Source organism: Rhineura floridana, chromosome 3, assembly GCF_030035675.1.
Source record: "Rhineura floridana isolate rRhiFlo1 chromosome 3, rRhiFlo1.hap2, whole genome shotgun sequence".
Taxonomy (NCBI): Eukaryota; Metazoa; Chordata; class Lepidosauria; order Squamata; family Rhineuridae; genus Rhineura; species Rhineura floridana.
The window spans coordinates 196,919,860-197,123,927 of NC_084482.1; the positions used below are offsets into that span (position 1 = coordinate 196,919,860).

At 44.5% G+C, this 204,068-nt stretch overlaps 9 protein-coding genes and 1 long non-coding RNA gene across 15 annotated transcripts; 9 read left to right on the forward strand and 1 right to left on the reverse strand.

Moving 5' to 3' along the window:
* Window positions 1–6,706: 6,706 nt before the first annotated feature.
* On the forward strand, window positions 6,707–27,102 carry LOC133380994 (zinc finger protein RFP-like). Its single transcript, XM_061619315.1, has 8 exons — window positions 6,707–7,319; window positions 13,838–13,933; window positions 14,922–15,152; window positions 16,420–16,442; window positions 19,653–19,768; window positions 21,601–21,627; window positions 24,134–24,160; window positions 25,962–27,102. The coding sequence occupies exons 1-8, from the start codon at window positions 6,942–6,944 to the stop codon at window positions 26,489–26,491; spliced, it is 1,428 nt and encodes a 475-aa protein (XP_061475299.1). The 5' UTR covers window positions 6,707–6,941; the 3' UTR covers window positions 26,492–27,102.
* Window positions 27,103–35,652: 8,550 nt separating this feature from the next.
* Window positions 35,653–37,163, forward strand: LOC133378854 (thaicobrin-like). Its single transcript, XM_061613467.1, has 2 exons — window positions 35,653–35,662; window positions 36,546–37,163. Exons 1-2 carry the CDS (start codon window positions 35,653–35,655, stop codon window positions 37,082–37,084), a joined length of 549 nt encoding a protein of 182 aa, XP_061469451.1. The 3' UTR covers window positions 37,085–37,163.
* A 10,499-nt stretch (window positions 37,164–47,662) lies between these two features.
* LOC133380999 (RING finger protein 39-like) lies at window positions 47,663–67,029 on the forward strand. The gene is made up of 8 exons (XM_061619326.1): window positions 47,663–47,811; window positions 50,159–50,578; window positions 53,985–54,233; window positions 54,922–54,944; window positions 57,964–58,079; window positions 60,347–60,373; window positions 63,247–63,273; window positions 65,119–67,029. Exons 2-8 carry the CDS (start codon window positions 50,171–50,173, stop codon window positions 65,673–65,675), a joined length of 1,407 nt encoding a protein of 468 aa, XP_061475310.1. The 5' UTR covers window positions 47,663–47,811; window positions 50,159–50,170; the 3' UTR covers window positions 65,676–67,029.
* A 9,226-nt stretch (window positions 67,030–76,255) lies between these two features.
* On the forward strand, window positions 76,256–86,240 carry LOC133378855 (zinc finger protein RFP-like). The gene is made up of 5 exons (XM_061613468.1): window positions 76,256–76,663; window positions 78,906–79,001; window positions 80,671–80,901; window positions 85,405–85,552; window positions 86,137–86,240. Exons 1-5 carry the CDS (start codon window positions 76,256–76,258, stop codon window positions 86,238–86,240), a joined length of 987 nt encoding a protein of 328 aa, XP_061469452.1.
* Window positions 86,241–89,153: 2,913 nt separating this feature from the next.
* On the forward strand, window positions 89,154–118,792 carry LOC133380995 (zinc finger protein RFP-like). 2 transcript variants are annotated; one of them, XM_061619317.1, is made up of 9 exons: window positions 89,154–89,291; window positions 90,899–90,925; window positions 102,100–102,540; window positions 110,007–110,102; window positions 111,640–111,870; window positions 113,051–113,073; window positions 113,154–113,272; window positions 117,203–117,229; window positions 117,909–118,792. In XM_061619317.1, the coding sequence occupies exons 3-9, from the start codon at window positions 102,130–102,132 to the stop codon at window positions 118,457–118,459; spliced, it is 1,458 nt and encodes a 485-aa protein (XP_061475301.1). In that variant the 5' UTR covers window positions 89,154–89,291; window positions 90,899–90,925; window positions 102,100–102,129; the 3' UTR covers window positions 118,460–118,792. The 2 variants fall into 2 exon arrangements, with proteins under 2 accessions (XP_061475301.1, XP_061475300.1); XM_061619316.1 differs by lacking the exon at window positions 90,899–90,925.
* A 2,155-nt stretch (window positions 118,793–120,947) lies between these two features.
* LOC133380997 (zinc finger protein RFP-like) lies at window positions 120,948–154,597 on the forward strand. The gene is made up of 9 exons (XM_061619322.1): window positions 120,948–122,148; window positions 129,505–130,107; window positions 137,897–137,992; window positions 139,274–139,504; window positions 140,225–140,247; window positions 144,833–144,948; window positions 150,632–150,658; window positions 151,177–151,203; window positions 152,658–154,597. The coding sequence occupies exons 2-9, from the start codon at window positions 129,691–129,693 to the stop codon at window positions 153,191–153,193; spliced, it is 1,473 nt and encodes a 490-aa protein (XP_061475306.1). The 5' UTR covers window positions 120,948–122,148; window positions 129,505–129,690; the 3' UTR covers window positions 153,194–154,597.
* Window positions 154,598–158,679: 4,082 nt separating this feature from the next.
* LOC133380996 (zinc finger protein RFP-like) lies at window positions 158,680–175,208 on the forward strand. 3 transcript variants are annotated; one of them, XM_061619318.1, is made up of 8 exons: window positions 158,680–158,868; window positions 159,415–159,939; window positions 162,229–162,324; window positions 163,627–163,857; window positions 164,036–164,058; window positions 166,807–166,925; window positions 168,270–168,296; window positions 174,249–175,208. In XM_061619318.1, exons 2-8 carry the CDS (start codon window positions 159,523–159,525, stop codon window positions 174,854–174,856), a joined length of 1,521 nt encoding a protein of 506 aa, XP_061475302.1. In that variant the 5' UTR covers window positions 158,680–158,868; window positions 159,415–159,522; the 3' UTR covers window positions 174,857–175,208. The 3 variants fall into 3 exon arrangements, with proteins under 3 accessions (XP_061475302.1, XP_061475305.1, XP_061475304.1); XM_061619321.1 differs by having other exon boundaries at window positions 159,450–159,939; XM_061619320.1 differs by lacking the exon at window positions 158,680–158,868 and having other exon boundaries at window positions 159,008–159,939.
* Window positions 175,209–177,986: 2,778 nt separating this feature from the next.
* LOC133381000 (uncharacterized) lies at window positions 177,987–181,548 on the reverse strand. The gene is made up of 3 exons (XR_009761606.1): window positions 181,078–181,548; window positions 180,416–180,523; window positions 177,987–179,243 (listed from the first exon to the last, which is right to left on the reverse strand). It is a non-coding gene; the product is annotated as an uncharacterized LOC133381000 (long non-coding RNA).
* A 14-nt stretch (window positions 181,549–181,562) lies between these two features.
* On the forward strand, window positions 181,563–192,543 carry LOC133380998 (myb/SANT-like DNA-binding domain-containing protein 7). Of its 3 annotated transcripts, none has more exons than XM_061619323.1 (6): window positions 181,563–181,750; window positions 183,134–183,270; window positions 187,177–187,666; window positions 188,353–188,463; window positions 188,766–188,864; window positions 191,884–192,543. In XM_061619323.1, the coding sequence occupies exons 2-6, from the start codon at window positions 183,229–183,231 to the stop codon at window positions 192,393–192,395; spliced, it is 1,254 nt and encodes a 417-aa protein (XP_061475307.1). In that variant the 5' UTR covers window positions 181,563–181,750; window positions 183,134–183,228; the 3' UTR covers window positions 192,396–192,543. The 3 variants fall into 3 exon arrangements, with proteins under 3 accessions (XP_061475307.1, XP_061475309.1, XP_061475308.1); XM_061619325.1 differs by having other exon boundaries at window positions 181,565–181,750; window positions 183,134–183,242; XM_061619324.1 differs by lacking the exon at window positions 183,134–183,270 and having other exon boundaries at window positions 181,566–181,750.
* A 5,922-nt stretch (window positions 192,544–198,465) lies between these two features.
* LOC133382414 (uncharacterized) lies at window positions 198,466–203,010 on the forward strand. Its single transcript, XM_061622116.1, has 2 exons — window positions 198,466–198,532; window positions 200,656–203,010. The coding sequence occupies exon 2, from the start codon at window positions 200,715–200,717 to the stop codon at window positions 201,660–201,662; it is 948 nt and encodes a 315-aa protein (XP_061478100.1). The 5' UTR covers window positions 198,466–198,532; window positions 200,656–200,714; the 3' UTR covers window positions 201,663–203,010.
* The last annotated feature ends 1,058 nt before the right edge of the window (window positions 203,011–204,068 follow it).

Sequence of the window (204,068 nt, forward strand, 5' to 3'; positions counted from 1 at the left end):
TGAACCTGAACTAACATTTGCAGGAAGGGATTCTGAGGAACTGAGACAAATAGTGGTAACGAGAGAGGAAGTTCTAAGCTTAATGGACAATATAAAACCTGACAAATCACCGGGCCCGGATGGCATCCACCCGAGAGTTCTCAAAGAACTCAAATGTGAAATTGCTGATCTGCTAACTAAAATATGTAACTTGTCCCTCAGGTCCTCCTCCGTGCCTGAGGACTGGAAAGTGGCAAATGTAACGCCAATCTTCAAAAAGGGATCCAGAGGGGATCCCGGAAATTACAGGCCAGTTAGCTTAACTTCTGTCCCTGGAAAACTGGTAGAAAGTATTATTAAAGCTAGATTAACTAAGCACATAGAAGAACAAGCCTTGCTGAAACAGAGCCAGCATGGCTTCTGCAAGGGAAAGTCCTGTCTCAGTAACCTATTAGAATTCTTTGAGAGTGTCAACAAGCATATAGATAGAGGTGATCCAGTGGACATAGTGTACTTAGACTTTCAAAAAGCGTTTGACAAGGTACCTCACCAAAGGCTTCTGAGGAAGCTTAGCAGTCATGGAATAAGAGGAGAGGTCCTCTTGTGGATAAGAAATTGGTTAAGAAGCAGAAAGCAGAGAGTAGGAATAAACGGACAGTTCTCCCAATGGAGGGCTGTAGAAAGTGGAGTCCCTCAAGGATCGGTATTGGGACCTGTACTTTTCAACTTGTTCATTAATGACCTAGAATTAGGAGTGAGCAGTGAAGTGGCCAAGTTTGCTGATGACACTAAATTGTTCAGGGTTGTTAAAACAAAAAGGGATTGCGAAGAGCTCCAAAAAGACCTCTCCAAACTGAGTGAATGGGCAGAAAAATGGCAAATGCAATTCAATATAAACAAGTGTAAAATTATGCATATTGGAGCAAAAAATCTGAATTTCACATATACGCTCATGGGGTCTGAACTGGCGGTGACCGACCAGGAGAGAGACCTCGGGGTTGTAGTGGACAGCACGATGAAAATGTCGACCCAGTGTGCGGCAGCTGTGAAAAAGGCAAATTCCATGCTAGCGATAATTAGGAAAGGTATTGAAAATAAAACAGCCGATATCATAATGCCATTGTATAAATCTATGGTGCGGCCGCATTTGGAATACTGTGTACAGTTCTGGTCGCCTCATCTCAGAAAGGATATTATAGAGTTGGAAAAGGTTCAGAAGAGGGCAACCAGAATGATCAAGGGGATGGAGCGACTCCCTTGCGAGGAAAGGTTGCAGCATTTGGGGCTTTTTAGTTTAGAGAAAAGGCGGGTCAGAGGAGACATGATAGAAGTGTATAAAATTATGCATGGCATTGAGAAAGTGGATAGAGAAAAGTTCTTCTCCCTCTCTCATAATACTAGAACTCGTGGACATTCAAAGAAGCTGAATGTTGGAAGATTCAGGACAGACAAAAGGAAGTACTTCTTTACTCAGCGCATAGTTAAACTATGGAATTTGCTCCCAAAAGATGCAGTAATGGCCACCAGCTTGGACGGCTTTAAAAGAAGATTAGACAAATTCATGGAGGACAGGGCTATCAATGGCTACTAGCCATGATGGCTGTGCTCTGCCACCCTAGTCAGAGGCAGCATGCTTCTGAAAACCAGTTGCCGGAAGCCTCAGGAGGGGAGAGTGTTCTTGCACTCAGGTCCTGCTTGCGGGCTTCCCCCAGGCACCTGGTTGGCCACTGTGAGAACAGGATGCTGGACTAGATGGGCCACTGGCCTGATCCAGCAGGCTCTTCTTATGTTCTTATGTTCTTAGGTATTGCATAGGTACTGCACTTTCTGCATCATGTTCTGGTCAATTTGGCAATGTTCAGTACTTCACATAAAAGCACATTTTCACCGTGAGCTAAGCATTCCATCTAATTTAATCCTTCCTATGACTTGGAGAGCACAAGGATGTTCAGTGTTATCTAATAGAGTTCAAGCTGTTCCAAACAAATGAGCACCGTCAGGGAAGATAGCTTCAAGAAGAAAATGGCTTCTGGCTGGCTACTGAACTTGTTAAAATGTTATAAACCTTTATACCTATATAAAATAATATATTTTGCTTTTTGTTTGAATATATAAAATTCTCCATTACTGTGAGAGGTCTCTTAACAACTCTCAGCCCTCTTAACAAACTACAGTTCCCAGGATTCTTTGGGGGAAGCTGTGACTGTTAAAGTAGTATGTTTGAAATGTATGGTATGGATGGGACTTAACAAGTACTGAATGAAGTTAATTGTCTCGAAGAAACTCTCTGTTAGCCTTTGGAGATCAAATATGAAGGCTGCAAACCACATCTCCTAGGAAGTCTTCATAAACTGCTGAGAGGCTTTCTGTTGAGTAAGCAGTATATAAACTTGAAGTAAATAAATGAAAAGTCCCATTGAATTCAATGGGGTTTGCTTCCAGATGAATGGGGTTAAGACTGCAGCTGAAAAGAATCAGTGGGTTGTATTCAACTAAGTTATATTCAGGAGTAGACCCATTGAAATTAATGAGCCTGTTAGTCAAGTCTGTTAACTTCAAGGGGTCTACTCTGAGTAGGACTAGCGTTGGATCCAGCCCCAATATTACTCCCACGTACATGCTCCTCTCTATCCTCTCTGTTTTTATTTTGTTTTTAATGATGACCCGACTCTAAATTTGTCACCCTTCCCTCCTCATAACAGATTATCTGAAGCAAACCCGCAGGAAAGGTAACTATGTGAAAGAAACTCCATTTACATGGGAGCCTTTTTAATGGGCTATGTGGAGTCTCAACAGCTGCCCCCTCATTCAGTTATGTGACCAGGTGGCATTAGGCAAATGACTGTAGAAAACTCATTTCTTCTGGAAAATCCAATTGACTTGACTTCTTTCTTTCTGCTCACACAAGGCTTGGCAGTAACGGCACCATCAGGGAGGATTCTCAGGACAATCCGAGTGGGAGGAAAAGGGACAAGAGCATGGGTGGCAGCTGACATGGCACAGTGCAAGGATAAGGGCACCTGTGTCCTTCCAGAGGTTGCTGGACTGCAATTCCCATCAGCCCCATCCAGAAGAGCCATTGGTCAGGAATGCTGGGAGTTGTAGTCCAACAATATCTGGAAGGCTTCTCATTCCTGGTGTAGTGGCTAAGAGTGAATTGTGGAATCAAATTGCGCCTCAGGCACCAGCTCATGAAGTAAGGAAAGGGCTGTAACTCAGTAACAGAACATCCGCCTTGCATGCAAAAGGTCCCAGGTTCAATCCCCGGCATCTCCAGGTAGGGCTGGGGAAAGGCTCCCTGTCTGAAATCCTTTAGAGCCACTGCCAGTCAGTGTAGGCAATACTGAGCTAGCTGGACCAATAGTCTGACTCAGTATAAGGCAGTACCATATGTTCTTATGTTTGTCCCTGAGAAATGAGCCAAAATGTAAGCCAGTCTCTGCTCTATATATAGGCATGCACAGATACCTGCAATATGAGTTTGGCAGCAGCCCTCTCTATAGAATTGAAAACATTAGTGCCCTACTGTATGCAAGCTAAGAGAGCCAGTTTTGTGTAGCGGTTAACGTGTTGGACTATGACCTGGAAGACCAGGGTTTGAATTTCCACATAGCCATGGAGCTCACTGGGTGACCTTGGGCCAGTCACTGCCTCTCAGCCTCATGAAAACCCTTCTCATAGGGTCACCATAAGTCGGAATCGACTTGAAGGCAGTACATTTATATTTACTGTATGCAAAATATTTCAAGCACTCTGTATCAGTGCTTGATTTTAGCATGTTGGTCTTATCTTTGATGGGGAGTTGGACTCTATGTGGCTCTTGGCTCATCTGGTATGATTCTAGGATCAAATTTGGTGACTTTTAGATGTATGTATTTATTTACCATATTTATACCTCGCCCTTTAGCCAAAAAGGCTCTTGGAGCAGCTGGAGAAAAATCATTTCTAAAATGGTCCTTGTCCTCCAACTCACAATCACAGAATCATAGAACAGCAGAGTTGGAAGGGGCCTATAAGGCCATCCAGTCCAACCCCTGCTCAATGCAGGGATCCAACTTAAAGCATACCAAGCAGATGGCTGTCCAGCTGTCTGTTGAAGGCCTCCATTGTTGGCATTAAAAAGACATGGTGCAGAAGGAATAAAGGAATGGAAGGGGAGGGGGAAGCAAGCACAAGTTCTTAAAGCTTCAGCCAGTGTCAGTATTGGCGATTCTGACTGTTTTGCCCTTTCTAAAGAGCAGTCACTCCCCAGAAGCACTCACACACACCCTGATCAGATCCAGGAGCAGCTGTCCTTTGTGACACTGTCCAGGCCAGGAAAGAAGAGCAGCTCCTGCCACACACTTCTTCCCTGGATATATTAGAAGTTTTAAAATATCCTAATTACTGGGCAGGCCCCAACCGCACTGTCTTCAGGCAGTGTTTTCTCTTTGGCCTTGACCTGCCTCTGCTTGAGAAGATGACGTTGAGCCAATCCAGAAACACGTATGTTTATTAAGCACACGCTTGCTGACCTGGCTATAAAGGAAGTGAGTTTGAGCCAGCCAAATTAACACATCCTCTCTGTTGCTGAAAGGCTCCTTTCCCTAGCAGGCTCACATCTGGTATCAGAACCAGACCGGAAGCAAGGAGTTATAAAACAGTGAAGTCCAGGCAAGTAAATCAGGAAGGGGTGGGTTTTGATTCCCCTGCACACACTCTGTTTCTTAAATCTCCCACATGTGCTTTATACCCAAAGTGGTGAGTGTGTGTTTATTAAACAGGCACACACTTGGTTTGGTCCTTTTCCTGCTCTTTGCTGTGACATTTGACTAGATTCAAGTGAGGCTTGGAGAAAGTATGGCTGTGTACACACACCATCCATTTAAAGCACATCCCCCCATACACACAAAGAATCCTGTGAACTGTAGTTTGCCTCTCACAGGTCTGAAGTGTTGAATCATGAGGAGAAGCCATCACCAATCTCACTGCAATGAAAGGTGACAATCTAGGAAAGAGATGAGGAACATCTGGCCCTCCCAGAATTGTTGGACTCCCCTCAGCCCCAGCCAGCGTAGCTAATGGCAATGGGTGATGGGAGTTGTAGTCCCAACAACAACTTCTGGAGGGTCCCTTTGGAAAGGGGCTGTCGTTCAGTGGTAGAGCATCTGCCTTGCAAGCAGAAGGTCCCAGGTTCAATCCCCAGCATCTCCAGGGAGGGCTGGGAGAGACTCCTTGCCTGAAACCTGCAGAGCTGCTGCCAGTCAGTGTACACAATACTGAGCTAGATGGACCAAGGGTCTGACTCAGCATAAGACCAAGTCCTGTGTTCCCCGTCCCAACTCTAGAAATTTTTCCTAGGTCTGTATAAGAGTCGGATGAAGAAATATAATCTTGATAGTTTTTCTGATTCCTCATTAGAGATGTGAAGGCCCAGAAAAAGCAGGAAAATTTGGGGAAAAAACTGGTTTTTTTCTGAAGCCTTTTTTGTTTTGTTTTTTTCTGAAAAATTGGAAAAATTGAAAAAAATGAAGAAAAAATGGATTATGGAATGTTTTATTTTGTTGTTGGTATGTGCCTCCAAGTCGACTACGACTTATGGTGACCCTATGAATCAGCGACCTCCAATAGCATCTGTCATGAACCGCCCTGTTCAGATCTTGTAAGTTCAGGTCTGTGGCTTCCTTTATGGAATCAAGCCATCTCTTGTTTGGCCTTCCTCTTTTTCTACTCCCTTCAGTTTTTCCAATCATTATGGTCTTTTCGAGTGAATCATGTCTTCTCATGATGTGTCCAAAGTATGATAACCTCAGTTTCATCATTTTAGCTTCTAGTGATAGTTCTGGTTTAATTTCTTCTAACACCCAATTATTTGTCTTTTTCGCAGTCCATGGTATGCACAAAGCTCTCCTCCAACACCACATTTCAAATGAGTTGATTTTTCTCTTATCCGCTTTTTTCACTGTCCAACTTTCACATCCATATATAGAGATCAGGAATACCATGGTCTGAATGATCCTGACTTTAGTGTTCAGTGATACATCTTTGCATTTGAGGACCTTTTCTAGTTCTCTCACAGCTGCCCTCTCCAGTCCTAGCCTTCTTCTGATTTCTTGACTATCGTCTCCATTTTGGTTAATGATTGTGCCAAGATATTGATAATCCTTGACAAGTTCAATGTCCTCATTGTCAACTGTAAAAATGTAATATAAGTTTTTGTTGGTTTTAAAAACAAGTGCAAACAAAACCTTACATCAAAAAACCAGGTTGTAGACTACTGCATCAATGGCAATTGCTGCTTAATAAAATCATATGCCAAAGATTAAAGATGACATCCAGACCACTGACACCCTAGTCCTATAAAAGACCCCAGGGTTGCACAAAAAGCCCCTGCTATAATGTGCAGGACTCTGTGCACACACACACACACACAGCATGGAAAACTAATAGATTAGAGGAGCTGGGTGGAGAAGGGGAGGGGAAAGCAAGCAGGAGAAGCTGTTACTGCTTCACTCTCCAGTTCTTCAGAAGCAGATAAAGGCAATTTAGAATTCAGAAAATCTACTGGAAAGCGCACCAAATGTGTGTGGGTGTAATTTTCAGGATGAATTTTCATCCATTTGGAGGGGGACACACGATGTGGTGCCTGTGCTATTTTGCAACATCCTGTTTTAATCATCAACAGGTTTCTGGGTCACTTATTAGCTTTCAAAATAGTTGGGGCTGGAATGGGCTAAGGCATTTCGCTTATAGCCTCTTTTCTCCCCATGAGCAGTAATTAAACCCACTCCTTTTTGACTCTGTAGTTTTGGAGTTTTTTTAAATGATTTTTATAAGGGGCTCTTTCATCATTATTCCAGCGTATACAGTGCTGTAGATGTCAGCTCAGCCAGGATCCTCCCCTGTTTGGAGGCATTTCCAGAAAAGGAAACACCCAAACTAAAGTGACACTCTTCTTCTTAACGCTTCAGAGAGAGGCAGCCATGGCATCTGGGGGTCACATCCAGGGGCTCAGTGAAGAAGCGACTTGTTCCATCTGCCTGGACTACTTCAAAAACCCAATGACGATCGACTGCGGGCACAATTTCTGCCAGGCCTGCCTCAACCAGTGTTGGGGAGAGTCCAACACAGACCCTTCCTGCCCTCAGTGCAGAGAAACGATTCAGCAAAGGATCTTCAGGCCGAACCGGCAGCTGGCAAACCTCGTACAGCTTGTCAAGACACTTCAGGAGGGGAAAGAAGAAGCAGCCAGCCCTTTCTCCAAGAACGACCAGACCCCAATTTATGTGGAATATGACAGATCTAGGGGGCATCCAGCTCGTGATGTTTGTCCTATGGAAGAGGCTTCCCAACAGTATAAGGTAGGCCAGTGGTGTCTGGTGATCCCTGGACCTGGTGGGGCTCCTTTGGGGGCAAAGAGAGCACATGGGTGGGTGCAAAGAGGTTTCATTTTCTCACCATCCTCCTCATTTGCACAGAAACAGTGGACATGTTTTACAGTTGTACAAATCCTTTTTTAAGTTTTTTGTCCACAGTATAATTTAGAGTTGACTAAATCTGCTATCCTATACACACTTCCCTGGAAGTAAGCCCCATTGAACTCTTTGGGGCTTCAATGACAGATATGTAGGATTGCCTGCAGAGACCTATAACTCAGAGGTAAACAGAAATTGCACATATTAAAAGTAAACCACCGGAACAGATCTTACCCCTCTCCTGAAATTGGAAATAGAGTCTCATTTCTATGTTTTGCAACAAAGAATGAAAGTTACTTATTGAACCTTGAAGACAATCAGATTAGATTAACACACATCTCCCTCTCCCCGCTCGCCCCCCATTGTTTCAAAATTTTCAGAAAATTGTCTCTTAAGTTCTATGTTTGACAGGGCATTTCTGTCAAAGGTAGAACTTAATCTACAATCTTACACACTTATGCATTTAACTCAATGATTTCTGAGTTGACATGTATAGGATTGCACTCCACCAGAATGTATTACGGAATTTCAGGCAGTGGCAGCTGGTGTCCCTCGGGACTGGTGGGGCAGAAGGCAGGGAGCCCAAAAGTAGATGGAGCCAGTGCCAATGACAGGTTAAGCCAATTAATTCTAGGTTTGTCCCCATCCACCTCAATGCTAAGTTCAGCAAGGGAAACACTGAGACTGACAGTGCCACCCTCTGGATTGGTTGTAAGTAGGAAGGCAATCAGGTGGGAGCTATCTGAGGGCACACTGATGTTGGCAGGGCACCTCCCCAATGAACCAGCCTCCACTGATTTCAGGGACTACTTCTGGCCACCGTAACGGTACACTTCTTCCCATGTCCACTAGGAAGAAAGCCTCACTGAATTCCATGAGACTTCCTCCCTGACCCTGGCAAGATAGCAGCCTAAACTGGTTAGTCTAATGCAGGATTGTCAGCAAGGGACCTAATAATCTTCCAGTTTTAGCGGGAAAGAGTATCTCACAACACCATCCAGCTTGTTGCCATCTATATCTTCTTTTCAAAAATGTGGCGTAAGATGAAAGTGTGGACTAGGACCTGAGAGACAAGGGTTCAAATCCCCACTTGGCCATGAAGCTCACTGGGTGACCTTGGACCAAACACTGTCTCTCAGATTAACCTATTATTGTTGTTGTTGTTTATTTCTACCCTGCCTTTTGGCCAAAAGGCCCTCAAGGCGGCTTACAAAAAAACACAAATATAAAAATACATCAATACATCAATAAAATACATCAACACATCAGAATACCTCAAAATACATCAATAAAACAATACAATTTACAGTAGTCAATAAATAAATAAATAAATAAATAAATAAATAAATAAATAAATAAATAAATAAATAAATAAATAAATAAATAAATAAATGTGGGTGAGAAGAAGGATGGGCACAGGAGAAGTCCAAAGAATACTTCTGAGAAAGACATGCATAGAACTGTGCTGTTAGTTTCAGCAGGTATCAAAGAGTGATGAATGTCTCATGCTAGAATGACTGAGTCCAGCAAAACAGCCTAAATCTACATTTTTGGAGTTTTAAAATATTGAGGAAACTTGTACCTGGGTACGTGTGATGAAGATAGTCCACATCTGTGACAAAGCTATTATATGGCAAGAGAAACCCAGCTCTTGCTAGCAGCATAGCAAAATAAATCCCATGGTAGTGATCTACCTTACAGATTTGTTGTGAGGATAAACTGGGAAAGAGAACCATGCATGCCGCCTTGAGCTCTTTAGAGGAAAGGTGGGATATAAATGTAATAAATACAATAAGTCTATGTCTAGGCTGTTTGCCCCTGATTATGAATTGGTGTGTGCGTGCGTGTGTGTGTCAGAGAGAGAGAGAGAGAGAGAGAGAATATGCAAGGGGAAGAGATTGCAAGGCCAAAGGGCTGGATCATGGCTTCAAAGTGTAAATGAACAGAAAAAGATCCTATTGATCCATTGGCAAGGATCCTAATTCTCCCCTCCAACACCTTGGCTGGGTTTTTTCCAACTTTGCACTAATGGAGCAAGCCCCTTTAAAGTCTGGCCCCCACTGCCAGTTAGCTATTGCTGGTGGGAGCGCACCATCAAAGAGGCTTGCTCTGTTAGCACAATCTGGTTTGCACTGAAACTCCTTGCCAAAACTGAACTTTTTTTCTGCTTAGTTGTGGGGTACAAAACATCTGGAGTGCACTTAGTGCAGTAAGGACAGGCTGGGCTCCCCCCTGACTCCACAGTAATGCCTCACCTCACCCTCATTTTAAGAACAGAAGAAGAGCCCGCTGGATCAGGCCAGTGACTCATCTTGTCCAGCATCCTGTTTTCGTGGTGGCCAGCCAGATGCCCCAAAGGGAAGCTCACAAACAGGACCTGAGTGCAAGAGGACTCTCCCTTCCTGCAGTTTCCACCAACTGCTGTTCAGAAGTATACTGCCTCTGACTATGCAGGCTTAACACAGCCATCATGGCTAGTAGAGACTGATAGCCTTCTCCTCCATGAAAAACATTTCCAGAAGTTTTTTTTTTTAAATAATGTTTTGCTTGAACTTGTACACACTCTCTCTCCTGCAATGGAGTGCATCTCTCCCCTTGGTTTCACAAAAGCGGGAAACAGTTACCCACAACAGTAAGTGGTGCTCCATTATTTCACTTATCAAGAGTTGGGCTGAAGTGGCAAGTGCTAATTGTAACAAAAGGATGGGTCATAGCACTAGATAAAACAGGGCAATGAGTGACAAAGTGAGAAGGGGGAATTAAAGGGGTCTTTAATAGCGTGATATACATTATCAGTACAAAACCTCATGGTTCCATCTTTTTTCGGAACCAGGACAATACTTGAGGCCCAGGGACTGATGGATTCCCTGATCACCCCTAGTTCCAACATGTCTTCAACCTCCTTTCTAGTTTCATTCAAAACTTTCCCATTCACACGGTATGGAACAGATCTGATTGGGGCATGATTTCCAGTATCAATTGAATGTCTGGCTATACTGGTTCAGCCAGGTTTGTTGCTGAAGAGATCCCCATAATTTATTAAAACTCTTAGAATCTCTTTCTTGACTTCTTCCTCCACCTCCTCCGACCATTCCAGTTGATCTACCCCTCCTTTTGCTTTGCTTTCCTGTACCAAATCTGGACGTTCGGGACCACTACCCTCAGGGAACAAGGTGACCTGTAAAACTTTAACATCCCTGGTGTGATATGGTCTAAGCATATTCACATGCACCACCTTCTGTTTGACTGGTTCACATTCATTCTCTCTCTCAGCAGGCATCCACAGTCTGTACAGCACACCATTCTCCCACACAGTTTGATCCCTCAAAGTCTCTGTAAAGGGGATTCTGTGTTGGAGGGCTTTTCCCTTTATTATATCCAAACTGTTATCATTTTTCAGCTCCTCCCTAAATTGCTGTGTCTCTGTGTCAGAGACCATTTGAAACAGTGTATCTCTCTCCGCAGGCCTGCTAGGGGTTGCTATGGCAACCTCAGGCTCGATAACAGGTTCCACCCTGTTTTCTTCAGCCTCTGTTGAAATGGCTTCTGTTGCTTTGCCAAGTTGTTGTCTGGTCACCACATATATTTTTCCTTGTGCCCCCATAACATCTCTTCCCAGTATCACTGGTTCTTGTTGTTGGGCGTTAATACCTATTTTACATATCTCCTCCTTTCCTCTCCACTTTAATTTTATCAGGGCCATGGGTATGCTTTCTGGTTCACCCCTCACTCCTTGGATTGTCACCGTTTCCTGAGGTAATATTTCCTCAGATTTTATCAAATCTGGCCTCAGTAACATCTGAGTGGCACCAGTATCCAGCAATACCCAATAATTTGCCCCTTGCACACACACTTCTTCCCTCAGACTCGAATCAAAGTCTTGTACATTTGTCCAGTTTATCTGACAGAACTGAACTTTCTTTGTTTCTAACTCCCTTGGTTCTGTTTTCACTGCCCTTCCCTGAGCAGGATTACCAATGGGGTTGGCGACCTCACATTGAAAACGTAGGTGCCCCGGTCTACCACATTTATAACATAATTTCTCCTCCATTTTGGGGTACACAGATCCACTCTGGGGTGTCCTGTGCCCTTCAGACTTTATTGGAGGACTCACTCGCTGTGGTACCACATCCTTTCTGCCACCATTATATGGTCTGGGTTTAAACTCTCTCGATGTTTTGCTCACCCAGCCAGTTCTATTGGAGGCAAAATGATCTGCCAACTCTGCTGCCTCTTGAACAGATTTAGGGGAATGGTCTTTGACAAGGAGCCTTATTTCTGGTGGTAACTGATGGTATAATTGATCCAGTATCATGAGGCTTTTCACCTCTTCTACTGATTGAGCTTTGGCACTTCCCATCCACTTTCCAAATATGTCCACCAATTTTGCTCCCAGTTCAACAAAAGACCTCCCTGCCTGGATCTGGCAGTTTCGAAATAACTTTCTGAAATAGTCAGGTTCCAGTCTGAATCTTTTGTACACTGCCTCTTTAAACTCAACATATGTGACGGGCCTGTCTGAGGGGAAATATTGGTATACCTCTGCCAATTTCCCTTTGATCAAATTTGATAAATATTGTATATATTTATCCTCCGGTAGCCCCCACATCTGAGCTGCCTTTTCGAAGGTGTTGAGGTAAATCTGTGGGTCTTGTCCCGGCTCATACACCGCAAAGTCTTTTGGTGTAATCTTGATTTTTGTTTCATTTTTGTCTTTTCTTGTTTCATCCGAATGAAACTTCTCTCTTTCAAATTTTAGCTTTTCCACTTGTATCTCAGCATCCAATACTTGTTGCTTCTCCATCTCCTCAAACTCCATTCTCATCCTCTCTATTTCCAACTCCCGCTGTTTTTCTTTCTCATCAGCCTCCATCCTCAATCTCTCAGTTTCCAACTTGAACTTCTCTCTCAAATACTCTATATAAGCAGGATTGCTTGAATACCCTTCTGGGTTCTCTTCTCTGACAGGTTGTGTTGGATTGATGTGAATGCTATCAATGCTACCCGCAGTTCATCTACCCCTTTACCCTCGTGAGGTAAATTGAACGTGATGCACTTCTCCACCAGCTCCTCTCTTTTCATCTTTATATATTCAGCCATGTTTTTAGGAGTTCACTCACACTTTGCCACACACTCTTTGCCAGTCACTCTCACAAGTAATCTTTGTTTGTTATTTCTTTTTGCCACACCACTTTTAGGGACTCTCTGTTGTTCGTATCCCAAAGCTACAGCGACCACATGTGATGTCCTTCCCTGGCACCACCTGTGACGCTCTCAGCAGACAGGATCATCAGGTTTATTTTTACCCTTTACAGCACTAGCACCGATCACAAAAGATCCCACTGCTAGGCAGCACCACCCGACACTCTGTAACCCTTTTAGCCAATAGACTGTACCTAGTCTCTGCCTGGCTATTCCAATACCTTGTGTCAATGGGTATAGGTAATTTGTTAAAAAAACCCTGCAGCCCCTTGACTCTGAAGCATACAGCCCTGGGTTTCTCTGTGGGACTGGATACACTTTCTTCCGATCCGCCACTGCCACCATTCGATACAAACTGTTCAGCCTTGGTTACTTTGCTATTCCCCCTGATATGTGTATCCCAGCTGAAGGAATCAGGCTTTTATTTAACCAAGAAATATTTATTAAGAATTAGAAATAACAAGATTACTTAAGGAATGTTTCACAAGCGTATGGTTTCATCTATATTCTGTTATGTACTTGACTTCTTACTAATTGCCTCAGAACTCCAACTCACTCTCAACAACAACAACCTCCAAACACCACCACAACCTCTCTTTCACCTCTCTCAACCTCCAACATCCACCACACTGATTCAACTGTCATTCTTCCATTTATACTCCCAGCCATTCAAACGCTCAGCCAATCATCCAGCATTCTACTGCTCATGTACTCCCCCTCCTCTTTCACTCCACTTACCATATGTCTTCTATATAACCAGCACTTACCATATTTACAATATAAGCAGGAACATCACACTGACACATTCATAGCCAGGGTACCCTGAACCTAAAGGTTGCCTGAACCTCAGTCTCCTCACGTGAGTCCATTCATTCCCACTGAAAACAGAGAGCAAGACATGGAAGGGGGCAAGTCACAACACAGCTACCAGGGTTGCCCAAGTGAAATGAGGTCTGTTAATAAGTTACTAGCCATTCACTATCAGATCAGACAGGAGTTTCTAAGGAAGTAACTTGCATCAGGTGAATTGCATTGGCTGCCCATTAGCTACTGGGCTAAGTTCAAGGTGTTGTTTTGGTGTATAAAGCCCTATACAGCTTGGGACCAGGGCTCCTTTTGGGAGGAAGAGCAGGATATAAATTTAATAATAATAAAATAAGTTGATCTCCTGTCCAAGCAAAAGGTGTTTCTGTTTTTTGCAGGAAAAAATCAAGGCCTATCTGAGATATCTGAAGAAGGAGAGAGAAAAGCTCATGAACCAGCAGTTTTCTGAAGAGCAGGGCAAGCAGGAATATCTGGTAGGTGTGTGTATGTTAAGGCTCACCTGCAGGGGCGGTGTGTTGACAGGTAGAATCCCCATGCCCTCCATTGGTGATGCAAAACCATTTTTCCCTGTTTGACATATGTATATCTGTGTTATTCTACAGTGTTTACAACCTGGTTCAAAATGCGTTTCATTTTTCCACAGCTGAAGCACCCAAGGGTGCCTACCAGCTGGGAACATGTTACAGAAACTGCATGAAAAGCATCCCAACAACTCTGCCAGTCCAGAATCTGGGAGGTCCTTTCCAAATATCATCTCCATGTTTTTGTATACAATTTTGCCTAAAATACACATTTTTTCCCAAAGCAATTCCCCTCTAAAGCATTTTTGTATGTTATTTTTAATATATCCATTTTTATCCACACTTTACCCTAGTATGGCATTTTTATACATGTTACTTGGCAGGAGACGTGCACTGCAAAATTCAGAGAAATGTGAGTTTTGAAGGATGGCTGTATTTCGGTTTGCATTTTGTTTCAGAAGGTGCAAAGGTTGCCTTTAAATATGAACCTCTCCTCCATCCTTAGCCTCTGCTAGAGCAGAGTCTACTTGATAGGACTGCATCATGTGTTTTCCTTCAGCCATATGGCAGAGGGGAAGCACCAACTCTTCCTTCATGTGGATGAATCACCACCTATGCAGCTATCTGAACCAGACACAAAACATCAAATTTACATTCACCTGCTTGCCTTTTCCAATGGCTTATAATTCTCTGTGCAATTTAAAAGAAATTGCTTTAAGTTGGTTTGTGTTGAAACATGTGCCGCATCCATGCCCTCCCTGCCACACTGATTGTGGCAAAGAACCTGGGGTAAAGTGCCCCCCTTTTCTGTACCCACAAGTTTTGTGAACAATCATGTCATTCATTGGTATAGCCACAGGCTACTAGAGAACTTCCCTTGGCAGAACCTCACATTCTACCTCTGCCCATTCATTTCTTTGTATTCCCTGCCGCCCCCCAGACACAGTTAGAAATGGAGAAGCAGAAGGCCGGGTCTGCCTTTGAGAGGATGCAGGAGTTCCTGGTGGAGAAGCAGCACCTCTGGCTCAGTCAGCTGGAAGATCTGGGGAAAGAGATGGAGAAGAAGCATGAAGAAAACCTTGCCAAACTCTCTGAAGAGATTTCCCAACTCAATGAGCTGATCGCGGAGATGGAAGGGAAGTGCCTGCAGCCCGCAAGTGAAATCCTGCAGGTGAGTGTGCTGCTGAACCCCAGGGGAAAGGGCGCATCAAAATAAACATGTTCAATGCCTTCCAAGGGGTCAAAGAATGCACCAACACACATCTGGTCCGCTGCAAGTATGGCTTTGTTTCAGGTATGTTGCTTCACATGCCTGCTTCTGCCCATGGCCCGGATTATTTTCACCAATAAGTAAAGTCCTGCAGTAGGCCTTCCCTCCTAAGGTGCCTTGTTCCCATACTGTTAGGCTTGGCCAGCTTAAGTCCTGAACTTCTACCCATGTGAAGGGTAAACCTAGGACACCAGTATTCCCTGCCCAGTAGGGTTAGGAGAAGAGCCTGAGGATGGTAGAGGAGTGTGGTTAAGAGAAGATCCTGTGGAAGAGAAGTGAGAGCTAAGTCTCCCCTTTCCCTGTGGAGGGCCCTAGCTATTTCCACCGGTTCCCTGTGTCCCCACTGGGCTTTTCCTCGGCTTCCCTCTCTCTGAGGCTTTTTACATCCTTGTCTCCCCACCCTTTGTTCTCCCTGAGGTACTGCAGCTGGGCTCCTCTCCCATCAAGCAGATGTCTGAGATGATGCCCCACCCTGCTCCTTTGCCTCCCACTCCCACAGTTGGAGTTTCAGGCAGTGTCCCATCAAGGTCCCCTCAGGAGCAGTTGCCTGGTTAGTGCCTGGCAGTGAGGCTTGAGGCCTACTTAATGAGCCAGGAGCAGGCAATGGACCGGTAACCCCATCACAGTGAAACTAACCCAAAGGGCCCCTCCAGACTGCTGTTTTATGGCAGGTGTGTCCTGCATCATGTTCTTGACACAATAATAGGGCGTGAGTGGTGGATTAATTCTGCTTTAGTTTGTTCTGCAGTGCTTCTCCCATGCTACCGCATGATCATTGCCCGAAACGGGCTATAGTGCAACAAAAGTGGGGCAAAACTAAACCAGAACATTTGTGATATAAAAAGTTCTGGGATCTCAGCAGGATATTACGGGATACACACTGAATGGAAATGGAGCAGTGTGCTTGCCCCAAACCTTTTTCAGGCACAATCACTATTGAAAGTGGGACCATGTATGATCACCCTGATAGCATCATAAGCACAAATCATAATGAATGTGCAATAAAAAGGAGGGTCCCAAAGATGCCGTCCAGGTCTCTTGGAATGAAGAAGGCAGGATCTATTTGTTTCCCACAGACAAGGAAGGGGGAAAAGGAATCCCCACTAGATAAAGAAGCAGTCCTGTGTTTGTTCTGTCTGGGTAGCTGACGCCCATTTCTTTCTTTCAGGATATCAGAGATGCCTTAAGCAGGTACGCAGCTCTTTCTCCATCCCCCCTTTCTGTTTTCCCTAATCTTGGCCTAGGAGAGATTTGTTCCCCTTGGAGTGCTTTGGCAAACAATTGATACTATTTCTTTCAGTTGTGTGGTTCGCACACCTCTGCCTCTTTGTTTTTATGTACAGTGCATGCTCCTCTCCTTTTTTTCTTCCTCTTTCTCACTCCTTTTCCTTTTTCATTTGCTGCCAAACTTCAATCCCATTTTTAAAAAATCAGATTTTTGCAAAGGAGGGCCAAAAAACATTTACTGCAAAATACAATGCAACAGAGTACAATGGAAATACTTTTCTTCTAGCAGCACAGCACTTAAATGGATTTAGGCTGCAGACACACCGTACATTTGGCTTCCCCCAAAGAATCCTGGGAACTGTCATTTGTGCTGGGAATTGTAGCTCGGGGGGGGTAAACTACAGTCCTTAGGATTCTTTGGGAGAAGTCATCATGGGCTGTATGGTGTTGTGTGTATGCAGTCTTGTCCTTGATAGGGATGGGGGAGAAATTAGATTCAGTTTGCATGTAAAACCGAATTTATCAAATCCACACTTTCCAAAACAACATGAGAACTGAAACACAGCCATCCTCACAATTCACACATCTGAATTTTGTGATGCAGTTCTCCAACTAAGCAATGTTTGCAAAAATGCATATATTAGGGGAAAGTGTGCATAAATATATAAAGTGAAAATAGCATACAAAAATGCATTACATTAGGAGAACTTGCTTGCAAAAATGTATATATTAGTCAAAACTGCATACAAAAAGTGTGTTTATTAAGAGAAATTCTCACTAAAATGCTGGAGAAAAAAATGCAAATGGATGCAGAAAGGCGAACGGAATTTAAAGTTGGAAAAGTGAGAAACTGAGAGAACCGCAATTAACAAAACTTTCCAACCCTAGTCCCTGATGGAGTTCAGGCTGTCCAGATATTGCTGGACTGCAGCACTACAACTCCCATCATCCCTGACCCATGGCTGGGGTTGATGGGAGTTGGAGTCTAAGAACACCTGGAGTGTCCCAGGCTTCCCATCCTTTTTTTAAAAAAAAGATTGTTTCCTTCTCTCTGAGACTGGGAGTCTACAATTCCCAGGACCCTCCCTCAACAAATGTGCTTAGACGTACGGTGTGCATGCAGCCTTAGTTGTTGGAAAGAGGATCACTAGAGAGTTTCTAGTGAAATTCCTCCCAACAACTAAGGCTGCGCACGCACCACACATAGGTTTCAGCACTATGGACAGCTCCTTGAAATGTCAGACTAAAACCCAGAGTGAATTCCACTGCCCACTGACATGGAGTCACCAGCCACCACTGCTAGCAACCTATTCCCTTTGGGGACGTTACGGGGGTTGTCCATCTAGCTAAGTGCGGTGGACTCCAGCCTCTGCTATGTGAGACTCTTCTAACAGATGATGCCATGGATAGAACATGGACGCTTTTACACACAAAGCTTCTACTGTACCACTGGACAATGGGGCCTTGACCTGAGCTGCACATGCTGTCTCCTCCTCCTCTCTTGTCCATTTGCCCCTCCTGATCCTTCAAAGAACAGCAGAGAAATTACCATGAGACTGAAACTACCTTACAGACTGTCGCTGTTTTGCAAGAGGGATTCGATCCCATACTGGGAGATTTAGGTCTGCACAATTAAAATGGGTTATAGCACTCTGGTGCAACAAACCCATTTTTTAAAAGGAAAAAGAAAAAGGGACTTTGGGCATAGGGAAAGTGATGAGAAAGTGCAATAGAAAGTGTGGGATAACAGTTGATTGACAAGAAGATGTATAACTTCCATACAAAGTTCAGGATGAATGCTCAGTAAACAGGTTGGCTGAATGTGCCCTGGGGAACCAAACTTCATTGGTTGTATCCAGAGCTTGGAAAAGTTACTTTTTTGAACTACAACTCCCAGCAGTGCCAGCCAGCATGGCTACTGGATTGGGCTGATGGGAGTTGTAGTTCAAAAAAGTAACTTTTCCAAGCTCTGGTATCAACTGAATTCTATTCAGAGTAGATCCATTGAAAAATTAATGGACCCCACTCAGCCATGTTTATTCATTTCTGTGGGTCTACTCTGCTTAGAACTAACCTTAGATACACTCCTAAATGTTCTAATGCTCATATCTGAGATCCCTTTGATGAAAGGCACTCTAGATGATGAAGAAGATAGATTTATTCAATTTATATCCCGACCTTTGTTCCAAAAGAGTCCAGGGCACTAAACACATCAATGATAAAACAATTTTTAAAAGCATTCTAAAAAACAATTAAAATATTCTCTCAACCAGAGACCTCAGGGTTGCAATTGCCTTTCTGTCATCCAATGCCTGGGTAAACAGGAATGTTTTTAAATTCCTCCTGAAAGTCAGTAATGAGGGAGATAGATGTACCTCACAAAGGAGAGCATTATAAATGTGGAACCACCACTGAAAAGGCCCTGTCACAGGTTGACAGCAACTGGGCAGCACCCAATGGCAGCACCACTAACAAAGACTCACCTGCCAATTGTAGGGTCCAAAATGGTTGATATTAGGGAAATAAATCTATACCCTAGCGTGAAGGGCAATCTGACGCTTGATGCAGAAACCTTGAATACTTCCACACAATCTGCTAATTGGGAACACCTCCAGGCTTGAGTAAGTCCTGGGCAACATGCCCCCTGGTGACTGAGGTCCCTTCATACATTGGTGGGCCCTGCTGGGCTAATCTGGTGATGGCAACAGCAAGGAAGCAGGCAGACACCAACATAGTGTTGCTGCAAGGCATTGTGGAACATTTAAATGGTGTCTAGACCCAATGCTGCTTGGGATGCTGAGCTGGAGGAAAAAAATAAGGGGGAGGGTCGAGCCAAGTGTCAACAGTGGGTCCTGCTGGAGTGTTGAGGCCCCAACTGCTGCCCAATGATGTCAGGTGCTGGCACCAGTCCCGCTTCTAATCTAGTCAGTTTCATTTCAGTGAGGGAAAATAACTACTACACAGGAGATTCCCTCCCCCTCCACTCCCCATTAAGAGTGAAATTGATTTAAGTAGAAACTGTTCAAGATGATTTTAAGCTTTAAAATAGCAGGTTGGGCACCTTGCACACAAGAGGATCTTGAGCCAGACCCTAGCCTGCCATTTAATGATTCACGCTTACAGGAGAATGATGTTTTACTGTTATTCCTTAAACGTGAACATATTCTCTTCTAGGTGTGAGAAGAATTTAATAGAACACGTGGTGGACCTTTTTCCCAGGCCGGAAGAGAGACTCAGAGTTTTCACCCAGAAAAACTCCACTTTAGAGAAGGCCACAGAGAACTACAAAGGTGCTGGCGACAGCTGAAGAAGGGGGGTGGATGACCGATCTCTGACTGCTCCAGTTCCAGGCTGGTTGCAAAGAGTCAAATCCTTTGAAAAGGGGAGCTGTCTTTCTCTGCAAGGATCCTCAAGATGCCTGAAGCATCTTAAGAATCATTGCCCCTGTTCCATTCCTCACTGGCAGGCCCTTGGAGGAGGAAAGCTGCATCAGCAGGAAAATGTTGTCCTTCATTAAAGCACCCATGAGCTCTTTCTCTCCCTGCCTCCAAACTCTTCCACCTGAGGAAGGAGGCTAGATTGCCTGATGCCACTGTCCTTCTCTGCTCATCAAAGAATTTACCAACGAGGATCCCTTAGTACTGGGCATGGTGGCTCTATCACCTCATCATTATCACCACCACCATCGGTGGTAAAAACTGTGATGATGCACATGCAGCAAGATGATCTCTTTTATAATAACTTGGGTCCCCTTTGGAGTGACAAAAGATGGTATATGGGTGCTTTTATAAATAAAATCTTCCCATCTGTATTTGAATGGTTGTGCATGAATAAAAATTCTGGCTGGACATTATGCTCCCATCTCTTCGCTTTCTAGCCAAGAGAAAATATTTCAGAGCCAGTTGTTGGGAGCAAAGCACCAACACATGTAACAAGTAACCTGAACCAGTGGGAGGCGATAGTCAGAAAAGCAATCTATTCTTCCTTCTGCCAATTCCTTCTTTAAAGTAACTACTTGTTCGTTTTTCCTCAGGCTTCTTCCTCCCTTTTCTTCCTTTCTTTGTTAGTTAGAGAGGGCCCCTCTGAGTGCATGCCTCATTACTCTGCTCTGCATTATGTCTGTACTCTGCAATGCAATATGTCTGTACTCAGAATGGCTATATTTCCCAGGAGTAATAAATCTGAGGAAGGCAATGATAAACCCCCTCTGAATACTGCTTACCATGAACACCCTATTCATAGGGTCGCCATAAGTCGGAATCAACTTGAAGGAAGTCCATTTCCATTTTCAATCAACCTGAAGTTTCTTAATTTTTTCCAAACTGCCAATCTTTGCAGACTAGTTATTTCTACACTCCACCGCAGTGTATACAAAACTTCAACACCAGTCCCACCTCTTTCTCCTAGATGCTGTATTAGTTGGGAACATTTCTCCAGGTACACAAAAGATGGATGCAATGGGCGATATTCAGCTAATTTTTTGCACTAGTGCCACAGTTAATACTTGTGTGATGGGGTTTCCCGCCTCCCCGCATGTGCACCCTGTTCCATCCCCAAGTCTGCTCTGGAGGGCTGGGGAAAAACTCATGACATGCTTAGAGGGAACATGGGGGGAAGGAGAGGGGGAGATTGTTCTGTTGCACAAGGATAAATCCTTGCACTGATAGAACGATTGTTTTAGCACTATGTTGAATACAACCCAAAGGGTTCTATCTAACAAGTTATATTTGGAGCAGACTCATTGAAATGAATGGACCTAATGATTTCAGTGGGTTTACAGTCCTATATCATTGGCCTTGAGCATCTTACAGATGCATAAAATATTCACTGCCTCCTGCTGCCCCCACCCCAATTAGCAAAATATCTCAATGTGGAGCAGTCTAAATAGAAGGGGCTTTCCCTTCCTGTTTTAAAGTCATCCTCCCAGATGGCTTCCTTTTCCTCTTGCTACCCTCGACAGACTCCACAATAAAAAAAAAAAATTTGCGGCCAGCAAGATCTTAATTTAAGTGCTGATCTAAATGAGGAGTTTCCTGTACGTGAGAGTGCTGGAGGAAGGGGGTTGTTCATGAAAGAACATGTTACTCTGAGTAATTCTGTCCCCTTTTCCCTACCATAACAGAGTCTCTGGAGCAAGTTCTGAGAGCAGGTAATTTTCTGAGAATGAAAGAGAAATTTTGGTGCACAGTGGTGGCTTGAATGTTGGAGGGCCCCCACTGAGACAGGGTAAGCAAGGACTGGATGAAGGGTGAAGAAACTCTCTTTGCCCTTGAAGATCCCATATCAAAGGAATTAATTCATATGAATATCATCCTAATTTAAATGCTCATCTTTAGGATGCACTTAGGGCCTCTCCAGACTGATGCTTTCCCCCCCCCCCGGTGTTTTTTGCAACATATCATTAACGCAGTAATAGTGCATTAGTGGTGGATTTACATTATAGTGGCGGATTTATATTGCACTATAGTGCAGCAAAAACAGAATTGGTCGCCCTGTATGATGACCTATGTCGGGAGAGGGACAGGGGGAGTGTAACTCTGTTGATTCTCCTTGATCTCTCAGCTGCTTTTGATACCATCGACCATGGTATCCTTCTGGGGAGACTCATGGAGTTGGGAGTTGGAGGTACTGCTTGGCAGTGGCTCCGCTCTTACTTGGTGGATCGTCTCCAGAAGGTAGGGCTTGGGGAGCACTGCTCGATACCCTGGACTCTCCATTGTGGAGTCCTGCAGGGATCGGTTTTGTCCCCTATGCTTTTTAACATCTACATGAAGCCGCTGGGTGTGGTCATCAGGAGTTTTGGAGTGCGTTGTCACCAGTATGCTGATGACATGCAGCTCTATTTCTCCTTTTCATCTTCTTCAGGTGAGGCTGTTAATGTGCTGAACCGATGCCTGGCCGCGATAATGGACTGGATGAGAGCTAACAAACTTAGGCTCAATCCTGACAAGACTGAGACGCTGTTGGTGAATGCCTTCTCGGCCCAGATGGTGGATGTCCAACCTGTTCTGGATGGGGTTACACTCCCCCTGAAGGAACAGGTTCGTAGTCTGGGGGTTCTTTTCGATCCATTCCTGTCCCTCGAGGCTCAGGTAGCCTCGGTGGCACAGAATGCGTTCTACCATCTTCGGATGGTAGCCCAGCTACGCCCCTACCTGGACAGCAACGACCTCGCCTCAGTTGTGCATGCTCTGGTAACCTCTAGATTGGACTACTGCAATGCACTCTACGTGGGGCTGCCTTTGAAGACAGTTCGAAAACTACAGCTAGTGCAAAACGCGGCAGCCAGAATGTTGACGAGGACGAGACGGTCCGCACATATAACACCTGTTCTGGCTCGTTTGCACTGGCTACCTGTTCGTTTCCGGGCCAGATTCAAAGTGCTAGTTTTGACTTATAAAGCCTTACACGGCGCGGGACCACAGTACCTGGCGGAACGCCTCTCCCGATATGAACCTACCCGCTCACTACGTTCAACATCAAAGGCCCTCCTCCGAGTTCCGACCCATAGAGAGTCTCGGAGGGTTGTAACAAGATCCAGGGCCTTTTCAGTGGTGGCCCCTGAATTATGGAACAGTCTCCCCGACGAGGTACGCCTGGCGCCTACACTTCTATCTTTCCGGCGCCAGGTCAAAACCTTTTTATTTTCCCAGGCATTTTAATATATTTTATTAGTTTTTAATATGTACCAGATTGTTTAATTGTTTAATATTGTTTAATATGTTTGCCTTTTAGTGTTTTTTATGTGATTTTATTGTATTTTACCTACTGTTGTGCACCGCCCAGAGAGCCTTCTGGCTGTGGGCGGTATAAAAATTGAATAAAATAAATAAATAAATAAATAAAAAGACCCCAGGACATTTCTATATAAATAAAAATGTACACCCTGAATCCATTATGCTGCAGTTTGCAGCCCAACAGACAGGTGGCACTGTGAACTATATCACAGAGGCAAAGGAGAGAGGAAGCATCAGGAAGTAGTTCAGGCAGGCTGTGGAGAAACATTCCTGACAGGCTGGTCTAAGAGAGGAGGGGGAAAGTGGGGGTCTTAGCCAGCTCTAAAGGGGAGGAGGGAAGGTAGCAGGGAGGCGTAACCAAGACTAAACCCCACTAACTCATTAGACCGGCGCTGGGGAACCTTTTTTGCCCCCACTTTGTGGGTCAACTTTGACAGGTGTCAATCACGTGTCCTTACATTTATGTCATGTGATTGACATTGGGGTTGCCCTGCCCACCTGTTAAAGTTGGCCCACAGGGTGGGAGCAAAAATGATTCCCCATCCCTGGTTTAATGAGTTTGTCTGAGGGGGTTCGCAAGGTCTAAGTGTACAAGGATTGGTGAGGGGTTGGGGGCGGGATTGTAGATTTGCAAGCAATGCAAGCAGGGTATAAAAAGTTATAAGATTTCAGCAGGAAGTTACAAGAAATGCATTGATTAGAAACAAAGCAGTATGCCTACCCTGAAACTTTTGCAGGCAAAAACAGTATTGAAAGAGGGATCCCATATAACAGCTATGATACCATCATGAGCACACAAATGATCATGAATACACAATAAAAAGGACGTCTGGAGGGGCCCTCAGGGTGTAATTGGGGGTTTCTTGTGTTCCATAAGGATCTGCCTTTACGTTTGTCTCTCTTTCCTCCACATAACAGATTATTTGAAGCAAGCCCTGAACAAAGGTAAATATCTGATAGAAACTAGATGGCATGGGAAACATTTGGTGGAAGGTGGAGTCTCAGCACCCACCCTTTGTTCAGTGATTTAATCAGACAAATGACTGAACCAGCCTTGCTCTGGAAAATTTAGTTGATCTCTCTTCCTTTTCCTCAGACAAGACTTGGGCAGTAACAGGGCTGTCTAGGTTAGCCAGGATAGTCAGGATGATGATCTTGTAAGCTGCTTAGAGGTTTTTCACAATCAAGCGGTATATAAATTTTGTTAAATACATTTAAAAAAAAATCCGAGAGAGGGGGGAGAGTAGAAAGTGTCTGGAAAGTGAACTGGAGCTTGGTGGGGCATGAGACTGATTGATTGATTGATTAAATTTCTATCCCGCCGTTCCTCCCAGAAGGAGTCCAGGGCAGCAAACAAGGGACAAAACACTAAAAACATCTTTAAAACAAACAAAAACAAAAGATGTGAAATCAAACTGCATTTCAGCCACCACCATATCACTGGTCTGTTCAAGTGTTAGAGCTCGCATGTAGAGCGACAGGGATGTGGAGATACACTGGAATAATCCTTCCCCTGACACCATGGAGTTGTACCCAATGTTAGTCCTACTTAAAGTAAACCCATTTAACTCAATGGACATGGCTAACTTAGGTGCATGACTTTCAGTGAGTCTACTCGAACATTGGATAGAATCCCATGTGTTCTGGGGTAGCCTCTCCCCATGGTGTCTGCATGTATAGCTTGATCATCCATAGGAGGAAGCCTTCATGTGTACAGCTGAACACACAAAGACTCCTTTATGACCTGTTCAGGGTCATATGGAAGTCGTTGTGCATACAGCTATACAGATGAGGCCCTGCAGGTGTCAGGGGCATGACCCCACCCACTCCCATCTTGCTCTAAACAGCGATTTCCCATAGGCTGGCCATTGTGAGAAACAAAGGCTAGAGTAGATACTTTATTTCCTTAACATTTATTTATGAATTTAATTTTTTATTAACAGCTTGTAATATAACATGTGCAGTTTACTTACATTTACTTCCTGCCTTTCTGCCTAACAACAGGCCTGCGAGATGGCTGACAGTAAATGAAAACTGCCACGTCATAAACACAATAATAACATTCTTTTAAAAGGCAGCGGTGACTTACGAAGGCTCCAGAGGAGGAGGAAGATGATGTTCTGTCACTAAGTTTTACATGTGATAGGCAAGCCTTGGGGAGAGGACTTTTTCCATCAGATCATGCAGGGCTTTTCTTAGAGTTGATGAGGAAAGCTCATGTGGTTCACAATCGCTGCCTGTAGAGCATAGTGATCAACTGGGTATATAAGGGGTAAGATGATCTTTCAGGTATGCTGGTCCCAAGCTGTATAGGGGTTTGCACACCAAAACCAGAAATGGGGGCACACAATGCTAGTCAGACTCTGCCCCCTTTTACTCTAAAACTGGCTGGATCAGCTTGAGTGCATTTTCTTTTTAATTCAGCTTCAGACAGATTTCACCTGATTGGTTTTCTACCTGTTGCCCCTCTAGGTGTGGCCAATGGAAACACTTTGCTGTAGGCTCAGACAGAGACAGTGATTGGGCCAGCAGCACTTTGCTGTGGGCAGTCCTGAAAGACCTGAAGGCAGCAGTGGGGAAGAGAGGTGTGTTCAGCCGAAGGCAGAGTCGCTTCAAAACACAGCCAGAAAACCTATTCTCGCTGCTTTTGAAGAGACTAGTGTGCCCCACAGCCTTAGGCTAATCCTTTTGCTGAGTCTCTCCAGACTCCTTTTTCATTCTTTTGTTTCTTTGCTCTTTCCTGCAGCAAATGTGACTCTGGATCCAGACACCGCCCACCCCTTGCTCATTCTGTCCAGGGACCTGAATAGTGTGAGGAGGGTTCAGAGAGAGCAGAACCTGCCTGACAACCCAGAGAGATTTGATATGATGCCCTTCGTGCTGGGCTGTGAGAGATTCACTTCTGGAAGACACTGGTGGGAGGTGGATGTGTGGAGGAAGGCAACGTGGGCCGTGGGGGTTGCAACGGAGTCAGTCAGGAAGAAGGGACACATCGACATTAACCCACATGAAGGGATCTGGGCCATGGGGAAGCCGCCCTGTTACTCGCCCTCCCCCTGTCAGTTCTTGGCTTTCACTTCCCCTCGGCCAACCGATTTGACCTTGAGAAGAGAGCCCAGGAAGATCCGGGTGGCCCTGGATTATGAAGGGGGTTGTGTGGAGTTCTTTGATGCCGACACTGGGGAATTCATCTTCACTTTCCATTTGGGATCGTTCTATGGGGAGAGGATCCGACCCTTTTTGCAGGTGTGCTGCGATGTCAGTCTGAAGTGCTGAAGCTTGAAGAGAAGCACACACACACACACACACAACTCTTTTGCCACCAGCCTGAAAAAAGAAGAGTCTCTTAACAACTTTCTCCATGGCTGCATAAAGGGTTACAGTCCTTATGGTTCTCAGACAAGACTTCCAGTTCTTTGTTGCAGATTCTTCCCTCTGCAAAATAAAAAAAGAGAGGGAGGCATTCAGGGTTAGATGGCCCTCTTGCTTACCTGGCAAAGCACCTGCTTTACATGCAGAAAGTCCCAAGTTCAATCCCAGGTATCTCCTGGTGGAGCTGGGTGAGACCCCTATCTGGAATCCTGGCGAGCTGCTACGAGTCAGTGTAGACAGTACTGAGTGATGCGGATTCTGGCTGCCATTCCTTCTAAGCAGGGGAACCACATAGGCAATAATGAGTAGAGCTGCTGTAGCAGACTGAACATGCGCAAAGACACAGATTTTGCAAGAATGCATAGAGGGGTGTAGCTAGTATGTGGACCGAGCATCGCAGTGGCACAGAATAATTGGATGAGACTGTTGCTATGGCTATGACACATGTAGGGGTATATATGTCTGTACCCAACCGCCATTTGTTAGTTGTGTACTTTGCTCCAGTGAAGCGCTTTGCTGAATAAATAACTTTAAAATAGGCTTTGGCTTCGTTATTAAGTCTCCTCCAAAGAGAACCTAGTCGTAAACTCCATGACATGAGCAAGATGGACCAATAGTCTGACTAAATGTAAGGCAGCTTCTTATGCTTTTTTTAAAAAATCAACCGGTTCAGGTATTCTTTTTACTTCATCTATTGATTCCCTCCATCCCTCCCCCACAAGTCATTAAGCCTTTTCAGGAAAAAAGAAGTAAGTTCTGACCAAAACAAGTCATTCTTGCCTTGCTTCTTTTTAAATCTTTTGGGTGGAGGGCGCAATTATTTCAAAACATTGCAATGAAAGGAAGCTTCTAGCCTTGGTTGTTTTCAGTCTTTCCACCATTCTTTTTCTGCATATGAATGAATTCAGAGTTTCCCTTATATCTTCCAGTCATGGAAGAACTCCATGTCATTAGGACCACTGCACTGACTTGAAGTGGATCCAAGCAATCTGTTTCATAGGAGAGATCTTGGAGTTGCAGACCATCAGGTCACAGGAGCAGAGGGGGAGAATGGAAAGTGGGGCTATTCCAGCAGCTCTGCAGGGACACCAGAGCCATTGACACCTCAGCTGTCATCTGGCGGCAGCCATTCACATCAGTCCACATGAATATTCCAGTTGGGGATGATAAGAACTTGTAACTTTTAAGAACCGGTGCCTGAGTTTGCTTTTTCCCCTTCTCCCTCCCCATCAGAGAGCCAGTGTAGTGTAGTGGTTAAGGTGTTGGACTACAACCTAGGAGACCAGGGTTTGAATCCCCCACAGCCATGAAGCTCACTGGGTGACCTTGGGCCCGTCACTGCCTCTCAGCCTCAGAGGAAGGCAATGGTAAACCACCTCTGAATACCGCTTACCATGAAAACCCTATTCGTAGGGTCGCCATAAGTCAGGATCGACTTGAAGGCAGTCCATTTCCCTCCCCATCACTTTTTGTGTTGTGACTTGTAGACTGTAAGCATTAGGGCTAGGACTAGGGTGCAAGAAGGCATTGTTTTCCATTCCTTCCGATACTCATTGCATGTAGCACTGTTTCTTTTCCACTGCAGTTCATCTTTGTCAAAAACTACAGCATTTGTTCCGTTGTCTGCTGTGGCAAAATTATGTAACCTACATAATTTATGTAGTAATTGCATTGTCGTTACATTCCATCCCATTCACTTCAGTGCAAAAGAAACACAATGCAAATGGGGGGATGTAATCAGTTATGTATCATTTCCTGACTGAAAGCAATAACAGTTATCATTATTAGTATTTATTAGTTACTTTAAGCAACTTTCAACAGTAAAACACCAAAACCAATTGTAACAAACAAACCAATAAAAACCTAAAACCACATATATACAAATAATCAATGGGTCTTGAAAAATGTGCCACACAAAAAGGGGTCACAAATACCTGAAGCCCAGAAAAAAACTGATGGCGTTTGCTGGATTGATTTCCATTCCAGACACAGGATGAATAAGCGAGCATCGGCAATTTCCACTTCTATTTCCATTTCATAAGAATTCTATGACACCCCTAGCTGGAACTGCCTAATTGATTTTTTTGGTGGGGAGGTAATTTAGCTGCTCTAAGAGCCTTTTTTAGCTGAAGAGGTGGATAAAACTGTTCAAAAGGGCACAGTCAAGGTTTTTCTACAACAAACCAGATTGTGTTTTACTCAATCTGACAATCACTACTAGATTGCTTCACATATTAATCAGTTTGAAGAAAGAGCGATGGTGGTCCTGCAATGCCACCTGCAATTTATTTATTTATTTTATTTATTTCATTCCATTTCTATACCGCCCCTAGCTCTCTCTGTCCTGGGTTCATCGCAATCAGCACTGTCTCCATTCCACTGCAGTTCAGCTTCTGCTAAAACCTATGTTATTTGTCTTGCTGTCTGCTGTGGCTGAAACGTATGTAATTAATTGCATAACGAATGTCTACATTTCAGTGGAAGGAAAACATCAAAAACAATGCAGAAAATAACATAACTATTCATATAATGTTTGCAGACTAGAAAAACAAGGTTGCAAATACTGCTCGTATTTGTTTGCGTGATATCCTGAGCTTCCTCAGATTCCTGAGCTCAGATGAACATACCAGTTGTGGAAATTTCCACACCTGTTTCCATTTGGATTTCTCCAGCATCCCTAGTGGCCAGTCAGGCCTCTGCAACCCGGGGGATAACTAACAGCTCTCCTCCAGGTGATCTCAGTGTTCAAGATGGGATATAAGGACTCGGGTAGTCCTTAAAATGTTGTTGGGCTCCAGTTCCCATCAACCCTAGGCAACATGGCCAGTCGTCAGGGATTATGGGAGTTGTAGTCCAACAACACCTAGAGGCCCACAGCAGTGCCAACATCTCTCTTGTCACACAATTACAAGCCAAACTCTGTCAATATATTTTATATATTTTGTTAATATAATTTTGTGTTTGTAAATGGTCAATAAAAGAATCAATTTGATTATATAATTGGTAGCAGAAGATGGAGAAGTCCCATACTTTCTGCAAAACCAAGACCAGGAGCAGACTGCGGTACAAATCATGAACTGGTCATAGACAAAATCAGAGTAAAGCTAAAGAAGAAGAACAAAGCCATCATTGTGCTAAAATACAATTTAAATATCCCAGAAGAATATAAAGATCAAATAAGAAACAGATTTGAGGCTTTAAACTTAATTGAAAGAGAACCAGAAGAACTATGGAGTGAAGTCAGAGTCATTATCAGACAAGAATGCAAAAAGACAATACCTCTACTTAAAAAGAGAGAAAGACCTCAATGGATGACTGAAGAAACTCTTGAAATGGTTGAAGAGAGAAGGAAAGCAAAAACAAAAGGAGATACAAACACGGTTAGAAACCTAAATGCAACAATAGTGACTAGTACGTAGGCACAAAGAGAACTACTACAACAGTTATTGTATAGAAATAGAAGAGGACAACAAAAAGGGTAGAACAAGAGCCCTATTCCAAAAGATTAGAGAAATGAAAGGGAAATTTAAACGAAGAGTAGGGATGTTGAATATTCACCAGGGGAATACACTGACTGACCGAGATAAAATAAAAGGAAGATGGAAGCAATACACTGAAGAACTCTGTAAAAGAGATGACAGGATGACAAATTCATTCATGGAGGAACCATATGATAAAGAACCAGAAATTTGAGAATGTGAGGTGAAAGCTGCTCTTAAAATACTTGGAAGAAACAAATCACCAGTAACAATGGCATACCAATAGAGCTGCTACAAGCTACTGAGACTGAATCTATCCAAATTTTGACAAAAAGTTGTCAACAAATATGGAAAACTGAACAATGGCCCACAGACCGGAAGCGTTCAATATACATCCCAATTCCAAAGAAAGGGCATCCCAGGGAATGCAGTCATTACTGAACTATTGCCTTAATATCCCATGCAAGTAAAGTAATGCTGAAGATTCTACAACAAAGGCTCTTACCATATATGGAGCAAGAAATGCCAGATACAAAGAACAAGTCACAACATAAAATTCAGCATATACACAACCCCCAACAACCACACTTTGGTACATAGTTCAGAAAGCCTGGAGGAACAGAAATGTTTCTACCTGGTGCCAAAAACCAGTTCATGCCAAGAATGTTCTGAGTCAGAGTGCTGAGTTAGGGAGTGAGTCAGTCAAGTTTTATTGTTTATAGCCAATGGCCATTACAATATAAACACAAAACACAATGTACTGCATATATATATTAAAAAGAAGAAAACAAAGTTAGGGAATGACTCATGAGAAGGTTGGGCTATGTATTGTAATAATGGCACAATTAAAAGGTCCTCCTCAACAAATCTGAAATCATGGGCAGGATAATACAAAGAGAAGTGCTTCTTCGGGTAGCTGGTTCCTAACAAGCCATTTAGGGCTTTGTGTGTCAAAACTAGCCTCTTGAATTGGGCTTGAAAGCAAAGAGGCAGCTAATGCAGAAATTTAAGGACCAATGTTATACTCAGGGTGTGGGGATATGCCCATACATTGTTACCATCCTTCATCTGAGCCACAGCCAAGATATACAGCTCAGCACTAGCAATGTTGGATACTTCCATACTAAGCGGACACAGAAGTGGAAATTAGCTTGGAAAAGTTACTTTTTTGAACTACAACTCCCATCAGCCCTAGGCAACATGGCCACTGGATTAGGCTGATGGGAGCTGTAGTTCAAAAAAGTAACTTTTCCAAGCTCACATATTTGCCTGTGTTCAGGAAAAGCAATCAGTTAATCAAGTGTGATCAGTATTCATTCATGTTGTTGTTTAAGTCTGAAAATGATTTGTAATTAATGATGGGGGAGTTATATTGTTTTGAAGTTTACACTGAAATGAATGGTGTGGACATAATTTTGTCTTTAATTGTGTTAAATTCTTAACTTACATAAATTACATAAACTAATGTGGAGAGTGAGATGAATAGCATAGCATTTGGTGGGAAACAACCTGCAGCAGAACGGAAGCACCACATACAGGTTGGAACAGAAATCACTACCTCCTTATATCCCTACTTGGCTCTAAGGCTACTTTTCCTCTTGCTCTTCACAGACTTCTTGGTGACCTAATGGAGGCTATGGAGGCCTTTGGGCTACTCCAGATGACCTGTTTGTTCAGCTTAATCCTGATTTGCTTACACAAAGCTTACAAAGAGGTTAGACTACATCCAGTCTTTATTGAGCATTTGTTCTGATTTGCTTATAGGGCAGTTATATGACAATGAGCACTCATTCTGATTTGCTTGCAGGGTGCTTATGTGTCTTGTTGTTAATCATTTTTTCATCTCACACTTTTCTTTTTTAAATTTTTATTTACAATTTTCCAAAATAGAAGCATACCCTGGATGCTTTTGGATTCCAAAATACTTGTACATTACATTTTTTTACAAGTAGAATAACAAGAACCCGTTAACCCTCCCCCTCCTAAAAAGTTTCAGGTAACTGATCATTAGTATTTTCATTGTATTCTTATACCTGTGTTTATTTTCCTTGTAAGCCGCCTTGAGGGCCTTTGGCGGAAAGGCGGGGTACAAATAAAATTTAATAATAATAATAATAATAATAATAATAAATGGATTTCCCAACATGATTCTTGTTCACAAATTGGTGCACATAAAACCAGCATAAAACTCCAATTACCCAATAACCAAGCTGATATACAGAATAAGTAATGGAATTTGTCCTTTGGCTCTGCAACACACAAACAAACATCCCTTTGTCCTGGAAGGTTGGCTGCAATTCAGTACATGTCTACTCACAAGTAAGCTCCATTGGGTTCAATGGGACTTACTCTCAGGCAAGAGTGTATTGGATTGCAGCTTAAGTAGCTTATATAGGTAAACTCGATAGCCTGGGTTTATCAGTTTGTTGGTTTGTGGAGGCCAAAGTACCCACTATCAATGTAACTATTAATTTTGTTTATGGATTGCTGTCATTTTCATATGGTAAATACTAAGATGATGCTGTACTCTACACAGGTAGAAACTAAGCCCCACCCTAGCATAATCAAATGTACTTTGGATATGTAAATAGCAAAGAATGTTGATCGGTTACATTTCCTGATGTTACATTTGTGATGTCACTGCGCTGTGATGACAAGGAAGAGGCATTCACCTGCTGTCATCCCACCTACCCTTGTCCAATAGACTTTGGATTTATAAATAAGAAGATTGTTGATAGGTTATATTTGCTGATGTCACGATCAGGTGAGATAAGATGCGTTCACGCCCTCTCTCTCTCAACACGCGAAAGGAAGCGGCAACAGGAACAGTGTGGGGCGTCAGGTGACCTCATATCTTTGCAGTTGTAATACTCTGTCTAGAAGAGTGGGAAATTTAGTCACCAAGCAAGACGGAGCCAGATTTGGAGGCCCCACGGAAGTTATCCTTGATTTTAGCTTGCAACTAACAGCAGGTAAGTCTGACATTAAGTACAAGTAGCCTTGGTATGGACTGAGGACAATGGAATTCAGTAACTGCTAGGGACGTGCAAATCTGCCAATTTCTGTCTCTCTGTTTCTCATTTTTCCAATCTTAAATTCAATTTTCCACAATTCTACATCAGTTTGTCATTAAAAAAGTCCTCATAAAAATTCATTAGCCTTTTAAGTATACATTTCTCATACACATTTTTGTTGCCCCTTATATATCCAGTCGCTCACTACGCCCTGCAGGCAAGGGCCTCCTGCAGATACCATCTCATGAGGAGGTCCTTTCCGCAAAATATAGCAAATGGACCTTTAGTGTAGTGGCACCTACCCTTTGGAATGCCCTCCCCTTAAATATTAGTCAGTTATCTGTTACCTTTTCAGTGCCCACTGAAGACCTTCCTCTTCAACAAGCCTTTTAAGTAGAGACCTTATCCTAGTGTATTTGTGCTGGAAATGCTTTTTAAGATGTTTTTAAAACTGTTTTAAAAAGCTGTTTTTAAAGATGTTTTGTTTTAATATATTTTAAAGTCTGTTTGTAAGATGTTTTAGAGTTTTTTTAGTGTTTTTATTTGCCTCCTTGGGCTCCAATTGGGAGGATATAAATTTAATAAATAAACAAATAATAAATAAATGATATATTTTTGCAAACCAATTTTCCCTAATAATACTTTTTTATTTTTTTACTAATATATACATGTTTTTGCACAGATATCCTTGTATATGCATTTTTGTGGACATTACTTGGCTAGACAGCCAAGCCAAATTGGGAGAACTGCAAATTTTTGGGGACAGCATTTCTCATATGGTTTGGGAAACAGGAAAGTACAAGTTAGAGAGGTTCAGAAAGTTTGAATTAAATAAGATCACCTTTAAATGTGAACTGAATCTAATCCCCCCCTTTCTTTATAACAGCCCACAGTGGGCTTATTGTAATAGCCTACAGCCGCCCCCTTCCCATGTTCCCAGTCCAAGGACTTGCTGGCAGTGTAAGAGAGAATGAGATATGAGGGGGTCTGGGAATTATAGTAAGATGTGGTGATTTGAAGGAAGAAGGAAGTAGAAAAGTCTGCAAATAAGACATGGGAAAGAGAGACTAATAGTTAACGTATGGGATAGGACAGAACAAGAATAGAGGGCTATCTACAGAGGTGTTACAAAGAGAGAACTTATGGGGGTGGTCGTATGAAAAACTGACCACTAGCTCCCTGTTATTTCCAAGCTCAATTCAAAGTTTTAGGTTTGAGTTTTAAACCCTTTTATAGCTTAGGACCTCTTTTCTATAAGGCCAATCTTTCTCCATAAAAACCCACCTAGACTCCACTCCCTTCCCCAGAGGCCCTTCTCTGAAGGCCCTCCACCCCCATGTGAGGTGCAGGAGGTGGCTGTTAGACCTATCTGGACAAATCTGTCCATTTTGGTTCTCTCCCCTTTTTCCAGTCTTAAATTCATTTCTCCGCACCTACTGCAATTTTTTCTTAAAATGTTACTTAAAATTGAGCCTTCTTCCTTTGAGGTACCAGAAGGAACAAGGGAAGCAACCGCTGGGAATTTCTCAAGACTGTGAGTCAAAAGTACTGTAGCTCAGTGGCAGAGTGCGAAAGGTCCAAGTTCCACCCACAATATCTCCAGGGAGGAGCTGGGAGAGCCCTGTCTCAAACCCTGGAGAGCTGCTTCCAGTCAATGAAAACAACACTGAGCTAGCTGGACCAATGGTCTGACTCAGTATAAGGCAGCTTCTGAGGTACCCTCAGTAGGGATGGGGAAGAAATTTGATTCGGTTCACATTTAAAGCCAACTTTATCAAATTCACATTTGAACCAAAACACAACAATCCTTCAAAATTTGCATGGAGCTTTTCCTCTTCATGGTTAATTGAATGTCTTCCTGCTATATACAAGGACTGAACTAACAGACGAAAATCCCTGTTCCTTTCTCCCCAGATCATACACAGTTTTGTTAAGTTTCCTCAGGAAAGTGTTATCAAGACTTCTCTCTGGACTCTGTCTGCGTTATTTAAGAGACTTTGCTAATATATTTGTCACTCTTCGCTTCCTCTAGAATAAGCACTGAACAGAGGTAATTTTGCTTCTAGACAACCTGTTTATTGAGCATTCACCCTGGTTTATTTGTGGGGAGGTCAGAAGATGTTGCATCAAGCAAATGTTATTCCGCACTTTCCCATGCATCTCCCCATCACTTTCCTTATTGCAAACAGTTCAGTTCTGGGGGCCAAGCAAATTTGTTGTGCAAGAGCTCTGACTCAACTGTAATTTCCCAATTTGCATTTGCCAGGATGTGATTGAATCCTGCCCCAAAATAGCAAAAGTCTGGAAGCACCATGAGCAAGAACAGAAACGTTGAAGGGAAATGGTGGTTGAGATGGGATCAAGCAGGGGTCTCTCTGTTATCTCTTCGAAATTGAATCTGACAATAAAAAAGAAACATTAATTCTCTCAGTATGGTAATGCTCATCGTGATCAAGCATTTAGTATAAGAGTGGAGTTTTTTAACATGAAAAGTCATATTTGCTATATGTATGATTATCTGTTTTTAAATATGTCACACTTTCCTCACATTACAGAGTCATCGCTGCAAACAATGGAAAGAGGTAAGTATCTGAAAGGAGCTAAAAGAGAACAGAAGTTTTTGATTGGAGAAGGAGTATTTGATCAAGTTGCTTTAGGACAGTTATGGGGATCCTGTGACCTTCCAGGTGTTGCATGGCCAATGGTCAGCTATCCAAGTTGGTGTGCATCATTACATCTTCTAGTAAAACAGAAACTATTGCCCTCCAGATATTGTTGGACTACAACTCCCATCATCACCAGCCAGCATGGCCACTGTGAGAATACTGGTCTAGATGGGCCATTGGCCTGATCCAGCAGGCTCATCTTATGTCAAGGATGATGTATGTTATAGTCTAGCAATATCTGGAGGGCCACAGGTTCCCACCCCTGCAGTACATTTTTTAAAAAAATATTCTAATACATTTAGGCCCAGTAACTGGGCCAGAAGTGCCTTCATGAGCCAGTGGGCTTTTGTCTCTGATCTCAAGGTGCCTCTAATTGAGATAATGATTCCCCTACACCCTGCCATCCACTTCACTGCTGATCAGATTCATCAGCCTGAACAGATTCAGGTGAATTCTAGAGAAAGGAGGTTTTGTGGGTCACTCTCAGAGCTGGTACCAAGCGTATGTGGGCCCTTGGGCAACAGACTTCAGTGGGCTCTTGGCACTTGGTCATGATGCTCCACAACACCTCCCCTATGCACCCAGTGCAAGCTTAAATAGGCCCAGTTGCCCCACCTCCCACGTAACCGGGTCATTGTGCCAGTACACTGTGTGTGCATGCACACACATCACCACCCAAGATGGTGGCAGGGCATCAACCCAGGTTGACCTCACACCAGGCCTGGTCACATTCCAGCAGTTCCTGTGAATCATGTCCCTGACACCCACTTTCCTTCTTTTCTCTCTCTCTCTCCTGCAGTTCAGGTGACTCTGGATCAACACACAGCGCATCGCTTTCTCATTCTGTCTCCTAATCTGAAGGAAGTGAGATGTGGAGACAAACACCAGAACTTGCCTGAAGACCCTGAGAGATTTGATGAGAACTTCTATGTGCTGGGCACTCAGAAGTTTATATCAGGAAGGCATTGCTGGGAGGTAGACGTACAAGTGGACGGACAATGGGCTGAGTGGGCAGTGGGAGTGGCTCAAGAGTCAGTCAGGAAGAAGGGAGAGATCAGCCTGAGTCCTAATGAGGGAATCTGGGCTGTAGGGAAACTATCTGGTACCCCTTTCTCACCTACATCTTATGTTGCTTTCACTTCCCCTAAGTGGGCCACTTTGACCTTGAAACATGAGCCTAGAAAGATCCAGGTGTTGCTGGACAGCGAAATAAGAAGTGTAGAATTTGTTGATGCTGTCACGAATGAGTTGATCTTCACTTTCCCTTCAGCTTCATTCTCTAGGAGAGAAATCCGTCCTTTTTTCTGGGTGTCCTGGGGGGCCAGAATGAATTGCTGAATCTTGGCAAGAATCCTCTCTGGCCCTCCCCTGCACTCTGGGGAAAGAAAAAAAAGGACATGACAATTCTAGTACTTTCTCTATACCTGAATGAGATTTGGGCAAAGGGGCTACAATCTTCATAGCTTTCACGCAGAAAGGCTGTTTCACAGTCACAGATCTGAATTAACCAATGTAAAAGGGGGCACAGTAAGAGCTGCCCTTTAATTGGAATACTTTGAAATAACTATGGTGTCTACCCCCATCATGCTATTAAAGGGTGCAAGACTCACAGATGTTGAAGGCGTGTAGCACTTCTCATGACTGCATCTCCATTTATTCTGTTGACTTTTGCTGGTCAAGAGACTTTTAAAGGCACAAGAGCCCTCTTGATGCAGTGGAAGGTGTAAATACTGTATGTCCATGGGTGTAGTCATCCAGGGTCTCAGGGGGTCTGAGACCCTTTACTTTTTGGGGAGCCAGGTCCCAGCAGGGTCCCTATGTTTCCAGCATCCTAGGAGCCAATCAGCATGAAAGGTGGAGCGGGTTGTCTACCAAAAAGAGTCTTCTGACATGCTTCCTTGTCCTTTCTGGCTGACTGAACCCAATCAGAGCAAGAGTAGGTGAGTCAACCACTATGAAGACTCTTCTCAGTAGTTAACATACTCCCTTTTCATGCTGATTAGCTCCTAGGACATCTATTGTTCTGCAGGAAGGCATTAGGAAGGATAGAGAAACAAAAAGCAGTATTCAAACCTGGCCAGACTACTGTATAATCTTGGAAGGTTGTATAATCTACATGACTGTGTACGTCCTCGTCCTCCCCCACAAAAAAAATTCTGCGCGGAAAAAAATCATCTAGCTTTTTCTGTATTACATTGGGTAGGGAGCATGGTTATTTTGAAACACAGCAATAATGACATCTTCTAATCCAGAGCTTTCCAAACTCTGCTCTGTGGACCACCAGTGGTCTGTGAGCTTCATTCAGGTGGTCTATGACATATCAGTATTCAATATTCATATTGATTTTTAATTATATTTTTATTTCTTGTATTGTATTTATTGTATTACAGTTTTGATTTCTATGGAATATAAATGGCAATACAATGAAATACAGTATAAGAAATAAAAAGCAATACAAATGCAGTTATAGGATCTAGACAAGGCATTACAATTTTCACAACAGGCAGCAAAATCATTAAGTGGGTCTGCCAAAACCATCAGCAATTTTCAAGGGTCCGGGGGGGGGGGAGTTTGAGAACCACTGTGCTAACCCTTTCTGTTTTGAGCAGCGTACGTCACATTCATTTCTCTTTATTTCCATCACGCTTTCTATGCATGTAGCAGCCTTGGGGAACCTTTGGTCCTCCAGATATTGCTGAACTACAACTCCTATCAGCCTCAGCAAGCATAGTGAATGGCCAGGGAGGATGGGAGTTGTAGTTCAGCGACATCTGCAGAGCCAAAGGTCCCCCATACCTGTTGTTGCTGTTTTGCCCCTTATCTTTTTTTTTCTGAAGATTTTTGTACTTTGCAGTAATTAGGGTTTCCATGAGTAGGAATGGATGAATCTGTCCATTTTGGTTTCTCTCTGTTTTTCATTTTTCCAATCATCAATTCGTTTCTCCAAATTTCCTCAGAAATTGGTGGAGGGGGCAATTTAAATCTTCATGAAATATATCAGCAGTTTAGTGTGAATTGCTCCAGATATACACATTTTTGTATGAAGTATTGTCTAATATTTGCAATCAATTTTCCCTAATGAATTTTGTATGGTATTTTTCTTAACATTTGGATTTTTATGCAGATTTCCCCAATATATGTATTTTTGTACACATAGTGTACATCACAAAATTTGGAGAACTGAATTTCAGAGGATAATTATCTCACTTTTTCATCAACTAACCTCCGTCATAGACTGGGAATGCTGTGGACACAACATATCTCGACTTCAGCAACGCTTTTGACAAAGTGCCCCATGATAATCGGATCAGCAAGCTAGCTAAATGTTGGCTGGGTGGAACAACTATCAGCTTGAAAAACCATCTTTTTTAAAAAAAAGCTTAAAAAATATCTTAAAAAGCAACTCCAACACAGATGCAGACTGGGATAAGGGCTCTGCTTGTTGAAAAAGGAAGGTCTTCAGTAGGCATCAAAAAGATAACAGAGATGGCGCTTGTCTAATATTTAAATATTTAATATGCAAGTTTTTCTATAAAGCTCTCTGTGTTACAAAGCAGTCCCCTACCCTGAATCTCATTCATCCTGTCTGCTCAGTCTGACACAAACAGATACAAGTAACAGGTCTGGGAAGAGAGCCAACATGTCCGTTTGCAGAGACAGAACCCCTTAAAAGGGTAGTTAATTGTTTAGAGGCATTATGGAAAAAACTCTACAAGATCCAGTACATAGTACTCAGAAGAGATTGAGAGGCCAGATCAGGTTCTAGCAAGCACACCTTTGGATAAAAAGTATAAAAAGTATAAAAAGGCCAAACACCCAGTGCTCACCACCAGTTCTATGTGCCTGGTCCTAGCAATTCTATCTGATGGTGAGCGATATTATCGTATGTTTCTGTATTTCCAAATATTTTGTAGCTCTGCTTTAGAAAGACTTTGAGCTTAGACCCAATCTTGACTCCCAGCCGTCCATGGAGGCTCAGGTTTCGGCAGTGAGCCGGGCAGCTTGGTATCAATTACATCTGATACGGAAGCTGCAGCCCTATCTTCCTGCCCATCTGCTCCCACGGGTGATACATGCTCTGGTCTCCTCTCGCTTAGACTACTGTAATGCGCTCTACGTGGGGTTACCCTTGAAAACGGTCCGGAAATTACAATTGATACAGAACGCGGCGGCACGGTTGATTAAGAACAGCCGTCGCCGTGATCATGTTACGCCAGTGTTAGTAGATCTACACTGGCTACCAGTTGCTTACCGGGCCCAATTCAAGGTGTTGGTGTTGACCTTTAAAGCCCTATATGGTCTCGGCCCAGTTTATCTGAAGGAGTGCCTCCAGCATCACCAATTATGCCACCTGACGAGATCAGCCACACAAGACCTTCTCTCGGTCCCACCAGTTAAAACAGCGAGACTGGTGCGGACCAGAGAGGGCATTTTCGATTGTGGCCCCCACCCTCTGGAATTCCCTTCCATTCGACCTTCGCCATGCCCCCTCCCTGATAGGCTTCCGCCGGGCCTTGAAGACCTGGCTGTTCAGGCAGGCCTACGGGATCTCCGGGATGGGTTAGTTTTTAATGTGGTCATTAATCTGAAGAGGGGTTTTTTAGATGAATTGTGGTCTCAACTGATTTTATTGTATTTTATTGTATGTTGTACGTCGCCTAGAGTGGCTGTTAATTCGGCCAGATAGGCGACTCAAAAATAAAATGTTATTATTATTATTATTTTGCAACATTTTGCATAGCCTAATAGATTCTGTAACTTGAAAGTTTTATACTTTAAAGTTTCAAGTTTCCGTATTTCATATATTAATTGTATACTGCAATATTCTTCTTATGTGTATTACTAATTTCTGATTCTAATATGTAGGCTAAGGCTGACTAGAGTGCATTTTATAGTGGCAGCGTGCAAGACATGAATAAACAGAACATTATAAGGATATTCTGCTGTCAGGCTCCCATTTATTTTCCTGGTAACCCCAAAGACCCAGATATGTGGGTGAGTCTCCAACCAATAATCCGCCTGTTCAGACAACTGCTGTTGGAGACAGTGCAAACGGAGGTGTGCATGACATCAGACATATAAAACTCTGGACAGATGTGGGTAGAGTGGAGAAAATAAGAACCCTCGATCCTGTGCATTTACTAGAAAGGGGGCCGGTCTTGACGGCCACAGTATGCTAACTGCATAATGGTAGGGCGTGGACAGTCAGTGCTGTGCCCATGGCCACATAGTTGCCCACAGAAGTCTTCCTTAGCATCCACAAGCTTCTGTCCCGCTGGTGAAATTAGGCTTAAAAGAAGTTTTCTATTAGCCCATAGAAGCCTTTCCCCCCCCCCAAGTCTTACTACTGGGATGGGGAGAGAGAGTGTGTGCATAGCTGAAGTGTGTTTGCATGCATATGTGCAAGGTTGCAGAGTGTGCATGGTGCCCACAACAGCTGCTCCAGTCTGTAAATGTGCCCACAGGCCCATAAAGGTTGGCAGCCCTTGTAAGGGCATGTTATTTTGGTGCCTGAAGTGGAAAGTCCAGTTGACCCCTCCCTCCTGTATGAATCGCCATGATTCTCGTGCACAAGCTTCATTGATCAAAGAGAGATGCAAAAAAGTTCTGCCGTGCACTTGTTGTACCTGCCACACTTTGCAATGGCCGGGGCTTGCACACAAAGGCCTTCCAGCGGATTGTGCTCTGTGGGATCATTCTGCTCTCCTCAATGGCAACCTTAACCCATCACCCATGGATACCACCTCCCCTCATCTCGGGGACTGCATGGACAAAACAGAATTTTATTGACAACCTTCAAGCTTTTCTACCTTGCCTTTCCATATGCTCAGAGATGCTTATGACAATATTAGAGCCATAAGAAAACTACAAAAGCAACAAAGAAATCTGTGGACCAATTGACAACATTTTTGGGGTTTTTTTTTACTGTATGATCATCTGTTGTCTCCTCACCATGCACATGACACTCACCTCCAATACTGATACTACTGCTTAGAATAACAGAATCATAGAATTGGAAGGGGCCTATAAGGCCATCGAGCCCAACCCTCTGCTCAATGCAGGAATCCAATACTTCTGACCCTTTATTGCATGATTCCTCAGGGTAGTTTTATGCCAATTTTCTTGTGTTTTGCTACTGCTCTTCAAGCCCTTCCTGATTTGATTTGATTGATTGATTGATTAAACAAGATTTCTATACCATTTCATTGTAGAAAACCTCTTGATTGTGCATTTATGGTTATTTGTACTTCTGATGGTATCGGTCCCAGTTTATATACTATCCTGCTTTTGGTTTTCTTTGCACCTCTAAATGTTTTGAGGTGAACACCAGGTTGTATCCAGTGCTGGTTCCTACTCAGAGTTAACTCACCAACACTAATGAACCTAAGTTAGTCAGGTTCATTGACTTCAAGGAGTCTAGTTTGAGTACGACCAGCACTGGAAAAAACCCATACCACTTCATTTCCATTCAGTGCATGTCCCGTAACTTCCTGTTGAAATCCTGTAACTGTCCAGACACATAGATGTTGATGTGTTTTCATCTTTTTTCTTTAGTCTATTGCTATTTTAAGTGTTTTTAGAATGTCTTTAATTCTTTTTAACTGTTTTTATTGATAATCTTAATGTGTTTTTGTAAACCACGTAAAGGTTTTCTACATTCAAGAGGTATATAAATGTTGTTTTTTAAAAAATGAATTAAGAGTACCTTTCCAAAAGGCAATAATGTGGAAGCACTGGGGAAGCATAATGCGGAAGTACTGCAGAACTAATAAAGTGGAACAATGCGTGGACAGTCCAGTATAAATTGACCACTACTAGTCCATCAATGACATGGTGCAAAATACTCGTGCAGAAAAACACCAGTCTCTGGAGGGACCCTTCATGTGCAACAGCTGTGTCGTAGTGCCAGGGATGTAGGCCTCCAGGGTCTCAGAGGTTCTTAGACCCTTTACTTTTTTGGGAGCAGGGCCCCAGGAGACCTTTATGTCTCCAGCATCCTACAAGCCAATCAGCATGAAAGGGGAGTATGTTAGCCACTGAGAAGAGTCTTCTAACATGCTTGGTTGTCCTTTCCTGCTGACTGGAGCCAACTGAAAGTGAAAAGATAAGAGTCAATCACTGAGAAGACTCCTCTCAGGAGCTAACACTTCCCTTTCATGCTTATGGCTCTTAGGGACTATATTGTTGCGGAAGAAGGCATTAACAAGGATCTGATTCTCAACCCAGCAGCAAAAAAAAAGAAGGTGTTTGTGACTGTGACTATCATGAAGGCACCCTACACTTCTGAATTTGCCATTACAGCACTGAGTATTGCTATGGAGTGGCTTTGTTTCTGCAGAGCTGGTTTGGCACCCTTTCCCCCCATTTTGATTTCACAGTGGATCTGTGGGAAGAAAATGCGATCTTCCATTTTATTTTCATTGAATTGTCACATTGATGACAGTCATTTGCAAAGATGTGTTATTGTACAATGTGCACAGGAAGCTGCCTCATACTGAGTCAAACCCACTGGCCGATTTCGCTCAGTATTATCTGTACTGAATGGCAGCGGCCCTTTTGGGATGCAGACGGGGGGCCTCTCCCAGCCCTATGTTTAGATGCCGGGGACTGAACCTGGGACCTTCTGCATCCAAAGCAGCTGCTCTGCCACTGACCTACAGCTCTTTCCCCATCAGTGCATCTCCACAGCTCTAAACATGAGTGTCAATGTAATAATCCTGCTCTCTGCGCTGTGTTCTTGAACCGATACAGGGTGAAGGGTGAACTCCTTACCCTGCCTGAGATGGCACAAGAAAGGAGGAATGAGATGTAAACATGCAGGAAGAGAGCAGCAAGAGGGTGCAACTGGCAGTGCAACACACAGTGGAAGGTGGAAGAGCGCTTGTAAAAAATGAAAATGGAAATAGACTGCCTTCAAGTTGATTCCGACTTATGGCGACCCTATAAATAGGGTTTTCATTGCCTTCCTCTGAGGCTGAGAGGCAGTGACTGGCCCAAGGTCACCCAGTGGGCTTCATGGCTGTGTGGGGATTTGAACCCTGGTCTCCCAGGTCGTAGTCCAGCACCTTAACCACTACACCACACTAGCTCTCAGTGCTTGTAAAGGAGGTGCCAAAAACCCTTGTAGCTGGCTGTCTCTGCCTTTACCATTGTTACCAGTCTCTCTCTGTCTCTCTCACAGCCATTTCAGTTCCACTGTAGGAATTGTGTTCTGCGAGTTCACATTGTTCCTCCTTTTGGTGGAGGCAAGGAAACCAACACAAGAAGCTTCTTATGAAACAAGCTACTTTAGGCTCAGCTCCTAAAAAATGGATGATTTGCAGCAGTGGTAGCTGGTCCTCCAGGAGTTGTTAGACTCCAACTCCCATCTCTAGGATGCACACCTTAACATGGTGAGGGGGTTTGAGAGTGCCGAAGAAGCTAAGAGCAATGCCGTCAAGAGTCTAGACTCCTAGCAGGGGCACCCAAGGTGGAATGGTCAAAGTTGAGACACCGGACTAAGATGCATCCAGACTCAGAGGAAGGCAATGGTAAACCACCTCTGAATACCTCTTACCATGAAAACCTTATGAACAGAGTATCCAAAATGCAACACGAGATAGTGCTGGAAGATGAGACCCCCCAGGTCAGAAGGCACTCACCGAGCTACTGGGGAAGAACAAAAGACAAGTACGAGTAGCCCTGTGACTAATGACGCAGCTGGGTCAAAGCCGAAAGGAAGCCCAGAGGCTGATGCGCACAGATGTGAAAGGAGAGTCCAGAGTCTTATGACGCACACAATAGGAACATGGAATGTGAGAGGCATGAACCAAGGAAAGTTAGAAATTGTCAACCAAGAAATGGAACACATCAACATTACAATACTTGGTGTGAGCGAACTAAAATGGACGGGAATGGGACACTTTCAATCAGGCAACTACAAAATGTTTTATGCAGGAAATGAGAAACTAAGAAAAAACGGGGTTGCTTTAATAGTGAGAAGTGATGTAGCAAAAGCAATTAGGAGCTATAATGCAAGGTCTGAGCTAGTGATGTTAATGAGATTTAGCAGGAAACCTATTATTATTATTTATTTATTTATCTATCAAATTTATTAGTCGCCCATCTGGCTGGTTGTCCAGCCACTCTGGGCAACGTACAACATAAAAACATACAAATACATTAAAATATTAAAAATCTCACAATAATAATAAAACCGAACCCACCATCATCATCACCATTAACATATCCATCATCCAAGTCTATGCTCCAACGGCAAACACAGAAGAGGAATTGGAGAGATTTTACACAGAAGCACAGGAAGAAATTGATCACACACCAAAGCAAGATGTGCTGATAATCATGAGGGACTGGAATGCAAAAGAAGGGAACAGAGAAGAACTAGGAATTGTGGGGAAATGGGGCTTAGGAGATAGAAATGAAGCAGGTGAAAGACATTGAATTCTGTGAAGCCAATAATTTGTTTCTTGCAAACACATTTTTTGAACAACCGAAAAGATGACTATACACATGGACATCACCAAATGGTCAATAAAGGAATCAAATCGATTATATAATTGGAAGCAGAAAATTGAGACGTTCCATACTTTCTGCGAAAACAAGACCAGGAGCAGACTGCGGTACAGATCATGAACTGGTAATATTGAAAATCAAAGTAAAGCTAAAGAACAACAACAAAAAAATCATAACACCAAGATACAACTTAAATAACATCCCAGAAGAATATAAAGAACAAATAAGGAACAGTTCTGAGGCTTTAAACTTAGTGGATAGAGAACCAGAATATGGACTGAAGCAAGAGACATTATCAGGGTTGAATGTAAAAAGACAAATAGCTCTAGCTAAAAGGAGAGAAAGATCTCAATGGATGACGTTTGAAACTATTACAATGGTTAAAGAAAGAAGGAAAGCAAAAGGAGACAGAAACATGGTCAGAACCCTAAATGCAATAATACAAAGACTAGTACGTAGGACAAAGGGAACTGTTACAACAGTTATTGTATAGAAATAGAAAAGGATAATAAAAAGGTAGAACAAGAGCTTTATTCCAAAAGATTAGAGAAATGAAAGGAAAATTTAAACCAAGAGTAGGGATGTTGAATAATCTACAGGAGAACACACTAACTGACCGAGACACAATAAAAGGAAGATGGAAGCAATACACTGAAGAACTCTATAAAAGAGATGCAAGAATGACAGATTCATTCATAGAGGAACCATATGACAACAAACCAGAAATCTTAGAATGCGAGGTGGAAGCTGCTCCTAAAATACTTGGAAGAAACAAATCACCAGGAATAGATGGCATACCAATAGAGTTGCTACAGTTACAGAGATGGGATCTGTCCAAATTTTGACAAAAAAATTGTCCAGATATGGAAAACAAAACAATGGCCCATAGACTGGAAGGGTTCAATATATATCCCAGTTCGAAAGAAAGGGGATCCCAGGAAATGCAGTAATTACTATTGCCTTAATATCCCATGCAAGTAAAGTAATGCTCAAGATTCTACAACAAAAGCTCTTACTATACATGGAGCGAGAAATGCAAGACGATCAAACTGGATTTAGAAAGGGAAGTGGTACCAGAGATCATATTGCAACATATGTTGGATAATGGAACGGACTAAGGAATTTCAAAAGAAAATCACCCTATGCTTTATAGATTTATTTATTTATTTATTTATTGTATTTGTATACTGCCCCATAGCCGAAGCTGTCTGGGTGGTTTACAGTAGCTAAAAACATTAAAACAAATATACAAATTTAAAAACACATCTTTTAAAAACAATTTAAAACACAATTTAAAAATTTAAAACAATTTAAAAACACATGCTAAAATGCCTGGGAGAAGAGGAAAGTTTTGACCTGGTGCTGAAAAGATAACAGTGTTGGTGCCAGGCGCACCTTGTCTGGGAGATCATTCCATAATTTGGGGGTCACCACTGAAAAGGCCCTCTCCCAGCTATGAGAGAACAAGAACAGGTCATCAAATGCAAAGATGTATCACTCAATACTAAAGTCAGGATTGTTAAGACCATGGTATGTCCAATCTCTATGTATGGATGTGAAAGTGGGACAGTGAAAAAAGCGGATAAGAGAAAAATCAACGCATTTGAAATGTGGTGTTGGAGGAGAGCCTTGCAGATACCATGGACCATGAAAAAGACAAATAATTGGGTGTTAGATCAAACTAAACCAGAACTATCACTAGAAGCTAAAATGATGAAACTGAGATTATCATACTTTGGACATATCATGAGAAGACAGGATTCACTAGAAAAAACAATAATGCTGGGGAAAACAGAAGGGGGCAGAAAAAGAGGAAGACCAAACCAGAGATGGATCGGTTCCATAATGGAAGCCACAGACCTGAACTTACAAGATCTGAACAGGGTGGCTCATGACAGATGTTATTGGAGGTCGCTGATTCAGAGGGTCGCCATAAATTGCAATCGATTTAAATATACATTAAATGGAAATGGACTGCCTTCAAGTCGATTCCAACTTATGACGACCCTATGAATAGGGTTTCATGGTAAGCGGTATTCAGAGGGGGTTTACCATCGCCTTCCTCTGAGAGGCAATGCCTGGCCCAAGGTCACCCAGTGAGCTTCATGGCTGTGTAGGGATTCAAACCCTGGTCTCCCGGGTTGTAGTCCAACACTGGCTTAACCATTACATCACACTGGCTCTCCCTTATACATACTGCATGCATGCATGTGATGTATACAGACACACACTTACCTCCCATCAGCACCACTCGCGTAGACGATGGCCAGGGGTTATGGGAGCTGGAGTTCTAACTATAAGTGGAGAATTCAGCCACTAACATTTTTTCAAGAATGCCATCATCGGGGAAGTGTTTATTTGCTCGGCTGGCTCCACCCCCGCTGTTCCTGATTGGGTAGGGGGGTTCTCGGAATGTTGCCGAACAGTGGCCGGGCCACTCTGACCAATCGCAGCGAGGCACTTTCGAATTTTCAGAGCGACTAACGGCTGGCTGGTTTACTCTCCCTTGGAACAAGCGTGGTGGCAGAGGTTTGTTTGATGTTGCTACTGGGGTAAGGAGAATAGGGCGAGAAAAGGGAATTTCTCCAGAGGTTGTTGGACTCCAGCTCCCATCAGCACCAGACAGCGTGGCCAAGACCCAGCGATTATGGGGGCTGGGACTCAACAACACGTGGAGAGCCAGAGGTTCCCCATCGAGAGGAGTTTTCTTAGCCGTGGCCTAAATAAAGGAGCGTATAAGGGGTTAAACGCTTCTCTTTTTTTTTTCTTGGGGGAGTAATTTAGCGAGGCGCATTAATTTGGCAGTTCGGAAGGGAAGAGAGCCAAGAATTGTGGGGTTCACAGTACCTGATCATTTTAAGCCCCCCGTTCTTCTTAAGTCAGCAGGAAAATGGAGAGCTGGGGGGGTTTCCCTTGCAGAGAGCAAACGGGCCCTGTTGAACTAGAGGCAAAAACTAAGTGGCGGTAAGAATTGCTGTTTGACTGAGACAGACCCCGCGATTTGATGTTTAACTTGTGTGCCAGTCACGATCACTTACTCTCTCTCACACACACACACACAATCTATTTTCAATACTAGATTTGAGCCAGGTTGGATGTGGAGTCCTGGGGAAGCATAGTGTGTTGCAGCATGTGCAGAGTGTCTTCACATTTTCTTAGGGAGCAAGACTCGCCAGGAAACCTGAAGCCCAGCACTTCTCTCTTTTAAAAACTAGTCTTTTCCTTCTCTTGGAGGGCGGCTGAAAAGATGCAATCATTCCAGTGTAGCTCGCGAAAAGTACAAAAGGCCATAAAGGGGGGGCAGGCAGAGATGGAAATGTTTTAAAAAGGGTGGCGTGCGAAAAGGAGCTTCGGTTTCCAGCTTGTCTCCACTTAGCTCCACAGTCACGTGCCGCTGGCGGCCCTCCCGCGCGATTGGACGGTGAGCTCTTTGGAATGCCGGCTAGGACCCCGAGATCCACCAGCTAGAACCTGGTGCAAAAGATACACAATAAGAATTAAAGAATTCTGAGCCCTGGAATTTGTTTTGGAGTTTTGGAGCTGAACTGATCTCATAGTTCTTCTACCAAAAAAAAAATCCATTTCTGATTTTTCAAACCCCTGCCAGCTTTCTTCATTTCATTAGTATTTTTTTTTTTTTTGCAGGGGGAGTGATTTTGTTTTTTACTATTATTAAGTTATTTGGAGTCTGAGATATTTGCTGGTCTGCCTTCTGTCTTCTCCTGGGTTAGAGGGGAGAGAGTGGTAAACTGGAGAAACTGCTGCTTTACTCTCCAGTTCAAGGCAGACAAAGACTAAGGAAATTTTTGAGTTAGGATCAGGATAGAACTACAGATATGTGCACAAAAGGGGGAGGGAGGCATGACTCGGGACAGATTATCACCTGTATATGGTGTGGAAAGGTGCTAGATGCGATGCCCATGCTATTTTGATGGATTGGAGTTTATTCAGCACCAGGTTTCCTTGCCACGTAATTAGCTTTCCAAACAGTTTGGAGCTGGAATGAGCTAATAAATCGTGTAAGTTTCCAGTTCTTGTACAAAAACTGCCACCAACCATGGACTCTTGCTAATCCTACTCTTCTTTTTTTAAAAAAAACCTCTTCAAGGAGATGCTGTAGTCTAGTTCAATCCAGCTAACTCAATTCCCCTGGCAGTTCTAGCCCTCATGCAGACTTGTGTAGTACTTTTGGGGCGCAGGTGCACTTTCCATTGTCTAATTTCTACATAAGTAGACCTGCAGGGATGCCTTTCTAGGACACTGTCACAAATGTTAATCTATAGTACATCTCAAATTTCAGCCAGTTACCACTCCCTGTTTTCCTTCTGTGAAAGAAAAAAAAACACTGGGGGTCAAAAATATCCTAGAAACTCTGGGTGCAAATTTCTGCCTTTCATTTTGTAATTTACATGAGTAGACCTAGAAGGTTGTCCTTCCCCGACATTTTCACAAACTGTGACCCATACCAGGCCCCAAAATTTCAGCCAGTTACTACTTAACCATTTTCTTTCTGGAAACAAAAAACCACTGGGATCTAAAAATAGCCCTTAGGTTATGTTGTTTACTCAATATGCATGGAGAAGGGGCCAACATATACTGCTCAGAAAAATTCTACTTTCTCTGAATACTGTAAGTGTTTTTTGGCTCAGAGTCCTTTGGTAGAGTGTCAAGCACAATTGTGGTGAGCAAAAAAGAAAAAAAGATCTCTGGGCTACAAAGTGACCCCATCCTTCCACTGGAAATCTCTTGGGCTACAAATAACCTCCAAAGAGAGCCAGTGTGATTTTTAAATTTTTTATTATTATTTTGTTTTGCTGCATCTGCATGAGGGCTAGAAAAAGAAATTCCCAATCTATGGAAATTTTAAATGAAACTAACACCGTTATTTGTATACTTCAGGGAGAAGCAGCCATGGCAGCTGAGGGTCCTATTGAGGGGCTCTGTGAGGAAGCTACTTGTTCCATCTGCCTAGAGTACTTCATAGATCCAGTGACTATTGATTGCGGGCACAATTTCTGCCAAGCCTGCTTCAACCGATTCTGGGGGGATCCCAACACAACCGCTTCCTGCCCTCAGTGTAGAGAGAACATTCAGCAAAGGAACTTTAGACCGAACCGGCAGCTGGCAAACATTGTGGAACTAGTCAAGGAGCTGCAGGAGAGAAAAGCATCCAAAAGAAAGGGGGAAGAATGTGAGAGGCACCAGGACGCCCTGAAAATTTTCCGGAGAAATGATCAACCCCCAGTTGGTGTGGTTCGTGACAAATCACTGGGTCATCAGCACGTGTCTTCTATAAGTGAAATTTCTGAAAAATATAAGGTAGGAAATTGCTGTGTTTGATGGGCACAGAAAATATTTTCCCACTGTTGTTGTGGTGGTGCGTGTTTCGTACACACACACACAAATTAAAATCTGGGTTTTTTAAAAAAGTTCTAGAGAAGAAGGCCAATTGGCTAGAAGGGGCCAGAGGTGGCTTCACAGTAAAATCAGGTTGAAAGTGTTATTTAGAATCCACAGCAAATAAACAGTTCCAGCCTTAATAATCTAAAAAATAAAACCACAACAATAGATCAAATTTATATCACAGCACCTCTAGACAAGCAAAACATTTCTAGTCAACCAAATTCCTAAATAAATAAATATGTCTTTATAAGTTGCCTAAAACCTATCAAAGTTGGCATCAATTGGTCCATTCCATTCTATGGCACTGAAATTGCCTTGGTTGCCCTGGCTGATGGCATTTGTTGGAAGAGAGATTGGGGGAGTGCAACCCTGTTCATTCTTCTCCATCTCTGCGGCTTTTCTTGCTGTTGACCACGGTATCCTTTTGGAGTGTCTCAGGGAGGTGGAGGTTGGGGCACTGCTCATACTTCCAGGGCCACTTACAAAAGGTAGTTTTGGGAGGCTGTTGTTTGGCACCATGGGAGTTGTCCTGCGGTTTTCCCCAGAGCTCCATCTGTGTCCCATTGCTATTGAACATCTATATGAAGAGATTTGGAATGAGGTGTCATCACTATGTGGATGACACCCAACTATCTCTCTATTCTACCTGAAACAGGAGAGGCAGCTGAGCTGCTGGAACCATGCTTGGAGGCTGTAATGGGCTGGATATGGGCCACTAAATTGAGACTGAATCCTGAAAAGACAGGTGTTGTGTCCACCGTTCTCATGTCTGAGAGATGGAAAGGCGGCCTGTTCTGGACAGGGTTGCACTTCCCTGGAAGGAGCAGATCTGCAGCCTGATGGCACTCCTGGATCCAACATTGTCACTAGAGGTTCAGGTACCTTTGTGACCAGAAATGCCTTTTTCCAAATCCGGCTGGTTCACCAGTTTCAATGACCTGGCCACATTTCTTTATGCTCTGACCTCAAGACTCCATGGTCCTTGTTTCTGAGACCAATCCCCAACACCCTGGGCAATTGTTCCCGGGCAGACACTCCCCGTGCCTCTCCTTATCAAGTTTAGGTTACAACCCACACCAGCCCTGTAAGGTAGGTAGACTGCCACCACCCCTTAACCTGGCTTTCCACTCTGAGTAAGGGGAACTGAGAGCACCCACTAGAATGACAATTTCCCCCAAGAGCAAGACTATTGTTACACTCCTTGCTCTGGAACGTTAGACCTGGAATAATAATCAGTAGTCAGTAGCATTGTGGTCAAGGCCTGGATTCAGAGCCAAAGCTGCAAAGTAACACACACCAAGTAATAAGAGATAGTTTATTAAACGTATAATAATGCATATAAAAAGAGCAGCATACAAATTCCTTTAAGCCCAAATACCCCCAACAGGGTTAGGTATAGTCAACACTTACATAAACACAGTGAGAGGTTCAACAGACAAGAACACAACAAAGTTTACTAAAGTAGCTGATACTCACTTCAATAAATATAAGAGCCTGGTTCCCTTGGGTTCCATATACCACAGACCATCCATAGGCAAGCCAAGATGGAGTAGGTAAGGAACAACTAACTGAACAATCACCCCTTCTTTTTATGGGATTTGTCTGTAACAGGAAGAGGGCCAATTAGCCAATCCAGTTTCCCCTTTAATGATCCGATCCAGGCACCTCTTTGCTGATGAAATAGCCGAGAAATTTCACACAGGGCCAGACTCTGACTTACAACACTCAGTTCTCCTGACTTTGATATCAGGAAGCAGATAAGGCTCAGCTGCCTCCCCTTAGAAAAACAATCTGCAGCTGGCTGGTGCAAAACGCCTTAATTTTCCCAGCACTGAACATCCCAAGAACCTTTGCAAAAAATCCCCCCCCCCTTTCTCTCTGGCTGAGCCATTTTACATTGGTCACCCTTAGCTCAACCTGAGCTATACTTTGACACTGGTAACTTCCAGATTGGAATATTGCAATGTGTTCTGTGAAGGGTGGTCCTTGAAGACAACTCAGAAACTTCAACTGGTTGAAAATGCAGCAGTCAGATTATCGCCTGGGGTTCCCTTTAGATATTTTATAACCCGTGTTTTAAAATAGCCGCATTGGTTGCCAGTTCGTTTCTGGGCACAATTGAAGGTGCTTGTGCTAGTGTTTAAAGCCTTAAACAACTTAGGCCCCAAATACCTGAAAGACCCCCTTCTACCCTCTCAAGTGTTGTGATCAGCAGAGGGGCCCTTTTGGTAGTCCCACCACCCTTAGAAGCTCGGGGGGGGGCGGGAGAGGGCATTCTCTGTGGTGGCCTGTAAGTTGCGGGACTCTCTCTCCTCCAAGGTGCATCTGGCAACTTCTTTGACCAGCTTTAGGCAAATGCTGAAGATGCACATCCTTACCCTGTCCTTTAACACCTGAGGCTTACATTTTTAGGACCCACCCTATTTTGTGATAGTTGTTGTAACCCGCCCTGGGACCTCTGGACGAGAGGTGAGCAGTTAATACTACTAATAATAATCATCTGTGAGGGGAGGGCGTTCCACAATGATGGCTACTACTATGTAGAATGCCCTCTCATATATCATATTCTTGGCAAATGTGGCACTGTTAAGATAGTGTCTCCACTTGATCTCAAACACCAGGCTGATGTATAGGGGGAGTTGGAGCTCCAGCAAATACCCAGGTCCTAAGTCGTGTAGGGCTTTATATGTCAACACAAGTGTGATACACAAGAAACATCAAAGAGAACTAAAAAAAATGCACTACATTCAGTTTTTAGAAAGGAGGAATATTCAGAAACATTACATGCATGAGAGGCATAGTTTGGTGTAACGTGTGGAACACTGCGATTACAAGGAAAACAAAAAATGATTATTGTGTCAAAACACAAGGTGGAATAGTGAGTCAAAAATCCTGGCCAGGCAGGCTAGCTCAAGAACATTATTAGGAACAGCACCAATCATGAAGAAGGGTGAAAATGCACATCTGTATAGGTGAACGTTAGGTCAATGGTCAAAAACCAACCAAGAGTTTTCTAGGAAGTGTCCCATAAGTCAGATGGGGTTGCTTTAGGCCAGGCATGGGAAACTTTTGCCCCCTTCAGTTGTTGCAGAACTACAGCTCCCATCGCCATTGGCCATGCTTGCTAGGGCTGGTGGGAGTTGTAGTTCAGCAACATCTGGAGGGCCAAAGGTTCCCCACCCCTGCTCTAGGGCCAGGGATGGGGAATGTGTGACCATTCAGATGTTGCTGAACTACATGGTTGAAGTGAGAGGCCTCTAGCAAAGCTCATGTTCTACTGTTGCCCTTCTTTTAATATCTGTATATTCCCCCCCTCCCCCAGGCACAATTAGAAACAGAAAAGCAGAAGATGAGATCTGTCTTTCAGAGAATGCAGATGTTTCTCAAGGCAAAACAATCCCTCTGGCTAAGTGAGCTAAAAGATCTAGAGATAAAGATTTGGAGAAAGGGTGAAGAAAACATCACTGAACTCTCTGAGGAGCTTTCCAGACTCAATACTCTGATCATGCAGATGGAGGGGAGATACCTGCCGCCACCAAATCCCTTCCAGCACCCAAGGGAATCCCTCCAGGTGGGGCTGCTGCTGCTGTTGTTGTTAATATTATAATATTTGTGTTTGGAAATGAAAGGAAAGGAAGTATTTATTTATTAATTAAATTTGTGTCCCGCCCTTCCTTTTTAAAAGAGAAATTATACATGAATACTAGTAATAATCGCAATAAGTCACCGTCAGTTCACATTACGGTTACAATATTAATCAGTACATGCAACTTGAGTTAAGCATATATGTTAATATAAACCCTCCAGATGTCCAAATAGGTATTCACTCAAAATTGACGTCTATGTGATTGATTGACTGAAGTATTTTTAGGCGGCACGTTTCCTAGAGGGACATCAAGGCAGCTGCAGCATAAAACAACACAAAATTTAAAAATATAATTAAAAACAATGATAAAAGCATTAATAAATACTGCATTGGTTGAGGGGGGGTTTCATGTTACAAAGGCCTGTCTAAAAAGTTTTCTGTTTTCAAGAGACCCTTGAAAGAAAGGCGGGGTGAATATGTTCACATGTAGCTTCCAGGTGAAGCTTAACACTGAGATGCCTTCCAAGCGCCTTGAAATGAAAAAGGCGCAATCCTGTGAGCATCCATTTGTTTTCCACAAACCTGGAAGTGGGCAAAGGAATCTCCTCTAGGATAGAAGCATTCCGGTGTTTGTTCTGTCTGTGTAGCTGACACCCATTTCTGTCTCTTTCAGGACATCAAAAATGCCTTGACCAGGTATGTGGCTCTTTTCCCATTCCCCTTTCTGTTTCCCTGACTCTTTGGGTGTCAAAGCTTTGTTCCCAGTGGAGTGCTTCTGGAGACAAATGATCCTGTTCTGTACCGTGGGCTGTTCATACCTTTGTTCTTTGTCATTTGAAATTGGCGCTCCCCTCTGTTTGCTCCTGCTCTTTCTCACGCTCCCCTTCCTTTTTTCACCTGCCCTGGAACAGCCTCAATCACATTGTTGTTTTTGAAAAACAAAGCTAGCTCATATAAAGGCTCCGTAGTACAGTCCAACGGTCAGAAACCATTTTTTTCCGAGGGACACTATGAAAGGTTCTGGAAATACATTTCCTCTGCAATGTGCAAATTCTCTACATCCTTAAGATCTGATGTCCTAACGATTCTGGGGAGGGAATAGGGGCCTTTTACTGTGATGCTTAGGCCTCTACTACATGAGTTCCTTTTAAATGAAGATGCCATGGAAAGAACACGCAGACGTCTTCGTGTGGAGCGTCTACTCTGCCACTGAGCAACAGGCCCCCTGTTTTGTATCTCCGTCGGTGCTCCTTGTGATCGTTTTTCTTGTGGCCTTCTGATCCCACAAAGAGAAGCAAAGACAGTACTGTGAGACGGAGGGATTTGTACTTGGATCCCCTAGTGCAGCATTGGAACCCTCCAGCTGTTTTGGCCAAGCCATGCCCACTTGCTCTACACCTGACATTATGCATGACGTCAGGTGTGGGGCAGGTGAAGACGGAGCTGCGCAAAAAGGGCATGTGCAAAGCCCTGTGCTGTGCATGGTGCTTCGAAGCCCCAATAATTAGCTGATCACTTCAAAGTGCTGCGCATGGCTGTTTGCAAGCACTGACCATGATTGTCAGCTGCATCGAGCATCAGATTGTATTTCCCGCTAGGACAAGGGTGAGGAACTGGATCGGGCTGGCAGGCCCAGATCCTTATCTTCCCCAACCCACTGGGGCAGGTGGGCGGCTCTGAGTTTTCCCATGCAGTTTGAGATTAACCACGTGGGCATGGTGTGCACCAGAGAAGGCTGGTCCATTAGGGCAAGTGGGACATTCTACCAAGTTCAGTCTGCCCTCAGCCAGTTCCCGCCTGCCACTTTTCTGCCTACCTCCTTACAACTGGTCTAGGGGGTGACATTGTTTGCCATCTTCCTGGTCCTTAGTCTCAGTGTTGGCCTTGTAGAACTCAGCAGGGAGGGGGAACAGAAGTAGTTGGCTCTGCCTATCATTGCTATGGCTGCGCCTACTGTGTTTTGTAATTTTGTACTTCTGAACTGTCTGAGTGTTTTGCATTTATAAATTGTGGCTTTCACACTCATTCTCCTGATCTTTGGTTCCACGATTTTTGTTTTGTGCTTTTTGCTCCACCTACTGTTGGGCGCCCTGACTTCTGCCCCATCAGTCCCAATGGGCACCCAGCCACCACTGGCGCACACAGTGGTCTGAAGCCCGAACCCACCAGCTGATTGTCACGGCTTCAAAATGCTGTGCATGGTGTGCTTGTGCCCACATGGTTTAATTGCGCACCACCTCTGTTGTCCCACTTACTTCTTTGCCACACACATTTTGTCCCCCAAAGTTGGTTCAGTGTTCAGTTCTGGGTTTTTGCTTCTTTTCCTTGCAGGGTTATAGGCAATTTTTAGAACTAATTTAGACAGCTTCCCTCCAGGGTGGGTGGGTGGAGATAATAGTTTTTACAGGAAGTTCCTTGCCCCTGTTCAGAATTAATTTAACTAGAGCCGAAGCGGTTTGCTCAAAAGATCTCACACCTTAAAATGGTAGGCTAAGCCACCTTTCCCATAAACAAATCTTGAATAAGAGCCCAGCCTGTTATTTAGTTCTTCAAGCTTATGCTGGTATAGCACAGTGGGGAGGAGAGCCTGGCTGGGAGTCCAGAGTCTGTGAGTTCAAATCCCCACTTGTGTCTCCTGGGTGTCAAGGGCCAGCTAAAGATCACCCCCACAGGGAGTGGCTCAGGGGTTACGTGCCCGGCCACCTGTGCAGCCGTGGGCAAGCTGCAGAGTCCCAAGGAGTGCAGTTGCCACCCGGCTGGCAGTTGTGGGCAAGGAAGGGGCTGGCTTGTGCAGCTGTGGCAAGCTGAGCAGGCCCTAGCCAGCTGGGGAGGACTAGCCTCAGAGGGAGGCAATGGTAAACCCCCTCTGAATACCACTTACCATGAACACCCTATTCACAGGGTAGCCATAAGTCGGGCAGTCCATTTCCATTTTTTTCAGGTATGCTCTCAAAAAGAAACAGATGAGAAAAGATAATAAGAAATAGAAAACGAAGCTAAATATTGGCTCCTTTAAGATCTTTGTAACGTGTTAATAGCTTATTATGGGACACATTACTTGAGTACTTTGTACAGTAGGGAAAAAAGCATAGAATAAACCCTGGCTTCTGCTAGCTTGTGGGTGAGGCTATCCTGATGAGCTCCTGCTGCACTCCTGTATTTCCGCCCCTTACCGGGTAAGTGTGTACAGGACTGCCCCCTTCATATTCATAGTCTCTCTTGTGGAGGGAATGGGGCAGAGGGAGGGACCTGCTCTTGCCCCCTCCCTCATGGAGAATGTGCACACACACACACATTCTCATGTACACAGACACATGTGCCTGTCACAGACCTCGTGCATAGGCAAGCTGAGCAGGCCCTAGCCAGCTGGGGAGGACTAGCCTCAGAGGGGGGCAATAGTAAACCCTCTCTGAATACTGTTTACCATGAACACCCTATTCACAGGGTAGCCATAAGTCAGGATCGACAGTCCATTTCCATTTTCATCGGAGAGGTATATTCTGCTGCCCTTCCTCAAACATGTTATGTTACATTATGTTTTATTTCTAGGCCACCTTTTGGCCAAAAAGGACCCCAAGGCGGCTTACACACAAATAAAAAGCACAAATGCAAAATACAAATAAAAACAATATAATTTACAAAAAAATCAAACGAACAAAATTATAGCATTTCTAAAAAGCATCAACACCATCAACATGACTGTATTCCCTTCTAGGTGTGAGAGGAACGCATCAGAGTATGAAATGGACATTTCTCACTGGTGGGAACAGACACTAAAAATGGCCTCAGAGAAAAATTCTGCTTTGGAAAGGGCGATGGGGAGCTATCAAGGTACATTTTTAAAAGGAAGGGAATGGATTTGGAGCCCTGAGAGTGTTCTAACTGTAGGCTGGTCGCTCAAACTAGACATGACATTAAATGCGCCATTAAACATTGTCAGGTTCTTAAAAAATTTCAAAGGGCGGAGCAATTTTCACTGGGGCTGCAGTGTTTGGTAAAGCTTAACCCTTCCTTCCCCAGTCATAATCCAGACCAAGAGCTCCTCCCCTCCAGCCAAGATTTGGATAGAATAAAAGCTCTTATTGGTGCAAACAGGAGTATTTGTTCTTATAATGGGGGCGGTGTCTAATTTTAATCTGTATGACTGGGGAGGAAAGGGTCATTCTCCCCTCTCCACGCTGCATTCCTGACAAAGATCAAGGTCCCTGATCTTTTTTTTTTAAGGGTCATGACATTTAATTTCACACCTAGTTTTTCTCTCCAATCTTTTTGAGACTGGAACTGATTTTCCTTACAACAGGCATGTGGGAACTGTGGCCCTCCCAATATTGTTAGACTCCCATGATCCTAAGCAACTGGTCATGGTGTCTGGGATTGATGGGAATTGTGGCACAACAACAAGAGGACCATAGGTTCTCCAATTCTGCTCCATTAGGTTCTGAATCGTTACTCCCTTCAATTCCCCATGGATGCCTTTTTTTGTGGAGATGGAAGGTCCCACCTGTTACATTTTGGAAGCCCGTTTGAGGAACAAAAGTTGGTTTTTTAAATGATTTTATTTATAAAATCTTTCCAAAAATTGATCCTGGTCAATAATATTCCCGTCTCTTGTTGAAGAGGTGAAACACCATATTCACACAGTATATTTATTCCGCTATTACACCACTTTCAACAGTCAAGGCTTCTCCCATGGAATCCTGGGAAGGGTGGTTTGGGAAGGGTGCTGAGAGTTGTTAGGAGACTCCCTGTTCCCTTCGTAGAGCTATAATTCCCAGAGTTCCCTAGGAAGAGGGGTTGACTGTTAAACCACAGAATGATAGCTCTCTGAGGACAATAAGGGTCTCCCAACAACTCTCAGCACCCTTTACAAACTACAGTTCCCAGGAAAGCCATGACTGTTTAAGTGGAATTGGTGGAATAAATGTCTGGTGTAAGCATGACCTGTTTCAGAGCCAGATCCACCCTTTTTCTGCTAGATGTTGTATTGGAACTTAATGTTTCTCCTAGTCAACAAGAGATGGTGACGATAATATCATTTGTTTTGAGCATCTTAATTATCAATGAAAGTGTACTGGTCCAAATGGAAAGTGCCTCCTCTGACTTGGCTTCCCTGATATCTTCATGCCCTTGACCCAGGCTCCAGATTTAAACCACAGAACATTATTGCAAGCAGCAGCATTTTCATTTGCATCAGGAGTGTGGGATCGTTTTCAGTCCAAAGACTGCATTTTCTTCCAGGCAACCTTCTGTGGCCCATATGCCAGTGGTGGGCGGGGCCAGAGGCAAAAGGGGCGGAGCAACAAATGTAAATTTTACCTTTGTACAATAGGTTAGTTTCTACACACACTCACATATCCCTCTATCCTCCAGCCAGGCAAGCAAGAGGCACAGTTGTAGTTTAAGGACATGCTGCAGTCAGCCAAAAACACTAAAGGAGGATGCGAAACAGGGCCAGTGAGGGGGAAGAGGAGATGTAGCTTGGGAAGAGCACAGAGGGCCAGATAGAGAGACTTGGAGGGCTGCTTTTGGCCCCCAGGCCTGAGATTGCTCACCCCGGGTTTAAATGCTGATCTAACAGTAGATGTTCTGTACATGTCTGCTAAGATGTATGGGTGGGATCTGTTGGTTGGTGCCAGTTTGAAAACATTGCATTGATCTAACACGGTGGTATCAAGTTTGTTATTTGACAACTTGCTGTTGCTTTCTCCAATCCTTTTTTTCCCTCAGAAAAAAAATACTGATATCAATATTGATCTTTTGAAGGAAATATCAATATTTTGAAATAAAACATTGATAAAAATATCAATATTAATGTATATATTATGGAGGCAGATTTTTTTTTAAATCATTTTTTGAAAATAATGCTACATAAAAATCCGATTTGCAACTATAGAGAACGAGCAAATTAATAGAAAATTAGGTACCAAATCTGCATTGGATAGAATTTTAGTACATCCCTACTCAGAAGTTAGCCCCGTTGAGTTCAGTACAGGTCTGCAGACTACATGAGTTTTCTGTATGTGCGAGTCCTGAGATTCTTGTTCATGAAAGAACTCGTTGCCATACGTCTGAGTAATCTCGCCACTTTCTCTTCACAGAGTCTCTGGAGCAAGTTACAAATACAGGTAATTCTCTGAGAATGAAAGAGAAGGGACATTTTTTGATGGGAGGTGGTGTTTAGGAGGGGCCTAAACTTCTGGGAGACCATTTCTGTTACCCCATTAAGTGAATTCATTCAACACAAACCTAATTTAAATGCTAAACAGAGTGTGCAGTGTAGCATGAGAGGGTCTTATTACACTAGGGCATGTTGCTGTATGTCTCATGGTCTGAAATAAATTCATTTGCCTATAGTTTTATCCCGCCTCTTCTAGTAAAAACTCTTGGGCTGCTTAAAAACGACAGCTAAAGTTTGCTGTGTTTCTGAATGGTTTTTATTGTATGGTTTTTATTTCTTGTATACCGCTTTGATGTTTTTTTTAAATGAAATAGTAGTAGACAAATATGTTTATAAAAATAATAAAATGGCAAGAACAAATAATGAAAAATAAATCAAGAACAGGAAGCAGCCACTAAATAAAGTTCAGCAGAAGGAATACAGAAAGCCTACTTGAACTTGAAACATCTGTTCAAACAAAAAGAATATTCACTTGCTGTTGAAATGGCATCAAAAGTGGCACCAGGCAAACCTGCTTGTGGAGTATGTCATGGCTGAGAAGGCCCCCCTCTCCAACCACCAGACATTAGAAAAGTTTGGTCCGAAAAGTCCAAAAATGACTACAAAGTTTGGGCAGTACCATATGGTCAAAGGCATTTTTTCCAGGTCCCTGACACCCCACGCCTTTTAAAGCTTTTTATGGGAAGCGGGGAAACCTTTTTCACACATTGAGGGCCACATTTCTTTCTGGACAACCTTCTGGGGGCCACATGCCAGTGGTAAGCGGGGCCAGAGGCAACAGTAAACAGCAACAATCCCTTCTGTGTTTTGGACAGTATGCTCGTTTTTGTGCCTACTCGCACACCCCTTTCTTATCCTCCATCCAGGCAAGGAAAACTCATGATCAGAATTCAAGGCAAAAACACTTTATTAGAGGATATGAAGTAGGGACAGGGAGGCCTGGGAAGAGCCCATGGGCCAGATAGAGAGGCCTGGAGAGCCACATGGGCCTGAAGTTTCCTTTGTTGTTATGTGCCTCCAAGTCGACTACGACTTATGGCAACCCTATGAATCAGTGACCTATTGGATACTCTGTTCTTTTCGTGGTAAGAGGTATTCAGAGGTGGTTTACCATTGCCTTCCTCTGAGTTTGGATGCATCTTAGTCTGCTGTCTCAGCTTTGACCATTCCGCCTTGGGTGCCCCTGATGGGAGTCTAGCCTCTTGGTCTAGACTCCTGACGGCATTGCGCTCAGCTTCTTCAACACACTCAAACCCCCTCACCATGTTAAGGTGTGCACCCGAAGAGGAGGTGTGCATCCGAAGATGAAGTTTCCTACCCGTGGTTTATTGGTAGCCCTCGCCTCTGCACTTTGCATAGAAATAAACTGGGCCAGTGACGCTGGGGTAGGTTTGTGGCGGTCAGGAGGATCATGAAATCCTGAGCCATCTAGACAAGGCAGCCCTGGCATAGCTGCTGAGGTGCCCCAGAACCATAAGCTTTGGAGTCCTCAACACTACATTGGAGCCCCTTAGGATGTTGGGGTGGTGAGTGCACTTAACAGAATCCTCAGTCTGTCCTTAATGCCCAGCACCGGGCTCAAATATGCAAACTCAGGATTTGTCTGGGAGTGGCTTGCCCAGTGGTGACAGCCACAGTGATCTCCTCCCTGTTGCTGCGGCTTGTTGGGAGGATCAGGGCTGTGGGGATGCACCAGAGGAAACAAACTGATGCACCACCCTCTCGTAGTAAGCAGCAGCCATGTTGCTGCTGGGCCACCATTGCTGTGGCTCTACTCCACCCAAAGAGCCGCTCCCGGATTCGGCCTGACAGAAACCCCAGAGTGGGAAATGGTGGCATTACTACACTGACCCCACTCCCTCAGCCCTCCAGCGTATGTAGGTGGTGCTCCAAGAAACCTGGAAACGGTCCGCCCCTTCCACTTCATCCACTCTTGCTCTTGATAATGCAAGTCATGTTTGTTTCATCGTCCAGGGTCAAACCCTGAAAGGTGTTTGTCTTATTTACAGACTGGCCGTGCATGTAGCAGCCATGAACTCAAAAGTTCGGTGCCCTTTTTTGAGGAAGGACCAGAAATTAGGCAGGGGGCATATTTCTCTCCTGCTTCTGCTGCTCTGGCTGAAAACAACTTAAATTGTGGTCTTCCACCTTCTCCACTGGTGCAGGCACTAAATAAGCCTAAATTTGGGGTGAATTGACCAGAGGGGACAGTTTTGAAGGGAAGTGGTGCTTGGTTGAGAGAAGGGGCAAGGAAACCCTTACTGTTGGCATTGGTTCCAGTGTGTCTCCACCTCTGTTTTCTAAAAAAACAAGGGCACACAACACTAGTCAAACTGCCCCTTTTTACTCTAAAACCTGGTCGGATCAGCTCCAGTGTGGGTCTTTTTTTTAAATTCAGCTTCAAACAGATTTTGCAACTGATTGGTAGATCAACCTGTTGGCACTCCAAGTGTGGTCAATGGAAACATTTTGCTGTAGGCTCAGACAAAGAAAGTGAGTGGCCTAACACTTTGTTGTGAGCGGTCCTGAAAGGTCTGAAGTTAGCAGTGGGGAAGGGCGAGGATGGAGTAGCTTCAAAATGTAGCCAGAAAAACCATTTGCGCTGCTTTTGAAGTGACTTGTGTGCCCAGAGTCTAGGTCAGAAAGCACTGAGTGAAGGTAGTGATCTTGGAACGTGAAGATCACATATGAAAACAATCCATTCAGTATCATCCTAATTTAAAACATATGCTTGGGTGAAGAGGCTCTCTTTTTTTTGTTTGTTTGTTTGTTAAGGATGATCTGTTTTTAAATTTTGTCACTCTTTCCTCCCCATAACAGCTCTTCTGATGGAAGCCCTGAACAAAGGTAACTGAGGGAACGTTATGGGTGAGTTTAATGGGGAAGGGGTGGAGTCACAGTAGCAGCCTCTCAATTCACTTATTTAGGAGGCATTTCTTTGCACACTTGCCTAGGAGTAAGGTCTATTGAACTCAACAGATCTTACTGGTGAGCAGAAGGAAGTCTGTAGGCTTGCAGCGCCACGTTTGAATTTTATTAGGTGGTATTGTGACAAGTGACTAAACTGCCCTTCTGCAAAATTAAATTGATTTGTCTCTCTCCCTTCCCCCAGCCAAGATTGAGGCAGTGACTGCTCTTTGGGTTATAGAATCGTAGAGTTGGAACCTCTAACTGTCTTGTAACAGAACTCAAACCTCACTCCCTCAGCCTATCACACTTCTCCCCAACTCCCTCCACCAATCACCAACCATGTGTAAATACCCGCTCCCTGACGCTCTTGCCCCCATAGCGCTCACCATTAACAATATACAAAAAAACAGGTGACATTACTGCTTGTTTCTCTAGCCTTCATTCAGGCAAGCAAGAAGCATTGTTGGAATTCGAGGATGTACTCGAGCCAGGCAAAAATACTCAAAAGAGGGTGCCAAACCAGGCTGCTATGGGGAGAGGGAGTGGGATGTGGTGGAGTCCCAAGGGCCATATAAAGAGGTTTCAGGGGATGCATGTGGCCCCCCAGGCTTAAGGTTCCCCCATCTCCGGTCTTGCAGGTGTGAGATAAAATTGCAGCAGCTCAATAAGAAGCATGTGAATATGCAAACCTCTCCCTCTCTGTCTCTCTCTCTCTCACGCACACACACCTGTTCTGTCTGTTGTGCTATCGCTAGCCCTCTCTTAGAGCCAGTGAGAAGATTGCCAACCTGTAGTGTGCAAACTGCTTCAGAAATGCAAATGCTGTATCTACGCTTGACATGTTGGTTGTCCTGTCCTGGTGTAGAGCTGGACACTGGCTTTTGTCCCATCCTGTGTGATTGTAGGACTAAGTGAAGTGACTCAGTTATGGAATGTCTTATTCTATTCAAAAATAAATAAATAGCCCAGTTGCCTTCCTCGGCCACTGCTTTCTCTTTGGACTCAACCAGCCTCTGCTTGAGGGAGTAATTTTTCAAATCAGACACATGCAAGCATTGGTTACTCTTACTCTCAAGAGTGGGTGGGTGTCACTTTTTAATGTAAATGGAATGCTGGGGGAAAGGAGTGGAGCCTACCCCTTCTCTGCCTGGCCACTCTCCCCCCCCCTCCGCTTAACTTCTAAGAGGGGAAGTCTTAGAGCAGGAGAGCACAGGCAGGCATTCTCATCCCTCTGCATCCGCTCTATTTAGTCTAAAGCAGAGCCAAGAAACCCTTTTCAGCCCATGGGGTGCTGTCTGTCCTGGGGGCCGCATGTCTGGTGGGTGGGGCAAAAAAATTGAAACATTTGCCTTTGCACAGTAGGCTACTTTCTACAAACCTTCGCATGCCCTATCCAGGCAAAAACATTCAAGGAGGGTGTGAAGCAAGGCTGCTGAGGGGTGTGGCTGGGAAGAGGGGTGCGGTCTGGGCAGAGTCCCAAAGGCCAGGCAGGTTTGGAGGGCCACATTTGGCCCTCGGGCTGGAGGTTTCCAAAATTAACCTCCCACTTCATAGCCAAACTGGGAAGTGCACATTTAATAGCCATAAGTGTATCTGGCATGGCCCTTTGCCTGCTCTTTGCTGGGCTTCTGGATTAGATCCAGGTGAAGCCTGGAGGGAGGAATTTTCATGAGATGCTGTCCAGCAGCTGATGCTGATCCTTCTCCCATCCACCCCCATATCATCCACCATCCATTCTCTTTGTCCTTCATTCATTCCTCTCTCTTTCTCTCTGTCCTGCAGTGAATGTCACTCTGGATCCAGAGACGGCACATCCCTGCTTCACACTTTCTGAGGATCTGAAGAGCGTGAGATGGGAGCTGAAGAAGAGGAGGAGGAAGAAGGGAAGGAAGAGAGCCCTGCTGGCCAGCCCTGAGAGATTTGACATGGAGCGCTGTGTGCTGGGGCGTGAGGGGTTCACTTTCGGAAGACATTGGTGGGAGGTGGCGGTAGACGGTGAGGCAAATGCAAGGTGGGCCGTGGGGGTCGCAAGAGAATCTGTCAGGAGAAAGGGATATCTCTACATTAACGAGGGGGTCTGGGCAGTGGGGAAGCAAGCCCACAACCTGTCCACACCTTCCGAATTCTTCGCCTTTACTTGCCCCACACCAACCCGTCTGACCTTGAGAAGAGAGCCCCAGAAGATTCAGGTGTCCTTGGATTATGAAAGGGGCCAGGTGCAGTTTTTTGATGCTGACACCGGTGAATTGATTTTCACATACCATACGGGGCCATTCTTTGGGGAGAGGATCCTACCCTTTTTCCAAGTGAGGACCCGTGGACTCGCGTTCAAGTGCTGAACCTTGAGGTGACAGCCCCCACACCGTCTATGCAGGTGATGCTTGAGAACAGCAATGGGGAACCTGTGGTCTTCAGGTGGTGTTGGACTGTCGGCTTCTGTCAGCCCCCCAGACAAGCATGGTCAGTGGGTTGGGGTGATGGGAGCTGTAATCCAGCAACATCTGAGCAGACCACAGGTTCCCTATTCCTCATCTAGACGTTTTTCTGCGGTGGTATTAAGAGACCAGCAAAGGGCTATAATCTAATTGGTTTTCAGGCTGGGCTTCTGGTTCCTTGTCACAGATCTCAGAATCTTCCATCTGCAAAAGTGCATTTGAAGCAGGGAGGCTTATTTGTGTTAACTGTACCCTTGAAATAATCACTCCCTTTATTTAAAAAATAAAAAAAGAGGAACGGGCTCCTTTGTGTGTTCCCTTTGTTATAAAAAATGAAAAGACCACAATAGGTTGACATGTTGGGGGTATGGATTCAGTACCTGTTGCAGAATAGTTTAGCAAGTTTTGGCATTCCTATTCCTCATCCTTGTTTTGTGTCTTTACGTTTTTTGGGGTGGGTGGAAGAGAGCTTGATCATTCAAAACTGCAGTGAAACGAAGCTTCTAACCCTTGCTTATCTTGCCTTCTACTGATTCCTCTTTAATGCCACCATTCTTTCGTTACATACGAAGGAATGCCTAGCTCCCTTTACACCTTTATAAATACGTGGAAGGATTCTAGGAAGAGAAATGGGGCTACCCATCCCAAATGTCACACACCCCAACTGGTCTTGATATCTTCGAAGGGTAGTTACATTTGACCAGGTGATAGTGTGTGTACAGGTGCTCCATGCAACTAGGACTTGGGTGCAATCAGTTCTGATCACCTGGAGGACCTGCATGTGGACAGCTTGCTCATGTTTATCTGACCTTTTGCGGTTTTCAGTGGAGGGGCCAGCACGGTGACACAGCCTCGCTTCCTGTTCTATTTTCTGTGTATAATGGTGTGAAAGCCTGCAATTGAGAGCTGGAAGCATCCGCTGAGGAGCTCTGTTGGGGGGAGGGATCTTTTTGGAGCTCTGACATTATAGGCCAGGAATCAAGATGGAAGATGCTGCAACGAGAAAGCCCTTGTCAATAGTATGAGGCACAGGATAGACTAAGGATGGGGTTTGACAAGCAAAGACCATCCACGTGGATAAGTATTGGGGAGAAATCCCCTACATGTAAAGTCAGTTCTTATTTTTTGTCTTTGAGTTGACCTTCAACTTTGAGAGATGTTGTTTTTCCTCCTCTGCAAACATGTTGGTTGTTTCTGTGGACACCTGTTGATCTTGGAATGTGGAATGTTATTTGTCTTGTCTTAAGTTATTTATATATTGGGAATATAAAGTTCTCTTTGGAAATTCTTTTCTCTGATGGTCATGTTGTTTTTCTTTGTACCTTCCTTGCATTGGGGACAGAGCATCGCTATCCCAAAGAGCTGAATTGCTTGAGCAGCTTTCCTCTTGATGATCTTTTCCAAATTGCATGGGGTTTTTTTTAAATGCAGTCTTCCTATGGCAAATAACCTGCACAGAGGAAAATACATGGTACTCGTGCAGTGCTGGCCCATTGTATTTTGGTGACAGAGCTCAAAACTCCAGTTTCCTGCTAGGGTATGATCCACCAGCACCTTCTCCTTTATCTGTCTGATTGAAATGAAGAGGGATGGGGGGGCAGAGCACTGCCATTCTCCTGCAGGTCCCATTCAGTGTAATGGCATTTCTGCAGGAGAATCCCTTTACAGATCATGCCTTGTGAGGCAGATGTAACATCCTCCCTCTGTTTCTCAATTGATATCCAAAATCTGTTGGATTGGCCAGTTTATTGCATTGCTTGGCAGGGCTATCTAGATCAGATGTGGGGAACCTTTGGCCCTCCAGATGTTGCTGAATGACAACTCCCATCATCCCTGGCCATTGGCATGTTTGCTAAGGCTGATGGGAGTTGCAGTTCAGCAAAATCTGGAGGGCCAAAGGTTCCCCACCCATGCTCTAGAATTGATAATTTGAAAGTTCCTACAAATGTTGCTGAGTTAAATCCCTGTTTTTTTCATTCCATAGCCATGAGGAGGCATATTTGTGTTACATCTGTTAAATGATACAAGCAATTAAGAGCCCAACTCCACATTTAAAACCAGAAAAAATTGTTCATAAACAACCACAAAGGTATCAGCATTTGACATTCTGTACGTGTGTGTAAACACATATATACACACACACACCCTTTTTAATCATGGGTCTGATAGTATTCTCTAAAGCAGGGATGGGGAGCCTGTCACCCTCCAGATGTTGGTCTCCAAATCCCAATAGCCCCAGCCAGCATGGCCAGTGGCCAGGAATGATGGTAGCTGTAGTCCAGCAACATCTAAAAGACCACAGAATCCCCACCTTTGTTCTAGAACTGTGATCCTCTAGCTGCTGTTGGACTATAACTAATAATCCTTGACCGTTGGCCATGGTAGCTAGGGCTAATGGGAGGTAGACTCCAGCAACATCGGGGAAGCACAGCTTCCCCATCCTTGCTGTAAAGACCAGGGCAGAAGAACATAACCAGTAGCAGGCAATAAGTCAAACACACCGCTTGATACAGGCCTCTCTCGTCAGCATCTCCGATACTCCAATTCAACTTTAGGCTATCAGCCCTCATGCATCCAAAAACAACCAGAAATATATTGTCCAGATTAGAAGTAATGGTACCACTATTCAACTCTGTTCAGGTATATTCTAGGCACTATAAGTGAAGGATACATATTTTGTTTGTGAACTGCATTGGTATTCTTGAAATGAAAGGCAGTATAAAAATTATTTTAATAAACTGGAATGTGCTTTCAACTGGGTGACAAAGATGGTGAGGGTTCTGCAGGCTAATCTGCATGAGGAAAGATTGAAGGACTTTATGTTTAATGTGGAGAAGAGAGGATTGCAATCTCTGAATAGACAACATTATTTTCTGTTGCTCTAGACCAGGACTTCCCAAACAGTGGTCCATAAGCTTCATTCAGGTGTCCTGCAGCACAGTTTTTGAGAACACTTGCAATCTGAATTTTGTGGAATTGTAATACAGTCTAAGAAAAAAAGCAGCAATAGAAATACAAAAATTATACAGCATCCAGTGCAGCACATTACAATTGCTGCAATGTGCAGAAAAATAATTAAATGGTCCACCAAGACTGCAATTTTCAAATGGTCTGTGGGGGGGAAAGGTTTGGGAATCACTGCTCAGTCTAGAGGGTAGGACTTGAGCCATCCGGTTCAAATTACAAGATAGAGGGCTTCAGCTAAACAAGCGGTTCCCAAATCTTTTTCCCCATGCACCACTTTAAAGTTGTGAAGGGTCTCGGTGAATGACTGAAAGGATTTTTCTGCCTGTTGTAGCAATTGTAATGCACTGTGCCACATGCTGTATGATTTTTAATTCTGTTTTTACAGACATGCTGCAGACTGCTGGTGATCCGCAGACCATAGTTTGGGAACCCCTGAGCTAAGCCTTAGAAACTACTTTCTGCTAGCAAGGGCTGTATGAGAGTGCAGCAGACTGCATTTTAAGGTGGTAGACTCCTTTGTTAGAGGTTATTAAGTAGAGGCTGACTGGTTGCCTCTCAGGGATGCCCTAGCAGCAGATTTCCTGCATCTGCAGAAGGTTGAACTAGACCTTTTGAGACTCCTTACAACTCTACGATTCTGTGACCTCATCCAGACACTGCCATGCGTGCAGGCTAGAGGAGGCCATATAATCATCAGCTTGAAACAGTGAGAGGTCTCTGGCTGGATTCAGATTACAACTTTGAAGAGGGGAAGATGGTGGACTGGCAGCAGGGGGCTTATGTACTCCTCCCCTTCCACCATGAGTCTGCAGTGGACTGGAGAGGCTTCTGGCTCCTTTTTCAAATCTGTGCCTCTACTTGCTAAAGCCAGGGTCTGTTGGACCATTCTGGGCTTAACAGCCATCCTGATGTTTTTCAGATATAATATGCTTAAAGATGAGTATGATTTTTGCATAATTGCCCTGGAACCTCCAATTACAGTAGGGCCCCGCTTTATGGCGCTTCGCTTTACAGCGATTTGCTAATACAGCGGTCTCAATTAGACTAAAGCTCCACTCATGGCGCTTGTTCCGCTTTTACAGCGGTCTTTGGGCATCGCGCACCATTCTATTCAATGAGTTCCGCTTTACAGCGGGGGTCTGGAATGTAACCTGCCGTATGAGTGGGGCCCTACTGTATAAATTCCTGGTGTTTACAACTTTAGATCAAGGATGGCTAACCTTAGGTCCTCCAGATATTGCTGGACTTGCATCACCCTGGACTATTCGCCATGCTGGCTAGGCTATTGTGAGGTGGAGTCCCAGAACATCTGGAGGGCTAAAGGTTAGCCACCCCTACTCTAGATTAACACCAAATAACACTGGCGAGAGTCTGATCTAAGCTTTTCTGCTGCCACCATTTCCCCACTGAAATATCTGCACAGAATGTTTGGGGTGTGGAATTCTGTGGGGAAATGGCATGAAGGAAAATGTCAAACCACTTTCTCTGCAGTCTCCACCTGGATCAGTGCCTGTCCTCTTGGCTGCTTCTTATAAACAAAGTAGTGGCCTGTCACATGCATTGGAGGAAGGGCGGAAGAGAATAGTGGCACTGTCCATCCAGGACTTTGGGGCAGGGCCCCACTACGCAGAATGAGCGGGAGGGTCCCATGATGCAGCAAAGAGGGCTTGCCGCACTTAATTTTTTTATTTCATTGATATCCCCTCTTTTCTCCAAGGAACTCAGGCTGGCATACATAGTTCTCCCCCTCCATATTATCTTCACAAAAGCCCTGCCAGGTGGGTTAGGCTGAGAGTTGATTATTGGCCCTGGGTAACCCAGTGAGATTCACAACTGAGTGAACCCTGGTCTCCCTGAGCCTAGTCTGACACTAAACACCACACCACCGTGGAAGTAAAGTGAAGGAATGCACTTGACCCCTCGCATTAAGCCCAGAGTAAAATTGCCTAACTTATAGTATGATCAGTTAATGCTCCATCTGCATTTCCCACTATTTTCTGATTGACAATGAACGCCGCCTCCGAGCAGCATAGGTGCATTGAGTTCTATGAAGCTTACTCTTGAGTAAATGTCTATGGGATTGCAGCCTTATTAACTTCCCAAGAACTCTAGGTTTGGCTCGACCATGCAAGCACCCATGCGCAGCAAGGCATGAAACAGACTGGTTCTGGTTCAGTTCTAGAGTGCAGTATTTTTATTTACCTATTTTAAAGAACGTACAGGAATAAAGTAAAAGTTAAAAAAAAAAAAGCATGGCTCCTCCTCACCTGCCCAGTCAGTGCCAGTGGCATAAATATCCTGGGTCGTGGGGGGTCGTAGACCCATTACTTTTGGGGGGAGCAGGGTCCCAGCCAGGTCCCTATATATGTATCAGCATGAAAAGGGAGTGTGTTAGCCACAGAGAAGAGTCCTTGTCCTTCTGTACTGACTGGAGCCAATCAGAGTAAAAGGAGGTGAGTCAGCCACTGAGAAGACTCTTCTTAGTAGCTAACCCACAGCTTCCCTTTTCATGCTGATTGGCTCCTAGGGATGTCTGTTGCAGTGGAATGTGGACTTGCAAGAGGACAGGGAGAGCAAGGGAGATGAGAGAAAGTGGAAAAGTGGGCGTGGCTGTAACAGGGGCATGGCATATCATGAAGGGACCCTGAACTTGCCACTACATTACTGGTCAGTGCCCATCAGTTTGGGGTAGAAAACAGGATTCTTTCCAAATACAGCGATGAAAGGAAGCTTTTAACTTTGCTTGCTTTGAAGTTTTTACATTCATTTTCTTATGTTTTATTTCCACCATATTTTCCCCTGCATATGAAGGAATATACAGCTGCCCCTCAATGTTTGCAAAGGGGCAGTTTTCTCACACTTCGGTGTTCCGTGCAATTTGGTGTACTATATGAACCAGGATTGTGATCACAATGAGGGTCTATATATGGGCAGCTGCTCACGTGTACTTGCCTCTGTTTGCAAATGTTGAGTGGGGCTAGTGGAGAAGAGCGTGACTTTGAGATGATGAGTTTTGTACTGCAACCTCTGTTTCCCTTCTAGTTATGGAGCCCTTTCCTATGTATAAAGTGGGAAGGAGGTGTATCTCTGCTATTGAGAAGTCTCAGTGGCCTGGTGACATTCTTGGACAGGTATCTGTGATGCTCAGAATTGAGATGGGAATCTCCTGCAGGACTGGAAGATCCTATATGAGAAGACAGAAAGACAGACATGGAGGGAGAGATAGAATGAGGAGGGGGTCAGACCAGCATAAAGATTGGGCCACCCACTTGCTAACTAAGGGGGAGGAATTACCACATGTAAAATGTATTATAGTTTTTAATCTTTGACATGATTTTAATTTGGAAAGAAGTAGATCATACTTTCCTCCTTGTTAAAATCCACTTGCGCCTGCTGATGCTTTCAGTCTTGCCCATTGCTTGCTGTCAAAAAGGTTATGGAATGGGAAAATAAAGCTCTTTTTGGAAATTCTTCTGTCATCAGATCGCCACGTGCATGTTTAGTATTTACATTCTGAATATTACTAACTTGAATTAAATACTTGTGTCCTCTCATTCTACATGCTTAAGGAGGCTTACAACAATATTACATTCACAATTTTAAAAAACCCATATGAGCAACTAAAAATACAACAGTTCCAATTAAAAACTGAAGCAAAATATTCCTGCTCATTAACTCCTTTTCCCACTAGCAAAAGTATCAGGACACTTAAAAAAAAAAAAACCAACCCAAGCCTTTCTCAACAATTGGGCCTTTCAACACCCTCTAAAGCTGGGAAACTTGTGGCCTTCCATATGTTGCTGGACTACAACTCCCATCATTCCACTGGCCATTGGCCACGCTGGCTGGGGCTGATGGGAGCTGGGAGTCCAACACCTATTTCTGTGCTCTAAAAATCAGCAGAGAGGAACCTAACCATGTGTAAGGATCACAAGTCAGACACACTCCCTGAGGTGTTTATTTATTTGATTTATATTCCACCTTTCTTCCAAGGAGCTCAAGGTGGTACGCATGGCTCTCCTCCTCACAACAACCCTATGAGGTAGGTTATGTTGATAGACAGTGACTAGCCCAAAGTCACCCAGTGAGCTTCATGGCTGAGTAGAGACTTGAACCCTAGTCTCCAAGGTCATAGTCCAACACTTAAACAATTACACCACGCTGGCTTTCACAGTGTCTTGTGTCTTGTCAGGATTCATCTTCAGCCTCTTGGCTCTTATTGACACACTGATTGAAAATGAGTGCTATGGTCTGTCAGGTGTGACAAACTCCTGTATTTCAATATAGGCCCACATTGCTATTTAGAGCATCTGCAGCACAGGACTCCTGTTGAGAATCCCTGAACAAACTGCAAGCATCAGACCGCTTCCTCCTTTCCTGGTACTAGGGTGAGCGGGGAGGGAGAGACTAGGGGAGATGGTGCTGAATTCCTTAACTTTCAGCGAGGACAGACGCCCGTGAAGCTGTCGGACATGAAAATGGCCACCAAGAGTTGCCCCTGCTGGAGATGGCTACATCCTCTTCTACCCCAGGTAGCTTTTTTTGTTCTTACATGGAGGTGCAGCTTTCAACCACAAGCTGAACATATGCCGCTGTTAACACAATAAGGATTTAGATAAACTGGAAGAGGCTCAGAGAACAACAATGAAGCAGGTGGCCCTGGCTGTCAGCATCCTCCTCCTCAGTCTCAGTGTTGCCTTTGTAGCACTCAGCAGGGAGAAGGAAAGGGGCCAGACTAGGATTAGTTCTGTGCCTCATTGGCTCTGGCTCCACCTATTGTTGGGCTCCTTGCCTTCTGCCCCACCAGTCCCAATGGGAACCAGATGCCACTGCCTCCAACACTTGCCACTGCTCCCTGCCTAGAGCAGATGTCTCACTTTGCCTCATGATAGAGTGATGAGTGTCCCCAGCGGCGTCACTAGCGGGAGTGCGGGGGGGTGCAGACCTCCGGCGCACACCCTCCCAGGTGCATGGACGGGGGTGGCTGACCTTGCGTGAGCACACTCATGCGCACTCACCACGCACTCCAGGCTGACGGTGGAAGGCCCGTCCCGGCTTCACCGCCAGCGAGCGGGTGCCTGCTTTCGGTCTTGCCTGCCCGCCTCCAAGGAGGAGTTGGGTGTGCCAACTCGAAGCACTTTTCGGCTCCTTTGCCGGGCAACGGCGTGGGGCGGCTCTGGGTGTCACCCCCCTCATGGTGTCACCCGGGTGCGGTCCGCACCCTCCACACCCCGGTAGTGACGCCCGAGTGTCCCCTTAAGTGTTCTAGGTTGGGTAAGCTTTCCTTCTCCCCCCCTTTCTTTTAGTATTTCTTATTGTCTGATTACATTTCTAGCCTCTAAGTGCGTGGGATGTAGGGCAGGAAATAACATTTGGGGGGGGGATCCTGTGTTATGATTTTGCTATCTTACATTATTTTGCTTGCTGATTATGACACTTTACTATATTTTACTGTATATTCAAGGGATGGGGAACTGGATCCAGCTAGCAGGCCAGATCCTCACCTCCCCTTGTCTCCCCAACCTGCCCCCTGCAGGCCAAGTTTGACAGTTGGGTAAGGATGCCTACCTGTCAATCGCCAGATGCTAAAGTGCATCAGGTGACCTATATAAGGCTATGAACTTACCTAGAGCTGTGCATGGGGCTTTGAAGCCCTGGCAATCACCTGATTGCCAGAGCTTCAGATTGCCATGCCTAGTTCTCTACAAGCGCTGACAATTAACTGATTGTTGGTGCTTGCACAGAGCTATGCAGGAGACTTTGCAAACACCTTTTTGGCCCAGCTATATCTTTACTTGCACCATGCTTGACATCATATATGAGATCAGTAGTAGGGCAAATGGGTGTGACTTGGCCAAAACAGTCTTGTAGCACAAATGGGGAGACTTAGTGGGTCTAATTAGGCCCACAGGCTGGAGATTCTCCACTGCTGCTGTATATTTTGTTTTAATATACTACAGTATTCACTGCTTAGGGAGCCTTTGGGCCATAAAGCAATATATAAATTTAATGGTAATGCCAATAACAATGATGACAGGGCCAGCCCTGCAGAGAATTTTGTACCAGCAGTTAGAATTTCCAGGAGGCTCCTGCATTTCCAAGCTGTGCTTGGAGCTCTATTGGCTGTTCATTTTCTTGACTTGTATTTAAGTTTAGACTGTTTCTTTTGTAATATGACTTATTCTACATTGGCTAGATTGTTAATTTTTGTCTTCTTTGAATTTATTGTTATTTTTTGTAAACCGGCTTCTCTTCCTTACTCTAATGCTTTGTATTCTGAAGTAAGTCGTCTTGAGCACAGCTTGCTATGGAAAAACAGAATATAAATAAACTCAATCAATTATATATTTCAAAGGGTCAGAGACGAGCCCTCAGCATCTCTTTTGGAGTGCTGAACTTTAGGTCTTTAGAAATTAAGTCTTTTTCCTCATAAAAAAAAGAATAAAAGGTTTAAAGTGGAGGCAAAATCAATCAAAACAGCAAGACCAGCTTGCATTTGTTTCAGTGAGTCAAGAAACACATAAACAAGACACATTCAAAAGAGGCAAAGACGAACACTTTAAAACAAAGGTTTCATGTGCAAAGTCAAGCAACAAATTCTGTGCTCAGCTCTCAGCATGTGCATGTAGAAACACACATGCAGCTCTATGCCATACATTTAAAGCATGTCCAATGCACATTTAAAATACATGACCTTCCCCAAAGAATCATGGGAACTGTAGTTTGCTGGGAATGTGTAACTTTGTGAGGGTGAAACCACAGATCCCAGGATTCTTTGGGGAAGTCATGTGCTTTAAAATGTGTTAAATGTGCTTTTTAAAAAGGGGGGGCACCGTTCTGTCTCTTAACTTTCTCAGAAAAAGGGGCAGAGCACATCTGCAAATTAAACAGTCCCTAATTAAAACAAACAATCTCATGTTTAAGTTACTGCGCTGTTTTAATGGGATCGTTTGTTGCATATTTGAATTATGGATGTTTAGGTTCCAGTGAGATGGTTTTATTGTATATTTTAATTATAGATGTTTTTATTTTAGTGCATGTATAATAGATTTTTATAGTCCCCCTCTAAGAAGCCTATTTTGGCATTAAGAGGTATATAACATTATTATAACGATTAATACTATTAGTAATGATAGTTAAGAAGAATGGGTGGAGGGGAATCTTAACAGAAACCAAAGGGGGCTTAAATTTATTGCAAAGACAAATTATGTATGAACTCTGATCTTCCTGATCATCCCACCTGTATCCCACCCCCATTTTCTTCCTCTCCTATCTGCTTGGCGACAGTTTCCGAAGTAGCAGCTAGGTCCATCTGCTGCTGCAAAAAAACAACAGAGTGTCTCCTGTGGCACCTTCAGATTTATGATGACAGACGTTTTTTTGGTCACTAGGTGATCTTCCCCTCCCCTTTAGCCTGCTGCAGTTCCAGGAAAGCAAGCATCTTGCCCGTACTGGAAACCGGGCACGAAGGCTAAGGCTGTTCCTGCTATACACATCAAAGAGAAAAATCCCGCTCCATGGCCTCCGGCAATCCCGTAGAGGAGCTCTGCGATGAGACGACCTGCTCGGTCTGCCTGGAGTATTTCCAGCAGCCGGTGATCACCGACTGCGGGCACATTTTCTGCCAAGCTTGCCTGGCCCGGTGCTGGGAGAAGCCCGGCGCCGCCTCTTGCCCTCAGTGCCGTGAAGCCATGCAGACGAGGGACTTGAGGCCCAGCCGGCAGCTGGCCAATGTCGTCGAGCTTGTCAAGAAACTGGAGGAGGCGAGAAAAGAAGGCCAGCGGGGAGTGTGCGGGAGGCACCAGGAGCCCTTGAAGCTCTTCTGCAGGGACGACGAAGCCTCCATCTGCGTGGTGTGCGACAGGTCCAAGGGGCACCGAGAGCACCGGGTCGTCCCTGTGGAGGAAGCCGTCCAAAGCTACATGGTAGGCCAGGGCCCACGGGGGTAGCCAATGGGCAGGTGGCCTCCAGGTACTCTAGGCTTCCAACGTCTATCAGCTTCAGCCAGGGTTGCTGCTAACGGGCAGCTACTAGACACATTTTGTGCAGCCACAAAAAAAATAGTGCAGTGTGTGAAATATGTTTTTCGTGCGGTTGAGCATATGGGATTTAATGAGGAGCTAGGTATGCTCTCAACAGCTGGTAGAGCATAGTGGGGAGGAGAGCCTGGCTGGGAGTCCAGTCTGAGTTCAGATCCCCGCTCGTGTCTCCTGGGTGTCAAGGGCCAGCTAAAGATCACCCCCACAGTGAGTGGCTCAGGGGTTAGGTGCCCTGCCACCTGTGCAGCCGTGGGCAAGCTGCATAGTCCCAAGGAGCCCAGTTGCCCCCAGCTGGCAGTTGCCGGCAAGGAAGGGGCTGGCTTGTGCAGCTGTGGCAAGCTGAGCAGGCCTTAGCCAGCTGGGGAGGACTAGCCTCAGAGGGGGGCAATGGTAAACCCCTCTGGATACCACTTACCATGAACACCCTATTCACAGGGTAGCCATAAGTCGGGCAGTCCATTTCCATTTTTTTCAGGTATGCTCTCAAAAAGAAACAGATGAGAAAAGATAATAAGAAATAGAAAACGAAGCTAAATATTGGCTCCTTTAAGATCTTTGTAACGTGTTAATAGCTTATTATGGGACACATTACTTGAGTACTTTGTACAGTAGGGAAAAAAGCATAGAATAAACCCCGGCTTCTGCTAGCTTGTGGGTGAGGCTATCCTGATGTGCTCCTGCTGCACTCCTGTATTTCCGCCCCTTACCGGGTAAGTGTGTACAGGACTGCCCCCTTCATATTCATAGTCTCTCTTGTGGAGAGAATGGGGCAGAGGGAGGGACCTGCTCCTGCCCCCTCCCTCATGGAGAATGTGCACACACACACATTCTCATGTACACAGACACATGTGCCTGTCACAGACCTCGTGCATAGGCAGTTATTATTATAAATACAGTTCATATCCCACCCTTCCTTGCATAGGAGCACAGATCAGCAAACTCATCAATATTAATAATAAAAAATTTAAAAGCCTTCTAAAAACAGTTAAAGCATTTTCTCAGTCAGTGATCTCAGGGTTGCCATGAACCATTTCAGCCATCAAATGCCTGGGTAAGCAGGAATGTTTTTAACTGCCTCCTGAAAGTCAATAATGAGGGAGACAGACACACCTCACTAGTAAATTCCACAAACTGAATACCACCCTGTATTTTTCATAGTGTGTAGGAATTATTTACCTGTCAATCACATGATATCAGGTGACCATTTTCCCTTGCACGTGTGGTTTAGACTGTCCAAGCAAAGGCACAGCCCTGATCAGCAGCATCTGCAAAGCACAGGGCTTTGGAGGTGCCATCAGGAGTAGGGTAGCTGAGCATGGCTTGATCAAAACAGCCTTGCTGGCCCAATGGAGAGGACCCAGATGGGCCTATAGAGGCCGATAGGCCAGAAGTTCCCTTGTTTTTGTTATGTGCCTTCGGGTTGATTCCGACTTATGGCAACCCTATGAATCAGCGACCTCCAATAGCATCTGTCATGAACCACCCTGTTCAGATCTTGTGAGTTCAGGTCTGCGGCTTCCTTTATGGAATCAATCCATCACCTGTTTGGTCTTCCTCTTTTTCTACTCCCTTCTGTTTTTCCCAGCATTATTGTCTTTTCTAGTGAATCATGTCTTCTCATTATGTGTCTGTTAGGTCCAAACCCAACATGTCCAAAGTATGATAACCTCAGTTTCATCATTTTAGGGTTGATCTAGATCAGAGGTAGCCAATGTGGTGCCCACTAGGTGTTGTTGGACTACAATTCCCACCAGATTGGCTCTCCTGGCTAATATACTGATGTGAGTTTGAATCCAACAGCATCTGGAGGGCAGCATCCCTTGTCTAAATTATCTCTCAAGGATCCCGTCCTCTCTACACCCTGTCATGGGTCAACGTCCCCAGTTGCGGCGGCATCACCCACAAGACCTCACCTGCTGATTGTAGGATCTGAGATGGCTGATATTAGGGAAGGCGCTCTTTTAGATACCTCTGGGTATACGCTGTCCAAAACACATGTATGAACACACTTTCATCATATCTACAGACAGTCTTGATGAAGGGGATGAGCAGGGAGGGGGGTAAGTTCCTGACGCACATCAGATCAATGGACCTCCTCTCCCAGCAAAACCATCTTCTGTTTTTGCAGGAGAAGATCCAAGCCCAAGTACAGTCCCTGGAGAAAGAAAAAGAAAAAATTGTGGGTTGGAAACTGGTGGAAGAGGAGAGAAGCCAGAGATGCCTTGTGGGTATTATTAATTCTTTTTTAAAAAATAAAATAAAATATTGAGTTGTACACTATTCATATTCATATTCCAAATTACAGAATGATCTCCTTGATGAGGTGCGCCTGGCGCCCACACTGTTATCTTTTTGGTGCCAGGTCAAGACTTTCCTCTTCTCCCAGGCATTTTAGCATGTGTTTTTAAATTGCTTTTTTAAAAATGTGTTTTTAAATTTATATATTTGTTTTTAATTGTTGTAAACCGCCCAGGGAGCTTCGGCTACGGGGCAGTATACAAATGTAATAAATAATAATAATAATAATATGTAATCAAAGTTTGTACACTAAAATGAAAGGCTGGATGTTGTCTTAGTATCTCTTGTTCCAATGCATTACAAAAAGAGGCCATCTTTCCATGAGCCTACCTGGCCATCCAATACGTATTTGGTGCATTTCTTACCTGCTGTTCACCCTAGGCTCCGAGGGCAGAGTACAATAATGCAATATAACAATACAAGAAAAGTTAAAGAAGAAAACAAAGTAATAAACAAAAATAGCAGCAATAAAGACTTTTCGCATCCTTGATGAGTGAGGCAGCATATATATCCCAAGTGTTTGCCAAGAGTGTGTGATGCTCTATAGCAGCCTTCCCCAACCTGGTGCCCTCCAGATGTTTGCAACTATAACTCCCATCAGCCCCAGCTATGCTATGCTGGCTGGGGCTGATGGGAGTTGTAGTCAGGAGTGTTGTTAGAGGTGGCTCAGTGGGCTCAAGCCCCGTCTTTTGCATTAGGCCCCAGATCTCCTGCCCGTTTCTCCCTCCTCCCTCCCCGCTTTTAAAAAACCTTATTTGTATTCTTCCTATTATTGGGCTCCTACAGAAAAACTCTTTATTGAGCGTTCCTCCTGATTTGTGTGCACAAAGCTTGCATGAAGATTATACTATGTCCGCTCTGTATTGAGCATTTGTTCTGATTTGTATGCACAGAGGTTATACAATTTCCTCTCAGTTGATCTTTATCCCACACTGTTTTGTGCATTTAAGTACCTGACACTTTCCTTACTGCAAAATCTGTCTTTTTTTTAAAGTGGATTTGTTGCACCAGAGCACTTCAATCTACTTTTAATTGTGCAGTCCCGAATTTCCATTATGTGACTGAAACTGTCCCACAAAACAGTGACAGTCTGGAAGCCCTCATGATTTCTATTATTACTTTGCTTACAGGCCTCCTGGGTGTTCTACAAACTGTAGTGCTGATGAGGCCACAACCATTCACCACCTTCATTTGCTCAGAGACCCAAATGCCACTTGATATCTAAGTACATAAGAAGAGTCCTGCTGGATCAGACCAGAGGCCCATCTAGTCCAGCATCCTGTTTCCCATAGTGGCCAACCAGATGCTGTCGTGCTAAGTCAGCCTTCCACAACCCTGGGAAGGTTGAGACTGTCTGAGACTGATGGGAGTTGTAGTTCAAAACATCTGGAGGACACCAGGTTGGAGACAGCTGCCCTAAGTCACAGTTCAGGCATTGACTAGTCAGCAGTTTTCTCTCAGTTGGGAGGTGGGTAGGGGTGGAGAGAAACCAGCATTTGCCTTTTCCCCTTTACCTCACATCTAAAGTTATGTGAGTCTCATGCTCCATATTTGTTCCTTCCTCAATTTCAATGGGTCTCCCCCACCCACTTCAGACACAGTTAGGAGTGGAGAAGCAGCAAGTCATGTCAGCTTTTGAGCGAATGCAGGCGTTTCTTGAGGAAAAGGAGCACTTCTGGCTGACTCAGTTGGGCTCGATTGAGAAAGAAATTGAGAAGAGGCGGGAAGAAAATGTCACCAGATTTTCCGGGGAGATTTCCCGTCTCAGTCATCTGATCACAGAGATGGAGAGGAAGCGCCTGCAGCCAGCCCATGAATTCTTGCAGGTGAGATTTAAGACTAGGACACACACACCCTGCCCCCAGATCTCTGGCATTTGGGCAAACAGAACACTGCCCCACCAACCTCAAATTGTACCCTCAGCAAACCCCCACCTGCCTGCCCCCGTCCTTACAACCAGGGCTGTTTTTGTGACAGTGCTCACTGGTACGGAGTACCAGAACCCCGTTTCTTGCTGCCCATGGCAGCCATTTTGTGCTGGCAGACATGGAACTTTTATCAAGATATCTCATTATCTTTTATCAAGATATCTCATCTCATTTCTCCCCCCCCCAAAGCACTGCTAACAAACAACCACGGGGTAGCTCTGCCTGTCATTGGCTCTAGCTCCACCTGCTTTTGATCTCCCTGCCTTCTGCCCCACCAGTCCCAATGAGCACTAGCCACTGCTGGTCTGTGGGGATCATAGAATCATAGAGTTGGAAGGGGCCTGTAAATCCAACCCCCTGCTCAATGCAAGAATCCAAATTATAGCATACCCAACAGGTGGCTGTGCAGCTGCCTCTTGAAGGCCTCCAGTATTGGAGAGCCCACCACCTCCCTAGGTAATTGGTTCCATTGTTGTACTGCTCTAACACTTAGGAAGTTTTTCCTGACGTTCAATCAAAATCTGGCTTCCTGCAACTTGTGCCCTTTATTCCGTGTCCTGCACTCTGGGACAATCAAGAAGAGATCGTAGCCCTCCTCTGTGTAACAACCTTTCATGCAGAGGCGTCACTAGGGGGGTGCGGGGGTGCGGACCGCACCAGGTGACACCATCAGAGGGGGATGACTCTCAGCTTTAATTTTAAAAAAAAATTAAGTTTCTAGGTGGTCCGGTTCTCGAGATATGCATAAAAACGTCAGCCGCCCCCCAGTTGCGTCACTAGGGGGGTGCGGGGTGTGTGAACCACACCAGGTGACACCATCAGAGGGGGGTGATTCTAAGCTTTAATTTAAAAAAAATTAAGTTTCTAGGTGGTCCAGTTCTCGAGATATACATAAAAACGTCAGCTGCCCCCGTTAAATCTTTTTTTAAACTACTGTATAGCACTTCGTAGCTTTAACCCCACCTGTTCAGGATTGCAGCCAATCAGTGAAGTGTTTGGTTGACCTGTGACAGTGTCTAGTAAACCTCACTGCAAGGCCAGAAAATGGTGGTTTCCCCCCCGTTTATCGGAAAATCTCATAAATTGGGTAAGTATATACATTTCAGTTTTTCCCCCTCTTGCGTGTAGGAGTCAGATCCTGGGCAGTGTTTTCAAAACCTTCCCAATACTTGCTTTTGTGGGGGTAAAAGCATTGCTAATCCCATATCTCCAGAGTAAATCCCATTGAATTCAATAGGATTTACTTTTGAGTAGACATGGTTATGAATGTGCTGAAAATCAATGGGACTTTGGAGTGAATGTAAAAAAGAATTGTGTTTGTGTTGTCTTTCTCTCCCCCCTCCTCCAGTCCTATTTTAAAGCAAGTAGGCAGGGCTTACTTAGGTATTACAGTTTTTATTCTGTAGGAAACTAATAGATTTTTTTAAAACTAATACTGATTTTTCTGCAATGACCAACTGGTTTGACAATAAACTATTATATGGGCTGTATGTATTTATACATCTGCAGTGTGTGTGTGTAGTCTTTCCAACAACCCTGTGAGGTAGGGTTGGAAACCAAGGCAACTCACAACAAGAAATAAAGCCATTTAAAATCCAATAACCATAAAGCAAGAATAAACAGTTGGAAAACAGCCTAAAGAGGCATGATTCTGAATTTTGGTTTGGGTGAATGAAGTTTATTTATTTATTATTTGATTTATATCCCGCCCTTCCTCCCAGTAGGAGCCCAGGGCGGCAAACAAAAGCACTAAAAGCACTTTAAAACATCATAAAAACAGACTTTAAAATACATTAAAACATCTTTGAAAATATTTTTAAAAGCTTTAAAAAACATTTTTTTAAAAAAAAAAATAACAGGCTTAAAAACATATTAAAAAGCAATTCCAACACAGACTCAGACTGGGATAAGGTCTCAACTTAAAAGAACAAGTTGAAAGAACAAGTTCCTTATCACTTGAGGCTGCAGTTCTCTGCACACTTCCCAGTTTGAGTAAGCCCCATTGAATACATTGGGACTTGCTTCTGAGTAAACAAACATCGGATTGCACTATAAATATATTTACAGATTGTGTAATTCATGAACATATTTGAGAGTCATGTTTATATAAATATTTCTTCATACTGTGTCCCAATAAGTATTTGATTTCACACTATGGTTGTAGATGATTTTTCCCTCTACATTTTAAGTGTGCCCTTCTTCCTGGGGGTGGTCATCGTTCTCCGTTGTTTTCATCCTGAGGGGAGGATAGGCTGAGAGATGGTGAGTAGCACATTTAAGGTCTCTTCACCTCCCCCCTTTTTAATTTGTATTTATTTTATATTTCTTCAATATCTTCCCCTGGCTGTTTTTATGTATTTTAAATATTTTTAGATTAAATAAATAGGAAATCATAGTTGTGAACCTCCCTAAAAGCAATTTACCTATCCTTATGTTTTGGCAAAGTGATGGTGTGAAGGCATGCTGGTAGAACAAGAGACCATGTTTGAGGCATGTTATAAGGTGTTTGAGGACTTTGTCACACATTACTTTTTGAGACCTGTAGATTCATGTTGGAAAGAACACATGCACGTATTGAATGGTGGCTTGGGTGCTGTTTTTTCAGTCTACGCTGCATGCGTAGGGAAGGTGATACATCATCGGGCAGCTAGCTTCATAACGTGAGAATGAAAAACATTTGGATCACCATTCACTTGTTTACTTTTCTCACTATTGAGACCACTTCATATATTACTTTTTCATACACAGAAATTTAATCTTTGTATAGGAAAAAGTATTTTGTAAAATATGAAGGACAGTGGCTGCCCAGTCAGTATGACCACTGTACAAGATCTACTCAGCCACTGTAATTACCTTTTTGTTTTGAGTGCCCTTTTGTCTGGGTCTTGGTTCAGGTGTGTATCCAACTTTGATGTGCTTATGGAAGGGGTGTGCAAGTAGTGCCCCCCCAAGTGTGGAGGCTTGGACAAACATTGTGTTATGGAAAACCAAAGTCTGTGTGACAGTACATATTTGGGAATGCCATCAGTGTAAACCTAAACACACTTAATAAATAATATCGAACTTGCACGTCACAAAATATATTACGGTCATGTCCATAAGCACCAGGAGGGTAGTCGCCCAGGGGATCTTAGTCCCTCTGCTTTTTTGGGAGCAGGGTCCCTATGTCTCCAAGCATCCTACAGTCAGCATGAAAAGGGAGTGTGTTAGTCACTGAGAAGAGTCTTCTAATAGGCTTCCTTGCCTTTTCTGCAGATTGGAGCCAGTCAGAGTGAAAGGAGGTGAGTCAGCCACTGAGAAGACTCTTCTCAGTTGCTAACGCTCTCCACTTTCATGCTGATTGGCTCCTAGAGATGTTTGTTGTTGTGAGAGAATGCATTAACAAAGATCTCATTCTTAATCCAGGAGCAAAAAAGGGTGTATGTGGCTGTAACTATCATGAAGGGACGCTGCAGCTCTGAATTTTCTACTAAACAACTGATAAATACCTATGTAACTTTGTGTCTGGAGACTTATTATTAAGAATCACTTTCCATAATTGTAAGGAGGTGTGTCCACACGCATGCATCCCAGGCACCTAAATGAGGGGAGGGAGCAGCATAGGGACATAAGCAGGTGTCTTATTCCAGGGGTTCCCAAACCTTTCTTCTACATAGACCACTTGAAAATTGCTGAGGGTCTGAAAGTATCTGAAAATTTACTATGGGGATATGCAAGGTAATTAACTCCCATTAGTAATAAGAGCAAGAATTTGAGCTGTGCGTATGATATTGTAATTTAAAGGTGTAATTTTAATTTTGCTAGTTGTTTATATCACTACTATTGCCATTACATTCAGTGATATATGGGAATTACGATTTACGAGTAACATTAGTACAAAAAACATTACTAAGGATTCTGTATGGTCTGGTACAGGAGGAGGTCCATGGGGGTGACACCATGAGTTACCACACCAGATGACACCAACCCTAGTAACTACCTATTACTCTGAACTGTTATTGTTCTTATTTATAGTTTCATTGTTATATTGTATTTTATGTGTATTTTATTGTGCTGCATTTACTGCAACTGATTTGTACGTCGCCTAGAGTGGCCATCGGCCAGATAGGCGACACATAAATTAAATTATTATTATTATTATTATTAGTGACGCCACTGCTTTCATGTACTTGAAGAGTGCTATCATATCTCCCTTCAGTCTTCTCTTCTCAAGGCTAAACATGTCCAGTTATTTCAGTCTCTTCATAGGGTTTTGTTTCTAGTCCCCTGATCAATGAAGACATGATCCTTGTGGTGGCATCTGGTGTTCCACAAAGAAGGGGCACACACAGAAATTCTCCTCAAGACAAAGTTCTGTGTTTGTCTGTATAACAGATCCACTTCTCTCTTTCTCACTTTTAGGACATCAGAAACACCTTGGGCAGGTATGTGGCCCTTTCTCTGCACCCCTTTTGTTGTTCACCTGGTGTGGAAGAGATTCACAGTGTTAATCCTAATCGTGTCTACTCAGAAGTAAGCCCTATTCAGTTCAATAAGGCTTACTCCCCAGGTAAGAATGGGGTTCGATAGCTGGTTCCTATCCATTTGAATTCCAACAGTCTAGCTTTCAGTACTGATCTGCCATTTTTTCATTCCTAATTGTTTTCACAATTGCCAATTTGTGTTTTTTTTCCAGGGGAAAAAAATAACATAATTGGTAATAAAAATGCCAATGAAAATGCTTATACTATAGGCATTTGTTTTACTGATTTGCATCAGCTTAAAAAGCTGATTGCAAAGACAATAACATAAAATTTGTAGTGGAGTTTTTTTAAAACTTGTGCCAATGACAGCCACGACTTGCAGCAAGAAATCAATGCTGGTCTGAAAACTATGCGGATTGCTGGATTATGTCAAAACCCCTTTCTCAAGGATCCCCTCACTCTACACACATGCACATACACACACCCCTCTGTGGCTCTGGTTGTAAAAAGAGACTAAAAGAATAATGAGTCATACCTGTTGTAGAAGCTATGCCTGGCAGATTTTCTTTTGTTGGGAGATGGGTCCGAATGGTGGCTCTCTGCTTAAGTAAAGGAATGGCCAGAGGTTCCTTCTAGAAAGCAGGGAAGCCTTGCTTCCCCCTCCCTGTAGGGAATGATGTCATCAAGATCTGCTGTAGGTTTGACACGGAGTTCAGATTGAGACTGGCAGACAGGCTGAGGGCTTACCCACATGGGAGCATTACTTCGTACTAAAGATGCTGCTTATATCTTCGTTTTCTGTTTGTACCGTCCACAGTAAGGGCTCAATGCCAGCTGCAAACGTGGTGTTTTCTATTCACACTACGGAGAAAAATCAATTACTCAGTTTCCTAATGACCATGCCCTCTAATTTAACATTTCCACTCCCTCTGGTTGCTTGGCAACCGAACATGCTGCATTAGGTTCCTTTATTAAAAAAACACCCAGAAGTGCGAATATCTATGTGATGCCTGGTAGGATACAGCTGAAATTCAAAATTGAGCAGTGTTATGCTTTTGTGCACAAGTGGAGGGGGGGGTAGAAAATAAAGGCACCGTTTGTAGCAACATAAAAAAGGCCAGCAGAACGGAGGAGAGCAGCCGGAAGTTGTTTGTCAGCCTACAGGAAATAACATGAATGAAGGGAGGAGAAGATAGTGGGGGTGGAGAGGGGAACGATTGACACACCCAACTAAAAGCATTGAAACAAAGTGTCTTCAAGCACTAGAGAAACGGAGTGAAGAGGGTTTTTTCTTCCCTTTTCATATTATCAGTGGTTTGGGTTAGTACAGATTTACAGAGAGAAAATTGTGTGATAGCTTCTGTTTGCTGGTAATGTCATGTGAACCATGCAAATTAAAAGGAGATGTGAGTAGCACCAAACACACAGTAAACCACTGTGTAGATGTGCCCTGAGTCACTCTCTGGAAAAATGCTATGGCAGTGGTAGCCCTTCTAAAAACCTAATAGGAGAGCTGGATCTGCTGGAGTCTTCAGCTCTATCTCTGCCCATGCTCATCTGAGTATAAGTGTGAATAAGACTATATTTTACCCAAAAAGCCACTTTTTATTAATTTATTTATTAAATTTGTATCCCACCCTTCCTCCCAGTAGAAGCCCAGTGACCTTGTTCCAAGGAAACAGAACCAGGGTGAACACTCCTGGAGTTCTCAGTGATCTGAGAATTGGGGCAAATGTGACAATACTTTATCGCAGCTTTCCCCAACCTGGTGCTCTCTGGAGGCTTTGGACTATAACTCCCATCTGGCTGGGGCTAATGGGAGTTGTAGTCCAAAACTTCCAAAGGGCACCAGCTTGAGAAAGCTGCTGCTTTATCCATTGGAAGGAAGGTCAGCTTGATACAGAAACCTGAAGCCTGAAACCCTCTTCCTAGTCAATGTCGTTATTTTGAGAATTAAAAAGGAGAGCAACATGGGCCACATGCACACCAGACATTTATTCCATTATTATTCCACTTTAAACAGTCATGGCTTCCCTCAAAGAATCATGGGAAGTATAGTTTGTGAAGGGTGCTGAGAATTGTTAGGAAACCCCTATTCTCCTCACAGAGCTACAATTTGCCATAGTGGTTAACGGTCATTTTCTCTTTCCAGAAAACTCTTGAGAATTGCAGCTCTGTGAAGGGAACAGGAGTCTTCTGACAGCTTTCAGCACCCTTTATAAACTTCACTTCCCAGGATTCCTTGAGGAGGAGCCATGACTGTTTAAAGCAGAATAATAGTGGAATAAATGTCTGGTGTGAATATGGCCTAGGACCATATGGCGTGACAACAGCTTCAGCCTTGAAATGGGGAATCTGCATAGGAGTGGATCTGCTCTCTACTAAGTGCCCAAACTGCCACTTCAGGCTTGCAAAGGGACAATGCTAGTTAAACAAACTTCTTCCTTTCAGGTACCAGAAGGGAGAAGTAAAACTTGTGTTGGAGCTTTCTCCAGAAACAGAGGAGAGATTCAGGAGTTATTCCCAAAGAAGTTCCATTCTAATGAAAGCTATTGAAAAGTGTGAAGGTATGCAGGCCAGCAAAAGGGGGGGGGATTTCCGGGAAGGGATTTCCGGGAAGGCACAGCTCTCAGGAAATGTTCCACATCTAGGTTGGTTCCATGGAATGTGAGATGTTTGTTAAACAGAATATGACTTTCTTTTCAACAATCCTGGAAGTGTCTGAAGAGTCTTACACATATTCCCAAACCACTTCCATCTCCTAGAAATGAGGACAAGTGGTTGTTCTTGATGATGATGTTTTAGATGTATAAAGAAAAAAAGGGGAGAACCCCAAGATGCTAGAAAAAAAATATCAGCAACAGAGTGATGACATCTAATAAAATGTTCCGCTAAGGGGGGGGGCAGGTCTCTTGTTTTTGATGTTACTGAGGTGTTCCCCTATACATCTTTTGACAATCCTAGATGTTTGTCCTATGTAAAGCTTCTTACATCTGCACTGGATTGCATAAACGACATTGGCAGTGTTGCACGGGGAAAAATGACTCAGAGCATATTTTTTGTGATTGCTGGGATTAACAAACTCTATTATCTTGCACGTGAATCTACAATAGGCACAGAGGCCACAGGGGTGATGACCCTTAGGTGCACTAGTGCCTGGTAAGGTGTTTGTGATGGGATGAATATTGTCCCTAAATTCACTTCTAATCAAAATGTCCTTCAAATTCCTGGTCCTCTTAAAGGAAATCATAGGTTGTTCATGACATCCAGAAATATGACGTATAACATGCCAATGTCTTTTAATGCTGCTTTGTAATTTATTGGTGACATGATCAAGTCAAATTGCAGTTTAAACGATCAGAAGCTTTCTGTACCAGTGCAGATGTAAGAAACCTAGGATTGTCAAAAGACGTATAGGGGAACACCTCAGTAACATCAAAAACAAGAGACCTGGGGGCCCGTAGTGGAACACTCATCACTCTGTTGCTGATTTCAAGTTTTGGGTTTTAGAAAAATAAGTGGGGAGAGAGAAGCCATATCCTAGTAAGGAGAGAAATAGCATGGATTCTGGATCTTAAAACGATGACCCCTAGTGGACTTAATGAGAGTTTAGAATTGCTTCCTCTCTTGTGAAAAAGGAAAAATATCCAGGATCCCTCCTACATTGTTTTGCTTCAGGTGGTATCAATTTTCCATTCTTTGAGTGGGCTCACCCTTGATATCACCCCTGAGAGGTTGTATATGAATGCACTGAATGAACACTTTCTTGTGGTGGTTGAATTGATAGCAATTTTGTGCACAGAAAGATATTATACACCAGCTATTGTAAGTAAAAAAAAAGTTATATAGAGATTCATCATGTATGGTCTTAATGTATATGTTTATTAATGCAGTTTGTCCCTGCTGTTTTATTATATTTACAGGCCCTGATGGCCTATATATAGTGGCTGAAATGCGTTGGGCTTTTTTCTGGTTTTGGACTTTTACTTGTTTTACACGTATAGCCTACCTTTCCTCCAGGAAAATGAAAGTAGTATATATGGTTGTCCCTTCCCCATTTTATTTATTTATGTATTTATTATTTTATTTATATCCTGCCCTTCCTCCCAGTAGGAGCCCAGGGCTCTTCACAACAACCTTGTGAGATAGGTTAGCCTGAGAGATGGTGCCTGGCCCAAGATCACTCAGTAAGCCTCATGGTCCTGGTCTAACCCTTTAACCACTATACCACACTAACTTTCCCTTCTTCTCAAAGGAGCCGCAAAGAGAAGGATGCTCTGATGCCTCCAGCCTCCTCTCTCCTTTCCCAACAGCTCTGCTGGAACATCAGTGGGTATCAAAATGCCTCAGCAGGATGCTTACTCACAAGCAAGGATGGGGAAGGGAATTTCTCTTGTGGACTGGATCCTTAATTCCAACAAGCTGGATCCTTAATTCCCCCATCCCCATGGGCTAACTTTGACGGATGGGTTGGGGGTGGGCATCTGGCAAAATTCAAAGTGTCTCGCCTCCTTGGAAGCTACACTATTAGTGCCACAATCAGCTGGTTGGCACTGGGAGTGCACCTTCAAAGGGGCTTGCTGTAACCTCCAGCCCTCTGATAGGCAGTTAACAGGAGACCCTTTGAAGTCCATTTGCAGACATAATTTGGGTTCAGTATAAAAGGGCTCTTGTTTCTTATGCTCATATGTTTTAGGTAATCGGTCTCTACCTCTCTATCACATGTTTTTTTCCCCAGAGCTGTTTAATTATAGTGTTTCTATTTAATCCACTATCCAGGCACTCATTCTTGTTGAGCGATATAGCATCAGGCTATTATCACTATATTCTGTGCTTGGGAGGGACGGACACATTTTTCATCTTTTTCACTCCACCTTTAACAACATAAGAAGAGCCTGCTGGATCAGGCCAGAGGTCCATCTAGTCCAGTATCCCGTTCTCACAGTGGCCAACCAGATGCCACAATGGGATGCCCAAGAGCAGGACCTGAGCACAAGAGCATTCTCCTCTCCTGTGGTTTCCAGAAACTGGTGTTCAGAAGCAACATGCTTCCAACTGTGGGGATGGTTCTCTGGGCAGGGAACTGTCTTTTGCCATTTTCCTTCCCTGTATAGTCAAAGGCCAAAATTGTGCTGAAATCCTCCATGAGTAGAATAGACTCCCTGCTTCAGACCTTCACCCTCCGTGCGTTGAAAGGTGCAACTTTACATGTGTGTTCCAGCTCATCCTGATCACGTGCCTGGGCTTATATTTGACAATGTCCCACAAATCATTGATTAATTCAGTAGAGTTCTAATTAGAATTTTCATCTTAATCAAGAATTTATTATGTGGGGTTTTTTTGTTTTTGTTCTTTAAAAAACACTACCAAATGCACATTGACTCCTGGTATGATGAATTGATTTTAAATTTGTCACTTTTTCATGTTAACAGGGTCATTGACACAAACACTGAACAAAGGTAACTATATGCAGGATATTGAAGGAGATGGGAAACTCATTGTTCAAATATTTTTTATTCAGATTGCCTTTTGTTGGAGATGGAGTAACTTTTTTTGCCAGAGGGCCGCGTTCTGTGGGCCACATGCTAGTTGTGGGCACGGCAAAAATGGGTGGATCACATGTGTGACTCTTAGAATAAAAGACAAGGGTGCCTCTGAGCACATTCTGAGTCTAGAGATTTGTTTTCAGTATCAGAAGTGAACTCAGCTCAGAGTCCTTTCACACAGAAGTCCACTCTTGGTTATCCCAAGCTTATTTCACTTCAGCAGCCTAATTTAAGCAGGGAGAGAAAGGCACTTTATTGTTGTTGCCATTGTTAAATGATAAGGAGTCAGAAATCCTTGCTGAACTATTGCAAATCGTGAAAAGATCTGCCAGTGGATACCCATCTACCTTCTGCCTGTCCCTAGTGTGGAAGGTAAGAGAGTGAGATGAGTAAATCTATGGTTCCAATTCGGCCAAAGCTACCAAATCAAGCAACACTTTCTTCCTCTTAGAGATGCCACATATTGTTAATAACATAACTGACCTACTCTGTGGGTAAGGATTTGTTGTAAGGATTATTAGCATAATGTATGTACCATGGCTTGAGTATGTATAAATCAATAATAATAACAATAATTAATGTTGTTGTTATCTTAAGGTAAAGACTTTTATATGCCTTTTGCCCCCCAAGATTAACATAGGGCACTCCCATACTGTCCCTGTTTTTTGGTGGGATTCAGTCACTGGCAAATTCAGGTTGCCCAGCTAGAGTTGACTGGGAGCACTTGTGCAAGAGATTCACTTCCCCCAAAGACTGGACTTTTTGTGATGAGGAAAGTGATGAGGAAATGCACTGGAAAGTGTGGGATAACTCTTCCTTTCATGCAACGTCATCTAATGTCCCCACAAACAAACCAGGATGAATGTTTATGAAGTAGCCAACATCATCTAATCTCCCTGCAAACAGATTGGAATGAATGCTCAGTAAACAGGCTGTCTGGAAGTATGTATAGTTAACCATGTGGGAATTTAAAAGTATTAAGGATGTTGGAATTTAAATATATGCCAGTAACTGGGCCTGAAATGCCTTCATAAGCCATTGCTTTCTTTCTGTTCTTTGTTTACTTGTAGCATACAAATATTTGTATAAATAATTTATTTTAAAAAACTAAAGCAGTTTACAACAACAATAATACAATAAAACACATACACCAAACAAAACAGATCACCAGCAGAGCAGAGCTGAAAATGTTTTTCTCAATTGTCTGCTTAAGCTACTCCTGCTTGATGGAGTGGCTTTTCCTGATCCTTGCTGGGCTGCCTCCTGACCAGATTCAGGAACAGTCTACATGGTTTTGTGAGTCACTTTCTAGCAGCCGAGGCTGGGCTTTTCCCTGACAGTGTCCACCACCCAGCAGTAGTGTAGTGGCAGAAGTGCAGGGTCCCTTCATGAAAGTTATACCACACACCCTTACAGCCATTCCCCCTTCTAAGATTACACAGCCATCCAAGATGATACATAAAATGAGCTATCAGTCTCTTACCTTATTTGGAGTACTTTTCCTTAGTGATGTATTGCAACAATCAATGCACACCTCCATGTGTTGCCTTTCAGCTAGATCTACTATTTTCTGTGCATGTACATGGGCAAATGTACTAATATGCTGTAAGGCAAGGAACTTCCATTGCTGAGTTTCATGTTTTGGTTGCCATACTAAGACTAAAGGAGAAGGTGTTAGCTACCAAGAAGAGTCTTCTCAGTGGCTGACCTGCCTCCTTTCAGTCTGGCGCCAATCAGCAAGAAAGGACACTGAAGACATTGGGACCCTGCTCCCAAAAAAGTAAGGGGTTTAAGACCCCCTGGGACCCTCGACAACTACACCCCTGCCATCCAGCCTCTCTCTTTCTCTTTTTTTCTAGTGAATGTCACTCTGGATCGAGATACAGCACATTCCTGCCTTGTTCTGGCTGAGGATCTGAAGAGTGTGAGAGGGGAACTAAAAAGGCAGGAGGAGCAGGCCACAAACTCTGAGAGATTTGATCTGGAGCCCTGCGTGCTAGGCCATGAGCGATTCACTTCAGGAAGGCATTGGTGGGAGGTGGTGGTGGAGGAGGAAAGGGAAGGGGCAACATGGGCCGTGGGGGTTGCAAAACAGTCAATCAAGAGGAAGGGAGATATCACAATTAATCCTGAGGAAGGGATCTGGGCCGTGGGGAAGATAAGGAATCACTTCACCTCACCTTGTCAACTGTCTGCATTAACTTTCCCTGTGCGGATCCCTTTGAACTTGAGAAAAGATCTCAGGAAGATCCGGGTGTCCCTGGAATACAAAGAGGGTCATGTGAAATTTTTTGATGCTGATATGGATTACTTGATCTGCGATTTCCCTTCAGCCTCCTTCTCTGGGGAGGGGATCCATCCCTTTCTCTGGGTGGGGTCTGGAGTCAGAATGAAATGCTAAATCTCGGGGAATCCCATCAAGAGAACCACTCTTTGTTTTGGGGGGGGGGTTACACTAGAACCTTATAGCTTTGCTGAGAACCAGGCAATGAGCTATAGGCTGTATACACACCATACAGTTAAAATATATTTAAAGCGCATTACCCTCCCCCCCCGAACCATGGGAACTATAATTTATCCCCCACAAAGCAAAAATTCCCAGCACCCTTAACAAACTATGTTTCCCAGGATTCTTTGGAGGGGGTGGAATTGTGCTTTAAATGTATGGTGTGTATGCAACCACTAATAGTTTCCCAATGGAGCACCTGGTTCATTATCATAATTCTTAGAGTCTTCCATGTATGGAGCAAGTGGTAGAAATGAATGAGTTAATCTTATAACTAAAAGCAGGCAGGTTTAGTGGCTTCCTTTCAGTGCTGCTCTTTGAAATAATCATACCTGCTTCCCCCCACCCTCAAAAAAAACCCAGAACGGGAACCTCTGTTTCTCCAGTAGTTGTTGGACAACTCCTCCCATCCTTTTTGACCATTCTGGCTGGGGCTACTGGGAGTTTGAGTCTAAAGGACCAGATATTCCCACCCCTGCATTAAAGGCGGCAAGACTGGCAGAAATTCAGCAGGTGTAGTGACTCATTACTACATTTCCATCTGTTGGGTTTTTATAGTAATAAGACATTTAAATGCACAGGAGCTGTTCAAAATCCCCCACCCCCGTGATAATTCTTATTTTGCTCTTTTCAAATCGGGGGTGTGGTGGCAGCACAAGATTATTACTAAACACTGTTCTAACTGGCTTTTAACCCTGCTGGTGTCGAATTTAACCACCTGTAAAAGTTTGGATGAAGACTTCTCCTTCCTGCTGTTCCCCTTTTTTGCAAGGGTTTCCCAAAGAAGAATTGCAATAGGCTGCCACCTGTCAGGCTAAATCTCCTGGCAAAACCTTAAGGCCAGGAGCAGCTAGCATTGTTCAGCCAAAGGGCCTCGTTGCTGGTTAGCCACCCTTTGAGGGCCACGTGCCAGTGATGGGAGTGGCCAGTGTATACTCACCACATATAAACAGCACACACCCAGGAAAGGGCCATAGCTCAATGGCAGAGCATCTGTTTCACATGCAGAAGGTCTCCGGTGCAAATCCCCAGCATCTCCAGGTGTGGCTTGGAGAGAACGAAGCCTGTCTCAAATCCTGGAGAGGCACTGCCAGCGAGTGTAGCTGAGCAAGATAGACCAATGGTCTGATTCAGTATAAGGCCGCTTTCTATGTTCACATACCACACATGCAATCTCACATACACTCACTCATATATCATATGCTGGGTGGGGTGGAAATGCTGCATTTTTCACTTAAAAAGCAGACAGGTGCTTAGTGCCAAGACTGGAAATAAAATATCCCTCTGGCTAGAGAGGGCCTCACTGAAGACTGTGGGGTGCTCCTTAAGTAAATAGGCTTAGGATTACATCCATAATTGCGCTGACTGCTGAGATCTCACCCCCCCCCCGATGCTTTAAATTATCTTTTTTTGGAAATGTTATATTGTTGTTTTTTTGTGTAGTTACCTTCGGAGGGGACTTTGCTCTGAAAAGCAGCCTAGAACTATTTTAAATAAATAATATTTATTTTCATTTTTTAAAATGCATTTCCTGCCTTTCTTCGGGCATAGAACCAAAGGTGGCATAATTGTGATTCCTGACCCATTCAGGCACCAACCGGACCTGCTTAGCTTCAGCAAAGTGGTGGCTTCGTCTGCCTTCAGATCATACCCTTGGTACAGCACAAGAGGTTGTCCATATGCCAGCCAAGCACAATGTTAAAAAAAATCTGTACAAAGAAATTCGGCAGGAGATTTTGCTGAAGCTAGAATAAATAATAGAATAAATCAGGAAAAACTTGCTAACTGTTAAAGCAATATGACAATGGAACCAATTATCTAGGGGGTGGGTGGGCTCTCCAACACTGGAGGCCTTCAAGAGGCAGCTGGACAGCCACCTGCCAGGTATGCTTTAATTTGGATTCCTGCATTGAAAAGAGGGTCGGACTCGATGGCTTTATAGTCCCCTTCCAATTCTACTATTCTATGATTCTTTAAGAACATAAGAAGAGCCCTGCTGGATCAGGCGAGTGGCCCATCTAGTCCAGGATGCTGTTGTCGCAGTAGCAAACCAGATTCCTCTGGGAAGCCCCCTGAGTGCAACTGCCACTCTTCCCACCTGTGTGACCCAGCAATTGGTATTCAGAGAAGCATGTTGCCTCCGACACTGGAGAAAGAATGTAGTCATTGTGGCTAGTAGTCATAGATAGACGTATCCTCCATAATGAAATGGGGCTCTTGGTTGGAATTGCTCTGTAAAAAACCCTACATTGTATCTTCATGCATACACGAAATAAATAATTTTTTAAAAGCTACCCAAGTAAAAGCTGCCAGATCCTTTTTTTCTTTTGTTTGCCTGAGTAGGGTGATGCTCAGACTGTAAAGTTCTGTGCTGGATTCAGATGGCTGGTTGAAAATGTTAGCCTCATGAAAAAGGAGATCCAGTACGTAATGCATGGGCGTAGTCATCCAGGGTCTGGGGGGGGGGTCTTAGACCCTTTACATTTTTGGAAGCAGGGTCCCAGCAGGGTTTCTATGTCTCCAGCATCCTACAAGCCAATCAGCATGAAAGGGGAGTGTATTAGCCACTGTGAAGAGTCTTCTAGCATGCTTCCTTGTCCTTTCCTGCTGGTTGAAGCCAATCAAGAGTGAAAGGCGATGAGTCAGCCACTGAGAAGACTCTTTTCAGTAGCTAACAGTCTTGTGCTTATTGGCTCCTAGGGACATCTGTTGTTGTGGGAGAAGGCATTAACAAGAATCTCGTTCTCAGCGCAGCAGCAAAATAAAAGAGTAGGGTCCCAATGTTTCCAGCATCCTATGAACCAATCAGCATGAAAGGAGAGTGTGTTAGCCACTGAGAGGAGTCTTCTATCATACTTCCTTGTCCTTTCCTGCTGATTGGAGCTGATGAGAAGGAAGGTGAGTCAGCCACCGAGACGACTCTCCTCAGTAGCTAACACTCTCTTTCATGCTTACTGATTCCTAAGGATGTCTGTTGTTGTGGGAGAAGGCATTAACAAGAATCTGAGTCTGGGGAAAAGGGGGGGATATAAATGAATAAAATAGATAATAAATAAATAAATCTCATTCTCAAACCCTCGGCAAAAAGGGGGGAGAAGGGGGTGTAGCTGTGACTAACATGAAGGGACTCTGCACTTCTGAATTTGCCACTACGCTACTGGTGTAATGTAATCCATGACTCAGCCCTAAAGCACAGATTTGTTTTTTTTTACAGTTGCAGGGCTAAAGCTGCAATCCTATACCAACTTACTTGGGGTATTACGAGGGAGAGGAAGAAAAGCTCCCCACTTTCACCACCCCATGTGTAATTTTACACACCTCAAATTTTACACAGTTGTTGTGTAGCAAAGGAAGGAGCAGGGCACAGCTTTGTAGAAGAAACAATGGCAGAGAGGCATGCAGGCAATGGGGAGAAGCAGGACTGTGTTGCAAGGGCTGTGTGGTGGATCCTCAGGAGTAAATAAGTGAGTCACTGATGTCAATCTTACCAGAAAAAGTCCAGGGTAGGAAAATCTCAAATGCTGCTTCCAGTTTGCTTCCTTATGGCCTTTTACCCCCAACTGTCCTGTCCTGTCTACATGCAGGGCCATTCCAGGTGATGGTGCAGGAAGGCCATTTGGCCTGGGGCCTCAAGCTCAAAGGCCCACCCTCAGATTTAGACTCTTGTTCATTTTTTGCCATTTGCAAAGTTTCACAACTTGTTTTTATGCACACCAAACCAAAATGTGACTATGGGTTGTATTCAAGTAACTTTTACTCAAGAGTAAACTCATTGAAATTAATGGACATGCCTAACTTAGGTTCATTAATTTATGTGGGTCTACTCTGAGTTAACGTTAGTCAAACACAACCCACACTCTGTGTTAGAAAGGCCAGAAAAGCATGTTTTTTAAAAAAATCTCTAAGTTTGGTGCCCGATTTTTTTTGGGGGGGTGTTATTTATTTTTATTTTCGCTAGAGGCTTCTCTGGATCTCTGAGAGGGCCTGTCTACAAGGCAAGTTAGGTGTTGGAGCACAAGAGAGAGCTCAGAGACCACAACCTCTCAGACAAAGGCTAGAGATAAACTGAAGCCTTTGGGGCCTCTCTGCCTCCAGCCTGCCTCTCCTAGGCTCCACCCCCTTTGTGAGAACTGCAGTCCTTAAAGGGCCAACCCTCCGGCCTTCCCGCAGGCACTTTTTCTGTGTTCCCTGGTCCCTTGCACGGTGTGCTACTTGTGCTGACGGACTGCCAAGGTAGGTTAGGGGGCACCCGGTTCTTCAGGCCCAGGGGAAGGTGCCCAAGAGGTTCCAGGCCCTGGCGCTGTGGGATCTGACCTGGGTCTGATTTAGTGGTCCGCTGGTCACCAGTATCAGGCTCAGTGTCAAATACCTGGTCTGACTCCTTAGCCGCTGAAGCCCCCCCAGACCTCTTTTTATGTATGTATGTATGTGTATATTATTTGATTTATATCCTGCCCTTCCTCCCAGCAGCGGAGGGGAGCCTCCACCCTGTGGGCCTAATCAGGCCTACCAGGCCTTTCTCCATTTGGCTCACCAGGCCCTTTCAAACAAACCATTCCCACCTGTCCGTCTTCTGATGTCACCTGCCCTTACCACAGTAAATTTATTGCATTGTTGAACGTTCTGCAGCTAATGGAATGTGCTCCCAATTGCTCTGTTGCAACCATGGTTGGGAATCTGACAGAAACAGAATTGCTGTTTAATTTTGGCACTTTTTCCTTTCCTTTTGATGAAGATTGGATTCACTCAGCATATGAAAGCTGCAGTATTATTTCATTGTAACTTTAAAGTTGACAATGAGGACATTGAACTTGTCAAGGATTACCAATACCTCAGCACAGTCATTAACCAAAATGGAGACAATAGTCAAGAAATCAGAAGAAGGCTAGTACTGCCAAGGGCAGCTACGAGAGAACTAGAAAAGGTCCTCAAAGGCAAAGTTGTATCACTGAACACCAAAGTCAGGATCATTCAGACCATGGTATTCCCAATCTCTATGTATGGATGTGAAAGTTGGACAGTGAAAAAAGCAGATAAGAGAAAAATCAACTCGTTTGAAATGTGGTGTTGGAGGAGAGCTTTGCTCATACCATGGACTGCAAAAAAGACACATAATTGGGTGTTAGAACAAATTAAACCAGAACTGTCACTAGAAGCTAAAATGATGAAACTGAGATTATCATACTTTGGACACATCATGAGAAGACCTGATTCACTAGAAAAGACAATAATGCTGCGGAAAGCAGAAGGGAGTAGAAAAAGAGGAAGGCCAAACAAGAGATGGATGATTCCATAAAGGAAGCCAGAGACCTGAACTTACAAGATCTGAACAGGGTGGTTCATGACAGATGCTGTTGGAGGTTGCTGATTCATAGGGTCGCCATAAGTCATAATCGACTTGAAGGCATATAACAACAAAACCACTAGATGCCAGGCTTTCTGGTTGCTAGAGACACTCTGATTGCTAGCACTTCTGTCTCACTAGCAGAAGCTCTGCTTCTGACACTGTGGCTGGCTTACGCCATGCACATAGGGGCACCCACCTTCCCCTTTTCCAGCGCTGGGATCTGAAACATTCCTGACTCCTTTTAAAACTGGTTACTTTTTGACATATGACAAACAATGAATTCTTTTGTTTTAGGGTCCCAATTGTTCTCCCTGTTCACCTCTTCAGCTGAGAGTGCTGGTGTTTATGTAGCCACAATGGCACCACAAAGACTCGAGAGCAGTGTCTGCAGACTTGGAAAAACACAGATATTTCCAGAAGTATGGGGAAAAAATAGTTAGAAAAAAGAAATTTTTATGCAGGTGGAATCCTCCAAACACCTCAACAAGAACTGGGTGGCTACAGAATTCTGAGCATTGAGAAGGGAAACCTGGGGTGGAGAAATGGCAGAGAGTATCTTGGAAAAGGAGGATAACGCATGGATCTTAAAACCTTAGCAGTCATCTCTCAGGTTGCCGCAGAGGTCAATTGCCTCCTCAGATCTCCTCCCAGGTGAAATCAAGCACTCCATTGCCTACAGAAGCCACACACTCCATTGACTTACATACAGACTAGTTGCGCTTGTTAAATCTTCAAAAGCTAAAATAAAATAAATAATTTTTGCACATAAAATTAGGCCCAAGTTGGAGCAAAAACTCTAACGTGCTTTTGATGCAAACTTTTGTTTTTGTTTTTCAAAAGCCACAGGCTCGAGTAACACACGCACACACCACTTGCATTCTTAGAAAGCTTTGTCCTAAGTTGGTAGGTCTCTATAATGCATACGTATGGGGGACGGGGTGGGGGGTGGGATTGTAACCAGTGAGATCAAAAGGAAAGGAAATGCAAAACAGTACAGACTGACAATTTCATTACCTCTTAAACGAACATGAAATTGTTACAGTGACCACGCACTCACAAAGCACTGTTGGTGATAACACAAACAGAAAATGGCAACGGACTGTCTTCCAGTTGATCCTGACTTATGGCTATCCTCTGAATAGGGTTTTTGTGGTAAGCGGTATTCAGAGGGGGTTTACCATTGCCTCCCTCTGAGGCTAGTCCTCCCCAGCCGGCTAGGGCCTGCTCAGCTTGCCACAGCTGCACAAGCCAGTCCCTCCCTTGTCTGCAACTGCCAGCTGGGGGGCAACTGGGCTCCTTGGGACTCTGCAGCTTGCCCATGGCTGCACAGGTGGCAGGGCACGTAACCCCTGAGCCATTCACTGTAGGGGTGATCTTTAGCTGGCTCTTGACACCCAGGAGACACGAGCAGGGATTTGAACTCACAGACTCTGGACTCCCAGCCAGGCTCTCCTCCCCACTGTGCTATACCAGCTGTCTAACACAAACACAGGAAGGTGCCTTATACTGAATTAATCCATCTATTGTCTGCACTGACTGGCTGCAGCCATCCAGGATGTCAGGCAGGGAAATTTCCCAACCCTACCTGAAGATGCTGGGAATTGAATTTAGGAACTTCTGCATGCAAAGCAGATGCTCTCTACCACTGAGCTACTTCCTTTCCACTGGCGTTGGTGCAGAAGCTGAAAGGATTGAGTGTAGGAATATCAGACTTGTGGGTCAGGGGTGTCCCGTGGGTGGAGGATAGAGATGATGGCTTGAGGGCTGTGCTTTAGATCCTCCTCACCCCCAGCCCAGCCCATGCCTGGCAAACGCATGACAGCCCTGCTGCCTGGCCAGCCCCGGCTGCCTCCCACCCAGCAAGGCTCCTCCTTTCCAAGAGTGAGGGAAGAGGCGGTGGCACTGTGGCTACTAAAGCCCCAAAGAAAAAATATACGGGGGGGGGGAGAGGAGGAGGGGCCACCACCACCACAATTGGCATGAGGAGGAGGAGGGGCAGGGGAAAGATGAAGGCAACCGGGGGGGGCACACGTTAAGGTTGCGTACACACCATACATTTAAAGTACATTTTTCTTCCAAAGGATCTTAGGAACTGTAGTGTGTTAAGGGTGCTGGGAACTGTAGCTCTGTGAGGGGTAAACTATAGTTTCCAGGATTTGGAGGGGGGAAATGTGCTTTAAATGTGTGTGCAGCCAACTTGATTTGCCCCAGACCCTGCAATCCTCTAGAGACAGTTCTGCTTGTAGTAAAGTAATACCATGGCCGGGGGGGGGGGCACCTTGCCAGACTTGTCGCACCACCTTGTGATAAGTTATAGTCTGGCACCAAGTTCACTTCCAGATGGCCTGTTTATTGATGTGTTTGCACAGAGTTTGCACTTTATGTCAAGCAGATGTTATCCTGCACTTTCCAGTGCATTTTCCTGTCACTTTCCTTATCGCAAAAAGTGAGCAAAAGCAAGCGGTCCGAGTGGTTTATTCCAGCATCCCAAGCAATTTGGGGATTAGGACGGGCCAATTCGCTTTTATCCAGTTCTCCTGTTTAAGTGTCCTATCAAGTGTTGGGTTTTTTTTGCATTTGTTGATAACAAATGTTTCTTTTCACCCAAGCCTTCCCAGGTTGGCCTATTTTATTTCTGCAGTTTTAAATTCTTGTTGGTTTGTACGCCAAAATGCTATTTTTGTGATCCATATTAGGTTTAATGGTCTGTTTCTGTGCTCCACGTTTCTGAGGCAGGCTTAGTGTTTCCTTGTAATTCTCCTTTGTGTGTTTTACTGTCCGGTGGAGTTGGCTTTTATGGGAGATCAGAAGCTGCTCTGGGGAGGAAGTTCCTCAAAATGCGGGGCAGAAATCTTTGAATAAATAAATCAGTGGGCAATAATTGTACCCACAATTTAAAAGAAAATTATGGGACTTGTATGTACATAAGAACATAAGAAGAGCCTGCTGGATCAGGCCAGTGGCCCATCTAGTCCAGCATCCTGTTCTCACAGTGGCCAACCAGGTGCCTGGGGGAAGCCCGCAAGCAGGACCCGAGTGCAAGGACACTCTCCCCTCCTGAGGCTTCCGGCAACTGGTTTTCAGAAGCATGCTGCCTCTGCCTAGGGTGGCAGAGCAACTGCTGAACTGTGTTACCCTGATGACTCATGCTCTTGATTCCAGCATACTGAGGCAATTCCAGGAAACGCCTAGTCAGTGCTTCAAATCAAAACCAAAACAGTCTCTCTTTTTTAGTGCTTCAGAGAGAGAGAGAGAGAGAGAGAGATGGCAGCGGAGGGGCTTGTCAAGGAGTTCTGCGATGAGACCACTTGCCCAATCTGCCTGGAATATTTCAGAGAGCCAGTGATCCTAGACTGTGGGCACAATTTCTGCAGAGGCTGCCTCACCCGATACTGGGAGGAATCTAGAGGAGCTGCCTCCTGCCCCCAGTGCAGAGAAGCAATTCGGCGGAGGAACTTTAGGCCAAACCGGCAGCTGGCAAACGTTGTCGAAATAGCTAAGAAATTCAGTCTTCAGGTGGGAGAAGGACCAGGAAGCGGTTGCGAGAGCCACAGCGAGCCGCTGAAGCTTTTCTGCAGGGAGGATGAAGCCCCCATCTGTGTGGTGTGTGACAGGTCCAAGGAGCACAGGGAGCACCAGGTGATTCCTCTGGAGGAGGCTTCCCAAGAGTATAAGGTAAGGAAATTGCCACAGTGGATGGGCTGGAGGTGTCCGTAGACATCAGTTCTCAGCAATCTGTCTCGGGCTCCATTATGCAGTAGTAGAGCCACAGCTGCGGGCAGGCCTGGGCTTACCTGGCCTCCTGTCACCGCCGCTGCTGTGACGTACTGGGAGGGCAAAGTGTTGGCAAGGCAGCATGGTGCAAACGCACTGGCAGGGCCAATCGAGTGGTGCTGCTGGTGCGTTGCACTGCACTGACTGTGAAGCCGCCTTGCACACACCCCTGTATGCCACAGCGGCGTCGGCAAGTATGCAGGCCTGCCCCACCAACTGCTACTGCTTTCTGGGTTTGCGGGCACTTTCCTGTGGTCCTCAATGCTACAGCCTGCCCAGTGACTCCTCACTTGCCTACTACACCTTCTAGCCATGCCACAGCCTTTTGGCTGGATTGTGTGAACTCCTTCCATGCTGAGTAAAGGTGACTGGGAGATGGAGAACTTCGGGGGGTGGGAGGAAGGAAGGGCTCACTCCTCTGAGGGAAAAACCGCCAGAGAAGGTGTTGAAGGAAATTAGAAAGAAAGATAAAATGCTATTAATTATTATAAGTATTATTAATTAATAAACTGGGAATAGAAAGGGAACCGGATAAGAGAGGAAAGCTGTTATAGGGGGAAGAGGTGAATGTAACAATACCAGGGAGGAAGGATAAAATAGGCTGGCAGGGGTTTTTTTTGGGGGGGTGAGGAATAAAGTACAAGTTGAGTATGAAAGAAGAATGGGAGACAAAATTAAAGGAGATGGGTAAAAATACTTTAACATGGGGTAGGAAGGGGCAGAGCTTGGAAAAGTTACTTTTTTGAACTACAACTCCCATCAGCCCCAGCCAGCATGGCCACTGGATTGGGCTGATGGGAGTTATAGTTCAAAAAAGTAACTTTTCCAAGCTCTGGGAAGGGGACAGGGCCAGCACCAGAGGGTGGCCAGAGTGGGATTTGGCCAAGAGCCCCTGAAGGGCCCCTTCTTAGGGTGGGTGGGTAGCGCTCCCTTCTGCAATCTGTGGCAGTGTTGGCTCCCGACCTGCCGCAGATCACAGAGTGAGCTCCCAGGCACCCCCCTCCTACTACCACACAGGCTCCAAACGCCCGCCCGCATGCCCCACCTACCTTTCCCTTGCAGTAAATGCTGGTTGCACTGCAGGCGCATGTCTGCTATCAACCAAGATGGCGGCATAGGAATCAGCCCCTTAGGGAAGCCCTGGCTGCCATCTTGGTTGATGGCAGGCATGCACACATAGCGTGGCTAGCATTCACTTCAAAGGAAAGGTAGGTGGGGTGTGCGGGCAGGTGCCAGGGCCCAGGGCAGGCTTGTGCCCAAGGGCCCCGGCATGCCTAGTGCTGGCCCTGGAAGGGGAAAATATAAAAATAAATCTTTTCCCCCTTATAGCCTCTGGATCAGCAAATTATGCCTAAAACGAGGAGGCTGAGCCACCTCCAGAGCACATGGTTGTCCTTAGCTTGAGGAAAGCTGACCTGTGGCACTCCTCATCTCAATGAAAATGCTTCGGCAAAGAATTTAGCCATTTCCAAAGATGGATTAGATATCAGTCAAACGTGATGTCAATCATTGCCATCCGGTTAAGCCAAACTCTGCCTCCATCTGCCACCAGTTTTTGACTGCCCCTGCCCCCACACCACCATTTTGTGATTGGTGAGCCTCACTCAGTAATTTCCAGCTATCTGAAGTAGGCCATGGGAGTAGAAAGTCTGAGAAACTCTGGTTTAGGGCAAAGGTGAGCAGATGGTAGATAGCGGTCTATTGATATACCTCTGGGCGAACTGAAATGGATTGACCAGGATTTCTGACTCTCAGTCACTTAATCAGGACAACAACAAAATGACCCTTCCCCACTGCCCCTCTCACAATCTTATTGCCGAATAAGGAGCTGGGGGAGGGGGGAGAATGGGATCAGAAGTGAATTCTTGTGTGGAAGGACTGTAAGCTCATGTCACCTCCAGATTGCTAGTATTTTTCAAGAGGGATTCAAGGGCACACTTGAAACCTAGGTTTGCACAACTGAAGTAGATTAAACTGTTAGTAGTGGGTGTGGGCAACTCATATTCTCACCGATAAGCATTAAAAGCACACACATGCTTCAACACAGAAAGACACAAATGCATGCACAGGCACACAGAGAGGCACACGCCTGATCTGTGTAGTGTAGAGATCTGTACAGCTGATCATCAGCTGATCTGGACAGAGTATCAGGAAGAAGCATTGTCCTCACTGCAATGAGGTGCCAGTGCTAGAAAGTGTGGTGTAGTGGTTAAGGTGTTGGACTATGATCTGGGAGACCAGGGTTTGAATCCTCTCACAGCCATGAAGCTCACTGGGTCACTGCCTCTCGGCCTCCGCGGGAGGCAATGGTAAACCCCCTCTGAATACCGCTTATCATGAAAACCCTATTCATAGGGTCGCCATAAGTCAGAATCGACTTGAAGGCAGTCCATTTTTTCCATTTTGCAATGAGGTGGAGACAGTATAACTCCAGCTTCTTCCTCTGTACAACTTTCAGTCCAAAGGTTGAAGAGATGTATAGAGGGAGTGATAGTTTCATTCATTTATTATTTTAATACATTTATAGATTCACCTTTCCTCCAAGGAGCTCCAGGTGGTGTACATAATTCTCCCCCCCTTTTAATCCCTACAACAACCCTGTGCGGTAGGCTAGTCTGAGAGAGAGTGACTGGCCCAAGGTGACCCATGAGCTTCATGGCCAAGTGGAGGTTTTAACCTTGGTCTCCCAGGCCCTAGTTTGACACTCTGACTGCTACACCACACAGCCACAGGGATTGCTGGCAGTTTATTTTGAGAAAAAATGGAGGTAGGTCCCTTTAGCCTGTGGGAACCTGGCTACAAGGATGGGGAACCTGTGGCTGTCTAGATCTTGTTGGACTCCAACTCCCTTCAGCCTCGGCCAGAACAGCCAATGGTCAGTGATGATGGGAGTAGGAGTCCGGCAAACATCTGGGGGCTACAGGTTCCCTCACTCATGTCTCCATCCCCTCCTTAAATTGGCCTTCCAAGAAAATTAATTGCTGATCAAGGATATAAAAGGCATGCAAGGATAGCACACAAACACACATGAACAGCAATAGCCATCAAATTTTGCAAACATTTCTTCTTTCACTTCTATTTTTTTTAAAGAGACATAGGATGTTATTCACATGTGTGTGTGTATACATATATTGCAGCGGAGTGCAGAAATAACTGGTATGTTAAAACTGGTATTTGAAAGAATAAATAAACTTATTACTACAAAGAAATAACGTCACACATGCTGAAGCCCCCATGCGGCTTTCACTCAGGAAGCCATTACTAACTAACTGAGAACAAAGATGGGAAGAGAAGGGAGGAAGGGGAGGAGCAAAGCCTGCAAAAACAGCAAATACTTTAGAGGAAGACTCAGGAGAGGGAAGAATAGATTGCCTTTCCATCTATCGCCCCCACACTCATTTCAGGTCACTTAGCACATGTGTTGGTGCTTTACTCCCAACAATTCCATCCAGAGAAGAAACCATCTGGTTAAGCTCCTCCATGTCATTTTTACTGCACATTCATGACGATTTGTGCACATTATGGTATCAGGATGGTTGCATGCGATCCCACTTTCAATACTGTTTGTGCCTGCAAAAGCTTTGGGGTGGACGTACTGCTTCACTTCCAATCTTTGCATGTCACGTAACTTCCTGCTGAACTCCCACAACTTTTTATACCACAAATGATCCAGGGCTGGGGGTTTCTGGTTCCACTTTTGGTGCACTATAACACAGGATTGCCCCTTCAGGTGGCAATAATGCAATAACATTGAGGGAGAGGCACAGAGCAAGTAGTAAAGTGGAAGGCTGTTGGTGGCCCAGAGGGAATCCAACACTAATGCACTATTGTTGTGTCAATGACATGCTGTAAAATATACCTACCTACCTACACACGCACATCTGGACGGGCCCTGAAGGTACAATAGACTACAAAAGCCTCAGTAGCACTTTGCCAGTCCCCGCTGGATATGCTATAAAATCAGCACAAGTAAGACTGGGGGGGGGGGGGGGAGGACACATCAGACAATGCAAATAACACATAAATGTAACAGGTTCGCATCAAACATGTAAAGCACATGGCTTCCCCCAAATGACAGTTCCTGAGATTCTTCAGGGGAAGCCATATCCTTTAAATATATGGAGTGGATGTGACCATTGTCTTTGGATTCTGTGTAAAAAGTGACAGTGCTAATTTGTTCAGGAAAATGGAGCTTGGGAGAAGGATAATCCTTTCTTTCCTTGCCATTTACATAGAATCGGAGTTAGAAGGGAACCTTGGAGGTCATTTAGTCCAACCTTCCTGCTCAATACAGTGACTACAGCGTCCCTGACAGACGACTATCCAGAATTTCTTCTAATCAACACATTTTTGTAGGCAGCTTTGACTAATGCACATATTTTTACAAGCCATTTCTCATCATATAATACATTTTTGCATGTTATTTTCACTCATGTATTCATTTTTATGCACACTTTCCCCTAACATATGCATTTTTGTTTGGTTGGCAATCTTCATAGGAAAATTCGAATAAGTGCAGATTTCGAAGGATGCCTGTGTTTCAGTTCTTGTTTCAGAAAGTGTGAATTTGATAGATTTGGCTTAAAATGCAAACTGAATCAAAATTCTTGCCCATCCCTGCTTCGCGATGTATGGTTTTATTTATACATATATACAGGATGAACATAAGATGGAAGGGCTTACAGCATTAATACCACAACAGATCTTATAGAATCATAGAATAGTAGAGTTGGAAGGGGCCTATAAGGCCATCAAGACCAACCCCCTGCTCAGTGCAGGAATCCAAATCAAAGCATTTCCAACAGATGGCTGTCCAGCTGCCTCTTGAATGCCTCCAGTGTCAGAGAGCCCACTGCCTGTCTAGGTAATTGGTTCCATTGTCGTATGGCTCTAACAGTTAGGAAGTTTTTCCTGATGTCCGGTCGAAATCTGGCTTCCTGCAACTTGAGCCCATTATTCCGTGTCCTGTACTCTGGGATGATTGAGAAGAGATCCCAGCCCTCCTTTGTGTGACAACCTCTCATGTACTTGAAGAGTGCTATCATATCTCCCCTCAGTCTTCTCTTCTCCAGGCTAAACATGCCCAGTTCTTTCAGTCTCCCCCATTAAGTCCCCTCTACCCCCAAAAAGGCCATATCTTTGGATTCAGCACAGAGAGCAAGTCAAGGCTCTATGGCTATCTTCGGGTGAGATTCAATCACGTAATGGCAAATTCAGATTGCACAATTAGAGTTGATTGGGAGATCTTGAGCAACAAACCCACTTCCCTAAAAGATCTGCCTTTTTGCAGTAAGAAAAGTGCCAAAGAAATGCACTGGAAAGTGTAGACTAACACTTGCATGCTGATGGCTCTCCAATGGCTATTAGATCAATTAGAGTTTTAGTAAATTAGCCATGTTTAGCTTAGTGTAGCTTGCTCAGCTGTCTGTGCTGCATGCAAGGCCGGTTCCAAAGGGTGGCCAGGTTGGGCACTGGCCCGAGGGCCCTGCAGCTCTAGGAGCCCCTGAGGGGCCCTCCGCTCCCCTTCTGCGATCCCGCGGATCGCAAGACGAGCTTCCAAGCCGCCCGCCATCTCACGCGCTTCAGCTACCTTTCTCTGCTGTTCGTGCAGGGTTGCAATCAATAAAGATGGCGGCCGAGGTTTCCGTAAGGGACTGAAGCCTCTGCTGCCATCTTGGTTGATGGCAGCAACGTGCGCGCTGCATGCCATCAACCAAGGTGGCGGCAAAGGCTTCAGTCCCTGACGGAAACCTCAGCCGCCATCTTTATTGATGGCAACCTTGAGCGAACAGCAGAGAAAGGTAGCTGAAGCACTGGGGATGGCGGGGGATGGTGGGCGGTTCGGAAGCGCAACTTGCAATCCACGGGATCATGGAAGTGAAGCAGAGGGGCCCAGGGCAGGCTAATGCCCAAGGGCCTCCGCATTCCTGGAGCCGGCCCTGGCTGCATGGGTGTGATTTTACCTGACAGAAAGCGAGCTATTACCTTGCTTTAAATCACTCAGACTTAGACTTGGTTTCAAAATAAGAAAAAGACTACTTTATTAATAGAAATCCATACTGGATAGGAAAGGTGCTAGCTGGAGGCTGCAATGGCCATGCTGAACATTGCCCCTCGTGCTATCCCCTTTGATAGTCTGCAGAGAAGAGAGAAACAGGAAGATGGGTCAGAGGTGGGAATAGCTCCTTGAGACATATCAGGTTATACAAAAGGAAGGCAGACAGCAAAGATGAGCACAGGTCAGTGGCGGCCTAGCCAGCTAGACTATCTTTCTACCTCTCTCCCCATGCAAAAAAGGACCAAATGGGAGTTGCTCTTGTCACACTTCTAACACATGACACGTTGTCTAACCTCCCCACAAACAACTCAGGATGAGTGCTCGTGAAGTAGCCAGCATCATTTAGGAGCACTTCCAGTCTGTCACTATATTCGGGTGGTGTGGGATTCAGTCACATGCCAGCATATTCAGGTTGTGCAATGAAAACTGATTTGGAGCTCTTGAGAAACAAACTGGGTTCCCCAAAAGATCAGATTTCTTTGCAATAAGGAAAGTGAACAGAAACTGCAGTAGAAAGTGTGAGATAACACTTGCTTTGAAAGCAATGACTTCTAGCCTGTCCGCAAACAATTCAAAGTGAAATCTCACTCAATAGCCAGTCAGGTCTGTTGTTCTCCTTCCACTCAGGATGACATCACTTGCCGCCAGGGGAGGGGAGGAAGCCTGGTCCCTTCTTCTGGAAGCATCTGGAGCTATTTGGTTCTGTGGCAATGCACCTGTACTTGGCCAATTCTTTTTAGTCATGCAAAAAGATACTTAAAAGATCCTTGGGCTTCTAACCTAACAAAGAGACTGTTTTGACCACTTCAGCAGCTACTGCTGCTATTACTAAATCTCATGTTAACAGATATAAAACCAAAGGCTTGGAGGGGACTCTGAGATGACATCCAGACTAACCCCTGCCAATCCTATAGTATTAGCTCACTGGGTGACCTTGGGCCAACCACTGATTCTCAGCTTAACCTACTTCACAGGGTTGTTGTGAGGATAAAATGGAGAGGGGGAGAACCTTGAGCTCCTTGGAGGAAAGGCGGGAGATGAATGCAATAATAAATACATAAATACAAATATATATTCCCCAAACAGTGCCAATTAAGGAGGTGAGGTAGAATAAGGGGTGAAGGGGAAAATCACAGAGGATCTATGTGGTTCCTGCCTGCTCCCAGACAGCTAATTGCAGGAAGCCTTCAAGATAAAAGCTGGCTCCTATCCCTATATTACCAGATCAGATATGACCTTCTAAGGAAATCCTTGATGAGCATCAAATTGGCTGATGTCCTCTGGATCAAAGCCTCCTTTGTTTCTGCAGGGAAAAATCCAGGCTCAGCTACAATCTTTGGTGGAAGAGAGACAAACGCTTTTGGAATGGAAACTGGTTGAAGAAGAAAGGAGCCAGACATATCTGGTAGGTGTTTGTTGTTGTAATTCACATATTGAGTACCATCTGGACAGCGGTCACTTGTGTCCTGGATAAGTGGGGCAACAGATATCTCAGTATAACTTTTGAGCAGGTCTCGGTATCTCTGTTCTCTACCTGCTTCAGGGCTGGTGTCCAGGGTTGACATGGTTAGGTTACATTATTGAATGTATGTATCACTTCTCACAACGGAAAGTCCCAAAGCGGTTTACAAGGAGAATAAAATACAATAATAAAAATGCGTAGACTACTGATGGGGCAGATGGTCAACAGCATGTGACACTTCTGTTAAAACCACTGTACTGGCTGCCCACATGCTACCAGGCCAGGTTCAAAGCTCCTGTATTAATATACAAAGCCCTGAGCAACTTGGGTGCAGAATAGGTGACCTTGGGCCAGTTGCCTAACCTACCTCACAGGGTTGTTGTGAGGTTAATGTGGAGAGGAGAACCACCTTGAGATCCTTTATTTTTATTTTTTTTATTTGATTTATATCCCACCCTTCCTTCCAGCAGGAGCCCAGGGCAGCAATCCTTGGAGGAAAGGTGGTATATAAATGCAATAAATTCTTTAATTAATAACAAATAGCACTCCTCTACATGAATGAATTGCCACATGAGTTTGTATCAGAACTGGGCCCACCACAGTACATTTTAGTTGGTCAAAAATGTTCCCATATGCTCCACTTAAGATTCAGTAGACACCAGTGGTGTAGTCCTCTTGGGTCTCAGGGAGTCTTAGTCCCTTTACTTTTTTGGGAGCAGGGTCCTGGCAGCGCCCCTATGTCTCCAGAATCCTACAAGCCAATCAGAATGAAAGGGGAGTATGTTAGCCACTGAGAAGAGTTTTCTAACATGCTTCTTTGTCCTTTCCTGCTAACTGGAGCCAATCAGAGTGACGGGAGGTAAGTCAGCCACTGAGAAGACTCTTCCCAGTAGCTAACACTCCTCTTTCACACTTATTGGTTCCTAGGAATGTCTGCTGTTGTGGGAGAAGTCATTAACAAGGATCTCATTCTCAACGCAGCAGCAAAAAAAGGGGGCATGTCTATGATTATCATGAAGGGACCCTGCACTTCTGAATTTGCCACTACACTACTGGTAGACACTTTTTGACCCTCTGGTCTTTTCAGTTGATTACGCATACCTTGTGCTAGCCTTTGCCAACCCGGTGCGCTCCAACTATTTTGGACCACAACTCCCATCTCTGTCTGGAGCTGATGGGATTTGTAGTCCAAAACATCTGAAGGGCACCAGGTTGGCAACAGCTGCTTTACACAATTATTTATTTATTTAGTACATAGTTAGTGATGATGTTCTGAAAAAGGCAAAGTAAGCTGAAGTGTGTCCCTCATGGAACTATTATTGCTAAGAATCCTTTGGAAATTGTCTTCGCTTTAGTACCCTCAAGAAGCACCATGTGCAGAATTCTTTTGCAGTATCAGTCACAGCCTAGTAGCTCCTTTCCCTTGAATGATGCTCACGTTCCACCTCTAACCCTTCCCCAATATCTGTTTTTCCTTCAGACAGAGTTAGAGGAGGAGAAGCACAATGTCACGGGGGCTTTTGAGCGAATGCACGATTTTCTTGACAAGCTAGAGCGCTTTTGGCTTGCTGAGCTGGCCGATCTGGAGAACGAGATGAAGAAGAGGCAGGAAGAATATGTCTCCAGGCTCTCCGAGGAGATTTCGTGTCTCAGTAGCTTGATCACAGAGATGGAGACAAAGTGCCAGCAGCCAGCTCTTGAGTTCCTGCAGGTGAGGCTTGAAACACAAAGGCACCTCCCAGGTCCCTGGAAATGAAGCAGGCATGATCTCTGAGAAAGACCCAGGCTATGTACACATAACATTTTATTCTAGAATCGATGGGAATTGAGTACTTGTTTTTCCTATGTAGTCCACACACAGTCTACACCTATTAAACATTTTTTGCCCTTGAAAAGCACTTTTTGAGAAACTGGGCTGCATACACACTAACCCACTGATAGCACAAAAATCAGTCTGGAATTGTTCATGCTCATCCTCAACATGCTGCTTTCAGTCTACACTGAATCGAAATCCTGTTGTCTGCAGTGGTGGGTGTGGTTACTTAATAGTGTTTGAAACCCTCCCCTTGATTAGGTTATCGACCCCTTAGTCTCCCTGCAATGGCCCAGGTGAATGAAGAAGAAAGCGGTGATGGCAATCATGGTATATGCCCAACTCAAGACGTTGTTGGGCAGGTGTGGGTGCACTGCCCCCCCCCCAATAGCTGGGATTGCCTGGATCTGTTTTCATCTGTTTTCAAGCGGACACAATGCAAGGTAATGCAGGATCAATCTGCAATGTGAGCTTTTATTTTAAGAATAAATCCAGTTTCTCAAGAAGTGCTTTTCAGGGGCAAAAAATATGCAATAGATCTGGATTATGTGCAGACTATGTAGAAAAAGCAAGTACTCAGTCTCCATCGATTCTAGACTAAAATATTGTGTGTACACAGCTTCCTCCTGAAAATAAGAGCTCATTGCAGATTGAGTCTGCATTGCATCGCAGTGTGTCCATTTGAAAACAGATGTAGGCGGTCCCGGCAATGGGGGCTGTCTCCACACCTGCTCAATGAGGTGGGTGTATAACAAGATTGCCATTGCCACTTCCTTCTTCATTCACCTGGGTCGTGTGCAGGGAGGAAAAGACATGGCTAACCTCATCAAGGGGAGGGTTTTCAAATGCGTATCAAGTAACCACACCCACCCTTGTAGATGGCAGGATCTAGAATTGAAAGCAATCTATATCTAGATTGAAAGCAGCACATTGATGACGAGCATGAATGATTCTGGGTCAATGTGTACACAGTTTTGGTTTTCAACTTATAAGAAAAGAGCAAAGGAATCTCCAATAGAACAAGATGCCCAGTGTGTGTTCTGCCTGTGCAACTGAGTCCATGTCTCTTCTCTTTCAGGACATCAGAACCACCTTGAGCAGGTATGTGGCTCTTTCTCCCTCCCCTTTCCATCCCTTTCTTGTGGCACATCATCCATATTGGGTGTTTTTTTTCCTTCTAGGTATCAGGAGGTACAAATGAGGCAGACCATGCTGGGAGTGTCTCCAGGCTTGGAAGAGAGACTCGAAAGTTACACTCAGAAGAATTCAGTTCTAAAGAATGCTATGGAAAAATGTGAAGGTATTAGGGGGTGGTCAATTCAGGGAAGGGAAAGGATGCCATTTCTCAGGAGGCTCCATGTTTAGGTTGGTTGCTGCAAAAGTCAGAGGTTTGTTGAAGAGGAGCTGACTTTTACTAGGAATTATCCTGGAGATAACTTAAGTGTCACATTTCCCACACTCCATGAACGTCCTAGAACAAAGGGCCAGTTTCCTTTGATGCAACTGCCCACCTTGTCCACGGGTCCACCAGTGGAAAAGTATTCCTGTTGCTCTCTGTGTGTGAGAGAACTTCACTTAAAAGAACAGGACAGCAGTACTGAGACGAGGGAACAACAGTCAAAAACAGTGAGTTTCCTTCTTCCAATAAAAGCTGAGATCGTCCACATACAGCTACGGAACTGTTCCATATAGAGTTGTATTTAATGTAGCGTTAAGGAGAACATTCTATCAGCACAAGCGTTTCTGCTTTCCCGAAGGAACAATCTCCCCTCACCTCTCCCTCCACACTCTGGGGGTTGTCCTGACCCTCTGGAGCAGATACGGTATGGAGAGGAGAGGGGGGAAAGTCCTGTTGCACTAGCAACAGAAGAAGAGCCTGCTGGATCAGGCCAGTGGCCCATCTGGTCCAGCTTCCTGTTCACTAGGGATGGAAAGAGCTGTCAATTTCAGTTCTCTCAGTTTCTCATTTTTCTAATCTTAAATTCAGTTCTCCATATTTTGGCAGCAATTTGTGATTTTCTTAAAAAAAAAAATCCTCATGAAAATTCTCCAGCAATGTAGCATAAATTTCTCCTAACGTACACATTTGTGCAGTGTTTTGACTAATGTACATATTTTGGCAAGCCATTTCTCATCATATAATGCATGTTATTTTCACTCTTATATTCCTTTCTATGCACACTTCCCCCTAATATATGCATTTTTGTAAATTTTGGTTGGCAAACTGTGTAGCAAAATTCAAATAAGTGAATTTTGAAGGATGGCTGTGTTTCAGTTCTCATTGTTTCAGAAAGTGTGAATTTGGTACATTTGCCTTGAAACGCAAGCTGAACTGAAATTCTCGCCCATCCCTACTGTTCACACAGTGGCCGACCAGGTGCCTGTGGGAAGCCCTCAAGTAGGACCTGAGTGCAAAAGCACTCTCCCCTCCTGTGCTTTCCAGCAACTGATATTCAGAAGCATACTGCCTCCAACTATGGAGGCACTGCATAGCCATCACGGCTAGTAGCCATTCACAGCCTTATCCTCCAAGAATTCTCTTTTAAATCCTCTTTTAAAGCCAACCAAGTTGGTGGCCATCACTGCCCCTTTTGTGAGCGAATTCCATAGTTTTACTACGCGCTGTATGAAGAAATCCTTGTCCTGGCTCTCACTAGTGCAACAGGTTAGTTGAATATGGCCCATAGTATCTCCCACATCTTCCACTCCTTCTACATGGATAAATTGTGTAGGACAGGGATGGGGAACCTGTGAGTCTCCAGATATTGTTGGACTATAAATCCCATCATCCCTGATCATTGGCCATGTTCACTGGGGCCAATGGGAGTTAGGAGTCCAGCAACATCAGCAGGCATAATGTGCCCCATCCCTGGTCTAGGACCAGATTCCGTTCACCCAAATCAATCTGCCCGTATGTGATAGTCATCTCTGCAGAAGACCTGTTCTGGTGGCCCCAAAATCAGAGGCTAAATGGGTGGTAACCAGAGACGAGGTCCTTTCAGTGGTGGCACCAAGGCTTTAGGGTGCCTCCTTTTTTCCTGTATCCTTTTAGCCTCATGAGATCAATTTTACATGGGAGAGAGTTTAAGGAAGGGAAAAAACCAAATTATACTTTTTAAAAACTACTGATTTTAGAGGTTTTCCTTGTGTTTTGTTTGAAATTTTAGCAAATGTATCCCATTCTCTTTTGATTTTATTTGGTTCGAAACTTTGAACACATGGATAGAAAGACTGTGTATTCATATATTAAATTAATTTAATTTAAGGATAAAGATCCTATCTGGTCAGTAATTCAATGTCCTCCCATTTTTGGCTTTGGAGGGACTATAATCACCTAGTCCCACCTTTTCTTCTGCAACATACTGAATTAAACCGAAGAGTTTCTCCGCTGGCCATATTTGGAGGGCAGGAAGAGAGGAATGGGGGACAACATCCATTTTCTTAATCAACTTAATGGTGCCCATTTCTCAAATCCACTTGGAAGATGCCTCCTTTCCCTGCTCCCAAGTACTCCTTCTACTTTGCCTCCCTATTATCTCCTTGCCCTTTACTCCTAACACAAAAGTCCAGAGTTAAACATCAATTCATATTACAAGGGCTCAATTTAAATGCTGATCTTAATGAAGAATTCAGCGGCTTGGCTTTTTGAACATGAAATCTTACATTCTTACCTGTATGATGGTCTAAGCAAGGATGGGGAACCAATATGGCCCTCCAGGCCTCTCAATCTAGTCCTCAAGACTTTTCTGAGGCCACACCCCCTCTCCCCAGGCCACACCCCTCACTGGCTCTGCTCTCCCCTCTCCTCAAGTGCTTTGTCTGGCTGGAATGTGTCCTTGTTCTGTCTGTGATCATGCCTGTTGCTTGTCTGGATGGAGGGCAGAGAGAGATGTGCGTGTATGTGCTGAAACCTTTTGATGTTGTGTAGGTGGAATGTAGCCTGTTGTAAAGCCTAACAGCTACATCCTTTGCCCCTCCCACTTTTGCCTCTGGACTCACACGCCACTGGCATGTGGCTCCCAGAAGGTTGTCCATGAGGGAATGTGGAGGTCATGTTTCTCCGCCTTGGTCTCGGTGTTGCCCCTTGTAGAATTCTGCAGGGAGGAGGATGGGGACAAAACTAGAATGAGTTGGCTCTGCTTATCATTGGCTCTGACTCCACCTACTGTCAGCCTGTCTGCCTTCCGCCCTACCAGTCCCAGTGGGCACCATCCACCACTGATCTATGTATAGAAATTTACATATGCCAGTGCTATGCAAAGCTGTGCCCTCTTTTTGATGAGGCACTTCCTCTATTTTGGCCGTGGGTAATTGGCTGCCTTCCACATCTGATACCCCAAATTATAGATGTATTCATCTATAACTGGCTGCCCATTTGCTACCAGGCCAAGTTCAAAGTTCTGGTTTTGGTGTACAAAGCCCTATACAGCTCAGGACCAGGTTACCTGAAAGACCGTCTTACCCCTTATATACCCAGTTGATCACTGCGCTCTGCAGGTGAGGGCTTCCTGCAGATACCATCTTATCAGGAGGTTCGTTCTGCACAACATAGGAAACAGACCTTTAGTGTGGCAGCACCTACCCTGTGGAACTCCCTCCTTTTGAATATTAGGCAGGCGCCATCTCTGCTATCTTTTCTGTGCCTTTTGAAGACTTTTCTTTTTCAACAAGCCTTTTAAGTTGAGAGCTATCCCAGTCTGTGTCAGATTTGCTTAACATGTTTTTAATAATGTTTTTAACCTTAAAAAAAAGTTTTTAAAATGTTTTTAACGTTGTTTTGTCTTAATGTATTTTAAGGTTTTTTTTATGATGTTTTAAAGTGTTTTTAGTGGCTTGTTTGCCACCTTGGGCTCCTGCTGGGAGGAAGGGCGGGATACAAATTAAATAAATTAATAATAATAATAATAAATTCACTGTAAATGTAATGGAAATGTACTGCCTTCAAGTCAATTCCGACTTATGGCGACCCTATGAAAAGGGTTCTCATGAGTCTGAGAGGCAGTGACTGGCCCAAGATCACCCAGTGAGCTTCATGGCTATGTGGGGATTTGAATTCTGGTCTCCCAGGTCATAGTCCAACACCTTAACCACTACACCACACTAGGCCTCATTAAAATGTTAAGAATTTAGTATCTGGTTGGGGTTTGGGGGCAGGGGTGGTTAGCAAATGACATATTTTATAATCTTGTGATCTCGTTTTAAATTGGTCACTCTTTCTTCCATATAATAGGGTCACTGACGCAAGCTCTGAACAAAGGTAACTATCCACAAGGAACTAAAAGAGAAGAGAAAATTTTATCAGCCTGTGTACATATTACCAGATAAAAATGCAACTATGTCGTTATTTTTCTCAGTTCTTTCCGATTGAAGCTGGTTTGGGAAACCATGCATCAAAATGTAGTATTTCATAAGAAACAATAGGATAGATATGGATTATGGCTAACGTCATGTATACACTGCTTCCCAAACCAGAAGCGGGAGCATACTGGCTGCAGAGAAAATGGGAGTGTGTACCCAGCCTTTGTGTCAACCCCTCATTCAACTATTTCATCAGGTTCTCTTAGACAGATGGTTTATTACACCCCTCTTCTGGAAAGTCCATTTATTTTTCCTCATATGTGCAGTCACTGAGCTTATCGATATAGAGAGAACAAGTGAGGTAGTGCAGGGGCTTTCTCACCCCTGATTCAGTGGGAATGTGGGACTTCAAAATATCCATATGAGTGGGCTCCCGAGTGTTGCCATCAGCCATTGACTTCTCTCTGGCCTCAACCTGCCTCTAATTGAGGCAGTGGCCCTTTCTCCTATGCTTTGCTGGGCCTCCTCTGACCAGGCCTAGGATGTTTCTGAGCCTCTCTCCACGCAGGGGAGACTGATCCTTCCCCCGACATGGCCACCGTCCAGTCCCTTTGTCATATTCTCTCTGTCTTTTGCAGTGAGTATCACTCTGGATCGAGATACAGCACATCCCTTCCTCATTGTAACACAGGATCTAAAGAGTGTGCGAAGGGGAGAGAAGAATCAAGGCGTGCCAGACAACTCTGAGAGATTTGACAATATGCTCTATGTGCTGGGCCATGCGAGGTTTGCCTCAGGAAGATATTGGTGGGAGGTGGGGGTGGAAGAGGAGGAGGAGGAGGAAAGGGACCAGTCAACCTGGGCCGTAGGGGTCGCAAAAGAGTCTGTCAGGCGGAAAGGTTATATCTCCATTCATCCTACTGAGGGGATCTGGGCTGTTGGGAAGACAAAGTATGAGTCAGCCTCACCTGGTCACTTCTGGGCTTTCACTTCCCCTGAGCGGACCCTTTTGAAGTTGGGATATGAGCTCAGGAAGATCCGGGTGTCCCTGGACTACGATGAGGGGCGTGTGGAATTTTATGATGCTTATACAGATGACTTGATCTTCACTTTCCGTGAAGCCACATTTTCTGGGGAGAGGATCCAGCCCTTTTTCTTTGTTTGGTGGGGAGCTGGACTGAAGTGCTGAGGAGAATCCCTACCACTGGAGGTACCTGTCGAAATGGACTCAGTTAAGAGAAGGGTAGGGGAGAAGGTGTGAGCAACTGGAGTGCCATGGAGGAGGGATTGAGTAAAATGGGGGCTAGAACAGGCAAGGAGTTCAGGCTGTTGAGGTGAAAAGATTTCATAGGAGCTTCAGAAAGATCCCTGCCTTCATTTGTTTTAGTTTATCTAAATAGGAAAATATGCCTATTGGAGAGCGCACAACATCATGCAAACATGACCATTTTTTCAATGGATACTTGATTACCTTGAATGTTACTGGATTACTGTTAAAAATATATCAAATTGTGTAACAGAATCATGAGTTTGCTTTGGAAACTTTTTTCTTGTCAGTGTCCATATTAGGGCAATACCCTTATTCAGTGCCTGGAATGAACTAATTCAGATTAACAAAATTCACAAAACTAATTCAAAAATCTTTGAACAACACCTGAAAGTAGTTCCCATTACTTCCGGTTGAACTGAATTTAGTTCCTTTGCTGTGAACTTTAGGCAATTTTTAAATCCATTCATTTAATTCAAATGTTTCTCCAGACTGAGTCCAGACTCCAGACCGAGGTCACTAGTTGGTGCAGTGACTGGACAACATGTGACCAATATGTGTCAGCAGCACATCATGTATTGAAAGCACTTTTATACCACTTTAACAGTCATGGCTTCCCCCCAAAAATCCTGGGAAATGTAGTTTGTTAAGGATACTGAGTACAATTCCTTCTTTGGGGGAAGCCTTGACATTTAAAGTGGTGTAAGTGGTTTTCATGGTATGGTGTGGATGTGATTGATGGGATTGCTGACTGTAGCCCCTGAAGGTCAGTGTGGTCTCTCAGTTGCCCTGTGGCCTACTACTGGTAAGAGGGATTTTAAAGTGTAGAGAATAAATGATGCTGCACCACTGGACTTGAGCTGGTGGAGTGGATATGATGGTGCAACATGTCTGTGGCATCAGGTTTCTGATACAAGCATATAGCAAGACACTCCAGTTTACAGGACTTCTGCCAAGTCTCAGTGCTGAAATGAATCTAGATCAGATATGTGGAGCCTGTGGCCCTCCAGATGCTGTTTGACTTCAATTCCCATCATCCCTGATCGTTGGCCAGGCTGGCTGGGGCAGATGGGAGTTGGAAGGCCAACAACATCTGGAGGGCCATAGATTCCCCATCTCTGTTCTGTGCCCCCCTTCACACGTGAAGGCAGCATTGTGTGGAACAGGGCTACGCTGCTGGCCTTGTTCCTGGTGTTGGTGGCCACAAGTCCTGCATCTCATCATTTCTTCCAAGAATGCTTGGAATTGTACAGCAACCACTCACTCGAGTACCTTGCTCCACAGAGGATATTTGTAACCAGGTGATAGTTGTTGCAATCATTTCAGTCCAAGGAGGGTGTCAAACTTGCCCAATATTGCAGTTTGCACACTCTTGAGAGTGGATGCCTTTTTCATCACAGAAACCATTTTATGTTCGGTTATATAATTGTTCTCTTCCAGATTTCCTTTACTTTCTCTCTCCCCCCTTTTTTTGGTTCACCACTGGGGTTAACAGCCCCACTTTCCAATTTTCCACTCTTTTTCTGGTCTCTCCATCAGTTTCAGTCTCCTCTGAGGCAACGCTGTCTTGGTCATTTTCAGGCAACCTGTTTCTGGAGCACCCATCCTGATTTATTTGCACAAAGTTTGTGGGGAGGTTAGACAATGTTGGCTGTTTATTGAGCAATCACTCTGATTAGTTTGCAAGGAGGTTAGACAATGTTGCATCCAGCAATTCTTATCCCAGACTTTCCAGTGCATTTCCCCATCACAATCCTTACTGGTAAAAATCCAATTTTGGGGGAGGAAGTGGATTTGTTGCACAAAAGCTCCAAATCCACTTTAATTACACAACCTGAATTTGCCGGGAGGTGACTGAATCCCACTCAAAATAGCAGCAGTCAAAGCACCCATAGTGTGAGGGGTTGATGCTGGGGAAGGTGGATGACATGATGGAGATGCCCCATCCTACCTTCCATTTCCAGCTGAAGAGCCATTGTGGGTACATCCATATGGGGGATTAATTTGCAAATGGGTCATTGAGATATTGTATTGCAAATGAGCCACTGGCCACAGGTAGGGATAGACAGATCTGCCAATTTCAGTTCTTTCAGTTTCTCATTTTTCCAGTCTTAAATTAAGTTTTCCACATTTCTGCAGCAATTTCCAATTTTTTTAGGAAAAAAATCTTAACATATTTCAGTATTTTAGTACAAATTTCTCCTAACAAACACATTTTTGTTTGCAGTTTTGACTAAGGTACATATTTTTGCAAGCAATTTTCTCTAATATAATGCATTTTGTATGTTATTCTCATGAATATATTCATCATCATCATCTGTTACCTCACCAGCAGATCCCAGGTGACGTTACAACAGTTTTAACAGTTAATATTAAAAACAATTTCAACAAATTACAATCACAGTAATAGGGTGGCTCCTGAAAACATACATCTAAGATGTCAAAGGCACATTTATGCACTTTTCCCTCTAATATATGAAGTTTTGTAAACTGGTTGGAGAACAACACAAAATTCAGAGAAGTGCAAATTTCAAAGGAAGGCTGTGTTTTCACAAGTGGGAGTTAAGTAGTTTCACCTTTAAATGCAAACTGAATCAAATTTCTCCCCCCCCATTCCTAGCCACAGGTGTTGTTGTTGGACTTGAATTACCCCCAGAAAGGGTAAATCAGGATTAAATGGAGGGAAATATAGGCTGGCATTTTGATGCCAATAACGATGTGTGGATGCTGGGGGGGAAAGCATGTGTGGGGAGCACATATGCTGCTATAAATGTTCATCTGGAAGCACCCTTTGTATCCTGCAATGCAGTGCAAACCCTTCCCCTGAAGAGTTTAATTTTTAAAACATTTTTTTAAAAAAACATACCATTTGCTTCCTTTAATTCTCGCAATTCCATTGCTTTTTTTTAAATCCATGTGTTAGGACAGTAACAGCCCCTTCATTCATTGTTTCTTTAATTTGCTCCCTCCTGGAGCAGGCTGACCTGGGGCTGCTTAATGTGCTTGGAGGAGGTGGCACCGCAACCTTTGTGTTATTTAGAACAGGAAATGTCTGGTCAGGAAAAAAGGGTCAGTGCAAATGAGCAAAAATCCCTCTCTGTGGAGAAATGCTGTATATAGATCTTTCTATGTTTTGCGCTTTGGAAAACATTTCTGTGATCTCTGCTGAGTGTGTGTAACTGTCAAAAGTTTGAGGCCTTGTGCTATTATGGGCCTGTTTAGCACCGTCTATTTCGTGACAGATTCTGCAAGTGGAAAGAGACATGCTCACTTTTAGTAGTTATAGATGGTGCCTTGATCAAGTGCATTCATTTTGATCCGTTTGGGAAACAACAGACTCTGATTGGGTGAAGGTTCTGTGAAGAATAGGCAATTGACTGTCAGGAAAAATAACTGTCAGCTGGGAGGAAAAACATTCTGTTAGGAAACTCCATTGATGTGAAGCAAGAACTAAAGAATGCAGAGGGAGAAATGGATAGCTGAGGCCTGAATATTAGGCTATTTCCCTCCTGTGTTAAAACTGCTGGTGAATATCAAGAAGGGAGCTGCTGGCTTCGTTACTCTTAAGAGGCTGCACTGTGTAAATGTCTTCCCAGAAGAAGGTGACACAAGTGAGTTTTTAAAATCGGCTAAAATGTCCAAATACCCAGAAGTACAACTGGAGGAGCTTTGGAGTCAAAAGCGGAGTATACCCAGGAGCTGGACCAGGTTGTGAGTGAATTTGACTGGGGAGGAGGTTTAGGGAATTTGCCCTGAGGTAAAAGCCACTGGTATCAGCCACAGTGTCACTTGAATCCTTAGGAACTGTCACGGAGCACATGTAGGACCCCAAAGTAAATAGTATTCTCTTATGTACAAAGTATCCCATGCATAAACAGTTAATAGCTGATTCTGTTTCCAGTGTTTTTGTCAGTCTCACGCCCAAGCCAATCATGCCACACTGCCAGGAGGTTTTTAAAGCCCTGGGCTCCTACTGGAAAGAAGGGCAGGATATAAATCTAATAATAGCATAAATAAATAAATAAATCTAAGAGAATGGGTGGCAGCAGAAAAAGATCACATTGAGGAATTCTTGAGTTATAATGGCAGGGACTCTATGCATTCTGGAATATAAAAACTAATAAAGCAAAAATATGTAAACCTTTATAAAAAGTGAGCCTGAGCAAATCATTTCCATATATATATATTGGCTTCCACCTTCATCAGCTGCTAACATACAAATGCTATTACCAAGGAGGCAGTTATAGAGCTTTGAGGATGAAATGCTCAGGGATTTCATTTGCAGAAGCTAAATGATGTTTATACTCTGTCTGACTATGAGAAATTCATTGATGAAAGGCTTGTTGAAGGCTGGTTGAAAGAGGAAAAGCTTCAAAAGGCGCCAAAAAGATAGCAGAGATGGCGCCTGCCTAATATTTAAGGGGAGGGAGTTCCACAGGGTAGGTGCCGCCACACTAAAGGTCCATTTCCTATATTGTGCAGAACGAACCTCCTGATAAGATGGTATCTGCAGGAAGCCCTTCTTTTTTATTTATTTATTTTATTAAATTTATATACCGCCCCATAACCGAAGCTCTCTGGGCGGTTCACAACAGTCATACATCAATACAATAAACCACATATTTAGACAATTTAAAACAACTTTAAAATTTTTCTTAAAAAAGTTAAAAAAACAATTTTAACACATACTAAAATGCCTGGGAGAAGAGGAGAGTTTTAACCTGGCGCCAAAAAGATAATAATGTTGGCGCCAGGCGTACCTCATCAGGAAGATTGTTCCATAATTTGGAGGCCACCACTGAAAAGGCCCTTTTTCTTGTTGATACCCTCCGAGCTTCCCTATGAGTAGGCACCCAGAGGAGGGTCTTCGATGTTGAGCATAGTGTATGGGTAGGTTCATATCGGGAGAGGCGTTCCATCAGGTATTGTGGTCCCGAACCATATAAGGCTTTATAGGTTAACACCAGCACTTTGAACCGGGCCCGGAAACATATAGGCAGCCAATGCAAGCGGGCCAGAATCTGTGTTATATGTTCGGACCACCAGGTTCCTGTTATCAACCTGGCCGCTGCATTTTGCACGAGCTGCAGTTTCCGAACCGTCTTCAAAGGCAGCCCCACGTAGAGCGCATTGCAGTAATCTAATTTAGAGGTTACCGGAGCATGAACAACTGAAGCGAGGTTCTCTCTGTCCAGATAGGGACATAGCTGGGCCACCATCCGAAGTTGGTAAAAAGCACCCTGTGCCACCGAGGCTACTTGTGCCTCGAGTGACAGGGATGGTTCTAAAAGAACTCCCAAGCTATGAACCTGCTCCTTCAGGAGGAGTGCAACCCCATCCAGAACAGGGCGAACATCCACCACCCGGTCAGGAGAACCGCCCACTAACAGCATCTCAGTCTTGCCTGGATTGAGCCTCAGTTTGTTAGCTCTCATCCAGTCCATTGTCGCAGTCAGGCATTGGTTCAGCACATTGACAGCCTCACCTGAAAAAGATGAAAAAGAGTAGCATACTGATGGCAACGCACTCCAAAACTTCTGATGACCGCACCCAGCGGCTTCATGTAGATACTAAAAAGCATGGGGGACAGAACTGACCCCTGCAGAACTCCATACTGGAGGGCCCAGGATGTCGAGCAATGCTCCCCCAGCACTAACCTCTGGAGACGGCCCGCCAAGTAGGAGTGGAACCACTGCCAAGCAGTGCTGCCAACTCCCAAATCAGCGAGTCTCCCCAGAAGGATACCATGGTCGATGGTATTAAAAGCCGCTGAGAGATCAAGGAGAATCAGCAGAGTCACACTCCCCCTGTCTTTCTCCCGACAAAGGTCATCATACAGGGCAACCAAGGCTGTCTCCGTACCAAAACCAGGCCTGAAACCCTACTGAAATGGATCCAGATAATCCAGATAATCGGTCTCATCCAAGAGTGTCTGGAGCTGGTTGGCAACCACTCGTTCCAGGACCTTGCCCAGGAATGGAACATTTGCTACTGGCCTATAGTTATTAAGATTTTCTGGGTCCAGAGACGATTTCTTCAGAAGTGGTCTTACTACCGCCTCTTTCAGGCAGCTAGGGACCACTCCCTCTCACAATGAGGCGTTAATCACTTCCCTGGCCCAGCCGGCTGTCCCAATCCTGCTAGCTTTTATTAGCCAAGAGGGGCAAGGATCCAACCTAGAAGTGGTTGCACGCACCAGTTCAAGCACCTTGTCAACATCCTCAAGCTGTACCAACTGAAACTCATCCAAAAAATCAAGACAAGGCCGAGCTCTGGACACCTCATTCGATTCAACTGCTATAACATTGGAGTCTAAATCCTGGCGGATGCAAGAGATTTTATCCTGGAAGTGCCTAGCAAATTCATTGCAGCGGGCCTCAGATGGCTCCACCGTGTCCCTAGGGCCAGAATGTAATAGACCTCAGACAATTTTGAAAAGCTCTGCTGGGCGGGAGATGGAAGATGTAATAGTGGCAGCAAAATATTGCTTTTTTGCTGCCCTCACTGCCCCTAAGTATAACTTAGTATAGGCACTTACCAGTGCATAATTGCATCCATCAGGAGTTCGCCTCCATCTGCACTCAAGCCATCTCCTAGACTGTTTCATCGCTCTCAGCTCCAGAGTGTACCATGGAGCTTTATGAGCGCTACACAGGAGAGGACGTACAGGAGCGATCATGTCAACTGCCCGGGTCATTTCTGTATTCCACAGTTCAACCAGGGTTTCGACAGGAGCGCCAGCCCTATCAGCCGGAAAACTCCCCAGAGCTCTTTGAAAATCACCAGAAGTCATCAGTCTCTGGGGGCGGACCATCTTAATAGATCCCCCACCCTTGCAGAGGGGAAAAGCCGCTGTAAGTCTAAACCTCAACAAGCGGTGATCTGTCCATGACAAAGGGACTGATGTAAAACTCCCAACATTCAGATCACCATCCCCCTGTCCAGTTGCGAAAACCAAATCAAGAGTATGTCCTGCTACATGCGTTGGGCCAATAACATATTGTGACAGCCCCATGGTTGTCATGGAAACCATGAAGTCCTGAGCTTGTGTGGCCTGCTGGAGAACAGCAGCATGGGAAATGGGTTAGAAAAGGAAGAGGTGACCACTAAGTAATCATTATTTCACCATCTACCATCCCTTTTCTCAATTCTGTTTCACAAGCCTCCTTTGCAAATGCTCTAATATAAAAAATCTGTTTTTAGGTGCCATGCAAAGACCTTCTTGTTTTTCCAGGCATTTGGATTTTGATGTGGTTTGATTTTTGGACTATTCTTGGTGTTCATCTTTTTGGGTAGTGTGATGGCCACAACCAGCCACTCTGGGTCCCTGGCTGCCTGGAGAAGGGAGGTCTGGCCAAACGAGAGTGTGCTCCTCTTGCGCCCTCCCGCTCCCTATTAAGAGTTTGCTGCCACCAAATTGTTTAAGAGGGATGCCTCCTTAATAAATCCTCCAAATTTTCCTGGGGTCTCCCAAGCGTGGGTTGGTGGGTCCCAAAGTTTTATCCCCATGGACCACTTGAAATTTGCTGAGGATCTTGGTGGACCACGTAATGATTTTTCTGCCTGTTGTTGCATGGATTTTTTATATATCTCATTTATGAATCACTTTCCATAAAGCATCCTGCAGAGACTGAACAATAAAAACATCAGCAAGAAAAAAATAATAATTTCAAGTCCAATGCAGATTGAAGTAAAACTCCATGCTAAATCAAGGCGGTCATGATAGTGTTTACAGCCCTAAACAGCTTAGGTCCCAAATATCTGAAAGAATGCCTCCTTCCCTACACCTCTCGGGTGTTGAGTGTCATCAGAGGGTGTCAGCAGAAGGGGCTCTTTTGGTAGTTCCACCACCCTCAGAAGCTCGGGGGGGGGCAGGCCAGAAGAGGGCATTCTCTGTGGCAGCCCTTAAGTTGTGGAATTCCCTCCCCACCAAAGTGTGTGGCAACTTCACTCTATAGTTTTTGGCGCATGCTGAAGAGGCACTTTTCTACCCTGGCCTCTGACAGCTGAGATGCATATTTTTAGGACCCACCCTATGTTTTGTGAGGTTGTGATTTTAGGTTGTTTTTAACTGTTCTTAATATTGTTGCAGCCTGCCCTGGGACCTCTGGGTGAAAGGCGATAATAAATCATCATCTCTACTTCAAAGGCATGTTGGGAAAGGAAGGTCTTCAATAGGCGCCAAAAAGATAGACAGTCCCTGTCTAATATGTAAAGAAGGTTGGATTTTCAAAGGCCCAATTCCTAGAGCACTCAGAACAGACTTCCTGATGAGATGGTATTTACAAGATGGCTCCACATTACCCTTCATTCACACACTTAGTATGAGGAATGTAGACAAAAACTGTGGCAGCTATTCGCATTCCAGTGTTTCCTTCTGTTCCCTTGCCCTTTGAAACACTTACTCACCCAATCATCTCACCCCTATATATCAAATCAGTCAGTAAGCTCTGCAGGTCAGCGGCTCCTACACATACCATCGTATGTAGGTCTGTTCTGTACAACATAGGAAGTGAAGGTTTAGTGTGGTGCCATCTTTGGAACTCCCTCCCTTTAAATGTTACACACGCACCATCTCTGCTATCTTTTCTCTGTGCCTACTGAAGACCTTCCGCTTCTAAGCTATCTAGGCAGAGAACTTTATTCCAGTCTGCATCTGTACTGGAATTGTTTTAGAGATGTTTTTATTGTTTTATTGCTTGTTTGCTGCACTGGGCTCCTTTGGGAGGAAGGGTGGGATAATAATTCAATAAATAACAACTCAAACTCAACTTACTCAAACTAACTTACTCAAACTAGATCCACTGAAATTAATGGCCTTGACTAACTTATGTCCATTAGTTCAATGGGTCTATTCTGAGTAAAAGTCGGTTGAATAAAACCCAATAATAATGATCAGCAAAAAAAAAAAATTCTGAATAGAAAAAAAAATAACACTGCCACTACTGTGCTTTCCTGACAAAAGTGTTTGAAAAAAAATTACACACCCCTTTATCACACCAAATGACACACACCCATTTACCAGTTTCTTTTGCAGCATCAAATGGGGTATGCCATTTGCCATGCTCATTTCAGATCCATTTCTATGCCCAATAACAAACGGAATGTACTAAGGAGAGGAACAAGATTGCCATGAATCATAAGTGGAGCAAGAATTGTAAGTGAGAGAGATGTACAGCCTCTCTATACACATTCTCACCACTAACGAGCCTGCATGTTGAGAGGGTGTTCTGATTCATTTAGTCGCCTTCTAAGCAATCTTTGGTTTGCAATGGGTCAATGAACCTTGCACAAATATTTTTAATATTAGTATTATATAATACTATTATTAAACTCATTAGCTGCTTTGCAGAAGTGTCTCACTTACAAATAACAGTAAAAAATTGTATTTGGTGTTTCTATTTTGTACTCATGGTCATTGTATTCTGCCCTGGAATTCGATTGGATCCAAAATCCAGCAGAAGAACCAAGCCCACTGAGGACAGAGCATGCTCGCTAGCCACAGTATACAGAGTGACAGCTAAAAAAGAAATAAAAAATGGAACAGGATAGCGCTGATGAGGAATGGAATACCCTGCTCAGAGGGCATGGTTGACTGGAATCCTGAAGAGGAGCACTCCTTTTAGGAGAGAGGACATGCAACAACATTTTGTTGCAGATCAAGTATTTAAAAATATTCCTAACCATTACACCACACTGGCATTTGGAAGAACTGTAACTATTAAAAATGTTGGACTAGGACCAGGGAGACTAGGGTTCAAATTGTCACCCAGCTATGAAGCTCAGGGCAGTCACTGATTCACAGTGTAACCTAGCCTAACCTAACCTACCCCGTGGGATTGGTGTGAGGATAAAATGGAGGAGAACTTTGTATAGTGACATATAAGCAGGGGTGTAGTCATCCAGGGTCCCAGGGGGTCTTAGTCCCTTTACCTTTGGGGGAGCAGGGTCCCTATGTCATCAGCGTCCTTTCTTGCTGATTGGAGCAAGGAGAAGACTCTTCTTGGTAGCTCACACATTCCCCTTTAGTCTTAGTATGGCAAACAAAACATGAAACTCAGCAATGGAAGTTCCTTGCCTTACAGCATCTTAGTACATTTGCCCATGTACATGGACAGAAAATTGGAAATCTAGCTGAAAGGCAACACACGGAGGTATGCATTGATTGTTGCAATGCATCACTAAGGAAAAGTACTCCAAATAAAGTAAGCAACTGATCACTCATTTTATTGTATCATCTTAGATGATCGTGTACTAAAGTCAGGATCATTCAGACCAAGGTATTTCCGATGTCAATGTATGGATGTGAATGTTGGGCAGTGAAAAAAGTGGATAGGAGAAAAATCATGTGAATGTTGGGCAGTGAAAAAAGTGGATAGGAGAAAAATCAACTCATTTGAAATGTGGTGTTGGAGGAGAGCTTTGCGGATACAGTACCATGGACTGCAAAAAAGACAAATAATTGGGTGTTAGAACAAATTAAACCAGAACTGTCACTAGAAGCTAAAATGATGAAACCGAGGTTATCATACTTTGGACACATCATGAGAAGACATGATTCACTAGAAACGACAATAATGCTGGGAAAAACAGAAGGAAAAGTAGAAAAAGAGGAAGGCCAGACAAGAGATGGATTGATCCAATAAAGGAAGCCACAGACCTGAACTTACAAGAACTGAACAGGGTGGTTCATGACAGATGCTGTTGGAGGTCGCTGATTCATAGGGTCGCCATAAGTTGTAGTCGACTTGAAGGCATATAACAAGATGGTTGTGTAATCTTAGTGGTTGTGAGGAGGGGGTGCGGTGCAACTATCACGAAAGGGCCCTTGCACTTCTGAATTTGCCACCACACTACTAGATATAAGTGCAATAATAAAAAAATAAAATAGGCAACAAGTTGCACTCACCCGTTTAATTTCGTTTGAATAACAGTTTCGCCCTCCCTTGTTCATTTGTATTTTTTAGTGAAGCGGCTCGTTCCGCTGGTTCATTTCGCCAACCTCTGTCCTCGTCACCTCGATTCCAGTTCAACGAGAACCCTCCCCTTTCTCAGGGCAGTTCCCGGAAAAAAAAAACACAGCTCAAGTGTTGGAAAAAAATTAATAAGAAGGAAGGAAGCGCTGCCGGGATAGGCTTCAGGCAGAAAGGGCCATGGCAACCGGGAATCCCGTTAAGGAGCTCTGCGATGAAACGACTTGCCCCCTCTGCCGGGAGTTTTTCAAAGACCCCGCGATCCTCGACTGCGGGCACAATTTCTGCCGAGCCTGCCTCGACCGGCGCTGGGGGGAGGCAGAACCAGAGGCTGCCTCCTGCCCTCAATGCCGAGCTGCGGTCCCGGAAAGGAGCTCCAGGCCCAACTGGCAACTGGCCAACGTTGCCGAGATCGCCAAGAAACTCCAGGAGGGAAAAGGAGGGAAAAGAAAGAGGGGCGTGTGCGAGAGGCACCAGGAGCCCGAGACCCTCTTCTGCAAGGAGGATGAAGCCCCCATCTGCCCGGCGTGTAAAAAACTCAAGCAGCACCGCGATCACCACGTCGTTCCCGTGGAGGAGGCTGCCCAAGGGTATAAGGTAAGGAGGAAATCGCCATCACCGCCGTGGATCGGGTGCGCGTGGTTTTGATCGTGTAAACCTGCGGTAACCCCTCTTCCTGTGCAGTGAGGAAGAGAGAGGAGGAGGATAGGACTTGGTGAGACAGGATCGCAGGGGGCGCCACAGACATGTGGCCGCGTACACCCCAGACATTTAAAGCACATTTCCCCTCAAAGGGAAAAAAATCCTGGGAACTATAGTTTAAGGGTGCTGGGAATGGTAGTTCTGTGAGAGGTAAACTACAGATCCCAGGGTTCTGGGAAGGTGGGCTTGAAATGTATGGCAGTCAGAGAGAGACTCCCACCATCAAAAAATCCAGAACGCATAGGCTGCATTCACACCATACATTTAAAGCCCATGACTTTCCCCAAATAATCCTGGGAACTTGAGTTTGCTGAGGGTGCTGGGATTGTAGCTCTGTGAGGGGTAAACTATAGTTCCCAGGATTCTTGAGGGGGGGGGAATGTGCTTTAAATGTATGGTGTGTATATGCAGCCTTCCTCCTTCCAAGCTGGCTGATGGCTAACAAAGAGGGCAGGGAGAGGAGTTGCTCTCCCCTCACCTCCCATCTGCTTGAGAGAAAGGGGGGAGAGAGAAACACACACATGCCTTTCAAATGTTGACCAGGCTTGGTGTGTAGCATGGTGGTAGCTGAGATTGTAAGTTGTACACTCGGAGGTCCCAAGTTAAAATCGCACCTCTGCCATAAACCCATACCGTAAGAAGAGCCTGCTGGATCAGGCCAGTGGCCCATTTAGTCCAGCATCCTGTTCTCACAGTGGCCAACTCACTGTCTCTGGGGAGCCCACAAGCAGGACCTGAGCAAAAGGTACTCTCCCTCCCCCCCCCCATGGTTTCCAGCAACTGGTATTTAGAAGCATACCGTCTCCAACTATGGAAGCAGAGCACAACTATCATGGTTAGTAGTAATTGAGAGCCTTATCCTCCATGAATCTGTCTAATCCTTTTTTTAGTCATCTCCATAGATGGACTTAGGACAGACATCACCTGTCAACCTCTCTCATCTGCACTAAGGATGTAATACTGCTGATTTGTTTATTTATTTATCTCTCACATTTCTAAACCGCTGTTCATCCTGAAGGGTCTCTGGATGGCACACATCCTACACACCATAAATTTAAAGCACACACACCCAAGCATCCTGGGAATATGGTTTGTTAAGGGTGCTGGGAAATGTAGCTCTGTCAGAGGTAAACCATGGTTTCCAGGATTATTGGGGGGGGGAGAATGTGATTTAAGTGTATGGTGTGTAGAAATGCATTCTATATCACATTAAAACCATTAAAACACATTAAAACAGGTCAATACATGATTTCCAGCAGCATATACAGTCATGCAGCAGGCACATAGCTTATAGGCTCAACTATGCCCAAACACCTGTCGAAAAGGTTTCACTAAATGCCAGAAAGCTATCAAGGAAGAGGCCAAGTATACTTCCAACAAGAGGGAATTTCCCAACCAGGGTGCTCCAACAGAGAACAGATGGTTGAATCTGCTGTATTGTATATCCCAGTCTACATCTGTGTTGGAATTGCTTTTTAATATATTTTTAAACCTTCTTTTTTTTTTTACTGTTTTTAAAGTTTTTTTTAAAATGTTTTTAAAGATGTTTTGCTTTAATATGTTTTTAATGGTTGTTGTGTTTTAATATATTTTAAAGTCTGCTATTATGATGTTTTAAAGTGTTTTGGTGCTTTTGTTTGCCACCCCGGGCACCTGTTGGGAGATAGGGTGAGATATAAATCAAATAAATAAATAATATTCTTGTTGCTGTCATTGTTATTCTACCCCTAAGAAATATTCACCGGGTGGCCTACAATAAAATATGTATTTTAGGTCCCATCTGCACTACACGTTTAAAGCACTATTATACCACTCTAAACCCGCTATAGCTTCCCCCAGAGAATCCTGGGAACTGTCATTGCTAAGGGTGCTGAGAGGCCCCATCCTCACAGACCTACAGTTCTCCAAGTGGCGGAACTTCTGGACCGCGGGCCTAATCCAGCCCAACAGGCCTATTTATCTAGTCCACAGCACCATCCACAGGCCCTCTCCTCTCTGGGCCTGCCTTGCATGACTTTCAGTCAGTACCAGCAGCTGCAGACTCTACTGCTCCTCTCAATGCTATGCAGCCTTTCCCAGCTTTTGAGTCTCCAGAAGTTGCTGGATTACAGTTCCCGTCATTTCTGACCATTGGCCATGCTGGCTGGGGCTGATGAGAGATGTAGTCCAGCCACATATGGGGACCCAAAGGTTGGGAAAGGCTGCATACACAGCAGTTGTGGGGAGCCTTTGGCTCTCCAGATGTTGCTGAACTACAACTCCAGGCATCCCTAGGCATTCTCCACACCTGTTATATAGGAAATAGCAGGTCAGAAAACCACTTCCTGGGTCTTCTCCAGCAACTGTGCGGTTCCAATACCACTTGGCTGCTTTCATCAGTATTCGCTCCGGTAACAGGCATTGAACTCTCGGCAGCAGTACGTATTTCTGATACAGAGTGCTTGCTCTTCACTCCTACTGCTCAGTCATGTCTAAAGCAAATAATCCAAATGGTAGGAATCAGCTTGGGCTGAAGGTATCTGGTAAGTTCTTGTTAATAGTTGATGGCGGAATGGGGAGAGATGTTGGATACACACCATATATTTAAAGCACATTCTCTCCCCAAGCAATCATGGGAACTATAGTTTACCCCTCAATTCCCAGCACCCTAAACAAACTACAGTTCCAGGATTCTTTGAAGGAAATCATGTGCTTTAAATTCAAGAGGCAGCTGGACAGCCACCTGTCGGGTATGCTTTAAGTTGGATTCCTGCATTAAGCAGAGGGTTGGACTTGACGGCCCAACTCTATGATTCTATGATTCTGTGCTAAATGTATGGTGTGTATGCAGTTAAAGGCTGCTTGTGCTGAAAATTGCTTGATATTTCTTCCCCTCTCCCAGCTCCTAGCCTTGTAATGTGTGTGTGAGAGTGAGTGAGCAATGTCAAGAACGAAATCCATGTTTGCGGAAAATAACCATGTGGTGTGTTGGAAAAGTGAAGAAGAAAAATATGGAGATCAATGGGGCGGGAGGAGATGATATGGGAAAAGACAGGGAAGAAAGCCCCCTGTCTCGCCATGGCTGGAATGTCTCCTTGCATGTGTCGTGTGTGTATGTCTGCATGGAAGCCTGCACTTATGTGTGGCATGTGTGTATGGTGCTTGTACGTGTCTGCATGTGTGAGAATCTAGGGTGGCAATGCGCATTGCCAGCCCCGGCCCTCTCACTTTGACTCCACCCACTTTTAATTTGGCCCCACCCACTCCTGGCAGGCAGCCCCTGGAAGGCTGCCCATGAGAGAAGGCAGTGCTTGGGCCAAAATAGGTTCTCCTCTTGCTCTGCAATCTTTTTCTCCCCAAGAGCCACATCCCCCTCTGGAGAACCTGCCAGGAGTGGTGTGTGGGCTTTGAGGCAAACATGCATGGAGCAATGAGCATAAATTTTACAGTTTGATAGTAGGCTAGTTTCTACACACACTCGCCATGCCCCTCTCTGTCTTCCATTCAAGCGAGCAAGAGGCATCCTCAGAGTTTCACTCCAGCCAAGCAAAACCACTCAAGGAGGGTGTGAAGCAGGGGCAGTGAGGGGTGTGGCCTGGGGAGAGTCTAGAGCAGCTTTTCCCAGCCTTTGGGTCCCCAGATGTTGTTGGACTACAACTCCCATCAGCCCCAGCCAGCATGGCCAGTGGTCAGGAATGATGGGAATTGTAGTCCAGCAACATCTGGGGACCTAAAGGTTGGGAAAGGCTGGTCTAGAGGACTAGATGCTAGGGATGGAATCCTCTCCTTTTTTATGTTTCATTTTTAAGTGTGCCCCCCCCCCGGTGGTGGTTAACGCTCCCATTCCTTTTTCCTCTGATACAAGATAGCTAGATAGAGAGCCATAAGGCGGGGTATAAATTTAATAAATAATAATAATAATATGTTGTGGCAACCTCTTCTTCAAGCATTTGTACCCCAAATTGCATTACTGTTCCTAAGAACAATGGTTCCCTTTGTGAGTAAGCAAGGCCTTATAAAAGAGCCTCCAATAACTTTCTTAGTATTATAGGAGTGACAACTTATTTTGAAGAAGAGCCAGCAAGAACAACCATGAATATTACGACTCTGTTTTATTTATCTATCCCTAATACAGAAAATACTTTCACTAAGAATGATTAAAAGAGCATTGATCAGGTCTTACAATATAAAAGTATACTTTACCAAGCCTGGGTCTCAATCTCGCAGCCAAGTTAGAGAACAAGCATCCTTATAATCTAAAAAGCTCCTTATATACCCTTCTCTCCTGTCTAAAAACCACCTGAATATAATAACTTGTTACTACATAGTGCTAACAGTATTCCTATAAAACGTGGTCAATAAGACATTGGTTTCTCTACCTAGTAAGCCCCCAAACCACTAAGTTTTTTTTTTTACAATAATTTTTATTCAAATTTTCATAAAACATACAAAACAAAATCACAAAACATTCAAAGACAAAAAACAAAACAAAACAAAAAGGATTAAACAAAAAAATAAAATGTTGACTTCCCATTTGTCGCAGATCAAATCAGTTGTAGGTCTACAATATATAACAATCCTGTCTCTTAAATTATATTATAAAATCACTTTCCTCCAGTAGTTATCTTAATTAATCATCAAATCTCATAAACATTACTTTATTCTTTCCACAAAAAGTCAAAGAGAGGTTTCAATTCTTTAAGAAATATATCTATCAATTTTTCTCCAAATAAACATGTCGATTAATCCATCTCATCAAAATCTGTTAGGTCCAATAATTTCAATAGCCATTATTCCATTATCCATATTAATTCCATCTTCCATCTTCAATAGTCCTGTTAAGTCCAGTAATTTCAGTGTCCAATCTTCCATTATCAGTATTCCATAATAATCTTGCTGTCATAGCCATAGTCATATAATAAGAGTCTGATGGGAATTTCCTCTATCCCAAATATTTTCTTGCCATCAATTCTGAATAAGTTGCTGAAATATTGTTGTAAAGTCATATCTGTGTTCTTATTTTTTACAAAATGCACTGGCTCATCTCTTGAGAGTTTTTCCATTGTCACATGGCTGCAGTTAATTCCATAGATTTTCTCTATATCAAGCTCCATCACGTCATTCCAGTCCAGAAGATTATCCAAGCCATTGATAACTTTATCTCTAATATCTTCATTAATTTCTTCAGAGATAACGTTAAATTCCAAACAGTAGATTTTATTTCTAATATCCATAAACTCCAGATCTTTTTCCAATCCCACATTTGTTCCAATCTCCAGGGCTTGTATCTTCCCTTTATTTTTTCTTTTCTCATCTCTGATCTCATTCTCCTCTCTCACAGGATCCCCTATTTCTTTAAGCTCCTGCGTCATTTTGCTCAGTTCAATTTTCAGCTCCTTACTGCCCTGTCGCAGGGTTTGTTTCGTTATCTCAATCTCATCCATTATTTTCTGAAACATAATTACTTCCAGATTCTCAGCCACTTTCTTGATTGCCATTTTTAAAACCACGAAAACAAAACAAAACAAAAATAAAGAAGAACCACTTCTTATTTCAGCAACAATTGGGTTAATATTCCAGGCTTGATGACATCACAGTATAAACAGAGCAGCCTGCCTTATCTCTCTATGTTCAAGAACACAAAACAAATTTAGTTCCCAGCATCAAAACAGTTAGTGGCGTCGTGAAGAAGCAGATTCGTCAAAATAAAATAGGCCAAAAAGAGAATAGTCCCAGACAATATAATGTTCCTCGGAATAGAAATCCCTCTTCTGTTTATATCTTTAGAATGCACTTCCAGGACAGCTTTTTGCAATAGAAACAGAGATAAGCTGTTAATTTCGTGAATAACAGAGAAGAGTTATAGCTCACCCAGAAGTTCTTTAAAGCTGATTCATTTGACAAATCTCTTTTTGCTGCAACAATTTAAACCAAGTAAAAAAAATAATAGAAAGAAGGGTGCTTGCCTGTTAGTCCGTTTTCTCTTTGAAGAAAAGATAAACGTATCGCATTAATCAGATAGAGCTTGTTCGGAAGTCCATCCGGCATTGCTGGCTGGACCTTTTCTCATAAATTAATGAAATCCAGTCCTCCCAACAAAAACAGGCTTTTGAGGTTGATCTCTACGTTTCTCCCTGCCCGGGAGAAATTTCATCAGTCAAAAAAAAATGTTCTGACTGATTTATATCTGAATAAGCTTCTTTTGAGGCGGGAGCCCGTCTCAGAAGCAGGCACAAGCGAAGTCACCCTTCCCAGAAGTCAGCCAAACCACTAAGTTTTAAAAAGTTCTACTTCGTAGAGTGCGGTCAAGCGGTTGCTGTCATTCAAAGTTCATCCTGCTGTTCCTGCATAAAGCTAGCCTCATACTAAACACCAGCTGCTTCCTGCCTTTCTAAAGAGTTGCTACCTCAAGCCAGACCACATTATTTCCTGTTAGATCTGGAGTTTCTGAAGCTGTTTTTTAATATTTCTTAACACATCAACCCTTCGGGTGGGGGGGAGGAGATGAGTCTGGTTCGATTAAAGGTCATGCCCAAGGTCAGATATGCTCCTGCTACATATCTTTGAGATATTTCAAATCTAGGATTTGTATTGGGGAGAATCACAATAGTTCCTGGGGTGTGTGTCTGATTAACCCATGCCTGCATCTCTGATCTTTTTACTGGCTTATTTATTAAAGCAGGACAAGTTTCAGACATATTTTTACCACTCTCTCGTGATAGATAGATAGATAGATAGATAGATAGATAGATAGATAGATAGATAGATAGATAGATAGATAGATAGATAGATAGATAGATAGATAGATAGATAGATAGATAGATAGATAGATAATGTTTTTGCTGTGCAAAGGGATATCTATATTATAATTTCTATTTATTCACGAGTCTCCACTGATACTGAATCAACACCTCCTTCCCCCCTGTTGCTTTCTGTCTGTCAGTTACAACCAACACTTCATTGACATCAGAGAAAGGGAATGCACATTTGAAACGCTCACATAGAAAGTAGTTCATTAAAAGTATTCATTTTCACACTATTGATGATTTCAAAGTGAATTTTTAAAAGAATGAATGGGGGGGGGAGACAAATGAATTGGAAACCAGGCACGGAGAGTTGCTACTAATATAAATCAAATAATAAATAAATAAATACTTCAAAATTCTCTCCGCAAAGATAGAGAAATTATAATTGAAAATGAAAATGAAATGGACTGCCTTCAAGTCGATTCTGACTTATGGTGACCCTATGAATAGGGTTTTCATGGTAAGCGATATTCAGAGGGGGTTTACCATTGCCTCTCTGAGGCTGAGAGGCAGTGACTGACCCAAGGTCACCCACTGTAGCCCAACACTCTAACCAATCCAATGGAAAATCCGATTATTGCAGAAATGGAGCCCATCACTACTAGATACAGAGCTCTGCAGGGCAGCATTCTCTTTCCCTCCCACCCCTGCTCTGTAATATTAGGGAGAGCAGAGGGATGGATCTGTACTGCCCCTTCATCCAGGGAGAACATGTGCTCACTTGTTCTTTCATTCATGCACACATGCCACACAGGCAATTCCACTCCCATCCATCCAAGCTATGCAAAACCTGCATGAGTGCACTCACACATGCACCCAGAGAGAGAGAGGAAATTCCTGATGGGTCTCAGTTTGACTGGCCTCTCCCTCCTGACCAAACATCTTCTTTGTTTCTGCAGGAAAAAGTCCAGGCCCAGCTGAAGTCACTGGAGAAAGAGAGAGAAAATGTTGTGGATCAGAAACTGATAGAAGAGCTGAGAAGCCAGGCATGTCTGGTAGGTGTTTCTTGTGGCAAACATGAGGGGGGATTGCTGTTTTGTCTCTGCCCCATCAACATTATTTCCTACAAAGAGGTAGATAGTATCTGATGGGGGAGGAGCTCATGTTTCCCAGTAAATCTTGCTCACTTGAAATCTTGCTCATTAAATCGGGGATCGGAAACCCACAGCTCTCCAGGTGTTGTGGGACTCCAATTCCCATCAGCCCCAGCCAGCATGGCCATCCATCAGGATGATGGGAGATGTAGTTCAGCAACATCCGGAGCGCCACAGGTTCCTTGGTCTAATACATACATATGCAGAGGGACATAGGGCAACATTTGTTGCAGGTTCTGCTTGTCATATTTATCATCCCAAATTCTTTACGCTATTCAGAGATGAAAAATCTGAATATAAGGAAACACAGTATACAGTAGGGCCCCACTCTTATGGCAGGTTCCGTTCCAGGCCCCCACCGAAAAGCGAAAACCACCGGAAAGTGGGGCCCTACTCAGCTGTAGCACGCAAGCTCCCCGCCCTACAGCTAATCGCGCAATCAGCTGTAGCATGGGGAGCTCCAGCTGCTGCGCTCCAGCTGACAGCGATCATCTGGAGCATGGGAGCTCCCCGCACTCCAGCTGATCGTGCACTCCAGCTGATCGCGCACTCCAGCTGATCCCTGTCAGCTGGAGTACACAATCAGCTGGAGCATGGGGAGCTCCTGTGCTCCAGCTGATAGCTGTCAGCTGGAGCGCGGTGGCTGGAGCTCCACACAGTACAGCTGATCGCCCCACTGGCGCCGCCGTATTAGCGGAACGCCGACAAGCAGGGCCCTACTGTACTCCAAATATCCAAGTTTTCATCAAGTAAAATGCAGGGTCAGCAGATGCTGCAATTGGAAACAAGAACACAGGTATGTTGCCACATTTGCCAAGTGACATTTCTCACATTGAAGACCTGTCATAGTTCAAGCATTTGCCAGGGCAGTGATGCTCCTGAGCTGTGGGAAGAGCCAGCAAGTACCCCTTCTTTTATTAAGTGCCTTTTACAGGGAAGCGCTGTAGCTCATTGGCAGAGTATCTGCTTTGCATGCAGAAGGTCCCAGGTTCAATCCTCGGCATCAGGTAGAGCTGGGAGAGACTCCTACCTGAAACCCTGGGGAGCTGCTGCCAATCAGTGTAGACAATACTGAGCTAGATGGGCCGGTGGTCTGAGTCAGCACAAGACAGCTTGTGGTCTATGTAGGTTTCGCAAGCTTCATGTTTCCCTCTTTTCCCAATTTTGGTGTGTTTTCCCCAGACCCAGTTAGAAGTAGCTGGGCAGAAGATCAGGTCGTCTTTTGAGCAAATGCAGAACTTGCTTGAAGAAAAAAAGTGTTTTTGCCTGGCCCAGCTGGGAGTTCTAAAAAAAGAGTTAGAGAGGAGACAGGAAGAAAACATCACTAGACTCTCGGAGACAGTTTCCCATCTCAGTAACATGATCACAGCGATGGATGAGAAGCACAAGCAGCCAGCAACTGAATTCCTGCAGGTGAGTCTTAAGATAAAGGGCACTCCCAGACTATCATTATTTTCTAGTGGGATACAATCACACATCCGTACATTGTGCCATACAAGTTAATTTGGTGCTCTTGTGCAACAAAGTCGCTTCCACAAAAGACTGTACTTTTTGCAATAAGGAAAGTGATGGGGAAATGCACTAGAAAATGTGGGGTAACATTTGTTCCATGCAACCTCCCTGCAGACCAATCAGAATGAATTCGTAATAAACAGGTCGCCTGGAACTGGATGTGACCCAAGTCTCCTCCCAGGTTCCTTGGAATGAAAAAGATAGGACCCTTGGGAATGACCATTGGTTATCCACATTGAAAGATAGGGCAAATAAAACCCCTTTATTTATTTACTTATTTATTTGACAAAATTTGTGTACCGCTTAACTTTAAATAACACCTCTGAAAATATAAAATATACATTAAAATGTCAATAAAAAACAATGTTAAAAACAAATTTATGAAACAAGCAAAATGAATGAAATCAACAATTGAAAGTATACATTGAAAGCTAAAACTACAGATTAAAATACATGTCAGCTTTACATGTTGATGTGTATCAACTTCTATGATTCTATGAACTTTACATAAAAAAAGTCTAGCCTGTTTTATTTACATCAACTTTACATAAGGGGGAAAAAAACCCAGTGTTGTTTTATTTGCGATGTTGAGATCCATTTCTCTCTCTCTTTCTCTTCTAGGACATTGAAAGCACCTTAAGCAAGTATGTGGCTCTTTCCCACTTCCTTTTCTGTTTCCTCTCCTTTTTCTCTGGCACAGCTACAGCCCCAATTTTAAAACAAATCTGCTAAATAGGGTCAAAAACTCTGTTGGGTATGTATGATTGATCATTGAAAGCTGCTTTATTCCCGGCAACAATACAAAGGAGCTCAAAATGATATTTCCCGTGCAGTGTGGACTGAGGACAGGGGCATTGCTAGGGGTAGCTGTATGGGGTCCTGAATCTTTTTCTAGGTGTTTCTGGGTTGGAGAATGTATGCAGGGAGAATTGAATTTGGAGGCGATCTGGTAGGATATTAATTCAGAGGAATAAATTAATTGTAGATGACGTTATCTAGATATTATTTAGGGTAACTGAAGCATAATCGCATTGATCTGGAGCAGAAACTGTTGGGAAGCTAATTTATGGTGAATGAATTAAAGAAGAACTGGTTTGGGGTGGTGTGGTAAAGTTGTCTGGGGTGATTTGGATGGGAAATTAATTGGCTTGCCTTCTGTGACACTCACATTCAGAATTCACAGGTATACTTATAAATTAGCATATGCAGATGTTATGCACTTTGAGGTCTATGGTCCCAAGCCCCGAATCTTTTAAAGTACCTAGCAATGTTCCTGACCAGGAACTACTTACATCCTTAATATCTATCATCCTTCATGTTCTGGCATCCTTTTAGCCTAACGTTATGGATGCAGTTCTGTCTGGTTCATCATCAGAGACCAAGTGATTATGAATTTAGTATGAATTTGGGAAGCATCCTTATAATGAACAAGACCATTGATCCATCAAGCTCAGTGCAGTGCAATCCACCTAACAGCAATTTCCTTAGTGACCAGGATAAAGACACGACATTCAGGCAGGCCTTTGGGGTGGGCTAGATTTTAACATCATTGCTTTTAGATTTTAATGTTATTGTATTGATGTGTCATTTTGTGCTATTTTGCTTATTTTGTGTGTCACCCAGAGTGACTGGTTAGCCAGCCAGATGGGCGACTAAGAAATCCAATAAATAAATAAATAAATTCCAAAGGTGTTGTTGGATTCCAGTTCCCATCAGACCCAGCAAGCATGGCCAATGGCCAGGGACGATGGAATTTGTAGCCCAACAAGGTCTGGAAGGCCATAGGTTCTCTACCCCTGTTTGACATGAAAAGCATGTATTCTGCTCCTGAGCAATCGCTTCCTGCCTTGTGTCTGTTTCAGCCACTCTGTCATTATAGGTTTGTCCTTTCTCCTTTCACAAATAGCAGCAAAGGAGCTACCCCAAGGCAGTTGTATCTGCTGGTGGGAAGGACAGCCTGATATAGAAGGCCAGAGTGGTTCCTCACAAGCAACCGGTTTCTACTATACACAATTTCATACCTAGATAAAAAAATTAGTCTAGAGCAGGTGTAGGCAGAAGGTACTTTGGAATCTAGTGCCAGATTTCCGGATGGTTTGCAGTACACGGGCAAGGATTTCTGACTCCCAAGCATTTTAACAATAGCAACAAAATGAGGCTAAATTAGACTGCATAAATGAAGAAAGCTTTGTGGAACAACCAGGAATGGCTGTTTGCGTAGAATGACTGCAAGGGTACCAGTGGAAAACCTTTCCGGCCCTTAGATCTGTCCCCAGGCGACACATCACTAGCCCTGCTGGACATCCAGAATGTTTTTGCCTGGCTGGAATGGGTCCTTGAACTCTGATAGTGCCTCCTGCTTGCTTGGATGGAAGCTAGAGAGGGGTGTGTGGATGCATGTAGAAAGTAGCCTGCTGTACAAAGGTAATATTTTATTATATAGTATATAGTAGCGGTATATAGTAGCGGTGAGGGCAGCAAAAAAGAGATATTTTGCTGCCACAATTAAGGCATCTCTCTCCCGCCCGGCGGAGCTTTTTAAAATTGTACGAGGGCTTTTACATTCTGGCCCTCGGGATATTATGGATTCATCTGTAGCCCGCTGTGATGAGTTCGCGAGGCACTTCCAGGATAAGATCGCATGCATTCGCCGGGACTTAGACTCCAATGTTATGGCAGTGAGATCTAATGAAGCATCCAGAACACGGTCTTGTCCTTATTTATTGGATGAGTTTCAGTCTGTACAGCTTGAGGATGTTGACAAGATCCTTGGACTGGTGTGGGCGACCACATCTGTTCTGGACCCTTGCCCCTCTTGGCTGGTGAAAGCTGGCAGGACCGGAACCGCCGGCTGGGCCAAGGAGATAATAAACGCCTCTTTGAGAGAGGGAGTGGTCCCTGACTGCCTAAAAGAGGCGATAGTGAGACCGCTCCTGAAGAAACCCTCCTTGGACCCAGATAACCTGAACAACTATAGACCTGTGGCGAATGTTCCGTTCTTGGGCAAGGTACTGGAACGGGTGGTTGCTGGCCAGCTCCAGGGGCTCTTGGATGACACTGATTATCTTGATCCATTTCAATCCGGTTTTAGGCCCGGTTTTGGCACCAAAACAGCCTTGGTCGCCCTGTATGATGACCTTTGTCGGGAGAGGGACAGGAGGAGTGTGACTCTGTTGATTCTCCTTGATCTCTCAGCTGCTTTTGATACCATCGACCATGGTATCCTTCTGGGAAGACTCACGGAGTTGGGAGTTGGGGGTACTGCTTGGCAGTGGCTCCGCTCCTACTTGGTGGGTCGTCACCAGAAGGTAGTGCTTGGGGAACATTGCTCGATACCCTGGACTCTCCATTGTGGAGTCCCGCAGGGATCGGTACTGTCCCCCATGCTTTTTAACATCTACATGAAGCCGCTGGGTGCGGTCATCAGGAGTTTTGGGGTGCGTTGTCATCAGTACGCTGATGACACGCAGCTCTATTTCTCCTTTTCATCCTCTTCAGGTGAGGCTGTTAACGTGCTAAACCGTTGCCTGGCCGCGATAATGGACTGGATGGGAGCTAACAGACTGAAGCTCAATCCAGACAAGACCGAGACGCTGTTGGTGAGTGCCTTCTCTGCTCAGATGGTGGATGTTCATCCTGTTCTTGATGGGGTTACACTCCCCTTGAAGGAACAGGTTCGTAGCTTGGGAGTTCTTTTCGATCCTTCCTTGTCTCTTGAGGCCCAGGTGGCCTCGGTGGCACGGAACGCTTTTTACCATCTTCGATTGGTAGCCCAGCTACGTCCCTATCTGGACAGTGACGACCTCGCCTCAGTTGTTCATGCTCTGGTAACTTCAAGATTGGACTACTGCAACGCGCTCTATGTTGGGCTGCCCTTGAAGACTATTCGGAAACTACAGCTAGTCCAGAATGCAGCGGCCAGATTGTTGACGCGGACCAGAAGGTCCGCTCATATAACACCTGTTCTGGCCCGTCTGCACTGGCTTCCTATTTGTTTCCGGGCTAGATTCAAAGTGCTGGTTTTGACCTATAAAGCCCTACACGGCATGGGACCGCAATACCTAGTGGAACGCCTCTCCCAATATGAACCTACCCGTACACTGCGCTCAACATCTAAGGCCCTCCTCCGAGAACCATCCCATCGAGAAGCTCGGAGGGTGGTGACTAGAGCTAGGGCCTTTTCAGTTGTGGCTCCCGAACTATGGAATGGTCTCCCTTTTGAGGTGCGCCTGGCGCCGACGCTGCTGTCTTTTCGGCACCAGGTGAAAACCTTTTTATACTCCCAGGCATTTTAAAGTGTATTTTAACAGCATTTCTGTATTTTGGACGTTGTTTGGTTCTTTTGTTGTTTGTTTGTTTTGTTTCTTGATTTATTGTATTTATTGTATTTATATATTGTGCTGGTTTTTATCTTTTTGTACACCGCCCAGAGAGCCTCCGGGCTTAGGGCGGTATATAAATAAAATAAAATAAATAAATAAAAATAAATAAATAAATAATATTTAATAAATCTAATAAATAAATAAATAAATTTGTTGCTCCACTTACTTTTGCCTCTGGCCTAGCCTACCACTGGCATGTGGCCCTGAGAAGACTGCTCAGAAGTGCATGTGGCCGTCAGGCTGAAAAAGGTTCCCCACTCCTGGCTGAGCAGCACCACATTCTTTCATTCTAAATGTCCATCTTTAGCACCTGGCTCCAGCTGGCAGATCTCAGGGGGAGCTAACATGGTGCCCTCCAGGACTGCAAAGCCCATCAGCCTTAGCCAGTATGGCCAACAGTGGGGGATGATGGGAGTTGTAGTCCACAACATGCATAGGTCACCATATTGGCTTCTACCTATTCTAGTAAACCCAAAGAGCAGATCCTCACCATATATTTAAAGTACATCCAACATGCATGTAAAGCACATCACTTGCCTCAAAGAATCTTGGGAACTGTGGTTTTCCTCTCACTGAGCTACACATTCCCCACACCCTTAACAAACTACAATTCCCATGATTCTTTGGGGGAGGTCATGTACTTTAAATGTATGGCATAGGCCTGCTCAAAGTTGATCCCTCGAGGAGGTTTTCACTTCTTTTAATTAATCTTCTCTTGGGTAGCCTTTGACAGCCTTTCCTACTTTCCTCAAGTGAGTTCCCAACGCATGAGCTGAGGCTGCAGGTTTACAGGGGAGGGGGCAGCGTTCATCAACCCTTCCTTAAACAGAACCATCTCCCCTTCCAGGTATGAGGCAGCAGAAGGGAAGCAGCAGCTGGAGCTTTCTGCAGAGCTGGAAGAGAGACTCAGAAGTTGGTCTCAGAAAAGTTTAGTCCTGAAGCAGGCCATGGAAAAGCTTGAAGGTATTGAGGGATGAGGTGGGAGTAGATCAAGGAGGAGAATGGATATACTCCACTTCTTGATTGGTTGGACGAAAAGTCAATTCCTCATAAAAAAGGAACTAACTTTCTCTGCAAAATTCCTGGAGATGTCTGAAGAATCAGCATTTCTTTCATTCTGGTTGGGATGGTGACAACATGTGAATTAGATCTATGTTATTTGTCTACTAAAAGTGAAATTTGCTCCAGCACTAGCTGGAGCTGTAACCCATCTTGCTAGTTGTTTAAAGCAGAGTGGGCAACCTTCCAAGGGGCCACGTACAGGTGGCTGGTGGAGCCACAGGCAGAAAGTGGGTGGGTCAATGGATGTGACTTTATCTTTATCTGGAATGGAGGATACATTCCAGACACACAAAATCAGAGGTTTCCACACACACACACATTTCTCTTCATCCTCTATCCAGGACACACTGAAGCCAGGCAGGGCTGGAGAGGGGTGTGGCTGTGAGAGAGGGAAGAGTCTCGAGGGCCAAAAAGAGAGGCTTGGGGAGCTGCATTTGGCCCTCGGGCCTGAGGTTCCCCACCCCACTTTAAAGCTTGCTTTTTCCCTGTCTGACCTGAGCAATGTATTCTCTAACTTCCTGCTCCTATTTTTCTGCTGAAGTCCTGCTGTGTAATACTGCTTACTGTATAATATTTCTTGCTTGCTGCTGAAGCGGCAAGGGATTTCTCAGAAGCAGCTGCTAGGTGTGAGGCTGACTGATTTGCTTAGTAAATGCCCCAGCGGCGTGCTTGCTCACAACTTTGTAATGCTAGGACTGCTTTTTCATATGCACCTAGAAGAGCAATACAGCAACTTATTGGGAGAAGAAGGGGCATTCTTTTAAAAAGCTCAGCCTTTCTTGTCTAGTTAGAGCTGCGATAATATGCACACAGCCAGAAGAGGAAACAAGACAGTGAACAACATTCCGGTGTTGTGCCAAGCCAGACTTTTTGGGTTATCGTTGTTTATCATTTACAGATGTAGAAGGGCATGATATAAACATGCTGCATTGGATTGAGTATTTAAAAATGAAAGATCCTCTTTCCCTTTCTTTTTTTGGTCTGGGAAAGATGTTGCTGTTTCTGGTGACCAGGTGAACAATAAATGGAAGCAATATCATTTTTTTTTTGCAGTCTTTACTACACCAAATCTTCACTCTCAGGCACATAGCCTTGTCCTCCCAGTGTCTAACTTGCATCGCTATTGGTTGGCAATTGGTTTCCAAATTGGTTGGAAGACACTTCCTCTTCCTGGTCCCAAATCTTCCTCCCACTTTGCTTTCCCGTTCTCTCATTTGCCACTTAACACAGACTCCAGATTTAAGCAAGAAACATTAATTTGTCAACAAGGTCCTAATCTTAATGCTAAATATTTTTTTTAAGTGTGAGACAAATTCATGGAATAAATAATAATAAAATTTTAATTTTAGGCCGCCTATCTGGCCGAATGAACGGCCACTCTAGGCGGCGTACATAGATTAAAATAAGATACAACATATAAATACAGTTCCAACATCAGTCTTCAAATAATCAACCCACCCACATCTGTACGTTATAAACTAAAATTACCTAGGAATCCTGTATGCCCGCTGAAACAGCCACGTTTTTAATCCTTGGCGAAAACCTACCAGGGAGGGGGCATGGCGAAGATCACATGGGAGAGAGTTCCAGAGGGTGGGGGCCACAATCGAGAATGCCCTCTCTCTGGTCCGCACCAGCCTAGCTGTTTTCACTGGTGGGACCAAGAGAAGGTCATGTGAGGCTGATCTTGTCAGGCGGCATATTTGGTGATGCTGGAGGCGCTCCTTTAGATAGACTGGACCGAAACCGTATAGGGCTTTAAAGGTTAACACCAACACCTTGAATTGGGCTCGGTAGACAACTGGTAACCAGTGTAGGTCTTCTAGCATTGGAGTGATATGATCCCGGCGGCGGCCGTTCTTAATCAGCCGTGCCGCCGCATTCTGTACCAGTTGTAATTTCCGAACCGTCTTCAAGGGTAGCCCAACGTAGAGCGGATTACAGTAGTCTAAGCGAGAGGAGACCAGGGCACGCACTACCCACAGGAGCAGATGGACCGGAAGATAGGGTCGCAGCCTCTGTATCAGATGTAATTGATACCAAGCTGCCCGGCTCACTGCTAACACCTGAGGCTCCATGGACAGCTGGGAGTCAAGAATGACCCCGAGGCTGCAAACCTGGTCCTTTAGGGGCAATCTTACCCCATTCAACACCAGGTCAATATCTCCCAATCTTCTCTTGTCTCCCACAAGCAGTACCTCGGTCTTGTCGGGGTTCAGTTTCAGCCTGTTTCCTCCCATCCATTCACTTACGGACTCCAGGCACTTGGATCTACCTGTGTGAGTTTCTGCAAGACCTGCTCCCTGCATTTCTGGCTGATTTCTACCTGGCCTGGAAGGGCGGGGCCCTGTCTCTCTCCAGCTACAAAAGCAGCAACTGCTGAAGGGGCTAGAGACCATCTACCTGTGTGAGTTTCTGCAAGACCTGCTCCCTGCATTTCTGGCTGATTTCCACCTGGCCTGGAAGGGCGGGGCCCTGTCTCTCTCCAGCTACAAAAGCAGCAACTGCTGAAGGGGCCAGAGACCATCTACCTGTGTGAGTTTCTGCAAGACCTGCTCCCTGCATTTCTGGCTGATTTCCACCTGGCCTGGAAGGGCGGGGCCCTGTCTCTCTCCAGCTACAAAAGCAGCAACTGCTGAAGGGGCCAGAGACCGTGTGTGTGTATGTGTGCGTGAACCTGCTGCTCGGGATGTCTATAGACTACTGGGGTTTTGTTTTGTATTATATGTTATATTTTACTCTATGTTATATTTTAGTCTATGTACGCCGCCTAGAGTGGCCGTTAATTCGGCCAGATAGGCGGCCTAGAAATAAAATTTTATTATTATTATTATTATTAAATAGTATCCACAGCCAACTCCGGTGAGGACTTAAATGAGAGATAGAGCTGAGTGTCATCCACATATTGGTGGCACTGCAACCCAAATCTCCTGATGATGGCCCCCAGCGGCTTTACATATATGTTAAATAGTATGGGAGAGAGGATAGAACCCTGTGGCACACCACAATTAAGAGGCCAAGGGTCTGAAACCTCCTCTCCCAATGCCACCCGTTGGTGCCTGTCAGAGAGATAGGAACGGAACCACCGTAGAACAGTGCCTCCAATTCCCATTCCCTCCAGGCGGCCCAGGAGGATACCATGGTCGACGGTATCAAAAGCCGCTGAGAGATCTAGGAGGACGAGGAATGAGTGTTCTCCCCTATCCAACGCCCTCCTCAAATCATCCACCAGAGCGACCAAGGCTGTTTCAGTTCCATGACCAGTCCTGAAGCCCGATTGGAATGGATCTAAATAATCTGCTTCCTCCAAGTGTGTCTGTAACTGTTTGGCCACCACGCGTTCGATCACCTTGCCCAAAAATGGTAGATTAGAGACTGGGCGAAAGTTGTTCAGATCTTGGGGATCCAAGGAGGGCTTTTTCAAGATGGGCTTTATTACCGCCTCCTTGAGGGCAGATGGCAATGCACCCTCTTCCAAGGAAGCATTTACCACCACCTTGATCCCATCGCTCAGTCTCTCTCTGCAGCCCACAATGAGCCACATGGGGCAAGGGTCAAACAAACAGGTGGTTGGTCTCACAGTAGAGAGCACCTTGTCCACTTCCTCAGAGGGAAGAGGCTGAAACCGATCCCACCGGACCGGATAGCAACTGGCCGTCTCTGGCCTGCTTCCTGTATCCACGGCGTATGGAATCGAGCTCTTCAGGCAATCGATTTTATCAGCAAACTGTTTTGCAAACGCGTCACAGGAGGCTTTAGAGTGCTCCATGGGGTCCTGTGCAACTGGACCGACCAGGCTACAGACCACCTGGAACAACCTCCTGGGACAACATTCTGCGGATGCAATAGAGGCAGCAAAGAAATCTCTCTTTGCTGTCTTTGTTGCCACTTGGTAGGCTGCTATTGCTGCTCTAACCAGTGTCCGATCGTCTTCGGAGCGAGATTTCCACCACCAGCATTCTAGTCGTCTCACCTCCTGCCTCAGACCCCGCAGACATGGTGTATACCAAGGTGCGGTTTGAGTTCTATTCAGGGGGAGAGGACGTTTCGGAGCCACCCGGTCTATTGCCCTGGTGATCTCCCTATTCCACTCTGTCACCAGGGTTTCGACCGGGCGACCTTCAGACAGCTCCAAATCTCCCAGCGCCGTCAGGAATCCTTCTGGTTCCATCAGGCGTCTGGGGCGGACCATCCTAATAGGTCTCTGTCCCCTGCGGAGGGTGTGCGGCAATAAGAGGTCCATATTCACCAGATAGTGATCTGACCATGACACGGGGTTCGAAGAAATAGCCCCCATTTTCAGAGCACTGCCTCCCCCTCCCGAGACAAATACAAGGTCGAGAGCATGACCGGCTACATGGGTGGGCCCAAAATTATTAAGGTGCAGTTCCCAGGAAGTCATGGTTTCCATGAAATCCCGAGGGGCTCCTATGAGATTCGTCTCGGCATGCAGGTTAAAGTCCCCCAAAACCAAAAGGTTAGGAGAGAAGACCCGCACGTCCGAGACAACCTCGAGTACCTCGGTCAGGGAGTCAGCTGTGCAGCGGGGTGGGCGGTACACAAGGAGAATCCCTAAACTGCCCTTAGGGCCCAACCTCCAGTACATGCAATCAACAAACTTGGTCTCGTGGAGAGGGGGTCTGGTAAAAATCAAGGATCCACGATAGATAACTGCCACTCCCCCTCCCCGCCTACCAATCCTCGGCTGCTGTGCGTACTGGAAACCGGCTGGACACATGGCTTCAAGGACAGGAGCTGAGGCCTCATCCAGCCAGGTCTCTGTAATGCACATCAGGTCTGCGTTCTCATCCACAATCATGTCGTGGATGAGGGATGTTTTCTGTACCACAGACCTGGCATTACACAACAGCAGTCAAAGATTGGTTGGAGCTGTACATCCCCCAGTTATCTTCTGGTGGTGGGCAGGCCTGGAACAGGGGATAGATATTATGCATCTATCCCTTGTTCCCCGATACTGGCCTGGCCTGCCTCTCACACCCCTCCGGCATCTGCCGCCTAGCCTCTTAATGTCGTGGCTTCCCACCCTCCCTACATGGACCCTCTCCACTCTGCACATGTCCCCCTCCCGCCTGGGCCTCAACAGAATCCCTCACCCCCCCCCAACAATCCACGCAAGTTATCAAAATCTGTTATTGACCACCTCCCTGGCTACTGGTCATGATGGCTATGTTCTGCCTTCACAGAAGCACTATGCCTCTGAAGACCAGTGGCCAGGAATTGCAGGTGGGGTGAGTACTGTTGGGTTTCTCATGGGCACCTGGTTGGTCACTGTGAGAACACGATTCTGGACTAGAAGGGCTCTTGGCCTGATTTAGAAGGGCTCTTATGTTCAGAAGGCCAGTTGCTGGGAATCGCAAGTGGGAAGACAAGTGACTGTCACAGGTTTCCCATGGACGTCTGTTTGGCCATTGTGAGGAATGAGCTAGAAGGGCTAGATTAGAAGAGCCGATCTCTTCTTATGTTCTTAATCTTAATGAAAAATGTATTATATTAATATTTCAGGAAATGACACATGTATGTAAATGGCCTGAGTAAATTTATCATTCTTTCTTCCTTGTAACAGAGTCTCTGGAGGAAGCACTGAATGAAGGTAATCTTGTGGCACTGAATGAGAATGAAAAATGTTGAGTTTATGTTTATTATTATTATTTTATTAATCACCTTCTACACAAGCATCTCAAGGCAATGTACAATAAAAACAGCAAAAAAGTTAAAAACACAAAAAAGATAGTTCTTTTTTAAAAATACAAAATAAACACTCATGGCAGAGACCCATTCATCTAGCTGGGAACACCCGTGAGTGCAGAAATATCTTCAGTCGCTTCCAGAAAGTGCAGATAATGGGCACCTGTTGTATCTCAACAGAAATGCTATTCCACAGAACAGGGAATAAACAGGGCAAGGAGGGGCCTCTCTGCTCACCTTTAGAAACTACATCAGACAAGCCCCTGCAAAAAAACCCAACATTAATTTATTCAACACAGGCCTAAATAAAACGTTCGTCATCATCACTAAATTAATATGTGGAAGTTTCGTTTTTAATATTAAATGTCAAATTTGCTATATGTTCTGACTTTTAACTGTGTCACACTTTCTTCCACATAACAGGGTCAATGAAGAAAGCATGGAACAAAGGTAATTATCTGCAAGGCATTAAGGGAGACAGGAAACTTATCAATGGCAGCCCCTCACTGACATATTTAATCACGTTGTAAGCCACAGATTATTCTAACCAGGCCCACTCAACATAACCATCTTCTGGAAGAAAAAGTATCTGTTTCCGTCGCACAAGACAATAATCATAAAGAGCCTGGGGAGGGTAATCTGAGGTTGATGGAGGGTGACACATTAGTGAGAGCTGGTGTTGTGTGATGACCAAGAGAGTAAACTGTGACGTCCTTAGTTCAACTCAGACCCAGCCATCAATTTACTAGGTGGCTTTAATCAAGCCACTCATTTCTCTTCAGCCTCTCTCACTCACATGCATACACAGCTATCAGCTACATACATCAGCCCAGCCACCCTGGGTTCCTACTGAGAGGAAGGGCGGGATATAAATCAAATAATAAATAAATAAAAGAAATACATGAGAAATAAAAAGAAATCCAGCCTACACTACAGGACTGTTTTACTAAGTTTTATTGACACAATATACGCGAACCACGTTGAGCATTCAACAGTTCTGTATAAATGCTTGACAGGGCCAGCGTCAAGGGTCAGCATGGTTGGGCATCTGTCAAGGGCTCACACCCCAGCAGGAGGCCCAGTGACAAAAGCACCCTAGGCATGCTGCTCCTCCCCCTCCCTCCAGGGTTTTAAAAAAATAATGATAAATGTCGTACCATTATAAGAATGGGCCTGTCTCTTTTTCTTTTTTGTTTGTAAATATTTTTATTTATTTTAAAGTGACAACATGGCGAACAAAGAATGGGCCTGTCCTTGAGTCAGGAATCGGACTATATATGGCAGGGGTGGGGAATCTGTGGCCCTCCAGCTGCTGTTGGATTCCAACTCCTATTAGCTCTAGCCAGCATGGCAAAGGTCAGGGATGATGGGAGTTGTAGTCCAGTAACTAGAGCAAGGCTAAGGAATCTTTGGCCTTCCAGATATTGCTGGACTGCAACTCCCATCATCCCTCATTATTATCCATGCTGGCTGGAGCTGATAGGAGCTGGAGTCCAACGACATCTAGAGAGCCACAGGTTCTGATTTATTAACAGGTTCTGAAACCCTGATATATGGCTTCTGCCCCATCCAAGTCTATGACTGTATATGATTCTAGGGTTAAGTGTAACAACGCTTTAATAGGGATGTAAAAATATCCCTAGTCCTAGCTAATAGAAGGTCTTTGGCCTAATTATCCCCCAATGATTGGGCCCCAAAAGCCTTAATTAGGTAGGACTTTCCCTCTGTCCTTGGTCAGCCCCTGCTTGAGGTGGTGGTTTTCCTAGCTCTTTGCTGGACCTCCTGACCAGATTTGCCCAGAGACAGGCAGTCTTGTGAGTCATTCTCCAGCAGCTGAAGCTGGTCCTTTCCCCGCCATCGTTCACCATACAGCCTCTTCTTTCTTTTCTCTCTCTGCCCTGCAGTGAATGTGACCCTGGATCCAGACACGGCCCATCCCCGCCTCACGCTCTCTGAGGATCTGAGGACTGTGAGGCCAGGCAGCGGAATGCGGGACTTGCCTGACAGCCCCGAGAGATTTGACAGGATGCTCTGTGTGTTGGGCTGTGAGAAGTTCGCCTCTGGGCGACATTTGTGGGAAGTGGAGGTGGAGCAGGAAGAAGGGGCAATGTGGGCCATGGGGGTCGCCACCGAGTCTGTCAAGAGGAAAGGACCCTTTAGGCCTGATCCTAGTGAGGGCATCTGGGCGCTGGGGAGGCCATTCAGTGACTCATCCCCACTGGGCCATCTCGTTGCTTTGACGTCCCCTAAGCCAACCTTTTTAAGCTTGGGGACGGAGCCCAAGAAGATCCGGGTGGCTTTAGATTATGAAGCGGGTTGTGTGGAATTTTTTGATGCTGACACGGATATCTTGATCTTCACTTTCCATTTGGCCTCCTTCTCCGGGGAGAAGGTCCAGCCCTACTTCCAGGTGTGGAGGGGAGTCACGCTGAACTGCTGACCTTCAGTATTTTGTATTCAAAGGAAGAGGCAGAGCATCACTGTGGATTCTCATCTTTCTAGTATATACTGTAAGCACGCAAGTTGTAAGCACTGATTTATAGCTCCTCCAGACTTTTTTATTGAGCATTCGTCCTGATTCGCTTGCACAAAACTGACGGGAAGGTTAGATTGTTTCTGATCTTTACTGAGCATTTTATCCGATTTGGTTGAGCGGAAGTTATACAACAATGAGAATACATCTGGATTTGCATGCAGGGTGTTTACGCAACTTTCCGTTAATCATTCATTTATTCCACACTTTTCAGTGTATTTCCCCGTTGCTTTCCTAACTGCAAAAAGTCAATTTAACATGGATTTGTTGCACTCAGGCAACAGAGCACTTTAATCCACTTTAATTGTGCAAACCTACATTTCCCAGTAGGTGCTTCAGTCCCTCCAAGAAAATACCAACAGTCTGGAGGTTGCTTAGGCTGCAATCCTATGCACATTTTTCTGGGAATGATCCTCATTGTACACAGTGGGACTCACCTCTGAGTCAACATGCAGAGGATTGCACCATCAGTGAAATAGCTTTGGGGACATTTGCGGGACAAAGGCATTCATCTGACCACTGGAACATTAAAGATGCAAATCTTAGAGGAGCATTTTTGGTTGTTTTTCTACATGCATCTTCCAAACATGGCTGGGAGAAACAATGTGGGAAATAGCTGTTTTGTGCTTTTTTAGAATCCAGGCAGCACAGATTGGATATGATGAGGAATGAAACATATTTTAAAACCACTTATATGCATTTCAGAATCCTGTTTTATAACAAAATATTAACCGTTGAATCTATGAGTGTCTCCAAACAGGTATTTGTTGCAGGATCAGTACTCCTCATGCATGCATAGGAACCTGCCTTATACCAAGTGAGACCATTGGTCCATCTAGCTCAGTACTGTCCACACTGACTGGCAGCAGGTCTCCAGGGTCTCTCCCAGCCTTACCTGGAGATGCTGGGAATTAAACCTGGAACCATCTGCATGTCAAGCAGATGCTCTACCACTAAACTACGACTACTTTTTTTTTTGAGCAATAGAAAAACATCTGCTCTGCCTCAGTGCTACCAATTGTTGCTGATCCCTGACAGGATCTTCTCAGTGGTGGTTCCCCATTTGTAGATTGCCCTTCCTGGCAGGGTACGTGTCCCTCATTATTAGCATTTAGGAGGATGTTGAAAACATTTCTGTTTACCCAGGCATTTGATGGCTGAACGATACTGTTCCTGACGAACTTGAAATTCATAGCTGTAAGGGTGTGTGACTGTTTTAAAAATGTTTGAAATATTTTGTTTTCATTTTTAATTGTGTTGTTTTGCTACGTGGTTGTTTTGCCACCTTGGACTCCTTTGGAAGAAAGAGCGGGATAGGAATTTAATAAATAAATAAAACGCTATCCCCTAGGATGGTCAATGCCTCATCAATTCTATTTGTGGCCCTAAAAGTCAACACTATACTCTACATTTTGTGGTTTACCTAAGCCAAAAGGAGCCATCTCAAGAAGCTGCCCAACACTTCAGCAGCATGCCTGTTTCAATAGAGTTCACCAGCGGGCCTGGAGTTCTTCTCAGTTGCCTTTTTGCACTGTAGGAAGGTGGCTTCTGTGTCCAACTCAACATTGGATCAGGCAGCTATGGCATGACACTGTCTGTGTGTTTGTTTTCTAACCCCATTTTTTAGGGCAAGCCCTTACAAGGTGGCTTACAATAAAAACGATGAAAGCAATATTACAATGGAATAAATGATGTAATAAGAACAGAATCATATGTAATACATACTTTATATAAATAAAAGAGGTGTGTGCGTATATATACATATAGCATCAAATGAAGTCCTGGGCACACAAGGACTTCTGCTTGCACAATGGGATTTCCCCTCCCTCTCCTCTCCATGTGCACCCCCATATCCCCTCCAAATCTGCTCCAGAGAGTTGAGGTAACCCCCAGAGCAGATTTTGGGGGTGCATGAGGGGGGAGGAGAGGGAGGGGAAGCTCCATTGGACAAGTGAAAGTCCTTGCACAAATGGGACAACTTTGCTGGATACAACCCTGTTTTGTAATGTATATCTTGCCCTTTCTCCATAAACCTCAGGGTTGGTTCCAGCAACTGTGCAGCTGCCATTGGAAGATTTGTAGTGTCTCATCACAATGCTTAATTTGCATGAAGTCAGGGTCAGGCAGGGGAGCAGCGAGCGTGGGACTGGAGTGAGAAGGTGGGGGGACAGTGATGATTTGAGACAGTGACGACTGGTGGCTCTATGTCAGTGGGGCAGTGGAATCTACTTCAGGTTTTTCCTGGACCTGTCCAAGGTGCTGAGGTTTAATAATATGTTTCAGCACTTTGGACAGCTCCTGGGAAAACCCGGAGTGGGTTCCACTGCCCCACTGACATGGAGCCACCAGCCTTCACTGCAATGGGAGGTCTGAATAGAATGGCAAAGGAGGAACATTGAGAGGTTGTTGGTTTTTAAAAGTTTTAACAAGGAGAAATTGCAGAGATGGGTACAACATAGAAGCTAACACAACAGAGCCGTTTCCAACTTCCTTCTCGCTATACTCAAACCTCTGCCGTTCTTTAAAACCACAATTTTTCTCTTGGTGTCTCCCAATCCCTGCTTCCTTCAAACCTGTCACTGTTTAAAATGGCCATTTCTCTCTCAGTGTCTCCCAATCCCTGCTTTACCAAAAACTCTGCAATCATTTAAAACCTCCATTTCCTCTCTGGCTGTCAACCCCTGCTTCATTCAAACATATGCTGTTGTTTAAAACAGCCACTTTTTCCCTTTTAGCGTCCCTCCTTTCTCACTGTACTTAAACTTTTCCCATTCCTCAGCTGCCTCATGTGAGAGAGTTAAAGGATGCAGAGCCCTCAAATGTTCCATAGTGCCTTCACAAAATGGATTTCACTCCTGGCACCATGTGTTGTCTTCAACATGAAGTCTCAGATTCAATGTAGTAATTTAGAACATGTATTTTATTAACAAGCAACACACCCACATGTGTACAACATCCAACAACAAAGCTTAACCTTTTCCAACAGGACAAGCTAACTGACAGGCTTGCTCTTAAGAGGCAATTCGTCTTAAAAATACAGTAACATACCATCACAGGTGTGTGTCCACAAAGCAGAGAGGGGAGGAGGAATGAAAATGGGGTAGCTCTGTGTGCAAGCAGGGGGGGGTTGAGAAAAGGGAGGAAGGGAGGGGAAAGGAGGTGAAGGTGAAAATGGGGGTGCAGATGTGGGTTGCAAAAGGGAGTAGGAGGCACGGGAATGCGGGTGAAGATGAAAGCAGGCACATGAAATGGACTGCAGAACAGGAGGGGATGGTGGCTTCATTATTGGATGGGAGATGAAAAGAGAGCTTAATAGTTACAATGTCTGGAAGGAGTAAGATGCAGGAGATTATGCAGCCTGCACAAAAGGAGGGGGAAGAGGCATGGGGATAAAGGTGAAAACAGGTGCAAAGCAGGGCTGCAGAATAGAAATGAAAAGAGGCTAATGGTTGCATGTGGTAGGAAGGGGAAGCACTGAGCAATTAATGGGGGAGTTGCAGGGGCTGGAGAGCAAAGGTTAGGGCTCTGGTTACGGTTGGGTTCTGGGTTAGGATTCGGTTCAGGGTTAGGGTTCCAGTTAGGGTTAGATTCCAGGTTAGGTTCCAAGTTAAGGTTAGGTTCTGGGTTAGGGATAGAGCCCAGGTTAAGGTTAGGGTCTGGGTTAGAATTAGGATTAGGGTTCTGGCTAGAGTTAGGGTCTGGGTTAGAATTAAGGTCTGGGTTATAGCTGAGTACTGGGTTTGATTTCAGGTTCAGATCAGGGTTAGGTTCTGGGTTAGGATTAGGTTCCAGGTTAAAGTTAGATTAGGGTTGACTTTAGGGTTAGGATTCTGGTTAGGTTGCAGCAGGTTAGGGTTAGTTTATGTTAGATTTAGAGCTAGAGTTCCAGGTCACGGTTAGGGTTATATTTTGAGTTATGGTTAGGTTCCAGGTTATGGTTAGGTTCCAGGTTAAATTTAGGTTTTGGGCTATGGTTAAGTTCTGGGTTATGGTTATGGTTTGAGTCTGGGTTAGGGTTGCGTTCCAGGTTAGAGTTAGTGACTGGGTTAGGGTCAGATTAGGTTTAGAGTTGGGGTTCTTGTTAGGGTTAGAGCCAGGGTTAAGGTTTAGGTTCTGGGTCAAGGATAGGTTGAGGTCAGGGACCAGGTTAGTATTAGGGTTCTGGCCAGGGTTCTGGGTTAGGGATAGGCTTTGGATTAGGGTCCAGGTCAGCGGTAGGGTCTGCGTTCTGGTCTGAGTTAGGTTCCTGTTAGGGTTAAATTCTGGGCTGGGGTTAGAGTCAGTGTTAGGGTCTGTGTCCGGGTTAAGGTTAAATTCCAGGTTAAGCTTAGGTTAGGATTAGACCAGGGTTCAGTCTTGTCTTGGACTGTTCTGGGAACAGACACAGAGGCTTGACTTGCTCTCTGTGCTGAATTCAAAGATATGGGTTTTTTTAAGGGAGGGGAACCTACTGGGGGAGCAAGATCTGTTGGAGTGTTAATGCAATGAGTCTTCCATCTTATGCTCACCCACCATAAAACCACAGATCACAAATAAAGCCCGAGGTATGCACTGGTACCCCTCAGATCTCTTAACACTGGGGAGACTGGGTTGCATGTAACAATGCTTTTGTTATAGTGTGTTGGGTTTATATTTTTAATATTTTTGCCCTTTTTAAAGTTATTAACCCCCTTCTTTGAATTGCTGGGCCTTTTCATTTTAGACATTCTCCTGCACACTTTTCCACTCAGCACACATATCGCACAAGTCCTTTTTCAAACCTTCCCCTCCACTCTGCATTCTTTTATGTGTTTCCACCAGTATTGTTAAAAGATTGTTGCTCACAGATAAAATGAATTAATATGTTCAAACTCTTTCATCAGCAAATTAATCCAGCCCTCAACTGGTAACAATCACCATGTGGTGGTGACTTACTTTGAGCTGAGGGTTCATTTTGATTTATTTTTTCCTCATTAATGGCCAGCTCCTCAATTTGCTTAAGCATTAGGTCACTTAATCAGTCATTTGACTGATTGTACTTTGCAGATGATGGTGTTAACCCTATGGGTGTCTTGTGCTCAGCAAATGCCAGCTCTGCTGCTAGGTTTGCGCAGGATAAGGTCTCACTATGATCTTGAGATTTCCTTTACAGTCTCGATTCCAATCTAAAATGGAATTTGGGGGATGCGAGGGCATACGTTCAATCTCACTTATATCTTCTCTGTTCGTAAAAAATTGAGTGATTTGTGTTTCAGGTTTGTTTAAAGGGGCATACCCTTCAAGGGGGATGATCCCCTAAGTCCTGTAGCCTTTTCTGGCAAGCACCATATCTTTTAATGCAATTTCTAACACTGCCTTCCCAGAATGGAAGTTTGAGCTGTTTAAACTGTTATCAGCAGTATAAATGCATCTGCCCCAATTTACACTGCTCACTGTCGCTTGCAACGTCAGGTTACTTGCAGCTGGAAGGATACCTTCTCTCTTGTTTCTTTTCTTCCGCTGCTCAAATCATTGTATTTACCAAAAAAAAAAAAAAACAACCCTTCCTGGTTTTCTCTTATTAAGCTAGCAAAGCTAGCAGAGCTTGTTCCTGCAGCACAGAGGTGAGTATAAATAATAAATATAAGAATACAAGAAGGCTGCAGTATACCAGATATGAATAATGTTGAGCTCAGACCAAGTTAAAATAACTGGAGTAAAAGTTTTTTAAAAATTAAAATTAAAAGTTAAGTTTAAAAAGAAGTAAAAAAACATACATACATGCTGTCTGAATCTTCCTATCAACAAGTGAAATAAAATGTGGACGTTTATGGAGCTGTGAGCAAACACTTCTGCTCAGGCGCCATTTTCCAGCTCAATTCAGAAATCACTCCATACTATCAATAAGCAGGTCAACTGGGAGCGACCGTGGGCTACTTCACTTCAGAAAGGGTGCGTTACATTACCCTTTCTACATGCTCTTTTGGATATTTTTCATTCTTTTAGCTTTCCAAGGAGTTTATGGCCGGAATGTGTTAACAAAACGTGCCTGTATCCACTTCTCATTTTAAAAAGGACCTCAAGTGGGCAGTAATGTGTTTTATGATTGGGAGGGAGTTGCTGACAATGGAATTTATGCTACTGTTCATTCATGGTGTTGTGCTGTTCAGTTCAGCTAAATAGTGACACCTCCTGGATTGTCTAGAAGCAGCCCCAGGAAAGGGAACACCCCGCCACTGAAATAAGAAACGAAACCAAGGCTGAGAGAGTTGACAGCCATGGCCTCCGGGAGTCTCGTCCAGGAGTTCTGTGATGAAACGACTTGTGCCATCTGCCTGGAACACTTCAACGATCCAGTGATTCTCGTAGAGTGTGGGCACAATTTCTGCCATGCCTGCCTCACCAGGTACTGGGGAGAGTCTGGTACGAAGGCTTCCTGCCCTCATTGTAGGGGAACAGTTCAGCCAAAGAACCACAGCCCGAACTGGCAGCTGGCAAACCTTGTAGGCCTTGTTAAGAAACTGAAGGAGAGACAAAGAGCAGAAGGCCAGAGGGAAACGTGCGAGAAGCACCAGGAGCCCCTGAAGCTCTTCTGCAAGGACGATGAAGCCCCCATCTGTGTGGTGTGCGACAGGTCCAAGGAGCACAAGAATCATGATGTGGTTCCTGCGGAGGAAGCCGCTGAAAAATACAAGGTGGGGAAACTGCTGGGGTGGAAGGGTTTGGAAAACAACATGTGCTTCCCTTTTGAAGGGTTTTGTGTAGGTATTCAGTTACTCCGATAAGAGTTTCTGTTCTATCAACGTCCTCGTTTTTAAATATTGATACAGGATTTGTAGGTTGGTATCGTTGTCATCTTTGGGTCCCCTCCAAGCCTGCGGGTTTTGTATCTGGCAGGTGGGATTCTGCAGTAGAAGGAGTTGCGGAAGTGGTCAGAGCTGTTAAACGTTTATGGCCCTAGCCAAGTCTGTTAAGCATCTTTTTGCATAACTAAAAAGAGTTGGCCAAGAACAGGTGTGTGGCTTGCCACAGAAACCACTAGCTAGTATGAATGCTTCCAGAAGGAGGGGGACAGCCTCCCCTCACCTGGCAGGAAGTGATGTCATTCTGCATGTAGAAGAATCAGAGGCCAGGGGCCCGTCTTGGGTAGTTTTGGCTTGCCTGAAGCTGGGAGTTCGGGAGATAAAGAGGCTTGACTTGCTCTCTTTGCTGAATCTGAAGCTGTGGCTTTACTGGGCAGAGAGTTAATGGGGGAGCAAGACCTGTTTGAATGTTAATGCTGTGAGCCCTTTCATCTTATGCTCACAGTCATCCTGGGAACAGACAACAAATGACAGCTCCCATTTCGGGATGGGGGGATGTGCTTTGCATGTGATTTAAATGTATGGGGTTCTATTCAACTAACTTACTCAGAGTAGACTGATTAAAATTAACAAACCTAAGGGCTTATCTAAACGGAGCAGGATAATCCACGGTTTCCATATTTGGTTTGCCATCTAATAGTCCTCACTTTGCCTTTTTGTTCACTGTTTCCCAATGGAAAAAACCGCTTTTTTGGGACACACGAGATTCCTGATTTCAAACAGCAAATCGCATTTTTGCCAGTATTGCAAGGAGCGGATTTAACCCGTGAAAATGCGTAACAGCGCGCGACGTCATTTGGACGACCGAAAAATAATAACCACACATAGCACGCGTGTCACACATTTTGCAGTCGTCTGGATGAGCCCTAAGTTGCTCATGGCCATTAATTCCAATGGGTCTACTCTGAGTAAAAGTTAATTGCATACAAACCATATCACAAGAACAGCATAGTCCTTCATTCCAAGGAAACCAAAACTGAGATTTGTGCTGAATGATGCCTCTGAAGTCTGTCACCACTTAGAGATTGGGGTGCATGTTTCTAAATATGTTTCTGAAAACTGTCGACTCTCTCTCTCAAGCACTGGGAGCACAGGTGCTTCCAGACAGGGTGTTTGTTGTAGGGTCAATGCTCCTCATGCACGCAAGCTTTTTGCAGCATCCATATGAGGTTACTGACATCAAAATTCCAGCCTAGATACCTCCCCCCTACCAATTTATTATGGATTTGCCCAGATTTGATGCAACACAACAAAGAAGGGAATTGAGGTTAGCTCTTGAATCATTTTATGGTCCAGATAATTGTCATATATTTACAGATTCATTAGAAGAATTCCCACAACTTGCTGTTTAATTTCTCCTGTGTGAAATGGGAAAATCTCTCAACAATTTGGTGATCTGTCTCTATTAAGAACATAAGAAGAGCCTGCTGGATCAGGCCAGTGGCCCATCTAGTCCAGCATCCTGTTCTCACAGTAGCCAACCAGATGCCCACAAGCAGGACCTGAGTGCAAGAGCACTCTCCCCTCCTGCAGTTTCCAGCAATTGGTTTTCAGAAGCATACTGCCTCTGACTATGGTGGCAGAGCACGGCCATCATGGCTAGTAGCCATTAATTAATAATCTTATTCTCCATGAATTTGCCTAATCCATCCAAGTTGATGGCCATGACTGCCTCTTGTGGGAGCAAATTCCATAGTTTAACTGTGTGCTGCATGAAGAAGTACTTTCTTTTGTCTGTCCTGAGTCTTCCAACATTCAGCTGTTGGGTCAGACAAGGGCCAGCTCAAGAGATTTTGCCATCTAAGGCAAAACAACAATTAGTGCTCCACTCACCTACTCAGCAAGGTGTATAGCAGCCAATGCTGGTTAAGTTATTTTGGCACCTGAAGCAGAAAATCCCATTAGGGCCTCTCCTCCTCACTAGCAATGAAATTACAATAATAACAAATTAACCTAACTAACAATTTGGTAGCCTTTCATGACACAAGTCAGCTGCCTCGTTCTGCCTAATGGTAGGAACAGTCCTGGGTCAGATGTGGTTTTCTAAAGAGATCACTTCTGGGTATCAGTTGGGCTGACTGATCTCTTCCTGACAGAGCAAAAGCCTTTTTTTTTGTACAGGAAAAGATCAAAGTTCAGCTGAAGTCTCTGGAGGAAAAGAGAGAAAATCTTGTGCATCAAAAACTGAAGGAACAGCAGAGAAGGCAGACACTTCTGGTAAGTATGAATTGTTAAGGCTCATGTAAGGGGGACAGGAGTGTAGTCATCCAAGGCCTCAGGGGGTCTTAGATGCCTTACTTTGGAACATGGTCCCAGCAGGGTCCCTATGTCTCCAGCAGTTTATTTATTACATTTGTACCCTGCCTTGCTTTTCATGAAACCCAAGGCAGCTTACATATGGTTTCAGGTGGTCTCCCATCCAGGCACTGACCAGACCTGACCTTGCTTAGCTTCAGCAGGGTGCTGGCTCATGTGCCTTCAGATCACAGCCTGGTTTATGAGCCAATCAGCATGAAAGAGAAGTGTGTTGGCTCCTGAGAAGAATCTTCTAACATGTTTCCTTGTCCTTTCCTGCTGATTGGAGTCAATCAGAGTGAAAGGAGGTGAGTCAGCAGCCACTGAGAACACTCTCTTCTTTCATGCTGATTGGCTCCTAGGGATATCTGTTTTTGAGAGAGAAGGCATTAACAAAGATCTTATCCTCAACCTCTCAAAATTGGGGGAGTGGGCATGACTATGACTAATATGAAGGGACCCTGCACTTCTGAATTTGCCACTACAGTAGGGCCCCACTCATATGGCAGGTTAGGTTCCAGACCCCCGCCGGAAAGCGAAAACCGCCGGAAAGCGGAGGAGAAGATCAGTTGTAGCATGCTACAACTGATCTTCCCCTCCTCTGGCGCGATCAGCTCGAGCAGGGGAGTCTCATTGCGCCAGAAGAGGAGAAGATCAGGTGTAGCCCCCCCCAGCTGATTGCCCCGTTGGCGCCATATCAGCTGGCGTGTGGGAGTCTGACCGCCCCCAAGCAGGAGATCAGCTGTAGCATGAACACTGCACTAGCTAAAGACACACATGGCTGCTTAGGAGTGCCTTTGGTGATGTCACACTGCTGCTTATAAGGTGTCATAATTATTTCCATTGGTTTTCATTTTTAATGCTGCTTTTTGGTGTGGCTGTGTTTTATTATTTTTAAATGTAACTTTTCCCCCTTGAATTTTATTATGCATTAGATTGAGGGGTGCATTGTGATCAAAGGTGAAATAATAAATACTGTATTTTGTTTATGAAATGTGTATGCAACAGGAGGCTTGCAATAGTCTAGTTTTACATCTCTCTGAGAGTGTGGCAAGGAACCCCATAGAAAATTCCCTTCTTTTGTGTTCCCACAGGACTGGAACAAGGTTTCTATTAAATCTGTTCATGTTTTTTTAACTCAAAAGACCAAAAGCCATTTTTTTCTTGACTGACCTTTATGTTTCATCTCTGCACCTTTCCAATGTTGGTATATTTTTACTCCAGGCACACATTGAAGTAGAGAAGCAGAAGATCCAGACTGCCTTTGAACAAATGCACAAGTTCCTTAAGGAAAAAAAGTGTGCTCTGCTAGCCCAGTTGGAAGATGTGGAGAATGAGATCATGGAGAGCTATGAAGAAAACATCACCAGACTCTTGGCAGCCATTTCCCATCTCTGCTTTCAAATCACAGAGTTGGAGGAGAAGTGCCAACAGCCAGAGAGTGAATTCCTGCAGGTGAGTCTTCAAGTTTATTGACTATTGATTAAGACCCTTGGAATAAAGAAGACACGTTCCTGGGATAAACAGTTAGCTCTCCCAGGAGAGAGAGGGACAAATGAAATCCCCACCCAAACGAGAAGGGCTGTGGGTGGTCAATCTCTGTGGCTGAGACATTTCTACTTCTCTCTTTCAGGATGTCAGCAGCACCTTGAACAGGTGTGAAGATCTTTCCTGCAACCCTTTGCATTTCATCTAAGTTTTAATACTAAAATTTAGTTCAAAAAATTGTTCCTGCTCAATAGGACCACAAATTCTGTATGATATAACCAACCTTTATTTTTTTTAAAAAAGTTCAAACACTTGAGCTGGGGGGCAAGAATATGAAAGATCTTAAAACTGTATTTCCTGGATAGGGTGGGAATTGTTATGCCTTAAGATCTCATGACTTCAGATTCTGGGAATGGGATGGTGACCTTTAATGCCCGCTGCTTGGGCCCAAATGGGTTCTGCATCATTGGAGATAAAGCACCTTTCCTTGTGAAGCATAGAAGAACACAGGAAGCTGCCTGGTAGTGAATCAGGCTATTGGACCTTGTGGGTGAGCATTTAGTCCATCTGGCTGTAGTTCTCCTGGATCTCAGGTGATTGTCTTTCCCTGATACCATAGAATCTGTTTAGCAGGAGATGGCATGGATTGGATCAGTGACCATCGATAGCAGCTGTGGAGAACCTATGGCCTTGCAGATGTTACTGAAATACAACTCCCATCAGCCCTAACAAGCATAGCCAATAGCCAGGGGTGCTGGGATTTCAGCAACATTTGGAGGGCCAATGGTTCCCAAAACCTGGTCTACAGGCAAAGCACGTGCTCTGCTACTGCTTTGAGTCTACACAAGAGCTCCTCATATCTCCTTTTCCCTCCAAGAGTGGGAAAGGAATTACTGGGAGACTAAGGTTGTGTACACACCATACATTTAAAGCTCATGAATTGCTCCAAAGCATCCTGGGAACTTACTCCTCACAGAGCAACAATTCCCAGAACCCTTAACAGGCTACAGTTCCCAGGATTTTTGGGGCGGGGTGAACTCATGTGCCTTAAATATATGGTGTGTACACATCCTAAAGCTGCAATCCTATAATTCTAAAATGTGTATGAGGAGTGGGGCAAAAACCGAGGGCGGTTTAACTGCCGTATCCAAAGCCCTGCCAAGCTCAAGCAGGCATGGTGGAAGTGAGGGTGGAGGAGCACTCTAACATTCCTCTGCTCTTTTTCTTAAAAAATCAAAAAGTGGAAGCAATGAGAGGGAAATGACCAGGAGAGACTGATGCCAGCTTCTGAACCACTTCCAGACTATCACTATTTTGCTGTGATGATTCACTAGCATACCAACAAATTTAGAATGTTAAGCTAAGGTGGATTCAGTGCTCCTTGTGCAACAAAACTGCTTTCAAAAACCCCTCAGACTTTAGGGGTGAGAAAAGTGACAGGAAAATGCACTGGAAAGTGTGGGATAATGGCATAGTCAGATGAAGTCATGTAACTTCTGTGCAAACACATCAGAATGAATGCTCAGTAAACAGGCTGTCTGGGAGAAGTTTCCATGGCTGCAGAAAGAGAGGGATCTGACATCAAATCTCCCTTCCCAACATCAGTGTATCCCTCTAGGGCAGGGGTTCCCAAACTATAGTACACAGACCACCAGCAGTCCATGGTCCGCAATCCGTCTGTAGATTTTTGGTTGAAGACAGGAGATGACACATCCATCAAATTAAAGATGCGTATTGATTTTTGTTTTTATGGCTTCTTCGATTGCATTGTTATGAGTTTGAGGATGGAATGGATGATCCCTGTGGGTCCCCTTCCAACCTCTGATTTGGAATCCTGTGCCTTGGAATGAGGACCTTACTCTGCTGGTCAGATGAGTCTCTCTTTTGTTAAGCTAATAGAGTGGCCAGGTAGGAGAATGGGTCTATCAGTTGCCCAGCAACTGATGATTGGGCCACGAAAACCCTTTTGTCATTGAAACTCTTCAGGAGAGACTTCCACCCCCCACCCTCCTGTGGCTAGGAGAGGTTTGTGCTTTGAGTATGTGTAGAGTTGTGTCTAGAGAAAGGCTGGGAACTGGAGGCAGGCAGAGAGGCTATCTCTCTGCACGATGGCTTTAGAATGCCTCCTGTAACAGTGATGGAAAAGCTGGATATTGGACTGCTGATGCCTTGAACCCCTCCATCCTAAGCTCAGGTTGGAATGTGTGTAAATAAACAAACCATATTTCATAAAGACATCACAGTCTCCGCTGACCTTCTTCCCAAAGGAAACCAAACCCTGGATGAGCGCAGGGACCCCTGAGATTGGGGAGGCGCGCAACAGTATTTTATTGTATTTCAATTAGAATTCTGTGGAGTTCAAACTGTAAGACAATAAAATACAATAGAAATGAAGCAATAAAAACACCATTAAAAGCCATACAGCATCTAGCACAGTGGCGTTACAAAGGCAGAAAAATCATTAAATGGTCCACCAAGACCCTGAGCTAATTTCAAGGGTTCCGCGGGGGGGGGGGAATTGGGAACCACTGCTCTAGGGACCATAGGATTGGACCCTAAGGAATTCAGCTATATCCGCTGATGGGAAGGGCATGTAACAGAAGGTCAAAACCATTCTTCACAAGTGCCAAGCTTTTCTAAATGGGGAGATAGTCTAGATGAGGTGTGGGGCAGATCCCCTGGAAAAGATCCCTCTGGAAAAGATCCCCTTTTCCAGAAGAGTAAAATTGAGTAGAATATAATTTGATTGTGAACAACCACAAAAATACACATGCTCTTTGAAATGGCAGGCTGGAACACTTAGGTATGAATCTACTCTGTCTTGAGTAAGCGCTGAACCCGCCATTTCAGGCTACAAGGCTGCACGTAGAGGAATTTTTTTTTTACCATTCTTCAAATTTAACTCACTTTTTATAGGTATATGAAAAAAGGACAAGAGAGGAAACTGGTGGAACTTCCCCCGGAGCTGGAAGAGAAACTCAGAAGTCACAGTCAGAAAAGTTCTGCTCTACAGAAGGCTCTGCGAAAATGTGAAGGTATTGACAACAGCTCAGGAAGAGGAATCCTCTACACCCTTCCACACATTGTGCATGGATAAAGACCGTGTCTAGGGAGCTAGCCTTATTCACCATTAATTGTCTATCAGTGGCTACTAGTCATGGTGACTATGCACTGCCACCAATATTTCAGTTGCTGGAAATCATAAAGCAGAGGGGGCTATTGCACGCAGGTCCTCTTGCAAGCTTCCCATAGGCATCTAGTTGGCCGCTGTGAAAACAGGGTGCTGGACTAGATAGGCCCACTTTGGCCTGATCCAGCAGGGCTAGTCATATATTCATATGATCCTATAAAACCTAGTTAACACTTCCATCATATCCCTTCCTTTCTGGGCTAGAGGAGGGACTACCACCATCCCTTCCAGAAAAATTCTATGTTAGTCTGTGCGGCTGCGTATTACACACCATACCTTTCAAGCCCTGTTCGTCAACCTTAGGTCCCTGCATGTTATCGGACTACAACTCCCATCATCCTTGGCCATTGGCTAAGCTGGCTGGGGTTGATAAGAGTTGTAGTCCAACATCTGCAGACCCAAGGTTGAAGAACAGGGCTTTAAAGCACATTTTTTTCTCCCAAAGAATCCTGGGAACTGTAGTTCATCGAAGGTGCTGGGAATTGTAGCTCTGTGAGGAGCAAACTATAATTCCCAGGATTATTGGGGGAGGGAGAATGTGCTTTGAATGTGCTATAAAGGTGTAGTGCGTACCCTGCCTGTTTCTCCCAGTGACTGGGTGAACAACAATGGAGTCTGTTTCCTTGCAATCTTGTATTTTTTTTACAGACTGCCTTCAAGTCGATTCTGACTTATGGCGACCCTATGAATAGGGTTTTCATGGTAAGCGGTATTCAGAGGTGGTTTTCCATTGCCTTCCTCCAAGGCTGAGAGGCAGTGACTGGCCCAAGGTCACCCAGTGAGCTTCATGGCTGTGTGGGGATTTGAACCCTGGTCTCCCAGGTCGTAGTCCAACACCTTAACCATTACACCACACTGGCTCTTCCTTGCAATCTTAACTATGTATTAATGTACACGCATAGCCTTCACACACTCCTTTGTCCTCTCAGGCCTGACAGGACTTGGAAAGAACCATCCCAGTAAGAAATTGTCTTCTCTTCCTGCTTTGAACTCCTTTACTCCAAATTATTGTCCTTTATTCCCAACACTGACAGCAGACTTTTTAAAAAGAAACTTCAACAGAGTTTTCATACAAATGCTGCCCATAACATGTATAAATGAGGTTGATCTTTGTTTTATATGTAATGCCCCCGAACGGTATGTACAAATACCTGGCTTTAAATATATAATTCTTTCTTCCCCATGACAGGGTCTCTGAACCTAGCGCTGAACAAAGGTAGGTATCTTCAAAGAACTAGAAGAGATGGGGAACCTTTGCTGAGAAACGCAGGCTTAACACCAACCCATCATTCGTGTATGTAATGCAGTTGTGCTAGGCAGAGCACGTGCTTTGCATGCAAAAGGAAAATTTCATCTGGAAAAGTTGGTAAATCCATTCCGCCACCTCCCACTCAAAATACATCTGAAGTCACAAAGGTGAAGACAGTGGACGGGATGAACGGGGTAGTGACTATGCAGACCTCCGTTCCAATGGGGGAAGGGCAATAGCTTAGTGCCAGAGCATGCTAAAGGTCCCAGGTTCAAACCATGGCATCTCCAGGTAGGCCTGGAATTGCCCTCCATCTGAAATCCTGGAGAGCCGCTGCCAGTCAGAGTTGGCAATACTGAGCTATATCAATGATCTGCCTTGATATAGGCCACTTTCTATCTTCCATTCTTACCCAGGTGGACATTGTAGAATCTGTGATCAGATTTCCTGTCTGTCTTTTGAAGAAGGGCCATAGCTCAGTGGTAAAGTTGGGAATGTCCCGTCTGAAATGCTGGAAAGCTGCTGCCAGTCAGTGCAGACAATGCTGAAATAGATGATCCAGGGGTCTGACTCAGTATGAGGCAGCTTCCTAGCTCCCCAGTCCTCAACTGAAGGGCTTCTCCAGAGACTCTTTTTATTGGACTCCTCATGCTATCAAAGTAGTCGTAGGTGATCCCGCTTTCAGGTTTTGGAGTGTTCGCCCTGCTTCATTTCCATTCAATGCATATCCTATAACTTCCTGTAGAAACACAGTCACTTTTTAAACCACAAAAGTTCTGGTTTATTTTTGTGCCATGATAGCCCCTCTGGACAGCGTTAATGTGGTGGCACTGGGGAAGCATTGTGGAACAACTAATGCGGCAGAATAAATCTGCCACTTGGGCACTCTATTGCATCAAGAGCATACTGCAGAATACACCCAGAAGAAAATGCCAGTCTAGAGAGGCCCTAAGTATAGCATTTGCTTTATTAGAATTGTGGGAATTTTGAAATATCATAATAATTGGAGCGTTTGGATGTCACTATTCATAGAGTCGCCATATGTCGTAATCGACTTGAAGGCACAGAACAACAACAACAAAGTGGCTTCATCTGCCAGTGCTGTCAACCTGCCCTTGCCTCTACTTGAGGGAGTGACTTTTCTTGCTCTCTGCTGAGCCTCCTGACCAGATTCAGGGTAGAGACTACCCATGCAGTTGTGCTGACTACCTCTGTTTTCTGATGCTGATTAGCACACAACGCTAATCAACCTCCACCCTTTTTTTCTGTGAAATCAGCTTCACACAGAAATCATAACTGGTTGGTAGATCAATTTGTTGCCTCTCCATGACATGTCCAATGAAAACACTTTGCTGTAAGTTGGGCCCAGACGATGATTGGCTCAGTGCTTTACTGTGGGCAGTCCTAAAAGGTCTGAGATCAACAACAGGGAAAGGAGATGTCCAGCCATGGCCAAAGGCATGTTAAACTCGTTTTAAACCAAAGCCAGAATAATCGGTCTGGCTGTTTTGAAGCAGCTGATGTGTCCGCAGCCATATGATAAGAACATAAGAAGACCCTGCTGGATCAGGCCAGTGGCCCATCTAGTCCAGCATCCTGTTCTCACAGTGGCCAACCAGGTGCCTGGGGGAAGCCCGCAAGCAGGACCCAAGTGCAAGAACACTCTCCCCTCCTGAGGCTTCCGGCAACTGGTTTTCAGAAGCATGCTGCCTCTGACTAGGGTGGCAGAGCACAGCCATCATGGCTAGTAGCCATTGATAGCCCTGTCCTCCATGAATTTGTCTAATCTTCTTTTAAAGCCATCCAAGCTGGTGGCCATTACTGCATCTTGTGGGAGCAAATTCCATAGTTTATGCGCTGAGTAAAGAAGTACTTCCTTTTGTCTGTCCTGAATCTTCCAACATTCAGCTTCTTTGAATGTCCCCGAGTTCTAGTATTATGAGAGAGGGAGAAGAACTTTTCACTATCCACTTTCTCAATGCTATGCATAATTTTATACACTTCTATCATGTCTCCCCTGACCCGCCTTTTCTCTAAACTAAAAAGCCCCAAATGCTGCAACCTTTCCTCGTAAGGGAGTCGCTCCATCCCCTTGATCATTCTGGTTGCCCTCTTCTGAACCTTTTCCAACTCTATAATATCCTTTTTGAGATGAGGCGACCAGAACTGTACACAGTATTCCAAATGCGGCCGCACCATAGATTTATACAACGGCATTATGATATCGGCTGTTTTATTTTCAATACCTTTCCTAATTATCGCTAGCATGGAATTTGCCTTTTTCACAGCTGCCGCACACTGGGTCGACATTTTCATCGTGCTGTCCACCACAACCCCGAGGTCTCTCTCCTGGTCGGTCACCGCCAGTTCAGACCCCATGAGCGTATATGTGAAATTCAGATTTTTTGCTCCAATATGCATAATTTTACACTTGTTTATATTGAATTGCATTTGCCATTTTTCCGCCCATTCACTCAGTTTAGAGAGGTCTTTTTGGAGCTCTTCGCAATCCCTTTTTGTTTTAACAACCCTGAACAATTCAGTGTCGTCAGCAAACTTGGCCACTTCACTGCTCACTCCTAATTCTAGGTCATTAATGAACAAGTTGAAAAGTACAGGTCCCAATACCGATCCTTGAGGGACTCCACTTTCTACAGCCCTCCACTGGGAGAACTGTCCATTTATTCCTACTCTCTGCTTTCTGCTTCTTAACCAATTCCTTATTTACAAGAGGACCTCTCCCCTTATTCCATGACTGCTAAGCTTCCTCAGAAGTCTTTGGTGAGGTACCTTGTCAAAAGCTTTTTTGAAAGTCTAAGTACACTATGTCCACTGGATCACCTCTCTCTATATGCTTGTTGACACTCTCAAAGAATTCTAATAGGTTACTGAGACAGGACTTTCCCTTGCAGAAGCCATGCTGGCTCTGCTTCAGCAAGGCTTGTTCTTCTATGTGCTTAGTTAATCTAGCTTTGATAATACTTTCTACCAGTTTTCCAGGGACAGAAGTTAAGCTAACTGGCCTCTAATTTCCGAGATCCCCCCTGGATCCCTTTTTGAAGATTGACGTTACATTTGCCACTTTCCAGTCCTCAGGCACGGAGGAGGACCCGAGGGACAAGTTACATATTTTCGTTAGCAGATCAGCAATTTCACATTTGAGTTCTTTGAGAACTCTCGAGTGGATGCCATCCGGGCCCGGTGATTTGTCAGTTTTTATATTGTCCATTAAGCCTAGAACTTCCTCTCTCGTTACCACTATTTGTCTCAGTTCCTCAGAATCCCTTCCTGCAAATGTTAGTTCAGGTTCAGGGATCTGCCCTATATCTTCCACTGTGAAGACAGATGCAAAGAATTCATTTAGCTTCTCTGCAATCTCCTTATCGTTCTTTAGGACACCTTTGACTCCCTTATCATCCAAGGGTCCAATCGCCTCCCTGGATGGTCTCCTGCTTTGAATGTATTTATAGAATGTTTTGTTGTTGGTTTTTATGTTCTTAGCAATGTGCTCCTCAAATTCTTTTTTAGCATCCCTTATTGTCTTCCTGCATTTCTTTTGCCAGAGTTTGTGTTCCTTTTTATTTTCTTCATTCGGACAAGACTTCCATTTTCTGAAGGAAGACTTTTTGCCTCTAAGAGCTTCCTTGACTTTACTCGTTAACCATGCTGGCATCTTCTTGGCCCTGGCAGTACCTTTTCTGATCTGCGGTATGCACTCCAGTTGAGCTTCTAATATAGTGTTTTTAAACAAATTCCAAGCATTTTCGAGTGATGTGACCCTCTGGACTTTGTTTTTCAGCTTTCTTTTTACCAATCCCCTCATTTTTGTGAAATTTCATCTTTTGAAGTCAAATGTGACCTTGTTGGATTTTCTTGGCAATTGGCCATTTACATGTATGTTTAATTTAATAGCACTATGGTCACTGCTCCCAATCGGTTCGACAACACTTACATCTCGCACCAGGTCCCGGTCCCCACTGAGGATTAAGTCCAGGGTTGCCATCCCTCTGGTCTGTTCCATGACCAACTGGTCTAGGGCATAGTCATTTAGAATATTTAGAAATTTTGCTTCTTTGTTGTGACTGGAACACATGTGCGGCCAGTCTATGTCCGGGTAGTTGAAGTCACCCATTACTACCACATTTCCTAGTTTGGATGCTTCCTCAATTTCATATATGATCTCAAGGTCTCCCTGAGCATTTTGATCAGGGGGACGATAGATCGTTCCCAGTATTAAATCACTCCTGGGGCATGGTATCACCACCCACAACGATTCTGTGGAGGAGTCTGCCTCTTTGGGGGTTTCAAGCTTGCTGGATTCAATGCCTTCTTTCATGTATAGAGTGACACCGCCACCAATATGTTCTTCCCTGTCCTTCCGATATAGTTTATATCCAGGGATAGCCATATCCCACTGGTTTTCTCCATTCCACCAGGTCTCGGTTATGCTCACTATATCAATGCTCTTCTCTAAGACCAAGCTCTCCAGTTCTCCCATCTTGGTTCGGAGGCTCCTAGCATTAGCGTACAGGCACTTGTAAGCAGTGTCTCTCTTCAAGTGTCTTTGGCACTTGTGGTTAGGCCTGTGGTAATTTTGCTCTTCTGAATTTATATCCTGTGCCCCTGCTCTCACAATGCCTACTTCTAGGCCTACCCCTTTTAAAATTTCATCATTTCTTTGGTTTTTATCCCAGGGGGGAGGTTTATTCCGAACCGGACCTTTCTCAGCTCCTGTCGGGTTTCCCCCCTCAGTCAGTTTAAAAGCTGCTCTGCTACCTTTTTAATTTTAAGTGCCAGCAGTCTGGTTCCATTCTGGTTCAAGTGGAGCCCGTCCCTTTTGTACAGGCCCGGCTTGTCCCAAAATGTTCCCCAGTGCCTAACAAATCCAAACCCTTCCACCTGACACCATCGTCTCATCCACGCATTGAGACTGCAAAGCTGGGCCTGTCTGGCTGGTCCTGCACGTGGAACCGGTAGCATTTCAGAGAAAGCCACCTTGGAGGTCCTGGCTTTCAGCATCCTACCTAGCAACCTAAATTTTGCTTCCAGGACCTCATGGCTGCATTTCCCCATGTCATTAGTGCCAACGTGCACCACGACCACTGACTCCTCCCCAGCACTGTCTACCAAACTATCTAAACGACGGGCGATATCCACAACCTTCGCACCAGGCAGGCAAATCACCTTGCGGTCTGCACGCCCGTCACACACCCCACTGTCTATGTTCCTAATGATCGAATCGCCCACTACAAGGATCCCTCCACCCCCCAGAGATAAATCCTCGGCACGAGAGGATAGCTGATCATCCCCCAAGGAATGGGTCCCTTCTAAGGGATCGTTTCCCTCTTCCTCGGCTGGATGCTCTCCTTCCCAGAGACCATCGTTCTCCATGATAGCAGGAGAGCTATCATCCTCAGTGTGGGACACAGCTATAATGTCCCTGAGGGCCTCGTCCACACACCTCTCTGACTCTCTCAGCTTTTCCAGGTCAGCCACCTTGGCCTCAAGGAAGTGAAGTCGTTCTCAGAGAGCCAGGAGCTCATTGCACCGAGAGCACACCCACAACTTCTGTCCAACAGGCAGATAGTTGTACATGCTGCCGTCAGTGCAAAACACTGGAAAGCCCCCACACCCCTGCTGGCTTCTTACCTGCATAGTTTTGTTTAAGGTTTATTAAGTTAATGGGTTGGAAACTGCGGTTTAGTTGAGGTCAGGGAACAGATGAGCAGAGTGGGGGGCTCTGGCCTCCTCGCCCTGCTGCCAAACTCACTCTGCTGCTTAATTCGCCTTGACGCTTTGTCAGCTGGGGCCTTGAAGCTTTGTCAAGTTTTGAGAGTGTGAGCCATTCTCCAGCAGCTGAGGTGGCTCCTTCCCTTGAGACCATTCAGACTCCTCTTTCTTTCTGTTTTTGTCCCACAGTGAATGTGACTCTGGATCCAGAAACTGCGAATCTCCGGCTCGTTGTGTCTGAGAATCAGAAGAGTGTGAGATGGGAAGTTGTACCTCAGATCCTGCCTGAGAACCCTGAGAGATTCGATGCTATGCCCTGTGTTCTGGGCTGTGAGAGATTCAGTTCAGGAAGCCACTGGTGGGAGGTCCAAGTTGACTTAGAAGTAGAGGTAGAGGAAAGAGGGTGGATAATGTGGGCAGTGGGGATCACACGAGAATCTGGCATAAGGACAGGAAGGATCAGCCCTAATTCTAATGAGGGCATCTGGGCCGTGGGGAAGACCAGCCACCCGTTCACCTCTTGTCAACTATCAGCTTTTACTTTCCCTGAGCCAACGCCTTTGAACCTGAGACATGAGCTGAGGATGATCCGGGTGTCTCTGGATTATGAAGAGGGTCGTGTGGAGTTTTTTGATGCAGAGAGAGATCAGTTGATCTTTACTTTCTCTTCAGCCTCATTTTCTGGGGAGAACATTTCTCCCTGTTTCTGGATGGGGTGGGGTGTCAGGTTGAACACTGGAGACTTGAGGAGGACCCCTGCCCCTTCCAGCATTCTGAAAGAAGACGACACATTGTAACTACATGGGATGACATTCTAGGCCAGGTGTCTCTATGCTCATGGAGGCTGTTTGTAAGAGAGACAATAATAGTGAAAAGGAAAGGGCATTGGACAAGCAAAGTTAACAGAAATCCGTGAGGAGCCATCTCATAGGGCCCAGAGCCAAATTCTTCTTGGTGAAACCAGAACACTTGTATTATCTTTGGATGGCCTCTAATCAAGAAACATGCAGATGTGTGCAAGGTCTCATTTCATCTATTGATGTAGGCATATCTTGAATGGTTATTGGCTTGTTAGTAACCCTAGGGAAAGGGGAAAAACTCATTCACTTTGCATTTTATACATTTCCAGAATAAATGTGTGAACCAACATGCAGCTATGCTTTTGAATGTGTGTATTTCCAAATTTTTCTAAGACCAAAACTAGTATACAAAGAAGTGTGCATTAAGAGGGAAATCGTACATTAGGAAAAAGTGCACACAACAATGGGTCTATGAGGTTCTGCACCCAAGTGCTTATAATGTTCTAGACATCACAAATGTGAATGTCAGACTAAGACTAAGGGGATCTTGGTTCAAATCTACACTTAGCATGAAAATCGCTGGAGCCTGGCCCAGTCACCATCACTCAGTCTAACCTACCTCACAGAATTGTTGTGGGGATAAAATGGATAGAGGAAAATGTATGCCACCTTGAGCTCCAAAGGCAGGAGATAAATGCAATAAATAAAACAATAAAGAAAATCCATAACTAAGTTTAATAAAGGAGAGTGGAAGAAATATGAAGTAGCTAAAGAAAGCAATGAAAATTGTTCTAAACAATCCCTATCATTAGATAAACTAAGAGCAGAGTCCTAACCACTACCACATGTTGATGGTTGGTGGTGGGATGGTCTGGATAATGCCTAGTTGCCTCTGCTGGTGGAGAGGAAAGCCACTGGCTGGAGGACTCCATGAGCATTCTGACAGGTGAAAGCCAGCAAAAGCAGCAGCCCTGTATTATCAGAGGAATTATGCTGTCTGGATAATATAGAAATCCAGCAATTGTCCCTTTCAATGACTCATTTGTAGCTGCTTTTGAGGGTCTGGAATTGCACAAAAGTGGAGCTGTATACTAGTAAACTTCAGACTATAAAGTTGTGACCTTCTGGGAGGTTACACATCCTTTCTCTATTAGGACACTTGCCACAAGACTAGAGGAGATGAGTCATGAATCCTTTGAAGTAAGAGTATAACTCATCCAATAAGTATGCTTCTACTTTGGAGTCCTCCTTTGAAGTCGTACAGAGGAAGGGCAGCTAACCTAGCATCAACTATGGGCAGTGTTTGGTCAGCTGACATACTGCTGGCTATAAATACACACCACAGAGACACAGATGTGGAGACATCAACCAACACAAATCAATGGTATAGATTCTGTGAAGGCCTAGGGTGGGCAGCTGGACTGGCTCACCTGAGGCCTCCCATTAGCTGGGGTTGGTAAAGTATTATTTGCTATGAAGGTTCTTTAATGTAATGCTGATATGAATAAAATCCACATTGATTAGCACAGCTAGCATCAAACTACACTGCTTATCTGATTTTATTATAAAAGAACATCTCCCCCCCCGGCAAATGCAAAGGGATGACAGAACACCGGTGGAAATAGGGCTTTTGGTAGTGGGGTTCTGGTGGCTTTGGATTGCTTGAACCAGAGGCCTATGAATTCCCCCAAGGAGCCTAATCCTTGAGATTCTCAGATGCACCAGCCTGGATCTGGCAACTGCCCACTCAACAGCTGCCTGGTTGAGCTTCAGATTGCTCTGCCCCATGGTATCAGCATCAGGTTTATTAGATGGAAATGACTCTTCCTCTGATGGCTCCCAATCTTTTTCCGGAATTTCAAGGAGGTGGGCTGACAAAAGAGAATGAACCAGTCAATCAGCTGTAGCCATTATATGGCAGGGGAGAGATCTCAGCTGTACGTACACCTAGAAATGCAAGAAGGCAGCAACTTTCATTCCAACTGGTATTTGTCAAAATCAGCACTGTTTCCATTCTGCTGTGGTTTGGTTTCCACCAAATATTACGTTACTTATCTTGCTGCCTGCTGTTTAATATAAGTTACGTAACATAGCTGAACTAAGTTCAAGGTTCTGGTTCTAATGTATAAAGCCCTATACAGCATAGGGTCAGGATACCTAAAAGATCATCTCACCCTCTATATACCAATTGATGCCTGCGCTCTGCAGAAGAGCCTCCTGCAGGTTACATCTTATGAGAAGGTCCATTCTGTACAATATAGGAATTGGGCCTTTAGTGCTGTGGCACCTACCCTTTGGAATTCCCTCCCCTCAAATATTAGACAGGTGCCATCTCTTTTTTTGGAGGGGGGAACCTACTGAAGACCTTCAGTCTGTATCTATACTGTAATTGGTTTTAGATGTTTTCATTGATTTATGACTTGTGTGTTTGCTGCCTTGGGCTCCTTTGGGAGGTAGGGTGGCGTACATACCTTTCAAGCACATGACTTTCCCAAAGAATCCTAGGAACTGTAGTTTGTTAAGGATGCTGGGAATTCTAGCTCTGTGAGGGGTAAACTACAGATTCCACAATTCTTTGGGGGAAGCCCCGTGCTTTAAATGTGCTTTACATGTATGGGTTCTACTCCCCATATCCCAGAAGCCAGGCAGACTGAGATACTTCTGCCCTTAAGAAAGACACCAAGACCTGCTTAAAACATGAGCCAGAATTTCTTGACCAAAGTTGCTTCCTTTGCACTCCATGGCACTCTCTAGGGAGAAGAAAAATGTGCCCCCGCCCTGCATAATGGGCTGGATGAGGGCAGATAAGCTGAATCCTTGGAAAACCAGGGCCCTGTGGGTCTACAGAATGGGACCGGCACCACTAAACACCCAACTTCTAATGGAGGCCAGTTTGGCCTCTGTAAGATGGAGGATAACTAACAGCGCTCCTCTGGAGGAACTCAGCGATGGACTTGGGATAGAAGGGCTCAGGCAGTCCATAAATGATGCTGGATCCAAGCTGTTCAGGGCTTTGTATATCAACAGAGGAACCTTGAACCTGGTCTAGTGAAATCAAAGTACAGACTTTGCTTCCTTAATCCTTTTCAGCAATGCTTAATTCTTAAAAGCATATTAATCTGCTGGCAACACAAAGACTGTTTTCGTTAAAATAAAGTCATGAATATTTATATATTTATATAAAATAAATAAATATAACCTTTATCTCAAACTGTATGTTATGACAGACGTAGGGAATCTCAGCAGCTCTCCAACACGTTCTGCCCGGCCCTCAGGAATCTTCCCAGGCCATGCCCATCACACGCCCAGCTTCAAACCCTCCTCGAGTGCTTTTGTGTCCTTGAACTGTGATGACACCTGTTGCTTAAGTGGACTGGAGAGATGGGAAAGTGCAGAAACCTTTTATTTTTGCATAGCTGGAATGGAGCCGAATGTACAAAGATAAGTCACGGCCGTTGCTCCATCCACACTTGCATCTGGCCATCCCTACTTTTTGCCTCTGGCCCTGCCCTCCTCTGGCATGTAGTCCCTGGAATGTTGCCCACAAGGGATGGCCATCCTTGGGCTGAACAATCTTCCCCAGCCCAGTATAAGTACACATGAAGGGTGGGCTATAAAACTTTTTAATATTAAAAGAGCAATCAAATAAATCCCAGCTGAGTTACACCCACAATTGTGAGGTGTGTGAAGAGATGATGATGATGAGGCCTCCCCAGCTGTTGCCATGGGCTGTGGACTGCCTGTGACATAACAAAACCACATGGCCGCTGAGTGGATATAAAGGTGGGCCAAGTGGAAAGCCAGTGGACTGAGGCAAAAACATTGCCTGGTCTTCTTTCACTTGGAGGAGGCGAATTGGCCAACGCAAGGAGGTGATCATCTGGCTGCGGGATGCCATCATGGAGCAATAATGAGGCAAGTTTACTTGCTGAGCGGGATCGCGGCTTGAAGGTGGCTGATACTCACATCTGAAGCTGGCTGATGTCTAGCGATGGACCTAGCGGAAGGTGGGTATTTGTGGGTTGAAGCCGGGGCACGAATGTGAATGTTTGGGGGGGCGAGAGAGGGGCAGATGTTGCCACTGGCGTTCTTCATGGATGTCGGCTGGCCATGTGTTTGTGTGTGAGTGGTTTCGGATGCGGTCGAGGGGGTGGGTGGGGGGGGTGTAAATGTGTGAATGTGACAAACCAGTGGATATTCATGAACAGATGAAACCCGTGAATGTTGAATGTTGGCAGGTGGAAGCTAGCGGATGAAGTTGCCAGGCGGACGCCGGTGGAGGTGCCTGGGTGAGGCTGTTGGATAGTTGCCATCCCCCTCATTGTCTGTGTTTTTTTCCTTCCAGGGATGTCTCTGAAGCTGGCGAGGTTTTGGAAGAGACCACCTGTGAAAGCAACAAAGAGGACTGCAAGGCTTAAAGAAGCCAGCTTTTATTTCTAAATAAAATGTTTTTTTTTGTTTTCATCTCCTTTGCCAGCTCTGCTATTGGAACATGCGTTATACTGAGTCAGACCATTGGTCCATTAGCTCAGTACTGTCTACACTGACTGGCAGCTCCACCTCCAGGGTTTCAGACAGGGAACTACCAGGTATAAAAAGGAGAAGAGCTGCCTGAAGAGCTGCGTGTGTGTGTTTGAAAGGGTTCTGTGTGCTGCTGCAGCTGTTGGCCTAAAACCTTGCTTGCAGGTATAAAAAGGGAAAAGGTCTGAGGCAGCACCTCAGTGTTGCGGCAAGTGCAACACTAAGGTTGCATTTAGTATTGCACTTGAGTATGTTCCCTGTCCAGCAGAACTATCACTACACCTTGTAGGTGCTGGAAAGAGAGGGGCAAACTGACAGCCTATATGACTGAAAGCCTCATTAAATGCTTCATTATGTTTGCCTGGGCGGGCTATTGTTGCCACAAATGCAAGGCTGTTTCCGCCCCTAATATTGTATTTTTGCTGGCTCGTGCCATTGTTCTTTTTATAGAAGTTCTATAGCCAGCAAGGCCGGCACCAGGCCTGACTCCGCCTTTGGGAACCAGCCTGCCCCAGGCCCAGGGCACCATAACCCAACACCCCATAGAGACAGCAAAAGCCTAATAAGCTCACCCACGTTTCCCAACTACCTCTCCTGTCCCTGAGAATGATGTGCGCTCTGTGCGTGCATGCCTACCATCAACCAAGATGGCAGCAGGGGCATCAGCCCCTTAGGGAAGCCTCCACCACCATCTTGGTTGATGGCAGGCATATGCGCACTGTGCCCACTGGCTGCCTATTAGCTACAGGGCTAAGTTCAAGGTTGTGGTTTTAGTGTACAAAGCCCTATACAGCTTGGGACCAGGATACCTGAAAGACTGCCTTATCCCTTATAGACCCAGTCAATCACTGCACTCTGCAGGTGAGGGCCTCTTTGGTGGTGACCCTGCCTGCAGCAGACCCGCTGCCCAAGGGCAGCTGGGCTTTTTTTGCCTACTGGCCCAGCCAGCAGCTGTTGCAAGGGGCTGCGAGATGAACTGCAGCCTCTCTCTGAAGCAAGGGCCAGGCAGGGGGTCCCAGTCCTTGCAGCACTTACCAGGGACTTCAGCTGTCTCGACAGACAGCAGCCCAAAGGAGCTAATAGCAAGCACCCAGATGCCAGATACTCCCAGAGCAGGTCTTCCTCAGTCCTTTCGTGCTGCAACTATTAGAGAAATAGAACAACAGAACCAATTACCTTGGGAGGTGGTGGGCTCTCCAACACTGAAGGCATTCAAGAGGCAGCTGGTCAGCCACCTGTTGGGCATGATTTAAACTGGATTCTTGCATTGAGCAGGGGGTTGGACTCGATGGCCTTATAGGCCCCTTCCAACTCTACAATTCTATGATATAAATTTAATAAATAAGTAAGATAAATTTTCTTTTAATCCATTTTCTCCTTCTCCCCCCATCACTTTCCAAACAAGTGTATAGGCTGCTTCTACTGAGCTAATAGGCTCGGGGAATGTGCAGATTTTGTAATCTTTCCTCAAATTTTCTTTGCAGCTAATTTATTTACTTGTTTATTAAATTTATATCCTCCCCTTTCTCCCAGAAGCCCAAAATTTGTAAGCAGAATTCTGGGGAGGTAAGGGATTAGCATGCATCCATTTAGGATTCAGTTGAAATCAATCAATCTTTATTTTTACCCCGCCCTTCTTCCAAAACTGGAACTCAGGGCGGCTTACAAATAAAAAAAGGAAGGATTTAAGAGGTTACCCTTGCCATTGTGGATGTAAATAATCCCAACAAATGACACGTCTGCTGGAAAGCAAGTCCCATCGAATTCAACGGCATTTAAACTCCCAGACAAGTGAGTTTAGGATTACAGATTAAGCTATACCTCCTAAATTATATTGTTCACAAAAAAAGTTTAAAAGGCTTCTAATTTTGTTTTTACAATAAAGGATTGCTATATCGCTCTATGTTTGTTGAAAGGGCTAGGGCCAAGAGAAAGGAGGAGTATGATCTGAGGAGCAAGGAGGAGGAACAAGAGGCTCACTGGTGCTCTGTGCCCAAGGGCCCCCAGAAACCACATAGTCAAAAAAATAATTTGCATGAAGAAGAAATTCAAAAACAAGGCCCCGTAAATTCAGTCACTTCCGGTACACTCCCCTCTGGCGACTGTTCCCTTCCTTTGAAATGGCTAGCGTTGAGATAAAGGGAAACCAGAGTTTACTGTTCCGCCTCTCTTTCTGATTGGACGCGGGAGCTCCTGGGCAGGGCTACCTGAGCTACACGGAACAATCAGACGAGGCACTTCCGTGTTAATCTGCGCGATTTACGCCCCGACTTCCTTTTATCGTGCCTTCGCTCCGCATCAGCTGCTGTTCCAGCCGGGCAGGTTCGAGTAGGCGTTGGAGGTTATTCTTCCTCTCCAGCACTCCGCAAGGTATTATTTGTTTGATTAAACTGAAGCGGGGTATTTGTTTTTATGTATGCGCGCGCTCCCTTTTCATAAACTGTCGACAAAAGGGAATGGAAGCAGATATTGCATTGAGTGCTTCCCCCTCTGTATTGATATAGGTAGTAGTTCAGCGTTGTATGTGCGGGGGCGGATCGTGGAGCGTAGTTTTAAAAGTGCCTACTTTTAAATATCTTCCCATAATCACCACCACTTTGTGTTTGTAGGAGGGAGATTGCGATTAGACAAATGAGTGAGGCTCTTTGTGTTTATCGCCGACAGAGTGCACATGCGTTGGGCTTGAGCACAAGCAAAACGCCCCGGGGAGTGTTTAAAATGTTGTTACACGTTGCAACAGGGAAAAGTGAGCAAACCATCTGATGCCGTGTAGTTAATGAGTTCAGCTAAGATACCACAAGACTGTCTTTTTGCAGACTAAGAATGCAACCTAGTGTTAGTCTTAGAGTTTGTTGTTATGTGCCTTCAAGTCGATTACGACTTATTGCGACCTCCAGTAACGTCTGTTATAAACCACCCTGTTCAGTTCTTGTAAGTTCAGGGCTGTGGCTTCCTTTATGGAATCAATCCGTCTCTTGTTTGGCCTTCCTCTTTTTCTACTCCCTTCTGTTTTTCCCAGCATTATTGTGTTTTCTAGTGAATCAGGTCTTCTCATTATGTGTCCAAAGTATGATAACCTCAGTTTCATCATTTTAGCTTCTAGTGACAGTTCTGATTTAATTTGTTCTAATACCCAATTATTTGTCTTTTTCGCAATCCATGGTATGCACAAAGCTCTCCTCCAACACCACATTTCAAATGAGTCAATTTTTCTCTTATCTGCTTTTTTCACTGTCCAACTTTCACATCCGTACATAGAGATCAGAGTAGATCCGATCTGAGTAGACTACTCGGAGTAGACACCTTGAAATGGATGGGCATGACTAACATAGATCTGTTAATTTCAGTGGATCTATTGTGAGTAGAGAGAGCCAGTGTGGCGTAGTGGTTAGAGTGTTGGACTATGTCCTGGGAGACCAGGGTTCGAATCCCCACACAGCCATGAAGCTCACTGGGTGACCTAGGCCAGTCACTGCCTCTCGGCCTCAGAGGAAGGCAGTGGTAAACCACCTCTGAATACTGCTTACCATAAAAACCCTATTCATAGGGTCGCCATAGGTCAGAATCGACTTCAAGGCAGTCCATTTCATTTTCATTATGAGTAAAACTTAGCTGGACACAACCTTTTTCAGGTCGAGTGTTGCATGCTCTTCTGGACAACCTTCCAGGGGATGCATGCAAGAGGCAGGCAGGGCCAGAGGCAGAAGTGGGTGAAACAATTAATGTAAATATTACCTTTCTCCCCCTGAATAGAACTCAGCTAGCACCATGGTATACACCGCGGTTGCGAAGTCTGAGACAGGAGGTGAGACGACTAGAGCGCCGGTGGCAGAAATCCCGCTCCGAAGATGTCCGGACACAGGTTAGCTGCCTACCAAGTGGCAATAAAGGTAGGAAAGAAGGCTTTCTTTGCTGCCTCTATTGCGTCTGCGGAGTGCTGTCCCAGGAGGCTGTTCCAGGTGGTCCGAAGCCTGGTCGGTCCAGTTGCTCAGGAACCCTTGGAACAGTCAAAGGCCTCCTGTGACTTATTAGCAAAACACTTCGCTGATAAAATTGAACATTTACGGAGCTCGATCCCGTGCGCCGTGGACACAGTGGATGAACCAGAGTTGGCCAGTTGCATGCCGGTAAATTGGGATCGGTTTCGGCTTCTCCCTTCTGAGGAAGTAGACAAGGTGCTTTCATCTGTGAAGCCAACCACTTGTCTTACTGATCCTTGCCCTTCGTGGCTCCTTGTGAGCTGCAGAGAGAAATTGGGCGAGGGGATCAAAGCGGTGGTAAACGCATCCTTGAAAGAGGGTGTGATGCCATCAGCCTTCAAGGAGGCAATTGTAAAGCCCATCTTAAAGAAGCCCTCCTTGGATCCCCAAGTGTTCAATAACTTCCGCCCAATTTCGAATTACCATTTCTGGGCAAGGTCATTGAGCGGGTGGTGGCCAACCAGTTGTCAGCACACTTGGATGAAATGGATTATTTGGATCCATACCAATCGGGTTTCAGGACTGGTCACAGAACTGAAACAGCCTTGGTGGCTCTGGTAGATGATTTGAGGAGGGCATTAGATAGGGGAGAATCTACCTTTCTTGTCCTCCTCAATCTCTCAGCAGCTTTTGATACTGTCGACCACAGTATCCTTCTACTTCGCCTGGAGGGATTGGGAATTGGAGGCACTGTATTACAGTGGTTCCATTCCTTTCTCTCCGACAGGTACCAACAGGTAGCGTTGGGGGAGGAGGTATCAGACCCTTGGCCTCTCAATTGTGGTGTGCCACAGGGCTCTATCCTCTCTCCCATGCTATTTAACATCTATATGAAGCCGCTGGGGGCAATCATCAGGAGATTTGGGCTGCAGTGTCATCAATATGCGGATGACACTCAGCTCTATCTCTCGTTTAAATCTTCACCAGAGTTGGCTGTGGAGACCTTGTCCAAGTGCCTGGAATCTGTGAGTGGATGGATGGGAAGGAACAAGCTGAAGTTGAATCCTGATAAGACCGAGGTACTACTTGTGGGGGACAAGAGAAGGTTGGGCGATATTGACCTGAAGTTCAACGGGGTGAGTCTACCCCTAAAGGACCAGGTCCACAGCCTTGGGGTTGTGCTTCATTCCAGGCTGTCCATGGAGGCTCAGATTTCGGCAGTGAGCCGGGCAGCCTGGTACCAACTACACCTCATACGAAGGCTACAACCCTACCTTCCTGTTCATCAGCTCCCACTAGTGGTACACGCCCTGGTCACCTCTCGTCTGGACTACTGTAATGCGCTCTACGTGGGGTTACCCTTGAAAACGGTCCGGAAATTACAACTTATACAAAATGCGGCGGCTCGACTACTTACGAATAGTCGCCGCCGGGATCACATCACACCAGTGTTGTTCGATCTACACTGGCTTCCAGTTGTTTTCCGAGCCCAATTCAAGATGTTGGTATTGGCCTTTAAATCCCTACACGGTTTCGGCCCAGTTTATCTCACGGAGCGCCTTCAACGCCACCAATTATGCCGCCCGACAAGATCGGCCACACAGGGCCTTCTCTCAATCCCGCCAACAAAAACAGCCAGATTGGCGGGTGCAAGAGAGAGGGCATTCTCAGTGGCGGCCCCCACTCTTTGGAACTCCCTCCCACAAGATCTCCGGCACGCCTCTTCCCTAAATGTATTTCGGAAAGCCTTAAAGACCTGGCTCTTTCAACAGGCCTTCGGGGTATCCGGGGAGGGTTAATTGTTATAACTGTAATGCCTCCTGCCCAGTTTTAATATTGTTGTTGCAGATGTATTGTTTTTATATTGTATTATTGTATTTTATTAATTGTATTTTAATTGATTTTATAAGTCGCCTAGAGTGGCCATTGGCCAGATAGGCGACAAAGAAATTAAATTTATTATTATTATATTATTATTATTTCTAGAGCAGAAGGCACACACTCACGCACCCCCCTCCTGACTTTCTCCAGGCAAGCAAGAGGCATTATCAAAGTTCATTGCAGCCTGGTAAAAACACCAAGAATGGCATGAAACATGGCTGGGGAGGGGTGGAACCTTGGGAGAGTTCTGAGCCTTGGAGAGCCGCATTTGGCCACTGTGCCCGAGGTTCACCACCCCTGTTCTGGAAGTGAAGCTATAGCAGTCTGGCTTGCTTGCAGGCAGGGCTGGCACCAGACAGGCCGGGACCCTTGGGCAGCAGCTTGCCCTGGGCCCTGGCACGTGTGAGCACACGCACACATACACACGTGCGCATGCCCAGGGCCAGACCGAGACATGCTGGAGCCCTTGGGCAAAAGCGTGCCCCTCTGCTCCCCTTCCACGATTCGCGGCAGGATCACTGCCATGGATCACATGGCGAGAGCTTCGGGACTCCACCATTCCCGTGCTTAATTTGCCTTGTTCTGTGGTTGCGCACGCATCGGTGCCCTTAAGAAAGATGGCGGCTGAGGTTTCCCAAAAGACCTGAAGCCTCTGCCGCCATCTTGGTTCATGGCAGGGATGCGAGCGTGCAGCACGCATGCATGCCATCAGCCAAGATGGCGGTAGAGGCTTCAGCCCCTTAGAAAAACCTCAGCCGCCATCTCTCTTAAGAGCACCGCTGTGTGCGCAATCTCAGAAGAAGGTAAGTTAAGCAAGGGAATGGCGGAGCCCAAAGCTCTCGCCATGTGATCCATGGCAGCGATCCTGCTGCGAATCGCGGAAGGGGAGCAGAGGGGCCCCTTAGGGGCCCCTGTAGCCTCAGGGGCCCTCGGGCCAGTGCCCCACCTGGCCGCCCCTTGGAACCGGCCCTGCTTGCAGGGCTGTGGAGTCGGAGTCGGAAGCAATTTTGGGTGGAGTCGGTAGAAATGTACTGACTCCAGCTTCAAAATAAATTGACAAATTTTTTAAAATATAAATTCACAATGTCAAAGAAGTTTCCCATGAAGTCAGTTTATTTGACCATTTCACCATAACTCAAGATGGAAAAGATTTTGTGTGTCAGTGTACGACACAGGACCCAGATGGAGACAAATGCTGTGATGCCAATATCAGCACATATTCCAATTTAAAAAGACATTTACAGCGCTTTCCAGGGCTGTGGAGTCAGAGTTGTGGAGTCGGAAGCAATTTTGGGTGGAGTTGGAGTCGGACAGTAGAAAAATAGAGGAGTCGGAGTCGAAGGTTTGGCGTACCGACTCCACAGCCCTGCTTGCTTGCTTGCTTGCAAGAAATTGCAGGGCAGTGGAACAAGCTGCTTTGGAAGGCGGTGGACCCTGCTTTAGAGGTTCTCAAACAGAGGCTCAGTAGTCACTTACCAGGGATACTGTAGTATTACTTATTTGTTATTTATTATTTTTATATATATCCCCCCTTACTCCCAGTAGGAGCCCAGTGCGCAAACAAAAGCACTTTAAAACATCATAAAAACAGACTTCAAAATATATTACAACACAACAACCATTAAAAACATATTAAAACAAAACATCTTTAAAAACATTTTTAAAAGCTTTAAAAACATTAAAGAAGAAGGTTTACAAATATATTAAAAAGCAATTCCAACACAGAATTGTAGTGGTTTTCCTGCAAGGGGTTGAAAGGTTCTCTTTTCAGGACTCTTTCTTTTATGTTTCCTGAGACTTAGCCATGTTAGTGTATTGCAACAAAGTCTTGTGACGACTAATAGATTTATTATCTGAAGAAGTAGTCTTTAGGCTACAAAAGCTGATGACATAATACATTTGTTAGACTGTAAAGTGCTGCAAGAGACTTTGTTGCTTTTATTTTTATACGTTCTCTGTATATTTTTAAATTTCTCCCCTTCTGTCTTTTAATAGATGACTGGTAAAAGCAGCGCAGGGACCAGCAGTCGCAAGGGCCGTGGTGTTTCATGGCGGCTCCAGGAAACTTTGGATCTCCTGGACATTTGGGGAGAGCAGAAAATCCAGGACCAGCTCCGCAGCAGCCACCAGAATATAGACTTTTTTGAATACATTGCCCAGAAGATGACCACGCGGCGTCATCGCCGTACTGCCTTAGAATGCCGCTCCAAGACCAAAGTGATGAGGCTGGAGTATAAACGTGTCATTGATCACAATTCCAGGGCAGGGAACAGCAAGGTGACCTGTCCATTTTATGAGCAGCTCCACCGGATCCTTCAAGGGAATGCAAGTATGAAACCTGGACGAGTTGGGCGAACCTTGAGTTTCCACCTTGTGCCGCAGCTGGAGGCTGCCCGGGAACACACAAAGCCAGGACTGGAAGAATTAATCCCGCATGATGTCCATGTGGTTAGTGTTGGAGAGCACCTCAAACAAGAGGACATTGGTAAGTTTTCTTGGTCACAACTAACAGTTTACAAGGGAAAGTCCTTATTATATTCATATAGATAGTTGCATTGATTGCACTATTCTGTCATTAAAACGATCACACCAATATGTAGCAATGACGGTTTAATGGGATCATTTCTATGGATAGAATCATAGAATAGTAGAGTTGGAAGGGGTATAGTTTGATTAGTGTTGCACTTGGCAAGTTCCCAATTTTTTAAAAAATAAGAAAGTTGCAGCAGTTATTAACATAAGAGCAAAATTGATGTTCGTTCTACAGCACCTTTTCGAACAGGGATCACTTGGTGGGTTTCACTAGGCCAGCCTTTCGCAACTAGCCGGTGACTGGGGCTGATGAGAGTTATAATCCAAACATCTGGAGGGTACCAGGTTGGCCTAGGCTGTTACTTTATCTGTGATAAAGTTGTAATATTTTCACTCCTGCCAGGGAGTGTTCTTGCACTCATGTCCTGCTTGTGGGCTTCCCATTGAGGCACCTGGTTGGCCACTGTGAGAACAGGATGCTGGACTAGATGGGCCACTGGCCTGATCCAGCAGGCTCTTTTTATGTTCTTATGATAGCCTTAGGGGAGGGAGTGCTCAAGGACTGGCATGGAAGGGAAATGTTGTGTACCATTTTAACTCTAAGCAAGCGGTTTCTTTCTATGTGCTTGTTTTCTCCAGATGACACAGGAGGTGGAATGGTAACTAGTAATGATACTGAGGAGGAAATGGCAGAGGCTGGGGATCACGATATTACACAAATGAAGGAGGAAAAGGGCAGTGAAGGCAGTGGTAAGAGTTGCCCCATTGGCCACCTCACTGGGAATGTGGGATGTGTGTCCTGTGGGTTCTGGGGAAATCACAGTGATGACGTTCTGCATGATAACGTTCTGCTGTGTTTCATTTTTTTACTCTGAATCTTTTGGTTCTCTTATGTTGATTGGCTTTCTTCAAGGCAGTGGATTTGTCTTTTTGTGCAACATTTAGGCACCACCGTTGTTTAAGATGGCGTTTCCATTGTACAAACCCAGCTCTGTTGCCCACTTTGGTTTCAAATGTGTCCGCTTTGTTCTTCTCCCTGCGTTTTGCCACAGGAAGAGATCTGGATCATCAGAGACCCCAAATACACCAAATAAGCCCGGTGCGTCAAGATCCCCTCAACAGCGTGCAGCAGGCTCCCCGCATCAACATGGGTGTGTATTGTGTGCGCAAAACTCTGTTTTGTCTGCTTTTTAAAATTTATATTCAAGAATAGTTGTGGCCCATATACTGCTAATTTTACTGTTGCTACTATTGACATCATTCTTGAGGTTATTGCTTTTGTTGTTGTTTTAGGCGTACTGATGATTGTTATGTTTTTAACTCTGAATTTTTATTCTGTTAGTCGCCTAGAGGCTTTTTTGAATTTGGGGACTAATACGCCAATAATAATAATAATGGTTTAGCCATTTGATACAGACTAAGAAGTCATTGTAATCTGTGCTGAGTTAATTCCGTTGAAGATAATCCAGCCAATCTGGCCTATGGAGTCTTGTGTGAAGAACTTCTCCTTTTTGTTAAAATTTTAAAAGAAAAAGCTTGAGGACAATGTGACAACCATAGCAAAAGTTGTATATTGATTGTCTTATAGAAAATTTATGCCAAAGGCCTGGGAAAACTCTTCCTGCGATGTATGTATTACCCCATGCATGCTCAGTTTCATCAGGTGGACTTGTCTTTAGTAAACAAACTGGTAAAGCGCAGGTAGAGACACTTTTTCCCCCTCTGCAGGGTCATTGACCCTCGACGCTGGGCAGAGATAAAGCCAAGAGTGACCGGAGCGCCTCCCTCTCACTCATTCTCACTCTGCTTTGGTTGCCAAGACATGCCCCCCCTACTCAGGGGGTGGGGCCTTGTCCCTGACCTCTTTAATGGTGAAGCAAGGCTAAGGAAAGGCCCTATTATCGTTATCTACTGGCAAGCAGGATTACCACGCTTCACTCACAGCCTTTTGAAAGCCTTGTGGCCTTCACAAACTGCCATAAAGCCTCCACCACTGCACTCCAGAGATTCTTGTTCTGAAGGACAGCCCCTACTGACAGTTCCGTAAGCCCCAAATCCCTGAACTTATGAAAGAGGCTGTCTATGTTCCACATACTGCAAACAGTTCCATATAACATGATCAGCTGTTTCTTCCATCCCACAAACCTCCCAACACCCAGAATTAATCCTCCCAACCCTGCAGAAACCACTCCCTCATGCTGAATCTTAGAACATTTGGGACAAAAGGAAAGACCAGGTGGAAGGGAGCATATGATGTTAGGTGCCTTCAGGCAGCACCCAACACACCTGCCCCACCTGGTCTGTCCCACCCTTCCTCCTAAAGGAGCCTGGGAAGCGGTAGGAGGGTGTACTGGATGCCATAGGCCAGATGAAGTTCAGCCATGGGCTGGATTTAGCATGTATGTTAAGGAGTTCCCACCCCAAGGGCATACCGTTACCTGAGATCTCTAGATCTACCTCACGGCTGTTATGCTCTCAGCCACAAGGTTGCTTGGCACCTGCCTTGGGGATTTAAGTTGGGAACAGGCTCCCAAAATGAAAGCAAAGGAAAAGCCATTCAAGTAGGTGACCTGTTTTTTAAGTAAAAGATTATTCATCAGTTAACATAATAAAGGACATTTAGTTTGAATTATGTGAATGTTTTATAATTTCTCTTAATTTTAATAATGGTAAATTATGTTTATAGATGCTATGATGAGTTGTATCTTCTGAAAATGTAGGATACTCCCTTGTATTCTAGTAAAGCTGGTTAAAGTAGATTTATTAATAATGAATGTTAATTATTTAGACAGGCAAATGGTTTGCCTATCTAGTGAACTGATATTCATGATCATTTTATCAAATTGGGCATACTAAGCTGTATGATACATTTATTATGTCACTATATTCCATATACTTAAAAGCTTTATGTTACCTACTGCAAGCATTTGTGGGGACGGTGCAAGAGCAAGGTCCCAAAGCTATGTTTTTGTCCCAGGCTTCCTCTCTGTGGCTGCAGATATGATAGCCATCTTCAAATATTTGAAGGCGTGCCATGTAGCCGATGGAGCAAATTTCTTTTCTAATTGTTCCAGAGAGAGTATAGGACCTGAGCCAGTAGGTTCAAATTACAAGGAAACTGATTTACACTAAACCAGGGGTTCCCAAACTGGTCCATAGACTACCAGTGGTCCACAAATTTCATTCAGGTGGTTGGTGGCCTGTCTGCATTAAATGTTCCTCCTGATATTTAATTGTATTGTTAATGCTCTTATTACTTGTATTTCAGTTTGAATTCTATGGAATGCCAATTGTAATACTGTCAAATACAATATAAGAAATAAAAGAAGCAATTAAAAATAGCAATTAAAAATCATAAGACTCCTAGCACAGCACATTACAATAGCTACAACAGGCAGAAAAATAATCAAGTGGTCTGTCAAGACCATCAGCAATTTTCAAGTGGTCAGTGTGTGGGGGGAAAGTGTTGGGAACTGCTGGACTAAATATTAGGAAGAGCTTCCTGATTGTAGAAACTGTTCCAACTGTGGGACAGACTGCCTTGGAGGGTGGTAGACTCTCCTTCATTTAAAGGATTTTCAGCAGCGGCTGGATGGCCCACCTATCACAGATGCTCTAGTAGTGGCATCCCTGCATAAGCAGTGGGCTATTTGTTGCTGCAATTATTTATTCAATGTATATCTTGGCCTTCCTCCCAAGGAGCCACAGGCAGCAAACACATCAATAACAATAAAACATTCTAAAAACACCAGAACGCCAGCCAATGATTTCACCAGCTAAAACACCAGCCGATGATTTCAGGATTGCCAGGAACAGTATCTATCAGCCATTAGTGCCTGAATAAACAGGAGTGTTTTTAAATTCCTCCTGAAGCCAATAATAAGGGAAAGAGATGCACCTCGCCTGGGAGGACATTCCACAAACAAGGATCTGCCACTAATAAGGCTGTGTCACAAGTCAATGCCAATCAGGCAACCCTCAGTGGCAGTACCACTAACAAGGCCTCATCAGTTGATCATAGGGTCCAAGATGGTTGATACTGGGGATGGTGCCCTTTTAGGTATATGACACCACCAGATGACCTTTGAAGACCCATCAGACTGTATAATTCTGTCTGTGTGGACATGTTTCCAGAAACCATTGTTTCTTTTCTTTTTTTCCCACCCTCAGTTCCCAATCCAGCAGCAGCACCGTTGGATGCTGTGGCCAAACCACCAGCAGCACCTTCTCCTACACCTGATTTTGCCATCCTGAGGCCCAAGAAGAGGAAGGGGGCGGAGACCCTGTTTCAGGAATTACTGCAGCAGTCCAGAGAGGAGCAGGAGGAACTTCTCCTTGAGATGGGCCGTGACAGAGAGGTAGCACTGAATCTTCTGAAGGTCTTAAAGGAGGATGCAACAGAATGCAGAGAGGAGAGAAAGCAACTTATGGAGACTCTGCGTGCCCATAACGAGATCTTGAAGGGACTAGTCATTAACTTGAACAACTTCACTGATGCCTTTGCAAGCCACCCACAGGCCAGGCCTTCTCGCCCAAGTGTGTCCAACAACACTGGAGCACAACGAAGCTACTCAAGGCCTAACGATGAGAACTGCAGTCCCCGGAGCCCCCTGCGTCGATTACATTCTAATAACCTGTCCTCCTCATTGTTCTCCACCAATACCCTACACCACACAGCCTAGTGGACACACATTTGCCATAGACGAGAGTAATGGTAGCTGTGAAGGACAACCATAGAAATACATGTTTTTATAAAGAGTTCTTTTAGAAAGTTTTTAAAATCAAGTGTTAAAAAAATAACTTAAAATAAACTTGTTACTAAAAAGATAACTTTTTGATTGACTATTCTCTGCACCCTGTCCAGTCAACTCTCTGGAGTGCTGAAGTGCCCTCCAACAGTGTTGTGCTGCCCAAGTTCATTGCAATAGGGGAGAAAATCATCCTTTAGTTTGGTCCCATTAGTTTTCTAAGCAGTCATCAGGCTGTCCCTGCATGCTAAAACACTTCAGTTCACTTGACCTTTATGTCTAGGTTCTCTATAGCAAGTAGGATATCTCCTAGCCTTATGCTCTTGGCCCCTTTTTATTTTGCTCTTGGGGTTCTCTTTGTGTGCCGTTCGTACGCCTCTCCTGCACTTGCCTTTGTTGTGGGTTGTGGGTCCTCAGATGTTCGCAAGTTTGTATAGTACAATACTGCAGCTTGCGTTTCTTGTACTGTTATGTGCAGGGCTGTGGAGTCGGAGTCGTGGAGTCAGAGTTGGAAGCAATTTTGGGCGGAGTCAGAGTTGACAGAAATGTTCCAACTCCGGCTTCAAAATAAAAACGTATAATATTATAACAATATATGGTAACAGGGCTGTGCAGTCGGAGTCAGAAGCAATTTTGGGTGGAGTTAGAGAGTAGAAAAATTGAGGAGTCGGAGTCGAAGGTTTGGCATACCGACTCCACAGCCCTGGTTGTGTGCTGTGCTCCAAGTAGATTCTCTGTTGTGTTTTGCATGTGTCTTCATGTGGAATCTCTGATGTCAAGTGCCACAGAGAAGCAAGGAGGAACTTGGAAGAAGTGCAGCAATTCATAATTCTTTCCTTGCAAAGTCTCATTGTCTTTAATTTTAAACTGCTTCCATCCTAACTACAAAAACCTCCCCCTGACACTGGTAATTATATATTAAATGGCTAAACCAGCCTTCTCCAACCTGGTGCCCTTCAGACATTTTGGACTACCATCAACCCTGACCATTGGCCATTCGGGCTGGAGCGAATGCAAATTGTACTCCAAAATATTTTTGAGGGGGGTACCAGGTTGGGAAAAGCTGTGTAGTCACAGAACACCCTATATCGCTGTCTTGATAAAATGTACAAGGTGGCAACTGATAGCCCTAGCTTAACCTCCCTCTGAAAGCTCTCTTACCAAGTCAAAGAAGGAATCCACTCATGGAGCAGGGGGAAGAACCCCCTCAAAGTGCTATATTACCGAACAAAAAAATCTGCTTTGATTTGAACTTGTGCATAAAACCCAACCTAAAAAAAACCTAATGGGGGAGGGGAGATGTGTGAGGGACACGCTTATTTCATACAGTTTAGAACATTGTTCTTCAACCTTGGGTCCCCAGATGTTGATGGACTACAACTCCCATCATCCTTGACCATGCTGTCTGGGGATGATGGGAGTTGTAAATCCAACAACATCTAGGGACCCAAGGTTGAAGAACAGTGGTTTAGAAAATCTCACACTGAATTCAGTGAGTCTTATTCTCAGGAAACTGCATAGGACTGCAGCCTTTAAATTGTCACAATGTATAATTACAATTTTTATTTAGCTGTTCAGGGTTAAAATAATATGCTACATGCAAATAAGAATAAAAGGCCAAGCCTTTGCTTACTTCCTGTACCCTATATGTGCCCTTCCAGATGATGCTGAACTACAACTCCCATCATCCTTGACCATTGGCCACACTAGCTGGGACTGATGGGAGATGGAGTCCAAGAATGTTTAGAGGCCCACAGGTTCCCCACCCCTAACCTAAGTAGAGAATGGGATGTCAGTAACAACACTCCCACTACTGTTCCTCCCCCTTTCACCTCCTTGTTTGCTTCTATGTTTGTGCATCTGTGATTGCTCTTTTGTATAATTTGTTCCTTTGGAAATATATTTCTCAAAAACAAAAATATTCCAACTACTTCAGGACGGCAACAGGCCTCTGCACACCAGTTGCTGGGAATCACAGAGAGTGGCTTTGCACTCAGGTCCTGCTTGCAGATCAGGATGAATGTCCATTGTTGTATAATCCCACAGACAAATTGGAACAGGTGCTTAATAAAAACTGGATATGATACTAACCTCTGTGTAAGCAAATCATGATGAATGGTCAATAAACAGGTCATCCAGAGGAAACCAAAGTCACCATTTCAAAACTCAGCATATTTGCTGGGTCCTGCATGCATTACAGCAATGTGAATTGAACCCTTCCTTCCCCCTAGCAGACAGCCTCCCCTTTACTTTTGTCACCTTGGTGGGCATCACCTCCTAGATCCTTCCTGCCTTTGTATCTTGTCTTGGAGATGAGCTGTTAACACGTGTGAAGGGATTAATTAATCCTTCTGATTTAGCTCTTGTAAAGTTGAGCCTAGAATCACATCTACAAGATGGGCTCATCTATTATGATAGAGCCTGTCCTCTGCCTTACTCAGATAAGAAGGGTACATTGTTGTCCTCAAGACATAAATTAACATTTATGCCAACAGGCCTGTGCAGTTGATTATTTTTTTCTTGAGTATGCAATGACAACAGAAGATTTATGTAACTTTAAAGTTGACAATGAGGACATTGAACTTGTCAGGGATTATCAATACCTTGGCACAGTCATTAACCAAAATGGTGACAATAGTCAAGAAATCAGAAGAAGGCTAGGACTGGGGAGGGCAGCTGTGAGAGAACTAGAAAAGGTCCTCAAATGCAAAGATGTATCACTGAACACTAAAGTCAGGATCATTCAGACCATGGTATTTCCAATCTCTATGTATGGATGTGAAAGTTGGACAGTGAAAAAAGCGGATAAGAGAAAAATCAACTCATTTGAAATGTGGTGTTGGAGGAGAGCTTTGCGGATACCATGGACTGCGAAAAAGACAAATAATTGGGTGTTAGAACAAATTAGAACTATCACTAGAAGCTAAAATGATGAAATTGAGGTTATCATACTTTGAACACATCATGAGAAGACATGATTCATTAGAAAAGACAATAATGCTGGGAAAAACTGAAGGGAGTAGAAAAAGAAGAAGGCCAAACGAGAGATGGATTGATTCCACAAAAGAAGCCACAGACCTGAACTTACAAGATCTGAACAGGGCGGTTCATGACAGATGCTATTGGAGGTCGCTGATTCATAGGGTCACCATAAGTCGTAGTTGACTTGGAGGCACGTAACAACAATGCAATCATTTTAATGATTGTTAGCTTAATTATTGTTTTGTACTGCTTTTAATAAATGTTTTTATATTGCAGTACACAACACTAATATTTTATGAAAGGGTGATATATGAATACATTTATAATTAAATAGATTTTGGACATCAATTTATCTTGGATTTACTTTCAGCCAATCTTGACTACGGTCTGGTGACTCATGCAGGTTAAAATACAAAGCACAAATAAGGAAGAAATGCACTAATATGGGTTTACTTTTGTCTTTCAAATCAAATTTTCTTTTACACAGAACTTTGGGGGGTTCTGTTTACTGCATTCTGCAGTGGAACAGTTGAGAGAAGAAATGCGGACTGGGCAAGAAAATATATGCATTAATGACAAAAATACAATAAAAAATCATAAGTGTGGGGGAACCCAAAACAGTCTAGTGAGAACTGGGCATGCTCAGTGTCCACAGAATGTTAGCATATTGTTGGGGGGGGGGACCAGGGGGGAATAGATTTAATGACAGATGGCATGAGTGACTGGCATCCTGAACAGAAGTACTCTATGCTGTAACATTTTGTTGCAGGATTCATTTGTCTTATACCGTAATGTTCTGTTACAGGACTAGTGGGCTGGGATGGATGGTACCTTGGGCTGCATTCCAATACACACTTACCTGGGAGTAAGCCCATTGAAGCCAATGGAGCTTAGTTCTGAGTAGATAAGTATTGGATTGCAGCCTTAGGGCCCTCAACCTCTGATTTGGAATCTGTACAGGGGGACTTGTAGCAAAGAAACCAGCTCTATTAATCAGACTTTTCTTTTTTAGGCTAATGGATTCAGCCAAGTTTGTCAAGTGGCCCCCATTAATATGTGTAAGGATTGACTGGGCCATAAAAACTGTTTCAGGAGAGAGATCCTCCTCCCCACATCAACTGGCTGGAGGCCCCGTCATCCTGGAGCTAGAAGTGGTGTGTGAGTTAGTGTTAGTCTTGGCTAGAAGCTGAAAGCTGGAGACACACGAAGAGGCCTGCTCTCTGTGTCTCAACCCCAAAGCAATGGGCTTTGGGAAGCAAGATGTGTTAGGCTGTTAATGTTCCATCTGATGCTCAGGTTGTATATATGTGTAAATAAAGCATATCTCCCATAAGACATCACAGTCTCCAGTCACCTTCATTCCAAGGAAATCAAACCCTGGGTAAGTTAGCGTTGCCAGGAGACTGTTTTTGGGGGTCCTCTCTGGGCAAGTCACCCCAATGTCCTCCGATCTCCAGTTTTCCCGATTTCCAGTTGCCCATGTGTGTTCCAGCTGCACAATAATATTCTGGCCTTCTGGCCACGCATGTGCCACCACCTACAAATATTGCTGCACGGCTGTATCAGAAAACTGGACTATATGGCTGTGGGGAGCTGATGATGGCACCACTGGCATCACCATGGGAGACTCCCACTTTGCTGCACCCAGCTTCTTTGTGTGCCTCTGCCATGCATCCCACCTCTTCAAAGTGGAGCCCAGATGCAGTACCCAGACCGCACATGCCAGTGCACATGCCAGCACCAGTTTCCCCAGAGTGCTGCTTCTCCTGCTCTGGGCTCTGGGAGCCTCTCCTGGCTCTGTCACACCCTGATTCCCATTCCTCTTGCCTGCATCCCCCACTTGACAAAGCGCAGAGGCAGCCACCGCCAAGGAAAGTTTCCTTGGCAACCAAGCCTGGCAACCAAGAGGTCTTCCGTATCATTAAAAGTTGTGCAGGAGAAGGGAGAATTCCACCTTGTGGTTTTTCCCATTACAGGGTTGCAAGAACACCTACACTTGGCTGACTTTCTCTTCTCCTAAAGATACAGGATCATTCTCAGGACATGAACCTGGCAACCCTACCACCCATCCTTCCTTTATCCAGTTAGTAATAGCAGTAGCAGCAGGATTTTGTGTGGGGTGTCCAGTTTTAGTATATTGAGGATTATGGAGTATTCTGTTAACATCTGTACTTTCAATGTTAATTTGGGAATGGGCCTTTTTGTCATTTTTAGTTAATTTTGCAATGGCATATGTGTGTTGTGTACAACTGAACCGGGTTGTTGTTGTTGTTATGTGCCTTCAAGTTTAGCGCATCTTAATTTCAGCAACTCAGATATATTTTGAGTTTTAAATCCCCAATGTGTGTATAAGCATTAACACAAACGTTTTAAGAATTGATATGGGTTTTGCTGGCTCAAACTCCTTCTGTGGCACTTATGTGCAGTTATTAATTAGATATTGAATCCTGCTTGTGTCATATTTTTCTAACAATTATTTTGAAGAAATTTCTAGTACATTTTGCACAATGCTTGAACACCTGGAATAGACAACTGTTGCTGTGTTGCTGTAGGGATTAGAGAATAAGAATTTCCAAAAGTTAAATATCTGAGTTTTACTGAATTGCCTGATAAAACAGTTATGTGTTAACAGAAAAGCATTAGTTCTCATTGGAAGCTGATGGAATAAAAGACACAAGCATCCTTATTTATTGCGGACTTTGTATATTTATAAATAGTTTTTAAATTTTAAATCAGAAATGTTGATTTATTATTGGATTTAATCAAACGCTTGACCTCCCCCCCCTCCCCCCGTGGTGGCTGGCTGGCTGGCGAGCTAACACACGAGGTTATTTTTTGAATCTCCAAAGGCTGATGAACTACAATTGCCATCATCCCTAGCCATTGGTCATGCTTGCTGGGGCTGATGGGAGTTGTAGTTCAGCAAAAATGGCGGGCCAAGGTTGCCCGCCCCTGCTCTATTAGCCGCCCCTTATTGGCCTGGACAATAGCAGGAAGTGCACGGAGAAGAGGTGTGCGAGCGAGAGCGCGTTTGAGGAGAGGTCTTGTGATCGTGAAGGGTTTGTGTGCGTTCGCTGTAGAAAGATCAGGTGTGTAGATGTATAAATTCATTTTATATTTTTGTGTCTCCCCTCTGGCAAGTTTACCTCTGGCAACCTTATGTACTTTTACTTCCCTTTTCTAAAAAAAAAGGCGGGCTTTTTTTTCTTGGATGCCTTCCATACGGTTCTGAATTACAACTCTCCAGGGCCCTGGTTCAGAACCATCTCTAGAAAGCCTAAGTTTCCCCATGCCTGAGGTATTCCTTCCATGTTTTAATTTGTTTGTTTGTTTGCCACTGAGGTTCCATTTGCTACCTCCCAGAGGAAACGGAGGCTGCTTGCAACAATAAATAAAAACATTAAAAACCCAATAACTATAAAAACAAGTATAAAACAGTTGCAAAATAGTTTAACATTGCATGATTCTGAATTTTGGGCTGGGTGAGTGAAGTTCATCAGTTGAGCTTGCAGTCCTATATGCACATTTCCCTGTTTGAAGAAGCCCAACTGGGACTTGTTTCTGGGTAAGCGTGCATAAGATTGCACTATAAATATTTTTACAGGTTGTGTAAATAATAAACTTATTTGACAGTCATGCTTATATAAATATTTCTTTGTACCACGTCTCAATTAGTATCTGAATTCACACTCGTTTTACATTATGTCCTCTACATACTATGACCTACTTCCCCAGGGTGGTCATGGTTCCTCTCTGTTGTTTTCACTCTGAGAGGCAGATTAGGCTGAGAGATGGTGAGTAGCCCGTTGTCACCCAGTAAACTTGGTAACTGATTTCCATTTAAAAAATAATTATTAAAACTGTTTATATGCAGACGAAGCTTATGAAGTAATGCACATCCACACAATACATTTAAAGCACATCCAACTCTAAACAACAATGGTGCCTTGTGTTTACTTCAATCCTCTTAAATCCATTGATGATGCATCTTGCTGGTTGCATGACAGTTTTATTTCTTGCCCAATAGTGGTAAAAGAGAATTCACATACTGGGAAGTGTGGCTGCAATTGCTGTGGTTCCCAAGCTACTGTCTGAAGGCAGACAAAACCGTATGTGATTTATCTCTGTCAATTATTACCCATAGGAATTGGGATGGCTGTCAAAGTCAGTTTGTAGCAGCCCACAGAATAGGCAAGAAAGAGCAGAGAATCTTCTTAACTCTTACTCCTTCCTTTTCTTGCAGTGAAGGGTCAAGTCTGTAAAGCTTGGGGCATCATTTATTTGATTTGTGAAGCACTGTCAAGAGCATTGAGGTGAGATGTTACTGTTATTGAACTCTTGCCAGTTAACCTGCTCTTAATGCATTCTGGCTTCAACATAGTCCTACTGTGTTCACCAAAACCCACATAGTATCTTGTTAATCTGACTTCCCAGCTACATTCCTAAATACACTTATTATGTTCCATTAAATGCAGTGGGACTTGCAGAGTGATCCTGTGTACATTTCCTCCAAAGTAACTGTAGTCCCATACATGTCTGGCCAGAAGTAAGTCTCATTGACCTGAATGAGGCTTTTTGCCAAGTAAGTCTAATTCCTCATACTGAGGAGTAAGGGCCATTGAATTTAGCAGGGCATACTTCTGAGTAGGCATGTTTAGGATTGCGCTGCCAGTCTGCTGTCTCCTTCTCCTACACTCTGGCTTCAGACTGACCAGATGCAGACGCTGTAGCAATAACAGCAAGCCAGCTTTGCCATCCCACCTGGTGAGACATTCTGGAGAACTGGAAAGCATGCTCACTATTTTGTGACATTTCGGTTGGTCATAACTGGATTTAGGTATTTTTCTTATGGACCCACACTGCTTCTTTTGCTTTTTGTGTGATTAACTTCTAAATTAGGCATAGCATTGTGCCTTTTAAAGCTTTTTTTTGTAAGGATTGCACACACTAGGTGAGGCAAGTGCTCTCTTATTGGACCAGCTTTCAAAATGCTCAAAGTGAGCTTTTGACATTTGTCAAACTGTTTTTCATGGTGTTGTGATTGCATTGTTGTGATGTTCTTTAAAACCTTCTTAAATGTGGGGATAGGGGTGGGTGTAGGCTGGCCTTTTGATGCAAATGACACCATGTAGACTCTGCAAAACATGTGCATGCATAAGGATCCTTTTTACAATAAGCATAAGTTGCATGGTCCTCTCCCCTTCCTTTTCAGGTGCTGTTGTGCTGTGCATCTTTCCATTTGTTGTCTCTGCAACTCTACTATTGGCTTCAATGCAGCCAGAAGGGGAAAAGCAGAAGAAGAGGAAATATGCAATATCGTTTCAGACCGAATGGCTGCAGAATGATGCTTTCAAAGACTGGATCGTTAAAGTAGATGACATTGTTGCCCGTTGTAGGTACTGTAATGCTGCCTTCCCTGTGAGACAAGACGGTGTTGAGGCCATCCAGAAACACATGGAAACCGAAGAACACATTAGAGCTTCAGAAATGGTGAAGCAGAGTGCTGCCATGACATCCTGCTTTGCCAACAAAAATACACCAGAAATGTTCAGTGTTGCTGCTATAGAGGTTGGCAGCATGTATCATGCTGTTATGCACCAGCACAGCTACCTGAGCGCAGATTGTGGAATAAAACTGATTTCTACAATGATCGAGGACTCTGCTCTTGTTAAAAAACTGCGCTGTGGAAGAACCAAGGCAGAGTGCATTGTTGAAAACGTGCTTGGACCAAAATCAATAGAAAATGTGGTGCGGGCACTGGGTGGGCGTTCCACTAAAAAAGTTCCTTATTCAATTGCCACAGGTGTTTCTAACAAAGGCAACCGTAAAATGTTTCCTGTGGCTGTGCGTTATTTTGATGCTGACCTTGGAGTCCAGGAGAAACTGCTGGACTTCTGTGAGTTACCATTAGAGACTGCTGTTGCCATCAGTGACAGCCTTCTGAAGATTGTGACTGATCTAGGATTATCCGCTGAAAATATAGTGGCTTACACGGCAGACAGCACTGCTGTCAATTATGGTGTAAGGAACTCTGTATTCCAGATCCTTATGGAACAGAAAAGTTCTATTGTGAAGGCAAACTGTTTTTGCCATATTCTCAACAACGCAGCCAGGCATGGCTGCTTAAAGAGCAAGTATGATGTTGAGTTTCTGGTTTATAAAATTTACGCTGAACTCTCTGGGAGCACCCTTGAAAATGAGAAACTCAGAATGCTTTGATGAGTTAGAAGTGCAGTATCATGCACTTTTTCAGCATGGAAATACACAATGGCTCTCTCACTTCCCTGTTGTTGAGTGGTTAGTTCAGTCGTGGCCTGCTGTAAAATCCTATTTCCTGGAGCTCGGGGAAGAAGAGACCAGTGGCACGATATGGAACTTTATTAGTGACCAGGCAGATGAGGCAGCTGGTGACACAACTGAAAAGATTTCCATCCAAGAGTGCTACCTCTACTTTGTCCATCATTACATGAAACTTTTTCATGAGGCTATTAGTGTTTTGGGGGAACAGCACTCATTAAGTCCACATCTCCACAGCCTCATGTGCAACTTGAGGGAGAAGCTGGTAAATCGCATGGACAAAGAATTTTTTGGAGCAAAGGTATTTTAAGGTCTAAAGCACCTCCCTGAATTTCAATGTGCATCTTTCACTGCAGATGCACTCCACATGTACAGTCGGGCAATAGCATACCTTGAGGAATGGTATGATTTTGAGAACTCACAACTAAAAGACTTCACAGCCTTTGATCTGGACAGAGAGTCAGATGAGCTAACAGTGGACCATGTTAGTAAGGTGGCTTCAGATCTGGGCATTGAAGTTGATGTTGATGGTCTTTTCGATGAACTTTGCCTGGTTGACAAGTTTGTGCCTGAGGTGAGAACATCGGATCTTCCTCTGGATGAGAAATGGGTGAAGTTACTAAAGAGCATCAACTCAAGAATTCTGGTAAAGGTTGTCAGTGCAGTGCTTGCCATCCCAGTAAGCAATGCTTATGTGGAGAGGGTGTTTTCACTCATGGCCAATGTACAGACTAACAACAGGAACTGTATGTCATCTTCCCTTGTCAAAGCAGACCTTTGTGTCAAGTTAAATTTTGACATGAGCTGTGCTGAATTTTTTGAATATGTGAAGAAAGAGCAAGGGTTGCTTAAAGCTTGTATTTCAAAGGAGAAGTACAAATTCTAAACTCAGCCATTTTTGTCCTTAATTTAAATCCAGTTACCGCAGTGGAATGCTCATTGCACCTTGTTCATTCTTTCTATCTGTTTCTCTTTTGTAAAAAGTCATGCTGTTAGTAATTTTTGAGAACATTCATTTAGATGTAATCCACTTCTCCTTTTCAAGAGAAATAATGGCCTAAATCCAGTTGCTAGTCCCAACTAGAGTAGACCCATTGAATTGATGGGAACTTGGTAAATTGACACTTATGTAAATTCCATTGCTTCAGTGGGTCTCTAATTGGACCTAGCAACTGGATTATGACTAGCAGTTGGATTGGTGATGTAACCTGCCTTTGTTCTCTAAAAGATGATGTGTGTTTGTTAAATAAAACAAGACGTTTGTTTCTAACCTGGTGCTATTGGTTTTTCTTCTCTCTCCTCACTTCTACCTTTACCTTAATGCTAGAAGTAATTGTATAATTTTGATTGTTGGATTTCTTTGAACAGGCATGTGATGGTTAACCTGTGTGCCTCCAGATGTTGTTGGATTTCAATTGCCATTAGCCTTAACCAGCATGGCCAGTGGTCAAGGATGATGGAAGTTGGAGTCCAGCAACATCTGGACGGACACAGGTTAACCACTCCTTCCTTAGGCTTCAGTCCTATGCACACTTAAGAGTAAGTAAGATGGGACTTTCTTCTGAGAAAATATGTATAGTGGGGATGGGAACCTGTAGTCTTCCAGATGCTGTTGGACTACAACTCCCATGAGCCCTTACTGTTGGTCATGCTGACTGGGAGTGATGTGAGCTGGAGTCCAACATCAACTGGACGACTGTACCACATTAACCACTCCTGTTGTAGAGGATTGCCCTGTAAATCAGAGTTCTTTTCTTACTGAATGGAGTGCAATTCAAACCCTGGGTTTCAGAAATGAGCAATGAGCAACACTTCTCTTCCACATACATTCTCCCAATTTATTAGGTATTTTTCTGGTTAATAATCAATACCACTTTTTAGCAACAGGTGTCATTGGGCCGCTTATTGATTTTCCAAGGAGGATTGCAAGGAGTAGAAAAAGGCATTTGAGGGATTGTTGCGGGGGGGCACCAGAGGTTTCCTACAAAACAGGCTACTTTGGGTGCAGTTTCCATGGAATTTGAGAAGGATTTTCTTTTCTTTTTAGTTCTTTTAACCATTACTTTTTATGTTTTTGGTTTAATGCCCTCCCTTTTCTTTAGAAACTGGTTTGTATCATAAAAACAATAAAATACCATATTACATACAAAACTATCTAATAGTGATAGTAGCAATAATAGACATGATGGAAGTTCAAACAACAAGGCTTCACAGCTGAAGCCCTCAAACTCCACTCTGGGGTCCCATCCCTGGCCAGTGCTAGGAGTAGTAAATTTGCTTCTTTGTGACACACAGGTTGTATTCTGAGGCAGCTTTCTTCAGGAGTAG

Bases quoted from the DNA above. Each gene is read 5' to 3' on its own strand.
- LOC133380994 (XM_061619315.1), top strand. From the start codon at position 6,942: ATGGCATCTGGGGGTCACATCCAGGGGCTCAGTGAAGAAGCGACTTGT. The intron at 7,320-13,837 runs GTAGGCCAGTGG...TGTTTTTTGCAG, and splicing joins AGGCTTCCCAACAGTATAAG to GAAAAAATCAAGGCCTATCT. The intron at 16,443-19,652 runs GTACGCAGCTCT...ATTCTCTTCTAG, and splicing joins ATCAGAGATGCCTTAAGCAG to GTGTGAGAAGAATTTAATAG.
- LOC133380997 (XM_061619322.1), top strand. From the start codon at position 129,691: ATGGCAACCGGGAATCCCGTTAAGGAGCTCTGCGATGAAACGACTTGC. The intron at 130,108-137,896 runs GTAAGGAGGAAA...TTGTTTCTGCAG, and splicing joins AGGCTGCCCAAGGGTATAAG to GAAAAAGTCCAGGCCCAGCT. The intron at 137,993-139,273 runs GTAGGTGTTTCT...TGTTTTCCCCAG, and splicing joins TGAGAAGCCAGGCATGTCTG to ACCCAGTTAGAAGTAGCTGG.
- LOC133380999 (XM_061619326.1), top strand. From the start codon at position 50,171: ATGGCAGCTGAGGGTCCTATTGAGGGGCTCTGTGAGGAAGCTACTTGT. The intron at 60,374-63,246 runs GTAATTCTCTGA...TCCCCATAACAG, and splicing joins GGAGCAAGTTACAAATACAG to CTCTTCTGATGGAAGCCCTG. The intron at 63,274-65,118 runs GTAACTGAGGGA...TCTGTCCTGCAG, and splicing joins GATGGAAGCCCTGAACAAAG to TGAATGTCACTCTGGATCCA.
- LOC133380996 (XM_061619318.1), top strand. From the start codon at position 159,523: ATGGCCTCCGGGAGTCTCGTCCAGGAGTTCTGTGATGAAACGACTTGT. The intron at 159,940-162,228 runs GTGGGGAAACTG...TTTTTTGTACAG, and splicing joins AAGCCGCTGAAAAATACAAG to GAAAAGATCAAAGTTCAGCT. The intron at 168,297-174,248 runs GTAGGTATCTTC...TTTGTCCCACAG, and splicing joins GAACCTAGCGCTGAACAAAG to TGAATGTGACTCTGGATCCA.
- LOC133382414 (XM_061622116.1), top strand. From the start codon at position 200,715: ATGCAGCCAGAAGGGGAAAAGCAGAAGAAGAGGAAATATGCAATATCG.
- LOC133378855 (XM_061613468.1), top strand. From the start codon at position 76,256: ATGGCCTCCGGCAATCCCGTAGAGGAGCTCTGCGATGAGACGACCTGC. The intron at 76,664-78,905 runs GTAGGCCAGGGC...CTGTTTTTGCAG, and splicing joins AAGCCGTCCAAAGCTACATG to GAGAAGATCCAAGCCCAAGT. The intron at 80,902-85,404 runs GTGAGATTTAAG...TCTCACTTTTAG, and splicing joins CAGCCCATGAATTCTTGCAG to GACATCAGAAACACCTTGGG.
- LOC133380998 (XM_061619323.1), top strand. From the start codon at position 183,229: ATGTCCGGACACAGGTTAGCTGCCTACCAAGTGGCAATAAAG. The intron at 188,464-188,765 runs GTAAGAGTTGCC...GTTTTGCCACAG, and splicing joins AAAGGGCAGTGAAGGCAGTG to GAAGAGATCTGGATCATCAG. The intron at 188,865-191,883 runs GTGTGTATTGTG...TCCCACCCTCAG, and splicing joins GGCTCCCCGCATCAACATGG to TTCCCAATCCAGCAGCAGCA.
- LOC133380995 (XM_061619316.1), top strand. From the start codon at position 89,208: ATGAATGCACTGAATGAACACTTTCTTGTGGTGGTTGAATTGATAGCA. The intron at 102,541-110,006 runs GTAAGGAAATTG...TTGTTTCTGCAG, and splicing joins AGGCTTCCCAAGAGTATAAG to GGAAAAATCCAGGCTCAGCT. The intron at 111,871-113,050 runs GTGAGGCTTGAA...CTTCTCTTTCAG, and splicing joins CAGCTCTTGAGTTCCTGCAG to GACATCAGAACCACCTTGAG.